Source organism: Mauremys reevesii, linkage group 2 (assembly GCF_016161935.1).
Source record: "Mauremys reevesii isolate NIE-2019 linkage group 2, ASM1616193v1, whole genome shotgun sequence".
Taxonomy (NCBI): Eukaryota; Metazoa; Chordata; order Testudines; family Geoemydidae; genus Mauremys; species Mauremys reevesii.
The window spans coordinates 1,821,426-2,069,800 of NC_052624.1; the positions used below are offsets into that span (position 1 = coordinate 1,821,426).

The 248,375-nt window shown below is 63.4% G+C and overlaps 4 protein-coding genes and 2 non-coding genes across 9 annotated transcripts; 3 read left to right on the forward strand and 3 right to left on the reverse strand.

Annotated features, from left to right (window-relative positions):
• Nucleotides 1-16,305: 16,305 nt before the first annotated feature.
• Nucleotides 16,306-24,687, forward strand: LOC120397117 (zinc finger protein 135-like). Its single transcript, XM_039522637.1, has 4 exons — nt 16,306-16,448; nt 18,687-18,807; nt 19,344-19,457; nt 21,100-24,687. The coding sequence occupies exons 1-4, from the start codon at nt 16,425-16,427 to the stop codon at nt 22,464-22,466; spliced, it is 1,626 nt and encodes a 541-aa protein (XP_039378571.1). The 5' UTR covers nt 16,306-16,424; the 3' UTR covers nt 22,467-24,687.
• Nucleotides 24,688-32,551: 7,864 nt separating this feature from the next.
• Nucleotides 32,552-41,611, forward strand: LOC120397118 (gastrula zinc finger protein XlCGF57.1-like). 2 transcript variants are annotated; one of them, XM_039522638.1, is made up of 4 exons: nt 32,552-32,924; nt 37,303-37,429; nt 39,840-39,950; nt 40,072-41,611. In XM_039522638.1, the coding sequence occupies exons 1-4, from the start codon at nt 32,901-32,903 to the stop codon at nt 41,412-41,414; spliced, it is 1,605 nt and encodes a 534-aa protein (XP_039378572.1). In that variant the 5' UTR covers nt 32,552-32,900; the 3' UTR covers nt 41,415-41,611. The 2 variants fall into 2 exon arrangements, with proteins under 2 accessions (XP_039378572.1, XP_039378573.1); XM_039522639.1 differs by lacking the exon at nt 32,552-32,924 and adding an exon at nt 33,170-33,931.
• An 8,708-nt stretch (nt 41,612-50,319) lies between these two features.
• Nucleotides 50,320-69,291, reverse strand: LOC120397107 (gastrula zinc finger protein XlCGF57.1-like). 3 transcript variants are annotated; one of them, XM_039522617.1, is made up of 3 exons: nt 69,089-69,291; nt 62,588-62,714; nt 50,320-58,252 (listed from the first exon to the last, which is right to left on the reverse strand). In XM_039522617.1, exons 1-3 carry the CDS (start codon nt 69,284-69,286, stop codon nt 56,466-56,468), a joined length of 2,112 nt encoding a protein of 703 aa, XP_039378551.1. In that variant the 5' UTR covers nt 69,287-69,291; the 3' UTR covers nt 50,320-56,465. The 3 variants fall into 3 exon arrangements, with proteins under 3 accessions (XP_039378551.1, XP_039378550.1, XP_039378552.1); XM_039522616.1 differs by having other exon boundaries at nt 50,320-58,255; XM_039522618.1 differs by lacking the exon at nt 69,089-69,291 and adding an exon at nt 68,787-68,911 and having other exon boundaries at nt 50,320-58,255.
• On the reverse strand, nt 69,146-69,312 carry LOC120399679. The gene has a single exon (XR_005595293.1). It is a non-coding gene; the product is annotated as a U1 spliceosomal RNA (small nuclear RNA).
• Nucleotides 69,313-71,253: 1,941 nt separating this feature from the next.
• Nucleotides 71,254-71,445, forward strand: LOC120399690. Its single transcript, XR_005595299.1, has one exon. It is a non-coding gene; the product is annotated as a U2 spliceosomal RNA (small nuclear RNA).
• A 3,836-nt stretch (nt 71,446-75,281) lies between these two features.
• On the reverse strand, nt 75,282-237,836 carry LOC120399329 (SCO-spondin-like). The gene is made up of 114 exons (XM_039527511.1): nt 237,708-237,836; nt 236,238-236,450; nt 235,292-235,374; nt 233,793-233,963; nt 233,103-233,309; nt 231,302-231,421; nt 230,613-230,771; nt 227,402-227,487; nt 226,182-226,310; nt 225,939-226,101; nt 225,233-225,473; nt 223,367-223,505; nt 221,917-222,043; nt 218,738-218,910; nt 218,161-218,382; nt 217,628-217,793; nt 216,803-217,052; nt 212,763-212,943; nt 211,689-211,783; nt 210,164-210,420; nt 207,747-207,881; nt 205,659-205,861; nt 205,281-205,408; nt 204,137-204,246; nt 203,599-203,748; nt 199,940-200,033; nt 199,060-199,460; nt 197,969-198,199; nt 197,362-197,568; nt 196,045-196,281; nt 194,357-194,479; nt 193,286-193,377; nt 191,789-192,026; nt 190,711-190,863; nt 190,134-190,274; nt 188,892-189,074; nt 188,566-188,716; nt 186,893-187,052; nt 186,488-186,542; nt 185,679-185,798; nt 183,832-184,050; nt 182,220-182,317; nt 179,141-179,282; nt 177,995-178,150; nt 177,287-177,476; nt 170,857-170,896; nt 170,354-170,411; nt 170,120-170,240; nt 168,268-168,464; nt 167,505-168,217; nt 167,039-167,180; nt 165,548-165,703; nt 162,967-163,380; nt 162,438-162,566; nt 161,270-161,440; nt 160,798-160,962; nt 159,253-159,432; nt 158,952-159,074; nt 158,480-158,609; nt 157,008-157,133; nt 154,673-154,764; nt 154,554-154,556; nt 154,152-154,334; nt 153,207-153,371; nt 152,225-152,477; nt 152,009-152,055; nt 151,598-151,768; nt 150,178-150,309; nt 146,578-146,723; nt 145,542-145,636; nt 145,404-145,456; nt 144,817-144,987; nt 143,213-143,292; nt 142,667-142,836; nt 142,196-142,242; nt 141,164-141,364; nt 134,842-135,012; nt 133,037-133,234; nt 132,315-132,411; nt 130,718-130,944; nt 130,218-130,367; nt 129,617-129,783; nt 127,941-128,101; nt 126,730-126,950; nt 125,187-125,228; nt 124,455-124,622; nt 123,039-123,248; nt 122,493-122,660; nt 120,772-120,903; nt 120,216-120,456; nt 119,299-119,451; nt 119,030-119,076; nt 118,182-118,352; nt 117,428-117,586; nt 116,698-116,828; nt 114,305-114,429; nt 113,104-113,150; nt 110,186-110,247; nt 109,966-110,113; nt 103,033-103,194; nt 101,619-101,735; nt 98,596-98,734; nt 97,781-97,983; nt 97,059-97,229; nt 95,670-95,797; nt 92,630-92,781; nt 91,726-91,772; nt 91,147-91,311; nt 84,174-84,382; nt 83,513-83,608; nt 82,693-82,753; nt 81,490-81,620; nt 78,984-79,134; nt 75,282-75,486 (listed from the first exon to the last, which is right to left on the reverse strand). Exons 1-114 carry the CDS (start codon nt 237,809-237,811, stop codon nt 75,464-75,466), a joined length of 17,628 nt encoding a protein of 5,875 aa, XP_039383445.1. The 5' UTR covers nt 237,812-237,836; the 3' UTR covers nt 75,282-75,463.
• Between the last annotated feature and the right edge of the window lie 10,539 nt (nt 237,837-248,375).

Genomic DNA, 248,375 nt, shown 5'->3' on the forward strand with positions numbered 1-248,375 from the left:
GTGCACATTGGCAGGAAGATTTTTCCCTTAGCAGCATCCGGCGGGTCAGCCTGGACGCCCCCTGGAGTCTCGCCCCCATGGTGCCTAATATAGAGCCCTGCCAACCCGCCAGCCTCTCCGTTCCTTCTTACAGCCAGTGACGGTGGTTAGAACTTCCCTTGGCTCTTGCTCAACAAGTTTCCTCTCTATTCCGTTGTATATAGTTAGTTCTTAGAGTTGTTCGAGTTAATAGTTTAGTATAGTTTGTTGGGGCTCCCCCCTCCAGACTCCGGTCCCTGACGTCGTGTTATGCCACGGTACCCGGGTTTCAAGAAGTGCTTGGCCTGCACTAGGTGCATGCCGAAAAGTGACCCGCACTGGTTCTGTCTATGGTGCCTGGGGCAGACCCATCAGAAAGATCGTTGTAAGTTCTGCCACAAGTTACGTCCACAAACACTTATAGAAAGGGAAAAGCGGCTCCAGAAGATGCGCATGAAGGCAGCCCGACGCCCCCACTCCAACCCGGGCTTGGGAGACCCGACTCCTACGGCATTGTCCTCAACGTGGAGCACCATGGCGGCGTCAGTGAGTTCGGCGCCAAGCAAGGACTCTTCCAGGGACGCTCGGCACCGTCATGGCTCCTCACAGGGCCCTTCTGACAGCAGGCACCGCTCCCACTCGCCTGTGCCTCAAAAGAAGAAGCCGGACGATCGTTCACCTCCAGCTACGCCACGAGACGTGCGACCCCAGGAGGGCCACTTCTTGGGATCTTCTTCCGAGGCCATGTTGACTCCTGCCCAGGTGCAGCAGTTGAGTCTGGCCCTGCCTCAATCACCTGCGCCTACACAGCAGCTGCAGCTCCCATCCACACCGGAAGCGTACGAGGCTGTTCAGAACCTCTTGACGGTACTGTCATTGCCTGATAGTGAGGAACCCCCTTTGCCTGGTCCATTGGTGCCTACCAGCTCCGACAGAGAGCCTACTGACTCCCTGAGCTCTCAATGTTGGAGGCATCAAGGATCGGCTCCTCCGTGGTCTTCAGAGTCTGAGACCTCGGCGTCAGAGTCCGACTGCTATTGCTCAGGTAGTAGCAGAAGTCGTAGATCGAGGTCCAGTAGAGATAGAAGAGATCCTCAGGCGTTTCACTGGTCCCAGGGTCCACGCTCCGCAACATTTTCCCTAGCCTCCCCCACTTTCGTGCCACCTCTTGCTGCACATCTGCCCTCAGCACCTACAGTCCCAAAGCCTTTGCCTCCAGCTCCATCATCGACTCCGGCACCGTGCTCGACTCTGACCCCAGCACCGCCCTTCACGGCGTTGATGCACCCATCTCCCACGCCTGCACCATTGTCGACATCAACCTCGATGCAGGCACCTACGGCCCCAGTGCCGATGTCAGCACCAAGTCCCCCGACCCCGGCAGCTCCTGTGACTACCAGTGAAGCAGCAACTATACTAGAGCTGGCTAGACTGGAAGCAAAAGAGAAAGAAAACGAACATAAAAGACTGATGGAGAGGGAGGAGGCTGCCCACAAGAGAGCTATGGAGGCCCAGATTGAGGCCCAGAACCATAAACAGACTGTTATGGAGTTGAAGAGACAAAACCCTCCAGCTGCTGGCTCCACTTCCCCAAAAAGCCACAAATGGGAGAGACTATGTCCACAGTATGATGAATCCAGCGATATTGCTGAATATTTCATCACCTTTGAGAGACTGTGCACCCTCCATGCAATCCCTGAAGATCAAAAGATGACCACATTGATAGCAAAATTGACTGGCAGAGCTCTGGTCATATTCAATCAGATGCCTATTGATGATGTTTCAAACTATGATAAATTTAAGGAACTGGTTTTGAAACAGTTTCAGGTTACACCTGAAACCTACAGGGTTAAATTCAGGAGTCTTAAGAGGGGATCTGGATTGAGTAATGTGGCTTATGTAAATGAAATGAGAAATTTGGTAGATAAGTGGGTGAGAGGGAAAGGCATTACAAGCTTTGAAGGAATGTGTGATTTGGTTACTCAGGAACAATTCCTGAATATGTGCAGTGATGATGTAAACCAGTATTTGTGGGACAAAAAGGTAAATGCAGTGGGTGAATTAGCTGGGTATGCAGACTCTTATGAGCAAGCACAAGCTGCAATTAAACATAAACCACTGGCAGGGGGGTCCAGGCTTGTGGGAAAGCGGAATCGCCGTTTTACACCTGGGAAAAAGAAGGCTGGGTGTTCACTTCCCCATTCCCCTGTTACTTGTCCCAAATCTCCTGTACAAGCAGAGGAGACCAAGAGGTTCTGCTTCTCAGAGCCTGGTTGCTGCCTATTTTCCACCCAGGCTGCGGGGGGTAAAACTGTGCAGATAAACTTTTGAACTCTGGGGTGGCACTGACCAGGAACAGAGACTTTTGGGTTGTTGGACTTTGGGGTGATTTGGACTTAAGACCCTGAGGGGAAAAGGACACTGCCAAACTTACTTGGTGGGCCTTTTGCTCATGGTTTGTGTTATGAATCCTGTTTGTGGTGTTTCCCCAACATAATGCTGCATTGTTTCCCTCCTTTATTAAAAGGATTTTGCTAGACTCACTCCCTGCTTGCGAGAGAAGAAGTATTGCCTCTTAGAGGTGCCCCGGGGGGTGGTGTGTAATTGTCCCAGGTCACTGGGTGGGGGCTCGAGCCGGTTTTGCATTGTGTTATTGAAACAGAACCTCTGGATACTGAACCCGGCCCTTGTTGCTGCCAACTCAGAGGGCAGAAGGGTTACACCTGTTAGGTTCACTCCCTCTGGGGCACCTGGCATTGGCCACTGTCTGTAGACAGGATACTGGGCTAGATGGACCCTTGATCTGAACCAGTGTGGCCATTCTTGTGTTCTTATTCTTATGGTGTCTCTAGATTCCTCTGCAGCAGTAAAGGATGCAGCTCTGGGGGCAGGGATGGTTGTAGCCAGTTCCTGTAGCCCTGGGGCTCAAGGCAAGTTCCAGAGGGAGGGGCTGGATGAAGCCAGCTCCTGTCCCATAGTCATCTCCCCGGGGAGGGGAATGTACCACTCTGTAGCAGGGGGCCACCCCAGCTGCTGACTGCCAGGAAGTTGCAGGTCAGCAGGGGGCAGGGCCTGTCCTGGGGTGCACAGAGACATGTGTTCCGAAGGCGGAAGTTGGGGTCCTGGTGACTGCTGCGTTGGGAACAGACCCCAAGGGCTCTGTAGCTGAAAGCAAGCCCAACCTGAGTGAAAGGAGGAAACTTTGCTGGCCAGTGAAAGGTCTGTCATAGCTGGTAGCTGTGAGCCCACAGCTGGACCAGGGTCACCTGCCCTGTTGGGGACACAGGAGTGTCTGACCCTGAGGGGAGCCCAGAGAGGGAAGCCCAGACAGAAGGTGAGCGGGGGGGGCGGAGAGTCCAGCCATCTTTTGTAGGGAGGCTCTTTCCCAAGAGGAGGGTGAAAAATCTTCATTTAAAATGCCAGACCCCTCTCCTGTGAATCAGGGTTTAAGGGAAGACTGGGGGACAAATCTCCTGGAATGGGCCCCCCCAGCTAATCTTTTGGGAACAGAAAGTGGGGTGTCCAAAGGGATCTTACCAATCCAAAGCACCCCCGTGAAAGATGTTCCTGCTACACTTGTAAGAGATAGAACTGTCTCTTCAAGGCAGGAGGGAGAAAACCTCTGCATGGGTGAAACTTCACAAGTGTGTGGGGTCCAGCCCAGAGAACCCCAGAGGGAGGGGCAGAGGCAGGCATGGTTGCACTACACCCTTTCCTGGCCAAAGCCTCAAACACAGGCCTGAATTAAAAGTCTTCTCCAGGGAGGCAGAAGAATCTGCATCAGCATGCCTACCAGGGTGCACACAGAAATGGGAAAATGCAGTAGACACTAAACAAGCTAAATCGTGTGAACAAAGCCTGTCCACCATAGATTTGCTGTTCATCTTGTGTCTTTTGCTAATTCATCTAAGGGTTAAAACAAAGGAGTTAATACTAGTGGTAAACCCTTTAAAAAGAGGCGGGACATACCTGATTTATGGAAAAAGCTGTTGTACATGCTAGGGATGGTGACAAGACAGCCCCACAAGCATGTTACTTTTCAGCCTATATCTGTCAACAGACTGGAAGCTTAGCACAGCAGTAAAAGCATAACAGGACCAGGCTGCTGTGTAGAAGGGGAAACTGAGGCACACCACCTCATGGCATTGGTGGCTAAATGCCAAGACACCTCCACTTTAACAGATATTGCTGTCTGCATTCTCTTAACAATACTACACTCCAACCTGTTTTCAGGCACCCGGGGACCAGGAACCCCAAAACTTGCTAGAACACTTATGAATGACTCATATGGTTTAAAGGTACTGAAGGGAAATGTGACCAAAGACAAACACGGATTTTACATGCACTGCCTCCACCGTGGACAGTGTCCAATCCTCTGGCAGTAAGTTCAGGAGGAGGGTGTGATGGTCGGTGCACCCCATAAGGCTTTATGGAAATATGCTTATGAAGGTATATATGACATAACTGGAATATGTTGTATGGTACATATGCCATGTAACATATCTCTGTAAAGGTTATAATCTACTGAATCTATTCATCTTATTTGTATGCATGTACCATTGTTGTATTCGAAGTTATGAATATTGGCTGTGTACTTGCTTGATTTCAAAGGCCTGGTCTACACTGGGGGGGGTTCGAACTAAGGTACGCAAGTTCAGCTACTCGAATAGCGTAGCTGAACTCGAACTACCTTAGTTTGAACTACTCACCCACCCCTCATGCAGCGATCGCGGTCCCCGCGGCTCCCCGCCAACTCGCCACCGCGTGTGGGGGTTGGGTGGAGTTCGGGGGGCGCGTTCGCGTTAGGTCGATAGCGTCGAGATGAGATGAGGCGATATCGAATCGAACGACTCCGAAAAACGCTACCCGCCCGACGTAGCGTACCTAAGTAGTCTCAGGGTATGTCTACACTACCAGAGTAGTTCGATTCTACTTAAATCGAATTTGTGGAACTGATATTACAAAGTCGAACGTGTGTATCCACACTAAGGACAGTAATTCGACTTTGTGAGTCCACAGTAACGGGGCCAGCATCGACATTGGAAGCGGTGCACTGTGGGCAGCTATCCCACAGTTCCTGCAGTCCCTGCTGCCCATTGGAATTCTGGGTCGAGCCCCCAATGCCTGCTGGGGGAAAAAATGTGTCGAGGGTGGTTTTGGGTAACTGTCGTCATTCAACCGTCACTCCCACCCTCCCTCCCTGAAAGCGCCGGCGGGCAATCAGTTCGCGCTCTTTTCTGGTGAGTGACAGCGCGGGCGCCACAGCACTGCGAGCATGGAGCCTGCTGCGATCATTGCTGCAGTTATGGCCGTTGTCAACTCCTCGCACCTTATCGTCCACCTTTTTCACAGTCAGATGCTGAGAAATCGGGCGAGGAGGCTCCGGCAGCGCAGTGAGGACATGAAGTCTGAGAGTGGCACAGACCTCTCACAAAGTACAGGACCCCACGCCGTGGACATCATGGTGGCAATGGGTCATGTTCATGCTGTGGAACGGCGATTCTGGGCCCAGGAAACAAGCACGGACTGGTGGGACCGCATAGTGCTGCAGGTCTGGGATGAATCACAGTGGCTGCGAAACTTTAGGATGTGTAAGGGAACTTTCCTTGAACTGTGTGAGTTGCTGTCCCCTGCCCTGAAGCTCAAGGACACCCGGATGTGAGCAGCCCTGACTGTGCAGAAGCGAGTGGCCATAGCCCTCTGGAAACTTGCAACGCCAGACAGCTACTGGTCAGTAACGAACCACTTTGGCGTGGGCAAATCTACCGTGGGGGTTGCTGTGATGCAAGTAGCCAACGCAATCGTTGAGCTACTGCTCTCAAAGGTAGCGACCCTGGGAAACGTTCAGGTCATCATAGATGGCTTCGCCGCTATAGATGGAACTCACATCCCTATCCTGGGACCGGACCACCAGGCCAGCCAGTATATTAACCGAAAGGGCTACTTTTCAGTGGTGCTGCAAGCACTGGTGGACCATAGGGGACGCTTTACCAACATCTACGTCGGGTGGCCGGGCAAGGTTCATGACACGCGTGTTTTCAGGAACTCTGGTCTGTTTAGACGCCTGCAGGAAGGTATTTTCTTCCCGGACCACAAAATAACTGTTGGGGATGTGGAGATGCCTATAGTGATCCTCGGGGACCCAGCCTACCCGCTAATGCCCTGGCTCATGAAGCCCTATACAGGCGCCATGGACAGTGTCAAAGAACTCTTCAACTACCGGCTGAGCAAGTGCAGAATGATGCTGGAGTGTGCTTTCGGACGTCTCAAGGGGAGATGGAGGAGCTTACTGACTCGCTCAGATCTCAGCGAAACCAATATCCCCATTGTTATTGCAGCTTGCTGTGTGCTCCACAATCTCTGTGAGAGCAAGGGGGTGACCTTTATGGTGGGATGGGAGGTTGAGGCAAATAGCCTGGCTGCTGATTACGCCCAGCCAGACAGCCGTGCAATTAGAAGAGCCCAGCAGGAAGCACTGTGCATCCAGGAGGCTTTGAAAGCTAGGTTCCTCAGGGAGCAGGATAACCTGTGACTATTAACTTTGTTTACAGAGAAGCTGAACCTGCCCCCGTTTCTTTACCCAGCTAATGTTGACTATCCTCTGCAGTTACATACCCCGTTCACCCCGTTTCCCCCCTTGCAACGCACGCTTAAAAATAAAATACATGGAACTTTGTTAATTAACACCGTTTTCTTTATTACTGATTTCGCGGTAAAGGGTTGAAACTGGGACGCAGACTGTGGTGGGTAGGGTGGGTAGTGATGTAAAGACCGCTTCTAAACTCGAGGAATGACAGGCTCCTGCTCCTAGAGCGGTCTGCAGTGGCAGACTGGTTGTTTCAACGGAGCCTGCCACCCCTCCTTTTCGGGACTCTGTGTGTGGTGGCTATGTGACTTTGTGGCGGGGGAGAATGGTTACAGATCCTCTGCTGCGTGGCTCTGTGATCCAGGATAAGGACCGCTGCATAAGATCTCTAACCGCCCTCCCCCGCCACAAAGTCACATAGCCCCCCCCCACACACACACACACAGAACATGAAAACCACCTCCCAGACTGACCAGGGTGCCTAGTGACTGCACTGTGTGTGTGACCTGCTGCTGAACCTGCCCCCGTGTCTGTACCCTGGTAAAGGTGACTGTCCTGTCCAATTACCAACCCCCTTCCTCCCCTTCAAACACAGTCTCCTCTAAAAGAACATGACAGAAACAGTAATTAACAGAAAAGTATTTTTTATTATCAACTAGACAGTTAGGGGATGAAACTGGGACGGGGGCTTGGGTGAGGCGGGAAGGAAAGGACTTATTCCCAAAATTTTGATGAGAGCTGCCTTGTACTTGAGCACTCTGCAGGGGTGGAGTGACAGTTTTCACGGCCCCTGCTGCCCCTCCTTCTTTGTACTTTGGGTGAGGGGGGTATGGGACTTTGTGGCGGGGGAGGGCGCTTAGAGAGAGACTGCAGTGGGGCTCTGTCCTCCTGCCTGCGGTCCTGCAGAACATCCACAAGGCTCCGGAGCATGTCCGTTTGCTCCCTCATTAGTCCAAGCAGCGTTTGAGTCACCTGCTGGTCCTCTTGATGCCACCTGTCCTCCTGTTCGCTGTGTGAGCGCTGGTACTGTGACACTTTCTCCTTCCACTGGGTCTGCTGGGCCGCCTCGGCTTGGGAGCAGCCCAGAAGTTCTGAGAACATCTCGTCCCGTATCCTTTTCTTTCGCTGCCTAATCTGCACCCGCCTCTGTGAGGGGGATGCCGGGGTAGGTCGGGAGACAGTCACAGCTGTGTGATGGGAAAAAGGGAGTGAATTCCTTACAAAGATACATTTTTGCGAACAATGAACATAGTGTAGTCTGTCTCTGTGAACAAGACCATGCACAGCACCTATCTCATGCGCACTCAGGACAAGGTCGACTTTTCAGCCTTCGCATTCAGTGCCTGGGGTCTTGCAGTGGAGATAAGACAAGCGGGGCAGGACAGCAGAATTCGTGTAGCAGGCAGACATGGTAAGCCGTAGACTTTTGGCTGCTTAAAACTTATTTTATAGCAGTGCCCTCCTTTCACGGTCAAAGCAATGCTCCTAGCGTTGGCCAGTTCCTGCTGCCGGCAATCCAGAAAGCATGAACTCTGCCCCTGTCCCGCCTCCACCGCGTGGCTGTAAACCGCCGGTTACAGTTATGTAAAGGAACAGGCAAGCAGTCCCAATACTAACATTTCCCTAATTCAAAGCAGGTCACCATGAGCGAGATCACCCTGATGAGGATCAGTGACACAGATAAAGACCGCATGCTGCGTGAAAGCCAGCAAAAACCAGGGCCCTATGCCGCCATGCTCGTCGAGGCAATGATACCCGAGTACCTGATGATAGCCTGGCGCGGAAAAGTGTGCTACCACGGAGGACGCAATAAGGCTGCACTCCCCAGGAACCTCATGCAGAGGCTTTTCAATTACCTCCAGGAGAGCTTCATGGAGATCTCCCATGAGGATTTCTGTTCTATCCCCGTACATATTGACCTTCTTTTCATATAGTTAATATTCCTGTTCTGTTAAAAATAAATGTTTACATGTTTAAAGCACTTACCGACTGATCCTTCCCCTGATTCAGGGTCCACGTTAACGGCTGGGAAGGGTTGGTAGGGGATCTCCGTGAGGGTGATGAAGAGATCCTGGCTGTCGGGGAAATCAGCGTTGTAAGCGCTGCTGACTGCCTCGTCCTCCTCATCTGCTTCCTCATCTTCCCCGTCCGCGAACATCTCCGAGGAACCAGCCATCGACACTATCCCATCCTCAGAGTCCACGGTCAGTGGTGGGGTAATGGTGGCGGCCGCACCTAGAATGGCATGCAGTGCCTCGTAGAAACGGCATGTCTGGGGCTGGGCTCCGGAGCGTCCGTTTGCCACTTTGGTCTTCTTGTAGCCTTGTCTCAGCTCCTTGATTTTCACGCAGCACTGCATTGTATTCCGGCTGTATCCTCTGTCTCTCATGGCTTTGGACACCTTCTCGTAGATCTTCTCATTCCGTTTTTGGCGCAGCTCCAGCTGAACTCATCCCCCCCACCACACAGATCTCATCCAAGACTTCCCCGCATGGGCTGATGCCTCTCTCTTCTCTTTTCTTGCATGGATCTCTGCTGCTCTGGCATCGCTGCCAGTGCTGCTGCAAACTGGCCAGACAGGAAAAGGAATTCAAATTTTCACGGGCTTTTCCTGTGTGGGCTGGTCAAGCATCCGACTGCTGACTGCTGTCCAGCAAATCAACAGTGGTGCACTGTGATAGGAGCTCTCCTACTAGCTAGCGACTCCATCCACACCTACACCTAATTTGACATGGCCATGTCATGTCGACTCCTTTCCCTTGTCGGAGAGGAAAGTAAAAAAAAAAGAGAGAAGAGATCTGTATCGTCGAACTAAATGCTTGTGGTGTGTGACGGGGCAGGTTTTAATTATTTAACGCTGACATAAACCTCCTCCTCAGTAAGGCATTTGGTCTGCTTCTTGAGAATGAATGTGCAAGTTAAATGTCCAATCAAGAAGCACTTAACAGACAATGGATCTTGAAGAAGCCAATCCACAGTTGAGCTTTCCCAGGAATGTGGTTTGGCTGGTAAGAAACTCAGTCATACTTGCCCATCTAACTCCAAAACTCCATTTTGTAGCTGGATTCTACACAGGGGGAGGGAGGGGTGTCCACCCACAGGAGAAAGTCTATTTAAACCCCTGGGAGACCCCTCCATTATCTCTTCAGCTGGCTAAAGAGAGAGCCTGTCCACCCCCAAGGATACCTGAAAGAAACTGGAACAAGGACAGTAACTACAGGGGTGTGAGCGATTGCTGGACCCAGACTAGAAGGAGACTGGTCTGTAAAAGGAAGCTTACTGGAATTCCTCTAAGAGTGAGGGTTTTATCTGTACTCAGTTTTATTACTGTATTAGGCTTAGATTTGCATGTTTTATTTTATTTTGCTTGGTAATTCACTTTGTTCTGGCTGTTACTACTTGGAACCACTTAAATCCTACTTTCTGTATTTAATAAAATCACTTTTTACTTATTAATTAACCCAGCGTATGTATTAATACCAGGGGGAGGACAAACAGCTGTGCATCTCTCTCTATCAGTGTTATAGAGGGTGAACAATTGATGAGTGTAGTGGGGCAGCTGTCCCACTCCTGAGGAACAGGGGTTAAAAGCAGCCCTGGAGAGGGCTGTGGCTGTGGGGAAAAAAAACTAGACTGGTTGGGGGAAGCAGTCACAGCTGGGGCCATGCCCCAGTCAGGCCACAGCTGGCCGTATAAGAGGGCTGAGGGCCAGAGACTGAGCCAGACTCTCTCTCTAGCTTCCTAGAGAAGGACCTGGCTGCCTGGGAGCTGAGGCGGGTACCTGGGGTGGAGCAGTGCTGGGGAAGGGCAGAGGGAGCTGGGGAGCTCCAGCCTAGTAAAACCCCAGGCTGCAGGCCCCATGAAAGGCCTACAAAAGGTACTGGGGCTGCAGAGGGGCAGCCCCAAGATAGGACCTGCTGCCTTTCCCTCACCCCCCTTGCTGATGATGAGGGGTTTACAGGCTGCGTCAGCCCCAGGGAGCAGGGGCTACACAGTGACTGGCAGTAGCCACTGAGGCAAGGTGGGGATTGGGGGTTCCCCTGGGCAGGGAGACCCAGATAGTGGGTTACTGCCGGGGCAGGACCCTGATGTAGAGGGGCACCGGCCTGTAGAGGGCGCTCTGGGCTGGAAAGAGATAATTCTGGAGATGCCCAGCAGGAGGCGCTGCGCTGGTGAGTCACCACCCTGCGACAATGAGTTTCCCCTGGATAAGCTTTATACAGGGTAAAATGGATTTATTTGGGGTTTGGACCCCATTGGGAGTTGGGCATCTGAGTGTTAAAGACAGGAACACTTCCTAAGCTACTTTCAGTTAAGTCTGCAGCTTTGGGGCACGTGGTTCAGACCCCGGGGGTGTGTTGGAGCAGACTGGTGTGTCTGGCTCAGCAAGACAGGGTGCTGGAGTCCCAAGCTGGCAGGGCAGGGAAAGCAGGGGCAGAGGTAGTCTCAGCACATCAGTTGGCAGCCCCAAGGGGGTTTCTGTGATCCCACCTGTCACACCCTTCTCACGAGCAACTTCTCACTCGGGAGTGCAGTCGCTCCTAGCACTAGGGGCGGTGGAGGAGGTTCCACTGGAACACAGAGGCAAGGGTTTCTATTTCCTAATACCGAAAGCCAAGGGCAGCCTCAGGACTATCCTGGATGTGCTTGACCTCAACAAGTTTGTGAGGACACTCAGGTTCCGCGTTTATCAGAGCCACCTTCGAGAACCTGGGTCTGCTCCTGAACAAAGCAAAATCGACACTGTCCCCAGTCCAGAGGATAGAGTTCATAGAGGTGGTACTGGACTCAACTCAAGCCAGAGCATTCCTCCCGCAGGCGAGATTCCAGGCCCTCAACACCATGATCCAGGGACTCAGGCAGTTCCCCACCACCACTGCAAGAAATTGCCTGAAGCTTCTCGGGCACATGCAGCCAGGGCCGTCCTTAGCCATAGGCAGAACAGGCAGCCGCCTTGGGCACCACTAGGTCTGGGGGCACCGCTCTGCCGGGAGACCGGACAGATGGGAAGCAGTGGAGCATGTAAGAGCAGGCTGCTGGGTCCTAGAGAGAGCCGAATGCAGCACAGGCTGAGGGAGGGGATTGGCTGCTGGGGTCTCTGGGAAGGGAAGGGAAGGGGAGGGGTTGGGGAAGGAGCTCACCTGTGAGTGTGACTCTTTCCCCCCGGCTGAGGTGAGGTGAGGCAGGCTCTGCGGCTCTGGAACCAGTATCCTTGTCCCCCATAACATCCATTCTTCTCCCCCCCTGCCCCATGCAGGGGCGGCTCTAGGAATTTGGCTGCCCCAAGCAGTCATGCCTGCAGGAGGTGCACCGGAGCCGCGGGACCAGCGGACCTCCCGCAGGCATGACTGCGGAAGGTCCGCCGGACCCGCCTGCCGCCCTCCCGGCAAAATGCCACCCCAAGCGCGCGCTTGGAGCGCTGGGGTCTGGAGCCAGCTCTAGCCCCATGGAGCACCCCCCTCCTTTCTCCCTCCTCCCCAGGAGCATCCCTCTCTCTCTCCTCCCTCCCCTCCGTCAGGGCTGGGTTGGGTGAGGTGCTGGGGCGTAGGTGGGGGGAGGAGGCTGGCTGGCTGCCTGCTGAGGAATGAAAGTGAAAGTAACTCACTTCCTGGGCAGTGAGCCAGGATTGGAATGTCACACAGGGCTGGGCTGGGGTTAGCCAGATGTGTGAAAAATCAGGACAGGGGGTTGGGGTAGGGTGAGCAGATATCCCTATTTTATAGGGCCAGTCCCAATTGTGGGATCTTTTTCTTATATAGGCTCCTTTTACCCCACCCCCCACCCCCTGTCCTGATTTTTCACACTTGCTGTCTGGTCACTCTAGGTGGGGGTAATTGGTGCCTATATAAGACAAAGCCCCAAATATCGGGACTGGCCCTATAAAATCAGGACATCTGGATCTGGTCACCCTAGCTGGGGAGCGTGTCTCTCCCCCGGGCTGGCAGTGATCCATCTCATCCGGGGGGAGCTGCACAGGGCAGGATGAGCTGCTGTGGCTCCATGGGTGACCTGTCCCTGAGATCAGATGCTGGGCTAACTTCCCCATGGTCCGTAAGGCTGGTGGTGGTGCCCATTGGCGTGTGATTGGACCTGAGGGTTTGCTGCTGCTGTTGCCACTCTGCACCCCAAGAGGTGGATTTTGGGGTCTACTGCAGCTGTTGGACCAGCAGGCTGGGGGGTGAGCCAAGCATGAGAGCAGTGCTGTGTTGCCCTTGAGATTGTCATTTAACAACTTTGTTTGCCAAAAATTCTTGCTAACAATCCTGAATCCAATTTCAATATTTTTTTTTTTAAAAATCAATATCTTAGCCAAAAACAGAAAATTAAGTTGTTGACAATTATTAGTGACAGGTTTGGTTTGAGGCAGGGAGTTGACCAGTTTTCATCAGAGAAACCAAAAATGTTGACTGACTTTCCTATAGCCTGTTACTCCTGATAAGAGCCCTCCAACAACTGTAATATGCTCATCTCCTTACTAGTGTATAAAGCAGGGGTCGGCAACCTACGGCACACACGCCAAAGGTGGCAGGTGATGGTACGCAGCAGCAGGCTGAGCGGCTCAGCCCATCACTGCTCTGGGGTTCCGGCTGCTGCACTATTGCCAGCTGGGATACCGGCCGTCGGCCCCACTCAGCACCTGCTGCTGGCCTGGGGACCCCCAAGGAACCCCAGGCTGGCAGCGGGCTGAGCAGGGCGGCTGAACCACTCAACCTGCTGTCAGCCTGGGGTTCCATTCACTCAGCCGGCAGTGGGCTGAGTGGGCTGGAGGCGGGCTGAGTAGGGCCGGTGGGGGGTTGAGTGGCTCAGTCTGCTGCCAGTCTGGGGTGCTGGCAGCACTCAGCCGACTGCTACTCCGGGGTTCCGGCTGCCAGCCCCTTGCCAGTCAGGAGCCCACCCGCCGGCCCCACTCTGCCTCCTGCCAGCCTGGGTGAGCAGAATTCCAGGCTGGTAGCGGGCTGAGGGGGGTTGGCAACCGGGATCCTGGCTGGCAGGAGTTGGTGGTCAGAACCCCAGACCAGCAGCGGGCTGAGCAGGGCCTGGGATCCTTGTCTAGGGTTCCAGCCACCAGCCCCGCTCAGCCCGCTGCCGGTCTGGGGTTTCATTTACTCAGCTGGCAGTGGCCTGAGCAGGACCGGTGGCCAGGACCTCAGATAATACCAATAGTTTATTTATATAATATAGACATAGAGAGAGAGACCTTCTACAAACGTTAAAATGTATGACTGGCACGAGAAACCTTAAATTACAGTGAACTTGGCACACCGCTTCTGAAAGGTTGCCGACCCCTGGTATAGACTGACCATATGTTGTACTAAGATTCTCCTGCTTTTTTTTTTTTCCTGTGAGTCAGTATAGCTTTTGCCAGCCCAGAAGTTGGGCAGCCAATGTTTTACGTTTTCACAATGTTTTCTCCAACTTTCATAAAGTAAATACATAGTTAATATGAGTTTAAAAGGCCAGGGACACTTCCTTGTGAAGAATCTATACAGCAGATCACGCTAGAGCTGTGAAAATGTCAGTTTTTGATGGAACTTTAGAGGCAGTGATTTATCATGTATTTTATCATGTGAATGTGCTGCTATTACTAATGTCTTTCCAAACAAAAATAAGGCACAATAGGACTTCTGTAACATTTCTGTGCTACCTTAATCTAGATGAGATGATTCTGTGCTGACTTCATTTTGGTCACTTTGTGCTTTACCTAGCAGTAAAACTAGGGTTATATTTTCCCACTGTTTGGAAACCCAGCTTATTAAACTGATTTTGCAGCCAAAAAAGCCAGAAAGATTGCTTTTAATTAAAAACAAATCTTTGTTTCAATACCTCTTCATATAAATTTCCAATAAAATTTTGACCAATTAAAAAAATTATATTATTTGCATCATTCTGTCAAATCAGAATTTTTTCTATAGTGCTACTTCTTTAGTGCTAGTGCATCAGCATTACAGTGTGCTTCATTAAGTTAAACTGGTTTTAATAACGTGAATGTGGCAAGTTTTCCAATACTGTATGCTTATATTTGTGTTGCTAAGAGCAGATCAGGCACAGGGGCACCAGTTTAATAATCTCGCCTAGGGCACCATAAATCCTAAGGATGGCCCTGCACCTTGGTCCTTCTGAAAACCTCACTCCGTGCCAAGCCTGAACTCCCTTAACCCCCTGGCCCTTTGTTGCTGATCAGCAGTGGTGGTGGTGGTGCGGAGGTGTGTGTTTTATTTATTCAATGGTCTATTGAGGAGTCACACTTCAGGTTAATGAGAGGAGATCACACCCACTTCAAGCTGGGACCCAATTGGTCCCCCCAACAGGGACACATGGGAAATGCGAGGTGGGGCCTGAGGAATTAATACAGGGGGTCCCACTTCATTCTGCCCCACAGACCTGGCAGAACAGGAACCAAAGGCGGATAATGAACTGGGGAGAAGCTGCTTTCGAGGGGGCAGGTCACCTTCCCTGTAGGGCCTGGGCACGAGGAGACTATAACGACCCACAGCTGGACAGTCACTGAGCCCTCAGCAGGAGACGTCCGTGGGAGCCTGGAGGAGGAGAGTGTGTGAGACGGATGGGGGCTGAGTGGAGAGAATACAGCGAATAAATGCTCAGCTATAGTATCGCCAAACCCAAACGTCCAACAATCGTGAGTCAGGGCACCCAAAATCACAAGATTGGCTAGAAAATCATGAGCTATTCAAGCTAATAAATCTGTGGTTCTTTTTATTTGTCTTTGGGGCCAGGCTCCCAGGCTTTTCTCTGCAGCCATGAGGGCTTGAAACTTACTTGTTAAAAAATCAAAGCTGAGGTTTTCATGTACTCACTGGACTCCAGGAGCCGGGGCTTTCAGAACAAGCACCAAATATTGCTAGACTGGTGGTAAAATCACAAGAATTGGCAGAGTGGATCCATGTAACCGTACCACAGCAGTCGGCGAGGGGTGGAGCTGGGAGGTGACACCTTGCCCAGGTCCCTGGGGGCCAGAGGCCCATTCTCAGCGATCCCATAGGCCTCAGCACATCAAGCTGGGACTGTCTGAAAGCCAGCCCCTACTCACATAGCCAGTGCCCTGCCGCAGGAACGGGCAGGTGCGTCTACACTGCACAACACCCCCGCAAAAGCAAGTCTCAGAGCCTGGCTCGTCAGACTCGGCGTGGCGGGGCTGGCACTACAGCGACAAAGAGCCATGCAGACCTTCCCGCTGGGGCTCGGAGCCTGCAGGAGCAGGGGGGAGTTCAGAGCCCGAGCGGGGATGTCTACACAGCTGGCTCAGTGCAGCAGCACAGGCCTGACTGCAGACCCGGGCTCTGAGATTCAGAGCCGGGGGGGAGGGGGGTTGCAGCGCAGACAGCACCCCCCCATGCCCCCCGGGGTATGTCTGCACAGCCCCGTGAGCCCGGGCTCGTGGACTCGGTGTTTCGAAGCCTGGGCTTGAGCGTCCGCACTGACCCGGGTGGGGCTCGCCGCCCTGCTGCCGGGGCCGGATTGCAGGAGGCAGAGCTCCCGGCTCGGGCCAGCGGCTTGAGCTGCGTCCACACGGCAGCAGGGCAAGGCTCGGCCCCGGCTCAGCGGGACACGGGCTCCCCCCACCCCTGGCCTCTGCGCTGCGCCCCCGCGCCGGGTCTCGGCCGTGCCCGGAGCTGTCAATCAGGCGGGACTACATCTCCCACAATGCCTCGGGAGGCGGGGGGCTGGCTGGCTGCGGAGCATCTCGGCCCGGCCGGCCGGGCGCTACAATCCGCCCGCGGGCCGCCCGGCGCCCTGCTCAGCCTGGCCCCGATCCCTGCGCCCCGCCGCCCGGCCAGCCAAGGGGCCGGAGGCCAGGGGGATGGCCGCAGCGGGCTCTGCTCAGGTAGGGTGCTGGCCCCCGGGCGGCGCTGGGAGCGGGGGGCGCTGCCCGCCGGAGGAACCAGCCCCACGGCAGGATCCTGGGCTGGATGCTGGGGTGGGGGGTGACCAGGGAGCTCCCCCTGCAGCCGGGGCAGAGACAGGACCTGTAGCCCCACGGAGCCAGGCTGGCCCTGGACACACCAGGTTGCCGGGGGTCTCTGCTCTCCAGGGCCCAGAGGGGGCAGTGGGCAAACAGCCCGGGGGGCGGGGGTGTCTGCTTTGCCAGGGCCTAGACACAGGCCAGGAGCATGACTGCAGTGGGGCAGGGCTCTCCGCCGGGCCCAGGGGGACGTTGGGGTGACTGGGGGCTCTCTGCCCATATATAGCCCCGGGATGGGGGGCTCTCGCTTCTCACACCTCCCTATATATTGACAGGGGCGGCAGGGAAGGGGGCTCTCTGGGTAGCAGATAGGCCCGGGGTGGGAGGGTCTCTGCTCTGCCCCAGTGTGTGGCGGCTCTGTGCTCCCCAGTGTGGGTGTCTTGGGATGGCTTGAATACTAAGCTTTGCTCCCTAGCAGAGGCCCCCGGGCGACTGGGCTGCTGAAGGCGGCTCTGCCCGCAGGGAGCAGGGCACTGCAGGGTGGCACAGGAGCTCCTGCCTTGCCCTTGCCGGCCTGGCTCAGCAGAGCGTGCCCAGGGGGCTGGAACAATGTGTGTAGTGGGGCAGCTGAGAGCCACTGAACCAAGCTGTAAACCCTGCATGTGATGGAAACCACGTCCAGCCAGGGCCCGGGGGGCGGCAGGACCCCTAGATCCAGCACCTATGAGCGTGCAGCTCTTTGCTCCTATCTCTTGTCTCTGCTCTCCCCTGGCACCTGCATTCGCCGCTTTTCCAGGAGATGCTGCTTGGGAGACAGGGAAGATGGTTTAGGTGCAGGATTTTCTGCTCCTGAAACCTGGCCTCTGACCTGGTCACAAGTGAACTGAGTGAGGTGTCCCAGGCGGGCACCTGGCGGATGTTTGCCCTCGTTCTAAAACCACCTCCCGGGGACGTGGAAACAGACGTCTCTGGTCAGGAGAGGCCATACCAGTCGGGCTGCGCCACGTAGAATAAATTGCATCACTCCTGTCCCCATTATTCCTGGTGCTCCTTGCTAATCCCTTATGTTCACAAGAGTTAAAATTGCCTCTAAAAATAACAGCTGAGAAAGGCGGGGGCGGTTCGGCAGCCTGGTGAGGACAGGCTGCTTTCGGGAAGTCATTTTAAAATGTGACTCACTCTCCTAGAAGGACACCCGGGACCCATGAGACCTGCCAGCGAGGGCTGCTTGTGCAGCGTGACTGATTCCTGGCCAGGTGGTGCAGTGTCTGACAGCTCAGTGTCCAGATCGAGAGTCTGAGCTGGTTCTAGCTCATGTTGGGTTTTGCAGGCTGCTCCTTGAATTGTTCTCGGTGCTGTCAGAAAACCACTGAGCTGCTGGCCTGAAAAGAACCACGGCTTTTAACAGACAAGGCGTGTTTAAAACATACTGTCCTGCGTGACCAGGGCTCGCTCCTGCCGCTCTCCCCCGTATCGGGGGCTGCGAGGTTTGCAGCGCTGTGTGTGTCTGTCCTCACCACAGCGTGATCCCTTCGCCCCGCTTCTAGCTCTCCTTGCATTCCTGCTCTGTCCCTCGGTCAGCCCACACCTCCAGTGATTCAGGGTCGTTCCCCTTCCCCTACCCTTGTCCCTTTGACCTGGATCATCCCATAGCCTCCAACCCAGGAGGGTTGAACCCCAGCCCGGTGAGGTGCGCAATGCAGAGGGGCTATCGAGACTGACGTTACTGTGCAGGCTGACGCTTTCTCCATTCTTGTCTTAGCCCTTGGTTTGCAGGATTACGGGATGCGTTTCAGTCTCTCAACCCACCCCAGTCCCGCCCCCCCCCCCAAGACTGAAGGGCCCATCACGCATCAGGAGCTAGTTACTGACCCTGTGTCTTGCTGTACTTACTGCAGATTCAAAGCAGAGAGATTTACTGAAATAACCAGCAAGCAGTTTTGTTTTATCCTTCCCCAGCAGCCCCGCTGCGCTCCCCTCCTTGCGGTCAGTTCTCAGGTAACGCCGTTCCTGGCAGACGGGCCTGCTGGGGAGTGGGGAGCACACCGCGTGCACGAGGGCCAAGGGATTTTGCCCATATCTGGATCCTGCTGCAGTGCCCAGCGTGGCTCTGGCTATCCGTGCAGCCCAAGAGGTTGAGCCGGGCGGCTTGTGTTGCAGGTGGCGTTCGAGGACGTGGCGGTCTATTTCTCCCCGGAGGAGTGGGCGGCGTTAGCGGAATGGCAGCGGGAGCTGTACCGGGACGTGATGAGGGACAACTACGAGCTGGTCACCTCGCTGGGTGAGGATCCCTTTCGCCCTTCTCCCAGGAGCTGGGCCATTCTTATCTAGAGGCCTCAGTATGGAGTTAGGCATCTAGCTTCAGGCTCCTGAGCTTGAAAATTTGGCCCATATACGACCCTGTCGTTACAGATTCACAGCACGCCGTGAGCGCATGGTGCACTCCACGGACATACCGCGAGACACAGTCCCTGACGTTAGACAGGGTAAAACATGGGACAGTGGATGGGGTAAGGAGCCCTAGAGAGGAAAGATTCCTGCAGCAAGAAGACTGAGGAATGGCGCTAGAGACGGAGAGCTGGAGCCGGAGAGGTGTGCAGGGGCAGCGGGACAGAAGACACGAGTCAGAAGTGGGCCAGATAGATGGAGGGAGCAGTATGGACAGAGGAGTGTGAAAGGTGCATGCGCCGTGAATTTGGAGGAGCTAGAGCTGAGCGAGGGTAGGACCTGTGACGATGAGGATGGAGGAGCCTTCTTCCAGACTCTAATTACGTGAATGTAAACGTGCGACTTTCCTGTTCTCCGTCCCTGGAACAGGGTGGCCGGCTGTCAAACCAGAGATCATATGTAAAATTGAGCAAGAAGAGGAGCCATGTGTTGGAGACCCTCCGCCTCCCAGAGAGTGGGGGACCCCGCAGTCCTTCTGGCCAGGTGAGTAGTGGGGGGGAATCCCAAAGGATGGGGAGCTAGACCAGGGGTGGGCAAACGTTTTGGCCCAAGGGCCACATCGGGGTTGCGCAACTGTATGGAGGGCCGGGTAGGGAAGGCTGTGCCTCCCCAAACAGCCTGGCCCCCGCCGCCATCCGCCCCCTCCCACTTCCTGCCCCCCGACTGCCCCCCTCAGAACCCCCAACCCATCCAACCCCCCTTGCCTCTTGTCCCCTGACTGCCCCTCCAGGGACCCCTGCCCCTATCCAACCCCTGCCTCCTGTCCCCTGACTGCCCCAACCCCTATCCACACCCCTGCCCCTGACAGCCCCCGGGACTCCCACCCCTATCCAACCTCCCTCTGCTCCTCGTCCCTGGCCACCCCTCCCGGGACCCCTGCCCCTAACATCCCCCCAGGGATCCCACCCCCTTATCCAGCCCCTCCTTCTCCCTGTCCCCTGACTGCCCTCCCGACCCCGATCCACATCCCTGCCCCCTGACAGCCCCCCGGGACTCCCACTCCCAACCCTCCCTGTTCCCCATCCCCTGTCCACCCCCCCAGAACCTCCACCCTATCCAACCGTTCCCTCCTCCCTGACTGCCCCCCAGAACCCCCGCTCCCTTACCCAACCCCCCTGCTCCCCACTCCCTTACCAGCAGCAGGAGCTCACAGCCACGACACCCAACCAGAGCCAGCTGCGCTCCCCACGCTGCCCAGTGGGAGTGGTGGGCCAGAGCGCAGCCTGCACGGCAGTGTGGCTGTGGGGAAGGGGGACAGCGAGGGAGGGGCCGGGGACTAGGTTCCCCAACCGGGAGCTCAGGGGCCGGGCAGGACGGTCCCGGGGCCGGATGTGGCCCCTGGGCCGTAGTTTGCCCACAGCTGAGCTAGACAGAGAAGAGTTGGACATTCGAAGGGTGGCCTAATGGACAGGGCATTGGACTGAGAGTGACATTCCTTAAAGGCAATGAGGGGCTCCTACCACGTTGAAGCCTGCGCGTGTCGGAAGAGCGTCCCTAGCTCTGTTCGTGTGTAGCCAGAATTCCTCCATGGCTGGAGCCAGTCGTGACTTCCCAACAGGACTTGTTAACTCATAGCCTGAGTCCCTCCCGCTCCTGTACCGAGAAAGTTACTGGCTTATAATGCCACTCCAGAGTTCGCGTTCCTGTCAGCTCACGTTCTGCACTGGGGAGGGTGGGGTCAGAACCTAGGCTGAATAAAATAGAAACATGGCTGGCAGGAATCCCCAGTTTATAATCCTCTGCAGGCTGGGCGTAGTGGCCAAAACGTGCTTTCTTAGGCCAGAATAGCTCTGTTGAAGTCACTGGGCTGCACCGGTACGACTGACAGCAGAATCTGTCTCTCGGCGGGGGTTATATTTCAGGTCGCCGTCATGGGAGCCAGACCTGTTTAGGTGAACGCAGCTGGCTTCCACTGGCTAGTTCTTGGGCGGTAGAAACTTGGATGTGATGGGAATGTCTCTGTAATTTGTGGGAAGAGAGGGGATTTCCCAATAGCAGAACTTCTCACAGGGAACCTATTGGGATTCCCTCTGGAATGGGGGGTCTTGTTGAATGGGCAGATTTTTTTCCATCCTCAGCACCTGAAATACCATCTGGACTCTTCCCTCTGTCTTCTTTCCACTAGATGATGGAATCAGGATTAAAAAGGAGGAGCAGGAGGAAGACACAGAGACCTCGGAATCGCCCAGTGCGTTCTCGGGAAAGTTGGAGGAAGGGAGCAGCCCACCGCAGTGTGTGAAGAAGAGCGGCCTGGCTCGAAGCAAATCCCGCCGGAAGCTGCAAAACCAGGTGGCGACTGCTCAGGACAAACCCCCGCGGGCTCCTCCCCAAAAAGCCTCGCTAAAGAAGATTCCCCCGACGTGTCCAGAGTGCGACAAAAGCTTCAAGAGTAACACGGCCCTGACCATCCACGAAAGGAGTCACACGGGGGAGCGGCCCTTTAAATGCCCTGAGTGCGGGAAGGGTTTCCCATCCAAGGGGGACCTGAAGAGACATCAGAAAACCCATGTGGGAAAGAAGGATGCTGCCCCCGAGAGAGGGAGGAGCCTTCCTGAGAAGCTGCAGCTCCTCAGGCACCAGAGAAGCCCTCAGGCACCCAAGAGGCCGTACACGTGCGCTCAGTGCGGGAAGAGCTTTAACAAGAGCAGAGACCTCAAAAAGCACCAGCGCACCCACACGGCGGAGAGGCCGTTCCTGTGCCTGCAGTGCGGGAGCAGCTTCCGGCTCAAGCAGATCCTCGTGTCCCACCAGAAAGTGCACAGGGGAGTGAAGCCGTTCCAGTGCTCAGACTGCGGGAAGAACTTCAGCCAGAAGCACCATCTCTTGAGCCACCAGCGTACCCACACCGGGGAGAAGCCCTTCTCCTGTGCTCAGTGTGGACACAGGTTCAGCCAGAAGCACCATCTGATCAGCCACCAGCGCATCCACACAGGGGAGCGGCCTTTTGCCTGCCCCGAGTGCGGGAAGAGCTTCAAGGACAAGAAAACTCTCATCATCCATGAGCGGATCCACACAGGCGAGAGGCCCTACAGGTGCAACGAGTGCGGGAAGACCTGCAGCCAGAAGCAGCACCTGAAAAGCCACCAGAGGGTGCACAGGGGCAAGGAGCCCCGTGGCAAAGGGGAGGAAGGCCTGGAGGATGACGTGGGTTTCTGCCGCCAGAAGGTCCTGGCAGAGGAGAAGCCGTATCAATGTGCAGAATGCGAGAAACGGTTCCGGGACGAGCGGATAATGCTGGCACACCAGAGAACTCACACTGAGCAGGCGCTGCCGAAGAGCACCAGGACAGGTGCCAGTCGGAGCCCACAGGCCCTGGTCCAGCAAACGCCCTTCACTGGTACCCTGCAGTGCAGGGCAAACGTTAGCCAGAAGCCACCTCTTAGAGCCCGCCAGGGAACCCCGGCTGGAAAGAGACCTTTTGTGTGCAATGAGTGTGGGAAGAGGTTCATGCAGCGCAAACGCCTTGTGCTACATCAGAGGAGCCACACATGAGAGAGAACCATTTCTGTGGGTGGAACGTGGCAAACACTATGTCTGGGAGCTGGGAGCTGACAAGATGCAGGAGTGAAAGACCGTGAGCTCTAGATTAGGAGAGAACGTGTCTTCAGAGGCCAACAGAAAAGCCTCCTTGGAAGCTACCTTCCAACCTGGGTGTGCAAAAGTGACGTTTGTGACACACACACTCAACTCTCCAGGCCCATCCTTGGTGTGGGACCTTGCGTAAAAACAGCTGACGTGTCAGTCTCCTCTCCAGAGTACGAATTTTCTACAAGCAACTCGATTGGTCTCCTAAATGTATAACATTGTCTGGCTGCCTAGTAAATACACTAAAATATCTTAACCAAAATATAAATAAGTGCCCCATTGCGTATGCTAGCTTTCTAATTACAGTAGAACTGTGCTGCTTTGCACAAGTGTCTGTGAAAACTGCTGAATCTTGCAAATGAGACGCTCAGCGTATAATCAAAGAGCAGGGCTGCTGCCTTGTAATGGACATTGTTCATTTATTCGGGCACAGCGTTTCGGTTTGTTTATGCTATAGTCTATTAGGAAGTGTTCTGCGGTGTACTTTGTGGAAGTGAGGAAGTCTGAGTAATATGCAAACTCACTACACCACTCAATCAGATCTTGGCAGAAAATTGTGGCCAAGCTGTCTTTCTTTCATTTGTTTAGTGACGTAATTAGCAATGGTCTGCTGTGTCTGCTTTGATTTTATCCTTCCTGTATGTCTCCTGTATAAATCAGACCATTTTAAATTAGCAAGTATTAGCACTAAGATGCTATTCGTAGTCACATGCACGTCCCTATGGAATGATGCAGCATGCTGGATAAAATCCATGATAATACACACACAAAAGGGGGGTAGATTTTTCTCTCTAATCAATACGTTAAAAGCCTCTAAAAATGGCAGATACTCTCTGAGGCGCATGCCAACCCTGGGCAATCCTGCACTTCTCCTTCCACCTGGCACACTGCTCCTGCCCATCCATATCTCTCTTGTGCCCTGAACTCAAGTGTCTGGTGTGTCCATTTCCTGTCCTTATTTCTCCTGCCAGTTTCCTATCACCATGCAGCAGTGGATTCTCTATGCTGCTCAAGAGTTGGATCCCTTGTGGGATAATCCAGTCCCACTGATTTGACTTGAATAGGAGTCAGATTGGGCCCGGTGGGTGTGGGCGTGAGATCCTAGGGTGACCACCATCTCCCTGTGACCTGTGGAGGTGCCACCCAAGGCTGGACTGACAGCTGATGTCACTGCCTCTCCAGTGTTTGCTACAAGAGAGTTAATCTGCAGATTTTACCCATAGAGCCCATCACCTCGACCAGTGATACTCAGACTGCAGCTCGCAAGCCACAAGTGGCTCTTTACTGGGTCTCCTGTGGCTCTTTGCAGCACGTGATATTAAAACGCCGTATGATTGAATTATTAACCAATCAGGATGCTTTTACATTGTAATTAACCAATTCAGTTATCAGCTTGCTCTAAGTTAGTAACTTATTTGCTGTGAGAATAATTACATATAAAACCAAGTATTTCCCCTGTCGGTCACGCTGCTGGGGCTTTTGGGGGCACGTTGATCATTAATTTTGGCTCCTGAACCACTAAGTTCTGAGGATCACTGGCCTAGACACTTCAGTCCGTCTGCTGCAGGTGTTTCTGATGTGCAGGATTTGTGGTGGCTTCTTGCCTGGGCCCTTGCGGGTTTGATAATCAGCTGGTTGCTGTAAGGAGATGTAGGTACAAAATGCAGGTTGGGTGAAGCTTTTGTAAAACCCGACAGGAATAAACCCTCTTCCCTGTTGCTTTTTAATTTAAATGAACCAGTCTGGGGGGTTTAATCAATCCCCTGCAGTGCTGCGCGGCACTGTGGTACATGAGGACAGGAAGTGAAATGGACCACAAGCAGGAAAGCTTCTAGCAAAGCAAGCCGTCTGGTTCCTCTTCCCAAGCAGAGTGAAGTGCAAAATGTGACCTGAAACCAGCCTCATTCATGAGGAGCCATAGGGGATGGTTTCATTTTTTCTGCGTTAATACTGGAGCAGAGTTTTATGTATTTATTATGTTGACAGTTTCCCTTTAATAAGTCATGTGGCATATTCTCACTGGAGACTAGTCTGTCCAGCAAAAGGCCAGCCAACAAACACAAGTCAACACAAAAATCTCAGTGCAGAGCAATGCCGGTGGGGGGCTTAGCCAGGCTGGAGGGGGCCTATCCGAAAAGGGACCGAGTCGGGGAATGCGCTGTATTGGGTGGGGCGCTGGGAACGGTGTCACACTGTAACGGCTGTACGGGGTCCTGACTTTGCTTTCTTCTTCCTTCGAAAGAACAATTAAAATTATATCAACTAAAAGTAAGTGTGTCGGGGGGGCCTCACCAGCCGTTCTCTCCAGGGCCACCCGGGAAGGGCCAGGAGGTGGCTGGCGGTAGCGCAGATCCCAGTCTCTGCCCCACAGCTGAGGGGCAGGAGCCAGTGAGAGGTCATAAATGGGAGACAGGCTGCATTGCAGGAGTCCAGGTCTGCTTCCCTGTACACCGGGCATGGAGGCCAGTCCGGAAGAGTGCAGACGGTGGCCAGGCCCAGCACCGCCGAACAGATAAACTAGCCCAGTGGTTCTCACCCAGGAGTCCAGGGGGCCCGAGCAGGTTTCAGGGGGGCCACCGAGCAGGGCCAGCATTAGACTCGCTGGGCCCAGGGCAGAAAGCCAAAGGCCCCCCGCATAGGGCTGAAGCCCAGGCCCCTGAGCCCCCCCAGCCCCCCTGAGCAATGTAGCTTCGTGGGGGCCCTGTGGCATGGAGCCCAGGGCAGTCGCCTGGCTTGCTGCCCCATAACGCTCACCCTGGCTTTTATATGCAGAAAACCAGGTGGGCCGTGGAGATTTTATAGCGGGGTGGGGGCATCTCAGAAAGAAAAACGCAGAGACCCCCTGCGCTGGGTGGAGAGTCTCTGGCCCCCATCAGCCAGACCCCGCCAAGGAAAGCCGTGTGGTTAACCAGACGTGCTGAGCGCCAGCGTTCAATCACACAGCTTTCTACTGCACCCCTCGGACGCTGGCTGCGTGGGTCCCGGCCAGGGGCCAGTGGGAATCGGTGAAGAGCCGGCTGGCTGCATGATGCTGATTCGTTCTATTTCCAGCTTCTAAATTGCAGCTACAGCAACATCAAATAATTCCCCGGTGTAACTTTTCCATAAAGCAAACTGCTCTTGTCATAACTAGTTTAGCCTGATATCCAGCCTGGGCCGTGGTGCAAGTGGAATCCATTTCTTACCAGTACGCAGGGAGCCACGAGGGGCACGTGACCCTCCATGTGACTCCGCCCAGCCCAGGGCCCCCACGCTCGGCGAAAGGAGCAGAATGTGGGGCCACTGGGCAGCCCCACGCACCAGCTCCTCTGGCGCGGCTGTATCGCCCCCAGCCCTCCCCACGGGGTCTCCTGTCTGTACAGCAGCCAGCCCCGCCGGAGCACAGGGCTGGGGACTGGTACAGCCGCCGTGCCGGAGTAGCTGCCGGAGTGGGGCCACCCCGTGGCCTGACGTTCTCCTTTCCCACCGTGGGTCTGGGCTCTCACGGGAACTGCAGCGGGGAAAGGAGCAGAACGCCAACCTCTCCTCCAGCGGCTGTCCTGCTGCCCGCCCAGCGGCCCCACGTTCTGCTGCTGCTCTTTCCGGCTCTCCGTACCAGCTATAAATACCTTGCAGGCACAGCGGACCGGACCGGACCGGACCGCCCTACGTGCACTGCTGAGCCTGGGCAAAATAACGGAAGAGCTGATGAGGGCTTGAGTTGATGAAAGGGTGGGAATGTAACTAATGCCAGACAGCCTGGCTTTGTGGAACCTGGGGCTTGTCCACCAACAGAAACGCATGCGGACAGGCTGGGGTAGGACCTGCAGGGAGTCACACAGGGGCAGTAGATATTATTTCACACCCCAGTGCGTGTCTCAGCCATTAACTGTCTCAGGTGCTTCCCTGTTTGGGGCTGAGTGCTGCCCCCTGAAGGCGGTGTGAGGACGTGGCCTCCAGGGGTATGGAGCCAGTGTACCTCCCATCCCCCTGCGCAGGCTCCAGGTCTGGGGGCAGCCGAGGTGCCGAGTGGTGCTGGGGACCCCGCAGTCTGTCTCTGTGCCCGGAGGAGTGAGCGGAGTCAGCGGCATGGCAGAGGGGGCTGTGCTGGGAGGTGAGGAAGGAGGGTACCACCACCTCACTTCTTCAGTCTCTGAGCTGCTCCGTTCCAAGAGCACTCCTGGTCCTGCCGCAGGCGGTCCCCTGAAAGGCAAAGAGTGAAGATAGGAGCCTGGTGAGACCCACTCCTCTGGGCCACTGAGCCACGCCATAGTCCAGCGAGAGACTCCAGGTGTCAGTAATCCTGTGCATTGTGGGAAAAAATACTTCCTTTGGTTTGTTTTAAACCGGCTGCCTATTAATTTCATTTGGTGGCCCCTAGTTCTTGTGTTATGAGGAGTAAATAACATTTCCTTATTTACTTTCTCCACACCAGTCATGATTTTATAGACCTCAATCATATCTCCCTTTAGCCATCTCTTTTCCAAGCTGAAAACTCCCAGTTTTATTAATCTCTCCTCATACGGAAGCCGTTCCATACCCCTAATCATTTTTGTTGCCCTTCTCTGCACTTTTTCCCATTCTAATGTATCTTTTTTGAGATAAGGCGACCAGAACTGCACACAGTATTCAAGATGTGGGCGTACCATGGATTTATGTAGTGGCATTATGATATTTTCTGTCTTATTATCTATCCCTTTCCTAATGGTTCCAGATTATTTATGAATATGTTGAACAGCACAGATCCTTGGGGGTCCTGCTATTTACCTCTTTCCACTGTGAAAATTGACCATTATTCCTACTCTTTGTTTCGTCTTTTATCCAGTTACTGATCCACAAGAGGACCTTCCCTCTTATCCCGTGATAGCTCACTTTGCCTAAGAGCCTTTGGTGAGGGACCTTGTCAAAGGCTTTCTAAAAGTCTACATACACTATAGCCCTGGATCACCCTTGTCCCCATGTTTGTTGACCCCCTCAAAGAATTGAGGGGCGGGATAGCTCAGTGGTTTGAGCATTGGCCTGCTAAACCCAGGGTTGTGAGTTCAATCCTTGAGGGGGCCACTTAGGGATCTGGGGCAAAAATTGGTCCTGCTAGTGAAGGCAGGGGCTGGACTCAATGACCTTTCAAGATCCCTTCCAGCTCTAGGAGATTGGTATATCTCCAATTATTACTATTACTAATTCTAGTAGATTAGTGAGGCATGATTTCCCTTTACAAAAGCGGTGTTGGTTCTTTCCCAGCAAATCGTGTTCTTCTGTGTCTGACAATTCTGTTCCTTACTGTTGTTTCAACCAATTTGCCTGGTGCTGAAGTTAGGCTTACTGGCCTGTAATTGCCAGGATCACTTCTAGAGCCTTTTTAAAAATTTGATGTCACATTAGCTACCCTCCAGTTATCTGATAGAGCGATAGGTTACATACCATAGTTAGTAGTTCTACAATTTCATACCTGAGTTCCTTCAGAACTCTTGGGTGAATATCATCTGGTCCTGGTTGTGATGTTGCACTCCATATGCTTTATGAAAATATGTTTATGAATGTGAATATGATGTAACTGGAATATGCTTTATACAAAAGGTCTCTAGTAAGGTATCATTACAAAGCTTATAATCTACTGAGTGTGTCCATCCTATTTGTTTGTGTGTATTATTTCTATGTCTGGAGTTAGGAGAATAAGATATAAACTTGTATCACTGATGTAAACATATTAAGTGGAAGCCATTAAGGGTGCTTGTAAACGTCCGCTGTTGGGGTCGCCCCTCTCTGGGGCGGCTGGGAGCCAGGGCGCCTCGCGACCCAAGTCCGTGAGTTGGCGGATTAGCCTGGTTATGTAGGAAACAGTCAGGGCTCCGACCCTCAGGCAGGGGCTGAGTCCACAGTCCAGTATTTTAAGCCCAGGCCCTAGGTCAGGGCAGGCAGCAAACAATAGTTCAGGGCTCAGAGCCTCAGGCAGGGGCTAAGCAAACAGCTCAGTTTAAGCCCAGGCCCTAGGTCCTGAGCGTTGGTGTGAGGGGGAGATGCCACCTGTGAATGGGTGGCAGGGGGGACGCAGGCCCGCCCACTCCTCTGCGTCCCAGCCCGGGGCCCTAACAGTGGCAGGCAGCCTGCTGCTGGGTCATTGGGGATCCTGGCCGCAACACACTGATATTGGCTCTGGGGCTGCCACAGCCAGACTAGAGTCGGCTGCCCCCGGGCTACTTCCGTACTCCCCCTCGGGCCCTACCTGGGTCCTGGCGTTGGCCTCTGGGGGTCCAGGAGCATAGGTTCGTCAGGGCAGGGGTTGGGCAGCAGCTCTGGCAACCCCTCCGGGTAGCAGGCGCAGGGTAGCTCCGGCAGCTCCTCCGGGTAGCGGGCGCAGGGTAGCTCCGGTCAGTCTGGGCGGCCGCCTGGGGCTGCAGGAGCTGCCCAGTCTCTGGCTCCCCTAGGGACATCTGCTCTCTCCGGCGGCTGGCCAGCTTCTGAGCCCCGGAGTTGGTCTTTTATACTTTTATACTTCTTTTATACTTGACCTCTGGGGGGCGGGCACAGGCTCCAGTGGCTCCGCCCACTTTGGCGTCCATAAGGGCTCATCCCTCTCTGGGACGGCTGGGAGCCAGGCCGCCTCAGTACAGTGCTTCAGAATCAAGGAACTGTAAATGGCTCTGTTTACCTGCAAACCTTCCTGCGTACACGTGGGCCAACCCAGGAAGAATGGAGGCTGGGGTCTCACAGGACATGTGACCATGTCACCTGATAATGAAATCTGTCTTAAATCTGGTACTTTTCCACTTAGAAGGAGGGGTGGGGACTCAGAGAGACAAAAGATTCCCACCTTGTGCCAAAGCTATAAAAGGGGGTGGAGCAGGACAAAGTGTGGGCCAGTCATGGGAATGCCCCTGCTTACCACCTGAGACGTCTGCTGGAACTAACAAGAGCTGTACAGGGGAAAGGATTGGGCCCAGACTAGGAAGGAGTCTAGTCTGTGAAAGAAGCTCATTGGAACATCTCAGGGTGAGATATTACCTGTAATCAGCTTCTTAATGTATTAGCTTAGACTTGTATGTTTTTGCTTTATTTTGTTTGGTAACTTACTTTGTTCTGTCTGTTATTACTTGAGACCACTTAAATCCTACTTGTTATACTTAATATAATCACTTTTGTTTATTAATGAACCCAGAGTAAGTGATTAATACCTGAGGGAGCAAACAGCTGTGCATGTCTCTCTATCAGTGTTATAGAGGGCGGACAATCTATGAGTTCACCCTGGATAAGCTTTATACAGAGTAAAGCGGATTTATTTGGAGTTTGGGTCCCATTGGGAACTGGGTGTCTGGGTGCTGGAGGCAGGTAACCCGCTGAGCTGTTTTTGGTTAAAGTCTGCAGCTTTTGGGGCATGGCCCAGACCCTGCGTCGGGTTGCAGCAGGCTGGTGTGTCTGGCTGAACAAGGCAGGGTTCTGGAGTCCCAATCTGGCAGGGAAAACGGGCTCAGAGGTAATTCCAGCACATCAGGTGACAGTCCCAAGGGGGTCTCTATAACCAAACCCATCACACTGGTGACTTATTACTTTTTAATTTACCAATTTGTTCCAAAACCTCTTCTATTGACACCTCAATCTGCAACAGTTCTTCAGCTTTATCACTTGAAAATGGTTCAGGTGTGGGAATCTCCCTCCCACCCTCAGCTGTGCAGACAGATGCAAAGAATTCATTTAGCTTCTCCTTAAAGGCCCTGTCTTCCCTGAGTGCTCCTTTAGCACCTCGATTGTCCAGTGGCCCCACTGTAGGCTTCTGATATACTTAAAATATTTTCTGTTAATTTCTGTGTCTTGCGAGTTGTTCTTCAAATTCTTTTTTGGCCTGACAAATTATACTCGACTGGCCAGATTTTGCTCCTTTCTATTTTCCTCACTAGGATTTGACTTCCAATTTTTAAAAGTGTTGTTTTGTCTCTAACTGCCTCTTTCACTCTGTTGTTTAGCCATAGACTTTTTTTTTTTTTTGGTTCTCTTACTGATTTTTTTTTATTTGGGGTGTATATATAGTTTGAGCCTCTATTATGGTGTTTTTTCTTAAAGTTTCCATGCAGCATGCAGGCATTTCACTTTTGCGACAGTTCCTTTGAATGACCATTTAACTAGCCTCATTTTTGTGTAGTTCCCCTTTTTTGAAGTGGAATGCTACTGTGGTTTCTTTGGTATTTTTCTCCTACGAGGATGTTAAATTTAATTATATTATGGCCACTATTACTGAGCAGTTCAGATATATTCACCTCTTGGACCAGATCCTGTGCTCCACTTAAGACTAAATCAAGAATTGCCTCTCCCCTTGGGGGTTCCAGGACTAGCTGCTCTAAGAAGCAGTGATTAATAGTGTTCAGAAATTTTATCTCTGCCTCCCGTACTGAGGTGACATGTACCCAGTCCATATGGGGATAGCTGAAATCCCTCATTATTGATGGGTTTTTTGTTTTTGTAGCTTCTCTAATCTCCCTGAGCATTTCACAGTCACTATCACCATCCCAGTCAGGTGGTCGGTAATTATATCCCTACTGCTGTATTCTTATCATTAGAGCATGGAATTACTATCCATAGAGATTCTGTGGTACAGTTTGATTCATTGATTTTTACTATATTTGACTCTGATTTCTTTCACATACAGTGCCACTCCCCCACCAGCATGACCTACTCTGCCATTCCTGTGTTTTGTACCCGGTATTACCATGTCCCATTGATTATCCTCATTCCAACGAGCTTCTGTGATGCCTATTGCATCAATATTCTCATTTAATACTGGGCACTCTAGTTCACCCATCCTAGTAGTTAAACTTCTAGCATTTGAATATAAGCACTTCTACAATTTGTCACTATTTAGTTTGCCTTCATGTGATGGAACTGAACGGGACTCTTTTTCGTTTGGCTATTTCTCTTCAGTTCCTACCTGTACTTTATCAGCTTCTGTCCTCTCCTCTTTCCTAGGGTACAGAGTATCCCCTTTAATAGATCCTCCCCTAAGGGACATCTCTGTCCAAACCATGTGCCCCTCCACACCAGTCAGCTTTCCACCAGCCCTTTGTTTAAAAACTGCTCTAGGACCTTTTTTATTTTACATGCCAGCAATCTGGTTCTGCTTTGGTCTGAGTGGAGATGGAGCCCGTCCTTCCTGCATGGGCTCCTCCTCTGCCAAAAGATTCCTGAGTTCCTATTAAATCTAAACCCCTCCTCCCTACACCATCGTCTCCTCCACGCAGTGAGACCCTGCAGCTCTGCCTGTCTAACTGGCCCTGCGCGTGGCACTGGGAGCTTCTCAGAGAATGCTGCCATGGAGGTCCTGGATTTCAATCTCTAAATTTGGCCTCCAGGGCTCTCTCCTTTTTCCCATGTCAGTGGGACCTACCAGTACCAGACCACTGGCTCGTCCCCAGCCCTGTACATAAGTATGTCAAGATGTCTTGGTTCCCCACCTTCACACCCAGCAGGTACTTCCTCTGGGCAGCACAAACCCAGCTCCCTGTATTCCTGACAATGGTCCCTGTACACAGGAGCCCGGAAAGGAGCGGTATTTCCTGGCTGGGCTTTGCTAGAGGTCTTAGAGTGTCACTGGATCTTAGCCCTTAACTGGGAGCTTGCTCAGCCCTTGATCGAAAGGGCCAGCGGTGCTGGGTATTTTACACCGAGAGCTGTTCTCCACAGTGCGTTTCAGGGGCTCAGTTACCCAGCGGTTAACAAAACCAGCTCGTAGCCTTTGAATAACCCCCCTTCAGCCCTGTCACTCCCTGGCCTGCCAGGGAGGTGAGCAGCAGAGGGGTTCCCACAGCCCGGGACGGGCAGGGTCCTGGCCACAGAAACGCGCCTGGGCCTTCTGCCTCCAGCCCGGAGCAGCAGGAGCCTTTCCCCGGGCCAGGCCGGCTCGGGCTGGTGGAAGCCAGGGGCGGGTCGGAGATGGGGGGCGGGCGCCTTTCCCCGCTGCAGCGCCCGGTTCCCCGGCAGGCGCTTGCGGTGCGGACTGCGGGGGGCCCCGGGGGGTGACACTCGCCGCCGGCCGCCCCGCAGCCCGTGTGCGGGGAGCGGGGCCCCGCTAGGACCCCGCCGGGGGAGGCTCCGGGCCAGGGAGGGGAGGCGGCCCCGCGCCGTGGGCTGCCGGGAGCTGTAGTTTTTCTCCCTCCCGCAGAAGGGGGATGCCCGGGTCCCCCCGCGCGGCTCCCGGGAGAGCCGGAGACCTCCGCGCCCGAGCTCCGGGGGCTCCCCGCTGCCCGCCCGCCCCGCGCAGCGCAGCGCAGCGCATCCTGCGCCCGCCCCGCGCCCAGGCGGGGGCGCGCAGCCACTGGAGCCCGGAGCTCGGCGAGCTTCGTCCCGAGGCGCCTGCCCGGCCGAGCCCGGGGGACGATGCCCGGCGGGGGCCGGGCGCAGGTAGGCGCAGGGAGCGGGGCGCGTTGTGCAGCGGCAGCGCGGTGACAATGGGAGCCCGGGGCCGGGCCGGGCCGAGCCGGGACAACAGCCGGGCCCGCGGTCTGGAGCCACCTTCGGGCCCGCAGCCCGTGTTACCCGGCCCGGCCCGCCTCGGCAGGCGCTGGCCCCCGGGAGCCCGGGGCGCGGGGTGGGCGAACCCGGCTGGGGCTGGGCTGGGGGTGGGGGTCCCGGGGAGCAGTGTCCCCGCAAGCCCCGGGAAAGCCGAGACCGGGGGGCGCTGGAGAATCTGCGTTGGGCTCCCTCGGTATTAAGGACCCGGGGAAGGGTGTAAACGGCAGGAAAGGCGCATCCTGCTGCCCCGGACCGGCTGGGCCGGCTGCGGGCAGGACAGAGACAGGCCGGGCCCTAGGGAAACCCAGCCAACAAGCCTGGCCTGGGGAACCGCAGAGGATCCCCCCTGAGACCCGGAACAGTCATTGGCAGGGGGCGGCTTGGGACCGCTCCGCACCCGCAGAGACCGAGGGGCGCCCTGGGCAGCACACTGGACAGGGATGTGCCAGGGCTGGGGAGCCCTGGCTGTGGGGCTCTGGGGGGCCCTGGCACCGACGGCCAGCGCTGTTCGGAGCTGCATCTGCAGAGGCCTCCGGTCTGGGAGCAGAGCAGGGGACAGGTCATCCCTTTGTAGCGCTGGTGGGATCGCGCTGGGCGCCACACCTGGGAGACCCCCTCCGAGAGCCCCACAGAAGCAACATGACATTATTCAGAGGCTGGAGGACAGGTTTTAATGCACGAACTCGGGCCTGTGGAAAGGACGGCGGAGGAAGGAACGTGGTACCAGGCTGCAGAGTGTGGGCCTGACGCAGTAAGAAGTCTTCAGACTGCACCAAGGCAATCCGGACTCACAGGCCGCAGGGGTTTCTGTACAGACTAGAAAGGGCTCTTTGCGCTAAAGGCAGAAGTGCCAGTGGCTGGACGATGGAGCTAGATACATTGAGGCTAGGAACAAGGTGCAATTTCTGAGCAATGCAGCAATTAACCATTGGAATAATTCACCAAGGGACGTGATGAATTTGCCATCACTTGAAGTCTTTAAATCAAGACTGGATGGCTTTCTAGTAAATATGCCCTAGCTCAACCACAGAATATGGGCTTGATGCAGAAATCACTGGGAGAAATTCTCTGGCCTGTGTTGTGCAAGAGATAGAATCGTAGAATATCAGGTTTGGAAGGGACCTCAGGAGGTATCTAGTCCAACCCCCTGCTCAAAGCAGGACCAACCCCAACTAAATCATCCCAGCCAGGGCTTTGTCAAGCCTGACCTTAAAAACCTCTAAGGAAGGAGATTCCACCCCCTCCCTAGGGAACCCATTCCAGTGCTTCACCACCCTCCTAGGGAAATAGTGTTTCCTAATATCCAACCTAGACCTCCCGCACTGCAACTTGAGACCATTACTCCTTGTTCTGTCATCTGGTACCACTGAGAACAGTCTAGATGAGGGGTCGGCAACCTTTCAGAAGTGCTGTGCCGAGTCTTCATTTATTCACTCTAATGTAAGGTTTCGCATGCCGGTCATACATTTTAACGTTTAGAAGGTTTCCTTCTAGAAATCTATAATATATAACTAAACTATTGTTGTAAGTAAAGTAAATAAGGTTTTTAAAATATTTAAGAAGCTTCATTTAAAATTAAATTAAAATGCAGAGCCCCCCGGAATGGTGACCAGGACCCAGGCAGTGTCAGTGCCACTGAAAATCAGCTCGCGTGCCGTCTTCGGTACGCGTGCCATAGGTTGCCTACCCCTGGCCTAGATCCATCCTCTTTGGAACCCCCTTCCAGTAGTTGAAAGCAGCTATCAAATCCCCCCTCATTCTTCTCTTCTGCAGACTAAACAATCCCAGTCCCCTCAGCCTCTCCTCATAAATCATGTGCTCCAGCCCCCTAATCATTTTTGTTGCCCTCCGCTGAACTCTCTCCAATCTGATCAGGCTAGATGATCAGACTGGTCCCTTCTGGCCTTCCAAATGATGAATCTATGAATAAATCCTGCCCAAGAAACTCAGTGGCCTTTTAGAAACCAATGACTAGCCGTAGGGGATGATGTAGTTATAAATCCTGTTGGATTTTAGGTGTGCGTGTGAAATCTTAGGTGAAAAATGAATTTGCACTGACTCACCTAGAACAGAAAACTGGCTCGAAGCCCCAAAACACAGGGCAGTGATAAGCCCTGGCGCACCAGTAGGGACTTCTGAAATTAGACTTTTAGGCTGAGATTTTCAAAGCTGCCTATGGGATTTAGACGCAGAGTCCCCATTGGCATTACTGGGAGCGGTGTGCCTCCATGAGACGCACCAACAGGAAAATCGTCTCCATGAGGGAAGTGCTGGAAGCCCTGGTGCTCGGCAAATTTCAAAATAACTTAGAGCCCTAACCAGTGTCGCCAGGTCTCTCCTGCAGCCCTTTCTGCTCGGATCTCCCTCGGATTGCAGCGGGAGTTTGGTCTGAACCCAGGCTGCAGGATCTGCCGGGGTGGTGGCCAGGACTGGACTGGCAGAGGGGGCCAGGCATTACACAACCTCATTTCTATTTGTCTGCGTGGCTGTGCAGGACGATTTATATGTGTATAAATTAGAATGAGGTTGATACTGTGGCTCTGACTCTGTGTCCTGCTGTCTCGTGTGCAGCCGTTTACACCTGGGCCAAGCAGGTGTATAAAGCCACTCGGTCGGAGCAGTTGCAGCTTACGCCCATTGTGCACTCCCTTTGCAAACGTTACACTGGGGCAGGGCAATGGGGAGTCGGACCCGGGGCCTGGCAGAGATTCTGCTGGCGGATAAAGCCAGCCAGGAGACACAGTGAACTCTGGAGTGAGGGAGCTATTATCAGGCTAATGGGCCCTACTCAGGTGCGTCAGTTCCCATCACGCTTCAGCTTCCTCATCTGCAAAACAGGGACCGTGCTACCTGCTAACTGAAGTGCTTTGGGATCGCTAGATAAACAGTGCTCCACCTGTTACTGCTGATCATGAATAAAGAGGGATGTTTGCTCCGAAACACCAAGGCTGGAGGGACGATCTTCGGGAAAAGTCCAAAGTATTAAAAAAACAAATAGTGCAGCTGATCAGGAAGGGCCAGAGGTCTCGATGTAGAAACGTTTATGGAACCATCTTCCCTTTGCACAGAATCAAAAGAATTCTTTGCAATCCGCCAGCTCCCTTTGCTGTGCTCAGCTGCAGATATGGGGCGAGGAGGCAGCGACCTGAACCAAACGGTTCTGAGGTGGGGACTGTGGGGCCGAAGCCCTGACGCTGAGCAGAAGTGCCAGTGAAGCCGTTTCTCCGTAGAGCGCCCAGCCCCAGGGGCAGTTGGAATGGCCCCTCCAGTTACAAGAAAGGGAGGTAACCAGGCCCATGGGTGGAATTCCCTGGGCCTTGCCCTGTCATGGACACTTGTGGAAAGTGGATGCAAACCACGGCCACATCAGCTTCACGTGACTCCTGCCGGGAGCTGGAAGTCGCCTTTCCTTGGGGGTTCCTGTGGTAGGGCTTTTCCCTCATTTGATTGAACCCCTCTCAAGCCCATGTCTGGGGCCCTCAGCAGCCCAGAAGGTCTCAGGCAGTTCATTTGCTGGGCTGGGGCCTGGACCAGCCAGGGTAGGCAGGACACAAGTGGGGTGAACCTGGCCATTCGTTAATATGTGAAGGGCATTTTGGAGGCAGCCGCTGCTATTGTTAATGTTTCCCAGAGGGCAGCACTCACAAGGCACTGGGCACTGCACACACAGAGGAGGAGACGGTCCATGTGTAAAAGGCGCGTTGTGAATCCTATCAGCCCCCTTTGTGGCATGGCTGCTGTAACGTCTGGGCTGTTCTCAGTGGTAGCAGATGACAGAACAAGGAGTAATGGTCTCAAGTTGCAGTGGGGGAGGTTTAGGTTGGATTTTAGGAAACACTATTTCACTAGGAGGGTGGTGAAGCACTGGAATGGGTTCCCTAGGGAGGTGGTGGAATCTCCTTCCTTAGAGGTTTTTAAGGTCAGGCTTGACAAAGCCCTGGCTGGGATGATTTAGTTGGGGTTGGTCCTGCTTTGAGCAGGAGGTTGGACTAGATACCTCCTCAGGTCCCTGCCAACGCTGAGATTCTAGGATTCTATGAACGTCCTTCTCTGTAACTCATGGGGTTCCAGCACTAGTGAGCCCTCTTCTGACCTGCTGTGTTTTCTAACCCGCTTGAGCCGTGTGTAGCCAGCTTTGTTTCTGATCAGGCACACGAAAAAGGCCTCAGTTAGGACTGTGACTCAGACACATGGAATATCTCCAGCCTGGGTGGCAGTCAGGACTCCAGGTGGTGGGAGGTACTGAATGAGGCCGCTTGTTTTGCAGGTGCCGGTGTCGTTCGAGGACGTGGCAGTCTATTTCTCCCTGGAGGAGTGGGCGGAGTTAGCAGAATGGCAGAGGGAGCTGTACCGGGATGTGATGAAGGAGAATTACGAGCTCATCGCCTCCTTGGGTAAAGAGACACTTTTCCTCATGTTACCGAGAGCTGCGTGGTCTGTGTAAAGCTGGTTCCTGGCACTTTTGAGAAGTCTGTCTCCCAAGAGTGGTTAAGGGTCGTTACCCTGAAAGTTCGCAGACCCTTTGCAAATAAAAATGCAAAGAGCATTGTTCTTATGGAATTAATTTGCAGGTGCCCAGGAGGGCCAGGAGCTCCTCCCCGCCCCGCCCCCAAACAGGAGAGTTTCAGTCCCCAAAAACTCAGATATTCATCCCCCCAAAGTCAGACCTGTGGAGCTGAGGTCCCTCTACCTATCCCTCCAAGAGCATCAGTCTCAAAATTCAACCACAAACGTCACAAAACCAGAGTTCAGGGGACACTTCCCACGCAGCCTTAACTCTGCCCCCCGAGGGGGGCCAGCAGATTGTTTTAGGGGTGGGGAATATTTTTCCTCTGAGAGACCTGGGTAAAGCACAAGAAAGTAATTAGAGGAAATCCCCATTGCCTCGTTAGCCCCTTTAAATTGTGACTGTGCAGCAGGAAAGGAGAGGGGGTTCCGTGTGCCCACTGTGATCTCCATCAGGCAGCTGTCCCGAGGTGCTGCCCCCATGTGGAGAATCCCCTGGACAGCCTGCAGCGGAGGCCTGCACTGGAGTGGGGCAGGTTTCGTTGGCGAGAGGGATACGGTACGGTATTGTCCTGTTCCGTGTGTCTTGGCATCCCAAATGGGTGTCGTCCGAGGGATGTTTCTGACACTGAATACAAGGAGTGTCAGGCCACGTCTACACTACAAAGTTAAGTCAATCTAACGTGCACCGGTGTACAGCCGCTGCACTAGTCACATCGCGTGGGCGTGTCTGCACTTGTGTCAGTTGTGCGGTCAGAGCAGGGCATTATGGGAAGGCTCCTGAAAGCCAGTGACAACGCGGTGTCTGCACTGGCGCTGGGTCGACCTAACGACATCGACCTGGACTCTGCGCCGCTCGTGGAGGTGGCGTGATTAAGTCGGCGAAGTGGGAGAGTTACAGCGCAGAGCGAAATTTTAGTGTCGACCAGGGGCTTAAACTCAGCCAGAGCAGAGCCCCAGCACCTCCCGTGGGGCTGAAACCCTGAGCCTAGTGCCTGCCGCGGGGCTAAAGCCTCGAGTCCCAGTGCCCCCTACAGGGCTAAAGCCCCAGTGCCCCCTGCGGGGCTAAAGCCCCGAGCCCCAGTGCCCCCTGCGGGGCTAAAGCCCCGAGCCCCAGTGCGGGCTAAAGCCCTGCTAAAGCCCCGAGCCCCGGTGCCCCCTGCGGGGCTAAAGCCCCGAGCCCCGGTGCCCCCTGCGGGGCTAAAGCCCCGAGCCCCAGTGCCCCCTGCGGGGCTAAAGCCCCGAGCCCCGATGCCCCCTGCAGGGCTAAAGCCCCGAGCCCCAGTGCCCCCTGCAGAGCTAAAGCCCCGAGCCCCGATGCCCCCTGCAGGGCTAAAGCCCCGAGCCCCAGTGCCCCCTGCGGGGCTAAAGCCCCGAGCCCCGATGCCCCCTGCAGGGCTAAAGCCCCGAGCCACAGTGGCTAAAGCCCCGAGCCCCAGTGCTAAAGCCCCGAGCCCCGAGCCCCAGTGCCCCTAAAGCCCCGAGCCCCAGTGCCCCTGCGGGCTAAAGCCCTGAGCCCCAGTGCCTGCGGGGCTAAAGCCCCGAGCCCCAGTGCCCCCTGCAGAGCTAAAGCCCCGAGCCCCAGTGCCCCCTGCGGGGCTAAAGCCCCGAGCCCCAGTGCCCCCTGCGGGGCTAAAGCCCCGAGCCCCAGTGCCCCCTGCGGGGCTAAAGCCCCGAGCCCCAGTGCCCCCTGCGGGGCTAAAGCCCCGAGCCCCAGTGCCCCCTGCGGGGCTAAAGCCTCGAGCCCCAGTGCCCCCTGCGGGGCTAAAGCCCCGATCCCCAGTGCCCCCTGCGGGGCCAAAGCCCCGAGCCCCAGTGCCCCCTGCGGGGCTAAAGCCCCGAGCCCCAGTGCCCCCTGCGGGGCTAAAGCCCCGAGCCCCAGTGCCCCCTGCAGAGCTAAAGCCCCGAGCCCCAGTGCCCCCTGTGGGGCTAAAGCCCCGAGCCCCAGTGCCCCCTGTGGGGCTAAAGCCCCGAGCCCCAGTGCCCCCTGCGGGGCTAAAGCCCCGAGCCCCGGTGCCCCCTGCGGGGCTAAAACCCCGAGCCCCAGTGCCCCGTCATGGGCAACCCCATGTTCTAGGTGTCCCTAAGCCTCTGTTTGCCAGAAGCTGGGAATGGGCGACAGGGGATGGATCACGTGAGGATTCCCTGTTCTGTTCACTCCCTCTGGGGCACCTGGCACTGGCCACTGTCGGCAGACAGGACACTGGGCGAGATGGACCTTTGGTCTGACCCAGTCTGGCCGTTCTGATGTTCTTCTGAGCCTGTCTCATTGACCTGTGATATTTGCCTCCTGCACAGGATGTCCGGGTGCCAAACCAGAGATCATCTGTCAGATGGAGCGCGGGGAGGAGCCGTGTGTGCGGGAGCCCCAGGGCTGGAGAGAGAGGAGACCCCAGAGCCCCTACTCAGGTGAGTCGTGAAGGAAACACCCTAAGAACACAGCCCATCCCGTCACCCTTGTTTAGTGTGAGGAGTTTGCCTTTGTTCCAGCGGACGACGTGATGTCTGGGCTCTCTCCTCTCTCCTGCAGGTGTTGGCATCACCATTAAAAAGGAGGTGCAGGAAGATCCCGGAGCCCTGGCACCACGGAGGACCGTGTCCGGACTCCAGCTCTTGGAACTAAAGAGCTGCGAGAGCAAAAGCGGGTCCCGCCAGAAGCCGAGAACCCAGGCCGGAGACCCTCAGGGGAGACGAACCGGGAGGGTGGCAGAGAGGCCTCATGCGTGCCCGGACTGTGAGAAGAGCTTCAAGGACAGGACGGCTCTGATAATCCACCAGCGGATCCACACGGGCGAGAAGCCCTTTGCCTGCGCCGAGTGCGGGAAGCGCTTCACGCAGAAGCAGCACCTCACCACCCACCAGCGCACCCACACCGGGGAGCACCCCTTCTTCTGCGCCCAGTGCGGCAGCAGCTTCCGGCTGAGGAAAGTCTTCCTGACCCACCAGCGGGTCCACGCCGGGGAGCTGCCCTTCACCTGCACCGAGTGCGGGAAGATCTTCAACCACAAGCACCACCTGATCACGCACCGCCGCACCCACACGGGCGAGCGCCCCTTCCCCTGCACCCAGTGTGGCAAGTGCTTCACCCAGAAGCACCATCTGCTGAGCCACCAGCGCAGCCACACGGGCAAGCGGCCCTTCTCCTGCGCCCAGTGCGGGAAGAGCTTCAAGGACAAGACGCCGCTGAGCATCCACCAGCTCGTGCACACCGGGGAGAAGCCGTTCTCCTGCGAGGCTTGCGGGAAGATCTTCAGCCACAAGCACCACCTGGTGATCCACCGGAGAACCCACACCGGCGAGAAGCCCTTCACCTGCGCCGAGTGCGGCAAGCGCTTCACGCAGAAGCACCATCTCGTCAGCCACCAGCGCATCCACACCGGGGAGCGCCCCTTCGCCTGCTCCCACTGCGGGAGGAGCTTCAAGGACAAGATCACCCTGAAGCTGCACGTCAGGCTGCACACCGGGGAACGGCCCTTCGCCTGTGCCGAGTGCGGGGAGAGCTTCCGCCTGAGGAAGGTGCTGCTCACCCACCAGCGGGTGCACACAGGGCAGGCTCCGCTGATCTGCACCGAGTGCGGCAAGACCTTCAATCACATGCAGCGCATGGCCATGCACCAGACGAGCCACCACGCCCGGCAGGGGCCGTTCCGGAGAGCTCAGCGCGGGGAGAGCTGCTCGGGGAGACCACAGCTCCTACTGCCCCAGCAGGGCCAGCCCGCTGACCGCTCGGTGCACGCAGCGACCTTCCAGCCGCCAGCACCCGGTGGCTCCCCCTGTGCAACAGGCAGAGTAAGTCCTGGGCCTGACAAAACACCACCTGCACAATTACACACGGAGCCGGCCCCGCGGGATCGCTCAGAAGAAACCATCTGACTGCCGGGAGCAGGGAAAGCGTCACTCACGAGCGCAGTCCGAACCCCCCCGGTCCTGTGCAATGGGAGTCGTTAATTCAGCAGCGCCCTCAGCAGCACGGCGCCCAGGGCCGGCTCCAGGCACCAGCATTCCAAGCTGGTGCTTGGGGCGCCAATCTGCAAGGGGCGGCCGTCCCTGTTGTTTTGCCCCCAAGCAGCGCGCTGAATTGCCGCCGGACGCCGGGGGCCGGCCCTGTGCTCTTAGGGCAGCAGACGCGTTTCTGCGGTGGCGGCAATTAGGCGGCAGCTTCTATGTTTAGCTGTCCTGGGCGGCTTCAGCTAAACATAGAAGCTTCCACTGAATTGCCGCCGCCGCGGAAACGCGCCTGCTGCCCTAAGGGCACAGGGACGGCCCCCGCCGCCCGCAGCGGTAATTCGGTGCGCTGCTTGGGGCGGCGAAAACTGTAGAGCCGGCCCTGACAGTGCTGGCGTGAGACAGAAACCAGCGACAGCCCGGCTGTCCCTGCGTAGCCCGGGTCAGGTCTCCTGTAAAACAGTCCGTGCTCATAGCGGGAGAGGCGCTGCGGAGACAGGAAATAACCCTGCTGGGACAGCCTGACCCTGCACTGCCCTGCGTGCGTCCTGCTGCTGCATTGGCCACACCATTTCCGTGTCCCGAGGGGCTGGCCCAGCGCCGCCTGCTCCCCACCTCCCCGCCATGCGCTGGGGATGGCTGCACCGCAGAGGCTGCGCCCGGGCTGCTGTACCCAGCTGGCTTGTCTCCAGGTCGCACACGTAACAGTCGTGCAGACAGCACCGCGCATGCGTCAGAGCAGGCTGAGAACGTCCCCTGGGCTGGGCTTGTCCCGCCCGCACGCAAGCCCCTGCGTCCCTGCGCTCAGCGCCATCGTTACCTAGACTCGCTGGCCAGGCCCAGCTTGTGCTGTGTACACAGACCCGCAGCCTGCTAGCAGAGGGGTGCAGGGAAGCCGTGCTGGAGATCCTAGAGATCCCTTTGTCTGGGCTGGAGGGCGGATCCCAGCGGCTGCTCCGTCCCACCCTGTCACTTGCTTAGCGCTGCGTGTACCTGCATCAGGCAGCCAAGAAGCATCCACCTGCCCTGCCTGAGACCCAGAAGAGCGAGAAGGAAAATATTGAGCACTTATGCAGCAGATTCGCAGCCCGCTGCCCAGTGGGAGACACATGGAGGGCTGTGGAAAGTGGGAGTCTCTGTTGTAGGACACGTTGGACAGAGGAGTCACAGCGTTGTAGAACTAGAGATGGACAAGCCCTGTTAGGTCATTCGGTCTCTCTCCCAGGGGCTAGCGCTGGATTGTTTCCCTTCAGCACATCTCCAGCCCCTTGTCCAGTCCTGTTCCAAGCGGTGGGGCTCCTACCCCGTCCCTTGCTAACACCCCCCGCCCATGCATCTCGCTGCCAGGAAGTTACTTCTGATATTCAGTCCACGGCTCGCCTTTCCCTGTGACATCCCGCTCGTCCTAGTCATGCCCAGGTGCCAGTCTGAATAATCATCCCTCCTTGGTTTGTACGCGCTACGTACCCATAGACTGTCATAAGATTTAGTTGGGGTTGGTCCTGCTTTGAGCAGGGGGTTGGACTAGATACCTCCTGAGGTCCCTTCCAACCCTGAGATTCTATGATAAGATACTGTGTTAAAGCAGGGCTGTCACTCAATCACAGTTAACTCACACAATTAACTGAAAACAAATTAACTCGATTAAAAAAATTAATCATGATTAATCGCAGCTTTAATCACACTGTTAATAACAGAATGCCAATTTAAATTTATGACTATTTTTGGATTTTTTCTACATTTTCAAACATTTTGATTTCAATTACAGCACAGAATGCAAAGTGTACAGTGCTCACTTTATATTATTTTTATTACAAATATTTGCACTGTAAAAATGATAAAAGAAATAGTATTTTCCAATTCACCTCATACAAGTACTGTAGTGCAATCTCTTTATTGTCGACGCATGTCCTCTGGAATGGTGGCTGAAGCACGAAGGGGCATATGAAATTTTAGCATATCTGGCATGTAAATACCTTGCATTGCCGGCTACAACAGTGGCATGCGAATACCTGTTCTCACTTTCAGGTGACATTGTAAATAAGAAGCGGGCAGCATTATCGCCTGCAAATGTAAACAAACTTGTTTGTCTTAGCGATTGGCTGAACAAGAAGTAGGACTGAGTGGACTTGTAAGCTCTAAAGTTTTACATTGTTTTATTTTTGAGTGCAGTTATGTAAAAAAAACCCCAATTCTACGATTAAAAGATTGCACTGCGGTACTTGTATGAGGTGAACTGAAAAATTCTATTTCTTTTGTATTTTGCAGTGCACATTTTGTAATAAAAATAATAATATAAAGTGAGCACTGTGCACTTTGCATTCTGTGTTATAATTGAAATCAACATATTTGAAAATATAGAAAACCGCCAAAATTATTTAAATAAATGGTATTCTAGTATTGTTCAATAGTGCAATTAAAACTGCGATTAATCGCAATTATTTTTTTTAATCTCGCAATTAATCACAATTGATTTTTGTACTAGTTTGAGAGCCCCGTATTAAAGCTCGGGCTTGGACATCAGTGTGCTGGAGAAAGCCCTGCGGGGGAGAGGTTCCCTGGAGGCTAAGCTGCCCCGCAACCTGCTCCCTCAGGCACCATGGGGCTCCCTGGAGCCTTGACAGGTGTCTGGGCCCTGCCCCTCGAGGCCCATCTTCCTGCTCTTGCTGGCCTGCCCTTTGCAGTGGGTTGCACCAGCTCTGGGAGGCTGCGCTTCCCCCTGGATGCTGGGGTGGAACCAGCCACTGGGAATGTCTCGCCACCCGTCTCCAGCGGAGGGGCCAGTCCTGGGGACGGAGGCAGAACGCATGCCAGCCAATTGCAAGTGCAGCAACAAGGCCGGCGGGCAAGAGGCCCTATGGGGGAGCAGGATCCCAGGCCGTTCAGGTCTGGTTAATGGTGCCGGACACCAGGGGGACGAGCCCCACATAACACCAGGCAAGAGAGAGCAGGAATTGAATTACATCCCCAAGCCAGCTGGTAACCAGCCCGTGGCCCAGAACACTGCTGCATTCTGCGCTAGCTGCAGTGTCGGATGATCCCCCGTGCTAGCCCTGCCTGGGAGTGATGTATTATCCGTCACTGGGGTGAGGTCTGCGCCAGAGCAGGACGGCGCAGCCTCCTAGCCAGTGAGGGCAGGGTCCAGGGAAGGGGTTTGGGGCCATCTGGAAGCCCAGGAGCAGTGATGGAGGCACTGAGGTGACCCACTGGGTCACAGAGCAGACGAATTCCCATCGATCGGAGCAGCGGCAGCCCCTGCTAACAGCACGATAGAGAAGCGTCTCCGTCGGATCCTGGCCCAACAGCTACAAGGCTCTAGGAGAGCTGGCGAGAAAAGGGCCCCAGCTGCAGCTCCCGGCAGGGACGTGCTGAGTGCTGAGGCTAATGCCCGTGCCAGGCTGGTCTCCAGAGTCTCTCGAGGCTCCAGAAGGCACCTGACAAAGGTACCAGCGACTCTGACAGACGTTCGGCTCGGCCCTGAGAGACGCACGAGCCCTCCCCAGCGTGTGAAGGGTCAGGCAGTACTGGGTTTACCATGGGGCCGCAGCGCTGGGCCCCCAACACACACACACACTCTCAGAAGGGGCCCATAACAACAGCCCTGCTGTCTCAATGGTGGGTCCCTCCCCCTGGCCGGGTGGGAGGCAGGGCCGAGCCCGGCTGCTTCCATTGCAGACAGGGCCTCTGCCGGCCCCACAGAGTGAGAGAGAGGGTGAGAGAGAGAGAGAGAGACTCTTCCCCCCCCCCCCCCGCCGGGACTCCCACACACACAGCTCTTGGGACCCCCACAACCCAGCCCCATGGAGACCCACTGTTCCCAGCCCCACAGAGAGAGAGAGACTGGCTTCCTGGGACCCTTAGCCTGTCCCGCCAGCTCCCAATGTCACCCCCCCACACACACAGCTCTGCAGGACCCCCCAGCCCAGCCCCATACAGAGAGAGAGACACCCCCCACCACACACAGCTAACCAGGACAGTGCCACACAGACTCCCTGCCCCCAGCCCCACACAAGAGACCCCCTCAATTCCCCCATGACTCCCCATGCCCAGTGTCTCATTGACCCCAGCTGGCCTCTGACTTTGGGAACCAACCCCCTCCCCATGCCATGCCCCACTGTCCCTGGCCGGCCCCTCATCCCTGGGGGCCCACACAAGTGTTTTGCGCCTGGGGTTGTGTGTTTGATTGTGGTTAGACTGTGTAGGTCACACCAGAGGTGGAAGTAAGCTGGGTACGCCCCGTGCACCGTACCAGACTAGCTTCCCCAGGTGGCAATTTAAAGGGCCTGGGGCTCCCAGCAGCGGCTGGGGCCCGGGGCCCTTGAAATCACTGCCAGAGCCCCGCTGCCGGGGTCCCCAGGGCGCCGGCGGTGATTTAAAGGGCCCAGGGCTCCTCTGCGGTGGCAGCGGCTGGGAGCCCCTGACCCTTTAAATGGCCCCCCAAGCCCCAGGGCTCCCAGCCGCCACTACTGTAGCCAGAGCCTGCGGCTCTTTAAATCTCGATTTAAAGGGCCTGTGGCTCTAAATACCCCACCCCTTCCAGTCAAGGCCCCACCCTCTTCAGGACGCCGGCATACCAGTAAATCCTTTAAATTACTTTCACCCCGGGTCACACCTACCAGTAACGGCAGTGAACTGCGGCGCGTAACCCAGGCAGCTCACTGGGTCGACACGGAAGTGATGGAACAAGTGACTGCGTGAGAGGCTCGATGCCGAATGCGTCTGGACGGAGGCGAAGCAACGGCGCGTGACACGTGGAGCCTGCACGTGGCACCTTCACGCTGCTGCGCAGACATCACAGTGTGTCTCCTTCACATGGGGAGGGGGGTAAAAGTGCCAGGCCAGGCACATGGCACGGCGGGGAGGGGGAGCGTGTGACATGCTCACGGCTGCCCAGGGGCCAGCGGCAGCTCCGGGATTAGAAAATGGGAATCCCTGTTTGCCAATCCCAAATGTGGCCATTCCGCCATGCTGCATGGTCCCAGTGCCCAGGGGATGCCGGGTAATGGCTGGGTAACAGCGGGTTAGTGCCTGTGTCCCTTTCCTGGGATGAAATCCCAGCACAGAGCCCAGGTCCCGCCCTGCTGCAGCAGCAACTGGTTAATAAAGACGTCCTGTGTACCAAGCTCTTTGGGGCTGTGCGTGTTCACTCAGGTCGGGTACGGGCTGGCCCTGCGCTGAGGCCGCCTGGCGGGAGGTATAACAGGGCCCTTGATGGCAGCCTGTGGGCCCAACACGCCGGCGTCCTGGGCCCATGCCAGTGTCACGCTGGGAATTGCAGTTCCCGGGGCTGATGGGAGCGGGAGGCCTTGCAGCAAGGGATGCTGGGAAGGGGAGCTGTCTATATAGGCGCGCCCTGGTGCTCAGTTCGGCGCTCTAGTCGGGGAGAACACGCCTTAGGGGTTGGGTTGTAGCCTGCACAGCCCTAGGGATGTCTGCGGAGAGCCTGGAAAGGGGGGGTGTCACTCGGGGCTGAGGGAAGGGGGTCACCCTGGGGCTGAGGGGTCAGCGGAGGGCACTCTGGGGCTGAGGGGGCCGGCGGGTGTCACTCTGGGGCTGAGGAAGGGGATGTTGCTCTGGGGCTGAGGGCCGGCGGGGTGTCACTCTGGGGTTGAGGGGCAGCAGGGGACACTCGGGCTGAGGAAGGGGGTGTCACTCTGGATCTGAGGGGTGGCGGGGTGCACTCGGGGCTGAGGAAGGAATGTCGCTCTGGGGTTGAGGGGGCGGGGGTCACTCTGGAGCTGAGGGGACAGCGGGGTGTCACTCTGGGGCTGAGGAAGGGGATGTTGCTCTGGGGCTGAGGGAAGGGGGTGTCACTCTGGGGCTGAGGGAAGGGGGTGTCACTCTGGGGCTGAGGGAAGGGGGTGTCACTCGGGCTGAGGGAAGGGGATGTTACGCTGGGGTTGAGGGGTGACGGGGTGTCACTCTGGGGCTGAGGAAGGGGATGTTGCTCTGGGGCTGAGGGAGGCAGCGGGGGCACTCGGCTGAGGAAGGGGATGTTGCTCTGGGGCTGAGGGGGCAGCGGGGTGTCACTCTGGGGCTGAGGAAGGGGATGTTGCTCTGGGGTTGAGGGAAGGGGGGGTGTCACTCTGGGGCTGAGGGGGCCAGTGGGGGGCACTCTGGGGCTGAGGGAAGGGGCGGGGTGTCACTCTGGGGCTGAGGAGGCCAGTGGGGGGGCACTCTGGGGCTGAGGGAAGGGGGGGTGTCACTCTGGGGCTGAGGGGGGCAGCGGGGTGTCGCTCTGGGGCTGAGGGAAGGGGGAGGTGAAGCCTCTGCAATCCCGTGGGCGTAAGGCAGGGGCGGATCCAGGCCTGGGTGAGCTGCCCCCAGGCGGGGTTGGGGGCGGTTCGTGCAGGACGAGGCCTGACGGACGCCTCTGCTCACAGGGGCTGCAGCCCAGCCGAGGCCTAGTCTGGCCGGAAGACCCACTGCGCGAGAAAGGCTTCGTTCTCGGGGTGAGCTGGGGGGCCAGGGCCGGGGGATTTGGAGTGCTGGGGGGACCAGCCCATTGTGGGGACTCGCCAGCGCCGGTCTGGGTGGGTACCGCTGACTTATCGAACGCTGTGACTGTGAGCGAGTGACCTCGTTACCCGCGCTCCCACCCGCTCTCATGCGCCCCCAGGGGACCTGGGAACAAAGCCGCCCTTGTTTCCGGGAGCCATTCTGGAGGGCACCTGCCCCGGGACGCTGCTCACACGGCTCCAGTGGTTGGGCACCACCCATGGGTGCCTGCGGTGGGGGGGTGCGTAGCTCCCAGCCCTGACTACGGGCTGTGGGTCCCTGCTCGCGTGGGATCAGGGGTCAGGCAGACACAGGACCCGAGCGGTCCGTGACAGTAAGTTAATGACACGTGACAATGACACTTCCTTGTGCACACAGCCTGTGACATGGCCCAGCTCCAGCCGGGCAAACCTTTCCTAGCACAGACTTGGCCTGCAGGGACCAGACTGAAAAACGGCGTTGGGGGCGCGTTCTGCTGGAGGCCCCCCGCCTGCAGAGCATGTGTGCTCCTGCACCATCAAAACTCAACCTACCCACACACAAAAATATAGAGCTGCCCACCTGCCTCCTAGGCGGGGAGGGGGCATGACTCTTACCTACCCGCTGGGGTGGGGGAGCTGCCATCCCCTACCCTGTCACTTACCTGCCTCCCTCGTCATCCTTTGTGTCCATGACCCCACCCTGTCTCCTGCCCGTCTGTGATCTTTTAAAAAATACAGACACCGGAACTGTCCAGTTTCAGACTCACCAGGGCTGCGTACAGAGGTCAAATCACCTCCTCATGTCTCCTGTTTATACGTCCAAGGATCACAGACTCATAGACTTTAAGGTCAGAAGGGACCATTATGGTCATCTAGTCTGACCTCCTGCACAACGCAGGCCACAGAATCTCACCCACCCACTCCTGTATCAAATCTGTGTCTGAGCCATTGAAGTCCTCAAATCGTGGTTTAAAGACTTCAAGGTGCAGAGAATCCTCCAGCAAGTGACCCGTGCCCCATGCTGCAGAGGAAGGCGAAAAACCCCCAGGGCCTCTGCCAATCTGCCCTGGAGGAAAATTCCTTCCCAACTCCAAATATGGCGATCAGTTAAACCCTGAGCATGTGGGCAAGACTCACCAGCCAGACACCCAGGAAAGAATTCTCTGTAGTAACTCAGATTCCACCCATTAGCCCCTTTTGCCTCAGTGTCACACCGGGAGCTCATGGCCAATCACTTGTCCACTCTCAGCTCTAGACTCTTTCCAGAGTCACTGCTTCCCAGAATCCAGACCCCCCGCCCCCCATCTGTAGGTAGGGACATTTCTTGTCCCTACATCTAGCACTTTATATTTGCCCATCTTAAAATGTGTTTTGTTTGAATGGGCCCAGCTTGCCCAGTGATTCTATATTGCTGGCTTCTCATCACCAATTACCACCAAATGGTGTCACCTGCAAGTGTTACCAGTGGTGATTTTATACTGACTCCTGATCATTGCTGAAAATATTAAACAGCATCAACCCCAGTACCGATTCCTCCAGAAGAGCATTAGAAACATTCCCATTCAATGATTCCTCATGGGCAAGTACTTTTTGAGATCTGTTAACCGGCCACCTCTTAATCCATGTAACGTGCACTTCCTTGATACCGTACAGCGCTCGTTTGTAATCGGCATATGTGGTACTACGTGAAATGCTGCCCTAATGGCTATTTTATCTGTTACACTCGCACCCGACAGAGATTTTGACTTTTCCTCCTTCATTTTTTCTTTCCTCTTTATTTAGAAATATAGAGAACAAGCAAAGAAGCAAAAAAGAACCAAAGATTAAATAAAGTCATCAACAGGCATAAATTATGCTTACAGAATAGCCAAATACACGTGAGGCATGGATGCCATGACTACCTTGTATGTATAGACAAATGTTATTTTCTTTTGCATGTTTACCATGAGGAATTCACCTTTCCTGTGTTTCATTATTAGTACACACTGAGTAATGGAGCCTAAACCACCAAAAGTATCTGCACCATAGCAGGCTCAGAAATATTACTCTGTATATGAGACAGAGCCAACAGCTTCTCCAGCCCCAGTCCCAGATCTTGAGAGAATTTCCAAGCATCAAGTGTGGCTGTATCTTCATGGAGGTCTGTCTTTGAGTTTGCCACGTGACTGTAGTACAGCCTAAGGCTGTGGTCGTCATATGCCCATGGCCACCCCGCACTGTTATCCAGCTGGAGATCATGCCATTTTACATCCCATAATACTGTGTCCCTTTTAGATTTTGTTAAAATAATCTTTCTTAATGTCTGAGTGTTTTGCACCCTATACAAAGTTACCAGCCTGTACCTACATAGTCTCTAAAAGAAACAAGCCTTTATTGGTGACGTTGACAAAAGGAAAAAAATCAAAATGTTCATCTAAGTTATACAGATTGTAGCAGTCTAAGATTTGCAGACCTTTTCTTCTGAGATCTATCTTCAAAGCAATCAACAAAAAGAATATATTAAATATACAAATTCTCTTGTAAGGAAGATGTTCATTCCTTATAAAACTAGTTGAATTATTTTGTTTAGGAAGATAATTAAGTGCCAATATTTCAGACCTACTTTACCCCCGAACCTGAAATGTTGTTACATTCTATTTCATGTTCTGCGTAACGTTGGGAACAGTAGCTTTATAGAATCAACAGCACAGCAGAAGCATACACGTTGGTGCTCTCCTACTCTAATAGCCTACACAGAACTAGTTTTTATACGCTTTGCAAAAAGTTCTAGCACTATAGAAAACCATAGGGGAAATAAAGGACCTTTCCCCGCAATCCAGCTCTAAACCCTGCAGCAAGCTACCACGTGGGAAAGGGTTCCTCTGGCTCGGGTGGGAAGTGGACAGCATCACATTAACATGTTTGGGGGCTCTGTTCCTCTACTCCCCTTCCTGGCTGAGCAATGAAGATAATAGGACCCTAAATCTGACGTTCCCCTTTCTCTCTGCTTCTCACAGTGCGACTGTGTAGCCTCAACTCGTACTTGGTCAGACGAAATAACTAGACCCATACTTGGAAAACCTGTGATCATGCCTGGAAAACAAATCCCAAGGATCAGACTGAAAAGTGAAACCCTGTCCCACTGATTCCAACAGAGGCACGCCTGGGGCCTGGCTTTACCCAGCCTCTCCCTATTTACCTTGTAGAGAGACTGACAATACAACGCATGAAAAGAAAACAATTACAATCAGAAACCCATGCGATGTGTCCTCTCCGTATTTACATTCAAACGTTTCTGTTTACACTCCTTGCCTCACCTTCTCAGTAGGTTAAAGAAACACATTTCTCCTATCCCCTTTGGCAAGAAAAATTAACACTCTGGGACCAGATTCCACTCTTCCACGCAGCAACTGAATTATGGAGCAACTTCCCTGACTGCAGTGGAGTTTAGTCCTGATCCAATGCTGTGGAAGTTAGTGGGAGCCCTTAAATTGGCCTCAGTGGACGTTGGCCTGACCCTCCCTGTGGAATTTACATTGTTGTAAATGAGAACGGGCTTGGCCCCTTATCACGGAGTCCCTGCAATGGTAAAATAGAAAAACCCGAAATCACTCATCAAACACTGAAGACACTGGAAACCATCATGACCCTTTCTGAACCTCGGACGTCACCCTCAAACAAACTCACAAAGAGGCCACTTTATTTCCAGTTTCAAGGACTGATCGAGCCCATTACGTTAAGGCATCAAATGGCTTTACGCTGTGTTTCCTCCAGGACGAGAAAAAAAAAAGTGATGCGTCAGGAATCACAGCTACCAAGCTCCATGTGCCTGTTTTCCTCACACATATGCTCAGAGTCTGCTCCGGCTTTTGACAGTTCACCCTATTCTGCTGCTTCTTACCATCTTGTTTAACCCATGTTCCATTTACTGTAACCCAGATGGGCTTCTGGATTCTGGTCCTGCCATTTCCTCTGAGCCAGTTCTCATTTCTTGAGGCATCTCCAGACCCTCTCTGGAAAGATTTAGATACCAAAACTTTACCTTTAAGATCCACAGAACAACTTAAAAGGAGAAACCACATAGGATCTTAAGTTCTTACATCCTGGGGCTTTCCCAGAGCTTGTCTTTTTAAGATTTATGATGAGGCTTTAAAACCACGTGCTCTTGAAAACCCATCGGTCAGTTGCCTGAATTTATGGCCTTTTTCCAGATTAGAATATTAACATCCACTTCCTATATTTGCTGTAATGGCTCTTTGTAAATGGAGCAAATTCAATATTCAACTAATTTCCCTCTCTCACCAAAGGATTTCTCAAACCCAGCACTCATCGATTCTATGTCAGTCCTATTGAGCGTCCTTCCTCAGCTCTGCACTGCTGGAACTGTCTTGTCTGCCCTGCCCTGCCCCCATAGCATCTAGGTGTTCTCTGCTGGTGTCTTAACTGCCCAATAGCCAGGCGATGAATTGGTGTAGCATGTCTGAGGCTCCCCACAGCACTCACAGGCTGTTCTTTAATGTCTACGTCTGGGCCTTTCAACCTCACTGATCGAGCTCCTGGCATCATCCGTCCTTTGGGTCTAACACTCAGCAGAGGTGGGAGGGGTAGCTCAGTGGGTTGAGCATTGGCCTGCTAAACCCAGGGCTGTGAGTTCAATCCTTGAGGGGGCCACTTAGGGATCTGGGGCAAAATTCAGTACTTGGTCCTGCTAGTGAAGGCAGGGGGCTGGACTCGATGACCTTTCGGGGTCCCTTCCAGTTCTAGGAGATAGGTGTATCTCCAATAATAAGAAATAAATATATATATAAAGGTAAAATTCCCCTCCTGGGCAGAGGGCAGCACAGAAGCTGATGTGGGACACAGGCCTGGTGCTGGTGCTTTGCACGGGGTGAATTTCACCCTCTAGTGTAGGTGGGGAGATATATCTGGTACTGGACCAACTTCTGCTGGTGAAAGACAAGCTTTCGAGCTGCACAGAGGTCTGGTCTATACTGCAGACCTATATCGGTATAATCACGTCACTCGGGGTGTGGAGTTTTCACACCTAACGCCCCCGTGTAGGCAGCACTATGTCAGCAGGAGAGTTTCTCCTGCCAACACAACTACTGCCTCTGGGGGAGGTCTTCCGCAGCGGCACTGACGTAGTATTTGAAGTGTAGACCTGCCCAGAGCTCTTCTGCAGCTCTGGGCCCTGTACTGGGAGCGTCACAGCTAAACGCCAGCTGGGACGGACTGTTCGGCATAAGCAGCTAGTGCATTTTGCAGGGACCATGCAAGGTAGTGTCCCCCGTTAGCACCTCTGCGGTCACAGGACAAGAAGCAGGGGTTAGTGGGTTACAGATGGTTGTAATAAGCCACGGCTCCAGTGTCTCTGTTCAGCCCATAGCAGAGTTAGAGATTTAAGCTCCCAGGCTCGTCTTTTGAAAGCGTTGTGCAGGTTTCCTTTGAGAAGGATGACTCAGTTAGGGCTCATTACAACAATCTCATTTAACCCCCTTTTTGTCCTATGCCCTGTCCTCCCTGCTCCCAGCCTCATCCAACGTGCATGGAAATACGCAGCAGGTTCCCAGACTGGTTTTCGGAGCCCAGGCTAGCCCTGTCTAGCTGATCAATGGTATCTATGTGCACAGAGCCAGCCACATCTGTCCAGCCTAACGGCAGTCAATGGCGTAGCAGAGTCTTATTTGCCTTGGCCCTTCCGCCGTACATGAGTGGCAGTGGACACCCAAGCCAGGGCTGGTAGGGGAGGCAGGGTGTCCGTCACAGGACTCCATGTGAGGCTCTCCTGGGTTCAGAAGCGTGGGGCTGGATTCTCGGTGGGAACTGGCATAGCGCCATTGAATTCAGGAGCCCTACGCTGATTCACTGCAGCTGAGAATCTGACTCGTGGTGTCTTTCTCCCCCTGCCTGCTATTCCTACCCATTATCTCTTATTGCAGCGCAGCTCAGTGCAAATCTATGGAACCAGGCAGGGTGTCAGGTGAATCTGTTCCCAGTCCTGGGGTGTCCGACTCCCCAAGCTACCGAGGAGGAGGAAGATAGACTGGCCATATTTCCTTTACAGCAAGACCCAGTCGCTCCAAGGAACTCATTCTGCCACCTGTTGCGTTACTAGTTCAATTGAGGGGAAGGCAGGAGGCTCCTGATTTTTTATTAATTTGTGGGTTTAGTGCCCAGATCTCTTGGTAACTGGCACATTAGGAAAACACATGTAGAAAGTTCCCATAGGAACTGAGAGCAGTGAAGCAAACCTCTCCCGCAGAGATTACTTAGTAAGGATAATATTCGCCCTGTCTCTAGTGCCGTCCAGCAGTGCATCTCAAAGCCAAATACCAACATTAGTCCTCACAACCCTAGTTCCAGACAGGGAAACTGAGGCACAGAGCAGGTAATGTGACATCTCCATGGTCACATACTGAGCCAGTGTCAGAGGTGAAAGTGCTGGCTTCCAGTCCTTGGAGCCAGTACATGTCACGTCTTGAATCCTCGAGGTCGGGGGACCGTGAGTGACCCATTTTCCCCAGCAAGATCTCTGCATCCCCTCAGAGTGATGCTCAGCATGCAGGGCTGTGATCCCGAGTAACTAGCTCCATGTTGTGGCCGGAGAGCTGGCCCCACCTGCCTTTTACAAAAGGGAAACCAGAGCACAGGGAGGGGCGGTGACTCAAGGCCATGCAGGGAATCAGGAGCCGAGCCCGTCAGAACCCTGGAGTTCCCCGCTCCCAGCCCTGCCAGTATCACCTGAGCACGTGAGCTGTCTTGAGCCATAAACATCCACAGACGCTCTAAGCAAAGGCAGCTCCCGAGGTGCGTGCAGACAACTGGGAGACATCAAGGATGCTTCGAACGATTCTTGTGCAGCAGTGAAGGAGCAGGGAGAACCAGCTCTCCAAGCCCTGGAACCTGCGGGACAGATGTTAAAAACTCCTGGGAGGTATTCGCCGGGAAGTGTGAGAAGTCACAAGCTTCGTGTCCGAGAGAATTTCCATATCGGGAACAGAGACACTGAGCACCAGCCAGAACACCCGACCCTCTGAACACCAGCTCCAGGCCCCAGGACACGCCACGCGGAGCTGACACAGGAGAGGCCTGGCTGTGAGGATGAGTGAAAGCCAGCCCCAGCCCCAGAGGCTGTATCAGTACAGGGCCCTACAAGATGCTACCGCTTGACTGGAGAAGGCCCAGAGTTAGTAACTGCAAATTTCCAGGGGAGCCTGGCACAACGTCGGCTGCTGTGGGAACAAACCTGAGAAAGGGGCAGAACGCCTCCTTCTCAGCCAGTCGCCCAGTGTCCCCCAGGAACGCGTCCAGCCCAGTGCTCGGGGAAGCAGAGCCTCCTAAAACACAGATGCAGGAATGAAGGAAGCTGGCTGGGGCAGGTCTCAGGCACATTCGCTTCGATGAGCTCACATCTCTTTTCCAGCTGTAATTATTATGATCCTTGTTGTCTCTTCCACCTTCTCCAGGGACAGCCTGGACCCCTTGCCAGCAGTTCTGCTGTTTACCACCTCTCTTTGGTCCCTTACAAGCTCCCGGCTGTAGAATAAAGGGGGACCTAACTGGATGAATGTCACGGGCTCCCCGGCCCCATTTCAGTGACTTTGGCTTTTCTCCCTCTCCATACATCTGACAGCTGCGTGTGCAACGTCTCCCTTGGCCCTGAAGGTGGATCTTCTCACACGCTGCTCTTCCAGCACCAGAACCAACCTTTGTTCTTTCTGGCCTGGGCTTGCTGCCAAGTTCTGCCCTTTCTCCTCCGGAGGGATCTTTCTGTGCACTGAGCACAAGTCGATGGTTCCTGGCCTCTGCGGTTTGCTCATCTGTTACATTAACGTGGGTTTTCAGTGAACTTTCTCTAACACTCGGCACTCCCAGAACAGGAATCAACGGGGAGCAACAGACTGGATGATGAGTGGCGCGGCTCGGGGTCGATTCTATGGCCTCTGCCATCCTATGGAGGCTTCTGAAAAGGAAAAGTCCCAATTCACCCCGGGGTACCTCCAAGGAAGTTATACGTGGGATGAATACAGCCCCCGAGCTCAGGGTTTGTACATGATGCTAAAGAGTCAGAGGAGATGACACGGATCTGGGCACGGGGTGGTAAAGGATTTGGATCGTGTAGGTGACTGCACTGACTGATCGGAAACGCAGTGCAATGAAATTAGTGTGTGAGCAAGCAAGCGAGCGAGGGGATCTATGCTCAGTATCCCTAGTCGCCCAGCACGCGAGTGGGATTTATTGTGATAAAATCATTGAAATCACCCGCTCAATGCGAAGCTGCAGCAAAAAAAGCCAGACCAGATGCTATGCTGCATGGACGGAAGAGGAGGAAAACCAAAGGATGTGGTAGCATGTAAGGCTCCTGTGAGTCCCCACCTGGGGCACTGCAGGACCTTGGAAGGGTGCAATAGGGGTTAGGAATTGGGAGTAAATGGAGGAACCTGGGCAGAGCTACATCATGCAAAAGGTAACAATAACCACACGGGATACATCGTCAGCAGGAGCAGGCTGCCACATGAGCTCAAGAGACACCTAGATTTACTCCTGGGGAAAGTGGACAGGTCTGCAGAGCAAACTGGAAGCTGGGCTTTAAATCCATGACCAGGGGATAGGGATTTGGCTCGAGATGATCTTTCCCTGCTCTTAAAACTTCCTGAGCCAAATTCACAGGGTGCGACTTCGGTGGAGCGGCAGCAGGGCCGGCGCTGGGCCTGTGTGTGAGAACCTGTCTCTCCTGCGCGTGGGCTTTCTGGTGCGTTATTAAATTAGACTTCTGGCAGAAGCTTTTCCCGCAGTCCCTGCAGGTAAATGAGATCATTGCTCTGTGGGCTTTCTGAGGGACGGTGGCAAGCGCCTTCTCTGGGAAACCGTCCCCACTTTCGCTGGGTAGCGTCACTGGCTCTTGGGAATGGGTTTTCTGGTGCACCTTGAGATAGCGCATGGAGGAGAAGCTTTTCCCGCAGTCGGTGCATATACTCAGCAGTACCCTGCTGTGGATCTTGAGGTGGATTTTCAGAGACCCCTCTGCGGTGAAGCTTTTCCCACACTCCGTGCAAGTGAAGGGCCGCTCCCCCGTGTGCATTCGCTGGTGGATCCGCAGGTACTTGGCTGTGAAGCTTTTCCCACAGTCAGAGCAGGTGAACAGGCCCTCCCCTGTGTGCATCCGCTGGTGGATGCGGAGATAGCCCTTCTGGGCGAAGCTCTCCCCACACTCCGCGCAGGTGAACGTGGTCTCCCCTGTGTGGCTCCTCTGGTGCATCTTGAGATATCGCATGGTGGCAAAGCTCTTCCCGCAGTCACTGCAGATGAAGGGGGTCCCGTCCGTGTGGATTTTCTGGTGTATCTTCAGATAGCCCTTGGTGGTGAAGCGCTTCCCGCACTCGGGGCAGGGATACGGGGTCTCCCCCGTGTGTAGCCTCTGGTGTATCTTGAGATAGCCCTTGGTGGTGAAGCTCTTCGCACACTCGGTGCACGTGAAGGGCGTCTCCCCCGTGTGGATTCTCTGGTGCGCCTTGAGGGAGCCCTTGGAAATGAAGCTTTTCCTGCACTCCAGACACGTGAAGGGCCTCTTCCCCTTGTGCTGTCCCAGGTGTATCTTGAGATAGCCCTTGGAAGTAAAACTCTTCCCGCACTCCGTGCAAGCAAAGGGCCTCTCCCCCGTGTGCTTCCTCTGGTGGACTTTGAGGTCCACCTTGCGAGTGAAGCTCTTCCCACATTCACTGCACAGAAAGGGCCGCTCCCCCGTGTGCTTCCTCTGGTGCATTTTGAGATCCCCCTTCGACGGGAACCGCTTCCCGCATTCAGTGCATGGAAAGGGCTTCTCCCCCGTGTGGAGCCTCAGGTGGATCTTCAGGTATCCCCTCTGGGTGAAGCTTTTCCCGCACTCCGTGCACGTGTACGGCCGCTCCCCCGTGTGGATTCGCAGGTGGATCTTCAGGTCCCCTTTCTGAGAGAAGCATTTCCCACACTCACTGCAGGGAAACGGCCTCTCCCTCTTGTGGTTCCTCTGTCGTATCAGGAGATCTGTCTTCTCCACACAGCTTCGCTTGCATTCCTGAAGGGCGTCTGGTCTCTCTGTCACCTGGGCTTTCTGCTGAGCCGTGCTGTTTGTGGATATCCCTTGCGTGTTCCCTGCAGAGTTTCTCTGCATTGTCTGGAGTTTGCTCTGACTCAGGCAGTTTTTCACCTTCACTGAACTTTGGGAAACTTTCTCTTCAGGTTTTACTGAAAAGGTCTTGACTGGAAGCAGGTTTTCAGCATCTTCCTCCTGGTTCTTCTCCTCCATACTTTCATTCACAATCTCATCATCTACTAGAGAGAAAACAACAGACCAGATGTTATTCCATATGATGGTGGCAAAAGAAACGTTTCTCGTGTAAACAAAAGTTTCTATTAATTGCAAACTCCCAGGGGCTGTCAAACCTCCCTGGGAGAAACAGAGCTGGAATCTCGGGATTATCGTTATGTTTTATTTGTGTGATGTGGACAGGCTGGGTCCCTGCTTGGGCCCACGTCTCAGCTGGGGACTAACAGACACACAGCTGGAGTCTGGCTGGGTTTGTGCTCTGGTTTTTAACAGGCTGCGCTGAGGTTGGTACTCACGCTCCTGCGTCACCGCTGGGAGTGTTACAGTCTGTAGAGCAGCAGAACTTAGGGACGCAGTCAAGGACCAGAGTCCCATTTTGCCAGGCGCTGAATAAGAGACGTTAGACAGTCCCTGCCCCAGACAGCTCCCACTCTGGACACAACAGCCGGGGGAGACAAACAAGTGGGGCTACGGGGAGGGAGGGAGGGGGTGAGATATCGAGCACGTGGGCACACAATAAGCAGCAGTCTTAGCTCAGCATCTGCCTAGCCACTGTCAGAGCATGGGTGGATGGGCCTCACTGCAGCCGGGCTCCCTCAGCAGGGGACGCACAGGAGGAAAAGCTGCTGGTCGCCCCCAGCCCGAGTTTCTGGGAAATCACTCTATGTATTCACTGGTAGCCCCATGACCTTAAAATGAACCCCGGGTTTCCATGCTGCCGGTACTGCCCTGGGGAAACTTCACCTCCCCTCCGCTGGGACCAGAGTCTTTAAAGGGGGAGCAGCTTTATCACCGATCCTCCTGCTGGTTCCGTCCCCGGCTAGTCACTCAGCTCCCATTCCCTGCCTGCCTCACTGCCCGGCTCCTTCCACTTCCCCTGCACGCCTGCACCCAGCCGCCAGGTCACAAGCTGGGATAAAGCTCTATCGGCTTCCGCTGAATTCTGCCAGCTCTGAAACCGGCCGAGGAAACGTTAAAGCACACGGGAGTCGCCAGGCTGCATCAGACCGTCATCTATCCAGTCCCCTCTCCTCTCGGCCCGTGACTAATCACGAGAGGGGAAGGGGCCAGAACCATTACAATACGCTGCCCGTAGGGAAAGATTGTTCCTAACACCCTGGGGGTTGGCTTATGTGCCGCAAAGGGGTTTATATCCCTTCTGTTTCCACTCCTACCTAATGTACCTGGGGCTCTGCCCATCTGTCAGGTGCCCAGTCACGTTTCGAATCCGGCTCGGCTCTGTGGCCTCTGGGAGAGCCTGTGGCATTATTCACTGCGTGAGGGACTGGGAGGGGACGTTCACCCCCCCCAAGCCCTGAGCAGGTTAATGTGGCCAGAAAGAGCCAATGACCCGTACCTGCTGCAGCTGGAGGGGAGTCAGGGCTTGGCAGACCCAGCTGGGGAGGAGCTGGCCTCGGGCTGTGAAGCCAGCTGCGGGCCGGCAATCATTTACTGGAGGCTAAGGAGGAAGTCCAGGGGGGAGCCAGCCCTGGGCTCAGGCCGAGAGAGGTGAATCTGCCACGGGGAGCGGAGGACGCTCTCCTGCTGAACCCACAGACAGACCAGGAGATGGGGCAGGGGGTAGGGAACAGGGACTGGGACTGAGCAACACTGGATTGTTGGTCAGAGGGTCCCCGGGCTGCAGGCCGCCTGCGGTTCCCTGACCTGCCGCTGGGGAGTGGCCCAGGACCTAGAGGTGGGTTGGGGGATGTTCGGAGGCAGCTCGTCCGGTCGGACTTTGCTACCCTGGGACGGGGGACTGTGCAGTGACCAGGCTGCAGGGGCAAGTCACAGAGAGGGAGCTCTGTGAGTCGCAATGAGAGAGCGGGGGCGGACATGGGGGTCCCATATGGGGTGAAAGCTAACTCCCAGCCCCAGCCAAAAGGAGGCGCACTTGGGCTGGGTGCAGCTCTTTGCAGGTACCTTTCAATTTTGTGGCATGCCCTTGTCCCTGTACCAGGAGAAGTTATGGTCCCTACACACACAGAGCTGCCTGCATCGTTCTCGTGGCATCTGGGTAGCGGCGTGAGGTTCAGACGGGCTGGGAGGGAAATGGATCTTGCCAGCACGGTTCAGGGAATGTGGTGACCCATCTCAAACTGGCTGCGGCCCCAAGCGCTGCTTAAATCATCTTCTTCAACAGCTCTAGCCATCTCGAACCCCGGTACCCTTCCCCAGCTCCAGCTGTCTGCTCTGCCTTCTGGCAAGAATTCCGGACTGCCTTCCCTTGCATTCAACGTCCGGCCCAGCCCGGCCCCTGCCTGCGGCCCAGCCCGGCCCCTGCCTGCAGCCCAGCCCGGCCCCTGCCTGCGGCCCAGCCCAGCCCCTGCCTGCGGCCCAGCCCGGCCCCTGCCTGCGGCCCAGCCCGGCCCCGCTCGACCCCTGCCTGCGGCCCCGCTCGGCCCCTGCCTGCGGCCCAGCTCGGCCCCTGCCTGCGGCCCAGCTCGGCCCCTGCCTGCGGCCCAGCTCGGCCCCTGCCTGCGGCCCAGCTCGGCCCCTGCCTGCGGCCCAGCCCAGTCTTCGTGTGAGCAGGAGCAACTGCCTCAGAGGAGCAGCACCTACTCCGGGAGTTTGCTTCTACCCCTCGGCACCCTAACTCCAGCTCTTTCCTAATCACCTGTCTGCCAGCTCCCTCGCTCCCCATTTCCCATTCCCATCCTAGGCAGGAACTCCCTCTCTCTGAGCACCCGAACGCCACAGAACCCCTCCCTCCAAACTCCCACACCCCTCTGATGCGACCCTGAAAATCTCAGGGTTGGAAGGGACCTCAGGAGGTATCTAGTCCAACCCCCTGCTCAAAGCAGGACCAATCCCCAACTAAATCATCCCAGCCAGGGCTTTGTCAAGCCAGGCCTTAAAAACCTCTAAGGAAGGAGATTCCACCACCTCCCTAGGGAACCCATTCCAGTGCTTCACCACCCGCCTAGTGAAACAGTTTTTCCTAATATCCACCTAAACCTCCCCCACTGCAACTTGAGACCATCACTCCTTGTTCTGTCATCTGGTACCACTGAGAACAGTCTAGATCCATCCTCTTTGGAACCCCCTTTCAGATAGCTGAAAGCAGCTATCAAATCCCCCCTCATTCTTCTCTTTTGCAGACTAAACAATCCCAGTTCCCTCAGCCTCTCTTCATAAGTCATGTGCTCCAGCCCCCTAATCATTGTTCTTGCCCTCCACTGGACTCTCTCCAATTTTTCCACATCCTTCTTGTAGTGTGGGGCCCAAAACTGGACACAGTTCTCCAAATGAGGCCTCACCAATGTCGAATAGAGGGGAATGATCACTTCCCTCGATCTGCTGGCAATGCCCCTACTTATACAGCCCAAAATGCCGTTAGCCTTCTTGGCAACAAGGGCACACTGTTGACTCATATCCAGCTTCTCATCCACTGTAACCCCTAGGTCCTTTTCTGCAGAACTGCTGCCTAGCCGCTCAGTCCCTAGTCTGTAGCAGTGCATGGGATTCTGCACTTGTCCTTGTTGAACCTCATCAGATTTCTTTTGGCCCAGTCCTCTAATTTGTCTAGGTCCCTCTGTACCCTATTCCGACCCTCCAGCGTATCTACCACTCCTCCCAGTTTAGTGCCATCTGCAAACTTGCTGAGGGTGACTCCGCACGGGGAAGTGGAGCGTTCTGGTCAGTGTGCCGGCTGGCTGGTCTCTGCTCGCCCTCAGTTACAGCCTGATCATTACCGTTGCTATCAACTGGCCTCAGCGTCCAGTTCTGCCACCCGCTTTCTGATGCTGATAACCTTTCCTTCCGAAGGAAGGGAAAATGGAGCGATTGGGGTTCTGACCATCACCGTGTCACGTGGCGTGACACCGGGGGAAGGGGGGGGACGACATCTAATGTGTCTTTTAAAACCAGTTTCTCTTCCAAAACCACAAGTACCGAAGTGCCTTTACTCATAACACTGCGGCCATTGCGTGACCACACTGGAGGGCAGAGTTAAGGTGTTCTGAGCCTTCACTGTATGTTTCTTACCTTAGCTGCTTTAGATGTAAGCATAAACTTAGCTTTGAATTTCCTGGATTCAGAACTCCTGGTGTGGTTTACAACACCCTGTAGTGGTTTATCCCCCTAAAGTTATCCAGGCATGCACCAGCTTAACTGCAGCCTGGGGTATTTGGTCCAGGAAATTAACAACACTTAAAAATGTGACTGCAGGGCCTTGCTAGCAGGTGCTTCCCTGCCTGTTCATTCCCCCAGGCGCTGAGAATTGTCAGAGATACAATTCTCACACACTCCATGCAGGGAGAATCCCACGTAACTGTCTGGGGACCTGGCTTTTCATGCACCGCACGGCCCCCAGTAGCACAAACATGTCTCTTTACCTAGCGAGGTGACAAGCTCATAATTCTCCTTCATCACGTCCCAGTACAGTTCTTTCTGCCATTCCGCTAGCTCCTTCCACTCCTCCGGCGAGAAATAGACTGCGACATCCTCAAACGTCACTGGGGCCTGAAATCACAAATTGTCACCACGTTAGCATCTTCTGCGCCAGCAGCATCATGCCCCTCACAGCCCTGACCCGGGGACGGCGCATTTTCAAGTCACAGCGATAATCCACTCACTGCTGACAGAGGAATTTAGGAGTTGCCATACTAGGTCCCTCTCGTCCGATACCCTCCCTCCAACAGCTGCAGTACCAATTACTTCAACGGAAGTACAAGGAACTATGTCATAGATCGCGAATACACTGCTTCTAGGGGAACTAGGGATAAACACCAGGGAAGGAGAGGAATTATTTCAGCTCAGTGCTTGCTAATGTGGACACGAGGACAAACGGATATAAATTGTCAGTCAGGAAATTTAGGCTTGAAATTAGACGAAGGTTTCTAACCATCAGAGAAGTGCAATTCTGGAACAGCCTACCGAGGGAAACAGTGCGGGCGAAGGACCTCCATGACTTTAAGATTAAGCTAGATACGTTTATGGAGGAGATGGTATGATACGATAACGGGCTTAGTCAATAGGTCAATTAAGTGCCACACTGGTAATTAGTACAATGGGTCAATGATAGGATATTGTTAGCCTTTTCCAGAGGGTCTGGCTGGAGAGTCTTGCCCGCATGCTCGGGGTTCAGCTGACCGCCATATTTGGGGTCGGGAAGGAATTTTCCTCCAGGGTAGATTGGCAGTGGCCCTGGAGGTTTTTTGCCTTCCTCCGAAGCATGGGGCAGGGGTCGCTTGCTTAAGGAGTGGGTGGATCGGCTTATGTGGCCTGCATCTTGCAGGAGGTCAGACTAGATGATCATAATGGTCCCTTCTGATCTCGAATTCTAACTGTCTTTGTGATTGCTGTCAGCTAGTGACTGGTTCAGGCCCTGAGGCAGAATGTATAGTTTCCACAATTATATTTAATTATCCTGTCTAATGTAACGTTGGACGCTCCCATTAAACATAAGTGTTTAATCTTTTTCTGAATTCCGTAAAGCTCCTGGACTCAATATTGCCATGTGGCAATGAGTTCCGCATGCTAATTTAGTATTGTGGCATGCTGTATTTCCTTGGTCAATTTTCAACTTCTGCTGCCTTTCAATGCCACTAAATGTTCCCTTTTACTCAGAAAGCAAAGTTGACCTATATCTTGTTACCTAACTAGATAAGTACCCACGCCTATGTCCATGACCTTTTATCTAGACCAATAGACAATGGAGAATGGCATGTGGGGATGTCAATGTTGTACCTGCAGACTTAACACGTGCACCACAAGAGACTGATGTGCGTACATACCTGTCATCAATACGCACATACATACTAGCCTACGGGCTAAGCGTGCCCTAACATTTCTGTGGGTGAGGAATGAAATTTGGGCATAAGAGGAAGGATTTACGGCATTTGCCCTATAAAAGCGGTGACCCACCTCAATAGAGTATCTCCAGTTCTCACTTTACTCTGTTCTCACTTACTTCCTCCACTCTCTCTAGCTACGACGACTGCTACTATCAGTTGGCTGGACTTGTTCTTCTTAAACTTGAAGTTTCAAGGGAACTAGGCTAAGCTTGGTTTCCCTAAGTTTTATTCTTAGTTGTTTATTAGGTTTTGATTTAAGTTTGTCAAGTAAACCCCAGTCAGCTTTGATAGCTCGTAGCATTTTCTAAGCACTGCATCCCTCACTCAGGAATTGAGAAACCTGAACCGCAAGGCTGGTCCTGTGTCTCGTACCACCAGGTTGTCAAGGAAGGAGGTGAGTATATTAACCAAAGCTTTTTTGCATATATTACTATATACTCATCTGTATCTTTTGAATAGCAGTAATGCAATTGTAACTTTGTAACTCTGGGTATTTTGCCATTTACATACTATTATTGATTTTAATAAAAACTCTTTACGGCTCTATCTGTCTCAATGTGAGCTTCCTGTCATACCCTCGAGGGTCCTTTGTAAATTCTGTGGAGCCTGATTCAGGACAAGAACTTTTATCTTCTGATCAAACAGACTGGCGAGCCAAAAACCCACACTAATAAATATTGATGATGATAATTATTAATATTATTATTAAAACCAAATAAAATTAAATCTCCATATTATCCAAATGAATATGATCAGTACATAAGTAGTTCACGTTAAACATAGTATTATACTGTATTTGCTTTTCTTTTTTCTTTTTTTGGGGAGGGGGTCTCTGCTGCTGCCTGACTGCGTACTTGCCGTGCCAAATGAGGTGTGTGGTTGACGGATCAGTTCGTAACTCTGGTGCTGGTAACTCTGAGGTTCTACTGCACCGGTACAAGCACTCACGTTTTGGTTTAACCCAATCATCATGCCGGTGAACGAAAACGAGCAGAAATGTGTTTGTTTTTAAAGCCAGGTGCCTGGGCAGGGCAGAGAAGTAAAATGTGCTTCAGCCAAACAGCTCCTGAGGCGCAAAGCCTCCAGAAAGCTCAGCACACCAGCACGAGGGAGAACAAAGAGCCCCGGGGGCTTACGCTCCACAGGGACTGGGGCACCTCCGGACACAGAAGAAGCTTGAGGTGACCAAGCTCCCAATTGCCTTCAGCTGAGCCAGGCGGGCTCCCCCAGGAACTGAGGGCAGGGTACCCCTAAGAAGCCTGGGCGCTTGTTTCTGGGCAAATGGGCTCGGGCGGGTTACCCAGAGGTTACAGGAGTGCCTTTAAACTAGGCATATGGGGCAAGAGTGGGAGTGTTGAAATCAGGCACAAACGTGGGGCTCTGTCTAAGCTACAGAAATAGCAGCTGGATTGTCATAAGGGGGACAAGAAAACACGTTACAACCATGTGAGGAAACCTGTTTTATCTTTGATACGGACAAGGGTTAAACTACGGCTCCCTTATATGGTTAAAGTGTGTGGGGGTTACGGGGGAGGGGGGCTGTTTGTTTTTTCTGTCCACACAGCCAAGAAGTAACCACGTTATAATACCGTTGGGTCAAAATAACGTTAAAACATGGCTTTAGAGTACCCAAGGCTGGAAGCCCGATAAACCTGCACTGGGCCGGAGGATCCAACTCCCATCGCTACCATCCGGGGCTGTGTCTAACCGAAGCCTATTTCCAAAAGTTTCCCAACGTCACTATCCCAGGTGCAGGTCCACCCATAGCAGCAATGATGGGGGGGCTGGTGTAGACAGGCCGACAGCTGGCCCTGGCATTTTAACCATCGTGTCCTGATCTGAGCAGAGTTGGAAGTCTAGAGAGCAAGGCAGTGAAAACACCAATGGCCGATCTAGGCTTGCACTCCCGCGGGTGGAGCGGCACCAGAGGCAGAGGGACGGCTTGCACAGAAAGGCCTGGTGTGGACAAGATCTATGGTTTGGAGCTCCCCAAAACCCAGCGAGGGCCAGCTCCTCAGCTGGCACAAGCCAGCACGAGCCCCTTGGACATCAGTGACGTTCAGACCCATCCCCACCAGCCGAGGAGCTGGTCGGCATGTTGCAGAAGGAACACGCCAGTTCCGCACGGCGGGGCGCGCTCACCCACGATGCACATGCAGCATCGATGAAGGAAGCACTCGGCAGCCTAACCAGCGATCCAAATCTGCACATATCCGTGCCGTGTGGGTGAGCGGAGGTTGCTATGAGAACCTGAATTCTTACTTTGCCTTGCATAACTCTTGCGCAGCCAACAGAAATTGGGCTCAGCGAGTCTTCCAAGTCTCAGGGCGTGCTGCAAGCCTTGTCTCCCCCCTCTGCCAGCCTTCTCCCAACACACAATTAGCTGCTCCCAGCACTGCTGTTCTCGGAAATAACCACCTCAGAAGGAAGAGGAGGGCAGCTTGCGCCTTTCCTATGCTTCTAAGTGTACCCACTGGTGCCTGGGGATCTGGTAACAGGCTCCTAGCAATACGAATAGAATTCGTTTCCTGGTTTGGTCTTTAACCTGAATTTAGCTTTGCTGTCTAGGCAGATCAGTGAATAACATCAAATGAACTCACCAGAGGCCAAGTTCACGGCTGGGGCTGTGCACCACTGCGCTGGCCCTCCACACACTGGCGCATTGTCAGCCCCACGTCACATATTTGCCAGAGGAATCTTATTGTTGGGTGGCTCTAAGACCCGTGCATTGGGTAACCAAAGCTCTTCCGGCTGTCACAAGGCCGGTGCTGGCTGTTATGAAGCCTGTGTTTTTAGCCGGTGACCAGTATATCGTACGTAATCAGCCGCTGGTCAGAGTGTCCATACCAGCACCAGGGAGCCCGGTGGGCACTGCTCTAACCAGGACAGCTTAGCGTCAATCCAGAGCGTGGCTTTCTGCTCACAGTGCAAACCTCCAGCCACCCAATGCTGCAGGAATGGGCCCAATTCCCGACAATGCAGATTTTCAGGAGTGCCGAGTGACTCTGGCGGTCACACTTGGAAACAAAAGCCTCTGTAACGTGTCACCTCTCCAAAGAGATTGGGTGCAACTCCCCGGGAAAACCCATCCCCTTTATAGTCTCCGTTGGGCACCCACACGCTGAGGTGCCCTGAATCACAACTGGCTTATGAAAATCTCCCCCCAGGCCACGGTTCAAGAGAACAAGGGACAGTTAGCTAGATGCCAATAAGCAGTGGTATCAAAGGGGGCGTAGGCACTTAGGCACAGGACATGACCCAGGCAGACCCAGGACGCACGGGCAGGGGTCTCGGAGATGGAGTCATTTTCCCCTGGAGCACTGAGCAGGAATCATCCACTAGGATTTCCCACGATCCCTCTCCCATGGAAAAACACCCCCTGGACCCTAAGGCCAGAAGGGACCATCATGGTCATCGACTCTGACCTCCTGCACATCACAGGCCACAGAACCTCCCCCACCCACTCCCGTAACAGACCCCTCACCTCTGGCTGAGTTACTGACGTCGTCAAATCACGATTTAAAGACTTCAAGTGACAGAGACGCCACCATTTACACTAGTTTAAACCTGCAAATGACCCGTGCCCCATGCTGCAGAGGACGGTGAACCCCCCCACCCCGGTTCCGGCGCTTTAGTAACACGCAAAGGGCTGGCTGCTGAGTCCGTCCTGCCAGGGACCAGCGCCAGCCACTTCCGCGCTTGGGGAAGGCTCTCCGCTCCCAGCAGGCCCAGGCCCCAAAGCTTGTGCACACTGGGCCTTGCTTCAGACATGTGGGCATTTCCAGGGGTGCCCCAGAGCGGGCAGGCCGTGCCAATGAGAGGGCACTGCCACCCTTCGGAGGCCCTGCCACCCTTGTCTGGGGAACAGCCGCCCCCTCCTCCACAGCGGGCCCTGGCCAGGCCAGGAGAAGGTCGCTGCCCGGCCCCGCTTTCTGGTGGATTCGGAGTGGGGCTTTCGGTGCCAGACCAGCTCCGCTGGGGGCCATTTACACGGGTTTCCGGGAAGCTGAAACCCAGGCCGGCCCCACGGGGAGCCGCTCGGCTCTGGCAGCAACCGCCCCCCCCCGCCCGGGGTCGCAACGGGGCAGGTACTTTCAGAACAGGGGTGTGCCCTGGGCCGGCCCGGGGCGCTGCTCGGGGGTGGGGGGGGGCAGACACGGGCCCTGCCGGGCCAACTCGGAGCCGGGGCCTTCCCCAGCCGGGGGGGGGGAGGGCGGGTCCAGTGAGGGAGTCGGCGGGGGGCCTGGGCAGAGCTGGGCCGGGCCGGGGGTGGGGGGGTCTGGGGAGGCTGGGCTGGGCGGGAGGAACACCCGGGGAGGGACGGGACGAGACGGGCGGAGAGGGTTCGGGGCTGGGCCGGGCATGTCCGGGGCTGGTCGGGGCTCGGACGGAGCTGGGGATCCAGGGGATCCAGGGGCTGGGCCGGGCGGGGTTCCCGGGGGGGCTGGGCTGGGCGGGAGGGGGATGTCCAGGGGGCTGGTCTGGTCAGGGGTCCCAGGGGTCTGGGGCCGGGCCCGGGGGGGCTGGGGTTGCCTGGGGCTGGGCTGGTCAGGGGTCCTGGGGCCGGGGGCCGGGCCGGGCGGGGGTCCGGGGGCCGGGGGCTGGTCTGGTCAGGGGCCCGGGGGCTGGTCTGGTCAGGGGCCTGGGGCTGGGCCGGGCGGGGGCTAGGCCGGGGGTCACGCCGCTCTTTGTGTCGCTCGCCGGGGTCCGCCCCCGCTCGCGCCACGGGCCCGCCTACCTGGGCCGAGCCCCCGCCGGGCATCTTCGCCCCGCCCGGCCCCGGCTGCTCGGGGGGCTCCGCGGGGCGAGCGGCTCAGGCCGGGGCAGGAAACGGCTCGCGGGGGGGAACGGGGCTGCTGGTGGCGCGCGTTGCGCATGCGCACGCACCGAGCATGCTCAGTCACGCCCGCTGAAGCCGCTGCCCTTCCCTCCGCCCCAGGGTTGGGGGCTGCCTTGCGCAGAGACCGAAGGGGCCGGGCGGGGCCAAGCCTCGCAAGAGCCACGGACAGAGCAGGGCAGGCTGCGGGGGACCCCGCTCACCGCTAGGGGCGCTGCCGCAGCGCTCTGACACAGACTCGTCTGTCTTCGACCCAGCACAGGGGGAGAGCGCGCGCGCACAGCCGCCCCCCCCCCCAAATCTGCAGCCAAGTTTCCCGCCTTTGGGGAAATCGCAGGGGTCAGCCCACCCGCAGTACAAGGGATGAGCCTCCCCCCTGAGCCAATCATCTTCGTGATCATGGTACCCCCCCCTGCCAGGCAAGTATGAATGGTTCTGTCCCAGCCGCTGCCCGCCCTTGCTCGCCCAACACTTTACAGTCACGGTGGGGCCCGCCGCGCCCCGCCCGCACCGGCCCCCACTGCCGCGAGCTGCCCCGGCGTGGCCTCGGGGCCCCACCCTTCTCCACGCCGAGCCCCGGGGGCCGAATTCGGGCCCTGCTCGGCAGCCGGCTCCCATCCCACAATGCTCTGCTCGCACACAAATCTGCATACGTGCTCACGTGGCTCCGCCCCCTCCGGTCGAGCCCCTCCCCCTGCCTGGCCAGCCCTGGCTCTGCCAGCCCCAGCAGGTGCCCGGCCCATGGCACGGCAGTGCCGGGAGCGGTAGCTGTGTTAGTCTGGTCGGTTCGGCCCGAGCTGCACGTCCGCGAGGCTGGTCCCTGCTGCGGAGACAAGCAGCATCGTGGCTGCACTTTGCTAGCTGAGTGTCTCCTGGCAGCCAGAGCTGCTGCGGTGAGAGGGGCAGGCAGCAGAGCTCTGACGAACACGGGTCCCATCGGCTCAGCGTGCGAGGCGCTAGTGCCGCGTTTTCCCAGCAAGGGGCTCGTTTGTATTCCCCTCGTGGTCTGGGTGTTGGTGACTGGCTAGCCAAGGCCAGGCTTGCGTAACGTCGAAAATACATTTCAGACAGATTTTCAGGTTTCACTTTTTGTGCCTGAGTCGTTCCCAAACGAAGGCATTAGAATAACTCATCCCCGTGTTCCCTGTGTTCCTGTTTAATGGCACAGGAAGGGTATTATTCATGCCGGCCTAGCCAGTTATTCTGGGTGACCTTAGGCAGCAGAGCTCATTAGCAACTGATTCTTTCACCCCCATGATTTCCTGTAAGAAGGCCGGAGTGGGTCAGACCAATGGTCCGTCTAGCCCAGTGGAGTGCACAGAACGGGACAATCTGGAGTGATCCACCCTCGTCTTCCACTCCTGGTCTCTGCGTAGTCAGGTTTGGGGCTCGCCTCAAGCATGGGCTTGCATCACTGACCGGCTTCACTAATAACTCGCCATGGACCTAGTGCCTGTTCACTTCGCTCATTCGCTGTGGAGGCCAGTGATACCCGTCGCCCTCCCACCATGCCACGGCAGCAGGGAGTTCTGCACGTTCGTTCCGCCAGGTGCCCCCCCCACACACCTTTACTGCACGGTGGGAAAGGGTAAATAACGCTTCCCTCTTCTCTTTAGCCACATCATTCATGGGTTCACAGACCTCTCGCATAGTGCTTCTCACCTTTCTGTACCGGGGCCCCGAAAATTAAATACCCAGCCCTGCGGATCCCCAACCAGAGGTGAAGCAGGGGGCACCCGGGGTCACCTGCTCCCTCCCATCCCGCTAATGTAGCAGGGCAGGGCAGGGGCGTGTCTCCTTGGCTAGCTGCTGCCTGCTCACGGAGTCAGTGGCTGGGGGGCGATCGCTCTTCTGCAGGGATACTGCCATTTTCTGTTGTGTCCCCCTCCCCCCCCGCAAACCAGGCGGGCGGCTTGGTGGCCCACGGAGGTGAGCAGAGGTGGGTCAAGCCCAGGGTTCTTTTGGCAGATGCCCGGTGGAGAACCGGTGCTGTATCGTATCCCTCCTTAGGCATCTCTGGTCTAAACTGACCAGCCCGAACGTCTGTAGTCGCGTCGCATACTTTGGACGCCTGCTCTTTACCCCTTTCCATTGTAAAAAGTGACTAGTTATTCCTGCCCTTTCTATCCCTGCTAACCGGTTACTGACCCACGAGCGGGCTGGAGCCGTCGGGAGGAGCTCGTGACTGAGTGCCAACCTCAGGCAGACGGTTAAGGAGCAGGGCACAATCCCCAGCTGGTTGTGTGTTCTAGACGGAGATGTCACCAAGGATCACGTTATGCATGATGTGCCTTTATGACTTTTTAAACCAAACTTGCTATTTGGGGATAATTTAAGCATTCTGTGCAGAGGACTTGAAATGTTTTTATTAACCTGTATTTTAGAATAACAATTTTAAATCTGTTCTTCTCACTTTAATAACTGATACTTCCTTTATCTGAGGACTATCTGTTAAACTGATTTTTGGACTAGGGAGATGGAATAGCAGCTTGCTCCATCCAGGACCGCCCGGGGGGGGAGGGGGCAAGTGGGGCAATTTGCCCCAGGCCCTGGGCCTCGCAGGGGCCCACATGAGAGTTTTCAGGGACCCCCATGAGAGTTTTCGGTGGGTCTTTGGCAGCAGTTCCTTCACCAAACACACCTGGATTGAGTGAAGAACCCGCTGCCGAAGACCCGGAGCTTCTTCCGCTCCAGGTCTTTGGCGGGAGTTTGGCGGTGGGTCCTTCACTCGCTCCGGGACCCGCCGTCGAAGTGCCCCCACGACCCGGAGCAGAAGGACCCCCGCTGCCGAAAACCCCAGGCCCCCTGAATCCTCTGGGCGGCCCTGGCTCCATCCACTGCACACACGGCCTGTTGTTGCAGTACTGAACCCTCAGGAACGGGGGCCTCCCTGTGCGGAGAATATTATGGTTGAAGAGCAGCGAAGAAATGAGGTGTTGTCTGTGTTACCATTTGGTCTGTACTAAGCGTTTGGGTTGGAGTCATTTGAGTCTTTGGTTAGTTATTAGTAACATCTTCTGCTTAGGCCTCCGAGTCGAAAGGCTGCTCGTGCAGCTCAACTTGGTCATTGTCTGTGGGTCAGTTAGACAGCTGCTTTCTTAGTCTGTTCAGTGCAGGGTCTTGAACCGCTCTCCTTAGGGTACCTGCCCGAGCTGATTGCATGGGCTGGGTCCGTCTTGCCCTCCTCTCCCCACAGAAGAGACATTTTCCGTCCCTTTCCTGTGGGGAAAATGCCACCGTGGTAACTTAGGAGCCAGTCTCTGTAAATGTTTTGCCAGCCGAGGGGTAGTTCACAGGAGCGGAAGGGGAGGAAGGCTCTGGCCCTTTGAGACAGAGTCAAGGCCTTAAGGCCAGAGGGAACCAGCGGGTGACTCAGAGGGACTGGGGGGCACCACTGCCCGAGGCCCTGCAATGGAAGGAGTGGAAATGATGCCACTGACTGTATGTTTGGGACAGTTCTGCCGGCTTTGGGTGCTCCGGGGGGGGGGGGGGGAGTGGAGGGGGGAAGGCACAGACCTGGTTCATGAGGGACCCTGGCCTCACCCGGCCCATCTGGTGTCTGGTGGGTGGGGACGCGGGGCTGGCCACGCTCGCCCCATGCCCAGGCAGGGAAGAGGTTCCCGTGTGGGCTCTGGTGCTGGGGGGAAGCGTTTCTTGCTGCCGCTGCACTGGAAGGGCCTGGTGCCTCATGCAGTCGCTGGTGGACTGGAGGAGACCCCCCTTCTGGGTGATGCGCCCCCTACATTTGGGGCAGGCCCACGGCCCGCGCCCGTGCAGATTCCCTGGTGTTCAGCGAGCAGCTCTTCCCGCGCTGACGCTCGCCCAGACACAGCCGCCCTGCAGGCGCTCTGGGTTCGAGAGCTGCTGGGGTCGCAGTGCTTCCCCGCTGGCAGCAGATGCTGCGACTCAGGGCCCCGCGTGGGGCCTCTCCCTGCTTCGCAAGGGCAGCTCCAGCGGGCGCTGTTTGGAGGGTGGCGCTGCAGCGCGCGGACCGGTCCAGCTGGGTTATTGCACTGGGCAGCTGCAAACAGCCCCAGCCCCGCTGGCAGGAACCCCCGTGCAGCCGCCCCAGTCACTGCCATGGGGAGGGGCCGTGGCGAAGGGGGGATTTTCTGCAAAAGCTTCATGATGCTGATGCGTGCCTCAGTTTCCCTCTGTGCTTCACGCTGCTGCCCAGTGGGTGCAGCCGGGCGCCATGCTGCCCCTGGGCAGTGCGGAGACATGAGCTGTGCGTGGTACCTAGCGGCAGTGGGGCGTTCGAGGAGGGGCTGACCCAACCCATAGCAATGGAGGAGCCAGAAGGGGCCCCCACGGCTGACCCATTGCCACAGCACCACAGGCTGCTGCAGCAGGTGGCACATGCCAGCCCAGCCTGGCAGGAGCGGTGGCGTTTGGAGACTCGGTCGCTCTCTGCTGGGCCCCAAGGAGCCGGAGCCGACGTTCCAGACCAGCAGGGCTCACTGGCCGCGCTGGCTGGGCCAGGACGCCCGGGTCTGAGCCCTCCCATCCCAGTGCAGCAGTAACGACGTCCCGAGGCCAGGCCCGGCGCCTAACAAACCCAGCATGGATTTGCAAAGGCTGCTGGGTCAGTGCAGATAGTGACTGACTGGAGAGCTGTGCCCGGCAGGGCCCAACATGGCTGGGCTGGACTCGCTGCGGGGCGTCATGGAGAGATGGGGATTGCAGGGGGCTGCAGAGAAAGACAGGAATCGCTGGAGCCACAGAGAGAGAGAGACAGGGATCGCGGGGGGCTGCGGAGAGAGACGGGGATCGCGGGGGGCCGTGGAGAGAGACGGGGATCGTGGGGGGCCGTGGAGAGAGACGGGGATCCCGGGGGGCCGTGGAGAGAGACGGGGATCGCAGGGGGCCACAGAGAGAGACGGGGATCGTGGGGGGCCGTGGAGAGAGACGGGGATCGTGGGGGGGCCACGGAGAGAGACGGGGATCCCGGGGGGCTGCGGAGAGAGACGGGGATTGCTGGGGGGGCCGCGGAGAGAGACGGGGATCCCGGGGGGCCGCGGAGAGAGACGGGATCGTGGGGCCGTGGAGAGACGGGATCGGGGGCGAGAGAGACGGGATCGCTGGGGGCGCGAGAGACGGGATCGTGGGGGCCACGGAGAGAGACGGGGATCGTGGGGCGAGAGAGACGGGATCGCTGGGGGCGCGGAGAGACGGGATCCCGGGGCTGCGGAGAGAGACGGGATCGTGGGGCCGTGAGAGAGACGGGATCGTGGGGCCGCGGAGAGAGACGGGGATTGCTGGGGGGGCCGCGGAGAGAGACGGGGATCGTGGGGGGCCGCGGAGAGAGACGGGGATCGTGGGGGGCGCGGAGAGAGACGGGGATCGCTGGGGGGGGGCGCGGAGAGAGACGGGGATCCCGGGGGGCTGCGGAGAGAGACGGGGATCGTGGGGGGCCGTGGAGAGAGACGGGGATTGCTGGGGGGGCCACGGAGAGAGACGGGGATCCCAGGGGGCTGCGGAGAGAGACGGGGATCGCTGTGGCCACGGAGAGAGACGGGGATCCCGGGGGGGCGTGGAGAGAGCAGACGGGGATTGCTAAGGCCCCGTCTTGGCGTCATGGAGGCCTCAGGCCTGCCCCGTGGCACTGAGGTGCCGGGGCCTGGCCCACTCCCACGGGACGGGTTACAGGGTGAGCCCAGACAAGCTGCTGTGGCTGCGTGACAGGGAAATCAGCCTCGCGGGGTAATACTGGCTCTGCCAGCACATCATGGCCAGCCCCGGCAGCAGGGCTGAGGCACCAGGGAGGAAAGTTCCTCTAACCCCATTAGCCGCCCCATGGACCTGGGGGCGCATCAGCCCCAGCACTGGCAAAACGAGACCGAACCCAGGCCAAGCTCAGCCCACACGAGCGTGGGGCCGCGTCGTGGGCCGTGCTACGGGTGAGACTCAGCGCTCCGGACCACGCCCAGCGCCTGCCGAGGATTGTGGGCTGTGGCAGGCCCCACATGAGCGGGGGCCGCGTCGTGGGCCGTGCTACGGGTGAGATTCGGCGCTCCAGACCACGCCCAGCGCCTGCCGAGGATTGTGGGCTGTGGCAGGCCCCACATGAGCGTGGGGCTGCGTCGTGGGTCGTTCTACAGGTGAGATTCGGCACTCCGGACCACGCCCAGCGCCTGCCGAGGATTGTGGGCTGTGGCAGGCCCCACACGAGCGGGGGCCGTGTCATGGGTTGTGCTACGGGTGAGATTCGCCGCTCCGGACCACGCCCAGCGCCTGCCGAGGATTGTGGGCTGTGGCAGGCCCCACACGAGCGGGGGCCGTGTCGTGGGCTGTGCTACGGGTGAGACTCAGCGCTCTGGACCACGCTCAGCAGCTCCCTTTAGGCGGGGGGAGCAGTGACAACCCCCCCTCCCCGCAACAGCTGGAGGAGTCGCCTTCAGACCCAGCTCTGTTCACTTTATTACTGAGCTACAGCAGGACAAGCCCGGGGGGCAGCGTGGGGGGCACTGGGGGACCTGCAGCTGGGACGCACGCTGCCATCTCGCTGTCTTCGCCGCACCTCAGCCGCCGGCACAGACCCAGTCCCGCCCGGGCCACGGGCCATGGGCCACGGGCCATCAGCGCTCGGGAAAGTCCCCCCCTGGCGAAGAGGAGAGAAAACCCAGTTAGGGAAGGGCTGTTCAGGGAAAGCGAGGCCCAGCCCAGGCCAGGGCGAAGGCTGGTAATGCCCCACACGTGGCGTCGTCAGATGCTCCTGCACCAGGCACGGGGAGGCAGAGAGGGTGTGGCTGTGTGTGCGATACCCACCGCCGTGCCATGCAGAGAGGGGATGCTGGGACCCGGGGGCACTGCTGGGATACAGTGTGTGCGATACCCACGGCCATGCCATGAAGTGGGGTGACGCTGAGACCCAGGGGCACTGCTGGCCCCTGAACCACCCCCACCCCGTGCCCGGCTGGCCCCCGAGCCCCGCCCCCGCCCCGTGCCCGGCTGGCCCTGAGCCCAGTCCCCGCCCCGTGCCCGGCGGGCCCCCAAGCCCCGCCCCGTGCCCGGCTGGCCCCTGAGCCCCGCCCCTGTGCCCAGCTGGCCCCTGAGCCCCACCCCGCCCAGCTGGCCCCTGAGCCCAGTCCCTGCCCCGTGCCCAGCTGGCCTCTGAACCGCCCCGAGCCCCGCCCCGTGCCCGGCTGCTCCTGACCCCGCCCGCCCCTGCCCGGCTGGCCCTCGAGCCCCGCCCTGTGCCCGCCTGGCCCCGAGCACCGTGCCCGCCCGCGCCCGGCTGGCCCCCAAGCCCCGCCCCGCCCCGTGCCCGGCTGGCCCCCGTGCCCCGCCCCCGCCCCGTGCCCGGCGGGCCCTGAGCCCAGTCCCCGCCCCGTGCCCGGCTGGCCCCTGAGCCCAGTCCCCGCCCCGCGCCCAGCTGGCCCCTGAGCCCCGCCCCGCCCAGCTGGCCTCTGAGCCCAATCCCTGCCCCGTGCCCAGCTGGCCCCTGAACCAACCCCGCCCCAAGCCCAGCAGGCCCCTGAGCCCCGTCCCGCCCGTGCCCAGCTGGCCCTGAACCGCCCCTCGCCCTGTGCCCAGCTGGCCCCTGAACCATCCCCGCCCCATGCCCAGCTGGCCCCTGAGCCCCGCCCCCGCCCGCGCCCAGCTGGCCCTGAACCATCTCGCCCCATGCCCAGCTGGCCCCTGAACCATCCCCGCCCCATGCCCAGCTGGCCCCTGAGCCCCGTCCCCGCCCCGTGCCCAGCTGGCCCTGAACCGTCCCCGCCCTGTGCCCAGCTGGCCCCTGAACCATCCCCGCCCCATGCCCAGCTGGCCCCTGAGCCCCGCCCCGCCCCGTGCCCAGCTGGCCCTGAACCATCCTCGCCCCATGCCCGGCTGGCCCTGAGCTCCCGCCCCTGCCCCGCGCCCAGCTGGCCCCTGTGCCCAGTCCCCGCCCCGTGCCCGGCTGGCCCCTGAGCCCAGTCCCCGCCCCGTGCCCGGCTGGCCCCTGAGCCCCGCCCCCGCCCGGCTGGCCCCTGAGCCCAGTCCCCGCCCCCGCCCGGCTGGCCCTGAGCCCAGTCCCCGCCCGTGCCCGGCTGGCCCTGAGCCCCGCCCCGCCCCGCGCCGGCTGGCCCCTGAGCCCAGTCCCCGCCCCGTGCCCGGCTGGCCCCTGAGCCCAGTCCCCGCCCCGTGCCCGGCTGGCCCCGGAGCCCACGCCCAGCCCCGGGCCCCGCGGGCCCCCGAGCCCAGTCCCTGCCCCGTGCCCGGCTGGCCCCTGAGCCCCGCCCCCGCCCCGTGCCCAGCTGGCCCCTGAGCCCAGTCCCTGCCCCGTGCCCGGCTGGCCCCTGAGCCCCGCCCCGTGCCCAGCTGGCCCCTGAGCCCCGCCTCTGCCCAGCTGGCCCCTGAGCCCCACCCCGCCCAGCTGGCCCCTGAGCCCAGTCCCTGCCCCGCGCCCAGCTGGCCTCTGAACCGCCCCGAGCCCCGCCCCGCGCCCGGCTGCCCCTGACCCCGCCCCGCCCGTGCCCGGCTGGCCCCGAGCCCCGCCCCTGTGCCCGCTGGCTGGCCCGAGCACCGTGCCCGCCCTGCGCCCGGCTGGCCCCTGCCCCGCCCCGTCCTGCGCCCGGCTGGCCCCTGCCCCGCCCCGTGCCCGGCTGGCCCCTGAGCCCCGTCCCCGCCCCGTGCCCCGCTGGCCCCAGAGCCCCGCCCCCGCCCCGCTGGCCTCTGAGCCCAATCCCTGCCCCGTGCCCAGCTGGCCCCTGAACCATCCCCGCCCCATGCCCAGCTGGCCCCTGAGCCCCGTCCCGCCCGTGCCCAGCTGGCCCTGAACCGCCCCCGCCTGTGCCCAGCTGGCCCTGAACCATCCCCGCCCCATGCCCAGCTGGCCCCTGAGCCCCGTCCCCGCCCCGTGCCCAGCTGGCCCTGAACCATCCCCGCCCCATGCCCAGCTGGCCCCTGAACCATCCCCGCCCCATGCCCCGCTGGCCCCGGAGCCCGTCCGCCCCGCGCCCAGCTGGCCCTGAACCGTCCCGCCCTGTGCCCAGCTGGCCCCTGAACCATCCTCGCCCCATGCCCAGCTGGCCCCTGAGCCCCGCCCCCGCCCGTGCCCAGCTGGCCCTGAACCATCCTCGCCCCATGCCCGGCTGGCCCTGAGCCCCGCCCCTGCCCCGTGCCCAGCTGGCCCCTGAGCCCAGTCCCCGCCTGCCCGGCTGGCCCCTGAGCCCAGTCCCCGCCCCGCGCCCGGCTGGCCCTGAGCCCCGCCCCGCCCGGCTGGGCCCCTGAGCCCAGTCCCCGCCCCGCCCGGCTGGCCCTGAGCCCAGTCCCCGCCGCGCCCGGCTGGCCCCTGAGCCCCGCCCCGCCTGCGCCCGGCTGGCCCCTGAGCCCAGTCCCCGCCCGCGCCCGGCTGGCCCCTGAGCCCAGTCCCCGCCCGCGCCCGGCTGGCCCCTGAGCCCACTCCCGCCCCGCGCCCGGCTGGCCCCTGAGCCCACTCCCGCCTCGCGCCCGGCTGGCCCCTGAGCCCAGTCCCCGCCTGCGCCCGGCTGGCCCTGAGCCCAGTCCCTGCCCGTGCCCGGCTGGCCCCTGAGCCCCGCCCCCGCCCCGGGCCCAGCAGGCCCCTGAGCCCAGTCCCTGCCCCGCCCGGCTGGCCCCTGAGCCCCGCCCCGCCCCGTGCCCAGCTGGCCCCTGAGCCCAGTCCCTGCCCCGCCCGGCTGGCCCCTGAGCCCTGCCCCGCCCCGCCCCGGCTGGCCCCTGAGCCCACTCCCGCCCCGTGCCCGGCTGGCCCCTGAGCCCAGTCCCTGCCCCGTGCCCGGCTGGCCCCGGGGCCCCCCCCCCGCCCCCGGCCCCGCTGGCCCCTGAGCCCAGTCCCCGCCCCATGCCCAGCTGGCCCCTGAGCTGTCCCCTGAGCTGTCCCCGCCCCGTGCCCGGCTGGCCCTGAGCCCAGTCCCTGCCCTAGGCCAAGCTGTGCTGACGCCTCCATTTGTGCTCTCAGAGGCTCCCCCCGCCCCGCCCGGCCCCGCCCCATGTGCTCCAAGGCCCGGCCCGGCCCCTGGCGCCCGCTCCAGCCACGTCCCAGGGCCAGGTCAGTTGAGTGCCCAGCCGGGCCAGCCGCGGGGCCCCCAGAGCAGCACGCCCTGAGCGGGGCCTGCGTCCGCTCGCTCCACTCACCCTGGCAGGGGCTGCAGTCACAGCTGTGGATGACGGGCAGCACCACCGGCTCCACCTCCCCGTCCTCGCACAGCAGGCTCAGGATGCGCACGGGGCTGACGGGGTCCAGGTGGTAGCTGCAGCAGTCACACAGCGTCTGCAGGTACGGCTCCTGCGGGGGAAGGCACAGCTGGGCGGCAGGGCACAGGCCACAGCCTGGGCTCAAGCTCTGCGGCCAGCGGGGGACAGACAGGGAAAGGGCCCCGGACCGGGCTAATGGGGGGGGGCTGTGGGTTGGGATCGAGGGACGTGAACTGCTGGCGGGGTCATGGGGATCCAGCTGCGTGTTAGATCCTGTTGTGCTGGCTACCACCATGCAGGGCTTTGCTCTACCTGGCTAAAGCCAATGGGTGGGCTAAGCCCGCTTCTTCCTGGCTTAATGGAAGGAGCAATTAACCCCCTTTTATGTGTGACAGGTGGAAACAACAGAAGCCCCCATGCAGGGCAACAGACCTAATGGCAAAGCCTGATGAGAAGTTAAACCAGGCGGGCTGAAGAGTTCCCTGCCTGCAAACACCAGGGAAGGGGAACGTCTGACGAGCGCTGGGCGTGAGGGAGAGGGGAAGCCAGCAGACAGCGGGAGGAGCAGTGGTGCAGGCGGCCTGCAGCGGGAGCAGAGACAGAGCTCTTTGGGCACAGAGCTCGCTAGAGGGGCGGGTTTGGGGACTTTGCAGCCAGGATCCTGCCTGTTGCTTGTTCCTACTGTGTTCAAGGAAAAAGACATTTTCCAGAGAGCTCTGCTCATCCCAGCTTGGTGACACCCCAGCCCTGGGAGGCTCCCAGCTCGGTGACGCCCCAGCCCCGGGAGGCTCCCAGAGAGCTCAGCTCATCCCAGCTCAGTGACGCCCCAGCCCCGGAGGCTCCCAGAGAGCTCGGCTCATCCCAGCTCAGTGACGCCCCAGCCCCGGGAGGGTCCCAGAGAGCTCGGCTCATCCCAGCTCCATGACACCCGAGCCCCGGGAGGCTCCCAGAGAGCTCGGCTCATCCCAGCTCGGTGACGCCCCAGCCCCAGGATTCCCTGGGCTCAGGGCAGCGTCTTGCCCCCAGTGAACGGCTGCAGGGATGAACAGACGGGGGGTTATGAGCAGCCAGCTTGGGTGGCCCAGTTGTGATGCTGCTGCAGAACCTCCCCCCGAGCAGAGACTGGTACCAGACCTGGGACACGCCCTGGCCATGTAGGTCAGAGCCAGCCAGGGCCCAGCTCAGGCCTAGCAGCGGAGGGTGAGAAGAGACCCCAGCTGAGCTGCAGAGAATCGGGCGTGTTCTCGGCCCACCCAGATACCAAGCAGGCCCCCCAGGATCTCGGCGCTGGATCTGTTTAGCAGTGCTCAGCCGGATTTAGCCTGGTGGATTGAGGACTCTCGGGGGCCCAGGCTGAAAGGGCAAAGCTTGGCCCAGTTTGCTCGAGTGGGGCTGACACACAAGGATGGGAGGCCAGCTGCTGCGTGTGGGATGGGCGCAGTGAAACGCATGGGAGCAGAGGACGCCGGCTCTGCCGTAACAGACACGCCGATAACGCTGGGGAACCTGCTGGAGCCAGGGGCTGGAGCCGGAGCTGGAGCTGGAGCCAGGGGCTGGGGAGCGGTCTGGAAGCTGCAGCGCTGGCCCGTGAACAGTCTGGCTAGCCGCCAGGGCAGGCGAGCTCATAGCCGGGGGATTTCATTCTGGCTGAGCAGGAGCGCTGCGAGAACGCCTGGAGAGACGCAGTCCAGGCCAAACAAATGACCTGCCGGCACTGTCCTGTCTCCAGCTAACGGCTCCATGCCGCGCTGGCTTTCCAGCTAGGAAAGGGGGTGGGTGAGCCCTGCTTAGGGACCCCGGGACTGCAGGGAACTGCCGCTGTGAAAGCTCCCGTGGGGTGGGCCCAGCAGTGGATGTTGGGTTTCGGTGGCGTGGGAAACGGGCTCGCGGGTTGCAATCTGACGCGGCGGATCTCGGGAGCGCTGGAGCACGGCTGACGGTGTCCCAGTGCCGGAACGGGAGCCCTTCCCGACAGAGGCCCGCAAAGCGCCAGGAAGGAACGGGAGGCTGCCGGCCACGCACACTGTGGAGTTTGCGGGGCTCTGGGGTTCCCAGCACTAAACCACTGCCCAGGCGGGCTGAGAAAGGGAAACCAGCCCCGGGGCCAGCAGGCCACGATCTGCCATTTTCGGTGTTGAAAAGGGCCCTTGGGGCTGCGCCGTCTTGGCCGATCCCCGTTTCCAATCCCCCTTCGTAATGGAGAGAGGTGCCGGTGGCCAGGCCTTGGGGCAAAGGGATTCAGCTCCCGGCCCCCCTCCACCGCTCTGCGTGGGAGGCCAGATCATGCAGCCCGGTGCGGTCTCTAGAGGCAGGAACCTGTGGCTCAGCTTGCCGCGTGGTGGCCCAACTCGGCCAGGCCCGGGACGCTGGTGAAGTGCTCGGGCCGGGGGCAGCACGGCTCCCACAATCCCTGCCTGGGCCCCTCGTGCCCGTCGCTCTCACTCACCTCGGAGATGACGTTGGTGCGGGAGGCGCAGCGCCCGCTGCAGTAGCTCACCTCCACGCCGGGCAGGGCGCAGCGTCCCTTGGTGATGTTCCGCACCTCGGTGTAGCGCTGGCAGGCGGCCGACGGCTCCTCTGCAAAGGAGTGAGGGGAGTCACACCAGCCCCCGTCCTGCGAGCCCTCCCAGGCCAAAGGATCCCTCCCAGCACCAGCGTGCAGCCTCCTCTGGGGGGCCCCCGGCAGCTGGCTAACAGCCCAGCGCAACAAGCAGTAGCCCCAGCACAGTCCAGAGGGGACGTGGGGGCCGACTGGGCCAGGATGCCTGGGCTAACAGGACGGCACCTGGGGCCTGAAGAATCAGGGTGAGCGTCAGGGCCACAATGTCTCCCCTGAGAATGGCATCTCCGGCAGCACAGCGCCCCTAGGGCCATGCGAGGGCACTGGGGTCAGCACCGACAGAGGGGAGAGCGCCCCCTAGTGCCCCCCCGCACACAGTGCCCCTAGGGCCAGGCAGGGGCACCGGGGTCAGCACCGACAGAGGGGAGAGCGCCCCCTAGTGTCCCCCCTGCAGCACACAGCGCCCCTAGGGCCAGGCAGGGGCACCGGGGTCAGCACCGACAGAGGGGAGAGCGCCCCCTAGTGACCCCCCTCAAGCACACCCCTCACGTAGGCCCACGCAGGTGCACCGGGGTCAGCACTGACAGAGGGGAGAGCGCCCCCTAGTGTCCCCCCTGCAGCACACAGCGCCCCTAGGGCCAGGCAGGGGCACCGGGGTCAGCACCGACAGAGGGGAGAGCGCCCCCTAGTGTCCCCCCTGCAGCACACAGCGCCCCTAGGGCCAGGCAGGGGCACCGGGGTCAGCACCGACAGAGGGGAGAGCGCCCCCTAGTGTCCCCCCTGCAGCACACAGCGCCCCTAGGGCCAGGCAGGGGCACCGGGGTCAGCACCGACAGAGGGGAAAGCGCCCCCTAGTGCCCCCCCAGGGCCAGGCAGGGGCACCGGGGTCAGCACCGACAGAGGGGAGAGCGCCCCCTCGTGTCCGCAACACACAGCGCCCCTAGGGCCAGGCAGGGGCACCGGGGTCAGCACCGACAGAGGGGAGACCGCCCCCTAGTGCCCCCCCCACACACAGCGCCCCCAGGGCCACCCCAGACACTCCCCGTGCGAAGAGGCCCCAGTGGCTCCCTGCCGCGGGTGACTCCGTACCGAACGATTCTCTCCGGCACACGGGGCAGCAGCTGCCGGGCTCCTGCACCTTCACTTCCCCCTGGGGAGAGAGCGAGCGTGAGTGACAGGCGGGCGCAGGGCAGCTCACCCCGCGGCCAGGCCAGGGCCCGGCCCACAGCCCGTCACCCGTCTCCACAGCCGGGGGTGGCTCCGGCTGTGTCCCTGCTCCGGCCTGCGGTGTCCCCAGGCTAGGAGCCGGCCCAGGGCCATGCGGCCCAGGCTCAGAGTCGCTCTTCCCTTGGGAGGGATCTCCCAGCACTGGGCCCCCTGAGCCCCCCACGCCAGCTCCTTCTGCTGTGCCCCAGGGGCTGCTGGGAGAGGCGGGGGGCGGGGGAGGACCAGGGCTTGTCCCTGTGCCCAGGCCCAGGCAGGGGGTGCACAGGCTGGTCCGGTTGAAAAGGGGAGCGTGAGGCTATGGGGGGCAGGCTGCCCATGGGCGCCCCAAGGGGCATCACAGCTCTGCCTGGGGGACGGGACCAGATGTGCGGCCAGCCCTAGGTGGCTCCGCAGCAGCAGCAGGAACACGGGCTGAGCCGAGCCAGGCCAAGCCGGGGAGAGCCGAGCCGAGCCAGGCCGAGCTGAGCCGAGCCAGGCCAGGCTGAGCCGAGCCAGGCCAAGCCGGGGAGAGCCGAGCTGAGCCAGGCCGGGCTGAGCTGAGCCAGGCCGAGCTGAGCTGAGCCGAGCCAGGCCGAGCCAGGCCAAGCCGGGGAGAGCTGAGCCGAGCCAGGCCAAGCCGGGGAGAGCCAAGCCGAGCCAGGCCGAGCTGAGCTGAGCCAGGCCAAGCCGAGCCAGGCCGTACCTCGAGGCAGAAGAGAGGGGGGCAGCCGGCCGTGCACACGGCCCTCCCGTTCAGGCAGTGGCAGCTCTCACAGGCCTCCTGCCACTCGGCTCCGGGCTGCGGGGAGAGAGAAGAAACGTTGGAACCAGCAGGGCCGTGCGGGACAGACCCCAGGCTCTGCTGCCCTGACTCAGTGGGGCCACATGGGGCTCCGGCTCCCCCAACCCAGCGGGACCGTGTGGGGCAGACCCCAGGCTCTGGCTGCCCTGCCCCAGTGGGACCGTGTGGGGCAGACCCTGGGCTCCGGCTGCCCCCCCAAGCAGGACCTTGCGGAGCAGACCCCGGGCTCTGGCTGCCCCCCCCCCCCCCCAGCGGGACCGCACGGGGCGGACCCTTGGCTCCGGCTGCCCCCCCGAGTGGCACCATGCAGGGCAGACCCTGGGCTCCGTTCCAGAGCTGGGTGCGCTGCCCAGGGGAGGCTGCCGCCCAGAGCTCTGCATGCGGGAGCCCGAGGCTGCTCCCACGGCAGTGTCTCCTGCAGGGAAGGCCCTGGCAGTGCAGGGGCACGCCCAGCTCAGCACCCCTGGGCCTGGCAGCACGGCAGGTCCCCTGGCTGGGCAGGTCTCCCGGGTCCGGCCTGTGCCATGGATTGGGGGAGGAGCCGCAGCCCCTGCACACTCACCGGGCGCAGCTGGCCCCCGTGCTCACACTCGCAGTGGGCGGCGGTGACACAGTCCCCGCTGCTGTTCCGGTACCGCCCGGCCTCGCACACGCAGCCCGGCGCAGCCCCCACACTGCAGTTGGGTCGCGGCTCCTCGTAGATCTGCTGGCAGGTTCGCTCGCAGGGCGCAGTGAGGCTGGGGCCGTGCCAACGCTCCCCTGTGGGACAGGCTGCAGCAGCAGACACACATCAGGCCAAGGGCCCCCAAACCTGCCCTCCCCGGAGCAGAGCGCTGGGCCGGCCTCACCGGGCATGCTGCCCTGACGCTAGCTGTGACGTTATTGTGACGTTATTGATATAAATGGGGACCATATAGAACATGGGTTGCAACCAAGGTCCTGTAGTGGCACCAAATCCTAAGTAAAGGGGGTCATATAAGGTGTCTAAGACCAGGTTCCGGGTTGCTGGTTATAATTATGCTGTCTGTATGTCTGTATCATTTTTAGTTGAAGTTATGAATGTTGGCTCTATGCTGGCAGTATTTCAAGTTTGTGCTGTGCTTCTGGGGGAAGCCTCCCAGACAAGCTGGTGTTAGCTCTGCCTAGCCTGTTTGATGGCCCATTAAGGACCATTAAGGACACAATGGACCCATGGAGAGAAGGCAGACACGCCTTGTGACTCAGCAAAGTATGCAGGGACTGGCTCATGTGACTCAAGGCTCCATTTTGCTGTAAAATTCCACAGTGAAGACAAAGGGATTCTTACACCTGGAAAAGTCTATATAAGCCTGATGCTTCGTCTCCATCTTGTCTTCAATCCTGCTTCTGACCTCTGGAGGGACTTTGCTACAAACTGAAGCTTTACACAGGGGACTGAACGACCCATCCCGGTGGGGGATGTATTCCAGAGACTTAATCTAAACCTGCAGTTTACTTCAGCACTGCTGCAAGCCTGAACTAAGAACTTTGCCATTACTGTACGTAATTGATTCCATTTAACCAATTCTACCTCTCTTCTCTACCTTTTTCCCTTTGTAAATAAACCTTTAGATTTTAGATTCTAAAGGATTGGCAACAGCGTGATTTGTGGGTAAGATCTGATGTGTATATTGACCTGGGTCTGGGGCTTGGTCCTTTGGGATCGAGGGAACCTTTTTCTTTTATTGGGGTGTTGGTTTTCATAACCATTTATCCCCAGGACGAGTGCACTGGTGGTGATACTGGGAGACTGGAGTGTCTAAGGAAATTGCTTGTGTGACTTGTGGTTGGCCAGTGGGGTGAGACCAAAGTCCCTTTTGTCTGGCTGGTTTGGTGCCTTAGAGGTGGAAAAACCCCAGCCTAGGGCTGTAACTGCCCTGTTTGAGCAATTGGTCCTGATTTGGCACTCTCAGTTGGGTCCCGCCAGAACAGCTCCGTCACAGTGGCGTAGTCGTGCTTGGATCCACAGAACCAGGTCAATTAAGCGTTGGGTCAGAACCCCACGCTATCCAAATTTTAACTTTGGGATTGAGAGTTTGGTTGGTTAAAGATCAGTGACCATGAGACAGAAAGCATCAGGAAAAGCAAGGAAACTGCAAGCCTTGAGAGACAGCCTGCAGTTTGATTATGAGCAAGAACTGGCAGAAATTCGAATGGAGAAAGAGGCTGATGAGAGAAAGAAAGAAGTTGCTAAGAGAGAAGAAAAAGCTCGTAAGAGGCGTCTGGAGCTGCTGGCTGCTGAGGAGAAAACTCGACAGATGCAACAGGAGACAGCTAGACTCCAACTCCAAGTCAAAAAAGCAATGGAAGAACAGCAGAGACTGTACCCTCTTGAAAGTCCAGTTTGTAACAATGTTGGTATGTTGTATAACTCTGAGCAGTTGTCTGGGGGTAACCAAATGTACCCCAACAATGACACCTTTTATGTCAATGCTGTTACTGTGTGTTCAGTAGGGGGTGGCCCCATAAATTGTGCCAGTGCTATGGATGGGAATGGTAATGGAAAATTCATAGAGTGTAAAAGTCAATGGTAAAAGCTGTTTAGGGCAAATTATGGCTTCTAACATCACTCTTGTTAGAGCAGATCTGGTCAAAGAGGAAGATTATTTACCAAATCAGAGTGTGAATGTTGTGATCCTCTGTGAGTTTACTGTCCGTGTGCCTTTAGCCAGAATCCACCTTGAGTGGAATGGGGCTCAGCATGAAGTGATAGCTGGCGTCAGGAAGTTATTGCCTAAAGATCTTTTAATTGGGGAAAATGTCAAAGCTTTGTTCAATCCAGGTAGCCAGTCACAGGAGAGGAATGATCTTAAACCTGTGTCTAGTGTGGGCAATGATTTGCCTGAGGTGGGTTGCTCCAAAGGTTTGTCTGTGCCAAGAAGCAGTGTGTCTGGGAATGAAGTTTCTGAATGTCTGTCTGATGTCTCAGAAGTGAATCTGGAGTTAAATCAAGAGCAGAAAGATCTCATTGGTGAGGAAAATGTTTCTCAGGTTAAATCCCTAACTGAGGAGGGAGAGGGTAAATTTGTAATGGGTAATGGATTGGTGGCTAGTGCAGCTTGTAGAAGTAAACCTGAAATGGGTAACTGTGATTTGCCTATAAAGGAAGCTACCCCAGTCTCCAAGCAGTTGTCTGTGAACAGCCCTGTGTGCTGGGACAAGGGAAGTAAAATCCCAAGCTGTGTGTCTGGTAAAGGAGAATGTGTCTCCGGCTCTTCTGTGTCTGTGGAGCAGACAGAAGGTGCCTGTCAGCCTGTAATGGTTGAGGGTGATTCAGTTGTCTCGAAGTTGGTTGTAAATACAGCTAAAGCCCAGGAAGGGAATGGTCCTGAGTTTGTGTCTGCTGGGGGGAATGGCACTGTGACTAGGTTGCATCCAGTTAGTGTCATAGCAAAATCCCAGAGAACAGACAATTCTGGTGCTTGTAGTTTGCCAGTTGCTAATGTGTGGTTGGAAAAGGGTGCAGCAACTCTGTCTGATCAGGGTGATACCCCAGCCAGGGCACAAGGAGAGCATAAAGGTGATTTAATTGTGTTACCGACTGACAGTTTGACAACTTGTAGCAAGAAGGAAAAGATTCCTGAACTTGTTCATGGCCAAGGGAAGGAGACTACTTCTGACCTGTTATCTAGAAAGTCTGTAGCATCTGTGGTTGCTCAGGGAAGTGTTCCTTTAGAGCAAGCCCTAGGTGAAGAGGGGAAGGGCAGAATTTCTGAGAGGGGTGAATTGCTGCTTAGAGAAGCTCCTAGGGAAAGGAATCCTCATGGTAGCCTGTGCAAGCAGTTTACTGCAACTGAAGGGTGTAAAAGTGATTTAATCTTAAAAGTTTCAGTTGCTAACAGCCAGAAATTTTCTGTTGTGAATGGATCCACTGACATTCCATTTGAGAGATCCAGTGTGGGCAGCTTTAAAAAGGTCTCAGGTGGAGTAGAAGCTGTTAAGGAAGTTGAGCAGCCCTATAACCACCTGGCTGTGTGTGGCCAGCTTGTTGGTGGGGAGACAATGCTGTTGGGACAGGAATGTCTCCATGCTGAATCTGTAAGTGAGCAGTCTGTGCTTCAGGATCTGAGGACAGATTCAGTTACTGGTGTTTCAGAGCAGAACAGTTGTATGGCTAAATGCTTGAGGAGGCAGGGGAGAGCAAGCCAGCTCTCACCCTCAGACTCTTTGGATTTGTGTGGTATCTCTGTAAGTCAAAGTCCAGCCTTGGAATCCATAGCAGCTGAAGAGTTAAAAGCTAGGGTCTGTGTTGATGCGGATTACTTGGCTGGCAGGGAGAAGACAGAATTGCTAATAGCTGTTAGCACAGAGGGCCCACCCCATCAGCCAGTGAATTCCGTTAAGCAAGAGAAATCAGGGTCTCATCCTGCAGGACAAGAAGGAAAGAGAAGACTGAATTTTGCAAAGGGAAGCCACAGGTTAACCCTAAAATGCCCAATCTCCAATGGTATTGAGCCAAGGGTATGGCATGACAAATATGATTGTAAATGGACACTTGCAATGAATTTGTTGTTATTGCTTATGCTAATTTTTGTAACTAATGTGTTGCTATTGCCAAGGACTGTAACAATGTACAATGTGCCTAATCTTTTGGAAAATCCCTTAAACATATTGAAAGGAATACATAAAAACACACTTTATGTTAAAGGGCCTTGCTATACTGATGTTTCACAGTTAATGCATGTAAACAATGTTGAAACTTTTCACAGGGCAAAATACATTCCAGACCTGATGTGCTGTATGAAAGGGAAAACTGAGGCACACTACCATATTGCTTTCATGGCTAAATGCCAAGAGTCCTGTACTATGAACAACATCAATATCTACATTGGTTTAATGTTAATTGGGTTCAAAACATTGGCCAAGGCTGGTATGGATAAAGTAGCTGTTTTCTTTAGCTCTTGGCAAGATCACATAAAACATACAGGAACCATGCTGCAAAAGCTGACCAAGTTATACCTTAAGTTTGTAAAGAGATCCATTCATGTTATTGAACATGACTTTGATAAACCATTTCGGTTATACCCTGGTGCGGCCTCTAGCCCAACACTAGCTGTAGTGAGACAGACCCAAGGAAAGGGGGCTCTTGGGATGCAGTCAGCGATGTTTTGTCATCCCTTCCTGCATCAATTTTGCGTTGGGGGTGTGACGTTATTGATATAAATGGGGACCATATAGAACATGGGTTGCAACCAAGGTCCTGTAGTGGCACCAAATCCTAAGTAAAGGGGGTCATATAAGGTGTCTAAGACCAGGTTCCGGGTTGCTGGTTATAATTATGCTGTCTGTATGTCTGTATCATTTTTAGTTGAAGTTATGAATGTTGGCTCTATGCTGGCAGTATTTCAAGTTTGTGCTGTGCTTCTGGGGGAAGCCTCCCAGACAAGCTGGTGTTAGCTCTGCCTAGCCTGTTTGATGGCCCATTAAGGACCATTAAGGACACAATGGACCCATGGAGAGAAGGCAGACACGCCTTGTGACTCAGCAAAGTATGCAGGGACTGGCTCATGTGACTCAAGGCTCCATTTTGCTGTAAAATTCCACAGTGAAGACAAAGGGATTCTTACACCTGGAAAAGTCTATATAAGCCTGATGCTTCGTCTCCATCTTGTCTTCAATCCTGCTTCTGACCTCTGGAGGGACTTTGCTACAAACTGAAGCTTTACACAGGGGACTGAACGACCCATCCCGGTGGGGGATGTATTCCAGAGACTTAATCTAAACCTGCAGTTTACTTCAGCACTGCTGCAAGCCTGAACTAAGAACTTTGCCATTACTGTATGTAATTGATTCCATTTAACCAATTCTACCTCTCTTCTCTACCTTTTTCCCTTTGTAAATAAACCTTTAGATTTTAGATTCTAAAGGATTGGCAACAGCGTGATTTGTGGGTAAGATCTGATGTGTATATTGACCTGGGTCTGGGGCTTGGTCCTTTGGGATCGAGAGAACCTTTTTCTTTTATTGGGGTGTTGGTTTTCATAACCATTTATCCCCAGGACGAGTGCACTGGTGGTGATGCTGGGAGACTGGAGTGTCTAAGGAAATTGCTTGTGTGACTTGTGGTTAGCCAGTGGGGTGAGACCAAAGTCCCTTTTGTCTGGCTGGTTTGGTTTGCCTTAGAGGTGGAAAAACCCCAGCCTAGGGCTGTGACTGCCCTGTTTGAGCAATTGGTCCTGATTTGGCACTCTCAGTTGGGTCCCGCCAGAACAGCTCCGTCACAGTTATTGATATAATCTGCGACCACATAGAACATGGTTGCGACCAAGGTCCTGTAGTGGCACCAAATCTCATGTAAAGGGGGTCGTATAAGGTGTCTAAGACCAGGTTCTGGGTTGCTGGTTATGATTATGCTGTCTGGGTGCATGTGTCATTTTGTAGCTGAAGTTATGAGTATTGGTTCTGTCCTGTCTGTATTTCAAATCTGTGCTGTGCTTCTGGGTGACACCCCAGACAAGTTGGTGTCAGCTCTGCCTAGCCTGCTTGATGGGCCATTAAGGACCATCAGCTACACAACTGACCCATGGAGAGGAGGCAGATAAGCCTTGTGACTCAGCAAAGTGCAGGGACTGGCCCATGTGACTCCAGACTCCATTTTGCTGGAATTTTCCACAGTAAGGACAAAGAGGTTCTTACACCTGGAAAAGCCTATATAAGGCTGATGCATCATCTCCATCTTGTCTTCAATCCTGCTTCTTACCTCTGGAGGGACTTTGCTACAAACTGAAGCTTTACACCAGGGACTGAATGATCCATCCCAGCGGGGGATGTTCCAGAGACTTGATTTGAACCTGCAGTTTATTCCATCACTGCTGCAAGCCTGAACCAAGAACTTTGCCATCACTGTATGTAATTGATTCCATTTAACCAATTCTAGCTCTCATCTCTATCTTTTTCCTTTTACGAATAAACCTTTAGATTCTAAAGGATTGGCAACAGTGTGATTTGTGGGTAAGATCTGATGTGTATATTGACCTGGGTCTGGGGCTTGGTCCTTTGGGATCAGGAGAACCTTTTTCTTTTATCGGGTTGTTGGTTTTCATAACCATTCATCCCCAGGACGAGTGCACTGGTGGTGATACTGGGAGACTGGAGTGTCTAAGGAAATTGCTTGTGTGACTTATGGAATCCTAGAATCTCAGGGTTGGAAGGGACCTCAGAAGGTATCTAGTCCAACCCCTGCTTGTGGTTAGCCAGTGCGGTGAAATCCAAGTCCTCTCTGTCTGGCTGGTTTGGTGCCTTAGAGGTGGAGAAACCCCAGCCTAGGGCTGTGACTGCCCTGTCTAAGCGATTGGTCCTGAATTGGCACCTCCGTTGGGTCCCGCCAGAACCGCCTCGTCACACTAGCGAGGGGGGAAACCCTGGTCAGCAGCCTTTGGGCACCGTCTTGCTGCAGCCACTGGGGGCCCCAGGAGGGTGGCTCCCCTGCACCCTCCATAGCATAGTGCCCAGCAGCACATGGGGACCCCGCTCACCCAGTCACCCACCCCCACACCAGCAGTCGCGGGGGAGCTCACCGCAGTCGGGCAGGGAGCAGGGCGTCCGGCGCGTCGGGGGGCCCAGGCACTCAGCCCCGGCGTACAGGCGCTGCTGCAGCTGGTGCCTCTGGGAGATCCGCACGCCCGGCCCACACGTCACTGAGCACGCGGACCAGGCTGCCCACGCGGACCAGAGGCAGTCCACTGTGGGGAGAATGGGGGGGAGTCAGGGCCGAACCCACAACAGTGCGGGGGGGGGTCAGAGCTGAGCCCCGACATTCTGTGGGGCGTCAGCACCAACCCCAGCGCACTTGGGGGCTGAGATGTGAGTGCTCGTCTGTTACCACTTTCCCCGTGCTCGGAGGGGCTGGGCTGCCACCCCCGGCCCTCACCCTCTGGGCTCCATGGGTGCTGCAGGAGCAGAGACCTTCGCCCCACAGCACCTGCCCCCTGGAGCAAGCTCCCCGCACTGCCAGCGCTGCCTTCCAGCGACCACCCCTGCCAGGCTCAGCTGGGCTGTCTCGCGCGGGCAGGGCCCGGGGGGCAGCGGGATGCTTGGTGCTGATCTGCCTGCAGGCCGGGCGTGGGGTGGGTGGGGCCCGGCCGGGGGGCTCTTACCGTTGCAGTCCTGCTGGGAGCAGCTGAAGGTGCCTCTGCGACAGACACTGCAAACAGAGCGAGGGCGTGAGATGGGAGCCGGCTCCTGGCTGCCGCGCCAGACGTGCCCACCCCAGGCTCCGAGCCCTGCACCCCAGCACCCAGCTCAGCCCCAGCTGTCATCCCCCCACACAGCTGGGGAGGAAACTGAGGCATGGAGAGGAAGGGGCCTGCCAGCCCTCACCCAGCAGGTCAGTGGCAGAGCCGGGATGGAACCCAGGAGTCCTGGCTCCCAGCCCCCTGCTCTATCCCACCAGACCCTGCTCCCCTCCCAGAGCCGGGATGGAACCCAGGAGTCCTGGCTCCCAGCCCCCCGCTCTATCCCACCAGACCCTGCTCCCCTCCCAGAGCCGGGATGGAACCCAGGAGTCCTGGCTTCCAGCCCCCTGCTCTATCCCACCAGACCCTGCTCCCCTCCCAGAGCTTGGGGGTTTTGTGCCATGGGCCCCGAGCACTATGTGCCTGGAGCCTGTGCCCTGAGCTCAGTCCCACCGGCCGGCCCCCTGCCTGGAGAGGGGGAGGTCTGATCCTGCCAGGGCCAAGCCGCCATGGCTCACAGCCCCCCAGCCCCGTCCCACAGTGACCATTCTGTGTCCTCAGCCAGCCCCCCAGCTCCGTGCTGCCGCCCCAGGGCAGAGTGCAGCGCCTGCCCCACACCCCTGCAGCAGTCACCCGTGAGCCCTGGGTCACTCGGGACGGGGCCCAGCACTGCCTGTGTGGGGCAGACCCCCACCCTCGCTGCCACCCCCTGGCATTGTCTGCAGGAGGCAGTGCTCCCCTGGCACTGTCCCTGTGGGGCAGCCTGCCCCCTAGCTGCAGCGGGCAGTACTGGAGTCCCCCCCCCCCCCCCCGGCCCTGCACTGACCAGCTGTTGCACTGGTGGTGGATGGTGCTGCCGGCCGGGTACTCTCTCGCCCGCTCCTCCTGCGACAGGTTGGAAGCCCATGGCACGGCGGGCGCAGGGAGCAGCGAACAGCGGCATTCATCTGGGGGCACGCACGCCCCGTCCTGCAGCACCTGCAGCGACACAGCAGCTGCCACGGGCCCGCAGAGACCGGCCGGCAACTCCCAGCCCCGAGACCAGGCTGGGGAACCCCCTGTCCCCCCAGAGACCGGGCTGGGGAACCCCCGGTCCCCCCAGAGACCGGGCTGGGGAACCCCCTGTCCCCCCAGAGACCGGGCTGGGGAACTCCCGGTCCCCCCAGAGACCAGGCCAGCAACTCCCGGCCCGAGAGACCGGGCTGGGGAACCCCCTGTCCCCCCAGAGACCGGGCTGGGGAATCCCCTGTCCCCCCAGAGACCAGGCTGGGGAACTCCCGGTCCCCCCAGAGACCGGGCTGGGGAACTCCCGGCCCCGAGACCAGGCTGGGGAACCCCCTGTCCCCCCAGAGACCCAGGCTGGGAATCCCCTGTTTCCCCCACCCTGAGACTAGGCCTGGGAACCCCCCGTCCCACCCACTGGAGAACGGGCCAGGGAACTGTTGTGTATTTGGTTGTCATGGTTTTTGTTGCTATGGCACCTGAGTTAGATTATTGGGGGCTAGCTCGGGCCGGTTGGGTGAGCTCTGTGGCTGTAAATAAATGGTGGTTTGTTAGCTGGCTGCTGTCTGGCCTCAAGTGATTTCTCCTAAACCGGCTGCCCCCGAGGATCTAACAAGTGGTGACCATGGATGGGATCCCGGTGCTGCTCCGGTAACGGAAGGAAGTAGAAGTCAAGGTAAAGAAACCTGCTTGTTTGCACTGACCGTGGAAGTGAAACTAAAACTCATGGCTACTCTGACCAGGCCTCTGGGACCTTTTGATGAGAATACAGAGCAGTGGCCTGTGTATACTGAGCTGTGACGTTATGACTGTGATACAATATCTCATTGAAAGATGGCAGGGCCAGAAAGAGTTAATTAACTCATAGACTGACCTGACCCAGGGGTGAACCTTAAGGACGGGTTAGGAAGATATGTAAATGACTAGAGCTTTGAAATGCAAGTCTGCATTGTTAGAGGTAGAAGGGGAGATGTTTGCTCAGGGCTTGGGATGTCAGCAAACAAGTCTTGTCTATTGCTATAGTTTGAATTCAAAGATCAAAAAAAGGAATATTAACATTTATGATGATACTTGAGTGAAATAGTATTATTGTCTATGTGTCTCTTTGAAGGTTGTGCTAACCTGTATCTGAACTGTTTAATGGGTAAATTACTCTGTGCTAATTGCCAGGATGTTTGGGAGAAGGAGTTGAGCCTATTGTTTTCTCAGGCCAAAAGGCTGCTGGAAATGTATAAAAACCCTGGGACACGATCCTGCTTCATCTCAGATCTGCTTTGGGTTTCAAGAGGGGGAAACCTTAAGCCATAAGAATTGAGATCCCCAGTCACTGACTGGAGCCACCCTGAATATGAAACTTGGACTATAACCTCTGGACTATTTCTAAAAGGACTTTTGGCAACTACAAGCTCATCTCTGCTGTGTATCCGAACCTCAAGAATTGAATTCAAGTCTGTCTGTAGATTAATCTTTTAACCAACACTCTCTCTCTTTTCTTTTTTAATAAATTTTAGCTTAGTTAATAAGAATTGGCTGTAGCGTGTATTTTGGGTAAGATCTAAGTTATAATTGGACCTGGGTATGTGGCTGATCCTTTGGGATTGGAAGAACCTTTTCTTTTATATGATGAAGTAAGATTCTCAGGAATCAACATCATATCTAACAGGTGTGTCTGGACGAAGGCCTGAGGCTGGGCACTTTAAGGGAACTGCGTGGTTTGGACTTCTAAGTGACCAGTGAGGTGCTGTAGAAGCTGTTTTGTGCTGGTTCGTAAATCTAAGTATTGGAATAACCACCAGCGTTTGGGGTTTGTCTGCCCCGTTTGGTTTGCAGTTCACCCTGATTGAGTGACCTCAGCTGGCTCCCACGGGCAGCACCATCACATGAGCTTTTTCAGCTTTTTGGTATTGCAAATGACATTACAGAAGCGAAGAAGGTGCCAATATTCTTAAGTGCTGTAGGGGCTAAAACCTACTCCCTGCTACGCAGCTTCCTACACCCTGTTAAGCCTGACACTAAATCTTACAGTGACATTGTGGAAATCCTGGGGTCCCATTTTTCCCCCAAACCAAGGATATAACAGGAACCCCCTGTCCCCACCCACCAGAGACCAGGCTGGGGAACCCTCTGCCCTCCCAGAGACCAGGCCGGCAACTCCCGGCCCTGAGACCAGGCTGGGGAACACCCGGTCCCCCCAGAGATCAGGCTGGGAAACCCCCTGCCCCACCCCCCAGAGACCAGGCTGGGGAACCCTCTGCCCTCCCAGAGACCAGGCCGGCAACTCCCTGCCCAGAGACCAGGCTGGGGAACCCCCTGCCCCACCCAAGACCCAGGCTGGGAACCCCCTGTCCCTCCCCCCCCGAGACTGGGCCCGGGAACCCCCTGTCCCCACCCACCAGAGACCAGCCCGGCGGAACCTCCTGTCCCCTCCAAGGACCAGGCTGGGGAACCCTCTGCCCTCCCAGAGACCAGGCTGGGGATCCTGCCCCACAGCCTGGGGAGGAGGGACCCGGGAGCTGTCCAGGCCCCGCAGCCGGGGGGCTGGGGCTGTGGGTGCAGGTGCTGTCACAGGGGGTGGCCCTCGAATGGCAGCTCATGGCACCGCCGTCTGTTCGGCGCCAGACGGGACCTGGCCCTTCCTCCCTGCCAGCCCAGCTCCTGCACGTCAGTGGTAGGAGACCCTCTGCCCTCCAGGCTGCTGGGGGAGGGATGAGGCCCGGGGGGGAGGCGGGCTCCCCTCCCCCGGCTCAGTACCAGGCAGGGGGTGTCCGGGGCAGGGGGCCCGGGGAGGCCAGAGCCCAGCCTGGGGCCCCGTGGGGCAGGCAGGGCTGACGTCTCAGTGTCCTGCCGAGGGGGCAGAGACCCACCTGGCCGGGAGGGCAGGCACAGCCGGGCTGGCACTCCTCCCGCAGGCACACGGTGCCGGGGCGCAGGTCGGCGCAGGCGCGGGGACAGGCGTTGGCACAGTCGCTGTACACCTGGGGGCCCGGGCACTCTGCACAGAGCAAGGGGGGGCAGGTCACACCGGGGAGCCGCGAGCCCCCCCGCCCGCAATACAGACGGGGCTCCCCTCCCCCAGACGTGCTGCACCCACGCACGGATGGGGGCTCCCCTCTGCCAGACGCGCTGCGCCCACATACAGACGGGGCTCCCCTCTGCCAGACGCGCCGCGCCCACGCACGGACGGGGGCTCCCCTGCCCCAGACGTGCTGCACCCACGCACGGATGGGGGCTCCCCTCTGCCAGACGCGCCGCGCCCACGCACAGACGGGGGCTCCCCTGCCCCACACACACCGCCCCCACGCACAGACGGGGGCTCCCCTGCCCCACACACACCGCCCCCACGCACAGACGGGGGCTCCCCTCTGCCAGACGGGCCACGCCCACGTACGGACGGGGGCTCCCCTGCCCCAGACGCGCCGCACCCACGCACGGATGGGGGCTCCCCTGCCCCACGCGCCGCACCCACGTACGGACGGGGGCTCCCCTCTGCCAGACGCGCCGCAACCACGTACGGACGGGGGCTCCCCTGCCCCACACACGCCGCCCCCACGCACAGACGGGGGCTCCCCTCTGCCAGACGGGCCACGCCCACGTACGGACGGGGGCTCCCCTGCCCCAGACGCGCCGCACCCACGCACGGATGGGGGCTCCCCTGCCCCAGACGCGCCGCACCCACGTACGGACGGGGGCTCCCCTGCCCCAGACACACCGCGCCCACGTACGGACGGGGGCTCCCCTCTGCCAGACGCGCCGCACCCACGTACGGACGGGGGCTCCCCTACCCCAGACGCGCTGCACCCACACATGGACGGGGGCTCCCCTGCCCCAGACGCGCCGCACCCACGCACGGATGGGGGCTCCCCTGCCCCACGCGCCGCACCCACGTACGGACGGGGGCTCCCCTCTGCCAGACGCGCCGCAACCACGTACGGACGGGGGCTCCCCTACCCCAGACGCGCTGCACCCACACATGGACGGGGGCTCCCCTGCCCCAGACGCGCCGCGCCCACGTACGGACGGGGGCTCCCCTGCCCCACACGCGCCACGGCCATGTAGATGGGGGCTCCCCTCTGCCGGACACGCCGCACCGTCTGCTGGCAGGGACTCTCCTCCAGGTCCCCCTAGGGGGTCTATGCCCTCAGCCGCTGCAGGCTGACCTGCTGGGCGCCGGCTGCAGGCTCTAGGGGGCGCCGCTCTCTCCCCCAGCCATGTGCTCCGCGCTGGAGGCCCCGGCCCCCCAGCCCAGCCCGTACCTGGCGTGCAGTTGTGGGTGTGGCAGGCGCGGTGCAGCAGCAGGGGGGCAGGGCAGTGCTCCCCCCGGCCCTCCCCTGGGGACAGCAGGCTCCGGCTCCGCTCTGACACGCCCCCCCCACAGCTGGCGCTGCAGGGGCTCCACGCCGACCACGGGCTCAGCTGGCAGCCAGCTGCAAAGGCAGGGCAGGGTCAGGCGGGGGCAGGGCCCACACCCACTGCACTCGGCAGGGAGTAGGCTCAGGGAAGGCGGCGCCTGCGGGGTGCAGGGTGGGAAGCCGGGGCACCGGGGAGACGCTCACTCCTTGGGGATACAACAGGCAACAAGGGCAGCAGCTGCTGAAGGGCCCTAGATGGCCATGGGGCTGGCACCCACCCGGGCAGGGCCGTGGAGCTGGCACTCACGCAGGCAGGATGGTAGGTTTAGCATTCACCTGGGCAGGGACGTGGAGTTGGCACACACCTGGCCAGGGACGCGGGGCTGGCAATCACCCGGGCAGGGCCGTGGGGCTGGCTCTCACCCGGGCAGGGCCGTGGGGCTGGCTCTCACCCGGGCAGGGCCGCGGGGCAGGCACTCACCCGGGCAGGACCGTGGGGCAGGCACTCACCCGGGCAGGACCGTGTGGCAGACACTCACCCGGGCAGGGCCGCGGGGCCGGCACTCACCCGGGCAGGGCCGCGGGGCCGGCACTCACCCCGGCAGGGCCGTGGGGCCGGCACTCACCCGGGCAGGACTGCAGGTTGCACTCCGCGATCTCCTCCATGGCGTCGGCGGTGCACGGGGCCCCGGCGGGGCTCTCCTGGCAGGGGCGGTGCCGCAGCGTGCTGCCTCCCCCACAGGTGACGGAGCAGGGGCTCCACTCGGACCAGGGCCCATAGAAGGGGCACTCCAGATCGGGGCAGGCGAAGGTGCCGTTCCCGCACGTGCTGCAGGGAGAGACACGGCTCAGGGGGTCACAGACACCCGCAACCACGATCTGCCCCTGCCCAATGGCCGGGCGCAGTCCCGCAGCAAGTGCCCGGCAGCGCACGGCCCACATCCTGCGGGCGATGGGCACCCGCCCAGCTCTCCCCTGGCACTGCCAGGCTCCCAGCACAGGGCAGACATTCCTCTCATTGCTCCTGCGTGCCAGCCCTCGGGCTTCCTCTGCAGAGCCACCGCTCCCGGCTCTGCGCCCTCCCGTGCCACGGGCACTGCCAACCCCATCGAGCTCCACGGGGAACCCCCCGCCAGCACGAGGGCGCCTCTCCGCTGGCCAGGCTGCACCCACTCCCAAAGCCTGCGCTGGGCCACTCTGCTCCAGTGTAACGGGCAGCGGATCCTCAGGTCCCAGCGCTGTACTTCCCACATGGACACCCCGGGGTTGCCGGGCCCAGCCTGGCTCTGCAGACCCCTTTGCCGCGTCTCCGGGAGCCGCGCACGCTGAGCTCCCCCCGGTCAGGGTCCCCTCCCAGAGCCAGGCGCCCGGCCAGCCCCTCCTGAGCTTGGGTGGAAGGATCCGGGGCCCCCGTTCGGCCCCCCTCCCGCCCGCTCCTTACCAGTTGTGACAGTCCAGCTCGGCCGCCTGTCCCGGCCAGAGCTCCCGCGTGCCGTTGGCAGTGGGCAGCCCGCAGCGGCAGGCCAGGACTGGCACGCACACGCCGTCCTGCAGCAGCTGCCCCTCAGGGCACCGGCAGCCTGGCGGAGGAGTGGGAGGTGAGGGGTTGGGACAGAGTGAGGGAGGGGAGAGGTGGAGTTCGGTGGGATGGCAGGATGGGCCGGGGGGTCTGAATGGGAGCCATGGGGCTGGGTACGGATGGGGGAACGAGGGGTCCTGGCTGATCACCATGGGGCTGGGTACAGATGGGACAAGGGAATAAGGGGGCTGGATGAGCACTGTGGGGCTGGGTGATGTGGGGCAGGAGGACGAGGGGCTGGGTGAGCACTGTGGGGCTGGGTGATGTGGGGCAGGAGGACGAGGGCCTGGGTGAGCGCTGTGGGGCTGGGTGATGTGGGGCAGGAGGACGAGGGCCTGGGTGAGCGCTGTGGGGCTGGGTGATGTGGGGCAGGAGGACGAGGGCCTGGGTGAGCGCTGTGGGGCTGGGTGATGTGGGGCTGGCGGACGTGGGGCTGGGTGAGCACTGTGGGGCTGGGTGATGTGGGGCAGGAGGACGAGGGGCTGGGTGAGCCCTGTGGGGCTGGGTGATGTGGGGCAGGAGGACGAGGGCCTGGGTGAGCACTGTGGGGCTGGGTGATGTGGGGCAGGAGGACGAGGGCTGGGTGAGCACTGTGGGGCTGGGTGATGGGGCAGGAGGACGAGGGGCTGGGTGAGCACTGTGGGGCTGGGTGAGGTGGGGCAGGAGGACGAGGGGCTGGGTGAGCACTGTGGGGCTGGGTGAGGTGGGGCAGGAGGACGAGGGGCTGGGTGAGTGCTGTGGGGCTGGGTGATGTGGGGCAGGAGGACGAGGGGCTGGGTGAGCACTGTGGGGCTGGGTGATGTGGGGCAGGAGGACGAGGGGCTGGGTGAGCACTGTGGGGCTGGGTGATGTGGGGCAGGAGGAAGAGGGGCTGGGTGAGCACTGTGGGGCTGGGTGATGTGGGGCAGGAGGACGAGGGGCTGGGTGAGCGCTGTGGGGCTGGGTGATGTGGGGCAGGAGGACGAGGGCCTGGGTGAGCGCTGTGGGGCTGGGTGATGTGGGGCAGGAGGACGAGGGGCTGGGTGAGCGCTGTGGGGCTGGGTGATGTGGGGCAGGAGGACGAGGGGCTGGGTGAGTGCCATGTGTTAGGATATAGATATTCAGGCCTGTCTGCAAAGGCCTCGACTTTAAGAATGTAGGTGTATTATCAAGTATCAGAGGGGAGCCGTGTTAGTCTGGTTCTGTAAAAGCAGCAAAGAGTCCTGGGCACCTTATAGACTAACAGACGTCTGTTAGTCTATAAGGTGCCCCAGGACTCTTTGGTGTATTCTCACTTAGCTAGTTGGAGAGGTAGAAAAGCAAGAATCACAGTCCCTGTCTGTGCAGGGGCTTCTCTCGCTGGGACAGGCTGAGGCCTTCAGCTAAGGTGTAGTCAGGCAGCCGGAAGCTCTCCGGTGCCACAGGGCTCCTGGTCTTTGTGCGGATACAGACTAACCCGGCTGCTGCTCTGAAACCTGATGAGCTGGGAAGTGTCTGGTCACATCCTCCCATTCCAAACTAGCCCATGGAAATAAGGTGCGATTGGGCTGCTCGGAATCCAACCCTGCCCGGATATTCCTCCCACCTCCAGAGAAAGGGAAGAGCCTAGAAGATGCAAAAGGAAATGTAGTTTGATCGCAGCCTGTCTGGCAAGACTCACTGATCAATAGACCCAGCTGGAGAACTCTTCTGTCTGTACAGGTGTAGCTGTGAAATCCTCCCTTCTGTATTGTTTGTGTGTTTATTTGCATGGTCTCTGGCTGGGTCTGTGGTTGCTTCTGGCTGCTGGATAATTAATGTTGTTGGGTGTAACCCGATGACGGTGGTGGGGTATAATTGGTTAAATAACCATGTTACAATGTGTCAGGATTGGTTAGTTACATTTCAGTACAATGATTGGTTAAGGTCTAGCTAAGCGGAACTCAGGTCAATCAGGAAGCGTGGGGCTGGGGGGCTGGGGGGGAACAGGGACTGGGGATGGGGGAATTGGGATCGTGTTGTGCTAAAGGGGGATGGGAACAGGGACAGGGACACAGGCCAGGCTCTGTGGTGTCAGGGCTGGGAAGGGGAGACTGAGGAAGGAAACTGGACTCCTGCTGGCTGGAAGTTCACCCCAATAAACACTGAATTGTTTGCGCCTTCAGACTTCGGGGATTGTTGCTCCGTTCATGCGAGAAGGACCAGGGAAGTGAGAGGGTGAAGGAATAAGCCCCCTAACACCATGGGGCTGGGTAATGTGGGGCAGAAGGATGAGGAGGCTGGGTAATGTGGGGTGGGGGGATGAGGGGGCTGGGTGAGCGCCATGGGGCTGGATAATGTGGGGTGTGGGGACAAGGGGGCTGGGTGTGCGCCTTGGGGCTTCTTGGAGGGGTGGACGGGGCTGGGTGAGCGCAGTGGGGCTGGGTGGATGTGGGGACGGGGCTGGATGACTGCCATGGGGCTGGGTGGATGTAGGACAGGGGGATGAGGGGGCTGGGTGAGTGCTGTGGGCTGGGTGGATGTGGGGCAGGAGGACGAGGGGCTGGGTGAGTGCCGTGGGGCTGGGTGGAGAGGAGGATGGGGCAGGGGGACGAGGGGGCTGGAGGGAGGGGGGGACGGGGCTGGGTGAGCGCCATGGGACTGGGTGGATGTGGGGCAGGAGGACGAGGGGCTGGGTGAGTGCCCAGGGGCTGGGTGGATGTGGGGCAGGAGGCCGAGGGGCTGGGTGAGCGCTGTGGGACTGGGTGGATGTGGGGCCGGAGGACGAGGGGCTGGGTGAGTGCCGTGGGGCTGGGTGGAGGGGAGGATGGGGCAGGGGGACGAGGGGCTGGGTGAGCGCTGTGGGACTGGGTGGATGTGGGGCAGGAGCACAAGGGGCTGGATGAGCGCCGTGGGGTGGGTACAGCGGGGGGCGAGGGGGCGGGTACCTGGCTTGCACTCCCTCTGCAGACACTCCACGTGCTCCCACAGGTCGGCGCAGGTGCGGGGGCAGCGGTTGGCGCAGGCTGGGGCGTGCTCCTTGCCCCGATCCTCGCACTCCTCCCCTGGGGGCACAGCCGGGGAGTCAGGGAGCCCCCACGCCTGCCCTGGAGCCCCCCCCTGCAGGCGACGGGGGCAAGGCCGGGAGGGGCAGAGCCCCGTCAGACGCCCGGCGGGCAGGTTCCCAGCCACACCCAGCTGGGCATCCCCCTCCCCAGGACGCGGCTGGGCCCCCCCAGGGCAGCAGGAAAGCTAGACGGGGCGCAGATCTCGAGTGGGGGGCGCCCATCCCCCCCCTCCATCGCCCCCAGCTCCCGACAGCCCAGCCAAGGGCCCTGCCTGCCATGGGGCGACCATGGACGGGGGGCTGGGAGCCCTCGCAACGCGTGGCAGGGCCTGCACCGGGGACGGGCACTGGTGGGCGGCAGGGCCCTGCGCCGGGGACGGGCACTGGTGGGCGGCAGGGCCCCGCGCCGACGGGCACTGGTGGGCGGCAGGGCCCCGCGCCGGGACGGGCACTGGTGGGCGGCAGGGCCTTGCGCCGGGACGTGGGCGGCAGGGCCCCGCGCCGGGTGCGGGGTGGCAGGGCCCTGCGCTGGGGACGGGCGCGGGGGGGGCGGCAGGGCCTGCGCCGGGATGGGCATTGGTGGGCGGCAGGGCCCTGCGCCGGGACGGGCGCGGGGCGGCAGGGCCCTGCGCTGGGGACGTGTGGCGGCAGGGCCCTGTGCCGGGGCGGGCGCGGGGTGGCAGGGCCCTGCGCCGGGACAGGCACTGGTGGGCGGCAGGGCCCTGCGCCGGGACGTGTGGGCGGCAGGGCCCCGCGCCAGGTGCAGGGGCGGCAGGGCCCTGCGCTGGGGACGGGCGCGGGGGGGGCGGCAGGGCCCTGCGCCGGGGACGGGCGCGGGGGGGCGGCAGGGCCCTGCGCGGGGTGTCAGGGCCCTGCGCCGGGGACGGGCTTGGGTGGGCGGCAGGGCCCTGCGCCGGGGACAGGCACTGGTGGGTGGCAGGGCCCTGCGCCGGGTGCGGGGGGGGTCCGGGCCCTGCGCCGGGGACAGGCACTGGTGGGCGGCGGGGCCCGGCACCGGGGGCGGGCGCGGGGGGGTGGCCGGGCCCTGCGCCGGGGTGGGGTGGCAGGGCCCTGCGCCGGGACAGGCACTGGTGGTTGGCAGGGCCCTGCGCCGGGCGGTGCGGGGTTGGCAGGGCCCTGCGCCGGGGTGGCAGGGCCCTGCGCCGGGACGGGCGCGGGGGGGTGGCAGGGCCCTGCGCCGGGGACGTGTGGGCGGCAGGGCCCTGTGCCGGGTGCGGGGGGTGGCAGGGCCCTGTGCCGGGCGCGGGGGGGCGGCAGGGCCCCGGCTGCGTTACCCGGGCAGGCGGCCGTGTTGCAGCTCTCCGACTGGACCCGGGCTCCCCAGCACCGCCTGCCGTCGGCCGGGGGCTGGACGTGGCGCCGGCGCAGCCGGAAGCCACCGCTGCAGGGCTCCCGGCACGGGCCCCAGGGGCTCCACTCGCTCCACAGGCAGAGATCTGAGACACAGAGCCAGAGCTGCAGCACTGGGCACCCAGCACCCCACCCCAACGGGCCCTCTCTGGCCCCACACGCCCACCCTGCCCCCGGGGCAGCAGGGATGCCAGCCTCCGCCCCTCGGGCCCCAGGCTGCCTGGGGGCATCCACCCGCCACTGAGATGCAGCCACTGCTGGGGCAAGGCGGCTGTTTGGCAGCAGCAGGCTCAGCAGTGCAGGAGCGGACCCAGTTGGGGGGCAGGGGATCTAGGGAGCCAGGTCGGGGGGAGGACTCCCCTCGCAGAGCCCCACCCTGAGACAGTACATGGGGCCAGCACTGACAGGGGGGAAGGATAGCTCAGTGGTTTGAGCATTGGCCTGCTAAACCCAGGGTTGTGAGCTCAATCCTTGAGGGGGCCACTTAGGGATCTAGGGCAGAAATTGGTCCTGCTAGTGAAGGCAGGGGCTGGACTCAATGACCTTTCAAGGTCCCTTCCAATTCTAGGAGATTGGTATATCTCCAATTATTACCTATTACCGCCCCCTGCTTCCCACAGCCCAGTGCCCCCTCCTGAGCCCCCCGTCCCTACAGCCCAGCGCCCCCCTGAGCCCCCCATCCCTACAGCCCAGCACCCCCTCCTGAGCCCCCGGCTTCCCACAGCCCAGCACCCCCCTGAGCCCCCCGTCCCTACAGCCCAGCGCCCCCCAGAGCCCCCCATCCCTATGTGACGTTATTGATATAAATGGGGACCATATAGAACATGGGTTGCAACCAAGGTCCTGAGGTGGCACCAAACCTTGGGTAAAGGGGGTCATCTAAGGTGTCTAAGACCAGGTTCTGGGTTGCTGGTTATGATTATGCTGTCTGTATGTCTGTGTATCATTTTGTAGTTGAAGTTATAAGTATTGGCTCTGTAATGTCTGTATTCTGTATTATGCTCTGCCTCTGGGAAGTGTCCCAGACAAAGCTGATGTTAGCCCAGCATAGCTGGCTTGATGGCCCATTAAAGGGCCATCGGCTACACAATTGACCCATGGAGCGAAGGCAGACACGCCTTGTGACTCAGCAAAGTGCAGGGACTGGCCCATGTGACTCCAGGCTCCATTTTGCTGTAAATTTCCACAGTGAAGACAAAGGGATTCTTACACCTGGAAAAGTCTATATAAGGCTAATGCCTCATCTCCATCTTGTCTTCAATCCTGCTTCTACCTCTGGAGGAACTTTGCTACAAACTGAAGCTCTACACCAGGGACTGAGGACCCATCCCAGCGGGGGATGTATTCCAGAGACTTAATCTGAACCTGCAGTTTACTCCAGCACTGCTGCAAGCCTGAACTAAGAACTTTGCCATTACTGTATGTAATTGATTCCATTTAACCAATTCTACCTCTCATCTCTACCTTTTTCCCTTTGTAAATAAACCTTTAGATTTTAGATTCTAAAGGATTGGCAACAGCGTGATTTGTGGGTAAGATCAGATGTGTATATTGACCTGGGTCTGGGGCTTGGTCCTTTGGGATCGAGGGAACCTTTTTCTTTTATTGGGGTGTTGGTTTTCATAACCATTTATCCCCAGGACGAGTGCACTGGTGGTGATGCTGGGAGACTGGAGTGTCTAAGGAAATTGCTTGTGTGACTTGTGGTTAGCCAGTGGGGTGAGACCAAAGTCCTTTTGTCTGGCTGGTTTGGTTTGCCTTAGAGGTGGAAAAACCCCAGCCTAGGGCTGTAACTGCCCTGTTTAAGCAATTGGTCCTGATTTGGCACTCTCAGTTGGGTCCCGCCAGAACCGCACCGTCACAGTGGCGTAGTCGGCAGGATCCACAGAACCAGGTCAATTAAGCTTTGGGTCAGAACCCCACGCTATCCAAATTTTAACTTTGGGATTGAGAGTTTGGTTGGTTAAAGGTCAGTGACCATGAGACAGAAAGCATCAGGAAATGCAAGGAAACTGCAAGCCTTGAGAGACAGCCTGCAGTTTGATCTGGAGCTGCTGGCTGCTGAGGAGGAGACTCGCAAGGTGCAGCAGGAGACTCACAAGATGCAACAAGAAGCTGCTAGACTCCAGCTCCAAGTCAAAAAAGCAAGGGAAGAACGGCAGAGACTGTATCCTCTTGAAAGTCCAGTTTGTAACAATGTTGGTATGTTGTATAACTCTGAGCAGTTGTCTGGGGGTAACCAAATGTACCCCAACAGTGCCACCTTTTATGTCAATGCTGTTACTGTGTGTTCAGTAGGGGGTGGCCCCATAAATTGTGCCAGTGCTATGGATGAGAGTGTAAAAGTCAATGGTAAAAGCTGTTTAGGGCAAACTATGGCTTCTAACATCACTCTTGTTAAAGCAGATCTGGTCAAAGAGGAAGATTATTTACCAAATCAGAGTGTGAATGTTGTGATCCTCTGTGAGTTTACTGTCCGTGTGCCTTTAGCCAGAATCCACCTTGAGTGGAATGGGGCTCAGCATGCAGTGATAGCTGGCGTCAGGAAGTTATTGCCTAAAGATCTTTTAATTGGGGAAAATGTTAAAGCTTTGTTCAATCCAGGTAGCCAGTCACAGGAGAGGAATGATCTTAAACCTGTGTCTATTGTGAGCAATGATTTGCCTGAGAAGGGTTGCTCCAAAGGTTTGTCTGTGCAAAAAAGCAGCTTGTCTGGGAATGAAGTTTCTGAATGTCTGTCTGATGTCTCAGAAGTGAATCTGGAGTTAGATCAAGAGCAGAAAGATCTCATTGGGGAGGAAAATGTTTCTCAGGTTAAATCCCTAACTGAGGAAGGAGAGGGTAAATTTGTAATGGGTAATGAATTATTGGCTAGTGCAGCTTGTAGAAGTAAACCTGAAATGGGTAACTGTGATTTGCTAAAAGTAGCTCAGTGTAGTGAAAAGAGCAGCAGCTTATCTGTTGGGAGAGGTAATGTGCCTGGTAGGGAAAGTTTGAAGGAACCTAGGCAGCCTTGTGAGCTGATGGCTTTGTCTAATCAGGAGTTTGGGAAGGGAGGGATAGTGGAAGATGAGTGTCCATATCCCTTACCTGTTTCCTGTGTGGAGAAATGTGACAGTGGAGGGAATGTGCCTGTCTCTGTCAGGGGTATTGACTTGCCTATGAAGGAAGCTATCTCGGTCTCCAAGCAGTTGTCTGTGAACAGCCCTGTGTGCTGGGACAAGGGAAATGAGATCCCAAGCTGTGTGCCTGGTGAAGGAGAATGTGTCTCCGGCTCTTCTGTGTCTGTGAAGCAGACAGAAGGGGCCTTTCAGCCTGTGATGGTTGAGGGTGATTTAGTTGTCTCGGAGTGGGTTGTAAATACAGCTAAAGCCCAGGAAGGGAATGGTCCTGAGTTTGTGTCTGCTGGGGAGAATGGCACTGTGACTAGGTTGCATCCAGTTAGTGTCTTAGCAAAATCCCAGAGACCAGACAGTTCTGGTGCTTGTAGTTTGCCAGTTGCTAATGTGTGGTTGGAAAAGGGTGCAGCAACTCTGTCTGATCAGGGTGATACCCTAGACAGGGCACAAGGAGAGCATGAAGGTGATTTAATTGTGTTACCTACTGACAGTTTGACAACTTGTAGCAAGAAAGAAAAGATTCCTGAACTTGTTCATGGCCAAGGGAAGGAGACTGCTTCTGACCTGTTATCTAGAAAGTCTGTAGGTGTGCCTAAAAGGGGATTGTGTAGAAATCCGCCTGTGGGGCCTGAAGTGAGTCTAAGTGTAAGTGAGACCCAGAAAGCGGCTGTGGTTGCTCAGGGAAGTGTTCCTGTAGAGCAAGCCCTAGGTGGAGAGGGGAAGGGCAGAATTTCTGTGAGGGGTGAATTGCTGCTTAGAGAAGCTCCTGGGGAAAGGAATCCTCATGGTAGCCTGTGCAAGCAGTTTACTGCAACTAAAGGGTGTAAAAGTGATTTAATCAAGAAAGTTTCAGTTCCTAACAGCCAGAAATTTTCGGTTGTGAATGGATCCACTGACTTTCCTTTTGAGAGATCCAGTGTGGGCAGCTTTGAAAAGGTCTCAGGTGGAGTAGAAGCTGTTAAGGAAGTTGAGCAGCTCTATAACCACCTGGCTGTGTGTAGCCAGCTTGTTGGGGAGACAATGGTGTTGGGACAGGAATGTCTCCATGCTGAATCTGTAAGTGAGCAGTCTGTGCTTCAGGATCTGAGGACAGATTCAGTTACTGGTGTTTCAGAGCAGAACAGTTTTATGGCTGAATGCTTGAGGAGGCAGGGGAGAGCAAGCCAGCTCTCACCCTCAGACCCTTTAAATTGGTGTGGTATCTCTGTAAGACGAAGTCCAGCCTTGAAATCCATAGCAGCTGAAGAGTTAAAAGCTAGTATCCGTGTTAATGCAAATTACTTGGCTGGCAGGGAGAAGAAAGAATTGCTAATAGCTGTTAGCACAGAGGGCCCACCCCATCAGCCAGTGATCTCTGTTAAGCAAGAGAAATCAGGGTTTAATCCTGAAGGACAAGAAGGAAAGAGAAGACTGAATTGTGCAAAGGGAACCCACAGGTTAACCCTAAAAGGCCCAAACTCCAATGGTATTGAGCCAAGGGTGTGGCATGACAAACATGTTTGTAGATGGACACTTGCAATCAATTTGTTGTTATTGCTAATGCTAACTGTAACAATGTACAATGTGCCTAATCTTTTGGAAAATCCCTTGAACATGTTGAAAGGAATACATGAAAACACACTTTATGTTAAAGGGCCTTGCTATACTGATGTTTCACAGTTAATGCCTGTAAACAGTGTTGGAACTTTTCACAGGGGAAAATACATTCCAGACCTGATGTGCTCTATGAAAGGGGAAACTGAGGCACACTACCATATTGCTTTCATGGCTAAATGCCAAAAGTCCTGTACTATGAACAACATCAATATCTACATTGGTTTAATGTTAATTGGGTTCAAAACATTGGCCAAAGCTGGTATGGATAAAGTAGCTGTTTTCTTTAGCTCTTGGCAAGATCACATGAAACATACAGGAACCATGCTGCAAAAGCTAACCAAGTTATACCTTGAGTTTGTAAGGAGATTCATTCATGTTATTGAACATGACTTTGATAAACCATTTCGGTTATACACTGGTGCGGCCTCTAGCCCAACACTAGCTGTAGTGAGACAGACCCAAGGAAAGGGCGCTCTTGGGATGCAGTCAGCGATGTTTTGTCATCCCTTCCTGCATCAATTTTGCGTTGGGGGTGTGACGTTATTGATATAAATGGGGACCATATAGAACATGGGTTGCAACCAAGGTCCTGTAGTGGCACCAAACCTTGGGTAAAGGGGGTCATCTAAGGTGTCTAAGACCAGGTTCTGGGTTGCTGGTTATGATTATGCTGTCTGTATGTCTGTATCATTTTGTAGTTGAAGTTATAAGTATTGGCTCTGTACTGTCTGTATTCTGTATTATGCTCTGCCTCTGGGAAGTGTCCCAGACAAAGCTGATGTTAGCCCGGCATAGCTGGCTTGATGGCCCATTAAAGGGCCATCGGCTACACAATTGACCCATGGAGCGAAGGCAGACACGCCTTGTGACTCAGCAAAGTATGCAGGGACTGGCCCATGTGACTCCAGGCTCCATTTTGCTGTAAATTTCCACAGTGAAGACAAAGGGATTCTTACACCTGGAAAAGTCTATATAAGGCTAATGCCTCATCTCCATCTTGTCTTCAATCCTGCTTCTGACCTCTGGAGGGACTTTGCTACAAACTGAAGCTCTACACCAGGGACTGAGGACCCATCCCAGCGGGGGATGTATTCCAGAGACTTAATCTGAACCTGCAGTTTACTCCAGCACTGCTGCAAGCCTGAACTAAGAACTTTGCCATCACTGTATGTAATTGATTCCATTTAACCAATTCTACCTCTCTTCTCTACCTTTTTCCCTTTGTAAATAAACCTTTAGATTTTAGATTCTAAAGGATTGGCAACAGCGTGATTTGTGGGTAAGATCTGATGTGTATATTGACCTGGGTCTGGGGCTTGGTCCTTTGGGATTGAGAGAACCTTTTTCTTTTATTGGGGTGTTGGTTTTCATAACCATTCATCCCCAGGACGAGTGCACTGGTGGTGATACTGGGAGACTGGAGTGTCTAAGGAAATTGCTTGTGTGACTTGTGGTTAGCCAGTGGGGTGAGACCAAAGTCCTTTTTGTCTGGCTGGTTTGGTTTGCCTTAGAGGTGGAAAAACCCCAGCCTAGGGCTGTAACTGCCCTGTTTGAGCAATTGGTCCTGATTTGGCACTCTCAGTTGGGTCCCGCCAGAACCGCACCGTCACACCCTACAGCCCAGCACCCCCTCCTGAGCCCCCTGCTTCCCACAGCCCAGCGCCCCCCTGAGCCCCCCGTCCCTACAGCCCAGCGCCCCCTGCTGAGCCCCCCGTCCCTACAGCCCAGCGCCTCCTGAGCCCCTGCTGAGCCCCCGTCCCTACAGCCCAGCGCCCCTCCTGAGCCCCCGGCCCTACAGCCCAGCACCCTCCTGAGCCCCCTGCTGAGACCCCGTCCCTACAGCCAGCGCCGCCATGCTCCCGCCTCCCTGCAGCCCAGTGCCCCCTAGGGCACCCCTATGACACTGGGGCCAGCACTGGCCAAAGGGTGAGCGCCCCCTGCTGAGCCCCGGCCATGCTCCCTCCAGCCCAGCGCCCCCGGCTGCCACCCCGGGGCCCTGGGGCCAGTGCTGACGGAGGGGCTAGCGGAGGGGCCCCGTCCATGCCCCGCAGCAGCTGGGTTGCTCCGGGCGTCTCCCCTCCGAGCAGTGACCCTGTCCAGCCGTGCCCCGGCCGCAGCCCCCAGCCCCCGGCCCCCAGGTACCTTCACAGAGGTGGGGGTCGGGGCAGAGCCGCTCCTGCTGCAGCTCGGCGGAGCACAGCGCTGCCTCGCCGGCCCAGGGCAGGCCGGTCTGGGGGTCCAGGCACACCCGGTAGCGGTGCTGCACCGAGGCCAGGGGGGCGACGTCTGGCTGGGGGTGCCCACTGTCCTGCCAGCCGCCGTGCTGCGCCAGGAGCACGGAGAGGGTGCCGGGGCTGAGAGCCGAGAGGGGCAGGCAGGAGGTGCAGGGCGTCCAGGCCGACCACTCGCTCAGGGGCAGCAGGCCTGGGGGGCGAAAGCCACAGGCAGAGCCGTGAGCCCCACTGACGCCGCCAGGGCCGGGCAACAGGGGCAGCATCTGCAGAGAGGGCCACGGTGCAGAGCTTCCCCCCATCTGCCCAGCTCCCGCTGCCCGGCCCGGGGCAGCGACACCCAGGGGAGCGGGGCAGCGACACCCAGGGGAGCGGGGCCGGGCCCGGCCCGGGGCAGCGACACCCGGGGGAGCGGGGCCGGGCCCGGCTCGGGGCACAGACACCCGGGGGAGCGGGGCCGGGCCCGGCCCGTGGCAGCAACACCTGGAGCAGGCTGGCTGTGGGGCAGGGGGTAGGTATCGGGGTGCTGGGGCAGGCTGGCTGTGGGGTAGGGGGTAGGTATCGGGGTGCTGGAGCAGGCTGGCTGGGAGATGCAGGGGGTGCGTATCGGGGTGCTGGGGCAGGCTGGCTGGGAGGTGCAGGGGGTGGGTATCGGGGTGCTGGAGCAGGCTGGCGGTGGGGCAGGGGGTGGCTATCGGGGTGCTGGGGCAGGCCGGCTGGGAGGTACAGGGGGTGCGTATCGGGGTGCTGGAGCAGGCTGGATGGGAGGTGCAGGGGGTGGATATTGGGGTGCTGGAGCAGGCTGGCTGGGAGATGCAGGGGGTGGGTATCGGGGTGCTGGAGCAGGCTGGCTGTGGGGCAGGGGTGGATATCGGGTGCTGGGGCAGGCTGGCTGGGAGGTGCAGGGGTGGGTATCGGGTGCTGGGGCAGGCTGGCTGGGAGGTGCAGGGGTGTGTATCGGGTGCTGGGGCAGGCTGGCTGTGGGCCGGGGGTGGGTATCGGGTTGCTGGGGCAGGCTGGCTGGGAGATGCAGGGGTGGATATCGTGCTGGGGCAGAGGTACAGGGGTGGGTATCGGGTGCTGGGGCAGGCTGGCTGGGAGATGCAGGGGGTGGGTATCGGGGTGCTGGAGCAGGCTGGCTGTGGGGCTGGGGGTGGGTATCGGGGTGCTGGGGCAGGCTGGCTGGGAGGTGCAGGGGGTGGATATCGGGATGCTGGAGCAGGCTGGCTGGGAGATGCAGGGGGTGCGTATCGGGGTGCTGGAGCAGGCTGGATGGGAGGTGCAGGGGGTGGATATCGGGTTGCTGGAGCAGGCTGGCTGGGAGATGCAGGGGGTGCGTATCGGGGTGCTGGGGCAGGCTGGCTGGGAGGTACAGGGGGTGCGTATCGGGGTGCTGGAGCAGGCTGGATGGGAGGTACAGGGGGTGCGTATCGGGGTGCTGGAGCAGGCTGGATGGGAGGTGCAGGGGGTGGATATCGGGATGCTGGAGCAGGCTGGCTGTGGGGCAGGGGTGGGTATTGGGGTGCTGGGGCAGGCTGGCTGTGGGGCAGGGGTGCGATCGGGTGCTGGGGCAGGCTGGCTGGGAGGTGCAGGGGTGGGTATCGGGATGCTGGGGCAGGCTGGCTGGGAGGTACAGGGGTGGGTATCGGGTGCTGGGGCAGGCTGGCTGTGGGGCAGGGGTGGGTATCGGGTGCTGGAGCAGGCTGGCTGGGAGATGCAGGGGTGCGATCGGGTGCTGGGGCAGGCTGGCTGTGGGCCAGGGGGTGCGTATCGGGGTGCTGGAGCAGGCTGGCTGGGAGATGCAGGGGGTGCGTATCGGGGTGCTGGGGCAGGCTGGCTGTGGGGCAGGGGTGGGTATCGGGTGCTGGAGCAGGCTGGCTGGGAGGTGCAGGGGGTGGGTATCGGGGTGCTGGAGCAGGCTGGATGGGAGGTGCAGGGGTGGGTATCGGGTGCTGGGGCAGGCTGGCTGGGAGGTACAGGGGTGCGATCGGGTGCTGGGGCAGGCTGGGTGGGTGGTGCCGGGGGTGGGTATCGGGGTGCTGGGGCTGGCTGGCTGTGGGGCTGGGGGTGGGTATCGGGGTGCTGGAGCAGGCTGGCTGGGAGGTGCAGGGGGTGCATATCGGGGTGCTGGAGCAGGCTGGCTGTGGGGCAGGGGTGGGTATCGGGTGCTGGGGCAGGCTGGCTGGGAGGTACAGGGGTGCGATCGGGTGCTGGGGCAGGCTGGCTGTGGGGCCGGGGGTGCGTATCGGGGTGCTGGAGCAGGCTGGATGGGAGGTGCAGGGGGTGGATATTGGGGTGCTGGAGCAGGCTGGCTGGGAGATGCAGGGGGTGGGTATCGGGGTGCTGGGGCAGGCTGGCTGGGAGATGCAGGGGGTGGGTATCGGGGTGCTGGAGCAGGCTGGCTGTGGGGCAGGGGGTGGGTATCGGGGGGCTGGGGCAGGCTGGCTGGGAGGTACAGGGGTGCGATCGGGTGCTGGAGCAGGCTGGCTGTGGGGCAGGGGGTGGGTATCGGGGTGCTGGGGCAGGCTGGCTGGGAGATGCAGGGGGTGGGTATCGGGGTGCTGGGGCAGGCTGGCTGGGAGATGCAGGGGGTGCATATCGGGGTGCTGGGGCAGGCTGGCTGTGGGGCAGGGGGTGGGTATCGACGTGGGGCAGGCTGGCTGGGAGATGCAGGGGGTGCATATCAGGGTGCTGGGGCAGGCTGGCGGTGGGGCAGGGGGTGGGTATCGGGGTGCTGGGGCAGGCTGGCTGGGAGATGCAGGGGGTGGGTATCGGGGTGCTGGAGCAGGCTGGCTGTGGGGCAGGGGGTGGGTATCGACGCGGGGCAGACTGGCTCCCCCACCCCAGAGATCTCAGAAGGGCCCTGCGCTGGCACCAGGGGACAGAGCTGAGTGGGGCCCAGAGCCGTCCAGGGTCCGTCCGGCTCAGCCCTGTCTCGGGCCGGCAGTGCCACCCCCGCTGCCCCGCAGGACGGGGCACCCCCAGATCTCCCCCTGGGGAGGTTCCTCCTGGCGCCCGCTGGTGCCCGTGGGGGGCAGGGGGTACTTACCCTGGCAGCTCTCGCTGCTGCACTGCAGCGCCCCCTCCTGGCACACGCTGCAGAGACAAACCGGCTGGTTAGTGCCCGTCGTGCCCACTGCTCTGCCGCCGGCCCCGCCTGGCAACCCACCTGCTGCACGGAGCAGCCACCGGCCCCGGGCAGGGCTGGACCGGTCCCCTCTGCCAGGCCCCCAGGCCCCGCTGCCCGGTCCCCTCCCCGTGGCAGCCCCCAGCCCCGCCTGGCAACCCACCTGCTGCACGGAGCAGCCACCGGCCCCGGGCAGGGCTGGACCGGTCCCCTCTGCCAGGCCCCCAGGCCCCGCTGCCCGGTCCCCTCCCCGTGGCAGCCCCCGGCCCCGCCTGGCAACCCACCTGCTGCACGAGCAGCCACCGGCCCCGGGCAGGGCTGGACCGGTCCCCTCTGCCAGGCCCCCAGGCCCAGCTGCCCGGTCCTCCCCGTGGCAGCCCCACCCCCGCCTGGCGACCCACCTGCTGCACGAGCAGCCACCGCCCCGGGCAGGGCTGGACCGGTCCTCTGCCAGGCCCCCAGGCCCTGCTGCCCGGTCCTCCCGTGGCAGCCCCCAGCCCCGCCTGGCGACCCACCTGCTGCACGAGCAGCCACCGGCCCCGGGCAGGGCTGGACCGGTCCCCTCTGCCAGGCCCCCAGGCCCCGCTGCCCGGTCCCCTCCCCGTGGCAGCCCCCAGCCCCGCCTGGCAACCCACCTGCTGCACGAGCAGCCACCGGCCCTGGGCAGGGCTGGACCGGTCCTCTGCCAGGCCCCAGGCCCTGCTGCCCGGTCCTCCCGTGGCAGCCCCCAGCCCCGCCTGGCAACCCACCTGCTGCACGGAGCAGCCACCGGCCCCGGGCAGGGCTGGACCGGTCCCCTCTGCCAGGCCCCCAGGCCCCGCTGCCCGGTCCCCGCCCCGTGGCAGCCCCCAGCCCCGCCTGGCGACCCACCTGCTGCACGAGCAGCCACCGGCCCCGGGCAGGGCTGGACCGGTCCCCTCTGCCAGGCCCCCAGGCCCTGCTGCCCGGTCCCCTCCCCGTGGCAGCCCCCACCCCCGCCTGGCGACCCACCTGCTGCACGAGCAGCCACCGGCCCCGGGCAGGGCTGGACCGGTCCCCTCTGCCAGGCCCCCAGGCCCCGCTGCCCGGTCCCCTCCCCGTGGCAGCCCCCAGCCCCGCCTGGCGAAGCTGCCCACCAACTCACCACTCTTTGCAGGCCACGAGCACGGTGTCCCCGGCCGCCAGGTAGACGGGCCCTTGGCCCGGGCGGAGGTGGAGGCAGCCGCAGTGCGCGGGGGGCACGCAGGCTCCCCTCTGCTCCACCAGGCCCTGCCGGGGCACAGGGGCAGGGGTGAGAGGGGGCCGAGCCCCGGGCCCAGCCAGGCCGCCCTGAGGGGCAGGTGCCCCAGCGCGTTGCCCAGGGCTCTGCCCAGCGCAGCGGTCGATACCCAGGGAGGGAGCTGCCACCGGCGCCCACACCCAGCTGGGGGGCACCCGGCCCCGCCTGTGTCACTAGACACCCCCATAACTCCCCACGAACCCTGCCCCCCCCGGGGTCTGTGCCCTGCCCCCGTCGTTCCTCCAGTGCCCCTCCCCCCTCCCCCCAATCCATACCCAGTGCCCTGCCCCGCTTGGGGTCTGTGCCCTGCCCCGTCGTTCCTCCAGTGCCCCTCCCCTCCCCAATCCATACCCGGTGCCCTGCCCCCGTCTGTTCCTCCAGTGCCCTCACCCCTCCCCAATCCATACCCGGTGCCCTGCCCCGTCTGTTCCTCCAGTGCCCCTCACCCCTCCCCCCGATCCATACCCGGTGCCCTGCCCCCCCCGGGGTCTGTGCCCTGCCCCCGTCCTTCCTCCAGTGCCCCTCCCCTCCCCCCATACCCGGTGCCCTGCCCCTCAGAGTGTGTGCCCTGCCCCCATCATTCCCCAGTGTCCCTCCCCCCTGATCTGTACCCAGTGTCCTGTCCCCCGGGGTCTGTGCCCTGCCCCCGTCGTTCCTCCAGTGCCCCTCACCCCTCCCCTCGATCCATACCCGGTGCCCTGCCCCCCTCGGGGTCTGTGCCCTGCCCCGTCGTTCCTCCAGTGCCCCTCACCCCTCCCCGCGATCCATACCCGGTGCCCTGCCCCGGGTCTGTGCCCTGCCCCGTCGTTCCTCCAGTGCCCCTCCCTCCCCGATCCATACCCGGTGCCCTGCCCCCCTCGGGGTCTGTGCCCTGCCCCCGTCGTTCCTCCAGTGCCCCTCACCCCTCCCCCCTCCCCATACCCGGTGCCCTGCCCCCCTCAGAGTGTGTGCCCTGCCCCCATCGCTCCCAGTGTCCCTCCCCCCTGATCTGTACCCAGTGTCCTGTCCCCCTGGGTCTGTGCCCTGCCCCCGTCGTTCCTCCAGTGCCCCTCACCCCTCCCCTCGATCCATACCCGGTGCCCTGCCCCACGGGGGGTCTGTGCCCTGCCCCCCATTGTTCCCCTAGTGTCCCTCCCCTGCATCCGTACCCGGTGCCCTGCCCCGCTTGGGGTCTGTGCCCTGCCCCCGTCGTTCCTCCAGTGTCCCTGCCCTGCATCCGTACCCGGTGCCCTGCCCTCCTGGGTCTGTGCCCTGCCCCCGGGTACCTGGGCACCGGCAGGGCTGTGAGGAGCAGGGACCTGCCCCAGCCGAGGCCTCGCCACCTCCCTGCAGCTCATGGCAATGGGGGATCTGCTGCGTGGGGGCCGAGCACTGGCCCAGAAACCCGCCCGTGGCCCTGCCCCACGCTGGCACCTTCGAGATGCAGGAGCCCGCCACGGGGACGTGCCCTGCTGGCCAGCTGGAGGGCCGAGAGCCCCAGTAGGGGCCACCCCCTTGCCCAGGACTGGCTCCGTGCCCCTCTCCTGCTGAGCCCCCCCTGCCCCCCTCTCCTGCTGAGACCCCCCCGCGTCCCTGCCCCCGCATCCCTCTCCTGCTGAGACCCCCCCACGCCCCTGCCCCCGGTGCCCCTCTCCTGCTGAGACCCCCACGCCCCTGCCCCTGGTGCCCCTCTCCTGCTGAGACCCTCCCGCGCCCCTGTCCCCGTGCCCCTCTCCTGCTGAGACCCCCACGCCCCTGTCCCCACGCCTCTCCTGCTGAGACCCCCGCGCCCCTGTCCCCGCGCCTCTCCTGCTGAGACCCCGCGCCCCTGTCCCCACGCCTCTCCTGCTGAGACCCCGCGCCCCTGTCCCCGGTGCCCCTCTCCTGCTGAGACCCCCCCGCGCCCCTGTCCCCGCGCCCCTCTCCTGCTGAGACCCCCCCGCGCCCCAGTCCCCGGTGCCCCTCTCCTGCTGAGACCCCGCGCCCCTGTCCCCGCGCCTCTCCTGCTGAGACCCCCCCACGCCCCAGTCCCCACGCCCCGCGCCGGCTGAGACCCCGCGCCCCTGTCCCCGGTGCCCCTCTCCTGCTGAGACCCCGCGCCCTGTCCCCGCGCCCCTCTCCTGCTGAGACCCCCACGCCCCTGTCCCCGCGCCTCTCCTGCTGAGACCCCACGCCCCTGTCCCCACGCCCTCCTGCTGAGACCCCACGCCCCTGTCCCTGCCCCTCTCCTGCTGAGACCCCCCCACGCCCCTCTCCTGCTGAGACCCCGTGCCCCTCACCTGCGGGCAGTAGCAGCCGGGCAGGCACGGGGGGATGGCTGTGCACAGCTCCTGGCGCGGCAGCGTGGAGCACAGGCTGGCGCAGGGGACCCCGCACTCCCGGAACTCGAAGGGAGGCTCACAGCTGGCTTCTGCGGGGCAGGGGCACAGGGTCACCCCCCGCACAGGACTTGCCGGCCGGGGAGGGGACGGGGCTGCCTGCCTGGCCTGCAGCATCTCAGCAACCCGGGTGTCCGACGGCCCCACAGCCAGGCTCCCAGTGGGGGGGACCCACCACATGGAGGGGTGAACAAATGGCTCTGGGTGCCCCCAGGGGGCGCTCTCCCCTCTACGGGAGACCCTGCCGCCTCAGAGAGGGGAGTCCCGGGGTGCCCGGGCACCAGCATGGGGGGGGCGGTGCCTGGAGGGGGAGTGCCCAGGGCTCATGGGGGAGGAGGGCAGGTCCATCCTGCAGGGGGCGCTCTCTGACCATGGGAGTGACAGCAGAATTCTTGCTGGGCTCCGCCCACAGGGCCCCTGCCCCTGCCCCTGCCCCCCCCGGGCTCCTCCCCAAGGTCCCAACCCCCCCGGGCTCCCAGGTCCCTGCCCCCGCAGCTCCCTGCCATTGTCCCTGCCCCAGCTCCCACCCAGGGCTCTGCCCAGCCAGTCGGGCCCCTGCCCCAGCTCCCCCCCAGGGTCCCTGCCCCACAGCCCCACACCCAGCTCCCCCCCAGGGCCCTGCCCCCCTCACCCGAGCACTGGGAGGCGTCGCAGGTGCGGAACTCGCCGTCCAGCCCCACGCACAGCGCCCCCTGGGGGCCCGGGCCCAGCTGGTTCCGGTAGCGCTGCTGCACCAGGAAGCTGCACGAGCACGGGGTCCACGGCGTCCAGGGGCCCCAGGAGCAGTCGCCTGCGGCAGAGGAGAGGGGCCCAGCATGGCAGCCTGGCACGCGCCCCAGGGCCCCGCCCAGCCCCCAGCAGCCATGGGGGGCCAGACCCTCCCCCTGGGAGCCAGAGGAGGGGCCGTGCGACCAGGAGAGCTGGGTCTGGTCCTCACTCTTAACTGACTCCGGCCAGGCCCTTTCCCCTCAGCCCCTGCCTCAGTTTCCCCCTCAGCAAGGAAGTGCTCTGGGGGCAGGGAGGAGGAGCCCGATGTGTGCCTCAGTTTCCCTTATACTGTGCCCGGCTGCCCAGTGGGGGAAAGGGACGAAGTTTGCTCTGCAGGCAGGTACAGAGATGGCAGTGGGGGGGTGTCGCTGAGCAGGCTGAGCTGCGGGGGGAAGCAGGAGGGCTGGAGCTGCATCTCGGAGGCCGTGTGGCTGGCCCTGGAGGGGGAGGGGGACCCCTGGGGGGTCGGGAGCACTGCGGGCTCCTCCAAGGCCAGCCCGGGCCCCATGGAGCCGACCCCACGTCCCACGAGCTCGTTCACGCAGGGCACCGCGCCCCGAGCAGGCCAGACGGGGGCACCACCGCAGGCTGGCTCCGGCCCCAGGGGCTGCCCCTACCTTCGCAGGGCCGCAGGTAGCAGGGCTCCACCTCCTGGCGGGCGCTGTCATTGCAGGGGGGGCTGGGCCCCTCGGGGCGGGGGCAGGCGCACGTCCCCGTCCGCGTGGCCAGGCCGGTGCCACAGGAGCGTGAGCAGGGGCTCCAGGCCGACCAGTCACATCGCTCGGCCGCTGCGGGAGGGGACAGAGCGTTAGCAGGGGCGCGGGCTCCGGCCCCCCACCCAGCCCAGGCGGGCACCACTCACCTGGGCAGGGCCGGGCAGCGCAGCCCTGGGCCTCGGCCTCGGGGCCGGCGCAGTGCGAGCCGTTGTTCCGCGGCGGCGGGTTGATGCAGGCCCTGGTGCGGACGTGGGTGCCGTTGCCACAGGTGACGGGGCAGTCGGACCAGGGAGACCAGGGCGTCCAGGAGCCGGGCACTGGGGAGACGGGCAGGGTTAGCGCTGGGGGGCGGGGTCCTCGGGGGGAGGGGGCGGGGAGGGGCCAGGGCGTCCAAGAGCCTGCACTGGGGAGACGGGCAGGGTTAGCACTGGGTGGGGTCCCCTCGGTGAGAGGGGCAGGGGCCAGGGCGCCCAGGAGCCGGGCACTGGGAGACGGGCAGGGTTAGCACTGGGTGGGGGGTCCCCTCGGTGGGAGGGGGCAGGGGGCCAGGGCGTCCAGGAGCCGGGCACTGGGGAGACGGGCAGGGTTAGCACTGGGGGGCGGGAGCCCCTCGGTGGGAGGGAGCAGGGGTAGGGGGCCAGGGCTCCGGGGGGAGCACTGGGGGGCCGGGCAGGGTTAGCACTGGGGGCGGGGTCCCCTCGGCAGGAGGGGGCGGGCGGAGGGGGCCAGGGCTCCGGGGGGGCACTCACCCGCACACGCGATGTCCTGGCAGTAGATGCCCTCCGGGGTGCAGATACTAGAGGGAAGGGGCAGAGAGACGGGTCAGGGCAGAGGGGGTGGGGTCCCCCGGGTGGCGCTGAGTTCTCCTGCCCAGCCCAGGGGCCCCCACCCTGAGGAATCACCCCCTGGCCAGTCCCGCTGTCCCGGCTCCCGCTGAGGCCCTGCACCCTCCTCCCCCAGCACTGGGCCCCTTGGCAGGAGGGCGTGCGGCTGGCCCGGCTGCCCCCCGGGCACTGACCATTGCTGGCACTCGCCCAGCAGCCAGGTGTCCCCCAGGCGTCGCTCCCAGCCCTGGTGCAGGCAGAGGGGCGGGCAGGGCCCCTGCGGGCAGGGCCGGGTCTGCAGCTGCTCCTTCCGGCACTCCCTGGCCCAGGAGCCCGACGTGGCCGTCCTGGAGAGGGAGAGGGGAGAGCGTGAGCCGGGCCCACGGGGCAGGGGCTGGCCGGGCCCTGGGCACCCCGGGGTGGCACCCAGCGCTGCAGCTCCCCCACCAGGTGCCCCCGCACCCAGCACTGGCTGCGCCCTCCGCCACTGGGGAAAGCAAGTGCAGGGGGTGCCCCCCGGCCAGCAGCCCTGCCCCCACCCCGTAGCAACCCCTGCTGGGAGACCCCCCCAGACAGCAGCCCCACCCCCGCCCCGTAGCAACCCCTGCTGGGAGATCCCCCCAGACAGCAGCTGCACCCCCGCCCTGTAGCAACCCCTGCTGAGAGACCCCCCCCAGCCAGCAGCCCCACCCCTGTCCCGTAGCACCCCCTGCTGGGAGATCCCCACCTGGCCAGCAGCTGCACCCCTGCCCCGTAGCACCCCCTGCTGGGAGACCCCAGACAGCAGCCCCACCCCCGCCCCATAGCACCCCCTGCTGGGAGATCCCCACCCACCCGGCAGCCCCACCCCTACCCCGCCCCATGGCATCTCCTGCTGGGATACCCTCCAGACAGCAGACCCACCCCCACCCTGTAGCACCCCTGCTGGGAGACCCCCCCAGCCAGCAGCCGCACCCCAGCCCCATAGCACCCTTGCTGGGAGACCCCCTGCCAGCAGCCCCACCCCACCCCATAGCACCCCCTGCTGGGAGACCCCCCAGACAGCAGCCCCACAGCTGGAGCCCCCCGCAGCCTGGAGTCTCAGTGTCCCGCGAGCAGGGGGGTCCCTCACCTGAACCGGGTTTGCAGCCCGTCCCCACAGGAGACGCTGCACGGGGACCAGCGGGACCAGTGGCTCCACTCGCACTGGCTGGGGGGGCAGGTGCGGCGGGTGCAGAGCAGCCGCCCCTCGGAGCACGTGCAGTTGTTGCAGCCGTCGTGGCGCAGGCTGCCTGGCACCCAGCTGTGCCCCTGGGCGTCGGTGCACTCGCAGTGCTGCGGGGAGACGCAGGCGCCGTCCTGCTCCAGGGTCCCTGCGAGGGGACAGGGGAGCCGGTCACACCACAGACCCTGCCCCGGGGACGGAGCGAGGGCTCTGCAGGCACCACCAGAACTTCTCCGGGTGCCATGGACCTCGCACGCCTCCCAGGACAAGGAGAATCGCCGTGACCCCCGCTTTCGGCATGGAGGATCCGAGCCCTAGCTCCCATCTGGAGCCATGGCTCCCTGGCAGGGCCCCCGGCTATGGCCTGCGGAGGAGGAGTCCCAGGGGGTGAATAACGCCAAGGCAGCGATCCCCCAGCCCGCCGTGTGCCCTCTGACCCCAGCCTCCCGCACAGGGCACCCACCGTCCGGGCAGCGGCAGCCGGGCTCGCAGGCCTCCCCGTCCTGGCACGTGATGCCCTCCTGCAGGTCCCAGCAATGGCGCGGGCATCTGTTGGCGCAGTCCACCATGGCCATGGCAGGCGGGCATCCCTCCTCTGGGGCGCAATGGGGACAGGTTATCGCAGGGCTGGGCAGGTGACCCCTCCCTGCAGCCCCGGGTCTGATCGGGGCGGCAGGGCGGGGGAGGGGCAGGGCGAGAGGGGCCCTGGGTCTGATCGGGGCAGCAGGGCGGCGGAGGGGCAGGGCGAGAGGGGCCCTGGGTCTGATCGGGGCAGCAGGGCGGCGGAGGGGCAGGGCGAGAGGGGCCCCGGGTCTGATCGGGGCGGCAGGGCGGGGGAGGGGCAGGGCGAGAGGGGCCCCGGTCTGATCGGGCGGCAGGGCGGGGAGGGGCAGGGCGAGAGGGGCCCCGGGTCTGATCGGGGCGGCAGGGCGGGGGAGGGGCAGGGCGAGAGGGGCCCCGGGTCTGATCGGGCGGCAGGGCGGGGAGGGGCAGGGCGAGAGGGGCCCCGGGTCTGATCGGGGCGGCAGGGCGGGGGAGGGGCAGGGCGAGAGGGGCCCCGGGTCTGATCGGGGCGGCAGGGCGGGGGAGGGGCAGGGCGAGAGGGGCCCGGTTCTGATCTGGGCGGCAGGGCGAGGGAGGGGCAGGCGAGAGGGGCCCTGGGTCTGATCGGGGCAGCAGGGCGGGGGAGGGGCAGGGCGAGAGGGGCCCCGGTTCTGATCCGGGCAGCAGGGCGAGGGAGGGGCAGGGCGAGCGGGGCCCCGGGCCTGATCGGGGCGGCTGGGCGAGGGGCAGGGCGAGAGGGGCCCCGGATCTGATCGGGGCGGCAGGGCGAGGGAGGGGCAGGGCGAGAGGGGCCCCGGGCCTGATCGGGGCGGCTGGGGGGGGGTGGGGCTGGGCGAGAGGGGCCCCGTGTCTGATCGGGGCAGCAGGGCGGGGGAGGGGCAGGGCGAGAGGCGCCCCAGGTCTGATCGGGGCAGCAGGGCGGGGGAGGGGCAGGGCGAGAGGGGCCCCGGGTCTGATCGGGGCGGCAGGGCGGGGGAGGGGCAGGGCGAGAGGGGCCCCGGGTCTGATCGGGGCGGCGGGGCGGGGGAGGGGCAGGGCGAGAGGGGCCCCGGGTCTGATCGGGGCGGCAGGGCGGGGGTGGGCGGATACCAGTCAGGTCGTGTCTCTGCTCCTAACAGTGCCAAATGCTCCATAGTCCTCTCCGAGCTCTGGGGTCCCTCCCCTGGTGGTTCCCCCACCCCGAGTGCCCTCTGGTGCCCCTGCCTTTGGGGGCTGCAGTGTGGATCCCAGCGCCTGCCCCTACCCTGCTCCGGGAGTGGAGCATAGCTGCAGAGCCCAGCTCTGGGGCTGCCATGGGTGTGCCAGGCCAGGTGCCAGCTGGCAGTCCGGGGCAGCAGGGGGCAGGGCAGGGCGAGCCCCCAAGTGCCCAGGCCAGGTGTGTGGTGCTTCCCACTACCCGGCACTGGCCCTACATGGCCCCAGGCCATGCCCCCAGCTGCTTTTGGGCAGCGCCAAGCATTCCCTGGGCGGTGGCTCAGCGCCAGGAGGCCGTGCTCCCTGCTCACTCTGCCTATGACGGGCACCGGAGGGACAGGGAGCCTCCCTGCCAGCTCCCAGGGCCCCTCCCTCCATGGCAGGCCCCAGCCCCCCAGTGGAGAAGGAGCCCCCCGTGCTCCCTACCGCAGGGCCGGGGGTTGCAGACGCGCCCCTGGTACTTCTCCCCGGGGCAGCGGGCCCCTCCGTTCTTAGGTGGGGGGCTGGTGCAGGTGCGAGCGCGCACGGAGCGGCCCCCCCCGCAGGTGCGGTCGCACCACGACCACGGGCTCCACTTGGACCAGGCTCCGGGCACTGGCTCGCAGAGACGCCGACGGGCATGGCCGGGAGAGAGACGGGGAGGGGAGAACAGCCATTAACACCGGATGCAGCCCGGCCCCCAGCCGCGGGCACAGGGCTCTGCCCAGGCCCCACCGCGAGGCCCGGCAGCCCTGGGCCAAACCCTCCCCCGGGCCTGGGCACTGGCTGGGGAAGACGCGTGGCACCGTCAGCGAGGCGGGGGTGCTCTGGGTGCCCGCCAGGCATGGGGCTGTGGGCGCGTCCCAGCCAGGGGGCAGGGAGGGGTCAATCTCCTGGCGAGGTACAGCCGAGGGTCGCGACATGGGGCACCGAGAAGCCAGTGTCCCCGGCCTGGGGCAGCGATGTCAGCGTCCCCCGTGCCCACGGCCCTACCTTTGCAGGCCTGCAGGTTGCAGAAGCGCCGCTCGGTGTTTGCGGTCAGGATGCCCTGGCACCAGAGCCCCCGCTCCCCGGGGGGGTGGTAGGTGCGCAGACGTCGCTGCTGGCCCACGCCGCAGCTGCGGGAACACTCGCTCCACGGCGCCCACGGGGTCCAGGTGCAGTTCCTGCCGGCGCACTCCTCACCCAGGCACGGGGGCGCATCTGCGGGGCACGGAGCAGAGACGCGGTGAGTCCACCGGGGGGTCGCTCCGCAGCAGGGGTGGGGGGAGCTCGGCTGGGAGAGCGGGGCCCTGGGATGGGGTGGGCGGGGGGGGGGGTGGCGGGGGTGCGCTGGGGGGGGAGCTCGGGCTGGGAGAGTGGGGCCATGCGGTGGGGTGAGCTGAGTGTGCACTGGGGCAGGCTCCGTGCCCCCTCCGGACGCCTCACCTGTGCACTGGGGCAGGCTCCGTGCCCCCTCCGGACGCCTCACCTGTGCACTGGGGCAGGCTCCGTGCCCCCTCCGGACGCCTCACCTGTGCACTGGGGCAGGCTCCGTGCCCCCTCCGGACGCCTCACCTGTGCACTGGGGCAGGTTACAGGCCCCTCCGGACGCCTCACCTGTGCACGGGGCAGGCTCTGTGCCCCCTCTGGACACCTCACCTGTGCACTGGGGCAGGCTCCGTGCCCCCTCCGGACACCTCACCTGTGCACTGGGGCAGGCTCCGTGCCCCCTCCGGACGCCTCACCTGTGCACTGGGCAGGCTCCGTTACCCCTCCGGACGCCTCACCTGTGCACTGGGGCAGGCTCCATGCCCCCTCCGGACGCCTCACCTGTGCACTGGGGCAGGCTCCGTGCCCCCTCCGGACGCCTCACCTGTGCACTGGGGCAGGCTCCGTGCCCCCTCCGGATGCCTCACCTGTGCACTGGGGCAGGCTCCGTGCCCCCTCCGGACGCCTCACCTGTGCACTGGGGCAGGCTCCGTGCCCCCTCCGGACGCCTCACCTGTGCACTGGGGCAGGCTCCGTGCCCCCTCCGGATGCCTCACCTGTGGACTGGGCAGGCTCCGTGCCCCCTCCGGATGCCTCACCTGTGCACTGGGGCAGGCTCCGTGCCCCCTCCAGACGCCTCACCTGTGCACTGGGCAGGCTCCGTGCCCCCTCCGGACACCTCACCTGTGCACTGGGCAGGCTCCGTGCCCCCTCCGGACGCCTCACCTGTGCACTGGGCAGGCTCCGTGCCCCCTCCGGATGCCTCACCTGTGCACTGGGGCAGGCTCCGTGCCCCCTCCGGATGCCTCACCTGTGCACTGGGGCAGGCTCCGTGCCCCCTCCGGACGCCTCACCTGTGCACTGGGGCAGGTTACAGGCCCCTCCGGACGCCTCACCTGTGCACTGGGGCAGGCTCCGAGCCCCCTCCGGACGCCTCACCTGTGCACTGGGGCAGGTTACACGCCCGCTCCTGGAACGACTCCCCGGTGCAGTTGGCGCCTCCCCCGCAGAGCCGGGTCCGGGTTTTTGTGGCTGGGAACTCGGGGTCGGTGCAGGTTCTGGAGCAGGGACTCCAGGGGGACCAGAGGCTGAAATCCTCCTCGGAGCCTGGAGCGCGGGGGAAGGGGGCAGCCAGGGTTAACTCACTGCTCCTGGCCTCAAACCGCTTCCAGACCCCACCTCGAGGGGGAAGCAGGAACCCAGCCCTGTTACGGGGGAAACTGAGGCCCAGAGGGGAAGGGACTTACCAAGGTCACAGAGAGCCAATGGCAGGTCTGGGGTAGAACCCAGGAGTCCCATGCTACTGCTCTAACCACTAGACCCCACTGCCCTCAGCTGGGGTAGACCCCAGGAGTCCTGGATTCCCCCCCCCCGCCCCTGCTTTAACCACTAGACCCCACCGCCCTCCCAGAGCTGAAGCTGGAGCCCAGCCCAGCAGCTTGGCTCGGAGCGCAGCCTGGGGACCATCCATTAGCCACAGGGTGCGGGCGAGGGGTGCAAGGTGGCTCATGCCCCTTCCACCCCCCTGCAGGGTCAGCGGAGGGGGTGCAGTCTCCCCTTCCTGGGGAAGAGGGGCCCACAGGCAAGGCTCCAGCTCTGACCCCGTGTCTGTAACAACCCTGCCCGCCCGCCCCCAGCACGGCCCCTGGGAGCCCCTGCCCCTCCCCTCACCTGGCACGCTGGGGACAGGCTCCTTCGTGGGACCAGGCGTCACTGGGGAGGGCAGAAGAAAGGGAGAGTTACGATTCTGCGGCTGCCAGTTTCCTCGCACGCCCGCCGGCCCGCAGGAGCTCTGCCAGCAGCACTAGCCCCTCTGCTAGCCAGCGCAGCCGGAGCGGGGTGGCGAGGGCCCGGCTCACGGCCATGAGAGCCCCACGGGGGGCGATGTCTGCGAGCCGAGGGCCTGGGCAGAGCAGCAGGTGAAGTCGATGGCAGGATGATCCTGGCTAAGGACAGCCATCGGCTGGAGCTGAGTCCGACGCCGCCCACTGGAAACAGCATGAGTTCTGCCCGGTGGAGGGAGTGACCCTGGGCCCAGCCGGGCCGGGGCTGGGGCAGGTTCTCCGGCACCTGGTACTACGTCCGGCTCTCCATGCCCGGCTCGTTCTAGCAGAGCCGCAGCAGCTCGGCCGGGTTCTCCGGCACCTGGTACTATGTCCGGCTCTCCACGCCCGGCTCGTTCTAGCAGAGCCGCAGCAGCTCGGCCGGGTTCTCCGGCACCTGGTACTACGTCCGGCTCTCCACGCCTGGCTGGTTCTAGCAGAGCCGCAGCAGCTCGGCCGGGTTCTCCGGCACCTGGTACTACGTCCGGCTCTCCACGCCTGGCTCGTTCTAGCAGAGCCGCAGCAGCTCGGCCGGGTTCTCCGGCACCTGGTACTACGTCCGGCTCTCCACGCCTGGCTTGTTCTAGCAGAGCCGCAGCAGCTCGGCCGGGTTCTCCGGCACCTGGTACTACGTCCGGCTCTCCACTCCTGGCTCGTTCTAGCAGAGCCGCAGCAGCTCGGCCGGGTTCTCCGGCACCTGGTACTATGTCCGGCTCTCCACGCCTGGCTTGTTCTAGCAGAGCCGCAGCAGCTCGGCCGGGTTCTCCGGCACCTGGTACTACGTCCGGCTCTCCACGCCCGGCTCGTTCTAGCAGAGCCGCAGCAGCTCGGCCGGGTTCTCCGGCACCTGGTACTACGTCCGGCTCTCCACGCCCGGCTCGTTCTAGCAGAGCCGCAGCAGCTCGGCCGGGTTCTCCGGCACCTGGTACTACGTCCGGCTCTCCACGCCCGGCTCGTTCTAGCAGAGCCGCAGCAGCTCGGCCGGGTTCTCCGGCACTTGGCGCCAGCGACCCAGGCCTGAAAAGCCACGGGGCCCGTGTGGCGCTTGCTGTGCTCTCTGGCCACGCCTGCCGAGCGCCGCGCATGGCAGCAGAGCGGACAGTCCCTCCCCCGGCCTGAGAGCTGCTTGTTCACCAGGTGGGGGCTCTAATGTTCCCACGTCGGGCCCCCTCCAGGCAGTGCCCAGCATTCACAGGCCAGTGCCAGCTGGAGCTGGTCCATCCGGAGCCGGCAGCAGTGCAGGGTCTGCCGGGAACCCGTGGAGCGAGCTAACTGCCCGTGGCATGGTGGGGCAGCTGGACACGGCCAGCCCTGCCTGTCTCACCCACCCCTGCGGGGAATCCGGGGGCCCGGGGACAGCGGGTCTGCAGAGCCCCCGGGCGCCCTCTCACCTGGGCAGTCCGGTGCCTGGCAGTACTTGATGTCAGTCCGAGGGCCCACGCAGTCCTTCCCTCCGTTGGCAGGAGGGGGGCTGGTGCAGCCCCGTGCCCTGGTCATGTGCCCCAGCCCCCCGCAGCTCACGGAGCAGGGTGTCCACAGGCTCCAGGGAGCGAAGCCGCCGTCCAGCGGGCACCGGGTGAAGGAGCAGTTCAGCTGGCCGTTGTGGCAGGTGCTGGAAGGGAACAGCCAGGAGAGGTCAGAACGGCCCTGGCACGGGCAGGGGCCGGGCAATCAGGAGAGGACAGGCCCCAGGAGGGGGAGGGTCTAACAGAGACCGGGCGGGGGAGGGATAGTTCAGGGGTTTAATCCTTGAGGGGGCCGCTTAGGGATCTGAGGCAAAAATCAGCACTCGGTCCTGCTGTGAAGGCAGGGGCTGGACTCAACGACCTTCCAGCTCTGAGATTGGTGAATCTCCAGCTTCTCTTTCTTGCAGAGCACCAAGGACCCTCAGCCCAGGAAGGGGCGGTTCGGGGCACGGCCTGGGCAGAGCAGCAGATGTTCCCGGGACGGCTCAAGTCTGGAAAGGCGGCAGGGGGGCTGTGCCGAGCTCTGGCCCAGCCCACTCTCTAGGGCCGCCCTACACACAGCACTCACCCCCCAGAACTGCCCAGGGCCCCAGAACCAGCGCCGGGTGGAGGGGGTCAGGCTGGTAGCTCCCAGCATAGCCACGCTGCAAATTCCCTTCCAAGCCAGCCGGGTTCCAGCAGCACAAGCCCCACGTGGCCCCACATTCTGCAATGGGGCTTGCAGGTCCCCCGCAGCCGCCAGGCCGGGACGCAGCCGGTCCCTTGGGAGAGGGATGCACCCGGAGAGCTCAGCCGGTCGCCCTCCCGGGGCGTGTTCCCGCTCTCGCTGGCCGCTCAGCACCTTGTAACGGGCCCCGGGTGTAGGCGGCTCCGTTGTGCTGCCAGCCGCGGTTTGTCTGCCAGCCATGGGGCATGTCCCAGCCATGGGCTGTTCCCCATCCCAGCCCTGGGGCAGGCGCGGGGGGTTCGGCGCAGCCCCCCACGGAGCAGGGTTTCCTTGCTCTGCCTGACCTGGGAGGAGCAGCTCTCAAGCCAGCGCTGGGGATCCAGCCCGGTCCAGCCCCCCTGCAGAGCCGCAGCCGGCATGGCCGACACAGCCCGCAGCCGGCGTGGGGCCGTGGCGCAGGCGGACTCACCAGGTGCTGCAGGCAGAGCGAATGGTGTCGCGGGGCTGCACCTCCTGGCCCAGGGAGACCCAGCGGCCCTGGGCGGTGAGGACAGCCGGGAGGGCGCTGGCGTTGGCCGAATGGTTCTGGAGCTCCTGCAGGGTCTCCTCGGTGACCAGGCAGGGGCACTCCTGCACGGGAGGCAAGAACCGCGGTGGTCGCTGGTGGGGCAGGGCCCCTCCGGCACAGAAAACGCAGGGACTGGGCCTCTGCCCTGGTGTGGGCGCCTGAGAGCAGATGCAGCCACCCCAGCGCGCCGTCCCCATGCTGCAGGGCTCCGGGCGCCAAGGGCCATCGGCAGGGTGCCAACTCCTCCTGGGCAGCCGGCCCCGTTCCTGCCCCCATGGGGCCCGGCTGCATGTGGCCAGCACAGCTCGCAGCCAGGGAGCACCCACGAACATAGCCCACAATGCACTGGGGTGGGGCTTAGCTCACGCATCCCCCCCCCCCACAATGCACTGGGGCGTGGTTAGCTCACGTATCCCCCCACCCACAATGCACTGGGGCGTGGTTAGCTCACGTATCCCCCCACCCACAATGCACTGGGGCGGGGCTTAGCTCACGTATCCCCCCACCCACAATGCACTGGGGCGGGGCTTAGCTCACGTATTCCCCCCACCCACAATGCACTGGGGCGTGGCTTAGCTCACGTATCCCCCCCACAATGCACTGGGGCGGGGCTTAGCTCACATATCTCCCCACCCACAATGCACTGGGGCGTGGCTTAGCTCACGCATCCCCCCCACCCACAATGCACTGGGGCGTGGCTTAGCTCACGTTCCCCCCCCCCACAATGCACTGGGGAGGGGCTTAGCTCACGTATCCCCCCCAACAATGCACTGGGGCGGGGCTTAGCTCACATTCCCCCACCCACAATGCACTGGGGAGGGGCTTAGCTCACGTATCCCACAATGCACTGGGCCTGGCTTAGCTCACGCATCCCCCCCACAATGCACTGGGGAGGGGCTTAGCTCATGTATCCCCCCCCCACAACGCACTGGGGCGGGGCTTAGCTCATGTATCCCCCCCCACAACGCACTGGGGCAGGGCTTAGCTCACGTATCCCCCCCACAATGCACTGGGCCTGGCTTAGTTTACGTATCCCCCCCCCCCAATGCACTGGGGCGTGGCTTAGCTCACGAATCTCCCCACCCACAATGCACTGAGGTGGGGCTTAGCTCACGTATCCCCCCCCCAATGCACTGGGCCTGGCTTAGCTCACATATCCCGCCCCCACAATGCACTGGGGCAGGGCTTAGCTCATGTATCCCCCCCCCCCCACAATGCACTGGGGTGGGGCTTAGCTCACGTATCCCCCCCACAATGCACTGGGGCAGGGCTTAGCTCACGTATCCCCCCCACAATGCACTGGGGCGGGGCTTAGCTCACGTATCCCCCCCACAATGCACTGGGGCAGGGCTTAGCTCATGTATCCCCCCCCCCCCACAATGCACTGGGGCGGGGCTTAGCTCACGTATCCCCCCCACAATGCACTGGGGCGGGGCTTAGCTCACGTATCTCCCCCCCCAATGCACTGGGGCGGGGCTTAGCTCGATCGCTATGGGCTGGAAGCTCGGCAGTGCTGCCCATGCCATGCTGCTCTCTGCCCCGCTGCAGAGCGAGGAAACAGCCCGCGGGCGCCTGACCTGGACGCAGGCTCCGTGGTGCTGGTAGGTGCCCGCCGGGCAGTGGCAGCCCTCCTCGCAGCCATCGGAGAAGCAGTCCATCTGGCGGGTGAGGTGGGCACAGCTGTAGGGGCAGCCCTCCTCCTGCAGGCACTCCCGGTACAGGCGTCCCGCCGGGCAGCCCACCTCTGGGGGGAGGGCGACAGACAGGCCTGAGCTCCCTGCAGGCTGCCCCACGGGCCCAGGTTTGGGGCCCGGGAGTGAGTGCGGGGCCCAGAGCGCCCCAGAGCTGCAGGGGGCTGTCCTGTCCCCCTCCCCCTGCTGCAGAGCCAGCCCCGGCCCTCCTCCCACCTGCCGCCCCCACCCTGCACTTTCAGCAGATGTGGGGGGCGCCTGTCTTTGGGGGCTACTCACTGAGACAGGGCAGTGGGGGGTTACTCCCCGAGGGGGGGCAGTCAGGGAGGGAGGGCAGTGGGGGGTACTCACAATAGGGGGCAGTTAATCCCCAAGGAGGGGATTGGGGGCGGTTACTCCCTGGGGGGGAAGAGGGAATGGGGTGGTTACTCCCCGAGGGGGTCGGCTACTCCCCGGGGGGGGCGGTTACTCCCCGGGGGTCACTCACCGAGGCAGACCTGGGTGTGGCAGGTCTTGCTCTGCACGGCCAGCCCCTGGCAGGCCGGCTGGCGACACTGGCGCGTGCGGATCTGCTCTCCCCCGCCACAGGACACGCTGCACGGGGCCCACGGGGACCAGTCGCTCCACGGCGCCTCCTCTGCAGGGGGCAGGGCACAGACACCGGGTACAATGGGCCCCTCACTGCCAGCAGCGTCTGTCCCCCGCCAGCACTCGTCCGCCCCGGCCCTCCCGGCGCCCCCGCGCCAGGCTCTGCTCCTGGGGCAGGGCTCTGACGTCCCAGACGGGGCAGCCCCGGCACAGCCCCCGGCACAGCCGGCTTGGTCAGGGTCTGTAGGTGCCACCGTGACCCCGCTGCGCTGGGAAAGGGCCTGGGAGCAGCTGGGATGTGCCCTGTAACACCCCCCCAACGTGCTGGGGCCTGGGGGTCAGCACCCCCAGTGTGCCCCCCGCAGCACCCCCCGCTGTGCCCCACGCCCCGGCTCTCACCTTGGCAGGGCGGCTCGCCCTGGTGGCAGGCTCGCTGCTGCTGGCTGTCCCCGATGCAGCCCCTGCCCCCGTGTTGGGGGGCCGGGTTATCGCACTCTCGGAAGCGGAACTGGGTGCCCTCCTGGCAGCGCTGGGGGCAGGGCGACCACGGCCCCCAGGCCCCCCAGCCGCCGTCCAGCCGGCACGCAGGGTCGGCGCGGCACTGCAGGTGCCCATCCTCGCAGGTGCTGCGGGGAGGGGAGAGCGCGTTACCGTGGTCACGCAGCCCCCAACTGCACCTGCATCCAACCCCCCTGCCCCAGCCCTGGGCAGCCAGAGACGAGAGCCCCGCAGGCCTGGTGCCCAGGCTGGGGGAGAAAACCCCGGCACTGCCCCGGAGCCCAACCCTGATTCCCACCCAGGCCTCCCCTCCCCCGGGCACTGCCCCAGAGCCCAACCCTGATTCCCACCCAGGCCTCCCCTCCCCGAGCACGGCCCCAGAGCCCAACCCTGATTCCCACCCAGGCCTCCCCTCCCCCGGGCACGGCCCCAGAGCCCAACCCTGATTCCCACCCAGGCCTGCCCTCCCCCATGCACTGCCCCAGAGCCCAACCCTGATTCCCACCCAGGCCTCACCTCCCCGGGCACGGCCCCAGAGCCCAACCCTGATTCCCACCCAGGCCTCCCCACCCCCCGCCCGGCCCCCGAGCCCCACCCAGATTGCCACCCAGGCCTCCTCCCGGGCACTGCCCCAGAGCCCAACCCTGATTCCCACCCAGGCCTCCTCCCCGGGCCCTGCCCCCGAGCCCAACCCTGATTCCCACCCAGGCCTCCCCTCCCCGGGCACGGCCCCAGAGCCCAACCCTGATTCCCACCCAGGCCTCCCCTCCCCGGGCACGGCCCCAGAGCCCAACCCTGATTCCCACCCAGGCCTCCCCTCCCCGGGCACTGCCCCGGAGCCCAACCCTGATTCCCACCCAGGCCTCCCCACCCCCCGGCCCAGCCCCCGAGCCCCACCCAGATTCCCACCCAGGCCTCCCTCCCCGGGCACTGCCCCAGAGCCCAACCCTGATTCCCACCCAGGCCTCCTCCCGGGCACTGCCCCAGAGCCCAACCCTGATTCCCACCCAGGCCTCCCCTCCCCCGGGCCCTGCCCCAGAGCCCAACCCTGTTTCCCACCCAGGCCTCCTCCCCGGGCACGGCCCCAGAGCCCAACCCTGATTCCCACCCAGGCCTCCCCTCCCCCGGCACTGCCCCAGAGCCCAACCCTGATTCCCACCCAGGCCTCCCCTCCCCGGGCACGGCCCCGGAGCCCAGGGCCCTGCCCAGCCGCCCTGGGCAGAGGCTGCAGCTCTGCGAGGCCTGGGGAAGGGTCCGTCTCCTCAGCTCACTCAGCCACCTCTGACCAGATGCCAGGCCGGGCCCTGGAGGGAGGGTGGGTTGCAGTGAGGGGCTCTGCCAGGTGGCACCTGCCCGAGACTGGCCCGAGGCCCGGGGGCTCCCAGTCCCCAGAGCCACCCGCAGCCCCCAGGACGGAGGTGGGCAACGCCAGCCCCGGTCCGGCCCCCAGGCTGCCTAGGGAAGGGGGCCCCGAGTGCCCGCGGATCCCAGCTCTCACCAGTTCTGGCAGGGCCCGTACACGGTCTGCCCAGGCTGCGCGTACTCCCAGGGCACGGGGCCAGCCCAGGCCGAGAGGGGCTGCTGCTCCGGAGCCTCTGCGGAGAGACGGGCCGGGGCGTCACCCGCCCGGAGAGCCACAGACGCAGCCCCCCAACTAGCCCCCTGCGCCCTCCCTGCGCCCTCCCCTGCCCAGCCCCCCATGCCCGCCCCCTCCCTGTATCCCCCGCCCAGCCCCGCCCCTCTCTGTATCCCCTGCCCAGCCCTCCATGCCCTCCGCTGCCCAGCCCCATGCCCGCCCCTCCCTGTATCCCCGGCCCAGCCCCATGCCCTCCTCCTGTATCCCCGGCCCAGCCCCCCATGCCCTCCCCTCCCTATATCCCCTGCCCAGCCCCCCATGCCCTCCCTGCCCAGCCCCATGCCCGCCTCCCTGTATCCCCTGCCCAGCCCCCATGCCCTCTCTGTATCCCCGGCCAGTCCCCTGCACCCTCCCCTGCCCAGTGCCCCCCTATATACCCTGCCCAGCTCGACTCCCGCGCCCTATATCCCCAGCCCAGCTTTACTCCCCCTCCTTGTATCCTCTGGCCAGCCCCTGCACCCTCCCTGCCCAGCCCCCATGCCCTCCTGTATCCCCGGCCCAGCCCCGCCCCTCCCGCAGCCCCCGCCCGGCCGTGGTGGTTTACCTGGGGGCACTGCCCCCTCCAGCCCCAGGCCCGCACTCACCCAGGGAGCCGTTGTGGTACTTGCAGCGACACTGCGCCAGGCTCACACAGGCCCCGTCCTGGAGGAGCCGGCCAGCGGGGCAGCCGCACGAGGGCTGGCACGGGGGGCTGTCCAGGCAGGCCGTGTCCGCCTGCAGGTCCTCGCAGGAGCGGGGGCAGGGCTTGCCACAGGCAAAGGGCACCTGCCCCCCGCCGCAGCCTGTGGGGAGAGAGCCGGGGTCACCCCTCCCGCAACGCGGCAGCACCCGGCACACGGTGCGGGCCACACGCCTGGGCTGTGCCGGGAGCGGCAAGGAAATCACGCAGCCACACAGGGCGCTCTGGCCATGGGTGACAAGCTGCGGGGGGGTCTTGGCTTTTTCCGTGTTTCCCAGGGGGTTGCAGGCAGAGCGGGTGGGACTCAGTGTCCCCGGGTGTTACTGGTTTAACGAGGGGAGGGGAGAGGGAGTTTGTTGTTACATGGGACTGAAGAGAGACTCGGGACCCCGTCCGACGGCCTGGAGGATGGACACCCCAGCGACTGGTGACCTGGAGACCCGGAGACCTGGCTCAGGAATCGCAGCCGGTTCTGGCCAGTGGGAGGACAATGGGCTGCGGGGAGAGGACCCTGGTGACCTGACCAGCTGGTTCCAGCCTGAGGGGCCAGAGGACAGAAGAGGGGAGAGGGGGCCCAGGCGACCCTGTTTCCCAATGGACAGAGGAGGCTTGGGGGAGGTGATAGCAGATGCCCAGCTAGGAAGGGGGGGGGGTCTCAGGACTGGAGAGGGGGGAGCAGGCAGAGCCCCCCTGGAGGCTGGACAGACCTAGATGTGCCGGGCTGAGGGAGCCAGTCCTGAGGCCGGAGAGTTTCTTGTGCTGGGTTCAGACGCTCAATAAACCTGTTTTACGCTCGCTCTGGTCTAGAGCTCAGGGTGGCGTGATTCCCTCTGGGGCCCGGAGCGAGGGGACTCCCTGAGGGGCCCCGGCAGAGCCAGGCTGCTGGAGGCTCAGAGAGGTGCGGCTCCAGAGGTGGAGGGGCCTGACCCCGGCAGAGAGCGGCCCCCCGAGAAGGGCTGTCGCACTGAAGGGGCCCCCCCCACGGACGGCACAGGGCCACGAGTGGGCACGATCTGTGAGTCCGTGACACCCTCAGCCCTGCCCGGGCAGGGGTGAGGATGGGGCTGGCAGGGTTGCCCGGGGGGGCAGCTGCCAGCCGGGTCTCCGAGGAGCAGCTGGGCTGCCAGGGTAGCATTCCCGCCCCCTCCCCCGTCGCTCCCTGCCCCCGGCGTGGGTGGCATCGCGGCACCGTGAGCACTGCTGGGGCTTGGGCCACAAGGGCAGTGACCCATCCAGCTCCACCCAGCCTGCCCCTGCCCCAGGGGTCCTGCTGCCCGGTCAGCCCCTGGGCCCGGCCCCTGCCCTGGCCACCGGTTCCACTCCACCGTGGCCGGGCCCTGGAGGTGCCGACAGCGAGGGGGCCGGGCCGGGGTGCAGGGGGCCCAGGTGTGGGGCCAGGCCAGGCTGGGTGACCGCGGGCAGGGGCAGAGGCTGGGGGGGCTCTGAGGGGGTGTGGCGGGATGGGAGCAGGAGTTGGTGAGGGGCAGCTGATCTGCCAGGCCCAGCGATGGCTCCCAGGGGGTCTCGGCCCCATTTCCCACGGCAGAATGCTGCCTGGGGCTGGGCGCAGCTCTGCCCGGCATCATATCCCAGCGCGGTGCCCCGCGTGGCGATGGGACCAGGGCGGGCTCCGGGGGCACGGGCAGAGCTGGGGCCCAGCCCAGGTGGCTGGTCGCTGGCGGGGGGTCGGCGCCTGGGCCGGTCTCTCACCTTCACACACGGTGTCTCCATCATGGCAGGCGTGGCTCTGCCGGGCCTCTCCGGGACAGGGCACGCCCCCGAAGCGGGCAGGGGGGCTGCTGCACTCCCGGCTCCGTGTCGACTCCCCGGCGCAGGCGGCGCAGGCCGACCATGGCCCCCAGGAACTCCAGCCACCGTCCACTGCAAACCACCCCCAGAGAGGTGAGCCCGGCTCCCTGGGGCGTGGAGCCCCGGGCCTGCCATAAACCCAGGGCCGGTGCAAGGATGTTTCACGCCCTGGGCGAAACTTCCACCTTGCGCCACCCCCAGCCCTGCGGCAGCTCCCTGCCTCCCCACCACCCTGAAGTGCCCCCGCTCCGCGGCAGCTCCCCCCCCGGGGAGCCGTGCGGCAGCTCCCCACCCCAGCTCACCTCTGCTCCATCCCCTCCCCGAACCCTGCAGCAGCTCCCCACCGCCCTGAGGCACCTCCCCCATGGCAGCTCCCCCCCTCTGGCCTGGGGAGCCGAGCGGCAGCTCCCCCCTGCCCCGCCTCCTCCCCGAGCACGCCGTCGCTGCTTCACTTCTCCTGCCTCCCAGGCTTGCGGCGCCTAAGCTGCTTGGCACGGCAAGCCTGGGAGGCGGGAGAAGTGAAGCAGCCACGGCGTGCTCGGGGAGGAGGCGGGGCAGGGGGGAGCTGCGGGGGGAGTTCCCCTGTGTGCCGCCCCCCCCTTACTTGCTGCAGGCGGCCCTCCCCGTGCTCCCCTGCCCCAGCTCCCTCTGCCTAAATGCTGGTGGCAACTGGGGCAGCCGAAGATCAAGCTGCTGCGGACACTGCCGAAGAAAATGCTGCCCCCCAAATCCTAGCGCCCTAGGCGACTGCCTAGGTCACCTAAGAGGTTGCACCGGCCCCGCATAAACCCCCGGGGTGGGCAGGGCTACAGGCCAGAGTAACACAGGGACCCTGCCCTGGGGCTGGCACACCAGAGGGATGGAGGATGTCTCGGGGTCGGGGCCATAACTGGGCGGGGGACGTGGTTGTGACGGTGCCCCCGTAAGGCTTTATGGAATATGCTTATGAATGTCTAGGTGACAGAACTGGAATATGTTCTGTGCTACGTGTGCCATGTGCCATCTCTCTGCGAAGGTTTTGCTCTCCCCAATCTCTTCCTCCTGGCTGTAGGCACCTGCCACTGGTGTATTCCAAGATTTGAACACTGGCTGGGTACTGGCTTGATTTTAAATAACCCTAGTAAGGCATTTGGGCAGCTTCTTTAGAAAGGAATTTGCAAGTTAAGTGCCCAATCAAGAAGCATTTAACAAACAAGGGATGTTGGAAGGCCCCAATCCACATAAGTCTACCTGGAGACATTCAAGATACCATGTGGCAGGGCCGGCTCTAGACCCCAGCGCACCAAGCACGCGCGTGGGGCGGCATTTTGCCGGCAGGGCGACAGGCGGGTCCGGCGGACCTTCCGCAGTCATGCCTGCGGCGGGTGCGCTGCTCCCGCGGCTCGGGTGGACCTCCCGCAGGCATGTCTGCGGATGCTCCACTGGAGCCGCGGGACCACCGGACCCTCCGCAGGCACGTCTGCAGGGGGTCCCCAGGAGCCGCGGGACCACGAACGGCAGCCCGAGCGGCGCGGCGCACCGCCCTGCTTGGGGCGGCGGAATTAGCAGAGCCGCCCCTGCCATGTGGGCAATGGCTGCTGCCTGTAAAAACTGAGTCCTGCATGGACATGTGGCTTGTCCATGTGACTCCAAAACTCCATCTTGGAGCTGGACTTTGCATAGGAGAGAGGAGGGGGTCTCAGCCCACAAGAGAAAGTCTATTTAAGACCCTGGGAGACCCCTCCATTTTCTCTTCAGCTGGCTCAAGAGAGAGCCCCCACCCCCCAGGATACCTGAAAGAGACTGTGACTGCAGGGGGTGGGAGCGATTGCTGGACCCGGACTAGCAGGAGACTGGTCTGTAAAGGAAGCTCACTGGAACTCCTCCGAGGATGAGGTGTTATCTATATTCAGTTTTCTTACTGTATTAGACATAGACTTGGGTGTGTGGGTTTTGTTATTATTTTGCTTGGTAGTTCACTCTGTTACTACTTGGAACCACTGAAATCCTACTTCCGGTATTGAATGCAATGACTTTTTACTTATTAATTAAGTAATACAACCTGGAGTCTGTGTTAATACCTGGGGGGGAGGGAACAGCTGTGCAGCTCTCTCTATCAGTGTTATAGAGCAGGGGTACCCAACGCGGTGCCCGCAGGCACCATGGCGCCCGCAGGGGCATCTTAATGCGCCCACGTCCTGGCCCCCAGGAGAGCACCCGCCGAAATGCCGCAGTGGCATTTTGGCGGGGACGCCTCTCGATGATGACGCTTGTCGCCAACAAGTGACGTCACCGAGAGGCATCGCCCCCGAATTTCGGCGGCATTTCAGCGGGTGGTCCACCGCCGCAGTGGCCCTTCAGCTGGCGCCCGCCGGCCAAAAAGGTTGGGGACCACGGTTATAGAGGGCAAACAATTGATGAGTTTCCCCTGGATAAGCTTTGTACAGGGTCAACCGGATTGATTTGGGGTTTGGACCCATTGGGAGCTGGGCATCTCAGTGTTAAAGGCAGGACCACTCCTGTGAGCTGCTTTCAGTGAAGCCTGCAGCTGTTAGGGGACGTGGCTCAGACCCGGGGCTGGGTTTGCAGCAGGCCAGCGGGTCTGGCTCAGACCAGGCAGGGCACTGAGCTGATGGGGGCAGGAAAGCAGGGGCAGAAGCAGTCCTGGCACATCAGCTGGCAGCCCCAGGGGGTTTCTGGGATCCCGCCCATCACAACGGTGTCAGCTCAGGGTAGGGCCCATACCAGGGCAGTGGCAGCTGGCACTGGGGTGGTACCTGTGGGGGCAGAGCAGGCTCTGGGGCCATACCCGGCGGGGGGGAGGGGACACCGGCCGGGCTCGGGGCCGTACCCAGCAGGGGGAAGGGGACACCGGCTAGGCTCGGGGCTGTACCCGGCGGGGGGGAAGGGACGCTGTCCGCTCGGGCCGCACCCGGCGGGGGAGGACACCGGCCGGGCTCGGGCCGCACCCGGCGGGGGAGGGGACACCGCCGGCTCGGGCCCGCACCCGGCGGGGAGGGGACGCCGTCCGGCTCGGGCCGTACCCGGCGGGGGAAGGGACGCTGGCCGGGCTCGGGGCCGTACCCGGCGGGGGGGAAGGGACGCTGTCCGCTCGGGCCGCACCCGGCGGTGGGGAGGGACACTGGCGGGCTCGGGCCGTACCAGCGGGGGAGGGGACGCTGTCCGGGCTCGGGCCGTACCAGCGGGGGAGGGGACGCTGTCCGCTCGGGCCGCACCAGCGGCGGGGGAGGGGACGCTGTCCGCTCGGGCCGTACCCGGCGGCGGGGGAGGGGACGCTGTCCGGCTCGGGCCGTACCCGGCGGGGGGACGCTGTCCGCTCGGGCCGTACCCGGCGGGGGAGGGGACGCTGTCCGGCTCGGGCCGTACCCGGCGGGGAGGGGACGCTGTCCGGCTCGGGCCGTACCCGGCGGGGAGGGGACGCTGTCCGCTCGGCCGTACCCAGCGGTGGGGAGGGGATGCCGGCCGGCTCGGGCCGTACCAGCGGGGACGCTGTCCGCTCGGGCCGTACCAGCGGTGGGGAAGGGACGCCGTCCGGCTCGGGCCGTACCGGCGGGGGAGGGACGCTGTCCGCTCGGGCCGTACCAGCGGTGGGGAAGGGACGCTGTCCGGCTCGGGCCGTACCCAGCGGGGGGGACGCTGTCGGGCTCGGGCCGTACCAGCGGTGGGGAAGGGGACGCCGTCCGGCTCGGGCCGTACCCGGCGGGGAGGGGACGCCGGCCGGGCTCGGGCCGTACCCGGCGGGGAGGGGACGCTGTCCGGGCTCGGGCCGCACCGGCGGGGAGGGGACGCTGTCCGCTCGGGCCGTACCAGCGGGGGAAGGGACGCTGTCCGGGCTCGGGGCCGTACCCGGCGGGGGGAGGGGACGCTGTCCGGGCTCGGGGCCGTACCCGGCGGGGGAGGACGCTGTCCGCTCGGGCCGCATCGGCGGGGAAGGGATGCCGGCCGGGCTCGGGGCCGTACCCGGCGGGGGGAAGGGACGCTGTCCGGGCTCGGGCCGCACCCGGCGGGGAGGGGACGCCGCCGGGCTCGGGCCGTACCAGCGGGGAGGGGACGCTGTCCGCTCGGGCCGCACCCGGCGGGGGAGGGACGCCGCCGGGCTCGGGCCGTACCCGGCGGGGAGGGGACGCTGTCCGGCTCGGGCCGTACCCGGCGGGGGAGGGGGGAAGGGACGCTGTCCGCTCGGGCCGTACCCGGCGGGGGAGGGGACGCTGTCCGGCTCGGGCCGTACCCGCGGGGGAGGGGACGCTGTCCGGCTCGGGCCGTACCCGCGGGGAGGGACGCCGCCGGCTCGGGCCGCACCCGGCGTGGGGAAGGACGCTGTCCGCTCGGGCCGTACCCGGCGGGGAGGGGACGCCGGCCGGGCTCGGGCCGCACCCGGCGGGGAGGGGACGCTGTCCGGGCTCGGCCGTACCAGCGGTGGGGAGGACGCCGGCCGGGCTCGGCCGTACCCGGCGGGGGAAGGGACGCCCGGCCGGGCTCGGGCCGTACCCGGCGGGGAGGGGACGCTGTCCGCTCGGGCCGTACCCGGCGGGGAGGGGACGCCGCCGGCTCGGGCCGTACCCGGCGGGGAGGGGACGCTGTCCGCTCGGCCGCACCCGGCGGTGGGGAGGACACCGCCGGGCTCGGGCCGCACCCGGCGGGGAAGGACACCGGCCGGGCTCGGGGCCGTACCCAGCGGGGGGGGAAGGGATGCCGGCCGGGCTCGGGCCGTACCAGCGGGGAGGGGACGCTGTCCGGCTCGGGCCGCACCCGGCGGGGGAGGACACCGCCAGGCTCGGCCGCACTCCGGCGGTGGGGAGGACGCTGTCCGGCTCGGGCCGCACCCGGCGGGAAGGGATGCTGTCCGCTCGGGCCGTACCCGGCATGGGGGAAGGGACGCTGTCCGGGCTCGGGGCCGTACCCGGCGGGGAAGGATGCCAGCCGGCTCGGGCCGCACCAGCGGTGGGGAAGGGATGCCGGCCGGGCTCGGGGCCGTACCCGGCGGTGGGGGAAGGGACGATGTCCGGGCTCGGGGCCGTACCCGGCGGGGAAGGATGCCGGCCGGCTCGGGCCGCACCGGCGGGGGAGGGGACGCTGTCCAGGCTCGGGCCGTACCCGGCGGGAGGGACGCTGTCCGGCTCGGCCGTACCCGGCGGGGGGACGCTGTCCGCTCGGGCCGTACCGCGGGGAGGGGACGCTGTCCGGCTCGGCCGTACCGGCGGGGAGGGGACGCTGTCCGCTCGGGCCGCACCCGGCGGGGAGGGGACGCTGTCCGCTCGGGCCGTACCAGCGGGGAGGACGCTGTCCGCTCGGGCCGCACCCGCGGGGAGGGGACGCTGTCCGCTCGGGCCGCACCCGGCGGGGAAGGATGCCGGCGGGCTCGGCCGTACCGGCGGGGGGGAAGGGATGCCGGCCGGGCTCGGGCCGTACCGGCGGGGGAAGGGACGCCCGCGGGCTCGGGCCGTACCCGCCGGCGGGAGGGATGCCGGCCGGGCTCGAGGCCGTACCCGCGGGGGAAGGAAGCCGGCGGGCTCGGGCCGCACCAGCGGGAGGGGACGCTGTCCGCTCGGGCCGTACCCGGCGGGGAAGGATGCCGGCCGGGCTCGAGGCCGTACCAGCGGCGGGGAGGGGACGCTGTCCGGCTCGGGCCGTACCAGCGGCGGGAGGGGACGCTGTCCGCTCGGGCCGCACCCGCGGGGGGAGGGGACGCTGTCCGCTCGGGCCGTACCCGGCGGGGAGGACGCTGTCCGGCTCGGCCGTACCAGCGGTGGGGAAGGGACGCTGTCCGCTCGGGCCGCACCCGGCGAGGAGGGGACGCTGTCCGGCTCGGGCCGCACCCGGCCGGGGAAGGATGCCGCCGGGCTCGGGCCGTACCAGCGGTGGGGAAGGATGCCGGCGGGCTCGGGCCGCACCCGGCGGGGGAGGATGCCGCCGGGCTCGGGGCCGTACCTGGCGCGGGGAGGGGACGCCGCCGGCTTGGGGCCATACCCGGCGGGGGACGCTCGGGCCGCACCCGGGGAGGGGACGCTGTCCGCTCGGGCCGCACCGGGAGGGGACGGCGTCCGCTCGGGCCGTACCAGCGGCGGGGAGGACGCTGTCCGGGCTCGGGGCCGTACCCGGCGGGGGGGAAGGGATGCCGGCCGGGCTCGGGGCCGTACCCGGCGGTGGGGGAAGGGATGCCGGCCGGGCTCGGGGCCGTACCCGGCGGCGGGGGAGGGGACGCTGTCCGGGCTCGGGGCCGTACCGGGGCAGAAGGCAGCCGAGGGACACTCCTTGTGCTGGAGCTGGGTGCCGGTGTCCCCGTGACGCTCCTGTGCTCCAGCACACTCGGCCCCCCCGTGCTGAGGCGTGGGGCAGGCGCAGGCGCGGTACCGCGTCACCACCTCGCTGCCGCAGGTCCGGGAGCAGGGGGTCCATGGAGACCAGTCACACCAGGCTCCAGCCACTGGGAGAGGGGTGCAGAGCAGGGGGCGCTCAGGGGGTCTCTCGCAGCAGCAGCCTAGGCCCCCTTCAACCCACCCCCACCTTCTCCTCTCTGCCCCCACCACCCCACCCCCTCTCACCGCGCCGCCCCCCACCTTCTCCTCTCTGCCCCCCACCTCCCACCCGCTCTCACCTAGCCGCCCCACCTTCTCCTCTCTGCCCCCACCTCCCAACCCCTCTCACCTAGCCACCCCCACCTTCTCCTCTCTGCCCCACCCCTCTCACCTAGCCGCCCCACCTTCTCCTCTCTGCCCCCACCTCCCCACCCCTCTCACCTAGCCGCCCCACCTTCTCCTCTCTGCCCCACCCCCAACCCCTCTCACCTAGCCACCCCCACCTTCTCCTCTCTGCCCCCACCTCCCACCCCTCTCACCTAGCCGCCCCACCTTCTCCCCTCCCCACCCCCATCTCCCTGCCCCCTTCTGCCCTGGCTGCCCCCACCTTCTCCTCTCACCACCCCATCTCCCCGCCCCCTTCTCCCTGGCTGCCCCCGCCTTACTCCTCTCCCCGCCCCACCCCAGGGAGGTGAACAAGGGGAAAAGAGCCACAGGAGAGGCCACGTCCCCTCCAAACCTGCCACCCAATCAGTGTGCGGTCTGGGACCCTCTCCTCCCCCCTCCCCAGGCCCCCCCATCACCCCACTGCCATTGTATCTCCCAGGGCCCCCATAGGCCCCTCTGCACTCCCCATCACACCCCTGGGGCACCATTCCCTCGTGTGCCCCTCTGCATCCCCCAGGGACCCTCAGTCCCCGCCCCACGCCAGGGCTGCCAGTGGCCAGCCGGGTACTCACCAGGGCAGGGCAGGCTGGTACAGAGCAGCACCCCCCCGGTGCAGGTGCTGGGGAGGGAGCAGAGCGGCAGTGAGACGGGCTGGGACGGAGTCGGGGGGACCCAGAACGGACCCCCAGTGCCTCCAGCACGCCCACCTCCACCGGGAGACAGTCCCCTTCCCCCGCAGTGCAGGGGGCTGGGACAGCACCTCGGTACCCTCGCCCCGGGAGCCTCACAGAGCAGCAGTGCTCACCCGCCGCTGCAATGCAGCCAGCTCTGGGGCGTGGCACTGCAGCCCCACTGGGCATCCCCCCCTCCGCATCTCCTGCCCCACAGCCTCCCCATGTCCCTGGTTTCACTGCCCCACTAGGACCCCCACCCCTCGGCACCCCCTGCCCCGACCCATGCCCTGGGCATGGCAGGGCGTGGCGTCACGGACCAGCGGGTGGCTCTCGACAGCAGCTGCCCCCCCACGCGCCAGCCTCGCTCACCAGTTGTTGCAGCCGTCCCGGTGGGCCACGGTCTCCCCCGGCAGGTACCTCTCCTGGGTGAGCAGGTCCAGGCAGGTGCAGTCCTGCCTCTCCACGCAGGCCGAGCCGTTGGCGTTCAGCACCCTGCCGCTGGTGCAGTAGCAGCCGGGTTCGCAGCTCCACATGCAGTGCTGGGGGCAGAGGGAGCGTCACGGGGCGGGGAGGAGACCCCTGGGCATGGCGGGGGGGGGGCTATGGAGTCCCGTGGTCATTGCCGGGCAGGGAGGGGGACGAGGACACACACAGGCTGGATTCCCCGAATATTCCCATCACTGCCCAGTGCACCTCTCAGCCTCGCCTGCCGTGGGGCGGGGCCTGTGGGGAGAGCAGGGGGGATGGAGGGAGCAGTGCCCTGTGCCCTGGCAAAGGGGAGCAGCCCGGCCTGGCAGGGGAGAGGAGCCAGGCCTGGAGCAGGGGGGCAGCAGGAGCAGGAGCCCAGCCCAGGAACCCAGGGCCGGGGTGGGGCAGCCCCTCACTCCCAGGGCCCAGGGGCATCCGTTCCCTTACCGAGATGTCGTCGCAGGAGCGGGGGCACGAGGGGCCGCAGCGGCTGTACATGGAGCCCTGCACGGCCGCGCAGTCCAGAGCTGGGAAGACGGGGGGAGGCCGGGGGTGAGGACGTGGCATGCGGAGCCTGGCGTGCTCCAGCGGGCAGCACCTCGGCCCGGGCACCCCCCGCAGCACAGCGCTAGGGCAGCAGTGACGCACCGGGGGTCACCAGCTGCATCCCACTCCCCTGCAGCCCAGCGCCCCCCGCCAAGCCCCTGCCCTGCCCCCCACAGCCCCGCGCCCCGTCAAGCCCCCGCTCCCTGCACCCCGTCAAGCCCCTGCCCTGCCCCCACGGCCCTGCGCCTCCCGCCGAGCCCCGCCCCGCTCCCCGCAGCCCAGTGCTCCCTGCTGAGCCCTGCCCTGCAGCCCAGCACTCCCTGCCCAGCTCCCTGCAGCCCGGCGCCCCCCGCTGAGCCCCATACCCCTCCCTGCAGCCCCTGCCCCCTGGTGAGCCCCTGCCCCGCTCCCTGCAGCCCAGCACCCCCCGCCGAGCCCACTCCCCACAGCCCAGCACCCCCTTAGCCATGGGAGTGGGGCCGGGGGTTTCCCCACAGGGATAGCTGCCCTCCCCCATGGCACGTTCCTGGGGCTGCCTGCTCTAGGAACCCCCCCCGCCCCGTACCTGGGCACTGCCCCGGGTGGCAGGTCTCCACCTGGGCGGGGGGGCCCTCGCAGTAGTCGCCGTGGCCCAGCGGGGTGGGGCTGTCGCAGGCTCGGGCCCGGCTCCGCAGCCCCTCCCCACAGCTCTTGGTGCACTCGGTCCAGGGGCTCCACACGCTCCAGCCGCCGCTCCCTGGGGCAGAGCCGTGGGTGTCAGGCCCCCTGCCCTCCCCCGGCCTGCGGGCGCCAGAGCCTGGGGAAAGCCTCACTCCTCACCCAGCCTCCGGCCCCCCAGCACTGGGCACGTGCCACCGGCTCCCACCCCCACCCAGGAGCCTGCTGGGGACCTGCAGGCCGCTTGCACCCCCCCCGCCCCCCCCCCCCCCCCCGGCCATTCCCTGCCCCTCCCCCCAGCCTGGCGGCAGCAGGTAACACACGGCGAGCAGCACAGAGCCCCTGGGGCGGGGGGGCGCTCTCCCGGGGCAGGAGGGGCACAGTTGCTGGGGCAGGGCGGCAGGGGCGCTCTCCGGGCGGGGGGGCACTCACAGGAGCAGAGTGGGGGCACTCACTGGAGCAGGGCGGGGGGGCGCTCTCCCGGGGCGGGGGGGCACACTCACTGGAGCAGGGCGGGGGCGCTCCGGGTGGGCGGGGCACATTCACTGGAGCAGGGCGGGGCGCTCTCCCGGGGTGGGGAGGGGCACAGTCGCTGGAGCGGGGTGGGGGCACTCTCCCGGGGCGGGGAGGGGCACAGTCGCTGGAGCGGGCGGGGGCACTCTCCCGGGCGGGGAGGGGCACAGTCGCTGGAGCGGGGTGGGGGCACTCTCCGGGCCGGGGGCACTCACTGGAGCAGGACTGGGAGCGCTCTCCCAGGGCGGGCGGGGCACAGTCGCTGGAGCAGGGCGGGGGTTGCTCTCCGGCGGGCGGGCGGGCGGGGGCACTCTCCCGGGGCGGGGGGCACTCACTGGAGCAGGGCTGGACGTGGCAGGGCTGCTCCTCACGCTCCGGCCCCAGGCAGGGCAGTCCGGTCCCCGCCGGAGGGGGGGCCGTGCAGAACCGGTACCGGTTCTGGAGCCCGAACCCGCAGGAGGCTGAACACTCGCTCCAGGGCGTCCAGTCCGACCAGCCGCCGCTCACTGCCCGGGAGGAAACGGGGCGACCGTCAGAGGCTGCCCCACACCCCTAGACTGTGCCAAGCCAACTGGCCCCAGAGACTGGCAGCCCCCCCTCGCGCCCCCCCCGGCCTGAAGGGTCATGCAGCCCCCAGGGGGCGGCCTTGGGCTGCCGGCCATGGAGAGCAGAGCTGGGAATGGGGCCAGCCCCTCGGTGTCTCCAGCCACCGCCCGCCCCGTGACGTGCAGGGGCTGGGGGCTCCGGGTGAGACGCCACCCACCCCCCCGTCACCGGGACTGTCAGGGCAGGCCAGGGGCTCGGCGGGGCTCCTGGAGGAACGGGGCAAGGGGCCTGCTGGTGTCACTCAGGGCTGGACCTCACGGGGCAGGTCCCGTTCCCGCTCTTTGCCTGGCTCCCCAGCCCTAGCGCCAGCTCTCACCGTCCCCACAGGCCACCCGGGAGCAGTTGGCGATCCGGCCGGCCTCACAGGAGCTGGGCAGGGGAGAGAGGAAGCGGTTAGCGCCGACGCCCCGAGGAAGCGGCCCGGGGAGGGGGAGCCTTGGAGAAGGGCACTGACCAGTTCTCGCAGCCCTTGGGCACCACGTCTCCCGGGGCGTAGAGCACTCCGCCCTCGGCGCAGGGGCACTCCGCCGCCGGCACGCACCGGTTATTCTGGAAGCAGACGCACAGCACAGAGCGAGCTCAGACGGGAACAGGGACACGCGGGACGATGGGCGCTCGGCTCGTTCAAAGCTCGCACTGAGAGCACTTAGCAATGGCTCAGGGCCCGTCCTGGGACCGGGACCAGTCAATAGTCTCGTTAGTGGCTTGCAGAGGGAGCGGAGAGATGCTAATACAATGTCCGGATGACGCCCGGCTGGGAGCGGTCGCAGGCACAGGCGCGCCGCAGGACAGGGTTAGAATTCCAAGTGATCTCGACAAATTGGAGAATTGGTCTGAGATCAACAAACTGAAATTCAATAAAGACAAGTGCAAAGTTCTGCACTTAGGCAAGAAAAATTAAAATCCCCAGCTCCCAGACGGGGCCTAGCTGGCTGGGCGGCCGCGCTGCTGGAGAGGAGCTGGTCAGGAAAGATGTGGCCGACCTGCAGAGCCTTGAGAACAGAAGCCTGAGGGGGAAGCTGATCGGAGCCTGCGGGGGGGCGGGGGGGTGACAAAGAGGACGGGTTCCCCTCCCCGCCGGAGGCAGGCCAAGCAGCAATGGGTTAATGTGCAGCAATGGGGAGCTCGGCTCTGGCCCAGGCACCGAGGGAGGATGTGGGATCCCCGTCACTGGAGGTGTTTAAGAAGAGGCTGGACAAACCCCTGTCAGGCCTGGGCTAGGGTTACTCGGTCCCGCCCCGGCGCACAGGGCTGGCTGTGGTGACCTCTCGCGGGCCCTTCCAGGCAGGGGTGGGCACAGGGGGGCAAGCAGGGGCCTGGGCCCCCCAATAATCGTCAGTCCCAGGGCCCAGGGGAGGAGCGCGAGCTCCTGCGGGAGTCGGGACGGGGGGAGGGAGGAGGAGGAGTCCCCTGCTTGCCCAGCCCCCCCAGCTCTGTGCTGGGCCTGGGGGGGCGGCGCGGAGGTGCTGGGGGGGCTCTCGCTCACTCACCAGCAGGACGGTGCTGGGGGGGCAGTAACAGCCAGCGTGGCAGGGCCTGTCAGCAGGGGGGTCCGTGCCCAGCTCCGCACAGGAGGCCGGTGCGTCAGCACATTCCAGCCAGAGCTTCCCCTCCGGGCAGACGCCGGGCACCTCGCCTGGGGACAGGGAGACAGCGGGACGCACGGGTAGAGCAGCACAGAGGGGAGAGGGGAGCCCACCGGCCCCTGGCACCGGGGTCAGCACTGCCTGGGGGGGAGAGTGCCCCCTACTGACCCCCCTGCAGCAGCAGCTGCTTCCTTGGTGCCCCCCACCGACTCCCTCTATCAGCCAGGTCCCCTGGTCCCCCCCATCAGCTGGTTTCCTTGGGACCCTCCCCAGCCCCCCAGCAGCTGGTCCCCGTGGGAGGTCTCCCACCCCAGAACTAACCAGAGCCGCCCCTGCCCGCTTCCAGCCTGTCACCCTGTGCTGCGCTGGGTCACAAACTCTGTTTATGGGCTGTTACGAGCATCTAGTTGGACCTGGAGAGAGCACGGTGACCAAGCGGGAATTTTCTGTAATATTTTATAAGCCCATGTGTGCCTCAGTTTCCCCTATACTGCGCCTGGCGGGAGGGAAGGATGACGTTGGCTCTCAGGGCAGGCGGGTCACTGAGCAGGGAAGACCCAGCTCCAGAGCCAAGGGCTGGGAGGTGCGGGGATAAGGAGCTCGGAGATCTCTCACGGGAGCTGAGCAAGGAAGGAGTCGGTGAGGGACAGAGCCTGGCCACGGGGTCACAGCAGCTGGGCTGGGCTCAGGGCTGGCCAGACGGGCTCTGCTCTAACTGACCCCCCCCCCCCCGGGGTAGCTCCGGGTCCCCCAGGCTGTGCCAGGCGACTGACAAACCCGGTGGCTGGGCCCGCGCTGGGTGAGGGTCACTGCACGTCCTGGCTGGGCGCGTCGGTCCCTGCGGAGCAGACGAGGCTCCCCCAGAGCCCGGCTCCGTGGGACTCGCTGGCACAGCTCGCGGGGGGAGCAGGAGGGCTGGGCCCGCGCTGGGTGAGGGTCGCTGCAGGTCCTGGCTGGTCCCTGCAGAGCAGACGAGGCTCCCCCGGGACCCCGGCTCCGTGGGACTCGCTGGCAGCTCGCAGGGGGAGCAGGAGGGCTGGGCCCGCGCTGGGTGAGGGTCGCTGCAGGTCCTGGCTGGGCGCGTCGGTCCCTGCGGAGCAGACGAGGCTCCCCCAGGACCCCGGCTCCGTGGGACTCGCTGGCACAGCTCGCGGGGGGAAGCAGGAGGGCTGGGCCTGCGCTGGGTGAGGGTCGCTGCAGGTCCTGGCTGGGCGCGTCAGTCCCTGCGGAGCAGACGAGGCTCCCCCGGGACCCCGGCTCCGTGGGACTCGCTGGCAGCTCGCGGGGGGAAGCAGGAGGGCTGGGCCCGCGCTGGGTGAGGGTCGCTGCAGGTCCTGGCTGGGCACGTCGGTCCCTGCGGAGCAGACGAGGCTCCCCCAGGACCCCGGCTCCGTGGGACTCGCTGGCAGCTCGCAGGGGGAGCAGGAGGGCTGGGCCTGCGCTGGGTGAGGGTCGCTGCAGGTCCTGGCTGGTCCCTGCGGAGCAGACGAGGCTCCCCCAGGACCCCGGCTCCGTGGGACTCGCTGGCACAGCTCGCGGGGGGAGCAGGAGGGCTGGGCCCGCGCTGGGTGAGGGTTGCTGCAGGTCCTGGCTGGGCGCGTCGGTCCCTGCGGAGCAGACGAGGCTCCCCGGGGACCCCGGCTCCATGGGACTCACTGGCACAGCTCGCGGGGGGAGCAGGAGGGCTGGGCCTGTGCTGGGTGAGGGTTGCTGCAGGTCCTGGCTGGTCCCTGCGGAGCAGACGAGGCTCCCCCGGGACCCCGGCTCCATGGGACTCGCTGGCACAGCTCGCGGGGGGAAGCAGGAGGGCTGGGCCCGCGCTGGGTGAGGGTCGCTGCAGGTCCTGGCTGGGCGTGTCGGTCCCTGCGGAGCAGACGAGGCTCCCCCAGAGCCCGGCTCCGTGGGACTCGCTGGCAGAGCTCGCAGGGGGAGCAGGAGGGCTGGGCCCGCGCTGGGTGAGGGTCGCTGCAGGTCCTGGCTGGGCGCGTCGGTCCCTGCAGAGCAGACGAGGCTCCCCCGGGGACCCCGGCTCCGTGGGACTCGCTGGCAGCTTGCGGGGGGAGCAGGAGGGCTGGAGCCCAGAGGCTCCGTCTCTGAGGTGGGCAGGCCGCATGGCCAGCACTGGAGCAGAAAGGGACACCTGGGGGGGGGGGGGTCAGGCGCACTGCGGGCTCCTCCCGAAGTTCCAAGGCCGGGGCGCAGCCCGGAGCCTGCGGGTCCGTGACAAACCCAGGCCAGAGACCTTCCCCAAACCATTCCTAGGGCAGAGCTTTCACCCACCACCCGGCCGAACGCTGGCCAAGAGCCCAGGCAGGGAGCAGGAGCCAGGGGTCACTCAGGCTCCGGCCTAGCTCCCGGGCGTGAGCTGGGGCACAGCAACATTTGCAGGTGAGGCAGGCCCCGCGAGACCCCAGCCCCTGATGGCCAGTGGGTTCCTGAGTCAGTACCCGCCGGGAGCCGCACGCTGGCCAGGGGCCCGTTACCAGAGCAGCCCAGGACACGGACCTGCTCTGTGGGCGGCTGCTGTTCGAGAAGCTCATGTGATGTCAGGTGGCAAAGGACGGGGATGGGGACTAACCGAGACTATTCTAATCCCGGCCTCGTCTGCCCCGGGCCACCCCGGACACCCGTCCCGGAGACCAGGCCCAGCTCGCAGGGCCCAGCGAAAGGCGACGAGAACACACACGGGCCTGGAAAAACTCCACGAGGGGAGACTGGAGCGACTGGGGAGGGGAGGGAGCAGAGGGGCCGTGAGAAAAACCTACACACGGAAGAGCGAAAAGGTGGGGGAGGTAGGATCTCTTATTGCCCCAGCTTCTGTCGGGGAGAGTTTTCCAGCCCCACGCAGCTCTGGTGCACCCAGCTGGGTGGGGCTCGAACGCTTCTCTCTCACCAGCAGAAGCTGGCCCAGTAACAGCTATTCCCTGCCCCACCTTGTCTCTCTGAGCCTGGGACCCACACGGCTGCCCCAGCTCGGGAGGGGCTGCCCGGGGGCGTCTGTTCCCCCTGACTCCTAGCGCAGGGACCAGGGACGTCCCGTGACATTAAATTCAAACTGAGCCGAGGAAATGCTTATTTCCGCAACACATGATTAGCCTGTGGAACTCACTGCCGCAGGAGAGCCCCGAGGCCGGGAGCTCAGCCAGATTCGGGAGGGCCTGGCCATGTCTATGGAGAACAAACCCAGCAACGATAAAGGCTTTGGGGACGGGAGATGAAACGTGCTGCTTCAGGGCTGCAGCCGATCTCCAGCTATCACAGAGCTCCCCATCCGCTATCGGGGTTCTCACACCTCCCTCCGGCCCCTGGGGGGCCCCGGGCTGACCCCGTCTGTCCGGCCCTATGGCCCCCGGGGGCTCTGGCTGCAGCTCTGCGTACGGCCGTGAGGGAGGCAGCAGGGAGGTCAGCACGGCCCCAGAGGACGCGGGCCCGGGGCTGGACAGCCCTCCTCAGCTCAGGCCGCAGCCCCACGGCCACGGAGCCCACGGACGGACAGTGTCTCACCGGCGCAGGGCTGGAGGTTGCAGGTGGTGAACTCGATCCGGTGCAGGACGGTGCTGCCCCGTGTGCGGTTCTGATAGCCGCCCCCGCAGGGCACGGAGCACTCCGACCAGGGACCCCATTCTGCCCCGGAGCCTGCCGAGAGACGGGGCAGCTCAGGCACACGCACCCCAGAGACCCCCCGGCCCCACCAACAGGGCCAGAGACCGCGGGAGCCAGCCCCTGCCCCAGAGACCCCGCCCCACAGGGCCTGAGCCCCCAGGAGCCAGCCCCTGCCCCAGAGACCCCGCCCCACAGGGCCAGAGACCCCAGGAGCCAGCCCCTGCCCCAGAGACCCCACCCCACAGAGTCAGAGACCCCAGGAGCTACCCCAGAGACCCTGCCTGTGAGGAGCTGGGACTGTTCTTGACGTGGGCTGTGAATGCTAAGTGGGGGTGTTGGCCTGGGGGGACGATCTGCACTGGGGGAGGGGAGACTGGCCGGAGGGAGGAGGCCTGAGCAGGTAACGGGAGAACCAGGAAGGGGGGAGGCCAGGTGACACCTCTGCCAGGGAAGCTGAACAAAGGCTGGGGGAGGAGACGCTGGGGGGAGAGAGGGGAGGTTTCAGGAGCTGGCTGGGGAATGGAGGGAGCCCAGACGGGGCTCTGACCCCCCCAAGGGGGCTGTGGTGCCCCTGGGACCCCCAGATGGACCTAATTGGGGGGGATCCTGTTGTCTGTGCCTGCAAGACTTGTCTGGGACTGTGTCCTGTAGTCTGAATAAACCTGCTGCTTTCCTGGCTGGCTGAGAGTCCGGGGAATCGCAAGAAGTGGGAGTGCAGGGCCTGGTGTCCCCCCACACTCCGTGACACTGCCCCACAGGGCCTGAGACCCCAGGAGATACCCCCCGTCCCACAGGGCCAGAGACCCCCAGGAGCCATCCCCTGCCCCAGAGACCCCGTCCCACAGGGCCAGAGACCCCATCCCACAGGGCCAGAGACCCCCAGGAGCCATCCCCTGCCCTAGAGACCCCACCCCACAGGGCCTGAGACCCCAGGAGCCATCTCCTGCCCCAGAGACCCTGCCCCACAGGGCCAGAGACCCCAGGAGACTCCCGAATGCCTGAGAAACCCCACCCCACAGGCCCAGTGACCCAGGAGTGCCCCCCGGCTCCACAGTGTCACCAATCCCAGGACCCCCAGGCCCCAGTGACCCTGAGCCCTCCTAGGGCAGGCGAGGAAGGGAGGCTACGCTGGCTGCCAGGCTCTGGGGTGGGCACCACCTGTGCTGCTGCCCTCGCTGTGGCTCCAGCCCCTGGACACCCCCAGGCCCAGGCCCCCAGAGCAGGGCTGGGCCCAGACAGCTGCAGAGGAGCACCCCAGCCCCCTACCCCAGGAAGTCCTTTCGGGCCATGGGCGGGTGCTGGGAGCCGCTGGCCGACTCACCCCTGCAGGGCTGCAGGCTGCAGAACTCGACCTCCACGCCGGGGCCCTGGCAGTCGCGCCCCCCAAAGGCGGCGGGCGGATCGGAGCCAGAGCGGTAGCGCCGCCGGGTGCCCACGTTGCAGCTGCGGCTGCAGGAGCTCCACTCGGTCCAGCCGCTCCAGCCGCAGTGCACTGGGGAGACAGCAGGGTGAGCTCCCCTGTGGGCACCGCGTCCCCTGCCTTCGCAAAGCCCCGGGGACCCCATCCCTGCGCTTATCCCGGGCTGGTGGGGACCCCCCAGGGCCCCTAGCATCCCTCAGTCTCAGTCGGTGCCCATCTGGGGGGGCAGGCCTGTCTGCCTGAGACGTGCCCCACTCAGCCCCTGGTGCTCGCAGAGCCAGCGTGGGCAGGGCCTGGTGGGGGCGGCGTTACCTGGGCAGGGCTCCGTGCCGCACACCATCTCCCCGGCCACGCAGGTGCTGCAAGGGAGAGAGGGAGAGGCTGAGTGTGACGCCCAGCGGAGGCGCTCCCCAGAGCCAGCTGCAGCAGGCCCCTGGGCGCCCCGGCAGAGGGACCCCGGAGCGGGCGCAGGGCTCGTGTCCGGTGGGGGGGGCGGCTGGCCCGAGGAGCAGGGCGCCGGCGCCGTACCAGTTGTTGCAGGCGTCGCGGGGGGCGGTGTCGCCCGGCTGGTAGAGCACCCCCTGGTGGTAGCACAGGCACTGGCTCTGCGGCACGCAGCCGTCGTCCTGCAGGAAGAGGCCGTCGGGGCAGTAGCAGCCCGGGTAGCAGCGGGTGGCGCACTCCACGCCGGCGCCCTGGTCCAGGCAGAGCCGCGGGCAGGCGCCCCCCCCTCGCCGGCACTCCTCAGCCGTCTGGTAGATCATGGGCGCGGGGCACAGCGCTGCGAGGGGAGGGGGTGAGACCGAGCCGTGGCGGGACCCCAGGGGCTCTCGCTATGGGGCAGCAGGTGTAAGGCCCTGGCAGGCAGCTGGGGTGGCGGGCAGGAGAGAGACCCCCAGGTAACAGCCCCACTGGGGTCAGCCCCCCCATCACCATCCTGTCCCATGGCAGGGCTCTCGCACCCCATCCCTCGGCAGCACCCCATGCCCTGGCCCGATCAGAGCGAGCCCCCCGCCCTGCCCCTTTGCAGAGCCCAGGGGCTGGCTCCTTGGCATAAGCCCCACGCCCCATACGTTGGCAGTGTCCCGGGCCCAGCCCCCAGGGGTGAGCCCCTCTCCCCCGTAGCTCGGCAGGGCCCCGGGCCCAACGCCTAGGGGTGAGCCCCCCATATGTCGGCAGTGCCCCGGGCCCAGCCCCCAGGGGTGAGCCCCTCTCCCCTGTAGTTTGGCTTCCCCCGGGCCCAACGCCTAAGGGTGACCCCTCGTAGCAGGCAGGCCCCCGCCCCCGGGCCTCCTCTGACCTCCACCATGGCAGTGCCCCATGCCCAGCCCCTCGGGGTGATCCCCCTCATACCTCGGCAGGGCCCTGGCCCCCAGGGGTGCCCCCGTACCTCGGCAGGGCCCCGGGTCCAGGCCCTTGGGGTGCCCCCCTCAAACCTCGGCAGGGCCCCAGCCCCCAGGGGTGCCCCCGTACCTCGGCAGGGTCCCGGCCCCCAGGGGTGCCCCCGTACCTCGGCAGGGCTGACTGTTGCAGTCCCGAGTCTGGACGAGGGGCCCCGTGCACTCGGGCCCCCCGTAGGCGGGGTTGGAGCAGGTGCGGCTGCGGGTCTGGACGCCGGAGTCGCAGGTAGCGGAGCATCGGGACCAGGCCGTCCAGGGGGTCCAGACACCTTCCACTGCCAGGGGCCAGCAGAGGCATGGCCTGGTGAGCTCAGCCAAACCCACTGGGAACCTCCCAGCTGCCGCGCCAAGCCCTGCCCTGGCACCTGCCAACTGGGGAACCCCGGCCATCCTTGGGGGTCCCCCGCACCGACGCAACCCTCCCTCCTTGGGGCCTAGAACCCCACCCATGGATCCCTGTCCTTTCTCCCAAGCTGCCCCCACCAAAGCAACCCCTCCATCCTTGCAGTCTGGAATGTGCTCCCGTTGATCTCCCTCTGTCCTATGGGGTCTAAAACCCCATGGATCCCCCTCCCTCCTCAGAGCCTAGAACCCCGCCCATTGATCCCCCTCCCTCCTCAGAGCCTAGAACCCCGAACCACGCCCATTGATCCCCCACCCATTGATCCCCCTCCCTCCTCAGAGCCTAGAACCCCAAATCCCACCCATTGACCCCCCTCCCTCCTCAGAGTCTAGAACCCCGCCCATGGAACCCCATCCTCTTCAGAGCTTGAAACCCAGCCTGCCTCAGATCCTAGAACCCCACCCATGGAACCCCCACTCTCCTCAAAGCCTAGAACCCCGCCCATGGAACCCCATCCTCCTCAGAGCCTAGAACCACACCCATTGATCCCCCTCCCTCCTCAGAGCCTAGAACCCCACCATGGATCCCCCACCCTCCTCAGAGCCTAGAACCCCACCTATGGATCTCCCACCCTCCTCGAGGGCTGCCCCCACAAGCCCCCTTAGACACTGCTATGGCTCTTTGCCGTCCATCCCCCCAGCTGGGCTCTCACCGGGGCAGGGTGGCGTGTCACACTGCTCCTCCTCCACGGGCGCCCCCTGGCATCGCCCAGCGCCCTCCCCGGTGTCGTTGCAGTGACGGAACCGCTTCCTCACCCCGACACGGTCCACGTCGTAGAAGCAGGTCTTGGAGCAGGGGGACCAGGGCGTCCAGTCGCTCCAGGGGCCGGCGGGCTCTGAGGATCACGGGGGATGGACAGGGTTGATCAGCGCTGCCCGCCTGTGAGGTCAGGGGGCTACGGACAAACCCCAGGGACAGGCCCCGGGCTCAGGCCCTGGTGCCCGAGGACAGGGCGGGTGGTGGTGCTCTGGGACAGGGCGGGGGGCCAGGCAGGGCACGTTCTGCCCCCAGCTGGCGGCACAATGGGAGGATTGGGCCAGTTGTCATCCAACACCAGCTGGCAGAGATGCCAGGACGCCTGGGTTCCACGCCCAGGATGCTCTGCACTACCCCAGGAGAGAGGTCCCTTCCCCCCTCCGCGGGCTGCCCCGGGGCCGGGCAGGGTGTACGTACCGGAGACACAGGCCGTGTGGCACTCGCGGACTTGCTGCGCGTCCCCCTCGCACGGGGCTCCGCCGTTGGCAGGTGCCGGGTTGGTGGGGGATCTGAGGGCGGGGGGAGGTAGTTAGGGAGAGCGATCGGCAGGGGGCAGCACAGCTGGGTGCTGCCCCACGGCTACGCCTGCCCGGTGCCAGGGCACTGCAGCCACAGCGACGGGGGACCCTGATTCTCCTCCCGCAGGATCCCCCTTCCCAGCAGCGGGGAGACTGGCACCCCCTTGCCACAGGGGCCCCCGGCCAGGACACGGGGCCAACAAGAGAATTTGAGTGTCACGGACTGGGAAGCTTGGAGGGGACCGACGGGTCACTGCTGAGATTGAAATCCCCCCTGAAAGCCGGCACACCCCAGAGCACAGCGCCCCCTAGCGGCGCACTGGGGTCAGCACTGACTGAGGGGAGAGCGCCCCCTACTGAGCCCCCCCTGCACAGCACCCCCTACTGAGCCCTGCCTCACTCCCTGCAGCCCAGCGCCCCTGCCGAGCCCCCATCCCTCTCCTCATAGCCCAGTGCCCCTGCCAAGCCCCTGCCCCACAGCCCAGCGCCCCTGCCGAGCCCCTGCCCCTCTCACCGCAGCCAAGCACCCCCGCCGAGCCCCCGCCCCACTGCCCAGCACCCCCTGCTGCTTCCTATCCCTCTCCCCGCAGCCCAGCGCCCCCCGCTGAACCCCTGCCTCGCTTCCTGCAGCCAAGCTCCCCCGCCGAGCCCCTGCCCTGCTCCCTGAAGCCCAGCGCCCGCCGAGCCCCACCCTGCCCCACGGCCCAGCGCCCCCACTGAGCCCCGCCCTGCTCTATGCCGAGCCCCGCCCTGCCCCGCATGGCCCAGTGCCCCCCACCGAGCCCTCGCCCTGCTCTCTGCTGAGCCCCTGCCCTGCCCCCCGTGGCCCAGCACCCCCCAGCCCAGCACTGCTTGTGACAGGAGACCGCCCCGCCGAGCCCCTGCAGTACGGCACCCCTAGCAGGGCACTGAGGCCAGCGCTCCCTGCGTGCGCCCTACGGAGCCCCTACTCCCAGCCCCACAGTGTCTGGTTTTCTTGGGGGTCTCTGTGACGTTACTGATATAATCTGGGACCATATAGAACATGGTTTGCAACCAAGGTCCTGTAGTGGCACCAAATCTTATGTAAAGGGGTCATGTAAGGTGTCTAAGACCAGGTTCTGGGTTGCTGGTTATGATTATGCTGTCTGGGTGATTGTATCATTTTGTAGTTGAAGTTATGAGTATTGGCTCTGTCCTGTCTGTATTTCAAACTTGTGCTCTGCTTCTGGGTGACACCCCAGACAAGTTGGTGTCAGCTGGGCCTAGCCTGCTTGAGGGCCCATTAAGGACCATCAGCTACACAATTGACCCATGGAGAGAAGGCAGACACGCCTTGTGACTCAGCAAAGTGCAGGGACTGGCCCATGTGACTCCAGACTCCATTTTGCTGTAATTTTCCACAGTGAGGACAAAGAGGCTTTTACACCTGGAAAAAGCCTATATAAGGCTGATGCCTCATCTCCATCTGGTCTTCAATCCTGCTTCTTACCTCTGGAGGGACTTTGCTACAAACTGAAGCTCTGAACAAAGGACTGAATGACCCATCCCAGCGGGGGATGTTCCAGAGACTTGATTTGAACCTGCAGTTTACTCCATCACTGCTACAAGCCTGAACCAAGAACTTTGCCATTACTGTATGTAATTGATTCCATTTAACCAATTCTAGCTCTCATCTCTACCTTTTTCCTTTTATAAATAAACCTTTAGATGTTAGATTCTAAAGGATTGGCAACAGCGTGATTTGTGGGTAAGATCTGATGTTTATATTGACCTGGGTCTGGGGCTTGGTCCTTTGGGATCGAGAGAACCGTTTTCTTGTATTGGGGTGTTGGTTTTCATAACCATTCATCCCCAGGACGAGTGCACTGGTGGTGATACTGGGAGACTGGAGTGTCTAAGGAAATTGCTTGTGTGACTTGTGGTTAGCAGTGGGGTGAGACCAAAGTCCCTTTTGTCTGGCTGGTTTGGTGCCTTAGAGGTGGAAGAACCCCAGCCTAGGGCTGTGACTGCCCTGTTTGAGCAATTGGTCCTGAACTGGCACCTCGGTGGGGTCCCGCCAGAAACGCATTGTCACAGTTTCCCATCCTGGGACTGATCCAGCCTAGCCCAGCTCGGCTTGCGAGACCCAGCGGTGCCACAGGCCTCCGTGGCAGGACCTGAGAGGCCGCCCCAGGCGTGGGCACTCGGGCCCTGCCCCGCGAGGGTCCCCGGGCGGTGCCTACCCGCTGGGGTCCGCGTGCTTCCCCCCGCACCTGAATCTCTCCCGCATGCCGACTCCGCAGCTGCGGTCGCAGGGTGTCCATGGGGACCAGGCCGACCAGCCGCAGTTAACGGGGCAGGCCAGGTCGTCGCACGTCACCACCCCGTCCAGGCACACGCTGGGGAGAGGAGACACAGGGTCAGGGGGCCAGAGCCCAGGGGCCAGAGCCATGGTGCCCCAGTGCTACGGGGCAGGGCAGTCGGGGAGCACCCAGGGCTGTGTCTGCTCTCGGCCCCCAGCCACCGGTTGGTGTGTAACACGCCGGGGGCCGGAGGGCGGCTGTGGGTACAGTGCCAACGGCAGGGCGCGTGTGGAGCCAAGGGTGAGGAGCCCAGGCCCCATCAGGGCAGGCACAGCGCGCACCAGGCCAAGGGCAGCGAGCGCAGGGAGTGGGAGCAGGCAGGCAGCACGGGTGGGCAGGCCGGGGGCAGTGAGCACAGGGAGTGGGTGCAGGGTGAGCAGCGCAGGTGGGCAGGCTGGGGGCAGCGGGCGCAGGGAATGGGCACAGGCAGGCAGCGTGGGCAGGCGGGGGGCAGCGAGCACGGGGAGTGGGCGCAGGGTGAGCAGCGCGGGTGGGCAGGCCGGGGGCAGTGAGCGCGGGGAGTGGGTGCAGGGTGAGCAGCGCGGGTGGGCAGGCGAGGGCAGTGAGCGCGGGGAGTGGGCGCAGGCGAGCAGCGTGCGGTGGCAGGAGCCGGGGGCAGCAGCATGCGCGGGCAGGCAGGGGGCAGCGCGGGCAGGGAGGGGGGGCAGGGTGAGCAGCGCGGGTGGGCAGGGGCAGCGAGCACGGGAGGGGCGCAGGCAGGCAGCACGGGTGGGCAGGCTGGGGCAGCGAGCGCAGGGAGTGGGCGCAGGCAGGCAGCACGGGTGGGCAGGCCGGGGGCAGTGAGCGCGGGGAGTGGGCGCAGGTGAGCAGCGTGCGGATGCAGGAGCCTGGGGCAGCAGCATGCGCGGGCAGGCAGGGGGCAGCGCGGGCAGGGAGTGGGCGAGGCGAGCAGCGCGGTGGGCAGGCTGGGGGCAGCGGGCGCAGGAGTGGGCGAGGCGAGCCGGGTGGGCAGGCGGGGGGCAGCGAGCGCAGGGAGTGGGCGCAGGCAGGCAGCGCGGGTGGGCAGGCAGGGGGCAGCGGCGCGAGGAGTGGGTGCAGGCGAGCAGCGTGCGGATGCAGGAGCCTGGGGCAGCGTGCGCGGGCAGGCAGGGGCTGCGTGCGCAGGGAGTGGGCGCAGGGTGAGCAGCGCGGGTGGGCAGGCTGGGGGCAGCGGGTGCAGGGAGTGGGCGCAGGCAGGCAGGCAGCGCGGGTGGGCAGGCCGGGGGCAGCGAGCGCAGGGAGTGGGTGCAGGCGAGCAGCGTGCGGATGCAGGAGCCTGGGGCAGCAGCGTGCGCGGGCAGGCAGGGGGCAGCGCGGGCAGGGCCGACGCCCGCCAGGGGCCGTCCGGGGGCCCCACAGCCCAGCCCCGGGTGGGCACTCACCACTGGCTGCAGTTGTCGTGCAGGAACATCTCCCCGGGGAGGCGCTGCTCCTGGCTGAAGTCGCAGTGGCACTGGCTGATGTTCACGCAGCCGCCCTCCTGCAGGTAGAGCCCCGGGGGGCACCGGCACCCTGCCAACGCCAGCCGGACGCAGTGAGGCCAGAGGGCGCGGGCTGGGGCCTGGTGGATCCTTGGCGCCCAGGGCTCGCGTCACCCAGCAGGGACCCAGTCACCCGCCAAGAGAGAGGCCCTGGGATGCCCGTGGGCTGGCGCAGAGCGTGGGCCCTGCTGCCAGCGGCTCTGTGGAGCGGCACCGGGACTCCGAGGCCAGCGCCTCCCAGGCCTGGTGCAGACTCACGCCCAGCCGGCTGAGGGGCCGGGGTGGATGGGGAGGGGGTCAGGCCGGGTGACAGCCGGGGGTGTGAAGGATGGGGCCATTGGCCAGGGCCCCGCCGCCCCCCAGCGCCGCTCACCCTCCACACAGCGGCTCTGGCAGCTCCTCTCGGCGTTCAGCTCCCGGCACGACTGGGGGCACGGTGCCACCAGGCCCCTCTCGCAGTCCCCAGCCTGCACGTGCACCATCTCGGGGCCGCAGTCTGGAGGGGCGCACGGCACTCAGGCAGGAGGCCCCAGATCCCCCACCCCTCCCAGTACCCCCCCTTCACACTCACCCCCTCCCCCGCTCACTGTACGTCCTCTCCCCACATTCCCCACGCAGACCCATGGGCCCGCGTCTCCCCTCCCTGCCTTGCCCCCGGCCCCGCACCCCCTTACCGCGGGCATCCCCGCAGGGCTGCAGGTTGCAGGGCTCTGTCTGCACGGCGTCGCCGGGGCAGGGCTGGCCCCCGTTCTTGGGCGGGGGGTCGGCGCAGCTCCGCGTGCGGCTCCGCACTCCGCCCCGGCACTCGGCGTCGCAGTCCGACCACTCGCCCCAGGGGGCCCAGGCGCCATTCACTGGCCCAGAGGAGGGGCAGGGACGGGGTGAGCACAGAGCTGGACAGCCCCACGGGGCCAGCCCCCCACCCCCCGGCTCTCCTGCCGCAGGGCTGGGGGCAGCTCCCCACGGGACAGTCCCACACAGGGAGGTGCACTGGGGGGACTCCACCTTTCCCCCACGCCTCCAACAGCAGCCAGGCCAAGTGCGGAGGCTGGGAGGGGCGGCTGGCTGGCTCCAGCCGGGCACGAGTGGGGCCCACACCCTGGCAGCCCTTGGCCTGGCCCCGAGCTGCAGGGCTGGGCCGTGGGGCTCAGCAGAGGGGGCTGTGTGCTGAGGAGGGGGCTGAGCCTCCGTTCCCAGCTGCAAGGGGCTGTGCAGAGGGGCAGGCAGGCAGGGCAGGGGTCTGCTCCCCAAGGGGGCAGTGGGCAGGGGTCCCTGCTCCCCAGGGAGGCAGGCTGGGGGGTGTCCGCTCCCCAGGGAGGCAGGTTGGGGGGGGGTCTCTGCTCCCTGGGGGGTGCGGCGGGCGGGACGGGGGTCTCTGCTCCCCAGGGAGGCAGGTGGGGGGGGTCTCGGCTCCCCAGGGAGGCAGGTTGGGGGGGTCTCTGCTCCCCAGGGAGGCAGGTTGGGGGTCTCTGCTCCTTGGGAGGTGCGGTGGGCAGCACAGGGGTCTCTGCTCCCCAGGGCGGCAGGTTGGGGGTCTCTGCTCCCAGGAGGCAGGTTGGGGGGCTCCCTGCTCCCCGGGGGGCGTGGCCGGCGGGACAGGGGTCTCGGCTCCCCAGGGAGGCAGGTTGGGGGGGTCTCTGCTCCCCCGGGAGGCAGGGTGGGGGGGTCTCTGCTCCCGGGGTCTCTGCTCCCGGGGCGTGGTGGGCGGGACAGGAGTCTCTGCTCCCCAGGAGGCAGGTTGGGGGTCTCTGCTCCCCCGGGAGGCAGGTTGGGGGGGTCTCTGCTCCCCGGGGGGTGTGGCAGGCGGGACCGGGGTCTCGGCTCCCCAGGAGGCAGGTTGGGGGTCTCTGCTCCCAGGGAGGCAGGCGGGGGTCTCTGCTCCCGGGGCGTGGTGGGCGGGACAGGGGTCTCTGCTCCCCAGGAGGCAGGCTGGGGATCTCTGCTCCCTGGGGGGCGTGGCGGGCGGGACAGGGGTCTCTGCTCCCCAGGGAGGCAGGCGGGACAGGGGTCTCTGCTCCCCGGGGAGGCAGGCTGGGGGGTGTCTGTTCCCCAGGGAGGCAGGCTGGGGGGATCTCTGCTCCCTGGGGGGCGCGGGGGGCGGGACAGGGGTCTCTGCTCCCCAGGGAGGCAGGCGGGACAGGGGTCTCTGCTCCCTGGGGGGTGCGGCAGGCGGGACAGGGGTCTCTGCTCCCCGGGGAGGCAGGTGGGGGGGGTCTCACCTGGGCAGGCCCGGAGGAAGCAGGAGCGGCTGTCGAACTCATTGCGTTCGCACTGGCCCCCGGGCAGGGCGTTCCGGAGCAGGTCCCGCCGGCGGAAGGTCACGCCCAGCCCGCACGACCGGCTGCACTCGCTCCAGCCGCTCCAGGGAGACAGGATGCAGTCCACTGGGGGGGCAGGAGACAGGCCTTAGAGACGGGGGTGCCCAGGGCTCCGGCCAGCCCCCCCGCCCCGGGACAGGTCCCCAGCCGGGGGCCATGCAGGCTGAGGGCCACCAGGGCTCCCCTGGGCAGGATCTGCCGGGGAATGAGGGAACCGGACAGCTCCAGAGCCTGGCCCCTGACGCCGGCTGGAGATGGAGCCAGTGGGAGGGCAGGGGCCCGGCTCCCTGCTCCGAGGTTCGGGCAGCTCCCCGGGCGTCGCCGGGGGGACGTGCCCAGGGCCGAGCGTCCGCAGCAGGAGCCCGGCACGTACCACAGCTGCTCTCGTCAGAGCCGTCCTGGCAGTCGGGGTGCAGGTCGCAGCGCCTCTCCAGGGCCAGGCACTCCCCGCTGCCGCAGGAGAACTGCTTGGCAGAGCAGGCGCTGGGCCGCCCGGTCGGGGAGGCCAGGGAGACGGTGGGGCCGGCCGAGGCGGTGGGGCCTCCTGCAGAGACAGGCAGCGGCAGGGTCAGCGCCGCGGCCCGCAGGAGAGAAGTGAGGGGGGTGCCTGGCCCGGCCCCGCAGCTGCCACCCGCCAGGGCTAACGCTGACCCGTGGGCCTGGCCCATTCGCTCAGCGAGGAGCCGCCCGCCTCCAGCCCCTGGCAGCCCGGCCTGGCAGCGCCACGTTTGTCCCACGTGTGACGCTGGGCTGCTCCTGGCCGATTTCCTGCCCACATCAGGGGTGGCCCTTAGCCCCACGCTGCCAGTCCGCAAAGGGGGCTGGAGGCTGAACCCCACGGGCCCCAGGAGCGGGGCTGACAGCCCCACTTACTCCATAGAGGCCCCCAAGCAGCCACCAGGGCCCTGGAGAAGGGCCACTCAGTGCCCCACGTATCCATCTGCAGCCCCCTTGGCCAGCAGCCACGGGCTGAACTGGGGGCTCCCTCCTGCCCTCTGTGCCCAGCCCGGCCCCAGCCCTGGGGGTGGCGGAGTGGGAATTTTCTCTCATGTTTTGTAAGAACATGGTGGGTGCCTCAGTTTCCCCCAGGTGGCGGGAAAGGGCTGGTAGCTCTTCCCAGAGGCCCAGGGAAGCAGCTGTGGCTCACACCTGGCTGTCTGCCTGAAGACAATGGCAAAGCCAATCACCGGGACATTTGGTACCTAGCAACTAACGATCCTGGATGACCCCCCCCCCCCACCAGCTGGGGAACGGAGCGGAGGAGGGGCCTGGAGGGCCAGGCCTGGGAACACAAACGAAAAGGGGGGGGGGCAGAGCAGGAGCCAGGGTCTGGCACACTCAGGGGCCTCCCAGAGACCGTTCCAAAGCTGGGGCCCTGGCCCCCTCCTGTGGGTCTGTGACCGGGGGGAGGGTGCTGGGAGGATCCGACGCCTCGCGAGCCCCCAGAGCAGAGCGTCCAGCTCCATTGCGGGGTGGCTGCGAGGGGACCCCCAGGCTGCAGGTTCCAGGCAGGGCAGGGCCCCATCCCTCTCCCCACTCACCGCAGTGCCACTCGTCCGACCCGTCCAGACAGTCCTCCTGCCCGTCGCACACCAAGGCGGCCTCCACGCAGCCCAGCACCTCGCAGGCAAACTGGCCCTGGGTGCAGAGGAGCCGGGGGAAGGGCAGCCCTGCCGGAAGAACACACGGGCTGGGGGGCTGGCACTGACCCCCCGGGGGGCGCCCAGCACAGAGCTTGCCTGCCCCCAGCAGCCCCTCACCCGTGACTGCGGGGGGCTGGATCCCGGCAGCTCGAGGCCTGCGCCGCTGGAGGGCACAGACTGTCTGCGGGGTCCAGGGGAACTCGGAGCGGCCGGGGCACGTGGGTAACGCCCACCTTACAGAGCCCAGGAGCTGCAATGATGGGCAGGGTGTCGCAGGGCAGCTCCCCCATGGGGGTCAGCAGCTCTGCTCCCTGCAACGGCTGGGTTCTCCTTGGGGGTCACCCCACACCCACCCCGGCTCAGCCTGCGAGCTCCACGGCCCTGCCCTCCCCCCAGCACCGGCACCAAACAGCTGCCCCCCGCTTACCAGCCAGAGTGGTGGCCAGCCCAGGCCTGCCAGGCTGGGAGGGGCCGGTGTGCAGCCCTGGCAGCCCCGTGGGGCCAGGCCCGGGACCTGCTGCCGACACAGTCACGGCTGCCATGCCCGGCAGGGTGGGGCCCAGCAGGCGGGGGGTCCCCGGAGAGGTTGTCCCTGCCCAGAAGAGCCCAGGAGTCCCTGGGGACCAGGCGGTGGGCGTCTCCCCCGGGCGCCCGGGCTCTGGGCTTGCCACGCCGGGAGCTCCGGAGCGCCTGGATTCCTCCTCCAGGCCCGGCGTCCCCGTGCCCCACCACGGCCGAGCTGTGCTCAGGTGGGGCACCTCGGTGCCAGCTGCTCCGGGGCTGCGCGTGTCCCCAGCAGGCCCTGTCGTCCCCAGCGTCCGTGTGGCGCCCGGCTCCTTCCCTGGGTGAGCCAGAGAGAAAACGCGTCAGTGACGGGCCAGGCCAGTCACCCGGCCTTCGCCCAGCCCCGCCTGTCTCCCAAGCCGACCCCAGCCGCGCCTGTCTGCCCCCCCGCCTCCCCCCAGCCCTGCCTGTCTCCCCCCAGCCTCCCCCCGGCCCTGCCTGTCTCCCCTGCCTCCCCGGCCCAGCCCGTCTGCCCCCAGCCGCCCCCCGGCCCTGCCTGTCTGCCCCCAGCCTCCCCCCGGCCCTGCCTGTCTCCCCTGCCTCCCCGGCCCCGCCTGTCTGCCCCCAGCCTCCCCGGCCCCGCCTGTCTGCCCCCTGCCTCCCCCGGCCCCGCCTGTCTGCCCCCAGCCTCCCCCGGTCCCGCCTGTCTGCCCCCAGCCTCCCCGGCCCCGCCTGTCTCCCAGCCTCCCCGGCCCTGCCTGTCTGCCCCCAGCCTCCCCGGCCCCGCCTGTCTGCCCCCAGCCTCCCCGGCCCCGCCTGTCTCCCCAGCCTCCCGGCCCCGCCAGTCTGCCCCCAGCCTCCCCGGCCCCGCCTGTCTGCCCCCAGCCTTCCCCGGCCCTGCCTGTCTGCCCCCAGCCTCCCCGGCCCTGTCTGTCTCCCAGCCTCGCCCGGCCCTGCCTGTCTGCCCCCTGCCTCCCCGGCCCCGCCTGTCTCCCCAGCCTCCCCGGCCCCGCCTGTCTGCCCCCAGCCTCCCCGGCCCTGCCTGTCTCCCCGGCCCCGCCTGTCTCCCCAGCCTCCCCTGCCCCGCCTGTCTCCCCCAGCCTCCCCGGCCCTGCCTGTCTGCCCCCAGCCTCCCCGGCCCTGCCTGTCTCCTCCGGCCCCGCCTGTCTCCCCAGCCTCCCCGGCCCCGCCTGTCTCCCCAGCCTCCCCGGCCCCGCCTGTCTCCCCAGCCTCCCCGGCCCTGCCTGTCTGCCCCCAGCCTCCCCGGCCCTGCCTGTCTCCCCGGCCCCACCTGTCTCCCAGCCTCCCCTGGCCCTGCCTGTCTGCCCCCAGCCTCCCCGGCCCTGCCTGTCTGCCCCCAGCCTCCCCGGCCCCGCCTGTCTCGCCCAGCCTCCCCGGCTTCCCCTGTCTTTGCCCAGCCCCGCCTGTCTCCCCAGCCCCACCTGTCTCCCCAGCCTCCCCTGGCCCTGCCTGTCTCCCAGCCTCCCCGGCCCCGCCTGTCTCCCCCAGCCTCCCCGGCCCTGCCTGTCTCCCCCGGCCCCGCCTGTCTCGCCCAGCCTCCCCGGCTTCCCTGTCTTTGCCCAGCCCCGCCTGTCTCCCAGCCCCACCTGTCTCCCCAGCCTCCCGGCCCTGCCTGTCTCCCCAGCCTCCCCGGCCCCGCCTGTCTCCCCAGCCTCCCCGGCCCTGCCTGCCTCCCGGGCCCCGCCTGTCTTCGCCCAGCCTCCCCCCCCCGGCTTCCCCGGTCTTTGCCCAGCCCCGCCTGTCTCCCCGCAGCCCCGCCTATCTTCACCCAGCCCCAGCCCCGCCTGCATTTGCCCAGCCACCCCACAGCCCCACACGTGTGACAGTAGCAGTGTAATATAGCCGTCACTTTTTTAAAAAACATCATCTTAATAAAATGTTTATACTCTCACTGGAAGGTGACAGGGCAGAAAGGGTTAATTAACTCCCAGCCGGCCCTGCCCCAGGGCCCAGATTTAGAGCCTGGTTAGGAAGATGCTAAATGCAGCCGGGTTGGTAGAGGCAGAGGGGAGATGTTTGCTCAGGGCTGGGATGTGAGCTTGTCTGTCGCCAGAGCTTCCATTCAAAGATCAAACAAGGAAGATTAACATTTAGGAAGATACTTGAGGGCAATAGGATCAGTGTCTGTGTCTCTCGGAAGGTTGTGGTGACCTGTATCTGAGCTGTTAACGGGTAAATTACCCTGGGCTAATTGCCAGGCTGGTTGGGAGACAGGAGACTCAGCTTATTCTCTCAGGCCAGGAGGCTGCTGGAAAATGTCTCCGAACCCTGGGACCAGCCTGTTTTATCTGAGATCTGCTTTGGGATTTGATCTGAGATTTGCTTTCCGTGACAGCACCCCCTGGGGCAGCAGGGCGCAGGGCTGGTTTGGGGGCTGTGGGGCTGCTGCCGTCCCCAGTGCCTAGGACACTCCTGCTCTCTAATGTGGGGGGGCACCCAGCGCCTGGTGCCACGTCTCTGCCCTGCTCCCGGCCCAGTCTCACCTGCTGCTGTGGTGCCCGGCGGCTTCACTGGCTGGCCCGTGGGTTTGGCCTCGCTGCTCTCATTGACTGTGCTGGGAACCCTGGATCCTGGGACCAGAGTCGCCGTGGGGAGCAGGGGCTGCTCGGAGGTGGGGCTGGTCCCCAGTGGAGCAGCACCTGGGGGAGCGGGAAAAGGAACCATGGGGCTGGCTGAGCTGCTCCTGGTTGCCCCCTAAGTCTCCCCGTCTTCCCCCCCCCCCACACCTAGCACAGCCCCGCTCGCCCGGGAAGGCCCTGCAGCCGGCCCTGCCATCACAGAGGGCTGCGGGGTCCTCACACAGTGCCCCAAGGCTCCCGCCCTCCCCCAGCAGCAGCACGCCCCGGTGACCCCCACCCCAGGCAGAGCCGTGCACTCCAGGCTCCCCGGGGCAGAGGCTGAACAGCTCAGCGGGGAAGGCTCCGGGCCCCACCTGCCGTGCCCAGGGCCTGGCCGTGTGGGAGAGGCGCCCGCAGCTGCCCGTGCTGGGAAATGGGGCTCAGGGGAGGGCAGGAGACATTGGGGGGCTGGGGAGACGGAAAGGGCTCAGAGAAACCTCCATAGGGCGGGGGGACAAGTGCCTGCAGGTCCCCGGGGCCAGGGAATGGCTAGCGGGGCCGTGCCTGGGAACGGGCGACGGAGCTGGGCGATGGGTCTGAGTCCCCCACACTCGCGTGGGCAGAGGCCCCTCGCCCGTCCATGCCCAGCCGCCAGGGCAGTTCTGGCTCTCCCTGCTCCTGGCTCTCCGGCTCCCGGCAAGGATTCCCCGAGTGACGGGATGTTTCCCTGGGGACTCGGCCAAACCGTCCCTGGCTCAGGGCCTCGCCGCTCCTCCCTGCGGTGCCCTGACTGACCCCGGGTGCTCGCCCCCTGCCCCAGGCCCGGCTCCAGCGGCTCAGGCCATTGGCAGCGACGGGCCAGGCGATCACGGGGCCTTTTGCTCCCCGGTGCCCAGGACTCTGCCCTGCGGCCTGGCACCGGTCGGGGCTGGGCAGACGCAGGGAGGGGCCCTGAGCAGGTGAGGCTCAGCTCAGCCCCAAACATACTCAGTGCAGGGCTGGGCCCAGTGGAGCCGGGCTGCCGGCTCCGACGCCGGACGGGGGAGGGCAAGGCCGAGGCCTGGCGCTACCCACCCCTCCCCTGGCAGAGACAGCAGGGCGCCCACAGGGGCCAGAGCCCAGAGCATAGGGCGGGGGCGCCAGCCTGTGCAGGAGCCAGAGAGAGGTGCTCTGGAGGGGGGGCGAGCGGCCCAGGGCGAGGGGCTAGAGCAGTGGCCAGGGGGTGCCAGGGGGTACCAGGGGCCCAGCCCCCCCTCACCCCTCCGCTCCCTCTCCCAGCCCTGTGGGGTCACTGCCCCCCCCCCCGCTCCCTGTCCCAGCTCCGCAGGGTCACAGCCCCCTCCCCCCACACACTACCTGTCCCAGCCCCGCAGAGTCCCAGCCCCACCCCCCCATCTCGGCGGGAGCAGCACTCACTCCAGGGGCAGCCCAGCACCTCCATGCGCAGGTGGATGCTCCGGTGATACTCCACAGGCACCAGCCGCAGGGAGCGGGCCAGGATCAGGGGGCGCAGCTCCCGCTGCACCGGCGTGTGGCTGTCGAAGTTGCCCTCCAGTACCTGGCGGAGGGGCGTGGAGGGAGCGGTCAGCCCGGGGCCGGAGGGCAGGGAGGGGAGAGGCTCTGTCCCCACTGCCAGCCGGCGTGGGAGGGGAGGGGGCAGGCTCGGGGGATGACCGAGGGGGGGTCTGGGTCTGGGCTGCACCCAGATCTCCGGCTTCAGCCGAGGGCCACGCTGGTGACTTGCCAGGCCCCTGAGGGTGGCACCTCTGTGGCATGAAAGAGCAGCCCCTGGAGACGACGGGTCCCAGCATGCAGTGCCAGGAGCAGCCTGGCCGGAGAGACCCTGAATGCTGCCTCAAACTGGGCAGGGCACCTGCGGTACCGGGTGAGCACGGCACGCTGGGCTCTGGAGACGAGGGCACGGTGCAGAGCTCGTGGGCCGCACCGGGGCGCCCGCGGTACCGGGTGAGCACGGCACGCTGGGCTCTGGAGACGAGGGCACGGTGTAGAGCTCGTGGGCCGCACCGGGGCACCCGCGGTACCGGGTGAGCACGGCACGCTGGGCTCCGGAGACGAGGGCACGGTGCAGAGCTTGTGGGCCGCACCGGGGCGCCCGCGGTACCGGGTGAGCACGGCACGCTGGGCTCTGGAGACGAGGGCACGGTGCAGAGCTCATGGGCCGCACCGGGGCGCCCGCGGTACCGGGCGAGCACGGCACGCTGGGCTCTGGAGACGAGGGCACGGTGCAGAGCTCGTGGGCAGCACCGGGCGCCATGTACTGGGCGAGCACGGCACGCTGGGCTCCGGAGACGAGGGCACGGTGCAGAGCTTGTGGGCCGCACCGGGGCGCCCGCGGTACCGGGCGAGCACGGCACGCTGGGCTCTGGAGACGAGGGCACGGTGCAGAGCTCGTGGGCCGCACCGGGGCACCCGCGGTACCGGGCGAGCACGGCACGCTGGGCTCCGGAGACGAGGGCACGGTGCAGAGCTTGTGGGCCGCACCGGGGCGCCCGCGGTACCGGGCGAGCACGGCACGCTGGGCTCTGGAGACGAGGGCACGGTGCAGAGCTTGTGCCATGCACACGGCCCAGCGACCTGGGGGAGGGCGCGGGCGGGTACCTGAGCCGGCTGGGGGGGCGCGGTGCCGGGCGCTGCCCCCGTGTAGTTGCGGTAGCGCACGCCGTCGTGGCTGTACTGCAGGCGGTACCTGGTGATGTAGCCCCCGGCCGTCGGGCCGCCCTGCGTGACCAGCGCGCTGACGAAGGTGGGCCGCAGAAAGTCCACCTGGAAGTAGGGGCTGCGGTCGGTCTCCAGGGGGCTCCAGCCCGGCTCGATGTTCGGTCTGGGAGGGGCAGAGGGGAAACGATGGGGCAGGCCCAGTGCCAGCCCTGACCGAGAGGGCGAGAGCCGCACAGGCCCTGTCACCCTGGGGTGGGGAGTCGCCCACCGAGATCGATCGACGCCAGGGCCCTGCCACCTGACGGCTCCATCCCTCGGGGGCTCCGCAGCTGCCATGGGGCATGACCCCCCCCCCAGGGCACCCGCTCCCCTCCCGCCAGCGGGAAAGGGGGCTGGTCGCAGCACATGACTCAGAGCACCCTGCACGGCACACAGGGACCTCGGCCGCCCTCCGGCCCCTCGCCTGAGACGCTGCGGGGACAGACCCCAACCCACTGATCCCAGCCCCACTGCACAGGCAGGGAAACTAGTCCCGGGGCAGCCTGGAAACCCCCTCCCAGGGCTGAGCCCCTCCATCCATTCCCAGCTCGGTCTACGGCTACGCTCCGAGCCCGGGGCTGAGTCCCCGCTCGCCGGGCGGGGGGTGGCTGGGGGCCCTGGCGGAGCCGGGTCGAGCTGAGAGCAGCGGGATGAGCTCGCACGGCTGTTCCCGCGGGCACCGGCTGGCACAGGCTGGCGTGAGCACGGATGGGCGAGCGGGGACCCCAGCCCTCGCTCGCACCGCGGACGTCGCCTGAGACTGACCGCTGGGATCGGCTCGGAGCCCGGAGCTAACCCCTGCCGCTGGTCCAGGCGCCGGCTGGGCAGAGCCTTTCCAAACACGGCCAGCGCCGACGCCGGGGGCGGAGAATCCACCACGTCCCAGGGTCAGTTCCCCTCCCGCCAGCCTGACCGTGCCCATCTCCTTCCAGCCACGGGGTGGGGGGGGGACCTGTGTCCGCTGGCCAGAGGGGCCCTTCCCCCGTTCCTAACCCCGAGCCTCATCCAGAGGGGCCCTTCCCCCAGTCCCACCCCCATCCCCTGGCCGGAGGGCCCCTCCCCCGTTCCCGCCCCGGTGCCCTGGCCGGAGGGGCCCTGCCCCCGTTCCCGCCCCCGTGCCCTGGCCGGAGGGGCCCTGCCCCCGTTCCCACCCCCGGGCCCTGGCCAGAGGGCCCCTCCCCCCGTTCCCGCCCCCGGGCCCTGGCCGGAGGGCCCTCCCCGTTCCCGCCCCGTGCCCTGGCCGGAGGGCCCTCCCCGTTCCCGCCCCCGTGCCCTGGCCGGAGGGCCCCTCCCCCCGTTCCCGCCCCCGTGCCCTGGCAGGAGGGGCCCTGCCCCCGTTCCCGCCCCCGTGCCCGCGCCGGAGGGCCCCCCGCCCCGGTCCCGCCCCCGTGCCCTGGCCGGAGGGCCCCTCCCCCCGGTCCCACCCCCGTGCCCTGGCCGGAGGGCCTCCCCGTTCCCGCCCCGTGCCCTGGCCGGAGGGGCCCTCCCCGTTCCGCCCCGTGCCCTGGCCGGAGGGCCCTCCCCGCTCCCGCCCCGTGCCCTGGCCTGAGGGGCCCTTCCCCCGTTCCCTCCCCGGTGCCCTGGCCTGAGGGGCCCTACCCCCGTTCCCGCCCCCGTGCCCTGGCCGGAGGGCCCCTCCCCCCGTTCCCGCCCCCGTGCCCTGGCCGGAGGGGCCCTGCCCCCGTTCCCGCCCCCGTGCCCTGGCCGGAGGGGCCCTGCCCCGTTCCCGCCCCCGTGCCCTGGCCGGAGGGGCTGGTCACGCCGCAGGGGGCTGCTCACATGTTGGGCACCGTGTGGAGGCGCCCGGCATCCGGGGGGTTGCTGTCCCGGTGGGAGGAGGCGCTCAGCTGCTGGTAGCGGATCCTGCCGTCGGCCAGGCCCAGCGGCTCGCTGCAGGGACCTGCAGGGAGATGGGGCAGCTCAGAGCGGCCGTGCTCCCCCCGCACCCCTGTGTCCCCTCCCCTGCAGCGGGGATCCCCGGGAGGGCCCCCAATGGCGGGGGGAGGGCAGTACCTGAGGGGGTGGGGAGGACGTCTCCAGGGAACAGCCAGTCCTCTGTGCCGTTAGACACCTGCAACGGGGAAAGAGCTGTTACCCTTCCTCACCCCCGGTCTGGCTACCCCCCCGCCCGCCTCTCCCCCCCCACCCCGTCTGGCAGGTCAGGTACCATCTGTGACCCACCCGCACCCCTGGGCACCTCCCCCATCGACAGCCACTCCCCCACGCCTCCCCTACCCCTGCAGCCAGCCGCTCCCCTCCCCTCCCCACCCCCTCCAGCCATTCATTTCCTCCCCACGCCTGCAGCCAGCCACTCCCCTCCCCACCCTCCAGCCATTCATTTCCTCCCCACCCCTGCAGCCATCCCCTCCCCACAGAGGTCCCCCCCCCCCCAGGTGGCAGTCCAGCCAGGCAGGGTAGGGGGCGGGGGGGGGGGAAGGACGTGGGGACAGGCAATTAACACACTAACAGGGCAGCTGGGAGCCTCCCCTCCCCTCCCCCGCTGCAGGCTCTCTCACCTCTTTGGTGGGTGACGAGGTCTGCCTGGGGGCCCAGCTGCTGGGAGAACCAGAGCAAAGGGGTGAATTAATGGTGCCCCCCCAGTAAGCTGCCTCCCAGGGGCTCCAGTCCCAGGGCATGGGGCAGCCCCTCTCCACCGGCCTGGGGGAACCCCCGGCCCAGGCCTGCCCGCTCAGCTCTGCCATGCTGGGGAGTGATTCAGGGCATGGCTCCCAGGAGGGAGAGAGCCCCACAGAGCCAGGGCTGCACAGGGCAACACGCCCCTGCTGGCCAGCGGGGCCTGGGGAATGGTAGGTCACGGGGGCTGGAACTGGGGGGCTGGTCCCTGGGTGGGTGTGACGAAGCGGGACTGTTCTTAATGTTTGCTCTGAATACTGTAGGGGTGACCAGTGGTTTCCCCAGGAATTGAAATTAGGGGGGGTGTTCGAATTTACAGGGGGGGTGTCAGGACCAATGAAATATATAAAAGAGATATGAATAAAGTAAATGTTTTGTTAGGATTATGCAAATTTAACATAAGAATAATGCAAGTTACACCAAAACACATAACAGATCTAGATTTCTAAAAATATATATAATTTAAAAATATATATATTTAATTTAAATTGACTTTTGAAAAGTAAGCCATCATGGGGTAAGAGGGAAGTCCTCTCATGGATCAGTAACTGGTTAAAAGATGGGAAACAAAGGGTAGGAATAAATTATCAGTTTTCAGAATGGAGAGAGATAAATAGTGGTATCCTTGAGGGGTCACTACTGGGACCAGTCCTATTCAACATATTCATCTGGAAAAATGGGTAAATAAACAGTGAGCTGGCAACATTTGCAGATGATACAAAACTACTCAAGATAGTTAAGTCCCAGGCAGACTGCGAAGAGCTACAAAGGGATCTCACAAAACTGGGTGACTGGGCAACAAAATGGCAAATTAAATTCAATGTTGATAAATGCAAAGTACTGCACATTGGAAAGCAATCTCAACTATACATACAAAATGATGGCATCTGAATTAGCTGTTAACACTCAAGGAAGAGATCTTGGAGTCATTGTGGATAGATCTCTGAAAACATCCACGCCATGTGCAGCAACAGTCACAAAAGCAAACAATGTTGGGAATCATTAAGAAAGGGAGAGATAATAAGACAGAAAATATCATATTGCCTCTATATAAATCCATGGTACGTGCACACCTTGAATACTGTGTATAGATCTGGTCACCCATCCTAAAAAATATATATTGGAATTGGAAAAGGTTCAGAGATGGGCAACTAAAATGATGAGGGGTATGAAACAGGAGGAGAGATTAAAGTGACTGGGAATTTTCAGCTTAGAAAAGAGATGACTAATGGGGATATGACAGAGGTCTACAAAATCTTTACTGGTGCGAAGAAAGTGAATAAGGAAATTTTATTTAATCCTTCACATAACACAAGAACTAGCAGTCACCCAATGAAATTAATAGGCAGCAGGTTTTAAAAAACCCAAAGGAAGTATTTCTTCACACAACATAAAGTCAACCTGTGGAACTCTTTGCCGGGGATGCTGTGAATACCAAAACTATAACAGGATTTTAAAAAGAACTAGATCCATTCCTGGAGAACAGGTCCATCTGTGGCTATTAGCCAGGATGGGGAGGGATGCAACACCATGCCGCAGGGCCGCCCAGAGGATTCCGGGGGCCCGGGGTCTTCGGCGGCGGGGGGGCCCTTCCGTTCCGGGACCCGCCGCCAAAGTGCCCCGAAGACCCGTGGCGGGCCCCCCCCGCCGCCGAATTACCGCCAAAGCGGGACCCGCTGCCGAAGCGCAGCCCGGTCTTCGGCGGAAATTCGGCAGCGGGGGGGGGGCCCGCCGCGGGTCTTCGGGGCACTTCGGCGGCGGGTCCCGGAACGGAAGGGCCCCCTGCCGCCGAATTACCGCCAAAGACCGGGCTGCACTTCGGCGGTGGGTCCCGCTCCGTCTTCGGCGGTAATTCACCAGCGGGGGGGTCCTTCCGCCCCGGAGGGGAAGGACCCCCCCGCCGGCGAAGACCGGGAGCGAAGAAGCTCCTGCGCCCGGCCCCGCAAAAGTTTTCTGGGCCCCCCGGAGCCAGTGAGGGACCCCACTCCAGGGGCCCCGAAAAACTCTCGTGGGGGCCCCTGTGGGGCTCAGGGCCTGGGGCAAATTGCCCCTCTTGCCCCCCCCTCTGGGTGGCCCTGCCATGCTGTGAGTGTCCCCAGCCTGTTTGCCAGAAGCTGGGAATGGGCAACAGGGGATGGATCACGTGAGGATTCCCTGTTCTGTTCATTCCCTCTGGGGCACCTGGCACTGGCCACTGTCGGTAGACAGGACACTGGGCTGGATGGACCTTTGGTCTGACCCAGTATGACCATTCTTATGTAAAAATTAATTATAATAGAAATGTTTAGTACAGAAACTCCCCAACATAATGACCTCCCAAGATAGCAACAATGTGAGATAACAACCTTGGCAAATGCGGCATTTTAAAAATCTTGGCCTACTGGGAAACATATTTATATACGTTTCCATTCCCAGTCACAAATCCAGCATTCTGGAGCAAAGTAACTAAAATATAGTCCAGCAAACAAATGTTTATTTAACATGCCCCTCACTTTTCCCTCCACCGCACTCCACTCACTGGTGTTGTCCTTGGTCAGTGGAGACTCAGAGTTCAGAGGTGCTTTCACGTGAGTACACCTTCCAGGTGGGGGACAAAAAGGCACAGTTTGCTCTGGCCACGGCTGTTCATTGTGCCACCGTTCACTCCACCGCTCTGTTGCCAATGGCCCTGCACAGTCACCTTCTGCTGCCACCTGCCACTGTGACCTCTGCGAGTTGGTCTCTTGAGGTTCCACCAGCTCTCAGTGATTTCAGCTGAGCCCTCAGTGCGGGAACCTCGCTGCTAGTGCAGTCTGGGCTGTCTCTTACACAAAAACACTGTCCCCACAGGAACACTGTCCCCACAACAGGACTAAGCACTTAGACCTGATTGTCAGTGATTTCAGCTGCAGTGGTCACTTAACAGAACAAAAGACTCTCTATGGAGCCTAATCAGCTCTGTCTTTAAACAGTGGAGAGGGACAGGTCCCCACCCTCTCTCTTGATGCCTTCAAATCATCACAGGCTAAGTACAGTTCTACTGCCCTTTACTCATACAATAAAGAACAACATTTCATCCCCCCTTCCCCCACATTCAAGTGGTTTGTAACCCAACCCCAGCCAAAATCTATCACTTGGACAACACAGCTCTGTGTGCTGGATCCCTAGGTGGATTAGGTGTGAATGTAAATATAATCTGGCCCTGAAGCCTTAGCCCCCAGCCCATCACTAGCTGTCAGGGAGAGCTCATTTAGACTTTGCTTACAAATCAGCATTTGAAATTATTAGGTTGGCCAACATCACCGCAATGAATACACTGACATTGTCATAAAAACCAGCTGTATAAGGAAGCAAGGAAGCTAGTCTATGTTCATACTTTTCAAATCTATTATACTTTTTCAGATACACGTATTTTATCAGACACTGTATAAGCTTTTGAAGTATTAATGTTTCAGTTTAAATTCAGATTTCCAAACAGTCACTAAATTGCTATGTAACTAGCTCACAAAACCGTGGGTGGCAAGTTTGTAAAAATTTTGGTGGTGCCCAGAACCCACCCCCCCAAACTCCGCCCCCACCTGCCTAAGGCTCTGGGAGGGGTTTGGGGGGGGAGGTCTGGGGTTCAGGTCCTGGGATGGGGATTAAGGTGCAGGAGGGTGCAGGGTGCAGGCTTTGGGATGGAGCAGGGGGTGGGTGTGCAGGAGGGGGTGCGGGGTGCAGGCTTTGGGCTGGGGGTGGGGGTGTAGGAAGGGGTGAGGGGTGCAGGCTCTGGGAGGGAGTTTGGGGGTGGGAAGGGGTGTGTTGGAAAGGGGAGATAGTGCACGCTCTGAGAGGGGGTGCAGGCTCTGGGAGGGAGACTGAGAATAGGAGGGAGTGCAGGGGTGAGGGCTGTGGGGCTGAGGATGAGGGGTTCATGCTGCAGGGGGGGGCTCAGAGCTGTGGCAGAGGATTAGGGTGCAGGGGGACGAGGGCTCTGGCTGGGGCTGAGGATTAGGGTGTGGGGGGATGAGGGCTCTGGCTGGGGGTGAGGATTAGGGTGCGGGGGGATGAGGGCTCTGGCTGGGGATGAGGATTTGGTGCGTTGGAGAGGCTCAGGGCTAGGGTGGAAGGACGGGGTAAGGGCAGCCTGCCCTGCCATTAGTGGGTGGCAGGCACTAGGACCCTGGGGCAGCAGACAGCAGTTCTGCCGGGAGCCCTTCTACTCTGGCAGCAGAAGCAGGCAGGGGAGAGGTGCCGCGCTGCTTTCTGTCAGGCAGGGATGCGGCGGGGGGCGGGAGCCAGGGCCCGATCCAGGCAGGGCCGGGGGAGAGACCCAGCTCCAAATATTGCTGGAGCAGGGCACCCGGCCCTGAATATTCCTGGAGCCCGAGCACCGCAAATGTATATAACCTGCCGCCTATGCACAAAACTGGGGGAGGGGGGGTGTTGGGAAAATTCAGGGGGGGTGTAGGGAAATCACTGGGGGTGACTCAGTTTCCCCTATGCTGTTCTTAAGTCTCTAGGAGGTGGGTCAGTGCACATAAATGGCCGACAATCTGTCTCCTGGCAACTAATGGCCGGGGCCCTTCCCCTCTGCAAGGGGATGCTAAAGGTGTGGGAGAACAAAGAGGTCAGGTGACCTCCTGGCCCGAGAAAGAGACAAAGCCCAGAGGAGGAGGGGCTGGAGACTGAGTCAGTTTGGGGCTGGCTGGGGATGAGGAGTGAGGGCAGACGTGGGGGTCTGGCTCACTGCCCCCAAGAATGGACCCAGCTGAGGGGTCCCGTTCTCGGTACCTACAAGCTCTGTTTTAGACCCTGTTCCTGTCATCGAATAAACCCTGTGTTACTGGCTGGCTGAGAGTCACGTCTGACTGAGCAGTGGGGGGGCAGAACCCTGTGGCCCCCCCAGGACCCCGCCTGGGCGGACTCGCTGGGGGAAGCGCACGGAGGGGCATTTGCTGAATGCTCCAAGGACAGAGCCCCGAAGGTGAAGCTCTGGGAGCTTCTTGCCCTGAACAAGTCTGCTCCAAGGGAGAGGAGGCTCCCCAAAGTCCTGCCTGGCTTTGTGGGGAGCAGTTCCAGAGCATCATAAGAACATAAGAACGGCCGTACCAGGTCAGACCAAAGGTCCATCCAGCCCAGTATCTGTCTACCAACAGTGGCCAATGCCAGGTGCCCCAGAGGGAGTGAACCTAACAGGCAATGATCAAGTGATCTCTCTCCTGCCATCCATCTCCATCCTCTGACGAACAGAGGCTAGGGACACCATTCTTACCCATCCTGGCTAATAGCCATTTATGGACTTAACCTCCATGAATTTATCCAGTCCTCTTTTAAACATTGTTATAGTCCAGCCTTCACAACCTCCTCAGGTAAGGAGTTCCACAAGTTGATTGTGCGCTGCGTGAAGAAGAACTTCCTTTTATTTGTTTTAAACCTGCTGCCTATTAATTTCATTTGGTGACCCCTAGTTCTTGTATTATGGGAATAAGTAAATAACTTTTCCTTATCCACGTTCTCCACATTACTCATGATTTTATAGACCTCTATCATATCCCCCCTTAGTCTTCTCTTTTCCAAGCTGAAGAGTCCTAGCCTCTTTAATCTTTCCTCGTACGGGACCCTCTCCAAACCCCTAATCATTTTAGTTGCCCTTTTCTGAACCTTTTCTAGTGCTAGAATATCTTTTATGAGGTGAGGAGACCACATCTGTACGCAGTATTCGAGATGTGGGCGTACCATGGATTTATATAAGGGCAATAATATATTCTCAGTCTTATTTTCTATCCCCTTTTTAATGATTCCTAACATCCTGTTTGCTTTTTTGACCGCCTCTGCACACTGCGTGGACATCTTCAGAGAACTATCCACGATAACTCCGAGATCTTTTTCCTGACTCGTTGTAGCTAAATTAGCCCCCATCATGTTGTATGTATAGTTGGGGTTATTTTTTCCAATGTGCATTACTTTACATTTATCCACATTAAATTTCATTTGCCATTTTGTTGCCCAATCACTTAGTTTTGTGAGATCTTTTTGAAGTTCGTCACAGTCTGCTTTGGTCTTAGCTACCCTGAGCAGTTTAGCACCGCCAAGGGACTCCGTGACAGTGGGGTATTGGGATGGGCCTAGCTGGGGAATCTCCTCCCAGCGGCAGGGCTGGACCCCACGGCTCAGGCCCAGGCCTGGGGGCAGGCAGCAGGGTTCGCTCCCACGCTGGCCCCAGGATGGCCGACTGGAGTTGCCCCGCTCCCCTCGCTGTACACCCGCCGGCTGTCTCTGCGACACATCCCTGTCTCCGACAGGCCTCCTCACAGGGCCCAGGCAAACCCCCACCTCTGCCCCACGCGGTACCTGGCTGTGCCGGCAGGTGGCACCGTGCTCCCGCGCAGGGCGCCGCAGCCGGCCTCGTCGGTGCCGTCCGGACAGTCGCTGACGCCGTCACACCGCCGGGAGGCGTCGATGCAGCCGTCAGACAGTGCGCAGTGGAAGTGGGAGAGGGGGCAGCGCCAGGGGGCGGAGGGCCCCACGGACGGGGCTGTCCCTGCGAGGGGGCACAGAGCCGGGGCTGGTAAGCGGCCGAGCAATGCTGGGAGGAGGGAGCTCTCCGGGCAGGCATGGGAGCAGAGGCTGCACAAGCCAGCCCGGCTCAGCCTTTCCCAGGCTCCAGACTAAGGCCCAGGGGGACATTTCCTGTGTCTGGCAGCCCTACCCCGGGCCCTCCCACTCCAGCGTGTGGCTGCAGCTCCGAGCGCCTGGTCTGTGGGCTTTGCTCTGCCACCATGGGTAGGCAGCCCCCTCTGGGCTGGGAGGCGGCGGCTGATGGGACGGGACTCACCCTCCCAGACCTGAGCTGCAGCTGCCTCAGGGGTGGTTTGCGAAGCTCGCTCCCCCAGCACTAAGATGCTGCCGCCTCTGGGGAAGCCCACGGCAGCTGTTGAACAGCCACACAGCCACTGCCCAGCCAGTGAGGGACAGGCCGAGACTCCAGGACACTCCCTGAGCCCCGCAGGGTTGGCTCCGGCCCCGGCCCTGCCCCCCGGGCTGGATCCCGCCGCTCACCGCAGCGCAGCTCGTCCGAGAAGTCTCCGCAATCATCGACTCCGTTGCACACGGTGCCGTGCGGCCCAGCGGGGACACAGCGTCCATTGCGGCACTGGAACTCCCCGGTCCGGCAGGGCCTCCGGCCCGGTGGTGCGGTCGGTGCCCCAGGGGTCACTGGGGGGCAGGGAGGAGAGAAAAGCGGGTGGGGGGGAATGAGGCAATTCCGGGTCAGTCCCTGGAGATGCCCCCACCCTGAGAAACCAGCCCCCAACCCCAGGGGGCGCCCTCATCGCACCTGCCCCCCGCCCCCACCTTCCCCTGCCTCTCTCCAGACCCCCTGTGATGGAGTGGGGGGGTCTTGGTTCTTTCCGTGTTTCCTAGGGGGTTGCATGCAGAGCGGGTGGGACTCCGTGTCCCCGGGGGTTACTGGTTTAACGAGGGGAGGGGAGAGGGAGTTTGTTGTTACACAGGACTGGAGAGGGATGGAGGATGGAGACCCCAGCGACTGGGGACCTGGAGACCCGGCTCAGGAGTCGCAGCCGGTTCTGGCCAGTGGGAGGACAATGGGCTGCGGGGAGAGGACCCCGGTGACCTGACCAGCCGGTTCCAGCCCGAGGGGCCAGAGGACAGAAGAGGGGAGAGGGGGCCCAGGCGACCCTGTTTCCCTGGAGAGAAGCCAATGGACAGAGGGGGCCTGGGGCCGGGGGTCCAGCTGGGAAGCAGGGGGGCTCGGGGCTGGAGAGGGGGAGCAGGCAGAGCCCACCTGGCTGCAGGGGGACTGGGATGTGCGGGGCTGAGGGAGGCCAGGCCTCAGGCCGGAGAGTTTCCTGAGCTGGGTTCAGACGCTCAATAAACCCTCCTGTGTTACGCTGGGGGAGAGTCGCTCCGGGCTAGAGAACAGGGGGCATCAACCCCTTCGGGGGTGGAGGCTCAGGGGGTCCAGAGCGAGGGGACTCCCTGAGGGGGCCACGGCAGAGACAGATGTGCTGAGGCTCAGAGAGGTGCGGCTCCAGGAGATGGAGGGGCCTGACCCCGGCAGAGAGCGGCCCCCCGAGAAGGGCTGTCGCACTGAAAGGGGCACCCCCCATGGACCGCACGGGGCCACGAGTGGGCACAACCAGTGAGTCCGTGACAGCACCCCCGGGAGGGGCCAGGGCGCGGTACCTCTCTCGCAGCCCAGCAGCTCCGTGCGCAGGAAGATCCCGTGGTGGAAGTCGTGGGGGAGGATGCGGACGTGCCGGGCACGGACCATGCGCTGGAAAGTCCTCACCACCGGCGTGGAGTCGTCGGCGTTCCCCAGGAACAGCTGCAGGGGGAGCGACTGGCCGGCTCAGCCCCACACGCCGCACGGACGCCACAAACATGCACATGCCCCGAACACGCACACGCACACGTCCCGAACACCTCCTAACACGCACACACCCCCTGAACACACACACGCACACGTCCCGAACACCTCCTAACACACACACACACCCTGAACACACACACGCACACGTCCCGAACACCTCCTAACACGCACACACCCCCTGAACACACACACGCACACGTCCCGAACACCTCCTAACACGCACACACCCCCTGAACACACACACGCACACGTCCCGAACACCTCCTAACACACACACACACACTGAACACACACACGCACACGTCCCGAACACCTCCTAACACACACACACACACTGAACACACACACGCACATGCACCGAACACCTCCCAACACACACACACACCCTGAACACACACACGCACACGTCCCGAACACCTCCTAACACACACACACACACTGAACACACACACACCCTGAACACACACACGCACACGTCCCGAACACCTCCTAACACACACACACACCCTGAACACACACACGCACACGTCCCGAACACCTCCTAACACACACACACCCTGAACACACACACGCACACGTCCCGAACACCTCCTAACACGCACACACCCCCTGAACACGCACACGCACACGTCCCGAACACCTCCTAACACACACACCCTGAACACACACACGCACACGTCCCGAACACCTCCTAACACGCACACACCCCCTGAACACACACACGCACACGTCCCGAACACCTCCGAACACACACACACACTGAACACACACACGCACATGCACCGAACACCTCCTAACACACACACACACCCTGAACACACACACGCAGACGCCCCAAACACCTCCCAAGACATGCACACACGCACGCCCCAAACACATGCAAACACACACCTCGAACACACGCACATGCCCCAAACATACATACACACCCCAAACACATGCACACACATGTGGAGAAAGTCCAAAGAAGAGTAACAAAAATGATGAAAGGTCTAGAAAACATGAGCTATGAGGGAAGATTTAAAATATTGGGTCTGTTTGGTCTGGAGCAGAGAAGCCTGAGAGGGGACAGGAGAACAGTTTTCAAGTACATAGAAGGAGGAGGGAGAAAAATTGTTCTTCTTAACCACTGAGGACAGGACAAGAAGCAATGGGCTTAAATTGCAGCAAGGGCGGTTTAGGTTGGACATTAGGGAAAAGTTCCTAGCTGTCAGGGTGGCTAAGCACTGGAATAAATGGCCCGGGGAGGTTGCGGACGCTCCATCACAGGGTAATACTTAGTCCTGTGTGAGTGCAGGGGGCTGGCCTAGATGACCTCTCCAGGTCCCTTCCAGCCCTATGATTCTATGCTATGCACCCCCCCAAAACACACACATATGCGCACACCCCAAGTGTGTGCACACACACACAGACACACACATGTACAGAAGTTCCTGCATATCCAAATGCTCACACAGCCACAGCCTCACATGCCCCCCCAGGGGCGCAGACCCCTGGAATGAAGTGGGATTTCTCCAGAATATTTTGTATGCATATTGTGCGTGCCTCAGTTTCCCCTGTGCGCTGCAGGTGGGGAGGAGGGGGGAAAGTGTTTTCTTTGCAGAAGAATCCCGAGATCCATGCGGGGCCTGGGCCCAGACAATGGCCCAGTGATTTGTTACCTAGCTACGGGGACCCTGGCCCTCTGCAGGAAGCCAGGGAACAAAGAGGAGTCAGGAGGAGAGCGGGCAGCCCTGTTTGTCCAGGGAGGAGAGGAACAAAGACCGAGGGGTAGGGGGGTGACGACCTGTGGGTCATGGGCAGCTGGAGACACACTCCTGGACTGGGGTGGGGGGGACTCCACAGAGGGGTCTGAGCCCACCGGGGCTCTGGACACACCTCGCTGGAGCTGTGCTAACCACGGACGGTCTCCGCGGCGTCCAGACGTCTAATAACCCTCCTGCTCCTACACCGCTGCCGAGAGGCACTGAGGCCTTGGCTACACTGGCGCTTTCCAGCGCCGCAACTTTCTCGCTCAGGGGTGTGAAAAAACACCCCCCTGAGCGCAGCAACTTCCAGCGCTGGAAAGCGCCAGTGTAAACAGTGCCCTAGCGCTGGGAGCCGCTGCAAGCTAATCCCCTTGGGGAGGGGGAGGACCTGCGGCGCTGGGAGCTGATCCCCTCGGGGAGGGGGAGGACCTGCGGCGCTGGGAGCTGATCCCCTCGGGGAGGGGGAGGACCTGCGGTGCTGGGAGCTGATCCCCTCGGGGAGGGGGAGGACCTGGGAGCTGATCCCCTCCGGGAGGGGGAGGACCCGCAGCGCTGGGAGCCACTGCAAGCTGATCCCCTCGGGGAGGGGGAGGACCCGCGGCGCTGGGAGCTGATCCCCTCGGGGAGGGGGAGGACCCGCGGCGCTGGGAGCTGATCCCCTCGGGGAGGGGGAGGACCCGCGGCGCTGGGACAGCTCTCTCCCAGCACTGCACCGCGACCACACTCGCACTTCAAAGCGCTGCCGTGGGAGTGCTGCCGCGGGCGCTTTGGAGTTTCGAGTGTAGCCAAGCCCTGAGTCTCCAGAGGTCGGGTCGTTGCTCCTTGCAGGGTGCAAGCCTCCCGGGGTGCGATTCGCTGGGCTCACTGCGGGGGCTCATGGCGGGAAGCGGGGGCTGAAGGCTCAGAGGTGCGGTCCCAGGAGGCGGGGGAGGGGTTGGGGCTTACACCAGCGAGGGAGCGTGACCCTAAGGGGGCAACACTCTAACGGGGTCCTCCCAGGCACCACTCCAGAGCCCCGGGGGAGCCCTGGGCCGGTGGAGCTGTGACAGCCCCCAAACCAAGCTCCCCCCGGACATCTCCGCACGGCTGCTGGGGGGCTTGGTCAGGGAGGTACCTTGGGCTCCGGCTGGGCGTCCGCAGAGACCTCCCGGTATTGGTGCCACCTCAGCCCGTCCGTGCTGAACTGCAGGTGGAAGCTGGTAACGTAGGCGTCGGAGGAACCAGCCCCCTGCACCACCACCCCTGGGGGAGGAGAACACAGCACAGCTCAGGGCCCCTGCAGGGACACGGGGCTCTCTGGGGTACGGACCGGGGAGACCCAGGAATCAGCACCAGCCTGTGAGCTGAGAGCTGCCCCTTGGCAGCAGGGCTCTGGTGGGCTGGGTCTGACGCCAGCCCGGCTGGGCCTGGCACCCCGGCTGCACAGCGCCACACGTCCCCAGCCCACTCACCTGGAGAGCAGGAGCCAGTGCTGCCAGCCGGGGACCAGCCTGCCGGATGGCTCAGCCTCCTGTGCGGTGGCAGGGAGTCCCACAGCCACCAGCCAAGGGCTGAGGACGATGCCCCGGCTCGGTGACCCAGGTCTCCTTAGGGATCCGGGTGGCCCAGGAGGTAACCGGGTCCTGGGCTGCTGAGGGCTCTGCAGAGGCCCCGCACTTTGCCCAGCCCAGGGTGTGGAGAGCCAGGGCAGGGCACCGAGCAGCCTGGCACCACTCCCCCAGCACTGCCCTGGGGCTCGGGGGGCTCGTGCACCCCCCGGAAGCCAGGGAAGGCCGGGGGCTGGAGCGTGCTCACCCCATAAGCACAGGTCAGACCAAAGGTCCGTGGAGCCCAGTGTCCTGTTGTGACCCAGTGGAGCTGTTCTGGCTGCGCTGTGTGAGTGCTGGGTGGGGAGCACTGACCTGGGATGGCTGCAGGGGAGTTGGGGGGCCTGCACTGGGGAAGGGAGCACAGCTGAGCAGGTCACCTGAGAACCAGGAGGGGGGTGGAGGCCAGGTGACACCTCTGCCCGGACACTGGACAAAGGCTGGGGGAGGAGCCGGGGGAGGCGGAGTGAGAGGCTGGAGGGAGTTTCAGTTTGAAGCTGGCAGGGGAATGGAGGGGAGCCCCGGGGCTTGGGCTTCCCAACGGGGCTGTGGCCTCCCTGGGGCCCCAGATGGACCTAACTGAAGGGGGTCCTGGTGTCTGTACCGGCAAGGCCTGTCCGGGACTGTGTCCTGTCGTCTAAACAAACCTCTGTGTCCCCGGCTGGCTGAGAGTCACGTCTGACTGCGCAGTGGGGGGGCAGGACCCGGTGGCTGCCCCAGGACCCCGCCTGGGGGGACTCGCTGGGGGAAGCGCACGGAGGGGCCGAGGATGCTGAATGCTCCAAGGAGAGACCCAGGAGGTGAAGCCGTGGGAGCTTCTTGCCCTGGGGACAGGCTGCTCCAAGGGAGAGGAGCTCCCCAGAGTCCTGCCTGGCTTGGTGGGGAGCAGCTCCAGAGCAGCGCCCGGGGGCTCCGTGGCACCTGTCTACTGACAGTGGCCAATGCCAGGTGCCCCAGAGGGAGTGAACCTAACAGGCAGTGATCAGTGATCTCGCTCCTGCCATCCAGCTCCACCCTCTGCCGAACAGAGGCTAGGGGCACCATTCCTTACCCAGCCTGGCTAACAGCCATTAATGGACTTAACCCCCAGGAATTTATCCAGAGGCCTTTTTCTCTCTCACTGCTTCTTTTCCATGGCTTTACACCTGCGATGCCAGGCCAGGCACCTACCCGTGAGGTTCCTGGGCTCCAGCAGATCCACCTGCAGGAAGGGCGGCTTGGAGAGCAGCTCGTGGTACACCTCTGCCCGGGGCCCCCAGCCCTGCAGGTCCGAGCCCGGGAGCACGTGGTTGAGGCGCCCGGCGTGGGCAGGGTTCTCCGGCTGCTGGGAGGAGGCTGTGAAGCAGCTGGCGGGCAAGGAGGCCAGGCCCAGGGGGCCGTAGCACTGGTCTGCGGACAGAGACGGGGGTCACGGCGCTGCTGGGCACGCGGGGGAGAGGCAGGCGGCTGGGACTGGCCGAGGTACCCAAGGGAGCCGGGCCGGGCGGGGGCTTGGCAGCAGAGTCCGACTCAGGAGATGCCCCTTCCCCGTGCTGGGAGTCAGAGCCCGACCCGGCCCCCTCGAGTCCATCCCGGAGACCCCTGTCTGAGTGACCCCCCCACTGCCCCGTGCTGGGAGTCAGAGCCCGACCCGGCCCCCTCGAGTCCATCCCGGAGACCCCTGTCTGAGTGACCCCCCCCTTCCCCGTGCTGGGAGTCAGAGCCCGACCCGGCCCCCTCGAGTCCATCCCGGAGACCCCTGTCTGAGTGACCCCCCCACTGCCCCGTGCTGGGAGTCAGAGCCCGACCCGGCCCCCTCGAGTCCATCCCGGAGACCCCTGTCTGAGTGACCCCCCCACTGCCCCGTGCTGGGAGTCAGAGCCCGACCCGGCCCCCTCGAGTCCATCCCGGAGACCCCTGTCTGAGTGACCCCCCCACTGCCCCGTGCTGGGAGTCAGAGCCCGACCCGGCCCCCTCGAGTCCATCCCGGAGACCCCTGTCTGAGTGACCCCCCCACTGCCCCGTGCTGGGAGTCAGAGCCCGACCCGGCCCCCTCGAGTCCATCCCGGAGACTCCTGTCTGAGTGACCCCCCCCTTCCCCGTGCTGGGAGTCAGAGCCCGACCCGGCTCCCATCCCGGAGACCCCTGTCTGAGTGACCCCCCCACTGCCCCGTGCTGGGAGTCAGAGCCCGACCCGGCCCCCTCAAGTCCATCCCGGAGACCCCTGAGTGACCCCCCCACTGCCCCGTGCTGGGAGTCAGAGCCCGACCTGGCTCCCATCCCAGAGACCCCTGTCTGAGTGACCCCCGCACTGCCCCGTGCTGGGACTCAGAGCCCGACCCGGCCCCCTCGAGTCCATCCCGGAGACTCCTGTCTGAGTGACCCCCCCACTGCCCCGTGCTGGGAGTCACAGCCAGACCCGGCCCCCTCGAGTCCATCCAGGAGACCCCTGTCTGAGTGACCCCACTGCCCCGTGCTGGGAGTCTGTGCCCGACCCGGCCCCCTCGTGTACATCCCGGAGACCCCTGTCTTAGGGACCCCCCCACTGCCCCGTGCTGGGGGTCACAGCCTGACCCGGCCCCCTCGAGTCCATCCTGGGGACCCTGAGTGACCCCCCCACTGCCCGGTGCTGGGAGTCAGAGCCCGACCCGGCCCCTCGAGTCCATCCCGAGACCCCTGTCTGAGCGACCCCACTGCCCCGTGCTGGGAGTCAGAGCCCGACCCGGCCCCCTCGAGTCCATCCCGGAGACTCCTGTCTGAGTGACCCCCCCCACTGCCCCGTGCTGGGAGTCACAGCCTGACCCGGCCCCCTCGAGTCCATCCCGGAGACTCCTGTCTGTGTGACCCCCCCACTGCCCCGTGCTGGGAGTCAGAGCCCGACCCGGCCCCCTCGAGTCCATCCCGGAGACCCCTGTCTGAGTGACTCCCCCACTGCCCCGTGCTGGGAGTCAGAGCCCGACCCGGCCCCCTCGAGTCCATCCTGGAGACCCCTGTCTGAGTGACCCCCCGCCCGGGGGGGCCGTGGAGCCAGGACTTACCGCCGAGAGGGGGCAGCGGGAAGGTGATGAGCGGAGGGCTGGTGGAGGCCGCTGGGCTGGCCAGGGTGGTGCCCGGGGGCCCGGTCGGCGGGACAGCAGGCGCGCTGGTCCGGTTCTCACCTGAACAGGGCGACAGGATTTCTGCCTCGGTCCCTTCCACTCTGTGCCGCACACACCGCGGCCCCCGCCCAGGAGATCCCCCCACAGCCCTGGGGGCAGGAGTCCCCCATGTACCTCCCTTCCCCCTCGGGGGGCCGGGCTCCCTGCTGCCTTCGATCCCAGGGGAAAGGGGCAGCACATCTCAGGGTAGCCCGGGGGGCTGCAGAACCCACCCCGCGGCCCGCCCCGTGCTGGGGACAGCCCACGCTCTGCCCGGACCAGCACCGGCCACTGGGGGGCTGCGGGTTAGGTCTGAGGGGCATCGGCCGGGGGGGAGGGGTGCCAGTTCGGGGGGGAGGGGGCACCAGAACTGGCTGGGGCATGTCTTGTGAGAGTCCCTCCCCTCCTGCCCCCCAGCACCATGGAGCCATGGGCCTCACAACCCCCCTCGGACCCTCAGCACCATGGAGCCACGGGCCCCGCAACCCCCCGCCTGGACCCCCCCCCCAGCACCATGGAGCCATGGGCCCCACGACCCCTCGGACCCCCGCCTGGACCCCTCCCAGCACCATGGAGCCACGGACCCCGCAACCCCCGCCTGGACCCCAGCACCATGGAGCCATGGGCCCCACGACCCCCTTCGGACCCTCCAGCACCATGGAGCCACGGGCCCCAGGACCCTCCCGGCCCCCCCCCAGCGCAGGACTCACCCGCTTCAGCGCAGTAGCAGCAGGCCTCACCCCTGCCCTCCACCAGCGCCCGCCCCTGTGGGGAGACGTTGGAACCGGCCTGAGCCGCGGAGCTCCCCGGGGTGCCAGCCCAGTGCCCGCACCGCAGGGCGGCCTCCCCTCACAGCCCCTCGCTGAGTCTCCCAGCCCCCAGCGGGGCTCCAACCAGCCCTGCCCTGAGCTGGAGACACCCCCACACCCAGACCCCTCAAGTCCCCAGGGACCCCCAAACCTCGCCCTGCCCCCAGCCCCTGCCGAAGGGCTCCCCAGTTGGAGCCAGCAGCCCTTCTCCAGCAATGCCAGCTCCCATCAGCCGGGGCTGCACCCCCAGGGGTGACCAGACCTCCCTCCCCCAGCTCAGAAGGCAGGGCTGGGTGCCAGGCTCACCTCGGGGCACCCCACGGTGCTGTACGGGCAGTACTGGGAGCACTGCACTGTCAGGTTGGGCAGGCATTGGCACACCTGGCACTGCCCCGATCGCCAGCGGTCGCCAATGGCGTGCAACCGGCCGTGGTGCTCGCACTCCTCGCATGGATCTGTCTGGCACCTGCATGGGGAGGGGCGCGGTTTGAGCTGGCTGGGGGCACAGTGCCAGCAGGGAAGGACTGCGGCTTAAAGTGCAGTCCCCTGATTAGAGTGCCTGGCACCTAATGCCCACTGCCCACCACGGCCCCCTACCAGACCCCACTGCCTGGTGCCCATCACAGCTCCCTGCCCAGAGCCCACTGCCCACCCGCACCTCATGCCCTCTACCCAGAGCCCAGCGCCTGGTACCCACCCCCAGAGCCCAATGCCCGGTGCCACTCCAGCCTCCTACCAGAAAGTCACATCCTCACATTCCTTCTATATATCAACAGTGGAATGTCGGTGCCCCTCGTAATAGCAGCCACCATCACCAGACACGCAGAGTCTCTTAAGCTGGTTAACTGGCAGCATCCTGTCTGGCAAGGGATCACTTCTCTGCACTTGGGGTGTGAAATCCCCACTTCGGCGCTGTTTTGTCTTTATGGGTCCCACTGCTCTGGTTTATCGGGCTGGTGCTTTGATTGTTTCTGGCTGTTGCGTAACTAATTTGACAAGATTTAAATCAACCAAGGGGCTGGGTCGGAGGGGGTAACGAATGATTTTGCCGTATGTTAGGACTGGTCAGCGAATGATTTTGTCAGACTTTAGTGAAGTGATTGGTTAAGGTGCAGCAGAGGTGAAAGTAAGCTGGTATGGTACGGTACGATACGGTACGGTGTATCGGCAAGAGCCAGTACGCCGTGCCGCACCCCACCGGCTTCCATGGCTGGGATTTAAAGGGCTCGGGGTTCCCCGCGGCTGCAGGGAGCCCTGAGCCCTTTAAATCACCCCCGCAGCTCTGGTGATTTAAAGGGCTCAGAGCTCCATGGTGACCAGAGTCCCAGGCCCTTTAATCTGCCCCTGAGCCCTGGGGGCTCCCAGTCACCTCTGCAGCTGGGAGCCCCAGGTTGATTTAAAGGCTCTGGGGCTCCCAGCCACAGCCACTGCCCCAGGGCCTTTAAATATTGAGGCCACGCCCCTTCTGGATGAGGCTCCGCCTCTTCTGGTTGAGGCCCCGCCCCCTCAGGACTCTGGCAGTACTGGTAAGTCCTGTAAGTTACTTTCGCCCCTGAGGTGCAGCTAAGCAGGACTCAAGTGTCACTATATACGCTGGGGTCCAAGAAGGAGACGAGCTGGGAAGAAAAAAGGAAGGCAAAGAAAAGAAGACGGAGGAGGAGGAGGAGGAAAGAGGGGGAAGAAGATGAACTCAGCCCAAGATCGAAGCCGCTAAGAATCCTCAGCACGACCGTGAGGTGCAGCGGCCAGAACCCAGACGAGACCGACCTTGCCTGGCCAGCGGGGAGCCGGACCAGGGCTGGTGAGCGGGGCGCTGTGGGCGGAGCGGGTGACGGTTAATAGAGGATCAGGATATTTCTGTGCAAGGCTTTCACTGGGTCGGAGGGGAGTACGCCCGGAGCCCTGGGAACCGGAGCGTGCGGGTGACACATGCCCCGTGCCCACGGCCCAGCGTTGGTGCTCGGGGGGCGCGGGGTTACCTGCGCGCCTTGCGGTAGATGCCCCGGCACTGGCGCCCGTTGCCGTGCTTGCTGGGGTTGTTGGGGCTGCGGAAGGACCACTGGATGCTCTGCACACCGCACGGGCCCAGGCACTCGCCCCAGGGAGACCAGGCCGACCAGCCGCAGTTGACTAGAGACAGACACCGGGAGGGGACGTGAGACGAGCCCCCACAGCCTCCCGTGCTGCTGGCCCTGCCCAGCCCCGGCGGCCAGGGGCAGCGGGACGCCGGCGAGCCAGGAATCAGCCACCCGCAGGCTCGGGAATGGAGGGGGGGCCGGGGACCCCGGGGCCCAGCCCCACCTACCAGTGCACTCGGGGTTCTGCCGGCACCGCTTCATCTGCCCGTCCTGGCAGGCGCAGATGCGGCAGTTCACCTTCACCAGCTGCCCGGGCCAGTGGCGCACGCCCTCCACCAGGCACGGGCACTCCCGGGGGCGCACACACTGCTGCTCGCTGTCCAGCACCAGCCCCTCGGGGCACCAGCAGCCTGTGGGGGGAGCACAGGGGGCGGGTGAGAGCACGCGCCTCAGCCCCACTGCTGGCCATGCAGGGGGATGGGCCCTAAGTTGTCTGGATGGGTCAGAGCAGCTTTGCTCCACCACTCTATAGGGCAGAGGGATCTCCACAGGGACCCCACCCATGGCACCTCTGGGCCTGGCGGTTTAGAGCCCCGGCACCTCCAGGCCTGGCGGTTTAGAGCCCCGGCACCTCCGGGCCTGGCGGTTTAGAGCCCCGGCACCTCCGGGCCTGGCGGTTCAGAGCCCCGGCACCTCCGGGCCCGGCGGTTTAGAGCCCCGGCACCTCCGGGCCTGGCGGTTCAGAGCCTCAGCACCTCCGGGCCTGGCGGTTCAGAGCCCCGGCACCTCCGGGCCCGGCGGTTCAGAGCCCCGGCACCTCCGGGCCTGGCGGTTCAGAGCCCTGGCACCTCCGGGCCCGGCGGTTCAGAGCCCCGGCACCTCTGGGCCCGGCACCTCCGGGCCTGGCGGTTCAGAGCCCCGGCACCTCCGGGCCTGGCGGTTCAGAGCCCCGGCACCTCCGGGCCCGGCGGTTCAGAGCCCCGGCACCTCCGGGCCTGGCGGTTCAGAGCCCCGGCACCTCTGGGCCTGGCGGTTCAGAGCCCGGCACCTCTGGGCCTGGCACCTCCGGGCCTGGCGGTTCAGAGCTCCGGCACCTCCGGGCCTGGCGGTTCAGAGCCCGGCACCTCCGGGCCTGGCGGTTCAGAGCCCGGCACCTCTGGGCCTGGCACCTCCGGGCTGGGCAGGGCTGAGACATGGCACCTGTGGGTCTTGCTGCATCAGTTATGAATGTAAAACAATTGCCCCAGCCCCTCTTTCATTACAACTCAAACACTGCCCAGTGCCCTACGGCTCGTGGCACCAGCGTCTGCTCCAGTGCGGACCCACAGGGGTCGGCCTGGTCGAACTACAGCCGCGCCGGAGGGTAGGTGGGCAGTGAGTGCCGCCAGGCAGAGGCAGTGCCCACCCGCTGGACCCCCCGCGGCCCTCCCCCCCAGACCCCACCCCTCGCAGCCCCCCCACGGCCCTACCTGGGCTGCAGGGCCTGTCCCTCTTGCACTTGCCCTTGCTGGCCAGGTCGGCACAGGCCATGGGGCACGGGGCACAAGGCCTGCGCACCAGGCCCGCGGGGCAGGCGGTGGCGTTGAGGCAGCCTTCCAGCTGGCAGGGCTCTGCAGAGAGACCGGGGAGCGCGGTGAGCTCACTCGGGGCCGCCAGCCCCCACCACCCACGGCCCAGCCCCGGCAGCTCCAGGGACGAGGCAGAGGTGCCAGGCTGGGCTCGACCTCTCGGGAGCCGGCTGCCAGGAGCAGCTGTTCTGGGCCATGGTGGCAGCATCGTAGCAACCCCCCCTCCGCAGCAGAGGGAGCCCCGGGGCCAACAGCAGCACACAGCGGCCCTGGGGGGCCGAGGGCCCCTGACCCCCACTCACGGGCAGGGTAGCCTGGCCAGCGGGGGAGGAGCTACGCCAGACGGTGTCTGTGGGCTCGGCCGAGAGCCAGGCCGCGGGGAAGCACAGAGAGCTGCTCTGCCCCATAGAGCCGCTCCCCAGCGTGGATGCCGGCCGTGCCCAGAGCAGGGGACCCCGCCACCGCCCCACGGACTCACTGATCTCCAGCGTGCTGGGCGAGGCTCCGGGCAGCTCGGAGCAGGGCCGGCCCCCATTCCGGGGCGGGATGCACTCCCGGCGCCGCACCACCACCCCGCGGCAGTCCTGGGTGCAGTTCGCCCACGTCGCCCACTCGCTCCAGGCGCCATCCACTGCAGGGCACAGAGGGGAGAGGGCAGGTGGGACCGGCCCCGCCCACGCACTGCACCAGCTGGAGTACCCCCGTATCGCCCATGTGGGGCTGCAGTGATTCCTGACACATCCCCCTCTGCCTGCCCCGCGCCCGGCTGTACGGACACCCCTGTGTTCACCCCGCACCCGGCTGTACGGACACCCCTACGCCCGCCCCGCGCCCGGCTGTACGGACACCCCTCTGCCTGCCCCGCGCCCGGCTGTACGGACACCCCTCCGTCCGCCCCGCGCCCGGCTGTACGGCCACCCCTCTGCCGGCCCCGCGCCCGGCTGTGCGGACACCCCTCCGCCCGCCCGCGGGACACCCCTCTGCCTGCCCCGCGCCCGGCTGTACGGACACCCCTCTGTCTGCTCTGCACCCGGCTGTACGGACACCCCTCTGTCCGCCCTGCGCCCGGCTGTACGGACACCCCTCTGCGGACACCTCTGTCTGCTCTGCACCCGGCTGTACGGACACCCCTCTGTCTGCCCCGCGCCCGGCTGTACGGACACCCCTCTGCCCGCCCCGCGCCCGGCTGTACGGACACCCCTCTGCCCGCCCCGCGCCCGGCTGTACGGACACCCCTCTGCCTGCCCCGCGCCCGGCTGTACGGACACCCCTCCGCCCGCCCCGCGCCCGGCTGTACGGACACCCCCTGTGTTCACCCCACACGCTACTGTACGGACACCCCTCTGCCCGCCCCGTGCCCGGCTGTACGGACACCCCCTGTGTTCACCCCACACTCTACTGTACGGACACCCCTCTGCCTGCCCCGCACCCGGCTGTACGGACACCCCTCCGCCCGCCCCGCGCCCAGCTGTACGGACACCCCTCTGTCTGCTCCGCACCCGGCTGTACGGACACCCCTCTGTCTGCTCTGCACCCGGCTGTACGGACAGTCTCACCTGGGCAGGCCAGGGCGAAGCACTGCTGGGCCTGCGTCTCCTCGCCGTGGCAGTGGCGCAGGACGTCGTTGGCCCGTCTGGTGCAGACCCGCCTGCGGATCTGCAGGCCCGTCCCACAGGACCGGCTGCAGGGGCTCCAGGGGGCCCAGGGGCTCCAGAGCCCACAGTCCCGCTCGTCCGAGGGCAGCCAGCCCGAGGCCTCGCTGCCGTCAGCGCAGTCCGCCAGCCCGTTGCACACCTGCAGGGAGCCAACCCTGAGCCGCCCGGGGAGGCTGGGGGGCGGCAGTGACCGGGGAGACAGAGAGCAGGGGGCGGGGCAGGGCAGGGCAGGGCAGGGAATATGGGTGGGTGGGGGAAGCGGAAGCACAGACCAGCGAAGGGGGCAGGGGCAGGGCAGGCAGTATGGGCGGGCGGGGAAGCAGAGACTGGCGAAGGGGGCAGGGGCAGGTGGGTGGGGGAAGCACAGACCAGCGAAGGGGGCAGGGCAGGCAGTATGGGCGGGCGGGGGAAGCAGAGACTGGCGAAGGGGGCAGGGGGCAGGGCAGGGCAGGGCAGGCAGTACGGGCGGGCAGGCGGGCGAAGCAGAGACCAGCGAAGGGGGCAGGGGGCAGGGCAGGCAGTACGGGCGGGCGGGGGAAGCACAGACCAGCCGGTGTGGGGGAAGCGTAGGAGCGGCAGAGCAGCGGGCACTAGGGGCTGCGACGCAGCTGGGAGCGGGGAGACTGACCTGGGAATGTGTCTAGTTTTACTGGGCCTGTCTGCATGGGGGAGGGGAGAGCAGGGGGTAGGGTCACCAGATGTCCTGATTTCGTAGGGCCAGTCTCGATATTTGGGGTTTGTCTTGTATAGGCTCCTATTACCCCCCCACCGCCTGTCCCGATTTTTCACACTTGCTGTCTGGTCCCCCTAGCAGGGGGTGACTGTAGGTGAGGGGTGCCTGAGCCTGGAACCGAGCCGGGAGGGGGGAGAAGGCGGGCGGGGGGGGGGAGCCGGCTGGAGGGGTTTGGGTTTCAGTTTGGGGCTGGCTGGGAAGAGGCAGGAACCCCAGGGTGGGGTCTAAGCTCCCCCCCCCCGAGGGCCCTGGCTGAGGGCCCTGGCTGTACCCACCAGCCCCGCGTGGGACGGTCTCCGCGGCTGGGGGTGAGGCTGCCGGTGCCAGGGGCGCGATGCATCGGCCAGGGCAGCATGGCGAGGAGGGGCCGGGAGCCCGGGGGAGGGCGGGGCAGGTGGAGGCGGGGGTGGGGGGGCAGCCTGGGCACTGCTAGGCAGGGAGCTCGCGGGTCTCGGGCCAGGGCACAGGGTCTCTGCCCAGCTCAGCCAGGGGCACTGCCCTTCCCCCTCCCTGGTCGCTAGCCAGAGGGGAGCTCTGCCCCGCCCCGTCGGCCGGCACCTCCCAGCCCCGCAGCCAGGGGGCAGCGCTGGGCCAGCAGCCGCACACACGAGCCCCTGGGAGCCCCCGCCAGTGCGCACTGCCCCCCCGCCCCCGCCCAGCCGTACCTGCTTAAAGGGGATGCATCTGCCCTCAGCACACGAGTACTCGGCGCAGGGCCCCACCGTCTGGTTCCTCTCGCCGGCCGGGACGTACTGCTCTGCAGGGGGGCAGAGGGGGGGGCAGTGAGAGGCCCAGGGGATCCACCAACCAGAGCAACAGCCCTCTGCCCGCCCCCCCGCCTGTCACGGCCACGGCCCTCTGCCCGCTCCCCCCTGCCTGTCACAGCCACGGCCCTCTGCCCTCCCCGCCCATCACAGCCACGGCCTCTGCCCGCCCCCGCCCGTCACAGCCACGGCCCTCTGCCCGCTCCCAGTGCCCATGACAGCCACGGCCTCTGCCCGCCCCCCGTCACAGCCACGGCCCTCTGCCCGCCCCTGCCCGTCACAGCCACGGCCCTCTGCCCGCTCCCCGCCCCGTCCACCACGGCCTCTGTCCGCTCCCCCGCCGTCACAGCCACGGCCTCTGCCCGCTCCCCGTCACCACCACGGCCTCTGCCCGCCCCGCCCGTCACAGCCACGGCCTCTGCCCGCTCCCCGCCCGTCACAGCCACGGCCCTCTGCCCGCTCCCCGTCACCACCACGGCCCTCTGCCCGCTCCCCCGCCCGTCACAGCCACGGCCCTCTGCCCGCCCCCGCCCGTCACAGCCACGGCCCTCTGCCCGCTCCCCGTCACCACCACGGCCCTCTGCCCGCTCCCCCCGCCGTCACAGCCACGGCCCTCTGCCCGCTCCCCGTCACAGCCACGGCCCTCTGCCGCTCCCCCCGCCCGTCACAGCCACGGCCCTCTGCCCGCTCCCCGCCGTCACAGCCACGGCCCTCTGCCCGCCCCGCCCGTCACAGCCACGGCCCTCTGCCTGCCCCCCCTGTAGTTTGGCATTGTTGCCTCCCTGCAGTATAAGCTCTGATCAATGTGCCCATGTAGCCCCGTGACCCCCTGTGCTGGCTCAGACCAGTCGTCCCGTCACCCTGCCACCCCCCATGTGTTCGGCCTGTGCAGAGCCTGGGGCAGGCCCCCATCCCAACAGCTGTGCTGCCGGGAGCGCCCCAGGCCTGTGCCATCCCCCCAGCCGCCCTCACCGCAGGCCAGCTCGTCCTCGCCCTGGGGGCAGTCGTGCGAGCCGTCGCACACCCGGGAGATGTTCACACACATGCGGTTGTTGCAGACGAAGAGCCCTGGGCAGGGCGGGATCTCGGTGGATCCTGCCAGGGAAAGAAGGGGACATCAGTGACCCTGCTCTGGGGCGCAGGAGCACCCTGGCCGGCACTGGGGGTGGGGTGTCTGCCGCTGCCTGGGGCGGGGGGCGTCCCGCGTGAGCAGCCCCTGGCTGGGTCGTCGGTGGGAACCGAAGCCAGGCCCTGCCCATGTCACCGGGTGTAAAGGCGAGTGGGCTGGGCCCAGGGCAGCGATTGGAGCCGTTGCCCACTCAGCGGGCTTGGCTCTGTGCCTGAACCGGAGCCCGGCTCGGGGGGGGGCGGAGGGTTACACCAGGGACCCCAAGGCACAGGTGCAGCTGGCCTGCACTGAGGACTCAGCACGTGCCCTCGGCTCCCTCTGCGCCTTCGCCAGACGCGGGGTCCGTGGTCAGCTGGGCTCTGGCGGAGGGGACCCCAGGCGGCCTCGTCTGCCCCGGAGGGTGCCACCGTCTCCGAGCACGGCTCTGAGCAGCGGGAGGCGGGGGCCGGGTCGGGCGGGGCCGGAGGAAGGGCCCGGGGGACCCAGGCTGGGTCGGGTGGGGCCGGAGGAAGGGCCCGAGGGACCCAGGCTGGGTCGGGTGGGGCCGGAGGAAGAGCCCGGGAGGCGGGGGCCGGGTGGGGCGGGGCCGGAGGAAGGGCCCCGGGAGGGTCGGGCTGGGTCGGGCGGGGCCGGAGGAAGGGCCCGGGAGGCGGGGCCGGGTCGGGCGGGCCGGAGGAAGGGCCCGGGAGGGTTGGGCTGGGTCGGGCGGGGCCAGAGGAAGGGCCCGGGAGGCGGGGGCCGGGTCGGGTGGGGCCGGAGGAAGGGCCCCAGGAGGGTCGGGCTGGGTCGGGTGGGGCCGGAGGAAGGGCCCCGGAGGGTCGGGCTAGGTCGGGCGGGGCCGGAGGAAGGGCCCGGAGGGTCGGGCTGTGTCGGGCGGGGCCGGAGGAAAGGGTCGGGCTGGGTCGGGCGGGCCGGAGGAAGGGCCCGGAGGGTCGGGCTGGGTCGGGCGGGCCGGAGGAAGGGCCCGGGAGGGTCGGGCTGGGTCGGGCGGGCCGAGGAAGGGCCCGGAGGGTCGGGCTGGGTCGGGCGGGCCGGAGGAAGAGGCGGGGGCCGGGTGGGGCGGGGCCGGAGGCAGGGCCCCGGGAGGCGGGGGCCGGGTGGGGCGGGGCCGGAGGAAGGGCCCGGGAGGCGGGGGCCCGGGCTGGGTCGGGCGGGGCTGGAGGAAGGGCCCGGGAGGGTCGGGCTGGGTCGGGCGGGCTGGAGGAAGGGCCCCGGGAGGGTCGGGCTGGGTCGGGCGGGGCCGAGGAAGGGCCCGGGAGGGTCGGGCTGGGTCGGGCGGGGCCGGAGGAAGGGCCCGGGAGGGTCGGGCTGGGTCGGGCGGGGCCGGAGGAAGGGCCCGGGAGGGTCGGGCTGGGTCGGGCGGGGCCGGAGGAAGAGGCGGGGGCCAGGTCGGGCGGGGCCGGAGGCAGGGTCCCCGGGAGGCGGGGGCCGGGTGGGCGGGCCGGGAAGGGCCCGGGGCCCGGGCTGGGTCGGGAGCCGGGAGGCGCGGGCCGGGTCTCGCGGGCAGGGCCGGGGCCGGCGCCGGGCTCACCGCAGTTGTCGGTGCTCTCGTCGGACTGGTCCCGGCACTGGGGGATGCCGTCGCACAGCTGCCCGTAGGGGATGCACTCGGCGGTGATGGCGCACGTGTGCTGGTCCAGGCCGCAGGTCCGGTTGCACACCAGCTCGTCGCTGCCGTCCAGGCAGTCGGCCTCGTCGTCGCACACCCAGCCGCGCGGCCTGCACTCCCCGCTGCCGCAGTGGAACTCGTAGCGGCCGCACGGGGACGCTGTGAGGGGAGACCGAGGGAGCCCTCAGGGCTAGGTCCTGCGGGGGGTGGAGGGGTCCTATAGGGAGACCCCGGGGAGGGGACCCAGCAGCAGCCTCGTCCCCTGCTCACTGCACTACAGAGCGGATGCCTCAATGCCAGCAGGGGGCGCTGTGGGGAGTGGAGCAGGGTGCTGGCTGTGGGGGGAGCTCCAGCCAGGGGGCTCTGGGAAGGGGGCGGGCGTTGGCTGTGGGGGAGCTCCCAGCAGGGGCTCTGTAGGGAGGGGTCGGGTCACTGGCTGTGGGGAGCTCCCAGCTGGGGACACTGTAGGGAGGGGTCGGGTCACTGGCTGAGGGGGGAGCTCGCGGCAAGGGGGCTCTGTGGGAGGGGCGGGGCATTGGCTGTGGGGAGCTCCCGGCACGGGGGCTCTGTAGGGAGGGGGTCGGGTCACTGGCTGTGGGGGGAGCTCCCAGCAGGGGCTCTGTGGGGAGGGGTCGGGTCACTGGCTGTGGGGAGCTCAGCCAGGGGCTCTGTGGGGAGGGGTCGGGTCACTGGCTGTGGGGAGCTCCCAGCAGGGGCTCTGTGGGGAGGGGTCGGGTCACTGGCTGTGGGGGAGCTCAGCCAGGGGCTCTGTGGGGAGGGGGTCGGGTCACTGGCTGTGGGGGGAGCTCCAGCCAGGGGGCTCTGTGGGGAGGGGGTCGGGTCACTGGCTGTGGGGGGAGCTCCAGCCAGGGGGCTCTGTGGGGAGGGGGCGGGGTGCTGACTGTGGAGGGAGCTCCCGGCACGGGGGCTCTGTAGGGAGGGGGTCGGGTCAGTGGCTGTGTGGGGGGCTCCAGCCAGGGGGCGCTGTGGGGAGGGGGCGGGTTGCTGACTGTGGGGGGAGCTCCCGGCACGGGGGCTCTGTGGGGAGGGGGTGGGGCGCTGGCTGTGGGGGGAGCTCCAGCCAGGGGGGCGCTGTGGGGAGGGGGCAGGGCGTTGGCTGTGGGGGGAGCTCCCAGCAGGGGGCACAGTGGGGAGCAGGGAGGAGCTGTGCCCCACTGCCACTGACTGGCCAGAGTGCGGAAGCCGCAGCCCCCGCTTGGCAGCCCCTGGCCCACTCACCGGCGGTGCGGCTGGCCGGCGGCAGGCGAGTCGCGGGCAGCGCCGTGGGCAGGGTGACGGGCAGGGCACTGGGTCGCGCCATCAGGCACCGAGCTGGGCTCTCGTCAGAGCCGTCCCCGCAGTCCCAGGCTCCGTCGCACACCCGCGTCCTGCTGACACAGGAACCGTCCGGGCATGGCAGCTGCCCCGGGGCACAGGTCACCCGGCCTGCAGCGGGGAGAATTCAGAGGGGCTGCCCGGTCACACGCTGCCACCCAGCCGAGGGCAGCTCCCAGCGCAGGCCCCAGGGCAGGGGGAGGCGCATTGGCAGGCGGGTTGGCAGCTCTCTCTGCTCCCCGCACTCGGCTCCCAAGGGGGATCCAGGCTCCCGGGCCGTCAGCCTGGCCCCCTCACGAGCAGGGCATTCGCTCCAGGGCCTGCACAGCGGCATGGCGGGGCTCTGAGGGCGGCGGCTGCCCGTAGAGGACAGTCCGGGCGGAGTGGCGGGGCGAGGCCGGGCCTGGCGAGGGGGTGGTCGCCCCTGGGCAGAGGATGGCCCCAGCACAGCCAGGGGGGAGGCCAGTGTGGGGAGAGGGGAGCCGCGAGGGGCTGTGGACCAGCAGCTCACCTGGGCAGAAGGCCTCATCGGTGCCAGCCGGGCAGTCCCTCTTCCCATCGCACACCAGGGCCGGCGGCAGGCACAGCGCGTCCGGGCACTGGAAGTCGCCGGGGGGGCACACGCACTCCCGCTCGTCACTGAAGTCCCCGCAGTCGTCGTGCCCGTCGCAGCGATGCAGATAGGGCACGCACCGCCCTGCCGCGCAGCCGAACTCCCCGGCCCCACAGGGGGGGCCGCAGCCTGCCAGGGCCAGACGGGGTCAGACTCCTTCCACTAGGCAGCTCCGCCAGCGTGGGCGAGGCATGGCCCAGATCCCCCTACCAGACTACCCCGGGAACGGCACCTGTCCGGCAACCTGGCACTCAGCTGCCGGGAGCGGGGCCCAGGTTTTCCCGGGGGTCTCCACAGGGAGCCGGCACTCAGCTACCGGGAGCGGGGCCCAGGTTTTCCCGGGGGTCTCCACAGGGAGCCGGCACTCAGCTGCCGGGAGCGGGGCCCAGGTTTTCCCGGGGGTCTCCACGAGGATCCGGCACTCAGCTACCGGGAGCGGGATACAGGCTCCCCGGCGGTCTCCACGAGGATCCGGCACTCAGCTACCGGGAGCGGGGCCCAGGTTCTCCCGGGGGTCTCCCTGGGGAGCCAGCACTCAGCCACCGGGAGCGGGGCCCAGGTTCTCCCGGGGGGCTCCACGAGGATCCGGCACTCAGCTACCGGGAGCGGGGCCCAGGCTCCCCGGGGGTCTCCACAGGGAGCCGGCACTCAGCTACCGGGAACCAGTGGCACCGACAGGAGGGTGCAGGCCCCATGCTCTGCCACAGGATCATATCCCCCATCACTCACCATGCAGGACCTGTTCCACCTTCCGCTCCGGGCACCCCACAGTGAATCACCCGCCAGGGCCCCGTATTCTGAGCCCCGTGCGCATAGGGGTTGGGCTGGGATCTCTGCCTGGGGCTCTCCAGAGGGGCACAGCTGGGACATCACTTCTTGTGGGCCCCAGCACACAGGCTCTAGGGCCTGGCTCGGTAGCCCGCTGGCCAGGTGGGTGGCCCTGCCCTGCCCCTCGCTAGCCCAGGCCCAGCCCATGGCCTGTCACTCACCAGCCTCATCAGATTCGTCAGCGAAGCCGCAGTCCAGCTCCCCGTCGCAGACGTGTGCCCGGGGGATGCAGCGCCCATTGGCGCAGCGGAACTCCTGCTGGGCGCAGCCGGGCGCCGGGCAGTCGCGCTCGTCCGAGTGGTCCAGGCAGTCGGCGGTGCCGTCGCAGCGGTACCCCCAGGCCACGCACTGCCCGCTGGCGCACTGGTACTGCTGCGGGGCACAGCTGGGCACGCAGAACTCGTCCGAGCCGTCCCCACAGTCGTCCTCATTGTCACAGACCCAGGCGCTGGGCACGCAGCGCCCGCCCGTGCGGCAGGCGAACTCCGCCTCGGGGCAGCGGGGCGGGGCCGGGCAGGGCTCTGCGGGCGCATCGCACTGCCACAGCCCGGCCTCACACGTGCTGCAGGCCGAGAGAGAGCGGGCGTCAGGGCCTCGCCGGGCAGGGATGCCACGGGGCGGAAGCAAAGCTCCTGAGTGATGTCTGTCCGCCCGTGTGTCCGTTGGGGGAACTGCCTCCCCGGGGGGGGATGCCAGGGGTTGGGGCAGGCAGCGCCCAGAGAATCCGCTGTAGCCGGGGAGGGCTCTGCTGGGCCCTGGCCATCCCTAACAGCCCACAGCAGTCACCTCGACATGGGGCACAGCTCCCAGCTGGCAGGAGGGGATGGCCGCCCTTCACCTGCCCGTGGGGGAGCTGCCCATGGCCTCTCCTGGCTGTCACCTCGGGGCATGGGGCTGGCGGGGAGCCCCCTGGACTGTGGCAGTGCCCCCAGATGGGCAGAGCACGTGCCTCGAGGGCGCTCGGCGGAGGCGGGCCCGGAAGATGAGCAGGAGGGAGCTGGCACAGGGGAGATGGCTGGCAGGGCACTAGCCTGAACTCACCAGTTCTTGCACTCCTGCTTCACCACAGCGCCCGCCGGGAACGAGATGCCCTCCCAGAAACATGGGCACTCAGCAGGGTCGATGCAGCTGCCATCTGCCGAAGCAGGTGGGAGAACAATGCAGTCCGGGTCCTGGAGATCCCCCACATTACCCCAGGGCCCTCGGGGACTCAGGGCCCCACAACCGGCCAAGAGGGCTGCAGGGGAGCACCGAGAGAGACGGCCTTTCCCCCACCCTGTTCCCGAGCAGCCAGCTCTGGGGGCTGAGAGCCCATCCCCAGCGTGGGCGTCTCCCACAGCCTGCTTCTGAACTAGGGTGGAGTCAGGGGCATCCCGGCTTCAGGGCCGGCACAGTGCGGCACCAAGGGGCACCGGCGGGGAGGCAGCATCCCTCAGACCTGCTGGGATGCTGTGTATAGGAAAGGTGGCCGCCCCATCACTTCAATCTTGTACAAAGCCTATCACGCAAGGCATCCCGGGAGAGTTCCGATTTGCTAAGTGCTGCATGTATCAGCTGGGTATGGGAAGGAGGAATATTGGCTGTCTGTGCCTGGGCGACACCCCCAGAGAGATTGACCTCAGGGCTAGCCAGCGAGGTGTTGGTGGCCCATTAAGGACACTCCATTCTCACAAGGGGCCATTGGAGAAACTCATCCCACCCAGCTGGCCTTTCCTGCGGACACCTCAGGCAGCCAGGGGTCAGTGGCTGCCCCTCAGTCAGTGACCTAAGGCTCCATCTTGTACCAGTAACTGTCCATGCTCACGTGACCCTGGACTCCATCTTGGGCCAGTCACTTCCCAGGCACCTGGGCTGTGACATCACAGCTTTGCCCCTTTCCTGCGCTGGGCACTTCCAAAAAGGAGTATTTTGGACAACGGACTGGGACCCGTCCAATCTTTTGGAAGTTGCCAGAGAGACTTTTGCAAGACAGCAGCCTGCTCCATCGCTGCCGTGTTGAAAATCACACCTACGTGTGATTCGTTAACCAGCCAATAACTCTCTGCTCTGCTCTGCTTCATAAACCTGGCGTTCGGCCGGCAGGTGATATTGGGAAGGCCTGAGGGACACATTGAGCGGGAGGTGAGTGTCTGCTCCCTTGGGCCTGGGAGAACCTGTCACGTGGTGAATTGGACTGTCAGGAACCTCTCAGGATGTGAGCCCTGCTTGGCTGGCTGGGAGCCCGGCCTGGGACGCTGACGGGGGACTGGCGTTTTGGCTGCTTGTGAACCAAGGTGGTGACACAAGAGCGAGTCGCTTTTTGTTACTGGTTCGATGACTCTAATCACGGAATAAACCACCAGTTCTGGGGCTTGTCCCCCCATTTCTGGCAGCCTGCCCTGAGTGGGGCATATTCAGTGTGGCCCGTCCCAGGCCCTGAGTCACACCTGGGACAGGCTCCGTCTCCCCACACCCCAGAACCCCTTTCACTGCCCTGCCCCCAGCACCCTGTCGCCACGGTGCCGCCAGCACCCCCATCACTGCCACATTCCCAGCGCCCCCGTCACCGCCCTGCCCCCAGCCTCCAATAACCGCCCTGCCCCCAGCGCCCCCAATCACTGCCCTGCCCCCAACGCCCTGTCACCGCCCTGCCCCAGCCTCCAATAACCGCCCTGCCCCCAGCGCCCCGTCACCGCCCTGCCCCAGCGCCCGTCACCATCCTGCCCCAGCCTCCAATCACCCACCCTGCCCCCAGCGCCCGTCACCGCCCTGCCCCCAGCGCCCCGTCACCGCCCTGCCCCGAGCGCCCCGTCACCACCCTGCCCCCAGCGCCCCATCACCGCCCCTGCCCCAGCCTCCAATAACCGCCTGCCCCAGCCCCCAGTCACCGCCCTGCCCCAGCGCCCCGTCACCACCACCCTGCCCCCAGCGCCCTGTCACCACCCTGCCCCAGCCTCCAATCACCCACCCTGCCCCCAGCGCCCCGTCACCGCCCTGCCCCCAGCGCCCCGTCACCGCCCTGCCCCGAGCGCCCCGTCACCACCCTGCCCCAGCGCCCCATCACCGCCTGCCCCAGCCTCCAATAACCGCCCTGCCCCAGCCCCCAGTCACCGCCCTGCCCCCAGCGCCCGTCACCGCCCTGCCCCCAGCGCCCCGTCACTGCCCTGCCCCAACGCCCCTGTCACCGCCCTGCCCCAGCCTCCAATAACCGCCCTGCCCCCAGCGCCCCCACTCACTGCTCTGCCCCCAGTGCCCCCATCACTGCCCTGACCCCAGCCTCCAATCACCCACCCTGCCCCCAGCGCCCCCAATCACTGCCCTGCCCCCAACGCCCCTGTCACCACCCTGCCCCAGCCTCCAATAACCGCCCTGCCCCCAGTGCCCCCGTCACCGCCCTGCCCCCAGCGCCCCGTCACCACCCTGCCCCCATCCTCCAATCACCCACCCTGCCCCCAGCGCCCCTGTCACCGCCCTGCCCCCAGCGCCCCCGTCACCGCCCTGCCCCAGCGCCCCGTCACCACCCTGCCCCCAGCGCCCGTCACCGCCCTGCCCTGAGCACCCCGTCACTGCCCTGCCCCAGCCTCCAATAACCGCCTGCCCCCAGCCCCAGTCACCGCCCTGCCCCAGCGCCCCGTCACCGCCCTGCCCCCAGCGCCCCGTCACTGCCCTGCCCCAACGCCCCTGTCACCGCCCTGCCCCCAGCCTCCAGTCACCCACCCTGCCCCAGCGCCCCGTCACTGCCCTGCCCCAACGCCCCTGTCACCGCCCTGCCCCCAGTGCCCCGTCACCGCCCTGCCCCCAGCCCCGCCCTGCCCCCAGCGCCCCGTCACCACCCTGCCCCCAGCGCCCCTGTCACCGCCCTGCCCCACCTCCAATCACCCACCCTGCCCCACCGCCCCTGCCCCCAGCGCCCCTGTCACCGCCCTGCCCCCAGCCTCCAATCACCCACCCTGCCCCCAACGCCCCGTCACCGCCCCTGCCCCAGCGCCCCGTCACCGCCCTGCCCCAGCCTCCAATCACCCACCCTGCCCCCAGCGCCCGTCACCGCCCTGCCCCAGCGCCCCGTCACCGCCCTGCCCCCAGCCCCCGTCACCGCCCTGCCCCAGCCTCCAGTCACCGCCCTGCCCCAGCGCCCCGTCACTGCCCTGCCCCAGCCTCCAATCACCCACCCTGCCGTCAGCGCCCCCGTCACCGCCCTGCCCCAACGCCCCGTCACCGCCCTGCCCCAGCCTCCAGTCACCCACCCTGCCCCAGCCTCCAGTCACCCACCCTGCCCCCAGCGCCCCATCACCGCCCTGCCCCAGCACCCCGTCACCACCCTGCCCCAGCACCCCATCACCGCCCTGCCCCCAACGCCCTGTCACCGCCCTGCCCCAGCCTCCAATCACCCACCCTGCCCCCAGCGCCCCGTCACTGCCCTGCCCCCAGCGCCCTGTCACCGCCCTGCCCCCAGCCTCCAATCACCCACCCTGCCCTGCCCCAACGCCCCTGTCACCGCCCTGCCCCCAGCGCCCCCGTCACCGCCCTGCCCCCAGCCGCCCGTCACCGCCCTGCCCCCCGCACCCCGGTCACCGCCCTGCCCCCAGCCCCCCCGCACCGCCCGGCCCCCAGCGCCCCCGTCACCGCCCTGCCCCCAGCCTCCAGTCACCGCCCTGCCCCCAGCACCCCTGTCACCGCCCTGCCCCCAGCCCCCCGTCACCGCCCTGCCCCCAGCAGCTCACCATGCAGGACCCTCCCGTCGGGGCAGAAGCAGCCCTCCACGCAGGAGATGGCGTCACAGTGCTCGGCGGGCTCCAGGCCAAAGTTCTTGCAGGTCTGGGGGCAGGCGGGGCCGCAGGCTTCGTACTCCAGCCCGTGGTCGCACTGCATGGCTGGCAGGGAGACACGGAGGCAGGGGTCACGGCCCCTGGCTCTCCGGGGGCTCGGGAGGTCTGGGAGCCAGGCTTCTGCGGCGACATGCTGCAAACGGCCCCACCCCGGGGGGACAGAGCCCTCCAGCCTGGCCTAGGAAAGATTGGGGAGAGGGCAATACCGCAGGGCCTGGGCTCTGCTGGGCGCCCCTCTGCCCCGCTCCCTCTCCAGCCCTGACAGCCAGCCGGAGACCCACGGCTGGACGCGCTGCCATGGACCCCGCAGCTGTGGCTGGGGAGCAGACAGCCCTGGGGGAGTCCCCGGCCCAGCCTGGCACACAGGGGAGCTCTGCCCACGCCCGCCAGCCCCAGCCCCTCTCGCCAGGCTCGGCCCAGGGCGGGCACTCACGGCACAGCTCCTGGCTCCTCCAGCGGACGTACACCCCGCGCTGGTTACACTGCTCGGCGTAGGCCGCGATGGCTGTGCACAGACACTCGCAGTCCCCCCCGGAGTCGCACCTGCCAACACACAGCGCCGCATCAGCCGCCGGGGAGAGGGGCGGCCGACGCCGCTCACAAGCCACGTGTGACCTGGGCGGGGGATTCATCTCCGTGTCCAGCCTGGCTCCCCTATAGCCCCGGGGAAGGGGAGGGGAACCCGGGCTCTATGCTCAGACCTGAGGGCAAGGGGAAGCCAACCTGGGTCCACTCAGCCCGGAGTCCCCCCCATGCACCCAGACCCCCCAGGGACACACAAACGTGGCCTCCTGCCTCTTCTCGAGGAGCTGTGCTGGCGCCAGAGGGGGCTCTCGCTCCCTCCCTAGCATCCCTCACACCGGTCCTGAGCCCCTCAGGATCCCCAGGGCAGGCCTGAGCAGAGCCAGGGGAGGCCAGCACCCGCTGCCCGGCTCTCAGACCAAACCCCTGCACAGAGCACTGGCTGCAGGGAATGGCTTGGGGCCCTGCCGCCTGTTGTTCAGAATGTGTTGTATGAATATTGTGCGGCCTCACTGCAGAGCCCCAGAGGGCTGGGCGGCCTGGGGCCCATGGACAGTCCCAGAGGACAATGCCCATTGCAATTGCCCAGACATTTGGTACCTAGCAACAAATGACCATAGACAGCCTCTGTGTGTGTGTGTGTGTGTGTGTGTGTGTGTGTGTGTGTGTGTGTGTGTGTGTGTGTGTGTGAGACAGAGAGAGAGAGAGCCAGTGTGTGTGTGTGTGTGTGTGTGTGTGTGTGTGTGTGTGTGTGTGTGAGAGAGAGAGAGAGAGAGACCAGCTGGAGGACAAAGGGCGGGGGAGGGGCCAGGTGGGGCCGAAAGCTCCTGGACTGGGTTTCAAGTCAGAGAGCTCTGGGGCCGAGCCAATGGCCCATGTCCCGGCAGGCAGGGAAGCTGGGGGGTGGACCCCCATGACAGTGTGACCCTGAGGGGGCTGACACAGAGAGGAGCCCTCCCAAAGCCAAGTGAGAGCACCAGGCCTGTGGATCTGGGACAGCTTCTCTCGCCAGCACTCAGCGCCCAGGCCCCAGAGCCTGCTCCCCTGGCACCTACCCGCAGGCATCGAAGACACACCAGTCGTAGAACTGCTGGCAGGGCACCTCCTCGTGGCACGGGGCAAAGAGATGCTGCATGATGATGCTGCAGCGCTTCCGGGCCCAGGTCCCACGGTGAGCGTTCGCCTGGGAACCAGAGATGGGAATGAGATCACCCCAGATTCCCAGCCACTGCAACACCCCTGCAGCTCAGCACCCTGAATTCCCAGTCACCCCAACACCCCGGCACCCCAAATTCCCAGCCACTGCAACACCCCTGCAGCTCAGCACCCTGAATTCCCAGCCACACTCCAGCCCTCAGCGCCCCGGCCTCCGCCCAGCACAGCACTCCCCCGCTGGCGCGGGTTTCCTCTCCCCTGCCAGCTCCGGGACGTACGATGCAGGGGTGCTCGAAGTCCTCATTGTTGACCTCGGGGCACAGGAGGCTGACGCGCCAGGAGTTGCCGAACAAGTCGGAGGTGGGCTCCACGACGCCCTGTCGGCTGGTGAAGTCGTTCTCCGTGTCCCCATCGAAATTCCCGCACAGCCCCGCCACACGGCCCTGGTACTGGGGGTCCAGTTTCACATACACCCGGGTGCCTGTGGGGGAGAGAGCAGTGGGCTCGGGGTTCTGCTGGGGGGAGGGATGGGAGCTCTGCATTCCCAGGAGCTCCATCTGGGGGGAGCTGCACCCCCTCCAGGGTCCCCCGACTCCCTCACCAGGCTCTGGGGGAAATTCAGCCTGACCCCCGTGTACCACCAGGCTCTCACTGCAGCGGGTGTGTGACATTGATATAATCTGGGACCATATAGAACACGGTTGCAACCAAGGTCCTGTAGTGGCACCAAATCTTATGTAAAGGGGTCATGTAAGGTGTCTAAGACCAGGTTCTGGGTTGCTGGTTATGATTATGCTGTCTGGGTGCATGTGTCATTTTGTAGCTGAAGTTATGAGTATTGGTTCTGTCCTGTCTGTATTTCAAATCTGTGCTGTGCTTCTGGGAGACACCCCAGACAAGTTGGTGTCAGCTCTGCCTAGCCTGCTTGATGGCCCATTAAGGACCATCAGCTACACAACTGACCCATGGAGAGGAGGCAGATAAGCCTTGTGATTCAGCAAAGTGCAGGGACTGGCCCATGTGACTCCAGACTCCATTTTGCTGTAATTTTCCACAGTAAGGACAAAGGGATTCTTACACCTGGAAAAGCCTATATAAGGCTGATGCCTCATCTCCATCTGGTCTTCAGTCCTGCTTCTTACCTCTGGAGGGACTTTGCTACAAACTGAAGCTCTGAACAAAGGACTGAATGACCCATCCCAGCGGGGGATGTTCCAGAGACTTGATTTGAACCTGCAGTTTACTCCATCACTGCTGCAAGCCTGAACTAAGAACTTTGCCATCACTGTATGTAATTGATTCCATTTAACCAATTCTAGCTCTCATCTCTACCTTTTTCCCTTTGTAAATAAACCTTTAGATTTTAGATTCTAAAGGATTGGCAACAGCGTGATTTGTGGGTAAGATCTGATTTGTATATTGACCTGGGTCTGGGGCTTGGTCCTTTGGGATCGAGAGAACCTTTTTCTTTTATTGGGGTGTTTGTTTTCATAACCAGAGGGGTAGTCGTGTTAGTCTGGATCTGTAAAAGCAGCAAATAATCCTGTGGCACCTTATAGACTAACAGACGTTTTGGAGCATGAGCTTTCGTGGGTGAATACCCACTTCTTCGGATGCAAGTGGGTATTCACCCACGAAAGCTCATGCTCCAAAACATCTGTTAGTCTATAAGGTGCCACAGGATTCTTTGCTGTTTTCATAACCATTCGTCCCCAGGACGAGTGCACTGGTGGTGATACTGGGAGACTGGAGTGTCTAAGGAAATTGCTTGTGTGACTTGTGGTTAGCCAGTGGGGTGAGACCCAAGTCCTCTTTGTCTGGCTGGTTTGGTGCCTTAGAGGTGGAAAAACCCCAGCCTAGGGCTGTGACTGCCCTGTTTGAGCAATTGGTCCTGAATTGGCACCTCCGTTGGGTCCCGCCAGAACCGCATCATCACAGGGGGAACAGCTGGGTGCCCCAGCCTGTATGGCAAGGATAAGGATCAGGCCTCAGCAGGGAGATGCACCAGCAGAACAGGGCAGGGGGCAGCCCCATGACCAGGCAGGTTTCTGAGTAGGCCGGGCAGAGCCCTGGAGCACAGACTATAGGGAGCGACCCGGCCCCAGGGCAGATCGGATGGAACAAGAAGTTCCCATTCTCACTGATTTCCAGGAGTCGCGGACGGGCAGCAGGCCCAGGTGACAGCCCAGGAGGCCATCAGGGAAACAAGCCATGTGATTCCCACGTCCCGCCTGGCAGGGCCCCGCCCCCTCGGCCGGGCAGAACTCCGCCCCCTCGGCCGGGCAGGGCCCCGCCCCCTCGGCCAGGCAGAACTCCGCCCCCTCGGCCGGGCAGGGCCCCGTCCCCTCGGCCGGGCAGGGCCTCACCGCCGTCCCAGAGCACGCTCAGCCCCAGCTGGGAGATGAGGATGAGAAAGACGCCGGCTCGCTCCAGGCTCAGGCCATTCCCGCTGTAGGTCTTTGGGGGCCGCACTGAGACTCCATTCACTGTCACGTCCTTTCCTGGTCACAGGCAGAAAAATCAGAGCGTTGTATTGCCGGCCCCCGATGCAATACACCGTAACACCCCACCCCACGACAGAATACAATGCACCGCACTGCAGGGCTGTATAATGTAGCACACCACACTGTGATGCAATGGTGGAATGCACCACATCAGACTGCGATGCACCGCACTGCACCACAATACCACACCCCGCACTGAGATGCAATACGCTGTAACGCACCACATTGCAATACTGCCAGATTGCACTGCAATAAAATGCAACGGTGCAGTGCACAATTCGACTGTGAGGGCTCTGCTAACCAGGGAACTTACAACTCCCTTCCCCTCCCTCCTCAGCGCACCCCCCCTTCCTGCTGGGAGGTGCCAGGCTCCACTGCTGCAAGCGGCGCCCGCATGGCTGCTGAGAGGCCTTAGCCGGACGCACAGAGACAGCGCAGGAACCACCTGCAGAGCCGCGTGTGGAGCAGGCCGTGGCTGCCAGCCGGCGGGGGCAGGACCGCGTGGGGCTTGTGGGGGAGCAGCAGCGGCTGGGCAGGGAGCCAGTGCAGAGGGGCCCCAATGACAGACATGAACTGAGCCTGGCCTGGGAACCCGCAAGCTCTGACTTGCTCTGGCCTGGCCTGGCCTGGGGCCAGCCGGGAACCCCTAGTGCTCACTTCTCCTGGAACGGCTCACGGCTCTGCCCCGCTCCCCCCAGGGGGTGCCAGCCCCCCACCTCCCAGCAGGTGCACCACGGTGTTCCCGATCCCCCCAGGGGGTGCCGGCCCCCCACCTCTCAGCAGGTGCACCACGGTGTTCCCGATCCCCCCCCACAGGGCGCCAGTCCCCCACCTCTCAGCAGGTGCACCACGGTGTTCCCCATCACCCCCACAGGGTGCCAGCCCCCCACCTCTCAGCAGGTGCACCACGGTGTTCCCGATCCCCCCAGGGGGTGCCGGCCCCCCACCTCTCAGTAGGTGCACCACGGTGTTCCCGATCCCCCCCACGGGGCGCCAGCCCCCCACCTCTCAGCAGGTGCACCACGGTGTTCCCGATCCCTCCCCCGGGGGCGCCAGCCCCCCACCTCTCAGCAGGTGCACCACGGTGTTCCCGATCCCCCCCCACGGGGCGCCGGCCCCCCCCCTCGCAGCAGGGGCACCACGGGGTTCGATCACCCCCAGGGGCACCGGCCCCCCACCTCTCAGCATGGGCACCACGGTGTTCCCGATCCCCCCCCCCGGGGCGCCAGCCCCCCACATCTCAGCAGGTGCTCCACGGTGGTCCCGATCACCCCCCCCACAGGGCGCCGGCCCCCCACCTCTGAGCAGGTGCACCACGGTGTTCCCGATCACCCCCCACAGGGTGCCAGCCCCCCACCTCTGAGCAGGTGCACGACGGTGTTCCCGATCCCCCCCCATGGGGCGCCGGCCCCCCACCTCTCAGCAGGTGCACGACGGGGTTCCCTCTCCCCCCCATGGGGCGCCGGCCCCCCACCTCTCAGCAGGTGCACCACGGTGTTCCCGATCCCCCCCCAGGGGGCGCCGGCCCCCCACCTCTCAGCAGGTGCACCACGGTGTTCCCGATCCCCCCCCACGGGGGGCCAGCCCCACCTCTCAGCAGGTGCACCACGGTGTTCGATCCCCCACGGGCGCCGGCCCCACCTCTCAGCAGGTGCACCACGGTGTTCCCAATCCCCCCCCAGGGGGCGCCGGCCCCCCACCTCACAGCAGGTGCACGACAGTGTTCCCCATCACCCCCACAGGGTGCCAGCCCCCCACCTCTGAGCAGGTGCACCACGGTGTTCCCGATCCCCCCCCATGGGGCGCCGGCCCCCCACCTCTCAGCAGGTGCACGACGGTGTTCGATCCCCACGGGCGCCAGCCCCACCTCTGAGCAGGTGCACCACGGTGTTCCCGATCCCCCCCCACGGGGCGCCGGCCCCCCACCTCTCAGCAGGTGCACCACGGTGTTCCCGATCCCCCCCCAGGGGGCGCCGGCCCCCCACCTCTCAGCAGGAGCACGACAGTGTTCCCCATCACCCCCACAGGGTGCCAGCCCCCCACCTCTGAGCAGGTGCACCACGGTGTTCCCGATCACCCCCCACAGGGTGCCAGCCCCCCACCTCTCAGCAGGTGCACCACGGTGTTCCCGATCCCCCCCCACGGGGCGCCAGCCCCCCACCTCTCAGCAGGTGCACCACGGTGTTCCCGATCCCCCCCCACGGGGCGCCGGCCCCCCACCTCTCAGCAGGTGCACCACGGTGTTCCCGATCACCCCCCACAGGGTGCCAGCCCCCCACCTCTCAGCAGGTGCACCACGGTGTTCCCGATCACCACCACCACCGACTTGGTGCAGGTGACGCCGCTGGTGCCGCAGGGCACGTTCTCGGAGGTGACGGTGAAGAGGCCGCTGCCCTCGCGTGCCAGGACGTACTCGCAGTCCCCCAGGAAGGAGAAGGCCCGCCCGTCGAAGGTGATGTAGTGCGGGTCTCCTGTGGCCACGCAGGTCCCCGCGCAGTGGTGGCTGCTGCACTGCCAGCGACGGCTCCGGCAGACGCTGCACAGCAAGGGAAAGGGGTGTCGGGACTCAGCCACTCTGCAGATTTGGGCACTGCCAGCACCCCAGGCACCGCCACTCCCCCCAGCCCTAGGCACCCCCAGTAACGCCAGTCCTGCCAGCAAGCACCCTGTGACACAGTGGGACTGTTCTTAATGTTTTCTCTGAATACTGTGTGGGTGCCTCAGTTTCCCCTATGATTTCTTAAGTATCTAGGTCAGGGGTTCTCAAACTGGGGGTTGGGATCCCTCAGGGGATCGTGAGGTTATTATATGGGGGTCATGAGCTGTCAGCCTCCAACCCAAACCTCGCTTTGCATCCAGTATTTATAATGGTGTTAAATATATAAAAAAGTGTTTCTAATGTATGGTGGGGGGGTCACACTCAGAGGCTTCCTATGTGAAAGGGGTCATCAGTACAAAAGTTTGAGAACCCCTGGTCTAGGTGGTGGGATCGGGGGGGGTGATTGTTGCAGAGCCCGAGAGGCAGGGGTGATGGTGTCTGCACAGAGAATGGCCGACACCCTGTCTCCTGGCAATTAATGGCCTGGGGCCCTCCCCTGCAAGGTGTCAACTGAAGGTTGGACAACAAAGGAATCAGGCCGGGAAAGAGACAAAGGCCAGAGGGGAGGGGCTGGAGAATTTCAGTCTGGAGCTGGCGGGGGACGAGGAGTGAGGGCAGACGTGGGGGTCTGGCTCACTGCCCCCAGAATGGACCCGGCTGAGGGGTCCTGTTCTCTGTACCTACAAGCTCTGTTTTAGACCCTGTTCCTGTCATCGAATAAACCTCTGTGTTACTGGCTGGCTGAGAGTCACGTCTGACTGTGCAGTGGGGGTGCAGGACCCTGTGGCCCCCCCAGGACCCCGCCTGGGCGGACTCGCTGGGGGAAGCGCACGGAGGGGCAGAGGATGCTGAATGCTCCAAGGAGAGACCCAGGAAGGTGAAGCCATGGGAGCTTCTTGCCCTTCAGACAGGCTGCTCCCAGAGCGGAGATTTCCCCAGAGTCCTGCCTGGCTTCATAGGGAGCAGTTCCAGAGCAGCGCCCAGGGACTCCGTGACACCCCCCCAGCCCCAGGCCTCACCAGCACCCCCCAGCTCTGGGTCCTGCCAGCACCCCCAGCCCAAGGCACAGCTCCGGCATATCCCACTTGGCTCCTTAGCACTGCGCCGGCCCCAGCCCTGCCCTCCACACCAGCCCCACATGGCAATCCCCGCTCAGGGCCGCAAGCCAGGAGAGGCTGGGCCAGCGGGTCCCTGGGCGTCCTTACCAGGTGTTGCAGTCCTTGGCGATGGTGTCGTTGGGCTGGTACAGCCTGCCGTTATGGGGGCAGGGACACTCGTCCGGGGAGACGCAGCGCTCGTTCTGGGAGGAGGAAGGGGAGCGTGAGAATGGCCTCGAGGCCCCAGAGCTCTCAGGAGACCAGGGCAGGGTGGGGGTGGCCCAGCTCACTCTGTGTTGGGCAGGTCTGTGAGGGGAGGGGGCTCCCCTGGCAGTGGGATCCAGCCCACTTCCTCTGCGGCTCGAGCCCAAGCAGGGGGTCAACCCAGGTGTCTGGAGGTGAAAGCTCTCCCCTTCCCAGCGACTCCCCTGCCCAAGGGGCTCAGCCTCTGCTTGGAGGGGCTGGCAATGCCCCCGGCTCTGCTTTGTCATGTTTCTGAACACCTTTGTGTGCCTCAGTTTCCCCTGGGTGCTGCTCTGCTCCCAGGAGGGGAGGAGGGGTTGCGCTCAGGGCAGGCTGAGACATGGGTGTGGGTGTCCCTAGCTGGCCGGGCCTGGTCCCCAGCTCTGTGGAGTTCCTGAGAAGACAGGGGCAAATCCAATTGCGGGAAGCGGTCGGGGCTCTCACCCGCACTCTGACCAAGGAGGCCGCACAGACAGACGGAGCCGGACCCAAGGGTTCCCCACAGCCGGGCTGGGCTCGGGGCTGGCCAGGACGGACCCTGCTTCACCCTTCACTGCCCCGGGCTGCCCGACGGGCCCCTAGGCCGGGCGCCAGCTAACGAGTGAACCCGGCTGTGCCCGCGCTGGGAGCGTCCCTGCCGGGGCTGGGGGAGGGGCCCTGATCCCTGCGAGCGGCCGAGTCTCCCTCAGGGGCTGTCTCGGGGGACTCGCTCCCGGAGCTCAGGGGGGCAGAGGGGGCTGCAGGTCTAGGGGCAGTGAGGCCGCGTGGCTCACCCTGGAGGCAGAGCAGGACCCCCAGGGGGCTGGCCCAGTGAAGGGGTCTCCCAGAGACCGCCCCAAAGCTGGGGGTGCAGCCCCGAGCCTGGAGTCCGTGACTGCCCCTGTGCCCGGCGCACGGCTCCCAGGCCGGGCAGAGCCCGGGGAGGGAACGGAGACTCACGAGGAAGACGGTGCCTGGCGGGCACACGCAGCCGTCGGAGAGGCCCGGGCAGCTCAGGTTGCCCTCGGCAGTGGCGCAGGTGCGCAGGCAGGACCCGTGGGTGTAGACCAGCTCCCCGGGGCAGAAGGCGGCTTCGGGGCAGCTGTCGTCGGTGCAGTTCCAGAGCCCGTCCACGCAGACGCTGCAAGGCAGGGCCCCGGGTCAGGGGAACGCCGCAGCGACCAGCCCGCCCGGAGACCCAAGGGAAGGGATCAAACCCTCCACCTCGGACGGAGGCTTTAGGGGGAAGCTTTCCTCACCCCCGGCCCATCCCGGCCCACTGCGGGGTCCCTGCAGCTTCCCCGGACCCCAGGGCCGCCCAGAGACCTGCCGCAGTCATGGCTGCGGGAGGTCCAGCCGAGCCCTCCGCAGTCATGCCTAGCTCAACCGGAACCGCAGGGGCCCCAGAAAACACTCGTGGGGGCCCTTGCAGGACGCGGGGCCTGGGGCAAATTGCCCCTCTTGCCCCCCCCTCTGGGCGGCCCTGCCGGACCCAGCTGGGACTGGCCCCGCTCGGCACAGGACACCGGGCTGATGTGCTCCGGCGGCTCCTACGTGAAAACCAGCTCTCTGCTCGTGCCCTCGCACGGCCCTGTGCATCCCCCAGGTTCCCAGCCAGAGCGCGGCGGCCCCGGTCCCACGAGACTCAGCACCGCTCTGGAACGGGGCACAGCCCCAGGCACTGGTTCAGGAGTGGGGCAGCCCACAAGTCCCGGCAATGCAGCCCGTGGGCACCTCTCAGCCGCTGGGGTCCCCCCGCCCTTCGCAGGCTCTACACAGTGTCACCGGAGCCCCTGGAGTCAGGGCAGCCCAGCCCCTGCCATGGGACCAGGGGTCACCCTGCCTCCCGCGAGCCAGGCCAGGCCACCGGGCCCCCCTGCCCAGCGCTCCTGGGAGCCAGCCGGTCCCCTCCCCGGCCCAAAAGGGGCTGGGAGTCCCTAATGGCAGCCCAGCGCCCCTAGCACAGCACGGGGCAGCACCGACTGAGGGGACAGCGCCCCCCGCTGAGCCCCCACCCCGCAGCCCAGCGCCCCCCGCTGAGCCCCAACCCCGCAGCCCAGCGCCTCCCGCTGAGCCCCCACCCTGCTCCCCACAGCCAGCACCCCCCGGCGAGCCCACCCTGCTCTCCGCTGCCCAGCGCCCCTAGCACAGCACAGGGCAGCACTGACTGAGGGGACAGTGCCTCCTGCCGATCCCCCACCCCACAGCCCAGCTCCTAGCACAGCACGGGGCAGCACGGACTGAGGGGACAGCACCTCCCGCAGAGCCCCCCCCCCCCCGCCCAGCGCCCCCCGCTGAGCCCCAACCCCGCAGCCCAGCGCCTCCCGCTGAGCCCCCACCCCGCAGCCCCGTGCCCCCGCTGAGCCCCCGGCTCCCACAGCCAGCGCCCCTGCTGAGCCCCACCCCGCAGCCCAGCGCCTCCCGCTGAGCCCCCACCCCCCAGCCCAGCGCCCCCCGCTGAGCCCCAACCCCGCAGCCCAGCGCCTCCCGCTGAGCCCCCACCCCGCAGCCCCGTGCCCCCCGCTGAGCCCCCCCCGGCTCCCCACAGCCAGCACCCCCTGCTGAGCCCCCACCCCGCAGCCCAGCGCCTCCAGATGAGCCCCCACCCCTGACCCAGCACCCCCGCTGAGCCCCCACCCCGCAGCCCGCGCCCCGCTGAGCCCCACCCCACAGCCCAGCCCCTCCCGCTGAGCCCCCACCCCGCAGCCCAGCGCCCCGCTGAGCCCCACCCCACAGCCCAATGCTCCCGCTGAGCCCCACCCCACAGCCCAGCGCCCCTAGCACAGCACAGGGCAGCACCGACTGAGGGGACAGCGCCTCCGCTGAGCCCCCACCCCACAGCCCAGCGCCTCCCGCTGAACCCCACCCCGGCTCCCGCAGCCCAGCGCCCCTAGCACAGCACAGGGCAGCACTGACTGAGGACAGCGCCCCTGCTGAACCCCCACCCTACAGCCCAGCGCCCCTGCTGCCTCCCATCCTGCTCCCTGCAGCCCAATGCCCCCCCGGCGAGCCCACCCCACTCCCCAGCGCCCCTGCTGCCCCCAGCCCGCTCCCCGCAGCCCAGCGCCCCGGTGAGCCCACCCCGCTCCCCAGCACCCCTGCTGCCCCCAGCCCGCTCCCCCACCGAGCCCCGCCCCACTCCCTAGCCCCCTGCCAAGCCCCCGCCCCGCTGCCCGCAGCCCCGGCTGAGCCCCCGCCCCGCTCCCCGCAGCCCAGCACCACACTGGGGTCAGCACTGACTGAGGGGAGAGCGCCCCTCCCTGCAGCCCCCAGGAGATCTCCCACCCAAGTAGTGACCTGGTGAGATCCCAGGCACGTGCTGGCAGAAGGGTCCAGCCAGGCGGTTGCCAGGCTCCCTGGACTCCCCTGCCGGGGGCTGGGGTTCCCTGCTGAATGTGCACCCCCAGGCCAGGACCCTCCTGGCTCTCCGGAGCGTGGGGGACGGTCCATGGCTGAGGCCACGCGCAGGGCGAGAGCCGGCGTCATGTGGCAGAGACAGTCAATGAAATCAACCTATCCTGTGGTGCCATCAGAAACAGGCCATAGGGTGATTTCATCAGACATCTCCTACCACCACCTCACCCAGTCTGAGGGGAGAGACCAAGGCCCTCCCCGCTCCCAATCACAGCTCTCCTGCCCTCCTCTCCCCACACGGTCCATGGGGGTCATTCCTTCGGCCCCCACCCACGAGGGCTGGCAGCCCTGGGGACACTGGCCCAGGGCATCCCTGCAGGCCTCTCTCTCAGCAACCTCTAACCCAGCTCGCAATGCCGCTAAGTCCTTGCCCTTCGCAGTATCCTGTGGCAGTGAGTTCCGCATGTGCACACGCTACGAATAGCCCGCAGGGGCCAGATTCTCCCACGGCAGGATACCAGCAGCTCCCGGGGACGTCAGCAGGAGTTACTCCTATCCTGAGGGGGAAGGATCGGGCCCCAGAGGCTCCTTGCAATAGCCGCTGCAGGCAGTTTGGGTTCCTCTCCCCCCACCCCTGAGCACCAGCGGCAGCCCTGTCCACAGGGGTCCCATCTAGGGGCAGAGGGGAGGGCAGGTCCTTGGCCCAGCCTGCCTGTGCTCTCTCTGTTGGGGCAGTTCGAGCCTGCTGTGCTGGAGGGTTTTCACACAGGGACCACCAGCAGCAAGTTACACTCTGACCTGGCCCCGTGCCCCATTCCCCGCCCCCCTGAGCCAGCCAGTCCCTGCCCTGGGGCCGGGTGGGAGCCAGCGCCCCCTAGCGGGGACAGGCCCCGTGCCCCATTCCCCGCCCCCCTGAGCCAGCCAGTCCCTGCCCTGGGGCCGGGTGGGAGCCAGCGCCCCCTAGCGGGGAGAGGCCCCGTGCCCCATTCCCCGCCCCCCTGAGCCAGCCAGTCCCTGCCCTGGGGCCGGGTGGGAACCAGCGCCCCCTCGCGGGGATCGGCCCCTGTCCCAGTCCCCTCCCCCCCCCCGAGCCAGCCAGTCCCTGCCCTGGGGCCGGATGGGAACCAGCGCCCCCTAGCGGGGACAGGCCCCTGCCCCATTCCCCACCCCCGTGAGCCACCCAGTCCCTGCCCTGGGGCCGGATGGGCACCAGCGCCCCCTAGCGGGGAACGGCCCCGTGCCCCATTCCCGCCCCGAGCCAGCCAGTCCCTGCCCTGGGGCCGCGTGGGAGCCAGCGCCCCCTAGCGGGGACAGGCCTCGTGCCCCATTCCCCGCCCCCCCGAGCCAGCCAGTCCCTGCCCTGGGACCGGATGGGAACCAGCACCCCCTAGCGGGGACAGGCCTCGTGCCCCATTCCCCACCCCCCTGAGCCAGCCAGTCCCTGCCCTGGGGCCGGGTGGGAACCAGCACCCCCTAGCGGGGACAGGCCTCGTGCCCCATTCCCCACCCCCCTGAGCCACGGGCCATGCTGGGGAGCTGGGCCCACAGCCTGCCCCACCAGCTGGGCGGGAGGTGCTGGGGCAGGCGGCTCCGCGGTGCGACCCTCTCTGTGCCCAGCGCAGCGGGGAGGGGGCAGGGCTACGCACCAGGCATTGCAGCTCCTGTGGATCTTGCTGCCGGGCGGGTAGGTCTCACCCCCGTGCTCGCAGCGGCACGTGCCCGGCGGGACGCACTGCCCGCTGTCGTCCAGCACCAGCCCCTCGGGGCAGTTACAGCCGGCCACGCACACGGCCAGGGCCTGGCACGAGCTGCCCTCCCCCAGGCGCAGGTCGGCACAGCTCTTCCTGCAGGGGGCGCTGCACTCCTGGTAGACCTGCCCCCCGCTGCACGGCACCGCTGTGGGGAGAGGGAGAGGGGGTCAGGGGGCCGTAGCGCAGGCACCTCCAGCTTCCTCAGAGAGAGACCTGCCCCGTTCCCCAACCCCAATCCTCCAGCGCCCATCCCCCGGCCATCCCCTCCCCCGCCCCTTCTCCAGAGCCCACCCCACCCATCCCTCCCCATCCATTCTCCAGTGCCAATCCCCCGCCTATCCCCTCCCCCGCCCCTTCTCCAGTGCCCATCCCCGCTCATCCCTTCCCCACCCCATCTCCAGCGCCCACCCCTGCCCATCCCCTCCCCTTCTCCAGTGCCCATCCCCGCTCATCCCCTCCCCACCCCATCTCCAGCTCCACCCCGCCCATCCTCCCCTTCTCCAGTGCCCATTCCCTGCTCATCCCCTCCCCTGTCCCATTTCCAGTGCCCATCCCCCACGCATCCCTTCCCCCGCCCCTTCTCCCAAGCCCATCCCCCAGCTCTGTCTGCTCTCCAGTGCCAGCCCCCTGCCCACTCCCCATAACCCAGCCCCATCCTCCATCCTTGTTGCCCTGGCTAGGCTGCCCCACCAGTGGGGCCCAGCCTAGGCCGTCACCCACCGCAGAAGGTCTGGTTCCTCCAGGGCACCGGCGCCCCCTCCTGGGCACACTGCCTGGCGTAGGCGGCCAGGGCGCTGCACACACAGTCCCCGCCGGCCGAGCAGCCGCACACGTCGTAGAGGCACAGCTGGTAGTAGGGCTCCCGCTCCACCAGGTCGTGGCAGGGCTGTGGGACAGGGCAGGGGCTCGTCACCCAGGGGCTCGGAGCAGCCGCCCGGCCTCCAGGCCCTTCCACTGGGGGGGCCTCTGCTGGGGGCAGAGCACAAGGGGGCACTTGAGAAGCCAGCCCCACAGACGCATGGGCACATGGACAGCGCATGTGCGAACAGCCACGCGTGGAGAGGGCCAGTCCCGTGACCGTCCGACACGCGTGACACAGACACGGGGTGACCGGGGTCCCTCAGGGCAGACAGGCCCACACCCCTGCCAGAGGCACACGGCGAACGCTCCTGGATCCGCCCCCGTCCCCAGCACGCACACGCCCAGATCCAGCGCCCGGCGCCGCGGTCTCAGGGGCTCCCCGGGGCGGGTACCTGGAAGGCCGAGCCGTGCAGGACGGCGCAGGCGGCCTCGGCGAACTCCCTGTGCTGGGCGTAGGTGCCGCAGGGGTCGAAGGCGAAGGAGCCGAGCGCGGGGCACTCGCTCGACGCCCGCAACTTGCTGGCGAAGGCGGCGATGCTGGACTCCACGTCCCCGGCGGGGGTGGTGAACTCGTCCTGCTGGTTCCAGTTGTAGGTGCCGCACAGGCCTCGCACCTGCCGGGGGAGGGGGGTGAGGGTGCCAGCCCTGAGCCCCAAGGGGCTGGGGGCAGCCAGGGAGCCCACCCCCTCCCCACCGACTGGTGCCAGGCCTGCGGGGGGCTGTGGGGACGTGGACTCTTGCTGTGCCAGGCACGGGGCTAAGCCCCACCACCTCTCTCACACCGGGGTCTGCGATGCCGGTCACTAGAGACCGGGCACCGGCCACACGGGCCTGGGCGGCTCCGGGCCTCACTCCCGGTACTCAGAGCCGGCCATTCGGCCAACGCCCGCAGCTGGGCTCCTCGAGCCGTGCGGGCAAAGCCCACAGCGAGGGCTCTCCCGGGGGGCACCAGGAGCGCGCTGGGCTCACCTTGCCGGCGAAGCCGGGCTGCAGGGTGATGTAGGCGGCAGGGAGCTCCAGCCCCCAAAGCACGTGGGCCCCGAAGGCCTGGAGCAGCAGGAAGGAGGACGAGGCCCGTCGGATGCTCAGGTCAGCGCTGGCAAAGGGCAGGGCCACCTCCTGCCCGTTCACGGCCACGTCCCCTGCAGCAGGGAAGGGCCAGAGAGGAGATGGGAAAGGAGGGGGGCAAGGGAGAACTGGACAGAGAGAGAGGCCCCCGACCCCACTCCCTGACCCACCACCTGCCAGCTGGTCCCTCCCTGGGCAGATCAGAGCCAGCCCCAAGCCAGCCAGCCCCCCACCCTGGGGCCGGTGCCCCATTTCCTGCAATCCCATGATCCCTCCAGGCTGCCCATCTCTGCAAGCGGCTGCCAGCCTAGTGATTCCCCTACACCCCTCCTGAATTTCCCCAACCCCCCTCCGCCCCCGTTTTGTGAACTAGTTACATGCCAATTTAGTGACTGTTTGGAAATCTGAATTTAAACTGAAACATTAATACTTCAAAAGCTTATACAGTGTCTGATAAAATCCGTGTATCTGAAAGTATCATCGATTTGAAAAGTCTGAACATAGACTAGCTTCCTTATCCAGCCGTGGTTTTCATGCCAGTGTCAGTGCAGTCATTGCGGTGATGAAATGAATGCACTGACAATAATTTCAAATGATGATTTGTAAGCAAAGTCCAACTGAGCTCTCCCTGACAGCTAGTGATGGGCTGGGGGATGGGGGGAAAGGCTTCAGGGCCAGATTGCATTTACATTCACACCTAATCTACCTAGGGATCCAGCACACAGAGCTGTGTTGTCCAAGCGATAGATTTTGGCTGGGGTTGGGTTACAAACCACTTGAATGTGGGGGGAAGGGGGGATGAAATGTTGTTCTTATTGTATGAGTAAAGGGCAGTAGAACTGTACTTAGCCTGTGATGATTTGAAGGCATCAAGAGAGAGGGTGGGGACCTGTCCCTCTCCACTGTTTAAAGACAGAGCTGATTAGGCTCCATAGAGAGTCTTTTGTTCTGTTAAGTGACCACTGCAGCTGAAATCACTGATAATCAGGTCTAAGTGCTTAGTCCTGTTGTGGGGACAGTGTTCCTGTGGGTACAGTGTTTTTGTGTAAGAGACAGCCCAGACTGCACTAGCAGCGAGGTTCCCGCACTGAGAGCTCAGCTGAAATCACTGAGAGCTGGTGGACCCTCAAGAGACCAACTCACAGAGGTCACGGTGGCAGGTGGCAGCAGAAGGTGACTGTGCAGGGCCATTGGCAACAGAGTGGTGGAGTGAACGGTGGCACAATGAACAGCCGTGGCCAGAGCGAACAGTGAGCAGCTGGAGGAACAAGCAAGGTGCCTTCTTGCCCCCACCTAGGAGGTGAACTCACGTGAAAGCACCTCTGAACTCTGAGTCTCCACTGACCAAGGACACCACCAGTGAGTGGGGTGGTGGAGGGAAAAGTGAGGGGCACGTTAAATAAACATTTGTTTGCTGGACTATATTTTAGTCACTTTGCTCCAGAATGCTGGATTTGTGACTGGGAATGGAAACGTATATAAATATGTTTCCTAGTAGGCCAAGATTTTTAAAATGCCGCATTTGCCAAGGTTGTTATCTCACATTGTTGCTATCTTGAGAGGTCATTATGTTGGGGAGTTTCTGTGCTAAACATTTGTATTATTATAATTAATTTTTACATAAGAATGGTCACACTGGGTCAGACCAAAGGTCCATCTAGCCCAGTATCCTGTCTACCAACAGTGGCCAGTGCCAGGTGCCCCAGAGGGAATGAACAGAACAGGGAATCATCTAGTGATCCATCCCCTGTCGCCCATTCCCAGCTTCTGGCAAACAGGCTCGGGACACTCAGAGCATGCTGTTGCATCCCTCCCCAGCCTGGCTAACAGCCACTGATGGACCTATTCTCCAGGAAATTATCTAGTTCTTTTTTTAATCCTGTTATAGTTTTGGTCTTCACAGCATCCCCGGCAAAGAGTTCCACAGGTTGACTTTATGTTGTGTGAAGAAGAACTTCCTTTGGATTTTTAAAAACCTGCTGCCTATTAATTTCATTGGCTGACTGCTAGTTCTTGTGTTATGTGAAGGAGTAAATAACATTTCCTTATTCACTTTCTTCACACCAGTCAAGATTTTATAGACCTCTGTCATATCCCCCCATTAGTCGTCTCTTTTCTGAGCTGAAAATTCCCAGTCATTTTAATTTCTCCTCCTGTTTCATACCCCTCATCATTTTAGTTGCCCATCTCTGAACCTCTTCCAATTCCAATACATCTTTTTTGGGATGGGGTGACCAGATCTGCACACACTATTCAAGATGTGGGTGCACCATGGATTTATATAGAGGCAATATGATATTTTCTGTCTTATTATCTCTCCCTTTCTTAATGATTCCTAACATCATGTTCGCTTTTTTGACTGCCGCTGCACATTGAGTGGATGTTTTCAGAGAACTATCCACAGTGACTCCCAGATCTCTTTCTGGAGTGGGAACAGCTAATTCAGACTCCATCATTGTATATGTAGAGTTGAGATTGTTCTCCAATGTACCTCACTTTGCATTTATCAACATTAAATTTCATCTGCCATTTTGTTGCCCAGTCACCCAGTTTTGTGAGATCCTTTGGTAGCTCTTCACAGTCTGCCTGGGACTTAACTACCTTGAGTAGTTTTGTAACATCTGCAAATTTTGCCACCTCACTGTTTACCCCTTTTTCCAGATTGTTTATGAATATTTTGAACAGCCCTGGGCCCAGTACTGAGGCCACAGGGACACCACTATTTACCTCTCTCCAGTCTGAACACTGACCATTAATTCCTACCCTTTGTTTCCCGTCTTTTAACCAGTTACTGACCCATGAGAGAAGCTCCCCTCTTATCCCACAATGGTTCACTTTTCAAAAGTCAATTTAAATTAAATACTTTTTTTTTTTAATTTTATGTTTTTAGAAATCTAGACCTGTTATGTGCTTTGGTGTAACTTGCATTATCCTCATGTTAAATTTGCATTATCCTAACAAAACATTTACTTTACTCATATCTCTTTTATATCTCATCAGCCCTGACACCCCCCAACCCCATTTCAATTCCTGGGCCAACCACTGCCAGCCGCTCCCCCCGCTGGCGAAGCCCAGCTGACCTGTGGTGCGGAGCCGGGCGGAGGTCCTGTGCGCCGTCACCGTCAGGGCCCGGAGGCAGCTCACGGCCCCTCTGCTCCCACACGCCACCTTCTCCGCCGTGATCAGCAGCTTCCAGTCCACAAAGTCCTGCCAGGCAAGGGTCCCCCGACCTGTGAGGGCCGGAGACGCGGCCCCAGGGCGGTTCCCCAGCCCTTCCCTGCCACGTGCCCCCGGCCGAGGGGGACGGGACCTGCCCGCCGCTCTCGAGGGCCCTGCGCGGGCTGGGCTGTGGGCGCGGGGCTCTGCTCTGGTTTGTTACTGGAGGGTCTCTCTGGAGCTGCACCAACACTGAGTGGCCAGGCTCCGCATGCCTTGGGCTTCCCTTCCTGCCCAGCACACCGGGCACCCCCTGCCCGGCCCCCCCGCCCCACGGCGGCTCCCAGGGCTCCAGACCCCCCTCCCCCCCCCAGCAGCCTGCCCCCCCCCCAGCAGCTCCCAGGGCACCAAACCCCACCTCCCCCCCCCCAGCAGCCTGGCCCCCAGCCCCACGGCAGCTCCCAGGGCTCCAGATCCCCCGGCAGCCTGGCCCCCCAGCCCCACGGCGGCTCCCAGGGCTCCAGACCCCCCGGCAGCCTGGCCCCCCAGCTCCACGGCAGCTCCCAGGCTCCAGAGCCCCCGGCAGCCTGGCCCCCCAGCAGCTCCCAGGGCACCAGACCCCCCGGCAGCCTGGCCCCCCAGCCCCACGGTGGCTCCCAGGGCACCAGACCCCCCGGCAGCCTGGCCCCCCAGCCCCATGGCAGCTCCCAGCGCTCCAGACCCCCCGGCAGCCTGGCCCCCCAGCCCCACGGCAGCTCCCAGGGCACCAGATCCCCCTCCTCCTGGTAGCCCGGCCCCCAGCCCCATGGCAGCTCCCAGGCTCCAGATCCCCCAGCAGCCTGGCCCCCCCGCCCCACGGCAGCTCCCAGGCTCCAGAGCCCCCGGCCGCCTGGCTCCCCAGCCCCACGGCAGCTCCCAGGGCACCAGATCCCCCCGCCCCTGGCTCCCCAGCCCCACGGCGGCTCCCAGGGCACCAGACCCCCCTCCCCTGGCTCCCCAGCCTCACGGCAGCTTCCAGGGCACCAGACTCCCCAGCAGCCTGCCCCCCCAGCCCAACGGCGGCTCCCAGGGCATCAGACCCCCCGCCCCGGGCGTCCCCGCCGCCCAGCGGCTCCCAGGGCACCAGACCCCACTCCCCGGGCTCCCCAGCCCCCTGGCAGCTCCCAGGGCACCAGACCCCCCTCTCCCGGCTCCCCAGCCCCAAGGTGGCTTCCAGGGCTCCAGATCCCCCCTACCCCCTGGCAGCCTGCCCCCCCCCCAGCAGCTCCCAGGGCACCAAACCCCACCCCCCAGCAGCCGGCAGCCTGGCTCCCCAGCCCCACGGCAGCTCCCAGGGCACCAGACCCCCCTCCCCCCGGCAGCCTGGCCCCTCACCTGCACCAGGATGTACTCGCAGACGCCGTGGAAGGAGTAGCGCTTCTGGTCGAAGGTCACATAGTGCGGGTCCCCGATCAGGGCACACTCGGCTGAGCACTTGTCCTGCGAGCAGCGCCAGCGCCCACCCTGGCACGTGCTGCAGGGACGGGGTGAGAGAGGGGCACAGGGTCGCCACGGCTGGCTGGGCGCCCTGCCGTACGCCGGGCCGCGGCATGGACTCTGGGACGCTGCTGCCGGTGCCTGGGCCCGCTGGCCATGGCGGGGGGCATCTCCGGCCTGGTGAGGCTCAGCCTGGGCACCCACCCAGGGGTCCCCAGCAGCTCCCGGGGTGTCGTGTCCCAGCTGCCACCCGTCTCTCTGGTTCCACTCAAGTAGCTTTGTTCAGTCGCTGCCCCACCCCCGCCCCACCAGGCCTGATTCTCCGTGGGTGGGTCTCCTCTGCAGCTCATGGGAGGTGCCCCACAGGAGCTGGGGACGTTATGAGTCTGATCTAATATCTCATTGAAAGATGACAGGGCCAGGAAGAGTTAATCACCTCCCAGGCTGACCTGACCCAGGGGTGAACCCTGAGGACTGGTTAGGCAGATCTGTAAATGACCAGAGCTTTGAAATGCAAATCTGCATTGGTAGAGGTAGAAGGGGAGATGTTTGCTCAGGTCCTGGGATGTCAGCAAACAAGTCTTGTCTATTGCTAGAGCTTTGATTCAAAGATCAAAACAGGAATATTAGGAAGATACTTGAGGGAAATAGGATTATTGTCTGTGTGTCTCTTTGAAGGTTGTGGTGACCTGTATCTGAACTGTTTAATGGATAAATTACCCTGTGCTAATTGCCAGGATGTTTGGGAGAAGGAGAATGAAGCCGATTGTTTTCTCAGGCCAAGAGGCTCCTGGAAATGTATAAGAACCTGGAACACGATCCTGCTTCATCTCAGATCTGCTTTGGGTTTCAAGAGGGGGAAACCTTAAGCCACAAGGATTGAGATCCCCAGTCACTGACTGGAGCCACCCTGAATATGGACATTGGACTGTAACCTCTGGACTATTTCTAAAAGGACTTTTGGCAACTACAAGCTCCTCTCTGCTGTGTCTGAACCTCAAGAATTGAATTCAAGTCTGTCTATAGATTGATCTTTTAACCAACACTCTCTCACTTTTCTTTTTTAATACATTTTAGCTTAGTTAATAAGAATTGGCTGTGGCGTGTATTGTGGGTAAGATCTAAGTTATAATTGGAGCTGGGTGTGTGGCTGATCCTTTGGGTTGGAAGAACCTTTTCTTTTATAGGATGAGATCAGATTTTCAGTGATCATCATCATGTCTGAGGTGTGTGTCTGGGCACTTTAAGGGAACTGCGGTGTTTGGACTCTGAATACCCTGTATGGTAAAATAGAAATTGTTCTGTGCTGGTTGGTAAATCGAAGTATTGGAATAACCACCAGCGTTTGGGGTTTGTCTGCCCTGGTCTGTTTGCAGTTCACCCTGATTGAGCGACCTCAGCTGGCTCCCACGGGTCAGCTGTATGGGAAAGGAGCGCAGCTGCCTGGGCAAGGGAGAAGGGCCCCCAGCGATTCCCCAGGAGGCAGGGGGCTCCCCACACGATGCTGCTCTCCCCTCGGGCGGGGTGGGATCGTGGGCTGGCTGAGCTGTGAGACGGGGACTGACCCCGCTCCATCACTGAGGGGCCCATAGAGCCCGGGCCGTCCCCGCGGATCCCCGCACCCCAGCCTGGCACGGGACGGCGCCAGCAGCTGCCCCAGGCAGTGCGGGACGGGGCTCAGGCTGGCTGGGGGTTACCCGGGGCTGCCCCTCCCCGGTGCCCACACTGGTGCCCGGCGGCAGAGGGGATGGGGGCGTTCCTCACCACTGGTTGCACCGCTGCTGGATGCTCTGCCCTGGGCTGTACTTCTGGCGACGGTGGTAGCAGGGGCAGTCGCTCTCAGGGACGCAGGCCCCCCCCTCCAGGTAGAGGCCCGGCGGGCACTCGCAGCCACTCACGCACTCGTCCCGGCAGTGCCCCTCCTCGCCGGTACCCACGGCGGCACAGCTGGCCGGGCATGAGGACACGCAGTCCGAGTACTGCTTCCCCTGGCCGCACTGCTTCTCTGCGGGGCAGACACACGCTGCCTCAGGCCCGGCTGGCAGTGCCCCCTCTGCCGGGCAGCCAGGCGCGGGCTCCCAGGGAGCACATCTGCCCTGTCGCTCATGTGGGGAGACGCCGCAAGAGCCCCGGGGGGCTGCTGCTCCCCCCATGCAGGCTGCGGTGCCGGAGTGAGAGGAGCTGCTCCCCACTGACAGGGGTAGTGGGTCTCTGACCCATGGGCCTCGCCACGAGAGGGCAGCACCATTCCCTGCCTCCTACACATGCACCAGAGCCGTCCAGCCCTGGGCATTCATGGGCAGGCTGCCCGGGGGGCTGAGCCTCTCCTGGGTGTATGTGGGGGCCAGGGCTGGATGGGACCCAGGTGCGAGGGGAAGGTGTGGGGTCTGTGGCAGGTGGCGTGCGTGAGGGCGGGGGGCAGGGCAGGGGGAGGGGTCCGTGGTGCTGCCGGGGAGCGCATGGCCCCTACCGCAGAACCCGGGCCTCCGCCAGTCGACGTAGACGTGCTGCTGGGCGCAGTCGCGGGCGTAGCTGGCGAAGGTGGCGCACACGGCCTCCTGCCGCCCGGCTCCCGTGCCTCCCTGCTGGCAGGACGCGTACATGCAGGCGTCGTAGAATCCGCCCGGGTCCACCTGCCGGGAGAGAGGCCGCGTCAGTGAGCGCTGGGGGGACGCGGCTGCCCCCCGGGGGGTGGGTACCGCCTCCCCCTGACCTCGGAGTGGCACTGGCTGAAGGGGCTGGCCAGCAGCTTCCGGCACATGGCCTCGGCCTCCTGCCTCAGGGCACCGGCCTCCGCGACGTCGCAGCTGTGTCCCGCCTCCGCCGCGTCCTGGCACGGGAGCTGCACCCGGGCAGAGGAGAAACCTCGTCAGTGCCAGAGCACCCCAGGCTCCGCTCAGCCCAGCGCCCCCCAGAGCTGTTCGGGGGGAGCACGCCCAGCCTCGGCCATCAGCCCAGCGCCCCCCAGAGCCGCAAGGGGGGGGAGCACCCCCAGCCTTGGCCATCAGCCCAGCGCCCCCCAGAGCCGCACGGGGGGGGAGCACGCCCAGCCTCGGCCATCAGCCCAGCGCCCCCCAGAGCCGCAAGGGGGGGAGCACCCCCAGGTTCCGCCATCAGCCCAGCGTCCCCCAGAGCCGCACGGGGGGGGAGCACCCCCAGGCTCTGCCATCAGCCCAGCGCCCCCCAGAGCCGCATGGGGGGGAGCACCCCCAGCCTCGGCCATCAGCCCAGCGCCCCCCAGAGCCGCACGGGGGGAGCACCCCCAGCCTCGGCCATCAGCCCAGCGCCCCCCAGAGCCGCACGGGGGGAGCACCCCCAGGCTCCGCCATCAGCCCAGCGCCCCCCAGAGCCGCACGGGGGGAGCACCCCCAGCCTCGGCCATCAGCCCAGCGCTCCCCAGAGCTGGATGGGGGGCGCACCCCCAGGCTCGGCCATCAGCCCAGCGCTCCCCAGAGCTGTATGGGGGGAGCACCCCCAGGCTCTGCCATCAGCCCAGCGCCCCCCAGAGCCGCACGTGGGGGAGCACCCCCAGCCTTGGCCATCAGCCCAGCACCCCCGCAGAGCTGCACGGGGGGGAGCACCCCCAGACTTGGCCATCAGCCCAGCGCCCCCCAGAGCTGCACGTGGGGGAGCACCCCCAGCCTCGGCCATCAGCCCAGCACCCCCCAGAGCCGCACGGGGGGGGAGCACCCCCACCTCACCCCATGCAGCCCCCGGGCGCTCCCCCTTCTGAGCACGCATTGCTCCTGTGCGGGAGAAGCATTGCCACCAGCTGCCGCACACACCCCGGCTTCGGCTGCTCCTGGCAGGGTCAGGAATACGCTGCAGAGGGGCGAAGGGCTCTGGGCACTAGTGGAGTCCTGGGGGGGTGTCACGCCCTCCCCCTCCCTCTGAGCCATGGGAGAGGACAGCAGCAGGGGCCCTCCCCAGTACCTCTGGGCTGGCATCCGGGACCCTCCAGGAATTCCCGAAGCTGGCAGCGAGCGTGGCCACATCCCCTCCTACACGCAGGAAGTCATCTGCAAGCACAACAGGCGCTGGGGATGTGGGGAGAGGAACCCGCCCCTGCTGGTGGGTCAGGGATGGGAATGGGGGCACCCCCCGCGGCCAGATCTCCCCTCAGGTCTCACACCGCGCTCACCAGCCCAAGCCGGGAACAGCCTCTGGTGTCCGCTCCCTGCTCCGCCCCAGAGGAGACGCATGGGCAGTGGCAGGGCACTGTCACCAAGACACAGGCAGGCTGAGGAGAGAAGAGCCCCAGGGGTGCGAGGACCGTCCTGTCCCGTCCCCTGGAGCGAGCTGGGGGCCCTCACCCAGCAGGGCCGTTGGATGGGGCAGGTGTCCCCCCCCCGGGATGCAGGGGCCGGGAATGTCCCAGGCCCTGGCAGGGGGGGCTCCGGTGCTCGCTGAGCGCTGTGAGGGAGACACGCCCAGCAGGGCCATTGGACGGGGCAGGTGTCCCGTCCCCCCCCTCCCCCCCCGGGATGCAGGGGCCGGGAATGTCCCAGGCCCTGGCAGGGGGGGCTCCGGTGCTCGCTGAGCGCTGTGAGGGAGACACGCCCAGCAGGGCCGTTGGATGGGGCAGGTGTCCCCCCCCCCCCGGATGCAGGGGCCGGGAATGTCCCAGGCCCTGGCAGGGGGTGCTCCGGTGCTCGCTGAGCGCTGTGAGGGAGACACGCCCAGCAGGGCCGTTGGATGGGGCAGGTGTCCCCCCCCGGGATGCAGGGACGGGGATGTCCCAGGCCCTGGCAGGGGGTGCTCCGGTGCTCGCTGAGCGCTGTGAGGGAGACACGCCCAGCAGGGCCGTTGGATGGGACAGGTGTCCCCCGCCGGGATGCAGGGGCCGGGGATGTCCCAGGACCTGGCAGGGGGGGCTCCGGTGCTCGCTGAGCGCTGTGAGGGAGACACGCCCAGCAGAGCTGGCGGAGATGGACACTGCGAGGAAGTGGGAATGTTCTCAATGTTTCGTTGACTCCTGGGGGGTGGCTGGGATGCAGCAGGGACGGGGGAGTGCTGCCTGGGAAGGTTACAGGGGAGTTTTGCTGGGCCTGGCTGCACTGGGGATGAGCGACTTTCCTTGAGGCCAGATACCTGAGCACAGAACCTGAGAACCAGGAGGGGGGTTGGGGCCAGGTGACACCTCTGCCCAAAGGCTGGGGGAGGAGCCGGGGGGGGGGCTGAGTGAGAGGCTGGAGGGGGTTTCAGTTTGGAGCTGGCTGGGAAAATGGGACGGGAGCCCAGACTGGGCTCTGGCCTCCCAATGGGGCTCTGGCCTCCCTGGGGGCCCCAGATGGACCCGGCTGAGGGGTCCTGTTGTCTGTGCCTGCAAGACCTGTCCTGGACTGTGTCCTGTCGTCTGAATAAACCTGCTGCTTTCCTGGCTGGCTGAGAGTCCCGGGGAATCGGCAGGGAGCCCGGGGGTGCAGGGCCTTGTCACCCCCCACACTCCGTGACAGAGCTATCTTGGGTCCCTGGGGCAGGGCGCTGTTGGCAGGGGGCCCGGCCCCACACGGTGAGCAGGGCAGGTTGGGGGCAGGGCGCTGTCGGCAGGGGGTCCGGCCCCACGCGGTGACCCGGGGGGGTTGGGGGCGGGGTGCTGTCGGCAGGGGTCCGGCCCCACGCGGTGAGCAGGGCAGGTTGGGGGCGGGGCACTGTCAGCAGGGGGTCCCGCCCCACACTGTGACCAGGGTGGGTTGGGGGCAGGGTGCTGTCGGCAGGGGGTCCAGCCCCACGCGGTGACCAGGGCGGGTTGGGGGCAGGGCGCTGTCTGCAGGGGGTCCGGCCCCTCACGGTGAGCAGGGCAGGTTGGGGCGGGTGCTGTCGGCAGGGGGCCCGGCCCCACGCGGTGAGCAGGGCGGGTTGGGGGCAGGGCGCTGTCGGCAGGGGTCCGGCCCACGCGGTGACCAGGGCGGGTTTGGGGCGGGCGCTGTCGGCAGGGGTCCGGCCCCACGCGGGGACCCGGGCGGGTTGGGGCGGGCGCTGTCGGCAGGGGCCCGGCCCACGCGGTGACCAGGGCGGGTTGGGGCGGGCGCTGTCGGCAGGGGTCCGGCCCACGCGGTGACCAGGGCGGGTTGGGGGCAGGGCGCTGTCGGCAGGGGGTCCGGCCCCACGCGGTGAGCAGGGTGGGTTGGGGGCAGGGCGCTGTTGGCAGGGGTCCGGCCCACGCGGTGAGCAGGGTGGGTTGGGGCGGGTGCTGTCGGCAGGGGGTCCGGCCCCACGCGGTGAGCAGGGTGGGTTGGGGGCGGGGCGCTGTCGGCAGGGGGCCCGGCCCCACGCGGTGAGCAGGGTGGGTTGGGGCGGGCGCTGTCAGCAGGGGTCCAGCCCACGTGGTGAGCAGGGCGGGTTGGGGGCAGGGCGCTGTCGGCAGGGGGCCCGGCCCCACGCGGTGAGCAGGGTGGGTTGGGGGCAGGGCGCTGTCGGCAGGGGTCCGGCCCCACGCGGTGAGCAGGGAGGGTTGGGGCGGGCGCTGTCAGCAGGGGGTCCAGCCCCACGTGGTGAGCAGAGTGGGTTGGGGGCGGGGTGCTGTCGTCAGGGGTCCGGCCCCACGCGGTGAGCAGGGCGGGTTGGGGGCAGGGCGCAGTCGGCAGGGGGTCCAGCCCCACGCGGTGAGCAGAGTGGGTTGGGGGCTGGGCGCTGTCAGCAGGGGGTCCGGCCCCACGCGGTGAGCAGGGTGGGTTGGGGGCGGGGCGCTGTCGGCAGGGGGTCCGGCCCCACACGGTGAGCAGGGCGGGTTGGGGACGGGGAGCTGTCGTCAGGGGGTCCGGCCCCACCCGGTGACCAGGGCGGGTTGGGTACGGGGCGCTGTCGGCAGGGGGTCCGGCACCCCTTGATGACCAGGGCAGGTTGGGGGCGGGGCGCTGTCGGCAGGGGGCCCGGCCCCACGCGGTGAGCAGGGCAGGTTGGGGGCGGGGCGCTGTCGGCAGGGGGTCCGGCCCCACGCGGTGAGCAGGGCGGGTTGGGGGCAGGGCGCTGTCGGCAGGGGGCCCGGCCCCACGCGGTGAGCAGGGCGGGGTGGGGCGGGCGCTGTCGGCAGGGGTCCGGCCCCACGCGGTGAGCAGGGCGGGTTGGGGGCGGGGCGCTGTCGGCAGGGGGTCCGGCCCCACGCGGTGACCAGGGCGGGCTGCCCCCGCAGGGCTGCGCTCACCAGCAGGATCGTCGTTGTACCGCCCGCAGAGCCCGCGCGTGGCCCCCCGCAGCTCCCCGCTGACCGTCACATACACCGTCTCGCGCCCGTCAGACTTGACCCGCACGCCCAGGCCGCTCTCCACGAAGACGAAGTCACCGAGCCACCGGACGCTGATCCCTGCAGGGGGAGGGCGGGGGGCAGCTCAGCAGAGCCACGGGCCCGGCTGCCGGCCGGTGCCCACGGAGACGGGGAGGGTCTGAGCAAGGGGCAAGGGGCCTCCCTGCCAGGGAGATGGAGCCAGCGGTGGGATCATCTCCAGGAGGGGCTGGGAGCCCCAGGGCTGGGCTGCTCAGAGCCCTGGGTGACGGACTGTCGGCCTGCTCCCGCCCGGGCACAGCCTCAGTGCTCTGTGTGCCCCTCAATCCCATCCCATTCCCCCAGGCTCGCCCCATGGCCCAGCAGTCCTGTCCCCCCCGGGGCCCGGGCCCCCTTAGCAGTGCTAGACCTCTCCCCCCACCAGCTCTGCCCGGGCCCTGGGCACGGTGGACCCCGGCGGTGTCAGGGCAGCTGAGCACCAGGCGCCCGGGGAGACCCCAGGGAGCCCAGGACATGGGGGTCTCCAGGGCTCTGCCAGGCAGATGGGAAGCCCCTGCGTGCCGCGTGCTGGCCCCGTGGCTTTCCCCCGCAGAGCTCTCTGACCCCCTCACCGTCCTGCAGGAGCGGCTCCCCCTCCGGCATCACAGCCCCGTTCACGGAGACGTTTCGGCCCTGAGCCACCACCAGGTCCAGCCCAAAGAGCATGCGCAGCGCCTGCGGGGGAGCCGGGGCAGAGAGTGAGCGAGCTGGCAGCTCAGGGGCGCGCGGAGCTGGCGGGGGGCGGCGGAACATGGCCCATGGCTTAACAGCGCGGGGACAGGCCACTGGGACCTGCTTCCCCGGGCAGCGGGGAGTCTCCATCCCTCACTGCCTGCCCAGCAGACTGGCTACTTCCCTGAGAGACGCTCTAGCCAGACACAAGCCATGGGGCTCGGGCCAGACAGAACTGGCTGAAATTCACGGCCTGTGGCCTGGGAGGTCTTCTGGCCTGAAGCTCTGCGGAGCGGGGGGGTAGGTGACCTCCACCAGCCCCTCCTCAGCCAGTCTCCTCCCCGGGCTCTCCCTGGCACCCCCCTCCGCCCCCAGCCCGCTCAGTGTGTCTCTCTCTGACGTTGCATCCATATGATTTATGGAAATATCCTTAGGAGGGGAAATATGATGTCACTGGAATATGCTTTGTGCAAAAGGTCTCTTGGGAGGCACCACTACTAAGGTTGTAACCTAGGGAATACATTCCCCCTGTTTGTAGGCATGGACCACTCGTGTATCTGGAGCCAGGATATGAGGTATAACTCTGGGGGCCTGTTGTAACTGTGCGAAGTGTGGGCCTTTGATGGGGGTTTAGACTCTTGATGGCTCCCATTGCCTAGGACCATTGGTTGTGAATGGCTGTTTACGTGCAGCCCTTCCTGTGTCCCTGTGAGCCAGCCCGGGAAGAATGGAGGCTGGGGCATCTCACAGGCCATGTGACCATGTCACATGATGCTGGAATCCATCTTACATCGGGAACCTTTCCATGTAGAAGGGGGGTGGGGACCCCGAGAGACAAAAGATTCCTGCCTTGTGCCAAAGCTATAACAGGGGATGGAACAGGACAAAGGGGGCTGCAGTCATGAGAAATCCCCTAGCTACCACCTGAGCTGGAACTGACAAGGACTGGACCAGGGGAAAGGATTGGGCCCAGACTAGGAAGGAGTCTAATCTGTGAAAGAAGCTCATTGGAACATCTCTGAGGGTCAGATTTACCTGTAATCAGCTTCTTAATGTATTAGGCTTAGACTTGCGAGTTTATTTTGCTTTTGTGACTTACTTTGTTCTGTCTGTTATTACTTGAGACCACTTAAATCCTGCTTTTTATACTCAATACAATCACTTTTGTTTATTAATGAACCCAGAGTAAGTGATTAAAACCTGGGGGAGCAAACAGCTGTGCATGTCTCTCTCTCAGTGTTATAGAGGGTGAACAATCTATGAGTTTACCCTGGATAAGCTTTAGACAGAGTAAAGCGGATTCATTTGGGGTTTGGATCCCATTGGGGGCTGGGTGTCTGGGTGCTGGAGAGGTGACCTGCTAAACTGTTTTCAGCTAAGCCTGCAGCTTTGGGGGCATGGCCCAGACTCTGGGTCTGTGTTGCAGCAGGCTGGCGTGTCTGGCTCCACAAGGCAGGGTTCTGGGGTCCCAAGCTGGCAAGGAAAACGGGCTGAGAGGTAACTTCAGCACATCAGGTGACAGTCCCAAGGGGGTGTCTGTGACCGAACCCATCACACTCTCCCTTGCTCTTTTCTCACCCCCTCTCCCTTTCTTCCCGTCTCTCCCCGCACCCCCCGCCCGAGGCCCTGGCTGGTCCCGGAGGACCCCGGCGAGACCCCGTACCCGGTGGCAGTGCGGTGGTGTGCAGGTCCCGCTGCCTGAGATGTCCACGGCCCAGGTGCCGTCGGAGGCAGCGGCTAGGCTGTAGGTGCAGTCCCCGTGGAAGTGGAAATGTTTCCCATCAAAGCTGCGGTAGTGGAAGCCGGCCCAGGTGACGCAGGTGGCGAAGAGGCGGTGGCGAGGCCTGGGCAGGCCCAGCAGGGCCGTGGGGGGCAAGGGCCGGAGGAGGAAGGGGGCCGGCAGGTCCCCTGCAGAAGAACAGGGGGACCGATCAGCCAGCGGGCACGTCACGGTCCGGTGACACCCACAGAACCCCAGAACCAGGACCCCCCACCGTGAGCTGCCGTGGGGGCGAGGGAGACCGCATGGGCTGGGGGGCACCCAGTAACCGGCCTCTGGGAGACCTGGCGTGGGGGGCTCCGACTCGCCCCCCTGGGAGGGTCAGTCAGAGCTCAGCTGCCCAGGGGCACCCTGGGGTCTCTCCTGAGGATCACTGCTGCCCGGGGGGGTGAGGGTCTCACTCCTCAGCACCCCTGTGGCTGTCCCGGAGAGCACACTGCAGGGAGCAAGGCATGCTGGGAGCTGCCATCTCCCGGGGGCTGCGGCTCCATGGTGCTGCGGAGTGGGACTGGCTGGGGGGCTGGGGGCGCTGCCCCAAGTGGATGCAGCAAGGCCTGGCAATGGGAGGAGCACGCAGGGCAGGGCCCCTTGCCCCCGGAGCCGGGACTCACCTGGCAGGGGCAGGGCGGAGCAGCCGAGGCAGAGCTCGGAGGAGGTGTTCTTCCAGCTGCGGCCCCAGGGGCGCCCGCAGCACTCGGCCATGCTCAGCAGGGACAGGTTCCAGGTGCCCAGGCCGGCCTGGCACTGCCACGTGGAGAAGCAGAGCCCCAGGAAGCCCTCGCCTGGGGGAGAGCGACAGACACCGGTCAGGGGAGAACGAGGCCCCACCCCGAACCCGACCCCCACCTGCTCCAGCCCGACGCCCTGTGCCCGGCTCCCCTCCCCACCCCGAACCCAACCCCCACCTGCTCCAGCCCGACGCCCTGTGCCCGGCTCCCCGCCCCACCCCCGACCCCGACCCCCCCCTGCTCCAGCCCGACGCCCTGTGCCCGTCTCCCCTCCCCACCCCGAACCCGGCCCCGCCTGCTCCAGCCCGACGCCCTGTGCCCGGCTCCCCTCCCACCCCGAACCCAGCCCCACCTGCTCCAGCCCGACGCCCTGTGCCCGGCTCCCCTCCCCCCGAACCCAGCCCCCACTGGCCCCAGCCCGACGCCCTGTGCCCGGCCCCCCTCCCCGAACCCAGCCCCACCTGCTCCAGCCCGACGCCCTGAGCCCGGCTCCCCTCCCCAGACCCAGCCCCGCCAGCCCCAGCCCGATGCCCTGTGCCCGGCTCCTCCCCCCGTGAACCCAGCCCCACCTGCTCCAGCCCGACGCCCTGTGCCCGGCTCCCCTCCCCGTGAACCCAGCCCCACCTGCTCCAGCCCGACGCCCTGTGCCTGGCTCCCCTCCCCCAGACCCAGCCCCACCTGCTCCAGCCCGACGCCCTGTGCCCGGCTCCCTCCCCCGAACCCAGCCCCCCCCTGCTCCAGCCCGACGCCCTGTGCCCGGCTCCCCTCCCCCGAACCCTCCCCACCTGCTCCAGCCCGACGCCCTGTACCCGGCTCCCCTCCCCAGAACCCCACCTGCTCCAGCCCGACGCCCTGTGCCCGGTTCCCCTCCCACCCCGAACCCAGCCCCACCTGCTCCAGCCCGACGCCCTGTGCCCGGCTCCCCTCCACCCGAACCCAGCCCCACCTGCTCCAGCCCGACGCCCTGAGCCCGGCTCCCCTCCCCCGAACCCAGCCCCGCCAGCCCCAGCCCGATGCCCTGTGCCCGGCTCCCCTCCCCCGTGAACCCGGCCCCCGCCTGCTTCAGCCCGATGCCCTGTGCCCAGCTCCCCTCCCCGTGAACCCAGCCCCCACCTGCTCCAGCCCGACGCCCTGTGCCCGGCTCCCCTCCCCCAGGCCCCACCTGCTCCAGCCCGACGCCCTGTGCCGGTTCCCCTCCCACCCGTGAACCCAGCCCCCACCTGCTCCAGCCCGATGCCCTGTGCCCGGCTCCCCTCCCCCCGAACCCCCCACCCCCCGCCAGCCCCTGCCTTAGACCCTGTGCTCGGCTCCCCTCTCCCCTGAACCCGGCCCCCACGGGCCCCAGCCCGACGCCCTGTGCCCGGCTCCGGCAGGCTCCTCACCCTGGGTGCAGTGGGGCCCGCTCCAGCCCTGGCAGCAGGCTCGCACTGTGCGGTTCCACACCACGGGCCTCGTGTCTGGGGGCCTAGCGGGCAGGGGAGAGACACGGTCAGAGAGGCACAGACATGGGGGGCACAGAGTGGGGATGGGGGTCACAGAGAGGGGACAGGGGGCACAGAGAGGGGATGGGGTCACAGAGAGGGGACAGGGGGCACAGAGTGGGGATGGGGGCACAGAGAGGACAGGGGGCACAGAGAGGGGACGGGGACAGAGAGGACAGGGGGCACAGAGAGGGGATGGGGGTCACAGAGAGGACAGGGGTCACAGAGAGGACAGGGGCACAGAGTGGGGATGGGGGGCACAGAGAGGGGATGGAAGCACAGAGAGGGGACAGGGGGCACAGAGAGGGGATGGGGTCACAGAGTGGGGACGAGGGGCACAGAGTGGGGACGGGGCACAGAGTGGGGACGAGGGGCACAGAGTGGGGACGGGGGCACAGAGAGGACGGGGGCACAGAGAGGACAGGGGCACAGAGTGGGGATGGGGGTCACAGAGAGGACAGGGGCACAGAGAGGATGGGGGCACAGAGAGGGTATGGGGGCACAGAGCGGACAGGGGGCACAGAGAGGGGACAGGGGCACAGAGAGGATGGGGGGCACAGAGAGGGGACAGGGGTCACCGAGTGGGGACGGGGGCACAGAGTGGGGATGGGGGCACAGAGAGGGGATGGGGGTCACAGAGGGGACGGGGGGCACAGAGAGGGGATGGGGGGCACAGAGGGGACGGGGGGCACAGAGAGGGGAGGTGCTGAGGGAGTCACCCCTGGGCTGAATCTCCCTTGGTTCCTTATTGGCCTCCCCGATCCCACCTCCCCCCAGCAGCCCCTGCTCTGCCCCGGGGCCGGCTCCTGCTTGGCCTGGGTGCCCCCCGCTCTCCCTGCCCGCTCACTTGTAGATGTAGCACAGGGAGGCGGTGGGCCCGGCCTGGGCATAGAAGTGGGCAATGGCCTGGTCCCCGCCGTAGGCCTGGTGCATCCTGTGCTGGTCGATGCGCCAGCCGGCCAGGTGGTAGTGGTGCACGTCCGCGCAGGGCACCGCCTGCTCGCGCCGGGGGCTCACCACCTCCTCCTCCGTCACCTGCTCCGTCCTCTCGCACCAGCGCCTGCAACCGCACCGGCATCCGAACAAGGAACGGGCCCGGCCCCCACACAGAGCCCTGGACCCCCAAACCGGAGCCCTGGACCCCGCTCCCCCAAACCGGAGCCCTGGACCCCCAAACTGGAGCCCTGGATCCAGCTCCCCCAAACCTGAGCCCTGGACCCCCAAACCGGAGCCCTGGACCCCGCTCCCCCAAACTGGAGCCCTGGACCCCCAAACCGGAGCCCTGGACCCCACTCCCCCAAACCAGAGCCCTGGACCCCCAAACCGGAGCCCTGGACCCCGCTCCCCCAAACTGGAGCCCTGGACTCCCAAACTGGAGCCCTGGATCCAGCTCCCCCAAACCTGAGCCCTGGACCCAGCTCCCCCAAACCGGAGCCCTGGACCCCCAAACCGGAGCCCTGGATCCAGCTCCCCCAAACCGGAGCCCTGGACCCCCAAACTGGAGCCCTGGACCCCCAAACCGGAGCCCTGGATCCAGCTCCCCCAAACCAGAGCCCAGGACCCAGCCTTTCCCATCCCTCCCCTCAGGTTGCAAACCCGGCCCTCAGCCGGCCAAGCCTGGCCAGGAGTCCCAGCGCCAAACCCGCAGCACTCGGATCCGGAGCCCCCCGTGCAGCCCAGGCCTGCGCTGAGCCTGGCTCCCCGTCCCAGCCACGACGTGGGGTCCAGGGAGCCTGGCTCCCCCGTCCCAGCTCCGACGTGGGGTTCAGGGAGCCTGGCTCCCCGTCCCAGCCACGACGTGGGGTTCAGGGAGCCTGGCTCCCCCGTCCCAGCTGTGCCGGGATCTGGCTTCCCAGCCTCCCCCTCACATTGGAGTCACAGGGGGAGGGGCTGCCATGGGGTTCCCAGACCGCCCGGCCAGCAGCGGAGGGTGAAGCCACGTGGGGGGGCTGTGAGGCCTTGGGACTGGCTGGAGTCGGGGGGTGAGGAGCCCAGCTGGGGGGGGGAGCAGGGGTCCCCTAAACTAACCCTCGCCCTGCCCCCGCACTGCCTCACCCCTCTATCCTGAGGGATGCGAGTGGACTCAGGCTTTTCCCATCCCCCCACGGACCGCGTGGGCCTGCGGGGACCGGCCCCAGGGATCACAGGCAGGCAGAGCCCTGCGGCCGCACGGCCGCCTGGGGGGTCATCGCCCCACGCACTGGGGCGCAGCTCTGCTCCCCTGCATGCAGGGGCCCTCCTGGTGCCGGGCCTGGGGGCGGGGGAGCCCGGGGCCGGCTGCTCATGGAAGAACCCACAGCGGGAGACACGTCCTTACCCCTCAGCCAGCACCGCCGGCACCCAGAGCGAGAGCCAGACCAGCGTCCCCATCAGCTCCCCGGCGGGAGGGCAGAGACCCCGGCCCCGTGCTGCGCCCGGCATGGCCCACAGCCAATCTCACCGGCGCCACGTGCAGCCTGCGGAGACAGAGAGGCTCACTGGGAGCGGGGGCAGCTCAGACCCCCCAACTTTGCTAAGCAGCTCGGGCCAGGGCCAGGCCAGCGTTCATAGCAAACCGTCCAGCAGGGACTCATCTGGCCTGGGCACTACGGGGAGTGGCCCAGGGCTCTCCCGGAGCGGAGACCCCCCGAGCCACGGCTGGCAGAGGCCAGGGCTCTCCCGGAGCGGAGACCCCCCGAGCCACGGCTGGGAGTGGCCAGGGCTCTCCCGGAGCGGAGACCCCCCCGAGCCACGGCTGGGAGCGGCCCAGGGCTCTCCCAGAGCTCAGATCCGCCCCTGACCCGAGCCAGGGCTGGCAGCAGCTGCGGAGACCCCCCCGAGCCACGGCTGGCAGTGGCCAGGGCTCTCCTGGAGCGGAGACCCCCCGAGCCACGGCTGGCAGTGGCCAGGGCTCTCCTGGAGCGGAGACCCCCCGAGCCACGGCTGGCAGTGGCCAGGGCTCTCCTGGAGCGGAGACCCCCCGAGCCACGGCTGGCAGCGGCCACGGAGCCCCCCCGAGCCATGGCTGGCAGCGGCCAGGGCTCTCCCAGAGCTCAGACCCCCCCGAGCCAGGCTGGGAGCGGCCAGGGGTCTCCCAGAGCTCAGACCCCCCCGAGCCAGGGCTGGCAGCGGCCAGAGCTCTCCCGGGTGGGTTTGTTACTCAGGGTTGTCCAGCCCCTCACACCGAGGCATTTCAGCACAGCCCGTCAGAGCTATTCTCTGCTATTTGTGGGGTGCGGCTGGTCACCTCACAGGAGTGTTTTGCTCCCTGCCTGGAGCGGAGGCTTTTCCAAATGGAAAAAGGCACCAAAGAGCGGCCCGATGGCCAGGAAACCTTCGCCCCAGCATGGCCAGCGTTCGCCCTGCAGCCGCCGGGGGTGTTCGCCTGCTGTGGCCGTTCTCACTAACACAGTCAGCCCCGCTCGGTAACACCAGGTGGGGGGAGCCCTACGGACCCCAGCAGTTCCACTGGTGCTGGCTTTGCCCGGCGCTGGCGAGGGTCTACGCACCAGCTGGGAGGTGCCAACCCCCGGGCTCAGAGGCGCTAGCTGTGCTGGAGCGAGGTGCTAAGAACAGCCGTGTGCAGCGGTGGCACGGTGACGGGTCAGGCCAGCCGCCCCGCCTGACCCTTGGGGACGTACTCGGCAGCTAGCCCACGCCGCTGCCCCTGCTGCTGCTTTCTGTGCGCCCGCTGGAGCAGAGCTAGCGTGGGAGCCTGCCCAGGCTGGAATCGCACGCCCCCAGCAGCGTGTGCAGCGTGCTCACACACGTGGAACAGCTAGCAAACGGCACATTGATCCCGCACCTCGCTGCCCAGCTCAGAGCCGCCCCCTCCGCCCGGGCCCCAGGGTGTGACGGGGTCAGCCCCCCGCTACTGCGGGAGGCCCAGACTGGCTCCCACCCTGCAGTGGAGACTATTCCCCTCCCTAGCGGGGCTGCAGACTGGGACTACCATGGGCTATGGAAACCTTGGCCTTCCTGGAGACACCGAATAGCGTTAACCTTTGGAACCCACTGCCACCAGATTGTACTGGGGCCAAGAGCTTCGGTGGGTTCAAAGAAGGATTTGGCTAGACGCTCGTGTGACTAACGTCCACAGCTACGTTAGGTAGCACAACGATTTAGAAAGGCTAGAAACCCTCCTGCCAGCCCCTAACTGCTATGGGGAGGCAGCAGCGTCTCCTAGGAGCAGGCTAGTCCAGAACTGTCCGCCACATCCCTGCTGTGCCCCACGCTCACCCCGGGGTAGGAAGTTCGCTGGATGCCCACAGCCACGCCGGGCTGGGTGGGAGTGGGGAACTCACGCACCTCGCTTCAGAGACTTTGGGGTAGGAGCCGGGCAGGAATCGCCCCAGGATTTTCCACCCCTACCTGCTCCGAGCCCCCAGGACCCTCGCGCACCCGGCACCCCCTTACCTGAGTCTCGTGGAGTCCCAAAGCCCCAGCGCGCTGGCCTGGGTCTGCCTTCCCCGCAGCCGCTCCCTGCGCCTAGGGCCACATCCCCGGGTGGCTCTTCCCCTCGGGAGTGGGGCGGCAGCAGCCCGGGGAGGGCTTTATATCCTGGCGGCTGAGCCATCGGAGGAGCCTGGATTGGAGAATTCCCCGGGAAACGCAGCTGCTGCGGTGGGGATTCGCTCTGCCCACTCAGACGGAAACCCCCCGCCCCCACCCTCCCCGTGGGCCACAGGGGGCCGGGGTCTTTCCAGCCCAAACTTTGCAGGGGAGACGTGGGGGGATGAGCCAAGGCCTGGCCGGCGGGTACGGAGCCCTGTGCCCTGCGTGTCTCTGGGCAGGGGGCACTGCGGAGCCTGGGAGCTGCCTGAAGGTGTGAGCCCCGAGGGGGGAGGGAACGATCCGGGGGAGCTCCGGGGGAACAGACGAGGAATGGGATGGCCTGAGCCCCAAAGTCATCCCCGCCGGCCAACTGTCGCCAGGGTGGGGTGGGGGCCCCGTGCGTGACAGTCACTGGGCGCGGCCCCAGGGCAGGTGCAGGGACCAGCCATGCCCTGGGCTCGGCAGAGGAGCCAGCTGGACCTAGGCGGTTCTCCCTGCTCGCACCCTGCAGCCTGTAACCTGCCATGGCCACAGGTCCTGGGCAATGGGGGCCCCAGAGACTACGAGTCCCAGCATGCAAAGCTGCACCTCGGACGCTTCGGAGTGAGGGGCCGTGGGGGGCAGCAGGACAATAACAGCCCGTTGCAATTAGCATGTGTGGCGCAGGGGACACGTGCACAACCCCCTTTGCAAACGGGGAGCTCCCCAGCCCCCAGGGACGTACAGGGGTCCCACTTCCCATGTAGGGAAATCAAGGCACGAGAGGGCAGAGACTCCCCCAAGATCACACAGTGAGCAGCCACCTACCAATAGGAGACCCTGACACCCAGCCCCCTATTCTAACCTCCAGCTCCCACTCCCATCCCGGAACCAGGGATAGGACCCAGGAGTCCTGATGCCCCACCCCTATTCTAACCACCAGAGCCAACCGACTAGCTCCCACTCCCTTCCCAGCACCACAGAGAGAACCCAGGTGTCCTGGCCCCCAGCCCAGCCCCTTGCTCTAACGACCCGGCCGAGCTGCTTCCCAGGGAAGGACCCCCCTGGGGGCGTTGGGGAGGCAGGCAGGCCCGAAAGCAGAGCTCTGTGCCACCTTTCCCGTGGTGGGCAGGGGTGGGAGCGGCAGCTGGCAGCGCCGGTGCCGGCGTGGGGGCTCTCCAGGATGTTGCCTGCCCAGAACAAGGGCTCGCATGTGTAACTAGGATGTGGCCTGGGGATTTCCCAGCTGCGGGGCTGGAATCTCGGCCCCCGCTGGCTTCCCCTTCAGCCGCCCGTCCCAGACCCGGATCTGCCTTATCCTCACGTCCTGGGCTCTGGCTCATCCCCACAAAGAATGTCTGAGGCCGGGGCCCCCCCACTCAGGGAAGGGAGAGGAGAGGGGCAGACTTCTGGGGCCGGGGGGGAGGGTAAGGACAGAATCAGAGCACCGTGAGTCCCCCCAACCAGAGCTCGCTCACCCCCCAGGCAAGGTCTGGGTCGCACGGGGCTGGCCCCAGAGGGGACGGCTCCCCAGAAACGCACTGCTCTGGTGAGATCCCTCAGCACCAGCCACCAGCCGCGGACTAGTCCGGAGCTGGGCTCCCACCCACAGCTCCGCTGCTGCCCCTCAGTCCCAGGCTCCCCCAGGAGCTCCCCTCGGGGCTGGCTAGCCCAGATTTGCCCCCACCTGCCTCTGCAGCAGCTGGTCCCGGCCGCAGCTGGAGACGGGCTACTGAGCTGGGCGGACGCCTTGCCAGCTCCAGTCCGGCGGCTCCTAGATTCCTCCGACTCCTTGTGAGTAATTCCCTCCCCGCGTGGCCACCCAGGCCCCGTGCTCAGTGCCTGGCGGACTAGCTGAGACTGGAAGCAATTCGGGACAGGGAGAGGCTGCAAAGCCCTGCAGAGAGATGGCTCTGCTCCTTGCCCTGCAATGCCACTTCCACCGAGTCTTCTCCGCACAGCCCAGCGTAGCCCTATTAACTGGGGAGCATATGGGCCCCGCTCCCCTCCCCAGGTCTCCCCCCAGCCTCGCCCCCTTCCTGCCTCTCCCCGGTCTGTGCCTGCCCATCAGCCTGGGGCAGCAGGGCATGGCTGCATTCCCTGCCACCCCCAGGCCCTGATTCCCAGTATGGCCCCTCTGTGCCACTCTGGGCGTGTTCAGTGGGTGGATGTGGCTCATGGAGACCCCCTGGCATCCCTGCCAGCCTCCTGGGGTGCAGAACTGCCCGCAGGGCCCTGCGCTGGTCCTGCTTCCAGCCCTAGAGTGGCCTCCTCCCAGACGCAGGCAAACCGGCTACTGGGCGCGCGCACACACGCACACACACGCACACACACACGCACACACACACACACGCACACGCACGCACACACGCACACGCACGCACACGCACACACACGCACACACACACGCACGCACACTCTCTCTCTCTCTCTCTCTTTCTCTCTCTCTCTTTTATGTTTTCATCACTTTCCTTATTCCGTCCTGGCACGGCACAGCAGCCCGGGCTGTGACCCAGAGAGCCGGCCCAGGAAATCTGCTAACCAGCCAGGCAGTGCAGAAACCAGCCACGCTGGTTAAAAACCGTCCGGCCGGCCAGGGCAGGGGATGGGCGGAAGGAGGTGGGTGAGCTACAGAGAGGGCACATGGCTGGCACACGCTGCACTCTGGCTAGTCTCTGCTTCCCAGGACCCAGCGGTGGCTGATAACGTTCACTCAGCCCTTACAATGCAAAGGCGGGTGAACGGTTGCTGTGATTTGTTGTGTACGTTGCAGCAGCACCCAGAGTCCCACTCACAGATCGGGCCCCGTGGTGCTGGGGGCTGCACACACCCCTCCAGCCCAGCATTGCCAGCTCTCACCCTGGCATCAGGCAGCTCGCACTCCTGGCTTGTTGGGGAGTTTTTAAGGGTTCTCGTGAATTTATGAGTTCTGCCTCCACCTCCCCAAAATGGCAACAGAAGCCACAGGCGGCCCTCAGCACTGCTGGGCACCGCGTCGTTGTTCCCAAGCAGATGCCACATCGCTCTCAGGGAAGATGTGGCCATGGGAGGGGCCGGCCGGGGAACAGGGAAGTGTTGGGAATGAGACTGCGAGGGCAGCAGGGATGATGGGTTCATGATCTCACCAACCCCAGTGTTCGAAAACCATGAGTCAGGCCCCCAAAATCATGAGAATCTTCAGAAATGATGAATGTGGGGGGTCCCTGCTGGCCCTCGGTGACGAAGTGGGACTGTTCTTAATGTTTCCTCTGAGTACCGTAAGGGTGCCTCAGTTTCCCCTATGCGTTTCTTAAATCTCTAGGTGGTGGAATAAGGGGGTGTAATTGTTGCAGAGCAAAGGGTCAATGTACATAAATGTCCGACACTCTGTATCCTGGCAACTAATGGCCTGGGCCCCTCCCCCCTGCAAGGGAATAGCTAAAGGTGTGGGAGACAGAGAGATCAGGTGACCTCCTGGCCCAGGAAAGGGACAAAGCCCAGAGAGGAGGGGCTGGAGAGTGAGTCAGTCTGGAGCTGGCTGGGGATGAGGAGTGAAGTGCAGACGTGGGGGTCTGGCTCACTGCCCCCCAGAATGGACCTGGCCGAGGGGTCCGGTTTGGGGTACCTACAAGCTCTGTTTCAGACCGTGTTCCTGTCATCGAATAAACCTCTGTTACTGGATGGGTCACATCTGACTGCGAAGTGGGGGTGCAGGACCCTTTGGCTGCCCCAGGACCCCGCCTGGGCAGACTCGCTGTGGGAAGCGCACGGAGGGGCAGAGGATGCTGAATGCTCCAAGGAGAGACCCAGGAGGTGAAGCCGTGGGAGCTTCTTGCCCTGCAGACAGTCTGCTCCCACAGCGGAGACTTCCCCAGAGTCCTGCCTGGCTTCGTAGGGAGCAGTTCCAGAGCAGCGCCCGGGGACTCCGTGACACCCTCTGGGAACTCGGCTCATGCTCCCAAGCGTTTCTGCACAGCCAGGAGGGCTAGAACATTATCTTTCCCCCCCATGAGAGCCGAGATTCTCACGAAACTCACCGGAGTCCAGGGGCCGGGGCGTTAAGAGACACACCCAAGGATTCAGAGACTCACCCCCACAGTGCAGAAGTTGACAGGCCAGGGATGTCTGGGGTGCCCGGGGGAGGTGGGAAGCAGGAAAGGGGGATGGGAGAAGACAGCGTGCGATTGCAGGGGAACGTGGGTGGGAGAGGGCGGATGTGAGGGAAAGGAGGGGAGTACGGGGGATAAGCGAATGCTGGGTGCAGGCGGGGGACAGGAGCCGGTGCAGGGGGCACGCAGTGGGAGTGGCACTGCTGCCTGTCCTGTCTAGTCGGGGGTGGGAGGAACAGGCCAGAGAGGGATGGAATCCTCCCCCCAAGGAGAGCAGAGTCCACCCCAAGCAGTGCACAGGGGCTCTGAATCTTGGGGATGCACGTTCTGTGTTGCTGACTCCTGGGCATCGATGGCAGGTGACGCATCGCCAGCCCCTGCTGGATCCAATGCCCCAGTGAGGCATGCCTTTCTGAGGGCCTGGGGTTGGGAACTGCGCTGTGATTGAAAAAACTGAAAAAACCTGAGAGTCTCTGGATTAAATTTAGAAGTATGAACAACAAGGGTGATGTCGTGGTGGGAGTCTGCTACAGACCACCAGACCAGGGGGATGAGGCTTTCTTCCAGCAACTAACAGAAGTTACTAGATCACAGGCCCTGGTTCTCATGGGAGACTTCAATCACCCCGATATCTGCTGGGAGAGCAATACAGCAGTGCACAGACAATCCAGGAAGTTTCTGGAAAGTGTAGGGGACAATTTCCTGGTGCAAGTACTGGAGGAACCAACTAGGGGAAAAGCTCTTCTTGACCTGCTGCTCACAAACAGGGAAGAAATAGTAGAGGAAGCAATAGTGGATGGGAACCTGGGAGGCAGTGACCATGAGATGGTCGAGTTCAGGATCCTGACACAAGGAAGAAAGGAGAGCAGTAGAACAGAGACCCTGGACTTCAGAAAAGCAGACTTCGACTCCCTCAGGGAACTGATGGGCAAGGTCCCCTGGGAGAATAACATGACGGGGAAAGGAGTCGAGGAAAGCTGGCTGTATTTTAAAGAATCCTTATTGAGGTTGCAGGAACAAACCATCCCGATGTGTAGGAAGAAAAGTAAATATGGCAGGCGACCAGCTTGGCTTAACAGTGAAATCCTTGCTCGTCTTAAACACAAAAAAACAGCTTACAGGAAGTGGAAGACTGGACAAATAACCAGGGAGGAGTATAAAAGTATTGCTCAGGCATGCAGGAGTGAAATCAGGAAGGCCAAATCACACTTGGAGTTGCAGCTAGCCAGAGATGTTAGGAGTAACAAGAAGGGTTTCTTTAGGTATGTTAGCAACAAGAAGAAAGTCAAGGAAAGTGTGGGCCCCTTGCTGAATGAGGGAGGGAACCTAGTGACAGAGGATGTGGAGAAAGCTAGTGTACTCAATGCTTTTTTTGACTCTGTCTTCACAGACAAGGTCAGCTCCCAGACAGCTGCACTCTGCAGCACGGTATGGGGAGGAGGTGACCAGCTCTCTGTGGAGAAAGAAGTAGTTCGGGACTATTTAGAAAAGCTGGACGAGCACAAGTCCATGGGGCCGGATGCGCTGCATCCGAGGGTGCTAAAGGAGTTGGCCGATGAGATTGCAGAGCCATTGGCCATTATCTTTGAAAAATCATGGCGATCGGGGGAGGTCCCGGATGACTGGAAAAAAGCTAATGTAGTGCCCATCTTTAAAAAAGGGAAGAAGGAAGATCCAGGGAACTACAGGCCAGTCAGTCTCACCTCAGTCCCTGGAAAAATCATGGAACAGGTCCTCAAGGAATCAATCCTGAACCACTTAAAGGAGGGGAAAGTGATCAGGAACAGTCAGCATGGATTCACCAAGGGCAAGTCATGCCTGACTAACCTAATTGCCTTCTATGACGAGATAACCGGCTCTGTGGATGAGGGGAAAGCAGTGGATGTGCTATTTCTGGACTTTAGCAAAGCTTTTGATACAGTCTCCCACAGTATTCTTGCCAGCAAGTTAAAGAAGTATGGGCTGGATGAATGGATGGTAAGGTGGATAGAAAACTGGCTAGATGGTCGGGCTCAACGGGTAGTGATCAATGGTTCCATGTCTAGTTGGCAGCCGGTATCAAGCGAAGTGCCCCAAGGGTCGGTGCTGGGGCCGGTTTTATTCAATATCTTCATTAACGATCTGGAGGATGGTGTGGACTGCACCCTTAGCAAGTTTGCAGATGACACTAAACTGGGAGGAGTGGTTGATACGCTGGAGGGTAGGGCTAGGATACAGAGGGACCTAGACAAATTAGAGGATTGGGCCAAAAGAAATCTGATGAGGTTCAACAAGGACAAGTGCAGAGTCCTGCAATTTAGGACGGAAGAATCTCATGCACTGCTATAGACTAGGGACCGAATGGCTGGGCAGCAGTTCTGCAGAAAGGGACCTAGGGGTTACGGTGGACGAAAAGCTGAATATGAGTCAACAGTGTGGCCTTGTTGCCAAGAAGGCTAATGGCATTTTGGGTTGTATAAGTAGGGGCATTTCCAGCAGACCGAGGGATGTGATCATTCCCCTCTACTCAGCACTGGTGAGGCCTCATTTGTAGTACTGTGTCCAGTTTTGGCCCCCACACTACAAGAAGGATGTGGATAAATTGGAGAGAGTCCAGCGGAGGGCAACAAAAATGATTAGGGGGTTGGAGCACATGACTTATGAGGAGAGGCTGAGGGAACTGGGATTGTTTAGTCTGCAGAAGAGAAGAATGAGGGGGGATTTGATAGCTGCTTTCAACTACCTGAAAGGGGGTTCCAAAGACGATGGATCTAGGCTGTTCTCAGTGGTAGAAGATGACAGAACAAGGAGCAATGGTCTCAAGTTGCAGTTGGGGAGGTTTAGGTTGGACATTAGGAAAAACTATTTCACTAGGAGGGTGGTGAAGCGCTGGAATGGGTTACCTAGGGAGGTGGTGGAATCTCCTTCCTTAGGGGTTTTTAAGGTCAGGCTTGACAAAGCCCTGGCTGGGATGATTTAGTTGGGGTTGGTCCTGCTTTGAGCAGGGGGTTGGACTAGATGCCTCCTGAGGTCCCTTCCAACCCTGAGATTCTATGATTCTATGATTGGCTGCCTTCCCCGCCTCCTGGGGAAGAGCAGCCAATCAGGACTGCTGCAGAGACACGCAGTGCTCCCCCCCCCCACCAGCCAGGAGGAGTTTTGGGGTGGGGAGGGGAAAGAGGGAACAGGTGACACTGCTCCCATGGGGGGTGGGGGAAGCAGGGAGCAGAAAGAGCACAGCAACGCAGGCAGCTCCACTTCCTCCTCTCCCTCCTAGGCCTGCCATATTCCTCACTAGCTAGTGGCAACACCAGTTCTCTCTGTGTGTCATGCACACGCATGCACACACACATACGCGCGTGCACAGGGAGGCAGCAGGAGTTCAAAATGCAGAAGACAGATCACACAACATGCTGGGATATTGAAAGTCTTTTTCCTGAGTGTCTGGCTGGAGAGTCTTGCCCGCATGCTCGGGGTTCAGCTGATCGCCATATTTGGGGTCGGGAAGGAATTTTCCTCCAGGGTAGATTGGCAGTGGCCCTGGAGGTTTTTCACCTTCCTCCGCAGCATGGGGCAGGGGTCGCTTGCTGAAGGATTATCTGGTTCTTGAAGTCTTTAAATCAGGATTTGGGGACTTCAACAGCTGAATCAAGGGAGAGAATTATTTCAGGAGTGGGTGGGTCAGCTTTTGTGGCCTGCATTGTGCAGGAGGTCAGACTAGATGATCATAATGGTCCCTTCTGATCTTAAGTTCTATGATGCTTTCATATTTTTTTTACCATCTCCTGATCTGGGGGGATCTGACTCCTGATTTTGGACGCAATCCTGGTGCCGTCTGAGTCTCATTCAAAAGGCAGCACCACCTAGCACATTGCTTCCCCCGTCTTGAGTCCTCAGCATCAATTCTACGGGCCCCTTGGGGTCCCCCCCACGTACTAACCTGCCCTGCAGCTGGCTGGCTCTGAGTCACAGCACAGGCTGAGCTGGCTACAGCCAGAGAATAGCTGCGGCCAATGACACATCCCAGGGCTGGTAAGATACCGCTAAGGATTAAGCAGGATCTCTGTCTTCCATCCGGCCATGCCGGAATCACTCCCTCTGCTGCTGAGCTTCTGCGGCTGGCATTGCCAACCCCAGGCTGTGCCCCTGCCCAGCAATGGGCTAACATGGAAGGGACCCCGTCGGGGCAAATTTAGCTCGCTGTTTAGGGTGTGAAAAAGAAGCCTTCCCCACAGCCCGTGGCGGATCGGACTGTTCCAGGAACTGTCTGAAGTGCCAGGAAAACATGCCCCTGGTGTGTTTGCCAGCAAACCCCAAAGCCAGGCCTGCCTTACAGCCATTTCCCAACATCCTCCCAGCCGCTCTGCAAGGCGGGGCCACGGCCGCCCCTCACCACCCTGAAGTAG

What these genes read in the sequence shown, in the direction of transcription:
- LOC120397117 (XM_039522637.1), top strand. Translation starts at nt 16,425, where the DNA reads ATGGCCGCAGCGGGCTCTGCTCAG. An exon ending in CGAGCTGGTCACCTCGCTGG is followed by an intron (nt 18,808 to 19,343) that starts GTGAGGATCCCT and finishes TCCCTGGAACAG; the next exon opens with GGTGGCCGGCTGTCAAACCA. An exon ending in CCCGCAGTCCTTCTGGCCAG is followed by an intron (nt 19,458 to 21,099) that starts GTGAGTAGTGGG and finishes TCTTTCCACTAG; the next exon opens with ATGATGGAATCAGGATTAAA.
- LOC120397118 (XM_039522638.1), top strand. Translation starts at nt 32,901, where the DNA reads ATGCCCGGCGGGGGCCGGGCGCAG. An exon ending in CCGGCGGGGGCCGGGCGCAG is followed by an intron (nt 32,925 to 37,302) that starts GTAGGCGCAGGG and finishes CTTGTTTTGCAG; the next exon opens with GTGCCGGTGTCGTTCGAGGA. An exon ending in CGAGCTCATCGCCTCCTTGG is followed by an intron (nt 37,430 to 39,839) that starts GTAAAGAGACAC and finishes CCTCCTGCACAG; the next exon opens with GATGTCCGGGTGCCAAACCA.
- LOC120397107 (XM_039522616.1), bottom strand. Translation starts at nt 69,286, where the DNA reads ATGATCACGAAGATGATTGGCTCAGGGGGGAGGCTCATCCCTTGTACT. An exon ending in CTGCGGCAGCGCCCCTAGCG is followed by an intron (nt 62,715 to 69,088) that starts GTGAGCGGGGTC and finishes TTGTGATTTCAG; the next exon opens with GCCCCAGTGACGTTTGAGGA. An exon ending in TGAGCTTGTCACCTCGCTAG is followed by an intron (nt 58,256 to 62,587) that starts GTAAAGAGACAT and finishes TTTTCTCTCTAG; the next exon opens with TAGATGATGAGATTGTGAAT.
- LOC120399329 (XM_039527511.1), bottom strand. Translation starts at nt 237,811, where the DNA reads ATGCCGGGCGCAGCACGGGGCCGGGGTCTCTGCCCTCCCGCCGGGGAG. An exon ending in ATCTACCGCAAGGCGCGCAG is followed by an intron (nt 187,053 to 188,565) that starts GTAACCCCGCGC and finishes CTCCCCATGCAG; the next exon opens with GTGCCAGACAGATCCATGCG. An exon ending in GCACCGTGGGGTGCCCCGAG is followed by an intron (nt 186,543 to 186,892) that starts GTGAGCCTGGCA and finishes GTCTCCCCACAG; the next exon opens with GGGCGGGCGCTGGTGGAGGG.